At 41.2% G+C, this 283,891-nt stretch overlaps 1 protein-coding gene across 1 annotated transcript; it reads right to left on the bottom strand.

Moving 5' to 3' along the window:
• Positions 1-56,155: 56,155 nt before the first annotated feature.
• Positions 56,156-270,169, bottom strand: LOC149837615 (hyperosmolality-gated Ca2+ permeable channel 2.3-like). The gene is made up of 10 exons (XM_090006148.1): positions 269,233-270,169; positions 267,301-267,456; positions 204,529-204,592; positions 203,425-203,634; positions 196,466-196,654; positions 160,280-160,578; positions 112,964-113,240; positions 77,001-77,273; positions 76,450-76,683; positions 56,156-56,571 (listed from the first exon to the last, which is right to left on the bottom strand). Exons 1-10 carry the CDS (start codon positions 269,511-269,513, stop codon positions 56,410-56,412), a joined length of 2,145 nt encoding a protein of 714 aa, XP_089862274.1. The 5' UTR covers positions 269,514-270,169; the 3' UTR covers positions 56,156-56,409.
• Between the last annotated feature and the right edge of the window lie 13,722 nt (positions 270,170-283,891).

Here is a 283,891-nt window from a genome sequence, read left to right as displayed (position 1 = left end):
TTAATTCATCGTTGTAGGCTATAACAGGGAGAATTAGCTTGCTGTTATATCCTAGCTATGACGGTGAGACATGGATCTCGCCTATAACGGCAAGACATGAATGTTGTTGTTATAGGCTATAAACCTTCAAATTGAAAACTAAAAATTAGTTTAATTTTTTTTTTTTTACATTCAAAAGCTTGCAACTGAAACATATATTCAACAAAAATTTCAAATATACACTTCAAGCATACATCCTCAAACATTCAACACACTTCAAACTATTGACACACACTTCAAATATACATTCAACAAAAACTTCAAATACACTTCAAAAGATAAACATACACTTCAAAAATATAACCCCCTACGTCCTCTCAAAGCCTGCAACAAACACACTTCAAATACAAACCCACTATATCCTCTACAAGCCTATAATAAACACACTTAAAATACAAACCTCTTACACTCCCTACGTCCTCTCCAAGCCTGGAACAAACATATACACTTTTTATATTCACATAAAAAAAATTTAATTGTAGCAATTATAGCAAAGAGTTTAAAAATCAAAACATATATACTTCTCATGTAAGCGAAAAGTAAAAAAAAATAGATCTAGGATGAGAGGTCCTGTCTGTGCACATCAATGAAGGCCTACATATCCTTTCTTAGCTTTCTAGTTGCTTTTATCTTTTTTGCTCAATTTTCTGTTTATCTTCTTCTATTTCTCTCACTCTATTTCCTGTCTAGTTGCTTCTTGCTATCACTCTATTTCCTCTCTTAATTGTTAGAGCTTTGTTGACGTCGCTTCTAGCTAAGAAGATAACTGCAAAATTCAGCCTTGGCTAGAGTAAGATGATTTAGATGGAAGAAAAAATGCACCCATCCCCCTCACATGTATGTACTACTCTCCGAGGACCTTGGCAAAGACGTCTTGATGTGTCATCAATGGGCCTCCTTGTAAAGAAGTTGTTGAATTTTCAATCTCCACAAATTGCAGCTTTGTTTGCATATCGTTAATAATTGGTTATTAGTAACTAATTATAACATATAAACTAGAACGAATGAATGAATATGACACTACAATATGTTAATTACTTATAAAGGTGTCTTCTGTTTCACTACAAATGAATGTCGTGTGATCTGAATGAGTGTACATCTCTTTATAGAATGCACTCGTCGTCGGTTCCTGCCCATCTATTTAAGTCTGCAAATAACAAATTAAGAATATATTAGACCAAACATATTTAGTACTATACTATATAAAAAAATTAAACTTAGAGAATAAGAAACTTATCCTTGTATGATACCTCTAGAGGTATGGAGATGATCCACTGATATATTTGACCGTCTGTTATACTCTATTTGCCAAATTTTTCTCTGATGCCTGCTATTAACCAAAGGAAGATCAATTAGTAGACAAAAATCTTAAAATTTAAATATTTATTTAGTTATACATATATATCCAATATTTACCATCCAATAGTCTCTAGTGAAAAACTTGCAAATCTCTTTCCACACTTCAGAGTCGACTCCTTCGGGAGAATATTGTTTTGCTATATCATGGTTTTGAAATTTCTGATAATGTTTATGGAAACCTTCTTGCACCCTCACCACTGATGTTTAGGTATATATTTGTCTAAATCAAACTCTTTTATCACTAAATTATCAAAATATAGTTAGTCACATTCATTTTATGAATTAATTTGTTTATCAAAATATAGTTAGATAATATATTTATATAAACTACCTTATGCAACACCATCTTCTTGTCGTCTGAGTCATTCTTCCATGAGTTATGAGTGAGTACAACCCACTCCCTGACGATGGACAAAAGTCTCCTAGAGAATATGGAGGAGCCCTCTCCCAGGACTCATTGTGTCCCGGGCTTGATAGTTATTGAAGTCTTTTGTTGCTTGATTTGCTTCTGGTGGGCTACGCATTTATTCTTCTCATGTTTGTATTGGAAAGATTCTGCAGTTGCTAGTTTGTAGTACGAAAAAAATATAAAAAAGAATGCCAGTAATAATTTTTTAATTATACTGAAAAAATACTGGATTAATATTTACCAGAGGCCGACGTAGATGGCACTAGAGCTGCAGTGGCCTGTGGTGTGTGGGGGACCACCTCTTCCTCCCTTAAAGTATCACCCACTTATGACTTGTGATATGAAGTCGATCTCGTCTAGGTGTTCACCTTTGCTGACGGGTGGTGAACCAATCCACGAGGAGAAAAACGTCCACCTCCTCATCGTGAACGATATATCGACATCTATTAATTTTATGCAAACAATATTATATCAGATTATATTATACATAATTGAATCATACAAAAATATTTTCTATTATACAATAACATTAAATTTGATATATAAAATGAATAACAACAACAAGATCATGGAGTTAAGATAGCACACAATTATGAAATATAAACAAGGGTCATATGTCTATATTTTTAACTCATTTTCAAGAGAAAAAAAGGACACAAAGGAAAAAAAAAGAGCAATAACACATGCACTTACATTATACTACCTTTGTGACCCTAGATGCTTTGTCAATTCTTCAATAGGTAGATGTTCAATTGCACTTATATCAATTTCTAGGTCTAGCCATGAGTCCTTCAATCAATTAGGACTTTCTAGTAATACATGGCCTTCCTTCTCTGCTTGTTGTACACACCCAATTTTCTCAAGACGCCAAAAATACTAATATCTTTTGAAGAATCAAGTTGCAGGTTGAAGCTTATAAAGAAGATAACACGAGTAAACCTAAAGCAGTTTAGCCATCCGACCCTAGATGGCTATCTCAGTTTAGCCATCCGACCCTAGACTACTATCTTAGTCTAGCCGTCTAACACCTACTTTGTTTCCTGATGGCTACTCCAGTTTAGTCGTCCAACCAATCTAACATTTGGTTTATCCTTTCCAGAAGACGATCAAACATATTTAGTTGTCCATCTCTGGCCGAACAAACCAGTTTAGTCATCCAATCAGCTCAAGTAAATGAGACACATTTGCCTCATCTTCAACCACTTCTACACGTTTCTGAGAGATTATTCTCCTTAGATAGACTTTCTCCCAGGGAGGATTTCTCCCAATTAACCTCATATCTTAACGCCTATAAATAGGGGCCCACCCCTATGATAGGGGAAGAAGGAAGACGTCTGAAGGTTGGCACTAAGAAGAACAAACGCAAGACCGGCAACTCCCGTCTCTTTGATCTTCCTCACTTGCACAGCGGTTCTTTCAAAACAACTGCAAAAAACCCATACTTTTCGGCGAAAGTGCTGCCAAATAGACAAAAAGAACTCAAAAGCCTAAATCAGACCCCAGGTCCTAAAAAGGTGTGTTTGTTTCTCCTGTCCCACATTTTGTTTCTTCATTTTATTCATCAAGTTAATTTTATTAGTTTAGAGCTGACACTCACATATATATTTTTTTATTTGCATCATTTGTTGTGTGAGTTGCGCTACAGAATCAAAAGGCATGCTTTAGCTTCCCTTTGGCTAAGGATAGTCAAAGTTTGAACATCCTCACATCTTTTTAAAGGAGTTTTTAGTAATTTAAAAGGTAAGTTTCAAAAATTTTTATCAATAGTTTTTGGCGATCACGATGGAATGCCGCCTTTTTTAAATTTTGTAGCTAGATTTGTATTTCGGCCTCTATTTTTTTTTCTGCTCTGTTGGATGGCTAAACCATGTTTAGCCATGCACCTTGTTCTTTTCGCAGACTGGGCAATCTGAGGGCCTGTCTGCACCAGCATTTTGACTGCTCTTGATAATATTTTTATTCTGTTTGGATGGCTAAACTGGTTTAACCGTCCATCCTGCTTTAATCACAGACTGAGCAATCTGAGGGTCTTCTACATTCCTGCATTTTGACTGCTTTTGATAATATTGTTGTTCTTTTTGGATGACAAAATTGATTTATCTATCCATCCTACTTTTTTTGCAGACCAATCCGAGGGCATGTCTGCATTCCTGCATTTTTACAACTCTTGATAATATTGGTGTATTGTTTGGATGGATAAATTAGGTTTAGCCGTTCATCCTGCTTTTTTCGTAGACTTGGTTGTCTGAGGCCTTGTCTCTGTATTGTCTTCTCATCATCTACTCTGATGTCTCTGACAGGCTTGATCATCCAATCAGACTCTGTTCCTAACAGATTTGGCTGTCCAGCCAAAATCTACCTTTCTCCTATATTTTTTGTCTCTGTAAATTGACTATCCAGGTTTTGCAGATCATTTTCGTAGACTTGGCTGTCTTGGCCCTATGACCTCATTGCAGACTTGGTCATTCAGGCCCTATAAGTTTCCTATAGAGTTGGTTGTCCAAGCCCTGCAACCCATCGCTCTTTGGCTATCCGGGGCCTTTTTCTATTTTAGTCATCCAGCCCAATTTGGTCGTCTAACTCTATTTAATTGTCTGGCTCTATTTAGCTATCTAGTCTAATTTGGCCATCCAACTAGGTTTAGTCGTCCGACTCTTTGGTCATCCGAGACCCATTATCCCAAGCTTTGAATCATTTAGTTTCTTTTTATTTAGAATATAGATATTTTTGCATTAGGATCATGCATAAATATTAGGTTTAGGTTTAGGTTTTTATCACATTTTTAGAAACCATTGCAGGGAAAATTGCATGACATTCAAAAATTATAAAAACATAACCTCCAAGAATTTTAGGATATTATGTGAAAACCTTATTTTTTCAATTGTTTGATTTCTGCTTTTTCTTATTCTTTTTCTTTTAGGATTAAAGCCCTCTTTTTGTTTTGAATTTTCAACTCTCTCCTGTCCTATAATTTGGATCTTCAGATCTCCCTACCTGTACCGTTAAGTTGTAAGCTTGGGTATATTGGTGGTGGTATCATTCATAGCCGAAACATCCATACCAGTACTCTTAAGTTGTTAGCTTGAGTACATTAGGTATTAGATTCAGAAGGAAACCCCTATCCTAGAACCCGAAGAAACCTCGCAGATCTGTGAAGTGCTTTTCAAGGATACTTGCAAAATCTCATTTTACTTGTTTGGGATTCTTTGAAACACTTGTTTGGGGTATCATGAATACTTGATCTCGAACCAAGAAGACCAATCTCCTATCTATTCTAAAGGAACCACCTCAAGAAAATCTCACTTATGGGATGCCACCTCACCATTTTAGACTTATGCATGGGATATCCCATCAGATGTTGCCAAATGCCAACTACGAGGTGGATCTAGATGAAGAGACTCACAACAATGTCCCTAGAGAGCTCGAAGATGCCCAGAGAAAAAGAAATGGTCCAGTATAACTAGAGTTCATCTCTCACCATTACAACCAAGTTCCCCGTAACATTCCTCCAATGGATTACGAGACAGACGACTCCAACAAAGACGAGTCAGTTAGGAGATGAGGCCACAAAACTTTCCATGTCAAACCCTCAACCAAGGAGAGGGATGAGCTGGCACAGATACATCAAATGAGAAAGATGGAGAAAATGATAAGGGAATTGCAAGAAAGAGAAGAGTACCAACAAACCTAAGAGGAGTTGGAAGAGAGAAGGGATAGACATGCCCAGAAACAAGAGTATTGGGACAAATCTGAGGTGTTCGACCGAGAGAGGAGAGCTTACAGACACCGAATGACCCGTCAGGTATACACTAAATCCTCATAGTCAGACAAGAAAATCAAATCCCTTGAGGACATGGTCTTGAATCTTAGCATCAGAATAAAATATGTGGATATGGACCAAAGGAAGTATTCTACAAAGGACTTCTTACCTGAAGAGTATGATGATGAAGACAATGAAGTTCCTCCTAAATTTTTGAAATTTAGAGAGAAAGGTGACCCAAGAACTCACCTAACACTATTTATGGAGACCATGACCAAATACCAAAACAATGATAGGAGGCTGATCAACTGGTTTCCCAGAAGCCTCAAAGGGGAGGCATTAGTTTGTTCGCCATATTAAATCTCCAGAACATCTAAGAGTTCAAGCAAATTATCAAGATGTTCATGGAATGGTTTTGTTTTAACGTGGAGGCCCTGCCCATCATCAGCCAATTGTATGACCTCAAGCAAAAGGAGTGTGCCCACGAGTTTATAAACTGATAGAGGTTTATGACTAGCAAAATAAAGGAGTCGATCCCAGACTCACATACGCTAGTCTTAGTCATGTTTAATTTCTCCCAACCCCTAAGGAGCCTGATCAACATGGCTCAAGTGGAGACTTATGCGGAGCTTATCAAGAAGGATACAACCTTTGAGGTAGGCATTAGAAGTGTATGACGAGTTCCTGAAGAGCAACAGGGACAATAATGCCTATAAAAAATTAGACTCATCCAGAGCCCAAGTCAATATCATGCGAACCTTCGCACAATGTTAGAAACAAGGCCATCAGGGCTAGAAGCATGATCACCAAGACCAAAGGCAAGGCCACCAGGGCCAGATGAGAGGTAACCAGAGAGGTTCCCCCAACAAACAAAACAAGAAGGAAAGTGGGTATGGCAAAAACCTGAAGTGGACCAGGGACAAGAGGTTCACAAGGTTCAAACTAACCCGATCACAGGTTCTGGATTTGTTGTTGCAGGATGGTCTGATTAAATTGCCTGAAATATCAACCCCCCCGCAGATGAAGGGTAAGGACCCATCCAAGTATTGTCTATTTTACAAGGTGGTGGGCCATGACTTTGAAGAGTGTTATGTCCTCAAGCACATCATTCATGACAACATTAAGAGTGTCAAGTTATTGGTTGCTGAGCAACAATGACCTGGGCATTTTTCAAGAGTCCTTTCCAAATCATAATTCAAAAGAAGAGGCTCGGGCTTATGAACAAACAAAGAATTAGATCTAAAAAAAGGCTATAAAGCAAAGATCACTTGCCAACTCAGTGATTTGCATCCCCCGGGTCCTCACATGCAATATCAACCTTCAACAACTACCTGTAACTCCATAAATGTGTTTTCAAGGAAGGGTGAGAGTACAAGGAAGGCAGATTCTAGAGAAGAACCAAGAGATATCACAAGTCTCATCAGATAAGTGCAATTTGCCTGGACTCTCTCTTAAGAAGAGAGCCAAAAAATGACGTGAGTCAAACCACACGTCTAAGGAAGACTTATCGACCAGAAGTTCTGAAGAGAGTATTGCCCTTGATGCCTCACCAAATCGCCTCTCAATATAAATTTGGTAAGGGAGAGGTAACTTCCTCCCCAAGCTTAGTGATGAATGGGGCATCGTTCAGTTTGGCCTAAGCGTCAATTGTGGGCCCCTCTAAAAGGATTGAGAACTTCCAAAACAGGGAAAAGATAAATGACTCCCACCTCAAGAGTCACCCCTTATACAACATATACAAAAATATGAAAATGGATGGAAAATCGCCTTACACATGGGATACCAACCTTTCAAAGGATTGAAAAAAAAAACAGAGCAAAAGAGAGCCTCTCCTAACAGTGTCAAAGGCAACGACTTAAGGTCTAGGCTAAAAAGGACCTGAACAAAGAAGAGGTAAAAAGAAAAATCTCTCATGGGTCTTGAAGAATCACTTAAAAAGGAGTCAACCATCATCAGCTCAGTAGAGAGTCTGATTGTTTCAGAGAATACAGGGTTGGCACTTCCTTTGCATCAACTCAGTTTAAGCTCACAGAAGTCAAATAGCCACTCAAGCTTCTCTTTCTCTCCTTCTAAAAAAGGTTGGCATGCTTAAAAAAGGGTGATTGCAAGTCAGGGTAGAACTACAATGGTATGGAAGAAAAGAGATCTTTGGTATGGGTCATCATCCCATAGCCCCATATAAGCCTTTAAAAACTTAAATTCTGAAAAATAGTACTTTGAAAAACCAAAAAATCAAAAACCAAAAAAAAAAATGAATAGGTTATAAAAAAAAAGCTAAAAAAAAAAATCCAAAAGATTTTTCTTTCTAGGGTCCAAGCAATCTTCTTCATTGTAGGAGCATACTATTCTTGTCGAAAAGACTAAGAAAGCTTTTGTCAAGTTCTTGTTTGTTTTTAGACCACTTCTAATGATGCCTTTTTAATCATGTTGGGGCAAGTAAAAGGAGTATGAACCTATCCAGAACCATCAGATAAAGTATCACAAAGCCATTTCAAAGTTCAAACCTCTTAGATAAGAAGGCACCTCTAGTAGCCAAGCATCCAAACATCTAATCATCTAATCTCAAACTGGCTCGACCTTGTTTAATGAGACCCAAATGGTCTTGAAAGCCTAGTATACCTCTGGACACTAGCCCAATCTCGTTCGAAGAGACCTATAATGGTTTCTATGCCCTAGTTGTCCCAGATACTGACCCGCCCTTAATCGATGAGACCATAAATGGTCTTGACACCCCAGTCGTTCTTAATTTGATCTGACCTCGTTCAAAAAAACCCACAACAGTTTTGGCAGTCTAGTTCACCTTGACTCCCATAGTCATGAGAAGAAGATAGAATTCCATCATGATGCTAAGCATATCATTGCATTGATTATTAAAGGTTAGAGACCTCCCCCTAAGACGGATCCAACTTTCTTCATAACGGTCTTTCCCTCAAGTAGGTCCTTGCACCGAAGAGTATCACGTAAGGCATCCAATTCTTAGGGCAAGATAGGAAGTGAAACAATGAGGCCAAGGTACTTTTATCCAATAATTTCAGCTCATGAGTCCATAAGGATGAGTAATATGGGCACATGATTATTATCAATTTATAAATGCAAAGCCTTTGGAAGTTCACCTAGGTGACTAACTCTAAAAAAAAGAGAGTAGGGTGGTGAATACATTTGAAGTTGATCTGCTTATAGGTCAATCCCTAGATAGGTCTTTCCCTCTATCTCAATAGAGAAACATTGAAAAAACATGCATAAAAAAAGAGCAGTGTATTTAAGCTAATACTTACCCCTAGGATCATGGCGTCATGGCCGGCTCCCATCATGAAACAACCTTGAAAACAAAATTGTATGCTAGGAGAAAGCCAATACTTACCTCTGAAAGTTATGACAAGGAGGCAGACTCCGGTCATGTGTTCTTGGAGGCAGAGGTTGGATAGATAGGGGCATCCCTTTTGGATTGGGTAGTCATAAACCCCATGATTGCCAGATCACAGTTCAAGAGATGGCAAAAGTAAGGAATAAACCCCTTGCGGGATAAAAGCTGAGGCTAAAAAGAAACTTACCTATGGGCATAGTCCGTATTGGAGCATATTCTCACTCGAACTCTAGTCTTTCAGAGTTCAAGCCTTAGTGAGAACTATTAGACCCAACAGAAATGCTTTGAGACCTAATATTATGTTCCTATAACTAATCGCTTGAAACCAATACGAAATTAAAGGAGAAAATTCTTGGTAAATTCGAGTGTCGCTACCTTATATACTAACCTCAGAGGAGAAAAGTCTAAAGTGTAAGAATCTCATGTGCATGAATCAACTTGTTAAGAATGTTCTAATTTTTTGAAAAAAGAGTAAAAAAGCAATGACTTTATATGATCAATCATTCATAGTTGTCATAGGCCACCCTCTCTATTACAAATGCATGAGTCTCACTGCATAAAAGTTTGTTCCATGCATCAAAGAGTCTAACTATAGAGATGCTGAGTCTAAGAAGTACACATAAAGATCTGTTATCTCTTCGTCATTACCAGACCAAAGTATGTCTGACTTTCTTCACTGGAGCAAAAAATCTCTCCTTACTAGGGGCAACTCCATTTTATCCATGAACCCATAAGAGGTGTACGACTCCATACACTTGTCCCCATAAATTCGCAAAAGAAAATTTGTCAACAAAAGCTTCAAAAAATCAAAATGGGCCAAAAAGGCATGAAAGAGAGTCATATTTCTCTTGTGTTATCCTTGCCTGAAGCCTAAGATCTTAGCAATTCAGTCATCCAGGATTGGTCTGACCTGTCTCAAAAACCTGGCTTACCTCTTGACATTGGCACTGACCTCGCTTGGCAAGACCATAAAATGGTCATGGCAATCTAGTTGTTCTCAGACTTATCCAACCTCACTCAATGAGACCCATAACAGTCTCAAACAGTCCCACTCTTCTTTCGGATGTTGACATCAACCTCCTTCAGCGAGACCAATCACGGTCTCAAAAATCTAGTTTTTTTTTTGAACATTAGCCCTACCTCGTTCGGTAGTACTGAATTCATGCTCGACAACCTAGTGTTCCAAACCTTGAGTGTCTACTTTTTCATAAATTGAATCACATCGATTAATGACAAAGAGGGTTATTGGTAGACACCAATTTTTTCCAAGATACCCAAAATACTGAAAAAATCAAGCTGCAGGTTGGAGTTCACAAAGATGATAGCATGAGAAAACCCAGAGGATCTGTTGGATGGCTAAAGCAGTTTTGTCATCCGACTCTAGGCGGCTATCTCAGTTTAGTCATCTGATCCTAGACGGCTATCTCAATTTAGTCATCCAATACCTGCCTTGTTTTCTTATGGCTACTCCAGTTCAGTCGTCCAACCAATTCAACATTTGGTTTATCCTCTCTAGAAGACAGCCAAACCTGTTTAGCCATCCATCTTTGAATGGACATACCAGTTTAGTCATCCAATTAGTTCGAGCAAATGAGGTACATTTGCCTCATCTCCAACTACTTTTACATGATTCTAAGAAAATATTTTTCCTGGATAAACTTTCTCCTGGGGAGGATTCCTCCAAATTAACCTTATCTCTTAATGCCGATAAATAAGAGCCCACCTCTATGATGAGGGGGGGAGAAGGAAGACATCCAAAGGTTGGCACTAAAAAGAACAAACACAAGACCGCTGACACCCGTATATTCGATCTTCCTCACTTGCGCAGAAGTTCTGTCGAAACAACTACAGAAAACCCTCACTTTCAGGCGAAAATAACTCAAAAGCCTAAAACAGACTTTGAGTCCAAAAAATGTATGTTTGTTTTCCCTTTCTCTCTTTTCATTTATTTATTTTATTCATCGAGTTAATTTTATTAGTTTAGAGCAGTTACACATTTCTTTTGTTTATTTGCATCATCCGCTCTGTGAGTTGCGCTACAGAATCAAAAGATGTGCCTTCCTTTTGGCGAAGGACGGTCTAAGTTCGAATGACACCACATCTTTTTAAAAGTTTTTTAGCGATTTAAAAGGAAAGTCTCAAAATTTTTTATCAACACTTATGATGGAGACATGCTGCAAAATCTAAGGGATGAATTAGTATGTTCTCATCATGGTTCAATTACTATACTTTATAGTTGGAGACACTTCTGTACTTCAAATTTTTATTAGTAAATAACTAGATATACATTAATTGTAACTTAGCATGATGTTATTTAATTTCTTTAGTATTTTTAGAAGAAATCGTGTCATTTTCTAGCTTTTTTTGTATTTAGTTGATTAATATTATATTATTTTTTATACAATATCAAAAGTTATATATATAACATAGTTCATGTGATGGACAACAATTATCTCCAAATTAGCAAATAAAAGTACATATAATAATGTATATTTTATAGACCCTCTGATCCAACTTGGCTTTGCTTACAAATGAAAGCATTCAATTTTCAAGTTGCACAAAGGAACATAAAACAGTGGGCACACTCTACTTTTTGAGACGTATCTCCATTTCAAGAAAAACTAAGTAGCCATAAAATGCATGAAATATGTCACATAAAAATGGTAACAGGGTAAGACATAACTATTGTATTATCCAAATCCTTGACACGTTATCAACATCATTCCTTTAAAGAGCTTGTAGTTGTTATCCCAGAAACTGCTTTGGGCTCAGTTTATGGAAACAATAGACATAGTTGAAACCATTCTACAACAAGACATGCATAACAATTCCAGTTTCCTTTACCAGACTATATAGATGAAAAGAAGAATTTTATTTTACTAACTTAATGAATATAAGAAAAGTAAAACACAACCTCCATTTAATAATAACAAAATAAATTGTTTCTTTTGGATTATATGCAGTTAATGATTAAGAGAAAGCACAAAAACAAGATGTATCATCCCACCAAGATTCAAGTGTTTTTGTATTTTACTTTAGTTGATAATAAATTGAAATGCAAATCATATTTTGATGAAAACAAACAGCGGCAGAGAAGCTTCTTGACATTGGAAAATTGTTTAGAGAATCATAAAGGGATCTAATTTTTCCTTTTCCATGCTCCTGAAGGGGATGGGCAAAATCAATGGGACGTTAATTTGTTCAATGTCCCATGGTGATCTTTTTCCTTCTCTGTGATGCTTGCAAAATCTTAACAAGAAGAAAGAAGGCTCATATTTTTTCCTCTTGAAAATAAAACTCACGGGGTCTGCCATCCCTGAAATTTATGATGTTTTATGCATAATTTTCTATGTTTAAGCTCTTAAAATCCATTCCTTATTATCCTACTTTTAGATCCTTGTTTTCCTAAAATTAAAAACTGCAAAAATGTAGTCAATATAGAGAAATCACATATGTATGTGTATGTGCTACTGTACTCCAAAGGAAATCATGAAAGACCATAGCATACTAATGAAATATATATTGATCATCAATTTGCTAAATTTGGCAGTGATTGTTTCTTCCAGGAACAAGGAAAATCCCAGAGTACCTGATATTAGCAAATTTACTAAGTGTATAAGGGTTAATTGCCATTAGAATAGAGTATGTATTGTAAAATGATTAGATTCAATAATTAAGGTCGTAAGACTAAAATCCATCAGGGCATCCGCTCACTCATCGAACCAATTTCATGTATCATTTCTAGTGTGGCATTTTGAGCATCTCACATTTGCTCTAGAGAATAATCTCATTACATCTTTCCTTCGCTTGAATGTGTTTTTCTGCGTGCAATATCATTTGTACTTTTTGTGATCGATCTAAATGAATGCAAGCTGGACCGATGGGTTGTTGGAGCCTGGTTTCACTGTCAGTTGCTCTGTTGCACCGACTGCCATTGCTGAGAAGCTTGCGATGAAGAAAGCGATAAGAAACAAAGAAAGAGAAAGAAAACTTAAATTGGGTTTCCTGTGATCGGAAAAGGGTCATCGACGGTGTCACCTGGGCAGGGAGGACGATTGAAGGTGGTAGTTGGCCGTTCGTCTGCAATCCGGTGGTGGTTCGACAATATCATAGAGAGAGAAAAAGAGAGATATAAAAAGGGCTTGTCTGGCCCTTTTTAAATACGACTCTATAACCTCGACATAACTGTTGCCATTAATAGAGTAAAACCCTATGACGGTGCGATTCAGATCTCATTGTTATTGATCTATAACAACAAGATTTTGTGGGCATTAAATAGTGTTGTTAAAGTGTTTTAACGACAATATTTGATGACATAGAATCTTGTCTATATTCATGTCTTTAACGGCGATATAACTCTCGTCATTATAGAGTACAACTCTGTATTAATCTATAACAACGAGATCTAGCCACCAAATAATCTTGTTGTTATAAACATATCCTTAATAGTGACATCATATATCGCTGTTATAGATATATTTTTAACGACGAGATTTGTACAGGGGCAAGGCATTCAAGGCATGGTCCATCTCACCATTATTGATGAAACAATAACAGCGAGATTCATGGCAATAGTAGAGTAATAACGATGTGAAGTGCTTTTCAAGGATCTTCAGATCTCCCTACCTGTACTGTTAAGTTGCAAGCTTGTGTATATTGGTGGTGGTATCATTCATAGCCGGAACATCCATACCAGCACTCTTAAGTTGTTAGCTTGAGTACATTAGGTATTAGATTCGAAAGGGAACCCCTATCCTAGAACCCGAAGAAACCTCGCAGATCTGTGAAGTGCTTTTCAAGGAGACTTAGGATACCCGTCTAGTTGCAAAATCTCATTTTACTTGTTTGGGCTTCTTTGAATCACTTGTTTGGGGTATCATGAATACCTGATCTCGAACCAAGAAGACCAATCTCCTATCTATTCTAAAGGAACCACCTCAAGAAAATCTCACTTATGAGATGCCACCTCACCATTTTAGACTTATGCATGGGATATCCCATCAGATGTTGCCAAATGCCAACTACGAGGTGGATCTAGATGAAGAGACCCACAACGATGTCCCTAGAGAGCTCAAAGATGCCCAGAGAAAAAGAAATGGTTCAGTATAACTAATGTCCATCTCTCGCCATTACAACCAAGTTCCCCGTAACATTCCTCCAATGGATTATGAGACAGACGGCTCCAACATAGACGAGTCAGTTAGGAGACGAGTCCACAAAACTTTCCATGTCAAACCCTCAACAAAGGAGAGGGATGAGCTGGCACAGATACATCAAATGAGGAAGATAGAGAAAATGATAAGGGAATTGCAAGAAAGAGAAGAGTACCAACAGACCTAAGAGGAGTTGGAAGAGAGAAGGGATCTAACATGCCCGGGAACAAGAGTATTAGGAAAAATCTGAGGTGTTCGACCGAGAGAGGAGAGCTTACAGACACCGGATGACCCATCAGGTCTACACTAAATCCTCATAGTCAGACAAGAAAATCAAATCCCTTGAGGACATGGTCTTGAATCTTAGCACCAGAATAAAATATGTGGATATGGACCAAAGGAAGTATTCTACAGAGGACTTTTTACCTGAAGGGTATGATGATAAAGACAATGAAGTTCCTCCTAAATTTTTGAAATTCAGAGAGAAAGATGACCCAAAAACTCACCTAACACTATTTATGGAGACCATGACCAAATACCAGAACAATGATAGGAGGCTAATCAACTGGTTTCTCAGGAGCCTCAAAGGGGAGGCATTAGACTATTCACCATATTAAGTCTCCAGAACATCTAAGAGTTCAAGCAAATTATCAAGATGTTCATGGAATGGTTTTGTTTTAACGTGGAGGCCCTACCCATCATCAGCCAATTGTATGACCTCAAGCAAAAGGAGTGTGCCCACGAGTTTATAAACTGATGGAGGTTTATGACTAGCAAAATAAAGGAGTCGATCCCAGACTCACATACGCTAGTCTTAGTCATGTTTAATTTCTCCCAACCCCTAAGGCGCCTGATCAACATGGCTCAGGTGGAGACTTATGCGGAGCTTATCAAGAAGGCTACAACCTTTGAGGTAGGCATTAGAAGTGTATGACGAGTTCCTGAAGAGCAATAGGGACAATAATGCCTATAAAAAATTAGACTCATCCAGAGCCCAAGTCAATATTGTGTGAACCTTCGGACAGTGTTAGAAACAGGGCCATCAGGGCTAGAAGCATGATCACCAAGACCAAAGGCAAGGCCACCAGGGCCAGATGAGAGGTAACCATAGAGGTGCCCCCAACAAACAAAACAAGAAGGAAAGTGGGTATGGCAAAAACCTGAAGTGGACCAGGGACAAGAGGATCACAAGGTTCAAACTAACCCGATCACAAGTTCTGGATTTGTTGTTGTAGGATGGTCTGATTAAATTGCCTGAAATATCAAACCCTCCGCAGATGAAGGGTAAGGACCCATCCAATTATTGGCTGTTTTACAAGGTGGTGGGCTATGATATTGAAGAGTGTTATGTCGTCAAGCACATCATTCATGACAACATTAAGAGTGACAAGTTATTGGTTGCTGAGCAACAATGACCTGGGCATTTTTCAAGAGTCCTTTCCAAATCATAATTCAAAAGAAAAGGCTCAGGCTTATGAAGAGACAGAGAATTAGATCTAAAAAAAGGCTATACAGCAAAGACCACTGGCCAACTCAGTGATTTACATCCCCCGAGTCCTCACATGCAATATCAACCTTCAACAACTGCCTGTAACTCCACAAATGTGTTTTCAAGGAAGGGTGAGAGTACAAGGAAGACAAATTCTAGAGAATAACCAAGAGATATCACGAGTCCCATCAGATAAGTGCAATTTGCCTAGACTCTCTCTTAAGAAGAGAACCAAAAAATGATGTGAGTCAAACCGCACGTCTAAGGAAGACTTATCGACCAGAAGTTCTGAAGAGAGTATTGCCCTTGATGCCTCACCAAATCGCCTCTCAATATAAAGTTGGTAAGGGAGAGGTAACCTCCTCCCCAAGCTTAGTGATGAATGGGGCATCGTTCAGTTTGGCCTAAGCGCCAATTGTGGGCCCCTCTAAAAGGCTTGAGAACTTCCAAAACAGGGAAAAGATAAATGACTCCCACCTCAAGAGTCACCCCTTATACAACATATACAAAAATATGAAAATGGATGGAAAATCGCCTTACACATGGGATACCAACCTTTCAAAGGATTGAAAAAAAAAACAGAGCAAAAGAGAGCCTCTCCTAACAGTGTCAAAGGCAACGACTTAAGGTCTAGGCTACAAAGGACCTGAACAAAGAAGAGGTAAAAAGAAAAATCTCTCATGGGTCTTGAAGAATCACTTAAAAAAGGAGTCAACCATCATCAGCTCAGTAGAGAGTCTGATTGTTTCAGAGAATACAGGGTTGGCACTTCCTTTGCATCAACTCAGTTTAAGCTCACAGAAGTCAAATGGCCACTCAAGCTTCTCTTTCTCTCCTTCTAAAAAAGGTTGGCATGCTTAAAAAAGGGTGATTGCAAGTCAGGGTAGAACTACAATGGTATGGAGGAAAAGATATCTCTGGTATGGGTCATCATCCCATAGCCCTAGACAAGCCTTTAAAATTTTGATTTCTGAAAAATAGAACTTTGAAAAACCAAAAAATCAAAAACCAAAAAAAAAAAATGAATAAGTTATAAAAAAAAGCTAAAAAAAAAGAATCCAAAAGATTTTTATTTCTAGGGTCCAAGCAATCTTCTTCATTGTAGGAGCATACTATTCTTGTCGAAAAGACTAAGAAAGCTTTTGTCAAGTTCTTGTTTGTTTTTAGACCACTTCTAATGATGCCTTTTTAATCATGTGGGGGAAAGTAAAAGGAGTCTGAAACAATCTAGAACCGTCAGATAAGGTATCACAAAGCCATTTCAAAGTTCAAACCTCTTAGATAAGAAGGCATCTCTAGTAGTGAAGCATCCAAACATCTAATCATCTAATCTCAAACTAGCTCGACCTTGTTCAATGAGACCTAAATGGTCTTGAAAGCCTAGTATACCTCTGGACACTAGCTCAATCTCATTCGGAGAGACCTATAATGGTTTCTATGCCCTAGTTGTCTCAGATACTGGCCCGACCTCAATCGATGAGACTACAAATGGTCTTGACACCCCAGTCGTTCTTAAATTGATCTGACCTCATTCAAAAAGACCCACAACAGTTTTGGCAGTCTAGTTCACCTTGACTCCCATAGTCATAAGAAGAAGATAGAATTTCATCATGATGCTAAGCATATCATTGCATTGATCATTAAAAGTTAGAGACCTCCCCTTAAGACGGATCCAACTTTCTTCATAACAGTCTCTCCCTCAAGTAGGTCCTTGCACCGAAGAGTAGCATGTAAGGCATTCAATTCTTAGGGAAAGATAGGAAGTGAAACAATGAGGCCAAGGTACTTTTATCCAATAATTTCAGCTCATGAGTCCATAAGGATGAATAATATGGGCACATGTATATTATCAATTTATAAATGTAAAGCCTTTGGAAGTTCACCTAGGTGACTAACTCTCCAAAAAAAGAGTAAAGTGGTGAATACCTTCGAAGTTGATATGCTTATAGGTCGATCCCTAGATAGGCCTTTCTTTCTATCTCAATAAAGAAACATTGAAAAAACATGCATAAAAAGAGAGCAGTGTATTTAAGCTAATACTTACCCCTTGGACCATGGCGTCGTGGCAGGCTCCGATCATGAAACAACATTGAAAACAAAATTGTATGCTAGGAGAAAGCCAATACTTACCTCTGAAAGTTATGACAAGGAGGCAGACTCCGGTCAAGTGTTCTTGGAGGCAGAGGTTGAATAGATAGGGGCATCCCTTTTGGATTGGGTAGTCATAAAACCCATGATTGCCAGATCACAGTTCAAGGGATGGCAAAAATAAGGAATAAACCCCTTGCGGGATAAAAGCTGACGCTAAAAAGAAACTTACCTATGGGCATAGTCCGTATTGGAGCATATTCTCACTCGAACTCTAGTCTTTTAGAGTTCAAGCCTTAGTAAGAACTATTAGACCCAACAAAAATGCTTTGAGACCTAATATTATGTCCCTATAACTGGTCGCTTGAAACCAATACAGAATTAAAGGAGAAAATTCTTGGTAAATCCAAGTGTCGCTACCTTATATACCAAACTCAGAGGAGAAAAGTCTAAAGTGTAAGAATCTCATGTGCATGAATCAACTTGTTAAGAATGTTCTAGTTTTTTGGAAAAAGAGTAAAAAAGCAATGATTTTATATGATCAATCATTCATAGTTGTCATAGACTACCCACTCTATTACAAATGCATGAGTCTCACTGCATAAAAGTTTATTCCATGCATCAAAGAGTCTAACTATAGAGATCCTGAGTCCAAGAAGTACACAGAAAGATTTGTTATCTCTTCGTCATTACCAGACCAAAGTATGTCTGACTTTCCTCACTGGAGCAAAAAATCTCTCCTTACTAGGGCAACTCCATTTTATCCATGAACCCATAAGAGGTGTACAACTCCATATGCTTGTCCCCACAAATTCTCAAAAGGAAAATTGTCAACAAAAGCATTAAAAAATCAAAATGGGCCAAAAAGGCATGAAAGAGAGTCATATTTCTCTTGTGTTATCCTTGCCTGAAGCCCAATATTTTTACTTTTTACTATAAATAAAGTGTTTTTGGATATTGACACCGACCTCGCTCAACAAAACCATCGAATGATCTTAGCAATTCAGTCATCCACGATTGGTCTGACCTGTCTCAAAAACCTGGCTTACCTCTTGACACTGGCACTGACCTCGCTTGGCAAGACCATAAAATGGTCATGGCAATCTAGTTGTTCTCAGACTTATCCAACCTCACTCAATGAGACCCATAACAGTCTCAAACAGTCCCACTCTTCTTTCGGATGTTGACATCAACCTCCTTCAGCGAGACCAATCACGGTCTCAAAAATCTAGTTTTTTTTTTGAACATTAGCCCTACCTCGTTCGGTAGTACTGAATTCATGCTCAACAACCTAGTGTTCCAAACCTTGAGTGTCTACTTTTTCATAAATTGAATCGCATCGATTAATGACAAAGAGGGTTATTGGTAGACACCAATTTTTTCCAAGATACCCAAAATACTGAAAAAATCAAGCTGCAGGTTGGAGTTCACAAAGATGATAGCATGAGAAAACCCAGAGGATCTGTTGGATGGCTAAAGCAGTTTAGTCATCCGACCCTGGGCGGCTATCTCAGTTTAGTCATTTGACCCTAGACGATTATCTCAGTTTAGTCATCCAGTACCTGCCTTGTTTTCTTATGGCTACTCCAGTTCAGCCGTCCAGCCAATTCAACATTTGGTTTATCCTCTCTAGAGGACAACCAAACCTGTTTAGCCATCCATCTTTGGATGGACATACCAGTTTAGTCATCCAATTAGTTCGAGCAAATGAGGTACATTTGCCTCATCTCCAACCACTTTTATATGATTCTAAGAAAATATTTTTCTGGATAAACTTTCTCCTGGGGAGGATTCCTCTAAATTAACCTTATCTCTTAACGCCTATAAATAGGAGTCCGCCTCTATTATGAGGGGGGGAGAAGGAAGACGTCCGAAGGTTGGCATTGAGAAGAACGAACACAAGACCGCTGACACCCGTCTATTCGATCTTCCTCACTTGCGCAAAAGTTCTGTCGAAACAACTACAGAAAACCCTCACTTTCAGGCGAAAAGAACTCAAAAGCCTAAAACAGACTCTGATTCCAAAAAATGTATGTTTGTTTTCCCTTTCTCTCATTTTATTTATTTATTTTATTCATCGAGTTAATTTTATTAGTTTAGAGCAGTTACACATTTCTTTTGTTTATTTGCATCATCCGTTGTGTGAGTTGCGCTACAGAATCAAAAGACGTGCTCCAACTTTACCATCCTTTTGGCGAAGGATGGTCTAAGTTTGAATGACACCTCCACATCTTTTTAAAAGATTTTTAGCGATTTAAAAGGTAAGTCTCAAAATTTTTTATCAACACTTGTGATGGAGACATGCTGCAAAATCTAAGGGATGAATTTGTATGTTCTCATCATGGCTCAATTACTATACTTTATAGTTGGAGACACTTCTGTACTTCAAATTTTTATTAGTAAATAACTAGATATATATTAATTGTAACTTAGCATGATGTTATTTGATTTCTTTAGTATTTTTAGAAGAAATCGTGTCATTTTCTAGCTTTTTTGTATTTAGTTGATTAATATTAATTATATTATTTTTATACAATATCAAAAGTTATATATATAACATAGTTCATGTGATGGACAACAATTATCTCCAAATTAGCAAGTAAAAGTACATATAATAATGTATATTTTATAGACCCTCTGATCCAACTTGGCTTTGCTTACAGATGAAAGTATTCAATTTTCAAGTTCCACAAAGGAACATAAAACAGTGGGCACACTCTACTTTTTGAGATGTATCTCCATTTCAAGAAAAACTAAGTAGCCATAAAATGCATGAAATATGTCACAGAAAAATGGTAACAGGGTGAGACATAACTGTTGTATTATCCAAATCCTTGACACGTTATCAACATCATTCTTTTAAAGAGCTTGTAGTTGTTATCCTAGAAACTGCTTTGGGCTCAGTTTATGGAAACAGTAGACATAGTTGAAACCATTCTACAACAAGACATGCATAACAATTCCAAGTTTCCTTTACCAGACTATATAGATGAAATGAAGAATTTTATTTTACTAACTTAAGGAATATAAGAAAAGTAAAACACAGCCTCCATTTAATAATAACAAAATAAATTGTTTCTTTTGGATTATATGCAGTTAATGATTAAGAGAAAGCACAAAAACAAGATGTATCATCCCACCAAGATCAAGTGTTTTTGTAATTTACCTTAGATGATAATAAATTGAAATGCAAATCATATTTTGATGAAAACAAACAGCGGCAGAGAAGCTTCTTGACATTGGAAAATTGTTTAAAGAATCATAAAGGGATCTAGTTTTTCCTTTTCCATGCTCCTGAAGGGGATGAGCAAAATCAATGGGACGTTAATTTGTTCAATGTCCCACGGTGATCTTTTTCCTTCTCTGTGTGATGCTTGCAAAATCTTAACAAGAAGAAAGAAGGCTCATATTTTTTTCCTCTTGAAAATAAAACTCACGGGGTCTGCCATCCCTGAAATTTATGATGTTTTATGCATAATTTTCTATGTTTAAGCTCTTAAAATCCATTCTTTATTATCTTACTTTTAGATCCTTGTTTTCCTAAAATTAAACACTGTAAAAATGTAGTCAATATAGAGAAATCACATATGTATGTGTATGTGCTACTGTACTCCAAAGAAAATCATGAAAGACCATAGCATACTAATGAAATATATATTGATCATCAATTTGCTAAATTTGGCAGTGATTGTTTCTTCCAGGAACAAGGAAAATCCCAGAGTACCTGATATTAGCAAATTTACTAAGTGTATAGGTTAATTGCCATTAGAATAGAGTATGTATTGTAAAATGATTAGATTCAATAATTAAGGTCGTAAGACTAAAATCCATCAGGGCATCCGCTCACTCATCGAACCAATTTCATGTATCATTTCTAGTGTGGAGTTTTGAGCATCTCACATTTGCTCTAGAGAATAATCTCATTACATCTTTCCTTCGCTGAATGTGTTTTTCTGCGTGCAGTATCATTTGTACTTTTTGTGATCGATCTAAATGAATGCAAGCTCGACCGATGGGTTGTTGGAGCCTGGTTTCGCTGTCAGTTGTTATGTTGCACCGGCTGCCATTGCTGAGAAGCTTGCGATGAAGAAAGAGATAAGAAACAAAGAAAGAGGAAGGAAACTTAAATTGGGTTTCCTGTGATCGGAAAAGGGTCATCGGCGGTGTCACCTGGGCAGGGAGGACGATTGAAGGTGGTAGTTGGCAGTTCATCTGCAATCCGGTGGTGGTTCGGCAAGATCATATATATATATATATATATATATATATATATATATATATATATATATATATATATATATATATATATATATATATATATATATAGAGAGAGAGAGAGAGAGAGAGAGAGAGAGAGAGAGAGGGCTTGTCTGGCCCTTTTTAAATACGACTCTATAACTTCGACATAACTGTTGCCATTAATAGAGTAAAACCCTATGACGGTGCGATCCAGATCTCATTGTTATTGATCTATAACAGCAAGATTCTGTGGGCATTAAATAGTGTCGTTAAAGTGTTTTAACGACAATATTTGATGACAGAGAATCTCGTCTATATTCATGTCTTTAATGGCGATATAACTCTCGTCATTATAGAGTACAACCCTATATTAATCTATAACAACGAGATCTAGCCACCAAATAATCTTGTTATTATAAACATATCTTTAATAGTGACATCATATATCGCCGTTATAGATATATTTTTAACGACGAGATCTGTGCAGGGGCAAGGCATGGTCCATCTCACCATTATTGATGAAACAATAACAGCGAGATTCATGTCAATAGTAGAGTAATAACGACATGATATTTATATTACTGTTATTACCTATCAATTAACGGGGACAAAACTCTCACCGTTATGGTTTGATCAATAGGGGCGAGTTTTTTCTTGTTGTTAAAGAGTCTCCGCTGTTGACACTCATCCTTGTAGTGTACGTGCGATCTCTAGCTCATGAAATACATTATTGAAAACAGTCTCATACAGGAAAAAAAAACTTCACTTGATTTAATTTTGTGGGTCAAGTAATGTGCAATAGTAGGGTAATTTAGACGTGTACATAACGCAGGGAAAAAGGCAGAATTATAACGTCGCACCCAGTCTGGAAGCTGGATCAGGTGCAATCACATTGCACATTTTTTATATGCCGCTGTACCTGAGCACCCTCCATATTTCCATTACAGACTGTCAGCTGTGTGGCCCAACAGAAGATGGTGCGTGCTCAAGTGCAGCAGCACGTTTGAAATGTGCTATGTTATTGCACCTGATCGTTTTCCCACTGCCTGGCTACCCTGGCCTCCATGGCTCATTGGGTTTGTAACGGCCCTGCTACAGTCAACAATTGTCTTTTTTAAGCTTGATTGGGTGGATAATTTTCCCCTCTCAACCTTGCAAACAACACCCCCCCTGTCACTCTGCCTTTCAAGTACCTCTAGCCTGACATGAGGTGTATATATCCCATCAAATCATATGATTCTTGCAAGTTGCAAGTGTCAACGCTCTTGCATAAAGCATTTGTATGTGCGTGTGCGCGCCCAAGGATGTGTGTGTCCTTCAAACATACTTTATAGGCAAATTTCCCTTGTTAAGAGTGATTATACAGTTGATTGCAGTCCCAAGTGCTCTTTGGTAACTTCTTGACTAGGTGGTGTGAGGTGCCCGCTTGTGAGAACCCACCATTTCTCAAGTGTTCTGTAGGGAAGCACAACCTTTTCACAAAAAGGTTTAGTCCTATGAGAACTTATGCTATTGTCATCTTGGGTCCGAGAAATTGGTGAAATCCTTGAAGGCAAGGGGACTTGTCAACTTCACTATGATTTTAGCTTTGGATTAGTGTTTGGATTTGGCTTCAACTCCAACTTAGACCTTACCCTTGACCTTAAGTTTTTCTGCTACTAGACCTTTCATCTCCAGCATATAGACGTTTTGGTGTCTACCTCTGACCGTACCACAGGTTGACCTAGCCATTACACATTTATTCTTGAGAGTTTGGCCAGAGTATTCATATGACATGATCATGTAGCTCTCATCCACCATCTCACTCTCATCTCTTCTCAAATATTAAGCTTTCAAACTTTCTCTCTATGCCCTTCTTTGTGAGAGTTCATTATTCAAAGCATAACCCATACAACAGTGGTCAAAGGAACGTCATTTGAAAGATGACACACAAAAGGTATTCAAGAAGGAACAATCTTGGGCCCAAACCTTTTAGCTAAAGAGGAGGTGACGCGGGAGCGGGATTCTATCTGTTTTGATTATTTGAGTTTTTTTTTAATTATTTAAGTGAATATTAGATTTTTGGATATTGTTCAGAGTTAGGTTGAGTTTTGGATCTATCTCGGATTCATAATAGGATTAGAGTTTCTAGGGTTTTCTCTCTTCTTTATAAATATTCATTATAGAAAGTCAGAAAGGGGAGCTAGATGAATGAATTATGAGTTAATTTTGTTGTTATTTCTTTAATTTCATTTCATTTTTTTTGTTTTCTTAGTTTTTAGTTTTGTATCTGCGGGTTCAAGAGCAACCAACTTACCTATGGGCATAGTCTGTATTGGTATCAGTTGGTTGTTCTCCTCAATCACCTTTCACGAAGTTTGAGAGATGATCCTAGCAAGATAATGGGACAGTTTACCTTGATTCGTTTGATCGAACAATTTGAAGAAAAAACTTAATATAGATTCAAGCTCAATGTAAGAATCTATTGAAGATTTTGAAACATGTTTGGAATGCCTTGAAGCTAACCAACGAAAAAAATGAGTTTTGATCGGTTGAGTGAAGACGCATGTGAGATTAAGAACCTTGATTACATGAAAGATCTCTTCAATCAAAAGGAAGCAAAAATTGAGAGGGCATGCCAAAAGTATGATAAGAGGCTTGAAGAGGACGCCAAGATGCTATTGAATCTCAAAAGTTTGAGTAAGTTGTCGGTGCACAATGTGGGGAGGAATAATGCAAGCACAATATGTGAACAATCAGATCATGTACAACAATGAATGATCATGTTACAAAATCCGGCTAAAGATCCTTTATTGGATCCACAAGCACCACCATCATCCATTGAAGAACACCCGAGCATCATCGAGGAACAACGACTAACTTTGGTCCCTGTTAGAGTTGCAGGTGAAGTAACATGCAAGCTCGTGGTGGGAGCAGGCCAAACTAACCTCCAACATGTTGCAAGAGCAGCCACGCCGGCCAGCGGAACTATGCAAACCCATGTGGGTCCCTTTGTGATTAGAGATGCCAATCTGGCCGTTGAAGGGATGGACGTCAACCAATATTTGATTGGCCACCACCCGCTAGTCTAGCCTGGCTGGCCAGTGCCCTCTTTGCTAGTGGGAGTCGCTTTGGGCTCCTCTCCTTTTCCCCATGGTCATCCCCTCCAACCGGTCTCCACCATCCCCCTTTTCTTGGAATGACCACCGCCGCTAGTCAAGATCTAGCCAATGACCATATGCCGACCAGCGGCATGGCTGCCCGTCAGGTGACAACCCCTCCATGGTCGTACCACTACCAACTTTGATACCAATTTGATGCAGTAGACATGAAGATCGCTCCAGAACTCCACAACAACCGATACCCAAACACAGCTACAAAAACTAAGAAACTGGAAAAATAACAAAAAATTACAAAAAACATCAACTAAAATCACTCATAAATTTTCATCTAGCTTTTTCTCTCTCTCTACATTGAGTAGATATAGCAAACAATAAAGAAACCCTAGAAACCCATACCCTAATATAGATCTACGATAGATTCAATTCTAAACTATAACCCAAATATGACTCAAGAACCAATATGGATATGAGACAGATCTGATATGAAATAAGATCCAAAACAAAACCCTAAACTAAGATCCAAACTAAATAATTAAAAAAAATAATAAAAATGGATCAGAATGGACCCTATGGACCCCGTAGTCTTGCTCCATCTACTGCATCATATGAGGTAATGAACGCAAACAAAACCACAAAAATTGGAAAAAAAAAATCAACGAAAATCACTCCTAATTCATTCATCATGCTCTTTGTCTCCTCTATATAATGAATATTTATAGCGATAAAAGAGAAACCCCAAAAACCCTAATCCTACTACAGATCAGCCATAGCTATGATGTCAAATAAGATAAAAAACATGACCCTAAACTAAGATCCAAACTAGATAGTTACAAAAGACCACAAATAATTAAAATGGATCCAAGTAGACCCCATGGACCCAGCAGAATCTCGCTCCCACTCCTCCGTCATTCTGTCCGGGTTGGAGAGCACTTGCCCTTATATCTGGATCTTGCTTGTGCTTCTTCCAATTCTACTATAATGGAAGTGAAGAAAATCTAGGCATGCACTTACCAAACCAATCATAATCATCCATCATGCCTCAAAGTGAAGCAAATCAAATGGGTCTAAAGTAATAAGATATAACAAAAAAAAGTTCCAACCTGGAGCAGTCGTGAGGAAAAATTTGATCTCATACTCAAAAACATCCATTATCCTTTTATCTACAAACAAATCCAAGAATTGGGATAGGTTTGGATTATGGGATTCGGATATAAAAGGCTCTTAGGTTTGGATATTAGGTATAACTTGAGATGATTCACTAGGGACTAGATCCAAAGGCTTTTGGGCATTAGGATATTGGTTTTGTGTATTTGAGTAAGGTATGGAAAAGCTCTTTGTTGTTTGGATCTAAATGATTCATATTCAAATACAATTGGATTTATCTGCGGAGTGGCCAATGGATTCTAAAGTGGGTTTTGAGGGATCCAATAGAATGGATTTGGATTCAACATAAGATTTTAGATCCAAATCTTCTTGAATTGGATCTGGGACTTTAGAAAGGTCTTGAATAGTTTCTAGTGCATGTTTATTAGGGTTGGTTATAATGGGGTTTTACTTGTGTTTGGGTATAACTAGGAAAATGTATCTTCTCTTGCACATATTGCTTTGAGGTTGTTCGAGCATGATCGAAAGGAAAAAACCTAGTGCACATCAAATGTTGTATCTCCTCCAATGTTTGTAATGGTCCTGGACCTTAGCTCTTTCAAACCCACGTTATTCCTCTTCCCAACAATGATTCTTCATGATGGTGTAGGGATGATGAGAACTATTGCGACAAAGAATATGAATTGTGATAATGGATAGCAGCTGCAACAATTTGGTGTCATGAAGGGTCACTTGACCACATTGTGTGGCCAAAAAACTGGTTAGTTGGTGATGTTAAATATCACTGATCTAGGAATGAAGAACAATAATCCATATTCTAGTCAAAGCTTGCTCCCCAAGTTGGAATCCTTTGATTAACTTAAATTTGATGGGTTTGTTTTCTCAAATCGTCTTATCGAACGAACCAAGGTGAATTGTCCATTTTACCTTGTTGTTATCATTCATCAAACTTTGCAAAAGGCGATGATTGAGAAAAGCAACCAAAACTCTTATACCAATTTGATGTTGTGAAAAGGAAGATCACTCCTAAACCCCACAAAAATCGATACCCTAGTGTGGTTACAAAACAAGGAAAACAAAGAAAATAATACAAAATTAAAGAAAAATCAATGAAAATCACTAATAATTCATTTCCCCCCATCAATGATAGATCTAATGTCAAATAAGATCCATAACATGACTCTAAACTAAGATCCAAAGTAGATAATTACAAAATACCATAAAGAATCAAAATGGATCCAAATGGACCTCATAGACCCGAAAGTATCCCTCTCCCACTCCACTCTCCCTGGGTTGGAGATGACTTGCCCTCAAGTCTGGATCATGCTGGCTGTTCTTTCAATTCTGCACTAATGTTTTCCAAACACTATCTACTATGAGAAGTGAAAAAAAGTCAGGTATGCTCTTGCCAAACCAACCATAATCATTCATCATGTCTCAGAAGTGAAATGAATAAAAAAGGTCTGTCAGATCTAACAAAAAAAAGCTCCAACGTGAAGATGTAGTCATGAAAGCAAATTAGATATCAAGCCCCAAAACATCCATTATCCTTTTTTCTCAATCAAATCCAAGAATTTTGATAGGTTTGGGTTATATAGGGTTTGGACTCCCATGTTAGAACTAGTCCTGGACCTTAGCTCGTTTGGTCTTTTTGCAATTCTTTTCACCATGTGCTGGACCTCGAAGTTGTGTCACTACCAACAAAACCATGCGATGCTTCAGAATGTAATGGTACTTGAAGAAGAACACCACATAGGTTTAGTCATAGAATAACTCTACATCTAATTGGTCATGAAACTCTAGAAGCTCTAACTTAATCCGGTAAGTGCTAGTTCGCTTGGTCTCTCAATCCCAATATTGCTCAATTGACAAGTGCTTCGATTGCAAGTGTTCTCTTTGGATATGTGCATGATCTTTGGACTGGATCCCATGAACATATTGTGAATCGGATTTGAGTATGGTTCAAGTACAAATCAGTGTATGGGTTAGGGTTCAGGTGGTCGGGATAATGAGTTTGGTTAAGATCTAGTTGAATCATGACCAGATAGGGTACATTATGAGTCGTCTGACTCGGATTGAGATAGGGCAAAGCTTGGATCAGGTTTAGGGATAATAAGTATGGTCTAAACCCAATCCATGTTCATAAAATGGTTGGGTCTGGTTTTGACCCAGTCCAATACCAAGTTGGAGCTCTGGTCGAGCCTGATTAGGCTAAGTTTTGGTTGGTTCAATAACATTGAGGGCCAAAATAATGGGTTTGAGCCCGATTCAGATAAAAACCCCCACACCAAACCCGATCTTAGAGGATTGGAATTGGGTCAGAACTGGTCCCAAATCCATTCGAACCAAGTTTGGGACCCCAAAATTGGCCTTACCTTTCATATGGAGGATAAACCAGTTCTAAAACAATCTAGCACGCCCTAGGTGCCTCCCATCAGAGTCATCAGGTGGGATAACCCCACTCGACGTGGGTAACTGAGGCCTCCCACCCATCGCACCTGGTAGGGATTGAGGAGGGGCTCCAAACGATGGCAGTCCTCCCACCAGCCAGACGACATGCAGCTGATCGTCTGGTTGCCGCCTCTTCCCATAGTTGAAGGCCATGGTGGCCGACAGTGGGTTGAAAACCACTGTCAGCTACTCTGCCTTCTTTTTCCAGTGGTTGACGAGCACCCTGGCCTCACAGAACCAACCTTTGCTCGTCAGTGTCGCTTAGGCTAAGGCCTGGTGGTTGATGGGAGATATACCTCAAAACTACAACGAGGGTTTCGATGATCCTTGTAATGGCTTCACCAAAAGGATTTGAACTGATCGTGCTCGCTTCACCGATGGGTCGACTTCGGTTAGAAATGCTGATCCGATTAAGTTCGGCAATGAAGATCATGTTTACAGCTTTGTGAAACCCATGTTGCTCCTTCACCGAGAAAAATAATGAATCTTCATATTGATTGGCATTGATAGCTACTGTGATGTCCATAGCCAGGGTAGGAACCTACATTCTTCCTCTTCCCATCAATGATTCTTCATGGCACTACAGGGAGGACGAGATCTTTTGCAGCAAGGAAAAAGAGTTGTGATGAAGGACGAAAGCTGCAACAATTTGGTACCGTGAAGGGTCACTTGGCCACATTATGTGGCTAAGAAATTGGTCAGCTGGTGATGTTGAATATTTTCGATCTGGGAATGATCAATAATCCATAGTCTAATCAAAGCTTGCTCCCCGAGTTGCAATCCTTTGAATAACTTGAATCTGACAGGATTGTTTTCTCGAAGCGTTTGATACGAACTGAGGTGAATGGGGTGGCTCTAATACCGGATCTATAGGGTCGATTCAGATCTATTTTGGTTATTTAAGTTTTTTAAAAATATATAAGTGAATATTGGGTTTTAGGGTATTGTTTAGATCTTAGTTAAGTTTTGGATCTATCTCAAATAGTTGGTAGGATTAGGGTTTACAGGGTTTTCTTTCTTTATTATAAATATTCATTATAGAAAGTCAGAAATGGTAGCTAGATAAGTGAATTATGAGTGATTTTCATTGATTTTCTTTCAATTTGTATTATCTTTTCTATTTTTCTAGTTTTTTTAGTTTTGTAATTGTGCTAGGGTATTGATTTATATGGTTTATGAGTGATCCTTCTGTCCACCGCGTCAAATTGGTATAAGAGCTTTGGTTGCTCTTTTCAATCATCACCTTTTGTGAAGTTTAAGAAAGGATTTCAGCAAAGTATAAGAGATGGTTTGTAATAACCACGATTTTTAAAAAAAAACTTTTGTGTTATGGGTCGGGGATCCACCTTTCGGATCCAGGATCCATACGTAAATTATATCATATTTGAAATATATATATATGTAATTTAATAAATTAATAAAAAGATTTATAAGAATATGCAAGGGATCCATAGTTGGATCCATTTGGACCCAGCCCATGGATCCACTTCGCAATGGGTTGTGGGTCCAAACTTGTGGACCCTAATAATCAGGTGAACATGCACCGGGTCCCGGGTTCGGACCGGAGTCATGTCCCCTGTAGCAGGTAGGTAACGAAAAAAAATAAAAAAAATAAAAGTTAATTTAAAAGCAAGGAAAGCCTTAAACCCGGGTCGGACCAGACCCGGATCCGTAACCCGATAGGGTTTTTAAAACCCTATATCGGGCTGCAGCTTTTTAAAAAGAGGGAAAGAGCAAGAATCGTGCCTAGGACACGATTCCTGCTGTTTCTAAAGGGGAAAGGAAGGAAGGGGGGGGGGGGGGGGTCGGCTGGCGTAACCGATCCCCACCCATCTCGGCAAGAAGGGGGGGGGGGGGTCGGCGAAAAAAGGGAGGTGGAAGAGGGGGTCTCACCCTCTTCCCTTGTCTCCCTCGTTTCTCTCTCTCTCCCTCTCCCTCTCTCGTGTGGGTGTGCTTTGGGGAGGTGGAGGTCGCCGGAAAGCCGCAGCCACGGTAGGTACCCTCGTCAGAGCAGCTGCAAGGGGCGATTTCAGCCGGCTCTACCCACACGACTGCAGCCTTCGATCGCCGGAAAGACAGCCGGAGAAATCTTCAACAAGGTATTGGTTTTCCTCTTGATTTCGAGTGAGAAAGAGGGTGTAGATTTGCTTTCCATGGAATATTTTAGGGTAATCATTAGGGAGAGGCAGATTTGGGGGTTTGATGTGCCGGAGACCCCAAATCGACAAATTTAGGGATTTCAGTCCGCTGATGGGTGGAGTTTTCAGATTGTTTTCGCCAATGTTAAAAAAAAAACACTGTATACAAACTTAAACTTGTTTCATATGTATTTATTTTTCGAAAATATCTAAAAACTAAAAGTTTGTTTATGACTGCACAAGATGAATTATAAACATATTATAGGGTGAATAAAGGGCTTATTACTTGTATGATTATCTTTACATGCTTGTTATTTGAGGAAATTTGTATTCAAAATTCTTTTATCTTATTTTTAAAAGGAAATACAAACCTTTTCACTTGTAAACTAATTTAAGGCATAAAGTAATCTTTTGAGTGTTGTGCTTGGTGAAATTAAATGCCAAATAGTTACTTTAGTTATTGTACCATTTTTTTTCCTAGATTGCTCATACAAATTGTTTGTATAGACCATATCAATGTTATTAAAAACCCATAGCAAACCTTTCTTGAACTGTATTAACATGCGTTTCACATGAACCGCACCAGACAGTAACTCATACCATTATCTATACCTGTACAAAAATCTAGCAATTATGACAAAACTAATCCATTTGGTGCAGTGAAACCTTATCCTTCAGTATCATCTTTTTCAATAAGAGATTCCAATGCAGCTTTCACACACTAATCTATGCAGCCGAAAAGCCCATGAATAATTATCAAATTTCCAACTTTCCATGATAAAGGAGTTGACAGCACCTTAGACCAACTTCATGGCTAGTCAAAGCCGTTCAAGCTCTCTTGGCCGTTCAATTTCATTCTTGTTCAATTGTCTCAGATGTATAAAAAAAAAATATTCATGAACAACCATGAAAGGGATTGCTCCATGATGCTTCTAGGTGTTCAACTGCTTTCATCTCTAGAAACATATATTACCCACCAGTAGTCACCTCCAAGAGCCAACATACAGTTTTGAAGGAGCTACTGCTATGTGTGTAAAATCAATGACTAGCTCGATGAAAGTTATTCCTTGACTAGGAATTATTCCAGCCTCCATCTAGAGAACTTCATGTCATGCATAATCAGAAAATATAATGAAAGGCAAGCAATAGTGCAATGGCTACGCTTTTGCATAGATTATTTCTAGCCAAAATAATAAAGGTAAACTCATATTAGTATATCATCAACTAAAATAACATATGCCTTTCAGCGAAAATCAGGAAAAGAAAGTTCTATTCTTACAGAGTATTGAGCTGTGTCCAGCTGGAAATAAAGTCAGGTATCTTTCTAGTAAATTGGTTGTCATTAGCCCATCTGAAAGAAAAGCAGTGTCAGCAAAATTATCTTAAATAGCAGCATTGTATTTTCTCCATCGTGTAAAAAATAAATAAATAACTGAAGCAGAAAACAGAAAAAAACAACCATCATATGAAACAAAATTCATTACAATATCTTTAGTTTCTGTAGATTCCTGAATGTTGAAGGAATTGGCCCGTTCAGCCCAGCACTACCTATGTACCTGCCATTAGAATATGATGATAAGAAGAGACCCTAAAATAGCAATACAATTAAGGTGTATGTGTAACATGTATAATACTGCTTGAATGTCCACATGTACTTATGAATCATAAATGAATGCATGTGTATGAAATGATTTCATAAAAGCACATGCACATGAATAGTGAACTCATGCACATGCATAAATACATTATTGTTTCATGCACATCTTTAAAAATTTGTCATACATATGCATCGAAAAACATGTGGAAAATTATGCAGAAAGGCATGTGATTGATGATTTTTGCTTATGAATGCTTGATGGTCAATTGGATCATCAGAGGCTGGGTGAGCCTCAAGAACCAGTTGTTCTCTGTTTTAGTTATTTTGATGCATTGCAACAAATCAAATGTGATATTAATGTTTTACCACACTGTTCTATGTTGTCATGGGCGGTGGTCCCGTGAAAAACTAAGCATGCTGATGTGCAAGCTTATGTTATTAATTCTACATGTAAATTTGAAAATCTAAAAGAAATGGATTAATAACCAAATAAAAGAAAGTAAAGAATAATGTAATTCACTTTCTCCTTGATGTCCCAGCTTTAGCGTGGGAATCTTGGATATTGCGGTTTAGGGGAAACCGTGAGGATACAAAAACTCCGTGTGCGTTTTGTTGTCCCTGAACCCGATATTGAGGTTCTTCTCCTGGCCACGGTTTTAGGGAGAGTCCGCCACTTTACCGGGGAGTGGTGTGTTAGTCACAGTTGTGAGTTTGTTTGGTATACCAATAAAGTGGCTCTAGTAGATGCTGTTTTCCATGGTGTCCCCGACTTTGGATGTTGTTTTCCAAGGTTTCGATAGATGGTGCTGTTTCCTGATATCGGTCGAGGGCTAAGTTTGGAACCCGGTAATAAAATACAAATTGTGTGTGAAGTTACCTCGAGAACCCTACTTGACCTCGGGGATTGTACCCGTTTGGTGTATCCGCGGGCAATGATAAATTAAAAAAAAGAGGAACTTAAGGATTGTGTGCATTTAATAGGACATGCATATGGAAAGAGAAAAGCTTAAATGAAAGATAATAAATGGTTCATGCATTGCACATAAATCATGCATATTCTTGCTATGCATTAGTTCATGCACGTTTACCTGTTCACTTGGTTGTTATATATTGATCATTGCATGATATTGATCTCTTTGCATTTAATTGGTTTATTGATTAAATTATAATCACTGTTATTTACTTAGTGTTCCCTCATGCCTAATGTTTATTTTATTGTTGCATGAATGATTAATTGCCTTATAATTTGGTTATAATTGTATCCTTCTAAAATATTACATGAATCTTATTTATGCCCTTTTTCTTATTTGATTCATTAGGGAAACCTGTACGCAGAATTCTTCGGATTTCTGACCCTCTTCTTTTATTGGTTTTTCCAAGACGCAGGTGATCAGTGAAATGGACTCGCTTCTGAGGGGATACGAGGGCCACATTTGTTTCAGACGGCTTCACTTACGGACAGAGTGGCTCTATTGTTATTTTCTTTTAGTTCTTATTTACTGCAAGTTGTTATTTCACTTTTGACATTGAATATGACTCTTTTGATTCATTAATAAAAGAGTTCAGTTGGTTGGTTATGAATGATAAATGTAAGTTGGTTTGTGATGTGTTAGTCACAACTGTGAGTTTGTTTGGTATATCAATAAAGTGGCGCCAGTAGATGCTGTTTTCCATGGTGTCCCCGACTTTGGATGCTGTTTTCCAAGGTTCCGATGGATGGTGTTGTTTCCTGATATCGGTCGAGGGCTAAGTTTGAAACCCGGTAATAAAATACAAATTGTGTGTGAAGTTACCCCGGGAACCCTACTTGACCTCGGGGATTGTACCCGTTTGGTGTATCCGCTGGCAATGATAAATTAAAAAAAGAGGAATTTTAGGATTGTGTGCATTTAATAGGACATGCATATGGAAAGAGGAAAGCTTAAATGAAAGATAATAAATGGTTCATGCATTGCACATAAATCATACGTATTCTTGTTATGCATTAGTTCATGCACGTTTACCTGTTCACTTGGTTTTTATATATTGATCATTGCATGACATTGATCTCTTTGCATTTAATTGCTTTATTGATTAAATTATAATCACTGTTACTTACTTAGTGTTCCCTCATGCCTAATGTTTATTTTATTGTTGCATGAATGGTTAATTGCCTTATAATTTGGTTATAATTGTATCCTTCTAAAATATTACATGAATCTTATTTATGCTCTTTTTCTTATTTGATTCATTAGGAAAACCTGTACGCAGAATTCTTCGGATTTCTGACCCTGTTCTTTTATTGGTTTTTCCCAAACGCAGGTGATCAGTGAAATGGACTCGCTTATGAGGGGATACAAGGGCCACATTTGTTTCAGACGGCTTCACTTACGAACAGAGTGGCTCTACTGTTATTTTCTTTTAGTTCTTATTTACTGCAAGTTGTTATTTCACTTTTGACATTGAATATGACTCTTTTGATTCATTAATAAAAGAGTTTAGTTGGCTGGTTATGAATGATAAATGTAAGTTGGTTTGTGGTGTGTGGTTATCCAACTGAAATTGGAACTGTAGGGACCCCAGGTCTCTGGGAAGTTTTCTGCAACTCTTAGAAAAAAAAAATTCTGCATTTTTCAAAGGTATGAGTTGGGGTCGTTACAGGTTTGGTATCAAAGCCACCACAAAGACTTACACTTTTATCATCTTTTTTGTGTTAAAATTTTTTTATTTTGGTATGTGAGTCCTGTCCGGAAGCGTCTGCAAGTAGTGCCTCGTCCTCCAGAGCAGTCCTCTTCACTGGTAAGGTTATTTAATACTTTTACTTAAAGTATGTGAACTTTGTACGATTGATTGCAATTATAGTTTAATATTCTATTGGTATGAATTTAATAAGTCTTGGTGTGATTACGTGAACGATTATTGTTCGTGATCAACCCTAAGGGGGTAGGATTAGTAAGAGTCTAATTTGTAGAAAGAATGTGCGTTGTAGATGTCGCATTATACCCGCAGAGGTGCTTCGTCCTCTACTACTGCTCCCGCGAACTGGCAGGAGCAAAGGGATTTCATGATGGAAGTCATTCATACCCTGACGGAGACCATGACGGCTCAGGCGACACAAACAGCGTAGGCGTTGCAAGCGGCCCAGAACCTCCAGGCGGCACAGAATGCACAAATGGCCCAAGCGGCACAGGCAGCTGCACAGGCAGCCGCACAGGCAGCAACTCGTGACCCTCCTGTCAATATTGTTTCAAACACGGGTGGAATTTCTTTCGAAAGGTTCATGAAGTTGGACCCGCCTTCTTTTTCAGGAGAGGCAAACCTAGAGGCAGTGGAGAACTGGGTTGAGGAGTTGGAACGGGCGTTCGACGCCTTGTCTGTTCCTGAGGACAGAAAGACATCTTTTGGCACGTACCGTCTGAAGGGAGATGCCAAGAAGTGGTGGGACACCCTGCGAAGGGTGAAGTTCGCTGATTGGGACAAGATCCCCTGAGAGACGTTCAGGGAAGAGTTTCTGGACACGTATTTCCCCGCATACGCAGAGGAACAGATGCAACGGGAGTTCCTTGATTTGACTCAAGGAACCATGAGTCTGGTGGATTACACTACCAAGTTCCGGAACCTCGAGAGGTACTGTCCGAACCTCTTCAAGAATGAGAAGGCAAGGGCGTCGAAGTTCGTGCACAGACTAAAGGATGGATTACGAGCTCGTGTATTATCAGGTTGGCCTCCTACCTTGGCCGATGCGATCGAGTCAGCCACGGTTCTGACCAAGGTCTGGGAGAGGTCTAGGAATATATCACAAAAGGGAGGCACGAATGGAGGGAATGCTTCGGGCGGAAAGAGGAAGGACCCGCCGATAAACGAAAAGACTCAGGTTGGCAAGAGACAGCGAAACCAGGAGGGACGTCAGCAGGGTGTGCATCAGGGACAACCTCAGCAGAGGCAGCAACAGGGGAAAGCCCAATCAATGTGTCATAGATGTAATGAAAGTCATCCTCATGGTTTTTGTCCGATGTTCAAGGGAGTTTGCTATCGGTGCCAGCAGCCTGGCCACATCGCTCCCTACTGTCCAAACCCGCCAGCAGCTCAGGGAGGACAGCAGCAACAGCTACAACAACAACAACAGAGACCTCAACAACAAGGCCAAGGAAAGACCAACGGGAGAGTTTATGTTGTTACGACCTCTACGCATAAGGATGGGACTATTTTGATCGAAGGTATCCTCTTGGTTATCATTAGACTTAAGATACACTTGATTTCCGTACTACCCACACTCTTGTAGCCGTTCTAATTTCGAGGACGAAATTCTTTTAAGGGGGTAGGGATGTAATAACCACGATTTTTAAAGAAAAACTTTTGTGTTATGGGCCGGGGATCCACCTTTCGGATCCAGGATCCATACGTAAATTATATTATATTTGAAATATATATATATGTAATTTAATAAATTAATAAAAAGATTTATAAGAATAAGCAAGGGATCCATAATTGGATCCATTTGGACCCAGCCCCACTTCGCAATGGGTTGCGGGTCCAAACTTGTGGACCCTAATAATCAGGTGAACATGCACCGGGTCCCGGGTTCGGACCGGAGTCATGTCCCCTGTAGCAGGTAGGTAACGAAAAAAAAATAAAAGTTAATTTAAAAGCAAGGAAAGCCTTATACCCGGGTCAGACCCGACCCTGATTCGTAACCCGATAGGGTTTTTAAAACCCTATATTGGGCTGCAGCTTTTTAAAAAGAGGGAAAGAGCAAGAATCGTGCCTAGGACACGATTCCTGCTGTTTCTAAAGGGGAAAGGAAGGAAGGGGGAGGGGGGTCGGCTGGCGTAACCGATCCCCACCCATCTCGGCAAGAAGGGGGGGGGGGGGGGGGGGTCGGCGATAAAAGGGAGGTGGAAGAGGGGGTCTCACCCTCTTCCCTCGTCTCCCTCGTTTCTCTGTCTCTCTCCCTCTCTCGTGTGGGCGTGCTTTGGGGAGGTGGAGGTCGCCGAAAAGCCGCAGCCACCAGCAGCCGCCGCAGCAACGGTAGGTACCCTCGTCACAGCAGCCGCAAGGGGCGATTTCAGCCGGCCCTACCCATGCGACTGTAGCCTTCGATCACCGGAAAGACCGCCGGAGAAATCTTCAACAAGGTATTGGTTTTCCTCTTGATTTCGAGAGAGAAAGAGGGTGTAGATTTGCTTTCCATGGAATATTTTAGGGTAATCATTAGGGAGAGGCAGATTTGGGGGTTTGATGTGCCGGAGACCCCAAATCGACAATTTTAGGGATTTCAGTCCGCTGATGGGTGGAGTTTTGGGATTGTTTTCGCCAATGTTAAAAAACAAAAATCACTGTATACAAACTTAAACTTGTTTCATATGTATTTATTTTTTGAAAATATCTAAAAACTGAAAGTTTGTTCAACACTGCACAAGATGAATTATAAACATATTATAGGGTGAATAAAGGGCTTATTACTTGTATGATTATCTTTACATGCTTGTTATTTGAGGAAATTTGTATTCAAAATTCCTTTATCTTATTTTTAAAAGGAAATACAAACCTTTTCACTTGTAAACTAATTTAAGGCATAAAGTAATCTTTTGAGTGTTGTGCTTGGTGAAATTAAATGCCAAATAGTTACTTTAGTTATTGTACCATTTTTTTTCCTAGATTGCTCATACAAATTGTTTGTATAGACCATATCAATGTTATTAGAAACCCATAGCAAACCTTTCTTGAACTGTATTAACATGCGTTTCACATGAACCGCACCAGACAGTAACTCATACCATTATCTATACCTGTACAAAAATCTAGCAATTATGACAAAACTAATCCAATTGGTGCAGTGAAACCTTATCCTTCAGTATCATCTTTTTTAATAAGAGATTCCAATGCAGCTTTCACACACTAATCTATGCAGCCGAAAAGCCCATGAATAATTATCAAATTTCCGACTTTCCATGATAAAGGAGTTGACAGCACCTTAGACCAACTTCATGGCTAATCAAAGGCGTTCAAGCTCTCTTGGCCGTTCAATTTCATTCTTGTTCAATTGTCTCAGATGTACAAAAAAAAATATTCATGAATAACCATGAAAGGGATTGCTCCATGATGCTTCTAGGTGTTCAACTGCTTTCATCTCTAGAAACATATATTACCCACCAGTAGTCACCTCCAAGAGCCAACATACAGTTTCAAAGGAGCTACTGCTATGTGTGGAAAATCAATGACTAGCTCGATGAAAGTTATTCCTTGACTAGGAATTATTCCAGCCTCCATCTAGAGAACTTCATGTCATGCATAATCAGAAAATATAATGAAAGGCAAGCAGTAGTGCAATGGCTACGCTTTTGCATAGATTATGTCTAGCCAAAATAATAAAGATAAACTCATATTAGTATATCATCAACTAAAATAACATATGCCTTTCAGCGAAAATCAGGAAAAGAAAGTTCTATTCTTACAGAGTATTGAGCTGTGTCCAGCTGGAAATGAAGTCAGGTATCTTTCCAGTAAATTGGTTGTCATTAGCCCATCTGAAAGAAAAGCAGTGTCAGCAAAATTATCTTAAATAGCCGCATTGTATTTTCTCCATCGTGTAAAAAATAAATAAATAACTGAAGCAGAAAACAGAAAAAAACAACCATCATATGAAACAAAATTCATTACAATATCTTTAGTTTCTGTAGATTCCTGAATGTTGAAGGAATTGGCCCGTTCAGCCCAGCACTACCTATGTACCTGCCGTTAGAATATGATGATAAGAAGAGACCCTAAATTAGCAATACAATTAAGGTGTATGTGTAACATGTATAATACTGCTTGAATGTCCACATGTACTTATGAATCATAAATGAATGCATGTGTATGAAATGATTTCATAAAAGCACATGCACATGAATAGTGAACTCATGCACATGCATAAATACATTATTGTTTCATGCACATCTTTAAAAATTTGTCATACATATGCATCGAAAAACATGTGGAAAATTATGCAGAAAGGCATGTAATTGATGATTTTTGCTTATGAATGCTTGATGGTCAATTGGATCATCAGAGGCTGGGTGAGCCTCGAGAACCAGTTGTTCTCTGTTTTAGTTATTTTGATGCATTGCAACAAATCAAATATGATATTAATGTTTTACCGCACTGTTCTATGTTGTCATGGGCGGTGGTCCCGTGAAAAGCTTAGCATGTTGATGTGCAAGCTTATGTTATTAATTCTGCATGTAAATTTGAAAATGTAAAAGAAATGGATTAATAACCAAATAAAAGAAAGTAAAGAACAATGTAATTCACTTTCTCCTTAATGTCTCTGCTTTAGCGTGGGAATCTTGGATATTGCGGTTTAGGGGAAACCGTGAGGATACAAAAAGTCCGTATGCGTTTTGTTGCCCCTAAACCCGATATTGAGGTTCTTCTCCTTGCCACGGTTTTAGGGAGAGTCCGCCACTTTACCCGGGAGTGGTGTGTTAGTCACAGCTGTGAGTTTGTTTGGTATACCAATAAAGTGGCGCCAGTAGATGCTGTTTTCCATGGTGTCTCCGACTTTGGATGCTGTTTTCCAAGGTTCCGATAGATGGTGCTGTTTCCTGATATCGGTCGAGGGCTAAGTTTGGAACCCGGTAATAAAATACAAATTGTGTGTGAAGTTACCTCGAGAACCCTACTTGACCTCGGGGATTGTACCCGTTTGGTGTATCCGCGGGCAATGATAAATTAAAAAAAAGAGGAACTTAAGGATTGTGTGCATTTAATAGGACATGCATATAGAAAGAGGAAAGCTTAAATGAAAGATAATAAATGGTTCATGTATTGCACATAAATCATGTATATTCTTGCTATGCATTAGTTCATGCACGTTTACCTGTTCACTTGGTTGTTATATATTGATCATTGCATGATATTGATCTCTTTGCATTAAATTGCTTTATTGATTAAATTATAATCACTGTTATTTACTTAGTGTTCCCTCATGCCTAATGTTTATTTTATTGTTGCATGAATGGTTAATTGCCTTATAATTTGGTTATAATTGTATCCTTCTAAAATATTACATGAATCTTATTTATGTTCTTTTTCTTATTTGATTCATTAGGGAAACCTGTACGCAGAATTCTTTGGATTTCTGACCCTCTTCTTTTATTGATTTTTCCAAGACGCAGGTGATCAGTGAAATGGACTCGCTTCTGAGGGGATACGAGGGCCACATTTGTTTCAGACGGCTTCACTTACGGACAGAGTGGCTCTACTGTTATTTTCTTTTAGTTCTTATTTACTGCAAGTTGTTATTTCACTTTTGACATTGAATATGACTCTTTTGATTCATTAATAAAAGAGTTCAGTTGGTTGGTTATGAATGATAAATGTAAGTTGGTTTGTGGTGTCTTAGTCACAACTGTGAGTTTGTTTGGTATACCAATAAAGTGGCGCCAGTAGATGCTGTTTTCCATGGTGTCCCCGACTTTGGATGCTGTTTTCCAAGGTTCCGATGGATGGTGCTGTTTCCTGATATCGGTCGAGGGCTAAGTTTGGAACCTGGTAATAAAATACAAATTGTGTGTAAAGTTACCCCGGGAACCCTACTTGACCTCGGGGATTGTACCCGTTTGGTGTATCAGCGGACAATGATAAATTAAAAAAAAGAGGAACTTAAGGATTGTGTGCATTTAATAGGACATGCATATGGAAAGAGGAAAGCTTAAATGAAAGATAATAAATAGTTCATGCATTGCACATAAATCATGCATATTCTTGCTATACATTAGTTCATGCACGTTTACCTGTTCACTTGGTTGTTATATATTGATCATTGCATGATATTGATCGCTTTGCATTTAATTGCTTTATTGATTAAATTATAATCACTGTTATTTACTTAGTGTTCCCTCATGCCTAATGTTTATTTTATTGTTGCATGAATGGTTAATTGCCTTATAATTTGGTTATAATTGTATCATTCTAAAATATTACATGAATCTTATTTATGCTCTTTTTCTTATTTGATTCATTAGGAAAACCTGTACGCAGAATTCTTCGGATTTCTGACCCTCTTCTTTTATTGGTTGTTCCCAAACGCAGGTGATCAGTGAAATGGACTCGCTTCTAAGGGGATACGAGGGCCACACTTGTTTCAGACGGCTTCACTTACAGACAGAGTGGCTCTACTGTTATTTTCTTTTAGTTCTTATTTACTGCAAGTTGTTATTTCACTTTTGACATTGAATATGACTCTTTTTATTCATTAATAAAAGAGTTCAGTTGGTTGATTATGAATGATAAATGTAAGTTGGTTTGTGGTGTGTGGTTATCCAACTGAATTTGGAACTGTAGGGACCCCAGGTCTCTGAGAAGTTTTCCGCAACTCTTAGAAAAAAAATTCCGCATTTTTCAAATGTATGAGTTGGGGTCGTTACAGGTTTGGTATCAGAGCCACCACAAAGACTTACACTTTTATCATCTTTTTTGTGTTAATTTTTTTTTATTTTGGTATGTGAGTCCTGTCCGGAAGCGTCTGCAAGTAGTGCCTCGTCCTCCAGAGCAGTCCTCTTCACTGGTAAGGTTATTTAATACTTTTACTTAAAGTATGTGAACTTTGTACGATTGATTGCAATTATAGTTTAATATTCTATTGGTATGAATTTAATAAGTCTTGGTGTGATTACGTGAATGATTATTGTTCGTGATCAACCCTAAGGGGGTAGGATAAGTAAGAGTCTAATTTGTAGAAAGAATGTGCGTTGTAGATGTCGCATTATACCCGCAGAGGTGCTTCGTCCTCTACTGCTGCTCCCGCGAACTGGCAGAAGCAAAGGGATTTCATGATGGAAGCCATTCATACCCTGACGGAGACCATGACGGCTCAGGCGACACAAACAACGCAGGCGTTGCAAGCGGCACAGAACCTTCAGGCGGCACAGGCTGCACAAATGGCCCAAGCGGCACAGGCAGCTGCACAGGCAGCCGCGCAGGCAGCAACTCGTGACCCTCCTGTCAATTTTGTTCCAAACACGGGTGAAATTTCTTTCGAAAGGTTCCTGAAGTTGGACCCGCCTTCTTTTTCAGGAGAGGCAAACCTAGAGGCAGCGGAGAACTGGGTTGAGGAGTTGGAACGGGCGTTCGACGTCTTGTCTGTTCCTGAGGACAGAAAGACATCTTTTGGCACGTACTGTCTGAAGGGCGATGCCAAGAAGTGGTGGGACACCCTGCGAAGGGTGAAGTTCGCTGATTGGGACGAGATCCCCTGGGAGACGTTCAGGAAAGATTTTCTGGACACGTATTTCCCCGCATACGCCGAGGAACAGATGCAACGGGAATTCCTTGATTTGACTCAAGGAACCATGAGTCTGGTAGATTACACTACCAAGTTCCGGAACCTCGAGAGGTACTGTCCGAACCTCTTCAAGAATGAGAAGGCAAGGGCGTCAAAGTTCGTGCATGGACTAAAGGATGGATTACGAGCTCGCGTATTGTCAGGTCGGCCTCCTACCTTGGCCGATGCGATCGAGTTAGCCACGGTTCTGACCAAGGACTGGGAGAGGTCTAAGAATATATCACAAAAGGGAGGCACGAATGGAGGGAATGCTTCGGGCGGAAAGAGGAAGGACCCGCGATAGGCGAAAAGACTCAGGTTGGCAAGAGACAGCGAAACCAGAAGGGACGTCAGCAGGGTGCGCATCAGGGACAACCTCAGCAGAGGCAGCAACAGAGGAAAGCCCAATCAATGTGTCGTAGATGTAATGAAAGTCATCCTCATGGTTTTTGTCCGATGTTCAAGGGAGTTTGCTATCGGTGCCAGCAGCCTGGCCACATCGCTCCCTACTGTCCAAACCCGCCAGCAGCTCAGGGTGGACAGCAGCAACAACTACAACAACAACAACAACAACAGAGACCTCAACAACAAGGCCAAGGAAAGACCAACGGGAGAGTTTATGTTGTTACGACCTCTACGCATAAGGATGGGACTGTTTTGATCGAAGGTATCCTCTTGGTTATCATTAGACTTAAGATACACTTGATTTCCGTACTACCCACACTCTTGTAGCCGTTCTAATTTCGAGGACGAAATTCTTTTAAGGGGGTAGGGATGTAATAACCACGATTTTTAAAAAAAAACTTTTGTGTTATGGGTCGGGGATCCACCTTTCGGATCCAGGATCCATACGTAAATTATATTATATTTGAAATATATATATATGTAATTTAATAAATTAATAAAAAGATTTATAAGAATACGCAAGGAATCCATAATTGGATCCATTTGGACCCAGCCCATGGATCCACTTCGCAATGGGTTGCGGGTCCAAACTTGTGGACCCTAATAATCAGGTGAACATGCACCGGGTCCCAGGTTCGGACCCGAGTCATGTCCCCTGTAGCAGGTAGGTAACGAAAAAAAAAAATAAAAGTTAATTTAAAAGCAAGGAAAGCCTTAGACCCGGGTCAGACCCGACCCGGATCCGTAACCCGATAGGGTTTTTAAAACCCTATATCGGGCTGCAGCTTTTTAAAAAGAGGGAAAGAGCAAGAATCGTGCCTAGGCCACGATTCCTGCTGTTTCTAAAGGGGAAAGGAAGGAAGAGGGAGGGGGGTCGGCTGGCGTAACTGATCCCCACCCATCTCGGCAAGAAGGGGGGGGGGGGGGGTTCGGCGATAAAAGGGAGGTGGAAGAGGGGGTCTCACCCTCTTCCCTCGTCTCCCTCGTTTCTCTCTCTCTCTCCCTTTCTCGTGTGGGCGTGCTTTGGGGAGGTGGAGGTCGCCGGAAAGCCGCAGCCACTAGCAGCCGCCGCAACCACGGTAGGTACCCTCGTCACAACAGCCGCAAGGGGCGATTTCAGCCAGCCCTACCCACGCGACTGTAGCCTTCGATTGCCAGAAAGACCGCCGGAGAAATCTTCAACAAGGTATTGGTTTTCCTCTTGATTTCGAGTGAGAAAGAGGGTGTAGATTTGCTTTCCATGGAATATTTTAGGGTAATCATTAGGGAGAGGCAGATTTGGGGGTTTGATGTGCCGGAGACCCCAAATCGACAATTTTAGGGATTTTAGTCCGCTGATGGGTGGAGTTTTGGGATTGTTTTCGCCAATGTTAAAAAAAAAAATCACTGTATACAAACTTAAACTTGTTTCATATGTATTTGTTTTTTGAAAATATCTAAAAACTGAAAGTTTGTTTATGACTGCACAAGATGAATTATAAACATATTATAGGGTGAATAAAGGGCTTATTACTTGTATGATTATCTTTACATGCTTGTTATTTGAGGAAATTTGTATTCAAAATTCCTTTATCTTATTTTTAAAAGGAAATACAAACCTTTTCACTTGTAAACTAATTTAAGGCATAAAGTAATCTTTTGAGTGTTGTGCTTGGTGAAATTAAATGCCAAATAGTTACTTTAGTTATTGTACCATTTTTTTTCCTAGATTGCTCATACAAATTGTTTGTATAGACCATATCAATGTTATTAGAAACCCATAGCAAACCTTTCTTGAACTGTATTAACATGCGTTTCACATGAACCGCACCAGACAGTAACTCATACCATTATCTATACCTGTACAAAAATCTAGCAATTATGACAAAACTAATCCAATTGGTGCAGTGAAACCTTATCCTTCAGTATCATCTTTTTCAATAAGAGATTCCAATGCAGCTTTCACACACTAATCTATGCAGCCGAAAAGCCTGTGAATAATTATCAAATTTCTGACTTTACATGATAAAGGAGTTGACAGCACCTTAGACCAACTTCATGGCTAATCAAAGCCGTTCAAGCTCTCTTGGCCGTTCCATTTCATTCTTGTTCAATTGTCTCAAATGTACAAAAAAAAAATATTCATGAACAACCATGAAAGGGATTGCTCCATGATGCTTCTAGGTGTTCAACTGCTGTCATCTCTAGAAACATATATTACCCACCAGTAGTCACCTCCAAGAGCCAGCATACAGTTCCGAAAGAGCTACTGCTATGTGTGGAAAATCAATGACTAGCTCGATGAAAGTTATTCCTTTACTAGGAATTATTCTAGCCTCCATCTAGAGAACTTCATGTCATGCATAATCAGAAAATATAATGAAAGGCAAGCAATAGTGCAATGGCTACGCTTTTGCATAGATTATTTCTAGCCAAAATAATAAAGATAAACTCATATTAGTATATCATCAACTAAAATAACATATGCCTTTCAGCGAAAATCAGGAAAAGAAAGTTCTATTCTTACAGAGTATTGAGCTGTGTCCAGCTGGAAATGAAGTCAGGTATCTTTCCAGTAAATTGGTTGTCATTAGCCCATCTGAAAGAGAAGCAGTGTCAACAAGATTATCTTAAATAGTAGCATTGTATATTCTCCATCGTGTAAAAAAAGAAAAAAATAGCTGAAGCAGAAAATAGAAAAAAACAACCATCATATGAAACAAAATTCATTACAATAAATTTAGTTTCTGTAGATTCCTGAATGTTGAAGGAATTGGTCCGTTCAGCCCAACACTACCTATGTACTTGCCATTAGAATATGATGATAAGAAGAGACCCTAAATTAGCAATACAATTAAGGTGTATGTGTAACATGTATAATACTGCTTGAATGTCCACATGTACTTATGAATCATAAATGAATGCATGTGTATGAAATGATTTCATAAAAGCACATGCACATGAATAGTGAACTCATGCACATGCATAAATACATTATTGTTTCATGCACATCTTTAAAAATTTGTCATACATATGCATCGAAAAACATGTAGAAAATTATGCAGAGAGGCATGTGATTGATGATTTTTGCTTATGAATGCTTGATGGTCAATTGGATCATCAGAGGCTGGGTGAGCCTCGAGAACCAGTTGTTCTCTGTTTTAGTTATTTTGATGCATTGCAACAAATCAAATGTGATATTAATGTTTTACCACACTGTTTTATGTTGTCATGGGCGGTGGTCCCGTGAAAAGCTTAGCATGCTGATGTGCAAGCTTCTGTTATTAATTCTGCATGTAAATTTGAAAATGTAAAAGAAATGGATTAATAATCAAATAAAATAAAGTAAAGAATAGTGTAATTCACTTTCTCCTTGATGTCCCTGCTTTAGCGTGAGAATCTTGGAAATTGCGGTTTAGGGGAAACCGTGAGGATACAAAAACTCCGTGTGCGTTTTGTTGCCCCTGAACCCGATATTGAGGTTTTTCTCCTAGCCACGGTTTTAGGGAGAGTCCGCCACTTTACCCGGGAGTGGTGTGTTAGTCACAGCTGTGAGTTTGTTTGGTATACCAATAAAGTGGCGCCAATGGATGCTGTTTTCCATGATGTCCCCGACTTTGGATGCTGTTTTCCAACGTTCCGATGGATGGTGTTGTTTCCTGATATCGGTCGAGGGCTAAGTTTGAAACCCGGTAATAAAATACAAATTGTGTGTGAAGTTACCCCGGAAACCCTACTTGACCTCGAGGATTGTACCTGTTTGGTCTATCCGCGGGCAATGATAATATAAAAAAAAGAGAAACTTAAGGATTGTGTGCATTTAATAGGACTTGCATATGGAAAGAGGAAAGCTTAAATGAAAGATAATAAATGGTTCATGCATTGCACATAAATCATGCATATTCTTGCTATGCATTAGTTCATGCACGTTTACCTGTTCACTTGGTTTTTATATATTGATCATTGCATGACATTGATCTCTTTGCATTTAATTGCTTTATTGATTAAATTATAATCACTGTTACTTACTTAGTGTTCCCTCATGCCTAATGTTTATTTTATTGTTGCATGAATGGTTAATTGCCTTATAATTTGGTTATAATTGTATCCTTCTAAAATATTACATGAATCTTATTTATGCTCTTTTTTTTTATTTGATTCATTAGGGAAACCTGTACGCAGAATTCTTCGGATTTCTGACCCTCTTCTTTTATTGGTTGTTCCCAAACGCAGGTGATCAGTGAAATGGACTCGCTTCTGAGGGGATACGAGGGCCACATTTGTTTCAGACGGCTTCACTTACGGACAGAGTGGCTCTACTGTTATTTTCTTTTAGTTCTTATTTACTGCAAGTTGTTATTTCACTTTTGACATTGAATATGACTCTTTTGATTCATTAATAAAAGAGTTCAGTTGTTTGGTTATGAATGATAAATGTAAGTTGGTTTGTGGTGTGTGGTTATCCAACTGAAATTGGAACTGTAGGGACCCCAGGTCTCTGGAAAGTTTTTCGCAACTCTTAGAAAAAAAAAATCCGCATTTTTCAAAGGTATGAGTTGGGGTCGTTACATGGTTCACCTAGGTTCGTTCAATCAGACGATTCGAGGAAACAATTCCATCATATTCAGGTAATCAAGGGATTCTGACTTGGGGAGCAAGCTTTGATTAGAATATGGATTATTGCTCTCAATTCCCAAATCAACTATATTCAACATTATCAACTAACAAGTTTTTCAGCCACACAACATGGCCAAGTGACACCAATTTCTTGTAGCTTTCGTCCATCATCTTAACTCATATTCCTTGCCCTCCCTACAATGTCATGAAGAATCATTGGTGGGAAGAGGAACATCATAGGTTCCTGCCCCGACTATGGACATTGCAGTAGTTGTCGATGCCAATCAATATGAAGATCTATCTTTTTTCTCCATGAAGGAGCAACATGTTCAAGGGTTTCATAGAGTTTCAAACATGATCTCCATTGTCGAAGTCAGCATATCAGTGTTTCTAGCCAAGGTCAACCCATCGACGAAGTCAGCATGGTCAGTTCAAATCCTACTGGTAGAGTAGTTATGAGGGCCATTGAAAATGATGGTGGGGTCGGTGATGAAGTTGATCCATGATCCGAGATCCAAATGGATCTCAGCGCGCGGAAGCGGATTTGTGTCAGGCGAGTGTAAATTGCGAGAATTGAATGAGACGACTAGGTTCTGTTGGGCGCTAAGTGGGTTTTCAGTTTCTAAAGTTGGAGACAATATCCAACAGAACTGGGACAGACAAAACACACTGGACAGTTGGCTGGGTGCAAAGATTTTTGTTCAAAATTGTACGGACAAGATAGACAGTCACTGTAGTCCAGCCACTGGACTGACAATCAACTTTAGAGGGGATTTCAGACCCTCAAACGACTGAGTATGGGAAAACTTAGAACAAAAACATTGTTCATTTTCATTTTAACTTTTCAACGAGCTATTATTTGTGAATTTTAGACAAAACGACAGTGCGTTAAGTCCAAAATACGTGAAGATGTTTTCTGCTTCAGTCTAACCAAACTAACCGTTTGAAAATTTAACAGGTTGTAAACATGCGTAGATTCAAAGGCTTAGAGTTTCGAATCTCAGAATGTCAAAAACATAAAAGTTGTAGTGATTGATGTTTACTTTTCATAATATTTAAGAACTAAAAAATCAGAGCAGTATTGACTGAGATACGAAACAAATACTATACTATGTCAGGAAAAGAAATAGTAGACATTCATGCAAATCCCATTCAGAAAATCGAATTTGTCAGGAATTTTAGCCATGCTATGCTATGGATTCTCACAAAGTGAAAAATAATGAAGTTGTAGAGGCAGTTCTTAGCTTTTCAACAAGCTAAAACGTGCCCAAATCAGACCTGAATCTAGCAAGATACAGTCCAAACATCGGGGAAGGGTCAATCAATCCCGAATGCAGAAAGCGCACAACGAGTGCTCACACAAGTTTTTAGTTCTAGTTTTATTTAAGGTGTTTAAAAGTTCAACCTGCACGAAAACACACTTCTAAAATAGCCCTTCCTCCAAACCCAACTCCGGTTAGAAAGATTTAACTATAACTTAAATGTATTCAGCTACACAAAATGTCCAAAACAACTTCTCAAATACGAATTTCCTTGAAATGCAAATAAGCTACAAATAAGATGCAAGAACAAACCAATCTTCAATATTGAAATGATTGATTCAAGACATGCTACAACATTCACAACATAAAAATAAATAACACTTGGGTTTAGCCAAACCGATGGAATGAAATGGTCCAGCTCGAAATACAAGCACTTTCGGCAACTCCCACGGTCTCAAGACCAACAATGCCGGCTAGAGTTGTTAACATGCAATCTCCTTTAGTCATGAACCACAATGGGGAGACCCTTCGAATAGCAAGGCTGGATGTCTTTCACATCCAACAAGATATCACAATGGAGGAGGGTGTCCTACACAGCTCCTCCAAGATTCGAATGCTCCAAAACCAGCTCAAATATTGCTACTTCTTTCAAGTCCTTTCTTTCTCACATCACTTTTCGAGAATTTTTTTCTCTAAGAGGCAAAAGACCCCTCACTAATTTTTCTGTTGGAATTTAAGGGATACAAAGAGAACAAGTTCTCTCACTGTCCATGTGAGAGGCAGCCTCCCTTGAGGCCAATGAGAGCAGTCTCCCTTGAGGCCAATGAGAGAGGTTAATTCAAACAAGTTTCAACTCTCATTACACCTCAAGCTGACCCAATCATGCAACATACCAACTGATAGGAAAGGTGCAGTTGAGCGGCACCTCTTTCACGCCCAATGAATGTTGAATGACATGGCTGGTCAAAACTCATTCAAAAGTTAATTGAACAGGTCCATATTAGACCAGCTATGAGGGTACCAATATGGACCCGAATTTGAGGTATTGAATCTTTGAAAAGATCCAATGCCTCAAATGGATCACAAAAAAAAATCTAAATAATTTTTAGATTAAAATAAAATTGAGAAAAATAAAAAATCTATCTGATAAACTTCGTACACCCTCTAGTGACACAAAAGAGATCCTACAGGGCACTAGAACTATCCGGATCTGTAGGATCCAGCACCCTAAAAAATTAAATAAAAATAAAATAAAAATAAAATAAAAATAAAATAAAAATAAAAAGAAATATCAATTATTATTCTCAATTTTCCAAAACGGAATCAATATTGTAAAATATATCAATTGACAGAAATGGATAACTCTGAGGATCCAATTGGACCTGAGAAGTCCTGAATGGGATTGAATCATCTCAAGAACTGTATCCCGGATCGAGCCTGGAGAGTTGGATTTGCATCCAACTCATCTTCGATGCTCTGATCATTTGGATGCTCTACATCAGAAACCCTCGTTCAAGTTTTGAGGCATATCTCCCACCAACCACTAGGCCTTAGCCTTGGTGACACTGATGAGCAAAGGCTGGTTGTGCAAGGGTAGGGTGCCCCTCAACCATCGGAAGAAAAAGGTAAAGTAGTGAATGGTGGTTTTCAACCCACCGCTGTCCACCATGTTGTTCTGCCATTAGAAGAGGTGGTTGCTTACCGTTCGCCGTCTTCGAGCGACCACCCATCGATAGGTTCCCCTCGTCGAGGCCTACCAGATTCGGTAGGTGTGGGGGCTTGGTTACCCACGTTGGGTGGGGTTCTTTCACCCAATGACTCAAGTGGGAGGTTCCAACCCGGCTACCCAGATAGGCGAGTTTATTGTTCAAGAACCAGTTTGTCCCCCATATGTAAGGCGGGGATGATTTTGGGTTCCCAAACTCAATTCGAATGGATATAAGCCCAGTTTTGACCCAATTCCAACTCTTTGAGATTAGGTCTAGTTTGGATTTTTATTTGGATTAGGCTCAAATCTACTATTTTGGCCCAGATGTTATTGAACCAACCCAAACTTGGTCTAATCAAGCATAGACGGAGCTCATCTTGGTATTGGATGGGGACAAAGCCATACTTAGCCATTTTATGGACTTGAATCAAGTTCAGACCAGACCTATTATTCCTCAAACTTGATCCAGACTCTGTTTTACAATAATTGGCTTCGATGACTCACAATGTACTTGATCTAGTCATGTTTCAACAATATCTTAACCAAACCCATTATCCAAACCATGTGAACCCTAACCTAAACATTGATCTGTACTTAAACCAGACCCAAATTCAGCCTAACCTACTCATAGCCCAACCCATTTTTACACCACACAACCCATCGCCTACCCAACATAACCCCGACTCTCTTGTTGGACCTTCTTATACCCAAAGTCCCCAAGTACAATCATATTCACAATATGTTCATGGGATCCAGTTCAAAGATCGTGCACATATTCAAAGAGAACATTTGCAATGAAGCACTTGCCAATTGAGCACCATTGGGATTGAGAGATCAAGAAAGCTAACACTTACGAGATTAAGTTAGAGCTTCTAGAGTTTTGTGACTGACTGGATGTAGAGTTATTCTATGACTGGACCTATGCGGTGTTGTTCTTCTTTGAGTACCATTACATTCTAGAGCATCACTGGGTTTTGTTGGCAGTGACACAACTTCGAGGTCCAGCACATGTGCGGTGAAAAGAATTGCAGAAAGACCGAAAGAGCCAAGGTCTTTGACCATTTAAAACAATGGGAGGAGGAGACGTGGTGTTTGATGTGCACCAGGTTCGTTCCTTCTGATAATGCTCGAACAACCTCAAAGCAATATGGGCAAGAGAAGCTGCATTTTTCTAGTTCTATTACTGAAACTATTACTCAAACCCAAGTAGGTAAAACCCTATCAGGATCCAACCCAAATAAACATCCACTATAACCTATTCATGACCTTTCTAAATTCAAGGATCCAATTCAAAAAGATTTGGATCTAAAATCTTATGCTGACTTCAAATCCATTTTATTGGATCTCTTAAAACCCACTTTAGAATCTGTTGGCCACTTCGTAGATAAACCCAATTTGGATTTGCACATGAATCATTTAGATCCAAACCACAAAGAGCTTTTTCATACCTTAGTGAATACAGAAAACCAATACCCTAATGCACATAACCCTTTGGATCTAGCCCCTAGTGAATCATCTCAAGTCATACTTGGTATCCAAATCCAAAAACATCTTATATTTGAATCCCATAACTCAAACCTATCCCAACTCTTGGATTTGATTAAAGAGAAGGATAATGAGTGCTTTAGAGCATGAGTTCCAATTTGCCTTCATGGAGGAGACCTATTTGATTTGTTTCACTTCTAAGGCATGATGGATGGTTATGGTTGGTTTGAAATGAGCACACTTGGCTTTTCTGCACTTTTTAGAGTGGATTGTGCTTGGCATGATCATATGACATACTGTAAGTTTGTGACTTGAACACGTTTCTAGAGTCTTCTCCTCATAAGTATTCATTGTCGAGAGTAAGAAAGAGAAGCTAGATGAATGAATTAGGAGTGATTTTCGTTGATTTTCTTTCAATTTTGTATTATTTTCCCTGCTGTTTTAGTTTTGTAGTTGCACTAGCATGTCGATTTCTATAAGGTTCAGGAGTGATCCTCTTGTTCACTGCATCATAAGGCCAACTTCATCACCAATACCCTAGTTTGAATAGTTCTCAAAGAGGTGGACAATAATATTGTAGTTGCTTGTTGCACCTATTTCAAATTAGGGTGTTACTGTCTTTGCAAAACTTTATATGGTAGGGGCAACTTGCAAATATCGCTATCACCAAGTTGGGGGGATATCAAAATTCAAAACCCACGGGTAGTGTCTCTGACTACAAGGTCAAAGCTGGGTGTAGTCCTAGATGAGCATAAGGGACATAAAGTTTCATCAGATTTTGTTTGAAAATTCACTTAGTATGGCAACTGAGCTTGAACCATATAGGCGCAAAGGCATGCGTTGGGTGTGTTGCCTTTTAAGTAATAGTTGCCTACTTAAGATCAAGTCCTTGGTGCATGAAGTATTCGTGCAACTTCGCTTTTAAGGATATAACTGAGCTTTCGCCTACTCGTAAATGTCAGTCCACAATCTGTACTAGGTGAAAACAACTTGACACGAACCACCTTGAATGGCCTTTTGACTAAAACTAGATAAATCCTAAGCAGACTCTTGTCTGAGTCGATGCCTAAAATTAATACAGAGAAAGGTGATTGTGATGGAGATAATGATGGAGGGCTTAGGTTTATATAAGTCTAAACCCAATGGCTAAAAATAAATCTCTAACGACTAGTAATAAAGTTACAATTACTAGCGATAAATAGCCCTAAAATGCGCTCAACAACTAAGAATAAATTACTTTAGTGGGTCAAATGGCTAGTCAAAAAGAGTAAATGAGCTAGGTGCACTCAATGAACCAAAAGAGCAGTCATAAGGTCTAAAATGATCCTTAAAAGACTGAAAAGGTCCACCAAAAATGGTGGCCAATGATCAACCACGAGGTCAAAGACATGACAAATTTTGAACCATTATGAATATTAAAAGGTGCATACAAGGATATTGAATAGGTTATGATCAGGTCAAATAGTCAAAGTTGACTAATCAAAATTCCAAAAATTGTTAATAAAAAAGCTAAGTCAAAATCATCCCAAGCCAACTAAGACTAAGCTCCATATAATTTTTAGACAACTATCCAACAATTTTTTTAGGCTTGCAAAGATGAGAGATAGAAAATCGAGGGATCTAGGTATGGTTAGATGTATCAAAGATGAAACACAAAGGGTTTTAATCAAAGATGAGGAGATTAAGGAGAGATGGAAAAATTATTTTGAGAAGCTATTTAATGGAAGTCATGCTCAGGATCTTGGAGACTTCTCCATTCTTTTTTATAAGATGAATCGTGACTTCATGCGCAAGATTCAAAAGAAAGAAATTGCATACGATTTGAAGAAAATGAAATCAAGAAGGGCAGTTGGCCCAGATGGTATACCTATCGAGGCTTAAAAATGCTTGAGAGAGAAAGGTTTAGAATGACTGACAAATCCTTTTAACAAGATTTGACGGACAAATAAGATGCCTAATGAGTTGAGGAAGAGTACTTTGGTGCCTCTATATAAGAATAAGGGTGATATACAAGATTGCACAAACTATCGTGGTATAAAACTCATGAGTCATACTATGAAACTTTGTGAGAGGGTGATTGAGTATAGGTTGTCATGACATCAAAGAATCAATTTGGTTTTATAACTCAAAGATCAATTATGAAAGCTATATATCTTCTTAGACAACTTATTGAGAGATATAGAGAGAGGAACAAAGATTTGCATATGGTTTTTATTGATTTGGAGAAGGCATACGATAGAGTACCTAGGGATGTTCTCTGGTGGACAATGATGAAGAGAGGTGTTTATCTCAAGTACATTAGTATAATTAAAGATATGTACGAAGGAGTAATACCAATGTCCGCACTTGTGGAGGGGCGACAACCAATTTTCCTATAACGGTTGGGTTACATCAAGGATCTGCTTTAAGCCCTTTCCTATTTACTATAGTGATGGATGAGCTTACAAGATCAATTCAAGAAAATATGTCGTGATGTATGTTGTTTGTTGATGATATTATTTTGATTGATGAGTCTAGAGCTAGGGTTAATGCTAAGTTAGAATTATGGAGACAGACATTGAAAGCAAGAGGTTTTAAGTTGAGTAAGAGTAAGACAGAATATATGAAATGTCGGTTTAGTAAGTAACGAAGTAATGATGGGAGTGTAGTGAAACTTGGTGAGCAAGAAATACTGTTGGATGATTGTTTTAAATATTTGACATCTATCATTCAAAAGTATGGAGAAATTGATAGAGATGTAAATCATAGGATAAAGGTTGGGTGGATGAAATGAAAAAGTGCAACTGGAGTGTGCGATCGTAAAATGCCATTACGGTTGAAGGGTAAGTTTTATAGGACGACTATTAGGCCCACTCTACTATATAGTACAAAATATTGGGCTGCCAAGAGACATCATATTAAAAAAATGAGTGTAGCTGAGATGCGTATGCTTAGATGGATGTGTGAAAATACAATAAAAGATAAGATTCGAAACAAGGAGATACGTAAGAAGGTAGGCGTTGCATCCATTGAAATAAGATGAGAGAGAATCGTTTACAGTGGTTTGGACATATTCGGCGAAGGTCTAATGATGCTCCAGCTAAAAGGATGGAGAAATGAAAAAATATATTAGTTAAAAGAGGTCAAGGTAGGCCTAGGAAGACTTGGATGGAGATAATAGGAAAGGATATGAATGCTTTGAACCTCACCGAGGACATGGCATTGGATAGAAATGATTGGAAAAGAAGGATTCATGTGGAAGACCCAATATGATTTTCTGTTTTGGTTCATATCGCCGACCCCAATTGTTTTTGGAATGAAGGCGTAGTTGTTGTTGTTTTGTTGTTGTACCCAACAAATTTTTTCTTATATATATATATATATATATATATATATATATATATATATATATATATATATATATATATATATATATATATATATATATATATATATATATATATTGGCTACTAATAAAGGTATGAAACTAATTAGCTAAAAATCATAGGGGCAAGTTGTATCAACTCAATCTAACGAGGTCTTCAACATGGTTTGTTTGCTAAGGATCAAGATTTTATGAAGAAAAAATGTGATGTTTTGAGTTATGAAATTTTGACACATTGATTTTTTGACCCCTTTAAAACCTTAATTACTTGTCATAATCATATGATTCAAAACAAGTTTCCAACTAAACAAACCATGTAGATCATATCTGTAACATTTGATCTACAAAAAATTAAAACTTTTTGAAGAAAAAAGTGATTTCTACTCATGTTCCTTACCTTCATTAGCCAATATTTTACCTTATATTATGTCTTTGGTGTGAATGTGTATACGATGTCGATGAGTTGAAACTCAGGTGCAAATTGTTTTGACTTAATCTACCCTACAAATGTGTTCAGCATAGTCAACTTGTTAAAATTTGAAAAAAATGGCAGTGTAACCCCATAAAAGGATCGATTGAGGGCAGAAACTCCCAACACGAGCAAGTCATGGATATTCGCCACCAACTAGTAATTTTTTGCTGACTTCTCTTCTCTATCATTTCATCCATGACTAAAATGATAAAGTGTAAACTACGACAAGCATGAATTGTGGCATTTTTCTCCCATATACGTCCTCACAGAGCTTGGTCAAGAACACATTTTGCACACAGAAAGACCTAGGGGTTAACTTGCCCAAGAGCATTTTGTTTCTTTGGTGAGAAAATATACATATCCATGTGATAGGAAAGGAAATAACACGTGCACACACACATGCATGCATGCACGTACATTCTCACCTTTCAATGCAATTTCAAACACACCTATGTTCAGTTAGAGAGTCCACGGCATTTGCAAAACTGATAAAACAACCAAGAACCATGCACCAGAGAATAGGCAAACAATCATTATGCTTTTAGACTTCTGATCTAAGAAGTGGAGTTGTGTTTCGATCTTCGACCCTTGAAGAGTACTGCATTGGCAACAGTGCTGGATCACGATAAGCAGTGGCAAGTTTGTGAAAGAAATCATCCATCATTACGCTGTTCTGTGCTTCCCGGTCTTTCTTTATCAAGCTCTATCAAAACAAATGGATCCACATTATTCAACAGCAAAAAAAAGAGCTGTTTTGGAGAAAGTGAAGAAAGAAACCATAATAGCAAAAAAAGTTAAGAGGTTAAAAAAGAAATCAATCATTTAGAATCTGAAGAGTGCTATAGGTGGGCTCAACTGCAGTACAGGTTGACGTTCAGGACACTAGAAAACTTTTGATGCCTAACAAAATTAACCGAGCCTTATTCTAAAAGAAAAAAAGCCAAAATTAAACAGAGCCATGAAAGGCCATCAAATGGCAAGCACGTGTCATCAAACAAGCATACAATGGAAGTTCACTCACATGTCAAGTGATTGACATGGGGAGCATTAAGAACAGAAACAGTGTCAAAGAAGTCATCAAAGCAAATCAAGTCAAAGGTGGCAGTCTGGGCTAACAAGAGGATAAATCAAGGATGGGAAAGGGATAGTGGAAGGACCAAGTAGACTAACATGCAGGGGAGGAACATTTATAGGAAGACATACAAATGTCTCTGGATCTCTCATGTGCAAGTTGTTTTGATCTAATCCAACCTTATGGATGGATTTAGCAAGTTCAAAATAGTGGGAAACGGTTTTCGGATCATATTTTTTTTATGAAAAAACATGTTTTTATGACCCAGAAAAGTATCGCACATTGTAGTCCGCTGATTTTTGAAGCCTTATAAAATCCTGCCTACACGTCGTAATCAGATGATTCAAGAGCCAATTCCCACTAAGTGAAACACGCAGATCACATCTACAAGGTTAGTTTCATGAAAAACCAAAAAAATGAAAAAAAAAGAGGTGTTTGTACCTCATGTCACCATCACCATATATATATATATATATATATATATATATATATATATAGAGAGAGAGAGAGAGAGAGAGAGAGAGAGAGAGAGACTCCCCTTGGGAGTACATGGGAGATTTAGACCACCCATCAGATCAATAGGACAATCCAAGTTGGTTTCAACTGCAACGCATTCAAGGCTACAGTCTTTAGTAAATCAAACACCTTTCCAAGGTCCTTCCCCGCTTTTTCTGGTGCAACTTGAATGGCGGTTTTGCTCACAAAGTTTGATTTCATCACTTCATCTTAAAGACCTCTAACTTGACAAGCTATCAATTAATCGTACAATTCCACTGATTTCACTTTCTTATTAGTGATCTTATGCTTCTTGGCCATATTAAGATTTTGAGAAACCACCTAAGGTTCCAGAACTCCTTTGAAGTCTATACGCATCAATGTGAGCAAACATAAGGTTACATCTGAATAATTAAAGCGTAATATCAGACTCCAAAACCACAGAACGGGATTTTCACCACTTAGCTTTGACATTTCACCATTAATATAGCTAGTTTTTTAAATGGTTGTGGTCTGGAAAATACAAGGTCCAACCTGAGAATGTGAATGCTTGGTATAAATATGGACACAACATTGTTACACACACATGGGAAAATATTTGGTACTAATGAAGGTACAGAACTATTGAGTACAAATAAACTTTTTCCCATCATTGTTTCAATTTTTTTGCATATTAAACCCTACAGGTGATCTACATGGTCAGTGCAGTAGAAAACAGGTCTTGCTAAATAGGTTTTTAAAGGGCATCTCAACAGCCTACAATGTATCAAAACTTTATAACTTAAAAAATTGGGTTGTATAAAAAAATGATCCAATGTCTGATCCTTGAATCTACGTGGTCAGATTGGGTCGATACAGCATGCACACACACACACACACACACACACACTATATATATATATATATATATATATATATATATATATATATATATATATGGCACGGTGATGAATAAAACATGCTATTGGATTTCTGGTGTTTTTTTTTACTTACAGAAGTGTTCTATATGTTTGTTTTTATATGAATCACTTCTTGGAGCACTCTATTTCGATGCATGGATAGGTTTTTATAAGGTTTCAAAAATCAACAGCCTACAATTTTCATAAATTTTTTAGGCTCCAAATGCCATTTTTTTCATCTAAAATGCATGATTCAAGTGCCTATTTCTAGTAAATCAATCATGTTGAACAAATCTATAGGGTCAAAATTTCGATAAAAAACTCCAGAAATCCAATATCATGTTTCATTTAGCACGGTGCCCATTTTGTAGGTTTCCATTTTCCTTATATATGTATATAGAGAGAGAGGATGGTCCTACCCCGTTTTTGTTAGGTCCCGTTAGGAACCTCTAAAAAACATATTTTCAAGTATTTTTTGCTCAATCTGAACCGTTAGATGTGTTTATCATTGCTTATTTATTAAGAAGCAAGCTTTTTTCAAATTGATTTGATGTAAAAATGTAAATATTTTATATCATCAAATTTTAGTTCAATATCAACCATTGATTTTCTTACCTGTTTAAAATACACTGAGCATAAAAAATCTTAATCAAATACATGTTCTCTATTGAGTAAACGATGATAAACACATCTAATGGTTCAGATCAAGCAAAAAATACTTGAAACTATGTTTTTTGGAGTCTCCTAACGGGTTTCTCATCGGATGGACTTCCCATAACAAGCAGACAAATAACAGAAACACCGTACGAATCACCGTCCCATTTTTACACACTAAACAATGGCCCACAAGAAGAGCAAGTCCCTAAAAAAAAATGAGCTCATATCATATCAAAAGTTGTTTATTCCCCACCCACCCACCCACAAAAAAAAAAAAAACGAAAAACAGATTCTTGCAACAAGAAATGGCTAGAAGAACAAAAGACATTACCAGCAACAAGAAATAGCCAAATTTTTGCAATAAATTGGCCATCACCAAACAGCCATTGAAGGACCAACACAGGGGAGCCCCCCCCCCCCAAGAAAAACGGAAGAGGGGAAGAACGAAGGGGAGAGAGAGAGAGAAAGAGCATGAAACCTTGCAGCTGCCTCTGCGCTTCTCCGAGAGAAGGGGTGTGGGAAGCGAAGAGAGAGAGAGGGGAAGAGGGGGTGGGACGCGCAGCACCACCGTGTTGCTTCTGCCACGAGCTCCGTAGAGAGAGAGAGAGAGAGAGAGAGAGAGAGAGAGAGAGAGAGAGAGAGAGAGTTAAAAGTGATGAACATTGGCTGTCCGATCTCACTTAAAATCAGACGGCCAACGTTTGTTCGAAGGCCATCCGATGAGAAACTCGTTTGATGATACAGATTTCTCATTATATATATATATATATATATATATATATATATATATATATATATATATATATATATATCAAGAGAGAGAGAGAGAGAGAGTCACTAGAATATGAGAACACATCTATATGCTTGGTTTTATAAGGACCATCTCTTGCATAAAAAAGATATTTTAAGGCTTTAAAACAGAGTTACCGGAAACGTGCATGTACTAGGGGAATCGCGCTTCCCCGAGACGTGCTTCGAAAGTGCGAAACGCGGCGCTTCCGAAACGCGTGGGGAAGCGCATGAAAAATATAGGAAGTGTGTCCCCCTTTAAAGGGGTACGCATCCCCCTTTAAAGGGGGACACATTTTTTAAAATGTCAAGTTTGCCCTTTTTTAAAAAAAATTAACACGTAAAAAACAAAAAATTTAAAGAAAATCGTTTTTGAATAAGGGCAAAATGGACATTTTCAAAAAATCATAAAGATAAAAAAAAGAAACTTAGGGTTTTTGTTTTTTTCATCTCTCTCTCTCTCTCTCTCATTTTCGGCCACCGGCAACCTCCTCCTCCATTGACGTTCGACGACTGACGACCTCCTCCTCCATTGACGACTGACGACCTCCTCCACCATTCACGTCTGACTACAGGTGACCTCCTCCACTAACATTCGGCGATGTCTTTGTTTAGGTACGCTCTCTTTTCTCGATTCTCTCTCCTCTGTCATTTCTCAGCCCTCCATTGTTGCTGTTTGATTTGCTATTGAGTCTCGATCGAGCTCGATGCGTGTTTGGTTGGAAGTGAATGGAAAGAAACCGATGGGTTTGATTGGGTTTCAGCCGTGCTGCACATTGGCGATACTGTCAGTGTGCGTTAGATACATGAATTTTTAAGATGTCTTGGTGACATCGATCGATTCTTATCGGCGAAGCAGGATTTCTGCATTGATCGTTCACAGGGAGTCACTTTGCTCGCTGCGATGCTTGGTTAATAGCAAAGTCACAAATCTCGTTATTGATATTTTCTCGACGGCGAACGAAAATATTGCAATAAATTGAAGAAATTTGTTTTTTTTTTTTTGGGGGGGGGATCTATGTACATTTAAAACTTAAAAATGTATGAGAAAACACAAAAAAACATTCAAAATATAAAAATGTAGATATCATGTTAATGATATTGCAACAAAAACCATGATATGTTCAAAATGTCTCATTTTTTGTGGGGGGATTGTATTTGTTTCTGAAGATCTTGCGCTAAAATAACGTGGCTTAAAAAATCCTGAGATATTTTTTTGAGTATGGTTAATAGATATGAAGTGCATTGGGGATTTGGGGGGTTACTAGTTAATTGGGCGACCCTACACTATTGTGTGTACTCAGTTGAGCTAAGATTAGGCTTGGTTAGGTGCAATGTTTTTTCCACTCTTCATTATCTTGTTGGGTCTGCAGTGTCACTTGCAATCTTGTTTTAATCAATTAACCAGGAGAAATGTCTAACTAAGAAATAATGTAGCCTAGGGAATTTGGATCATGTTGGTTGTGTTAATGCCTTCGTTACCCCCATTCCTTTAGTCTAAAATATCCTAGTATGTGGGTGGAGGTTTGTCAACAAAATATACATGCATAAATTATAAGGAGTTTTGTCTTTTTTCCTAATGAGTTACTTTTGGATGTTGGCATGCATTTTGGTGTTAGGAAGATATGCGGAGAAGCTCTTGTACACAATTAATTGGATTAACACATTGCGTTTTCTATGAAGTGAAGGGAAAAAGTCAAGTTGATCATGCATGTGGTCTCATTGTTACGAAGCCCACGAATGCTTCCCTTTCGATTCTTATTCGCTTCCCTTTCGATTCTTATTCGCTTACCTTTCGCTTCTCATTCGAATCCTATGTCGCTTCGTTCTTCGCTTCTTAGGTCGCTTCTGAGTCGCTTCCTGGTTCGCTCCTAAGTCGTCCCTGCACAAGCACGGAGGAGGGGACACCACCCAGGTGGCCGCCGGAAGGCCGATCGAACCCTCGCCGGTCGGTGCGTCGCCGGAGAAGAGCCGAGAACGGGAGAGAGAGAGAGAGGGAGAGGAAAGAGAATAGAGCGAGGGCAAATGCCCTCGCCCGAGGCACCCTAACCCTTTTTAAAAGGGGGGTGTACCGGCTTCTCGAAAATTCAAGAAGCCGGGTCCGGGTCCAGCCCGGATCCAGGATCGCCAGCTGACCAAGACACGTGTCTGACACGTGCCTAGCGCGTGTCTGACACGTGTCGGACTCGTTTTTTTTTTTTCCAGACATTACATCCTTCCCTCCTTAAAAGAATTTTGTCCGCGAAATTTTATTGCGAAAAGACTCAAGCATACAATTCAGGGTATTTATCCCTTACATCAGCCTCTGGCTCCCAAGTACACTCATCAAAGCCATGGTGTCGCCATCGAACCTTAACAAAAGGTATCGTCCTGGATCTCGTTACTCGCTCGCAACGATCAACAATCTCCACTGGTTTTTCCTCGAAGGTTAGGTCATCTCGAACATCCACGTCGCCAAAGCAAATAATATGGGATGGATCGTGGACGTACTTCCGCAACATAGACACATGAAAAACGTTGTGAATTTGAGCATATTGCGGAGGTAACGCCACCCGATAGGCCGTCCCACCTATCCGCTTTAAAACCTCGAAAGGTCCAATATATCTGGGACTCAATTTCCCTTTCTTTCCGAAACGTAAGACACCTTTTGTCGGAGATATCTTAACAAACACCATATCTCCAGCTGCGAAGGACAGCTCTCGACGACGACGATCGGCATAACTCTTTTGCCGGCTCTGAGCAGTACGAAGACGCTCCTGAATACGTTGCACTTGCTGGGTATAGTGCTGGAGTACGATGGGTGACTCAAGCCTTCGCTCACCTACCTCTTCCCAATAAACTGGTGCTCGACACGGTCTCCCATATAAAGCTTCGTATGGGGCCATGCCGATACTTGCGTGGTAGCTATTATTGTAGGCAAATTCAACCAAGCAAACGTGAGAATCCCACTCTCCATGCCACTCGATCATACAAGCACGTAGCATATCTTCCAGGGTCTGAATAGTGCGTTCCGACTGCCCATCAGTCTGAGGGTGGAAAGCTGTGCTAAACTTTAGTTTAGTTCCCAAAGCTTGCTGGAGCTGCTCCCAAAATCTCGAAGTGAACCTTGAATCACGGTCGGATATAATAGAAATTGGCACCCCATGCAGACGAACGATCCCCCAAATATACATATCCGCAAGGCTGTCGAGCGACTGGCCGAGACGGAAAGGCAAGAAGTGCGCAGATTTAGTGAGTCGATCAACTATTACCCAAATTGCGTCGTGCTTTTTCTTCGTTCGAGATAACCCGACAACGAAGTCCATAGCGATATCCTCCCATTTCCATAGCGGGATCTCCATTAGCTGCGTGACTCCACCCGATCGCTGGTGTTCGATCTTAACCTGTTGGCAAGTCAAACATCTAGCCACGAACTCTGCTACTTCACGCTTCATGCCGCTCCACCAAAAACTCCTCTGTAGATCTTTAAACATCTTTGTGCCTCTAGGATGGATGGTATACTTCGATCCATGCGCTTCGGCCAAAATTTCATTCTTCAGGACAGGGTCACTAGGGACCAAAAGGCGATCTTTAAACCAAACACTACCGTCTTCCTTCAGACGGAACGAAGAACCGTCCTGAGCCGCACTCGACTTAAACCCTTCATAGCGTGGATCAAGCCTCTGCCCAACAATAATTCGGGCAGACAACTCCGGAAAGACTATGAGGTTTGATAAACGCAACGAGCCTGTTGAAGAAAAGAAAGGTTTCCACGAGACAAAATCCTCGATCATCCTCCACTCAGCAGCCAATGTGCTGACCAAAACTCCAGAGGATTTGCTGCTAAGGGCGTTTGCTACAACATTCGCCTTTTCTGGATGGTAGGAAAGCGAAAAATCGTAATCCTTAAGAAACTCGAGCCATCGCCGCTGACGCATATTTAGATCCTTTTGAGAAAAGAGGTATTTGAGACTCTGGTGGTCAGTGAAAGCTTCGAACTGCACACCATATAAGTAATGCTGCCAAACCTTTAATGCAAAGACTACCGCGGCTAACTCAAGATCATGCGTAGGATAATTCTTTTCGTGCGGTTTGAGCTGACGAGAAGCATATGCTATCACTCGGCTATTCTGCATAAGAACCCCGCCCAGGCCCGTGCCTGAGGCATCGGTATAAATCACGAACCCTTCCTGGCCAGAAGGCAAGGCCAGGATAGGAGCAGAGGTAAGGCAATCCTTCAAAGACTGAAAGCTTGCCTCGCAACTATCGTCCCATACAAACTTAGTCTCTTTCTTCAGCAGCTTGGTCATAGGTTGAGCAATCTTGGAGAAATCCTGGATAAACCGGCGGTAGTATCCAGCTAATCCCAGAAAGCTTCGAATGTCACGCACATTTCTTGGTTGTTGCCAGTTCAACACGGCCTCAACCTTCGCAGGATCCACAGACACCCCATCCTTCAAGATGACGTGCCCTAGAAACATCACTTCCTCGAGCCAAAATTCGCATTTGGAGAACTTAGCAAACAAGTGCTCCCTTCGCAAGGTCTCCAAGACAATGCTCCCGGTGTTGCTCCCAACTCTCTGAGTAGACCAGGATGTCGTCGATAAATACGATCACGAAGGTGTCTAAGAAAGGCCTGAACACTCGGTTCATAAGGTCCATAAAAGCTGCTGGGGCATTAGTGAGTCCAAAAGGCATAACAGTGAACTCAAAATGCCCGTACCGAGTACGAAAAGCTATTTTCGCAACATCGCCTTCCTTGATCCGAAGCTGATGATATCCGGATCTAAGATCAATCTTGGAGAAGACCCTAGCTTTCTGCAGTTGATCGAACAGATCCTTAATACGCGGTAACGGATATTTATTCTTTATCGTGACCTGGTTGAGCATTCGATAATCAATGCACAACCTCAAAGATCCGTCCTTCTTTTTCACGAACAAAACAGGAGCCCCCCAGGGTGACACACTAGGGCGAATAAACCCCTGAATCATAAGCTCCTGAAGCTGCTTTTGAGCTCTTCAAGCTCTGTAGGCGCCATACGGTACGGAGCCTTCGAGACGGGTGCGGTGCCGGGCAACAAATCAATACAAAACTCCACCTCTCGGGGAGGAGGAAGACCAGGCAACTCTCGGGGAAAAACGTCGGGGTAATCACGTACTATATCCAACTCGCCAAGGGGGATTAGTGACTCAACTGACTGAATAAGATTCACGAGAAAAGCGGAACATCCCTTCTGTAAGAAGCTCTGCGCTTTAAATGCTGAAATCATCTTGGTCTCCCGCACCGACCGTGGAATCCGAAATTCCACCTTCGAAGAGCCTGGAGGAGACAGAACAATTTTACCCTCACGGCATAAAACCTTGGCATGGTATTTGTGCAACCAATCCATGCCCAGGACAACATCAAATTCAGACATCTCGAGCAAAATGGCACAGGCTGGCATATGTCGCTCAGCCACGACCACATCTAAATCTGGCAAGTAGGTGGCGCAAACTGTATTCTTCCCGATCGGATTATAAACATCTAAAGCAGAGTCTAATCGAGATACAGGCAATTTCAATTGTGCAGCAAAACTTGCAGAAATAAACGTGTGAGTGGCACCACAATCGAAAAGAACAAAGGCCGCACGATCTGCAACTAAAATCGTACATTGCACGAGATCTCCTCTAGTCAACTGCTCGGCCGTAGCTGTATAGACTCGCGCAGGAGCTTTTTTCACGCCGCTGGTCTGTGGCTGCTTTGGCTGGGACGACGGTGGTGCCTGCAGCTGCAGGGGAGGCTGGGACGCACCAGTGGCCTGCCTGAATTCGTCTACCGCCTTCTTGCGGCAATCGCGGATGAAATGGCCCATCTTGCCACAATATAAACATCCGCCTGTCTCGCGGGGACAAGGCTGACCCGCATGAAATCTCCCACATTTACCGCAAGCTCCACTAGGAGGTCGTCGTGGCGGACGGTACTGGTTTCGCTGCCTTTTTGCCGGGAGACTTGACAGCTTCTCTCCTTCCATCTTCACAGGCAGAACTGACTACTTACCTTCTTCAATTTTGACGGGCAACAACGGTTGCTTGGCCTGACCACGTGGCTGCATCCGTCTTCGATCGCCACCTGTCGAAGGTGGCTTCCAGGTCTGAATGCTCTTGGAACGCTCCCAGTCATCATTGAGGAAGGTAGCTGTCTCGACAGCCGCTGCTAAGGTTGCAGGCATGCTAGTAAGAACTCGGTGCTTGAGTCCTTCCTTTAGGCCTCTGATAAACTTTCTTGCCCGTTCACGCTCATCTTCGAAGAGGTTGGGACAATGCCTCTCCAGCTGTTGAAACTTGGCCGCATATTCATTCAAAGTCGAGCTGCCCTGAGACAGCTCCAAAAACTCGATCTTCTTTTTCTCCCTTGCATGAGAGGGAAAATAATTGTCGAGAAATGCCTTTCTAAAAGTCTCCCAAGGCACAATGTCGATGCTTGAGAATCGAATCCTTCGTGTGGTATCCCACCAAATACGAGCCTCATCCTTTAAACGAAATGACCCAAATAAAGTCTTTTTCTCCTTAGGAACTGTGAGGACGTCAAAGACTCGTTCGATTTCACTGACCCAATATTCTACCGCATCCGGGTCTGGTCCACTGGAAAAAACAGAAGGATCCAATTTTAAGAATTTCTCGAAAGAGACCCCCTACTCAGGAGCCTGACTTCTCTGCGCAGTCCCTTGATTTCGGATCGCTTCAGCTAACACATTCAGAGAATCCATAATGAATCCCCTGCGCTCAAGTCCGTCCTCTGACAAATCCTCATCTGGTCGACGAGCCATCCTTAAAAATAAACATAAGAGATGTCAGAATACACCAAGACAATTAAGAAACAAAAGATATTTTATAGATCTTCAAGTCGCCGCATATACAAAAATCCCAGCGATGCTGGTATACAAGCCAAAAGAAAGAACTTTATCCGCATGAGAGTTCGCAGCCTCTCTTAAAAAAGTTGAACAAAAATTTACAAACACTCCCTTCTAAGGATGTTCAAACTGTCAAAGGTATTCTCTCTTATTCCCCGTACGCCTAAACCTGCGTCGAGGGACAAAAGGGAGTGGCTCATCCGAGGAAACTCCATATCATACATCGGAGTCGAAGGCGTGTAGTCCATTGAAACCGAACCACTAGTGGACGAATCTGAAATATTGATTAGAAAATCAACACCAGGAATTGGGAGAGCAGGGCCCTCAGAGATTACTGGGGGCGAAGGTTCGAGGACCGCCAAAGGTAAATCTGGCACATTAAGGTCAGGGATGACAGCTTCAACAGAATCCTGGACTACAGTTGCTCTATCCTGCTCTTCTTTAAGAAGACAAAACTCTAAGGTGTGTCCGGAATCGCCACAAAAGACGCACTCAAGTGGTACAAGGGTGGGACCACTACCATCTGAGAATTCCGGCATAGCTTGCCGACCTGCCTGGACTTGCGAGGGTAGATGTCCTCTCATCCGAACATATACCGAGGACCATGTTGCTGCCAAAGGTACCTGAAACTCTGGGGGCAGTGGGCTACCTGTCTCATCTGTGAAGATCGGTGGGGGTGGGCGATTAGCCCAACACTCTTCCCAAGACACCATACGTCCTCCTCTCTCAACATAGAGGCCCCTACCTCTAACCGAATGAGCGCGCATTCTACGGCCACCCCTGCCGTGGTGGTCACTCGAACCAGCTGACGGATCCATTACACACAAGTATTGTTCAAAGTAAGAGCAATGCATTAATTTTATCAAAGCAAGAAAATTAAGCGTCTACTTACAGTGCGGTGGGAAGCTCGATGATCAAGGCTCAACCGTTCTCGTCCTGGCACTGATACCAAAAGTTGTAACACCCCAAAAGTTCGACTCGAGAGAAAAAGGTTTGCATAGAAATACCTTCAAAAAAATCAGAGTTTGCAGCAAGGATTTTCGAAGATACCAAAGGATTTTAAAAACACGAGTCAAGTCTTCTGGGTACGTTAGCAAAAAGACTCATCGCAAATACAAGTTCATTTTCTAAGCCAAAATAGTGAGCGGAGAATAAAAAGTACATTCATAAAAGAAAGAGTTTCATTTATACAAGGCAAAAGGGTGTCCACCCCCAAAACAACAAAAAGGTACAAAAAACCAAATAGCCAGCGTGTCGACGAGAGAGGCAAAGCTTTGACCACGTAGCATCTGCACCACCGCCTATAAGAAGAGCTACCTGTCACCTACACCCATAAAGCATGGGGCTAGTCCTGAAAACTGGTAGGTACGCAAAAGGAATAAAATGAACTAATCTAAAGCATGCTTGAACAGAAGCAAGCAGAAACAGATACCATCTACACAAGTAACCAGCAAGACTAATCGATATATCATAAATTCAAGCAAACTAGTGATACAGTGATATCAATGTAACTGTAAGCAATCATAACCAGGCTTATCATGCATACCTTCCAACTATCGTAAACAACAGACAGATAGTAAGGTAAAAGCAAGCAGTACGAGAATAAATAATTGTGAGCATGCCATACTGTAATCTACATCTACTTGGTATCCCTTCTAAAGTATGAAAATCTTGGCCATTATGGTTTGGAGAAAACCGTGAAGATACTAAAACTGTGTGTGTGTTGTTGTTGTCCCTCAACACGGGAGAATTCACCACTTTACCTGGTGGTGGTGTGTAGACACAACTGTTGTTTTGGTATACCAAGAAAGTGACGCCTATGGATTTGGATGTCTCGGGTGTCCCGACATTAAATTTGGATGTTTAATGTTTCGAAGGCGGTTTCGGTCGAGGGCTAAGTTTAGAACCGAGTAATAAAATATAACTTGTGTGCTAAGTTACCCTAAGACCTAACTTAACCTCGGAAAATTTTACTCGTTTAGAGTATCCACGAACAACGGTAATAAAAAGAGGAACTTAAATTGTGTGCATTTAATAGGGACATGCATATGAAAAGAAAACTCTGATAAAAGATAATAATTTATTCATTCATGTGTATAGAAATCATGCATATTTCTGTCATGCATTAGATCATGCATATTTACTTATTCTCTTACTTGTGATATATGGATGATTGCATGATATATGCTTTCTATTGCATGAATACATGTATTTATTATAAAATTGATGTCCATATTGATAATAATTGTTTTTTTTTGTTCTGCAATTGTTCTATGTTGCTTAACGATTGTTCCCTATTGCATAAATTGTTAAATGGGTTATAAATTTGTTATAATTGCATCCCTCTAAAATATTGCATGAATCTTATTTAATTCATTAGAGCGATTCATACACAAAAGTCTTTGGATTCTAACACCCCTACTTTTATGTTTTTCGGAGCCTCAGAGGCCCAGTGAGGTGACTTGCTTTCGAGAGAGTTACGAGGAGAACACACGATTGATTGACAGATTTTTTTGGACAACGTGACTCTTCTTTCTACTTTATTTATATTTTATTTGCTTATGTCTCAGACTTTATGCACTTTAATTAAATAAAGTTTGGTTTAGTTTGAAAGATGAGTATAAGATCTCTTGTGATTGTAGATGTGTTGTAACTGTAAAGGCCTCGAGTTTCTGAGAATGTTTCCGCACTTGAAAAAAAAAATTGCTACTTTTTCATGGGTACGAGATGGGGTCATTACAGTTATAACTATAGTAATAATGGTAATATAACCTATATATATATATATATATATTTAAAGAGTTAGATTAGAAGGAGTTTCTATTTCCCAAGGAAATATAACTCTTTGTAATTCTAGAGTTAGTGGGGAGTTTCTATTTCCCTTCTTAGTGGGGAGTTCTATTTATATTATAATAAGGGGTGTGAGCCCTCTCTCTCTCTCAATCACGATTTTGAGAGAGGGAGAAAGCTGATTTTAGAAAAAAAATAGAGAAAGGGGTTGTACCAGGGTTACCGGAAGTGCCTAGCTAAAAGGGGAAGCGCGCTTCCGAAGCTTGGGGGGAAGCGTCCCCCTTTTTTGGGAAGCGCGCTTCCCTTTAATGGGGGACGCGTTTCCCTTTAATGGGGGACACACTTCCTTTTAATGGGAAGCGCGCTTCCCATCACGCTTCCCCCTCGCTTCCCCCACGCTTCCCCCTCGCTTCCCCTATTTTTTTCATTTTTTTTTTTTTGTATTTTGTATTTTTTATTTTTATTTTTTCGCTTCCCCCTCGCTTCCGAGACACTTCCCGAATCGCTCCTAAGTGGTCCCACGCTTCCTAAAATTTTGAAAGTGCCTCGCTTCCCGCTCCCGCTTCCCGTATCGCTTCCCGCTCCCGCTTCCTCAACTGGCAACCATGGGTTGTACCATAAGAGAGAGAAGGGTGCGTGAAGGGGAGTCGACTGCAGGCTGCCTCTTCCATCGGTCCTTCTTTCTCTTTTTCAACTTCTTTGTAACGCCCCAAAATTTCGATTTGTGATTTCGAAAACTTTATCGAAAAACCTTTCAAAGATTTAAAGTTTTAACTTTTAAAAATGACAGCGGAAGACATTTAGAAAGGAACACAAGTCAACAATTCTGGGTACGTTAGTTGAAAAACCATCATTTACATGCACAACAACTTAAAGGAATTTAAGAAATAAGGTAATAGATTAAAAATCTGCAGTTTATTATAAAATGAGTATTTTATTCCAAAGTTCAATAAATCTAAAGAAAACTCCAAAAAGACCCAGAGCCAAGCCGCCAGCAGAAAGAAGATGAATCGTGATCCATGTTGCACCACGCCATCGGCAGCCAATGAAGTCCTACTCCTCACCTGCCCATGAAATGGGTCAGTTTCATAACAAACCAGTAGGTGCACGAACAAATAAGTATAATGAAAATAAAACAGGATATTCATGAGATAAGCAGTTATGATATTTAAGCAATTAAAGCAGTTGTAGTCTATTCTAACAAATGTAATAAGTGCAAAGAGTGGTTAGTTGAAGCAGTGTAAGTCTCAGTCATCTACATCTATTCATAAACATATTATTTAAATTCTGATATTAACTGGCCTGTGGGTACGCACAGACGCGAAACGTAGAAACAACCGAGACCGATCCGGGGGTTTATTATGTCAGGTCTTTTCATTAACCCGGATGGCTGACTGAGTCTGCTCCTAAGGGGACGGTCAGTGACCAAGAGAGTAAATCCCCAAAGGCATTCGTGGCCCATGGATGCATCCAACTTCTGCAGAAGTGCCTGGGAGTTACCACCTAAGATAATTTATGGTAATCCCAATTCCCCTAACTCCGATGACTGAGGAAAACCGGGTCTTTTGCCCGTGGGGTAGTTGTTAACAACCTGTCCATCGGAGTCTTTGTACCATCCATCCTCTCCCTTGATGAACCGTGAATATCGGATGGGTACGACGGGGGTTTCTTAACCGCCGCCCCATCCTACATGCTCTGGTCCATTAGACCCACTCGAGCATCTTGCCTGTGAAGGCGAATGGTCACCTTTTTATGTGATCTCAACATTTTGCTAATTGCACTCATCGAGGTTGCTACAACCTCATCATCCCACCATCGTAACCCACATGGGACGTACTTGTCCAAAAGTACGACCGTACCTTCCTAGAGGTACAACTACGATGAGAGGGCAACATAATTCTTTTGGTTCCTACATGACATGTTTTGCTTTTCTGAGCAATTGGCCTGTGGAGGCCGATATTACCATATCAAAATCAGTAAAGTATAGATTTCACACTTCAATACCCTTCATGATCTTACATAAAATTCATACCGTACCTGCCTTAAGGTTTGGTTATAATAGCAATTGCAGTGGTTTTGAGTCTCTTCACAAAGTCTATCTTAAGTATGCAGTTTCAAAGGAATAAGCATGCATAATAGACAATTATGAGTTAAGTAATTGTACACGTAAACAGGCATGCCAAGTAAACTACTTGATTCTTTCTAGAATGAGTCTACCCAAAGAATTTACATTATGCAATTTCAAAAGAATCACAAAGAGTAAAACATGAATCAACAAATACTTCTTCAGATACGCAAATATGCAAAATAATTATTCTATCTTAGAAGTCTTATTTTATTTTGTTCATACACACTATTCGTGCGACTTTCCCCTACCTCGGGATGTCGTGCAGCTGCGTGCGTCTACGCGTGTAGATGATACGAGGCTCGGGCCGCGGAGCCAGAGCGAGGGGTCCGATGCGAGGTCTGCAACAGTGCTACGTTAATTATCATGCGAAAAAAACAAATAGAAGGAACAATCCTGCCTACATGAAAAGAGAGAGGCAGCAGGGGTGTGCCCCTGCTGGCCGAAATCAGAAAAACGACAAGGGGCGAGCCCTTGCCTGCAAACAGCCGCGGGGTGACAGGGCTGAGCCCTCTGTCGAAAATAATACCGAGGCGGCAGGGGGGTCAGCCCCTGCCAAAAAAAATCAAGTGGCAGGGCTGAGCCCCTGCCAGCAACAGCCAAGTGGCAGGGGCTGAGCCCCTGCCTGCAATAATGAGAGTGGCAGGGGCTGAGCCCCTGCCTGCGAAAATGAAAGTGGCAGGGGCTCAGCCCCTACCGGCAACAATGAAAGTGGCAGGGGCTGAGCCCCTGCCAGAACCGATCAAGTGGCAGGGGCTGAGCCCCTGCCAGCAACAACCAAGTGGCAGGGGCTCAGCCCCTGCCGGCAACAATGAAAGTGGCAGGGGCTGAGCCCCTGCCTGCAATAATGAAAGTGGCAGGGGCTGAGCCCCTGCCTGCGAAAATGAAAGTGGCAGGGGCTCAGCCCCTGCCAGCAACAATGAAAGTGGCAGGGCCAAGGCCCCTGCCAGGTAGAGTCAACGAATGGCAGGGGCCTCAGCCCCTGCCAGACCGAGTCACGGCAACCCCAAAGATGACGACAGGCAAACAGGTGCCGCAGGAGGTGACTGGACCCCCGCCGGCCCATCGACAGCCCCACAATAAAAAAAAAGGGGAGAAGAAAGGTGACAGGGGCCTGAGGGCTCCCTGTCGACCCTCCGAAGGGCACAGGGGACGTGGGAGAGCGCGGCAGGGGCCGTGCGCCGCCTGTCGGCCTCCCGGCGAGGTGACTGAGAGGGGGGGTGAGGAAGAGAAGAGGGAGGAGAAGAGAAGAGGGAGGAGAAAATGGAAGAACGGCGTACCTGGGGGTGGTTGCCGGCGTCGGCGGCGGGCGCAGCAGGGAAGGAGACCGGCGCGGGGGAGGAAGCTCGAGAGGGGAGGTGTGCCTCCCCTCGCCCTCCAGCAATGCTCATAAAGAGCTCGGGGGTGATGAAAGGGGAAACCTCGCTGGGTTTCCCCAATCAACCCGAAAACGAAGGGGAAGAAGAGGGGGGGGGGGTGCGGCGCTCGGGATCCTGCGTCGGGTTACTTAAAACCCTAAAATAAAAAGGGGCCCGGGTCGGGTCCGGACCCGACCCGGCCTGGGTCCAAACAGATTTTTTTTTTTAAATGGGGTTTTACATTCTTACTCTTTCTTTCTTCTGAAATAGCAAAGGTACAGGAGTCTCTCTCGATTAATCTGATTGTTAAGGGGGGTTGCATGGATAAAGTCAAATCTGAGTTAGGAGGAAAGAAATTAATAGGAATTCAGGTCTGTTCTGGAAAGTCGACCTGAATAAGGGGTTCGATAGCTTGAAAAAAAATTAATAAAACCCTTATTCTTGCTCCAGTTTAAGCATGAACAGGGTAGGGGCATGAGTGGTTAACAATCTGTTGAAAACCCTTTTAAAATCCTTCGTTGTGATTTACTTATATTAGAAATAAATGTATTGGTTGACCTTCATGTTTTGTGAATCGAGTTCATGCCAGGTTATGATGGAAACTGTGACTGTCTTGGATCAGATTTTAATAGATTTACAGTGCAACCTGCGTTTCCTTTTCTAAATTTTATTAGATTTACAGGGCAGCCTGTGTTTCCTTTTCTAAATTTTTGTCAGATTTACAGTGCAGCTTGCGTTTTCTTTTCTAAATCGAATCAGTCTTTTTGTTTTAACTGGTGTTTGATTTGAACAAATAATAATAATAAATATTGTTCACATGAGTTCAGTTATGTATCAAGCATGGGTGATTTTTTAGATTTATACTTGAATCTAATATGTTGGGTAGCCACTTGAATTCAAGATTCACATGAATCTAATGTTCATGTGAATCAGATCATTAATGTGAATCTGATATTTAACAAAGGTAAAATCTTTGTTAGCATAAACATGATTTTAAATTGTTGATTTGCTTGAGCATTAATTAAATTTGTTGTTTGTGAGTTGGAACATGCATATATTTTTCTGCATGTGGACCACACGCAAACCTGTGATTTTTTTTCTGTGTTTGTGTGGACAGGAACCACACACAAATCTGTATTTATTTTTTGTGAGTGTCACAAGAAAACCTATGTAAATCTAGATTCTCTTGTGTGTGTCGGGTGTTATTTGGATTAAGTTCCGAACTAGTTTAAGCCTTTAAGGGCTCGGGTTGGACTGAACCTCTGAACAGTTGGGAGGTTTCAGGTCAGCCCAAACCGAAAATTTGTTTGGATTGATCTCCAACAAGAAAAGTAAATTCTTGGGTTGAAACTAAGAATTGATCTTGTGGATTCAAGACAGATTCTTGTATCAGCCAGTATATATATATATATATATATGTGTGTGTGTGTGTTAGACAGGGTACATGTATATATATTTATCAGCCATATGCATTGATCAAGATGTATATATATATACATACTAAATCATATTTTGAAAGGGGTTTTGAAAATATTGAAATCCTACTTATGTTGTCCCAAAAGTCCAATTTCTTTTGGAACTATAAAAAATTTGCCGGTCTTGGATAGTCAACTGAATCTGAACCGATTGAATGTTGCAAATCGGTTTGTTTTGGATATTTAATTAAATCTGATTCTAGAAGTAAGTTTGACATGTCATAAAATCTGAAGTCTTGCATGACATAAAATCTGATTTCTGGCATATAAAAGAAATTTGTTTGGATTTCAAATTGAAATCTGAATTTTCAGTTGCCTAAAACTCTGATTCCCATTTGAAAGTGTTAAAATTGATTTGTCTTGGACAATTAGTTAGATGTTGAATTGGAATGGTTATAAAAGTTTTGTATTTTCGGTTGGCATGGTACGTTCGTGGATTCAATGACGGTTTGAGGTATCGGGTGATGACTAGCCGACTGTCAACTTTCCATGATGTCATTGAAGCAACCACCACTCTGAGTGAAGAGTGAGAAAAGTCCAAGGAGGATCAAAGCAAGAGGGCTAGCAAAGGTGGGATTCGCAAGCAACATTTCTCGGGTGGAAAAGGACAACCATCGTTTAAGAAGCAGAAGCAACAAGGAGGGAACTGCCCACAGCAGAAATCAAACCAGCAGTTTCAGAAGTGCAACTGTTTCTACAACGAACAGTCATGCCATCGCAACACTGGCGCCTGCCACTACTACAGAAAAATGGGTTATTACTCCCGGGATTGTCGCAAGAAAGCAGCGGATCTGCACAGACAGACAGCTGGAGGGAGACAGCAGCAACAATAGCAGCAGCTGCAGCAACAGACAGCTTAGAAGAAGGTGTCAAGACACGTTTATGCTACCACGGCGGAACAATTGAAAAAGGGCAACCTAGTGCAAGGTACGGTGTTAGTCAGGGTCAAGTTGCACTTGTTCTTTTGTACTGTGGTGTTAGTTGTTACATATTCTTTTATATCCATATATTTTGCTAAACAATTGTGTGTGAGCATTGAACCCTTGAAGCATATGCCAGATGTATATAATCATATTGGTCATAATTCCATTTGTGTAAGTTATGTACCAAATATGGAAATAGTGTTGGATGGACAAAGTCTACCTGCCGACCTGCTAAGGGCCAAGAAGAGTACACTCAAACAATTAAAAATAAATGATTTATTTAATAATAAATCTACACAAAATGGATAAGAAATAAGGGACAAGAAATCCCCTATTTATACGCACTATAAGGAGTAGAGGTGACCACTAATAGCCGTTGGGAGGCCCCAACAATTATAATGGTCTTTTGACCATTATACCCTTAATGAAAATAAAAAAGTACATATGTTGCCCTAAAATACATTCTATCAAAGACAAAAGACAAATAAATATGTATATATTTATATATACATACATTATATATATATAACCAATACATATTTTAACAGGGATAACCTGTGGAAGAAGAAAGACAAGGGGTTAAGATAAATAACTCGTGGAAGAAAGATGAATGAAGAAAAAGGAGAAGAGAAGAAAGAAGAAAAATGGAAACTTAGTGTTTTAAAAGGAAGATGGGTTGCTCCTCAGGTCCTCAAAGATCTATGCACCATACTAAACTTGGGATTAAGATTCAGAATCGTGAAGAAGAGAGTGAAAATGAGTGTGAGGAAAGGCTTTCTCACCAGCCGATTGTGAATAATTAGAAGACCTACAGCCTCTAGGTCATCAGATTCCATTTATAATAGGTTCTGGCCAACAGATCAGACATACCACCGGCACATTCAAAAATGACAAATTGCCATTACATACAGAAATAATGACCAGAATATAAAATAACTTCAGAACATAATTGATGACTGGCCCTACATGCATAACAAATTTACTTAGAACATAAATAATTGCTGACAATGACAAAAAGTATTGATGAGATGTCGAGATCCATTCATGAAACATAAAGAATATTCGAAACACATTGATAGAACAATCAGCAAATCAATTTTACATATAGAAGCAAGAAATTTCGAAGTACCTCAGCAGAATATGTAGTGAACATGGGTAGGAACCGTTTCCTACAGTACTCATTAAATATAAGTGTCAGCACAGGAAGTGGAATTATCAAACTGGAAGCAAGTGTAAGATCCTTCAGTGCAAATATTCCAATAGCGATTCCTTGCATCAATATCAAAGAAAATATCATAGAATTATGTACGATAGGCCAGAACTTGCCACTTGTCTCGAACTTCGGCACATACACATTTAGTAGCTGCAATTTATAAATTTCAGACATTAATATGTCCGTAAATGCATTAACAATATGATCATTGATTATTTAACTAGATTAAATTGACAAAGTAACAAAAGGAAAGCCAGAAAATGAAAACTTTCTTCCTGAAGGTGCATAACTTGAACTACTTGACAAAGCATACCATCACTTGCAAGTAATTAAACTGCACTATGTATGGAACAACATCAAATGCATTATAAAAGAAACAAATTCCATTGAATTACAAGGTATGAAATATATGCAACTAAATGTAGTTCACTTGGTAACAATTCTGAAAACCAGTCATAGAAGCTTACCTGATTACGGTAGATAATATACCCAAGACAATAGTAGCACAAAAGGAAGGGTAAAATTAATGGAGCCAAAAAGTAGGTAACTCCGAGAAGACCAAAGAAAAGGATCTTGGGAATATCGCTGTGGTAAGGGATGGATGGTGCATGGAAGTCATCATCAATAGTTTTGGAACAATGTCGTTTTATAAAATCACAAAGAAGAGGAACGATGCGGGTGAGCTCTAGAGAGAGACTGGTCCATCCAGATGTCACAACGTAGGATATAAAGAAGGATGCCTGAGTGCATATGAGCAAAAATAATTAAACAATGACATAAGGAGGAAATCTGTACAGTAACAATCAAATTAATGACCAACGATGCAAACAATTACATGAATAAAAACTCTTATTCATCATGCATATGTTACTATAAGCACAATAAGTGGAAGGTGCAGATATTATCATACAAATGACATCATATCATAAAACTAAAAATATAAAGGGTCTCTTTTGCAATGATTCAAACACAAATGGCAAGTGAACATTAATTATCAACTCAAATATAGCAATGAAGAATATCATAAAATTAGAAGGCAAGATTTCACAATACCAAGTCGGATAAATTTGCATTATGAACCTCCATTTCCAACTGCAGTTAGGAAAAGGTTCAAGCCTATGACTCGCATGTATTTCACACAGAATGGTGTCTCATGTCAACATGATAGGACACCTATATGGATATTGGTGTAATATCGCGTATTTTTACACTTAGTTAAATTTTGAGATTTCTGAAATTTGGCTAAGTGTTGTAGAAACACAGGAAAACCCTCGATATTAGGATTGTGATATTTGAGTCTGGGCTTGTCCCAGGTCTCGTCGACAAGGCCTAAACAAGCCAATTAAAAGGTGACAAAATTTTTTATTTTCAACCTTTAAATTCGAGCAAAAATTGGGTTAAATTCTGGCAAATTTCAGAGGCGAAATTCAAATTATATATCGTTAGATGTATCTCGAAATTCTGAGTTCAACAGTATTTTATTTTTTCGAATTCGAGCTACGGTTGGCCCGAAAATCTCTTTTTTTCAAAAAAGGATTGCCTCGACGGGCCGGGGCCGGATTTGGATCGGATTGGATCCAATGCATATGATCCAATATAATATGGATTTGGACTATGTCCAAGACCCATATTAATTAATAATCGATCCAGCCCAGGATCCAAATGAAAATTGGATATGAATTTGGATATTGGATCCAAATCTGGATCAAAAATCCATACCCAACAAAAATACAACTTTAAATTCAATATACAAATTTAAATTAAAGATATTTCGAGTTTAAAAAGACTCCCAAAGGGATAAGTACCTTCTATAAGCTTTTGGATATTTAATTATTAATAAATAAATAATTAATTATTAAATTAATATTAATTAATATTTAATTTCGAATTTCAGATGTAGTTAAATGGTGAGGACTCTAAAAAAGTCCATAATAGTTATGAGAATGGCATAAGAATAATGAAACTCTAATAGAGTTGAAAAAAAAGGAAAGAAGTAAAAAGGTCAACAAAGAGAGTTTTAAAAAAAAATAGAAAGATGAGTTGGAGATGGATTCCCATATGGGAAGTCCAATCTCCAACCCTCTTTAGAAAGTGCTGGAAAAGGAGGGGGGAGGGGGGGCATCACCCCCTAGATGCATATATATAAACTCAAAAAAAAAAAACTAGAAAGAGAGAAAAAGAGAATAGAAAAAGGAAAGAGAGGAGACCCTCTTCCTCTATGGAAATTCGAAGTTTTTTTGATCATTTTTCAAGCTTTGAATAAGGTACGGGTGTTCCCTTTTGATCCGAATGAGAAAAAGAGCCTAAATAAGCTTTAGGCAATGTTTTTTAAGGAAACCATGGATTTTATTTCAGTTTCTTGTGTTTTAATTCATGAAAATCGATGTAGGAATGTCTAGAATGTTAAAATGTGTCTCCTAAAAATCATTATTGTAAATATAAATATATATATTTATATACATAGAGATACATTTACATATAATATATTATATGTACATATATCTCTCTATATATAAATATATATTTATATAATTTTACCCGAAAAGGGTATTCTTGTAATTTCACTGTTTTGCACATATTCCATTTGGAATATGTTGTAAATTTTCTTTTTTATTTTCTTGTAATTCTTTTTACTTTTTGTTATTTATTAAAGTACATTGGGGGTCCCCCAATAGAGTCGTTGGGGGCTCCCAACGACTCCTTTGGGAAACCCCCCTTTGCACCTTTTGGCACTTGTATAAATAGGGGTGTTCCCCCTTGTAATTCCCAAGCTTGAGAGTCTCAAGCATTGGCTTCCATTTTATGAAATACATGCATTATTGCATTTTATTATTTATACGCTTTTTGCGTATTTTGTTCAAGTGTTGTGAGAGTGCTTTTGTGCACTTCTTTTATAAAGTTTTTATGCTTGTATGCGTATTGTCTCTTCGTAGACAATTTCACATGGTATCAGAGCTTGGTTGGTGATTGAAGATCGTGGGATTCTCCTTTTTTCGAGTGCCTCAAAAATCGTGCCTTCGGATCTTTAGAGATTGAAGTGGTGGTGTAATACTCACGATTTTTATCAGATAAATAAATTTAGATTTTTAAGTCATTAAGGTGATACACGAATATTTTATTGTTTTAATTGGTTATTCGTAATTGGATATCGAATATTTTGTTTGGATATTCAATATCAGATTCATAATATCATGTTTGGATTTTCGATATTACATTTGGATCTTAGATGTTGGATCACTAAATTTGATATTTAATAATGGATTTCGGTCAAATGGATTGGATCTCTGGTATTGGATCCTCATTATCAGGATCAAATTTGATATCGGATTCGGGATGAATGAAGAGAATCAACGAAGTGTAAATCAGATTCTTAATAAGAAGAATTTCTATATCAGACATATAGCATTTTAGAGGGATTTGAAGTAGCACTGGTGATGGTTGGATCCACATTTGGATATTGGACATCGAAGAGGTAAATAGCGTAGAATCCAATCAAAATTATGGGTGGATCCATACTAGCTTTGTCTGGATCCAAGTATCTTAATTCGGATCCATGGTGTGAAGAAAACTCTGGATTTCATAAAGGGTTGCATGCGCAAGATGGATCTTGGATCCATAGTAGTTTATGGGAGATCCATAACAACGTCATTGCACCCAGATAAAAATTTTTATTTGGGGTTACATTCAAAAAAATTAAAAATATAATACTTTAACCCCTAAGAAAGAGATTCGGATCCATGAACGGATCCGGATAAGTCAAGTAAGGATCCACAAAGGAATCACATATATATATGTATAATAGTATGTATATATATATAACTGTACAAAAAATATATATATATATATATAATATAAAATAAATTTAATGTGTGGATTCGTTGTTGGATCTATTTGGATCCGACCTTCGGATCCACTCTGCAAAACTGTTAAGGATCCATATCGTCTGAGACACACGGATCCAACACTCAGTTGGATCCCGGGTCTCGGATCCAGACCCGAACCGCACCCCACTATGTGTATTGGGGGCACTATACCTGCCCGATAAGATCTTGCTAGGGTTCTTTCAGAACCCTAGCGGGAATCGATAACGATGGAAGGGGAGGAGCGTAACCGCCGGGGGTCGCCTATCGTTAAAAGGGGATGGACACAGGTCTCAACCCTCGTCTTCTCGATCTCCCTCCCGAAGCCCTGCATAGCAGTGGAGCAGTCAAGATCGGCGGTTTTCTCTCTCTCTCTCTCTCTCTCTCTCTCTCTCTCTTTCTCTCTGTCTACCTGCGTGCAGCAACCTCGACCATCGCCGACGTCGGTCAATGCTGCCGGCGACCTTGCACGATAGCCGAACCTGCCTCTCCTCTCGTCTCCATGTTCCTCTCGATCGTGCTCGTTAGTGGAGCCATGAACGCCGGCGAAACCTCCCTCTTACAGCATCAACCACCATCACGCTGGAAAAAGGTAGGTCTTACTGCTATTTTTCCTTGTTTTGGGTATTGGGTGTGTTCGAGCAGTCGATGTGGGTTTGCCGAAATCCCAGACCTTCAATTTGGGGATTTCAGACTTCGATTAGTAGGGTTTTTACAGTTGCAGGATACCTTGTGTGAAGCTTACAGTATGCTCTCTGTCCAACTTTTCCTTCTCCCTTTTTGATTGATCTGGGATTCGGGTGTTCGTTGCTTATGTTGTTTACTTGGATGTAGGGAGGGCAAATCAGCTGAACTGGCCCATCTAGGACACAACCATACTATTCAGGTTTAGCCTGGGTATCCAAAATATAGACCCAATTAAGTTTTGCGTTGTTATTGGACGTAGCAGTTCTATTCCATTCCGAAAATAAATTGACCTTGCCGAGGGCTGTGGTAATGCAGCTACTTAATGTGTCAATTCTGAAAACTAAAAAAAAAATATATGTATGTTAGGGTTAGCTTGTGAAAAAGCTTACCAGACACTTATTGTGTCAGAAATGGCAGGGCAAAATACGAGGCACCTGGTAGGCATTTGTGAAATAGATTTTCTCATAGCTTTTATGCCTGGATACACAGAGAACCATATTGCCTCCCATGTTGACATGGGTACAGATCTGGGTGGTACCATGGAGAATTTTTTTTAAAGACAGCAACCAAATGGATACATGCACATAGGGTGCAAAGTGCAAATCAACTACTTATGTATATTAATATCATAGGATTGTCAATCACTAGTTCATACTTTTCAGGTGGCAATACAGGATTATATTTATGAGCTTTGAGATATGAACTTTATTCATAAATATTTCTTTACACTGCTCTTTTACATGTACACGTTCAGTTATGTTAACATGCTCTAGTTGAACAAAGTTTCCATGCATAACTCATACTGGTGTGTATCTCCATGTCCACGTGCCAGATGTTTTCTTCAATAACATGAAATTTTATGTTGCTGACCAACTTTTTGACAAGATCTGTGGAGATTGTTTTCCAAGTATGTTTCATGAGTTGTGTCTGCAAAGATACCCCACTTGCATTTACTGTCTATGGCATTTATTTAACGGATCTCTTGGATGTCATGAACTACTGATGGTATCTTTTACAAAAAAAAAGGGGGGTTGGGTGAGCTAATCCTACCTAGCAGAGCCTCTAGGGCTTCAGTTGCAACCAAATTTGAATGACGATTAGTCTTAATGATATTGGTGTTAACACCGCTTGTAATACGGTGGTTAAATCTCATTTAATTTCCTTTAGAATTATAGCAGTCGTTCTGTTCTGTTAACCCTGGTGGTCTTACACTGAAGTCAGGAATCTGTTTACAACTTGTAAAATGTTTTGCTATTATTTGATGTGCACTAGAAACCGTTGTATTCTATTTATTAATCTGGTTAGCAATTGACATTGTATCCAATTGGATGGTAGAAAGTAGAAGGTTGATAACAATAGTTACTTGCTCTAGAATGCATCAAAAAAAAAATTTGTGTCCAATCTTCATTTGTATCCATATTGTATTGCTGCAGAACACTCTCAGTTGGTATGCATGTTGCTGCACACATTACTGTGCACCCACATAAATATGTATACATTTACTGTTGTGACATTAGTGAAGAATGAACTCCGCCTTGGATATGTTCTGCTGCACCCACATAGAAAATTTAATGTGTGATTCCCATTGCTGTCATGACTATACATGTGCCCATACCCTACACATGGGAGCCGGACCCTTTCTCAGGAAATTGACCCCTAGTGCATCATGTCATACCTGGAAGACCAGAGAGTCGACCCTGGCATAACATGAGTCAGTCCTTGGTTGCCGTGTTCGGGCATTATACTTATAGCAAAAATCGAGTGATATTATACATCAGTGAAAAATTGTGTCTAGATCTTTACTGCCATTAAGAATTGTGATTCACTGTGAAAATGGCATATGAGCATTCTACTAGTAGTTGGAAATATATGATGCTACCTATTTGTGAAACACTATGTTTTATTTGTAACTTGATATACAAATGGTATGATGTGAAATTTGTTTATATATGAAATTATGGCTTGTAAGCTGCTGACATTCAAATCTGGAAATATCTGAGTTTGACTGTTTTCTGGAAGAGAGTTGTGAGACATATTAAAGAAATGTCAATGTTTGTTGCATGCAGTCAAGTTATGTGAATTGTTTTTCCTTGTCCACTGTGAAGTCAAAATGAATGATAGGGAGTTTGGGAATCTTGCCTAATTGGGCAATATGAATTGGGTATCTGATGCAGGTACTTTGGTTAATGAGCTTGCACTCAATGTTAATAACATTAGTGAGAAAATTCAAGGTTTATTTTTGTGAGCCTGACTGGTTTAAAGATATCAGGGCATTTGTGTCCGATTGGTTTAAAAGTACCGAAGCACTTTGGGTAATAACCATAATATTGATGAGAAACTTAAATTTAATTTCTATGGCCTGACTGGTTTAAAGGTACCGAGGCTTGTGTGCTTGACTGGTTTAAAGGCACCGGAGCACTCTGAGTGGGTTTAAGCAATCAATAGGGAGAAAAGATTTGGATAATTCATACACCTTGGTAAAATGACTAAGGTTGAGAATTCTACTGCTATGATAGTAGAAGGAAGTTGGGGAAAAACCCCATACTTCGGGAAAATAATTAAATGAAAAGATTAACTCACTCAGATTCGGGCTTACCTTGGAGAGGGTAGGTGGTACAAAACTCCGGGGACATGTTTCTTTGTTTCGAGCTAAAGTGACTCGTTGGTCCTCAGTGCTCGGAGTTGGGGGACCCGGACTACCAATATGTCCTAGGTGGTAGCTCTTTGCTCTTCTGCAGAAGTTAGGGATGCATCCTATTTTGGTTTTGGCCTTTGGGAGATTCTCTCGGTCACTGGCCGCTCCCTTGGGATTTTCAGTCACAGTTAGAATGTTCGGGTTAATAAAATAACCTTGAATAATATACCCTCGAACATTCTCTTCTGTGATGGTTGCCTTGGCCCGTGTGTACCCGCGGGATAAGAAAAGATAAACATCAACTAGAACAGTTAGGTATCACTGTGTGGAGTCATTAAAGAGACATTTGCATACTTTTTCATCATGCTTTATATTCGGTGCTTATGATGAAACAACATCCTAAACTGTGCATATATTAGTTAATTGAATTCATATTATTGATGTTATATAGATGTTATTCATGTTAGTGTAAGTTCTGCTTTAATTGCTTAATACCTTGCTTAATTGTTGTAGTTGCATAACATGTTTTTTGGTTATTTATAATTGTTGCATAACCCACTTCTCTACTTAGTTATATGTTTGTTATTGCTATTGCATCGACTTCTATATGTGCTTTTGTATTGGCTGAAAATCACCACGACACCCACATCACCTACTTGACACATGATATACCTGCAAGAAAAATTACAGTTTTTCCTACTTAGACGTGGTAGTCTAATTCCAATCAATTTACTATTTTTCAGGTGAAGAATAGGGTTTATGAGCGGCTGCGGGATGAGGCATCAGATCGAGATTTTTGGATTTATTGTTACAGTGATAGTTTGAGTTCTTCTTATAATTTTAACTCTGATGATTTTCATTGATAAATGGAATGAAATAAATGTGTTGGGTTTTCTCTCCACCGTAATGTCTCGAAATACTTAACCCTATATTATTTCTTGTTTCCGCTGGTTAAAAAAAAAAAAAAAATTTCCTCTTAAATTTGGGTTAAAATTTTGGGGCGTTACAGGTGGATCTTGCTTCTCAAATATTTTAGAAGGATCTTGTGCAAGCTAGAAGTTGAAACATTGTGTTGGTACACCCCTTTTCTCCTTCTCTTTACGCATTAATGGGTGAGAAAGAGTCTCACTTTGCTCTTGGCTTTAAGTTGAATGGGTCCAACTATCACATTTGGGCCGGGAACATGGAGGCTCACATAAAAGGAAAAGGATTGTGGGGTTATGTGCAAGGCACAATTCCGGGAACCGGAACCCAAAATAACCATAATGGACGAAAGTGAAATCAAGATTCTTGAGGGAGAAGAAAGGATCAAAGCTCTTGAAGAATACTCCAAGAAGCACGACGAATGGGAAATGAAGAACTTCAAGATTCTCTCTTGGTTCTTCGCATCCGTCGAAACAAAGATTAATGCCAACATTATCAAGTTCAAAAAAGCATCCGAAGCTTGGCATTATCTCGAGAAAATGTATACATCAAGAGATCTATCCCATAAATATTACCTTCAAAAGAAGGCTCTCTCCCTTACTCAAGGTGAAATGTCTATTAGGGAATATTTTGCCGACCTTTCCTCTATTTGGGATGAGCTTTCTATGCTTGAACCAAAATGGAGTGGAGAGACAATTGAACTCCATCACAAGCAACTTGAAGATCGGTTCTTCAATTTTTTGAATGGGTTGAGACCGGAATTTGAGCAAATAAGGTCATCACTTCTATCCGCATTTACTCCTCCCTCTCTTGAAGATGTTCTCACCAAATTGAGTGGTGAGGAGACTCGTATGAATTTATGTAAACAAGGATCAAATGTTCTTGTGGTTCCTTGTAATCATGAAGAAAACAATGAGGTCAATGCCGTATCAAGACCCGGAAATAATGTAAAGACCTATCGTCCTCCTCATTTCAAATTCCAAAATCAAGGAGGAGATGGTGGACAAAGAAGAAAGAGGGACTATAGCAAGACTATTTGTCACTTTTGTAAAGAACCGGGGCATATCAAGCCCGTATGTCCCAAATGGAAGAAGCTTCTAGCTATGGCCACCACCGGTGTACCACAAAAGGAAGAGGCATCATCAAGTGGGTCACTCTCGTTAAATCAAATAGTGGAAGCCCTTCATGTAAAACCCGCAAAAAAAAAAAAAATATCGGACCCAGGCCGGATCGGGTCCGGACCCGACCTGAGCCCATCGCCGTTAGGGTTTTAAAACCCGACAGAGGAGGTCTTCTCCTGTGCGTCGCGCCCCCTCCGTGCATTCGACCCGATAAGGGAAACCCATCGGGGTTTCCCCTTTTGTCGCCCCTCCCCGAGCTCTTTAAGAGCGTTGCGGGAGAGGAGGATCGATGCCGTGCCCCCCTTCTCGTTCCTTGCAGGCGACAACCTCGCCGGCAACCCCGACCGACGCCTCCTCCTTCCCTGCGCACGCCGCCGACCGCCAGCCACCTCGCCTCCTCTCCTTCCAGGTATGCAGCCTCCACCTTCTCCTCCTCCCCCTCCCATCTCTCTTTGTCACCTCGCCAGGACGCCGGCAGGCGGCGCATGGCCTCTGCCGCGCTCTCCCACCTCCCTCTTTGCCCATTGGAAACCCGACAGGGGGCCTACAGGGCCCCTGTCGTCCCCTTCTCTCTTGTGGGGGTTCGCCGGAGTGCCGGCAGGAGGGCCAATGGCCCCTGCGGCACCTCCTCACCCCTGTGGGTGATAGGGAAACCGACGGGAGGTCGGTTGCCCCCTGTCACCCCCGTCCCGAGCTCTCTCTGGCAGGGGTTAGCCCCCTGCCGCCTCTCAATCTCCGGTGGGCAGGGGCAATGCCCCTGCCATTTCCTGTTTTTCCGGCTGGCAGGGGCTCACCCCCTACCGCCTCTTGGCTTCTGGGAGGGCAGGGGATATTCCCCCCTGCTGCCTCTTGTTTCTCGGCACGCAGGGGGCTTGTCACCCCTGCGGCTCCGTGGTTTTGTCAGGCAGGGGTCGAGGCCCCTGCCATTTGTTGGTTCTGCAGGCAGGGGCCGAGGCCCTTGCTGTCCCTTGATTCGTCAGGCAGGGGCTGGGGCCCCTGCCACTCCCTATTTTTGTCAGGCAGGGGCCAAGGCCCCTGCCATATCATGTTCTTCAGGCAAGGGGGCCGAGGCCCCTGCCGTTCTCTGTTCTGCGGGGTAGGGGTCAATACCCCTGCCCTTCATTATTCTGTCTGGCAGGGGCCGAAACCCCTGCCATTCTGAGCTGGCATGGACCAGTGTCCCTGCCACTTGTTACCTTCGTGAGGCAGGGGCCGAGGCCCCTGTCAGCTGTTTTGTCAGGTAGGGGCCGATGCCCCTGCCATGCGTGACCTTGTTTGGCAGGGGCAGAGGCCCCTGCCCTTCGCTTCCTCGTCAGGCAGGGGCCGAAGCCCCTGCTATTTTATTGTTCTGTCGGAAGGAGCCGAGGGCCCCTGCCGCCTTGCTGTTTTCGGCAGTGGCTCGTCCCTGTCGCCTAAACCTACCCATGTCCTCATCGCACCATTAATTAGATTAGCTTAATTAAATGTTTCGCACTCTTGCAGATTTACGCAACAGGTCTCGATCGTACTCTGCGGCTCAACCCTCATTATCCTCACGCGTAGGCGTACGTAGTTGCACGACATCCCAAGGTAGGGTAAAGTCGCATAAGGGGCAATGAGATCTGATTAAGTTGAAATAATTAAAATGTCTATGCTAGTTGTACTTAGATTTATATTGCTTTTGCGTGGCTTATTATTCTTGTTTGCATGTTTACGAGTCGAGGTACGATTTTACTCTTCGAGTATTAAATTGCGTATTTGCTTATGTGTTGAAGGTGGTTTCGCACTTTTTGCAATACTTATGCCCTTAATTGCTTGCATATATACTTGCCTGTACGTTCCTATGGTTTGATGTACAATTTCATTCTTCGATTATTATTCTGCGTAGTTGTTTATGGATTTGAGGTGTGGTTTCGTACTTTTTGAAATACATAGGCACTTGTTTGCTTGTATACATTTCTGCCTGCATATTTTCTCTGAGTGAGGTACGAATTCGTGTCTCATGTATTACTTATGACCTTATGTGTTTGCCTATCTAAGTGATCAAGGTATGGTTTGGCACCTCGTGTGTTACTTATGCATTTTTTCCCCTCGATGTGCGGCATCGCAAGTCGAGAGTTGTTTGTTGACATGTTATAACTTACATATGCTCACACTCATGGTAAGTATGTACTTACATAAATGTAGTCTTGTGCCTATCCTGTTATCACTTGTTTTCAAAACACTAGAAGTTGCACTTGTGCGCTATAGTTCTTTTAAAGAGGATTTCTTTCTGCAAACCCAGGGCTCTTCAAAGTGCACAACTTTTACAAAGTTAAGTTTTAAGTCCTGTCGGATTTCGAAGTCACATATAGGCCCTCCCAGGTCCACACACTTGGGAGAAATATTTTATAACCCCGATTCGAGTTGCGACCCAATTCGAATAACCCCGATCAGGGGCATGAGCATATGAATGAGTGGGGTTCTATTGAAGGACTCATTCTTTATGTATCAATCTAGTGTCACATGTCGATACTAAGATAAATTTTGGATGTAAGATTGATAGTGTTGTGTCTTGTGTGAATGACTTAATGTGGCATTATGGCTTTTAAGGATGAATCGTGTCAAATGAGCACTCCTATATTCTTTGAATTGTTATGAAGTTGCGTGTTGGGTATTCCTTTTGAGAAGCCCATAGACCTCCCTGGTTCAGTATAGCCTACTTTTAGACATGCACAACATGTTAAGTACTTTGTTGATCGGACGAGAGATCCGAGATGACCTTGTATCACGAAATATGAAAAATGTTGAATTGAATTCAAGACTTATCTTGCCAGGATGTGTTGTATTAATCCTTTGGCAGATAATATCTGTTGGGGTTTCTTTTGTGGAACCATATCCCTTTCATCGTAGTCGTACTTATGACATGTACGACCGTACTTTTTGACAAGTACGTCTTCTTACGTTGCGATGATTGGATGAGTAGGTTGTGGCAACCTCGATGAGTGCAAATAACAAAATGTTGTGATCACCTAAATAAGTGATGTTTTCGCCTTCACCGGCAAGATACTCGAGTGGGTCGAAAGACCAGAGTATGTAGAATGAGTTTTCAGTTAACTACCCCTGATGTACTCATTCGAATCGCTGACTCCTGTCAGGAGAGAGGACATGAAGGTACAAAACTTCGATGGACAGACCATTAATGGCAGTTACGAGCAAAAGACTCGGCTTCCCCAGTCATCGGAGTTAGGGGAATGAGACTACCATAATTATCCTAGGTGGTAGCTCTCCATGTTTGGGATGCATCCATTGTTTATGCTGCTTTGGGGATTTCTCTCTTGGTCACCGACCGTCCCCTTAGGTGCGGACTCAGTCAGCTATCCGGGTTATCATAAAATACATAAGCATAATAAACCCCCGGATCAGTCTAGGCTGTTTCTAGAGTCGTGCCTTGTGCATACCCGCTTGGCCAGTTAATATCGAAACATAATTTAAATCCGATCACACAATGTGTTCAGTTATGCACGTATGAAAGTTATAGGGTACAACAGGTTCAATACTTATGGAATTGTGTGTGTGGTTAATGAAGCATTGTATTTTGCTAGTTAACTTTCTTGTGCAGTGCTTTGCTTGTAATAGTTAGCCTACTTGTGCCAGTAAAATGCTTGTAATAATTTTAACATTGTGTTCATGATAGTTGCTCTGTGAATCTGTTGAAATTAAATTGTTATATAATTGCCTGTCTACTTGACATATTAAATTATTCTGCTTAATTATGTTCAATATTGTCATGTCTGTACACCTACCAGTTTTTAGTGAAACTGACCCATTTTATGGGCAGGTTTTGGATAGGTAATATAGTCTACGATGGCACGATGGCGTGATGAGATCAAGATAGAGCTTTTTCCCTGACGTTTCGCTCCTGAGGACATGCTGGTAAATTTGGTATGAAGGGTATTCCAAAATTTCTCTTTTTATTAAACCTTGAGTTACTAAAGCTGTTTTAGTAAACTTCTTTTCGGTTTCAACAAACAAATTCTCCATCATTGAAATTGCATTTCAAAACCATTTGATTTCAATAGTTGTGCCGGATTTGACAAAGGAAAGTTTACACTGTAATGCGCTCAAGGTCCATTGACTTGTGGTTTTAAAAATATTATTTTCCGCTGAAGTATTATTTAAACTCTGATAATTGTATGATTTCAAAGCTTTCTAAACTATTCTAAAAGTTACAAGTCCTGGATTTTTGGGGCGTTACACTTCAACCTCTTCTCAAGGGAGCTACATCCGGTGCCGCCGCGTCTACTTCTTCCATTTCAGGTAAAGTCTCTTGGCTTTTGGACTCAGGTGCATCTTTTCATATGTCCCCAAATATGTTTTCACTTTCCGATTATTCAAAAAATGTTTCTCCATCCTTTGTTTCCACTGCGGATGGAACCTCTCTTGAAATTAAAGAAATAGGTAATTTTGAAACTCAAGATTTTTCCATTCCAAAAATTATATTTATACCTAAACTTAACCTAAACCTTCTCTCTGTTTCTCAACTCTCGGACCATGGATGCGATATTAAATTTTCATGTGACAAATGTTTAATACAGGATCGCCGGTCCGGGAAATTGATTGGGGAAGGCTTTAGAAAATGAGACTTATACTATATGGAATCTCTTCAAGTTCCAAAATCTTTTTGTAATGTTGCCCGGAACAAAGATATAAACATGTGGCACAAGAGACTTGGTCATCCTAATATCACCAAGTTATTTTATTTACATTTTGCAAAGGATCTATGTAAAAATTCATTTTCCTGTAATGATTGTATTCTCGGAAAAATGCAAAGTTTACCTTTTGAGTAAAGAACTATGTTCTCATCTAAAACCTTCGAAATTGTTCATTCCGATGTTTGGGGACCCACACCTGTTGTTTCAAAAAGAGGCTTTTCTTACTATGTTATTTTTGTGGATGATTTCTCCAGGTATTCATGGATCTATTTCCTTAAGTACAAACATGAAGTTTTTACATGTTTTAAAAACTTTCACTCAATGATCAAGAATCAATTCAACGGTAATATAAAGATTTTTAGAAGTGATTCTGGAGGAGAATATCTCTTCAATCAATTTAAAATATATCTTGAGGATCACGGAAATATTTCACCAAAGGTCTTGTCCTAAAACCCCTCAACAGAATGGGTTGGCCGAAAGAAAACATAGGCACATCATTGAGACCACTAGGACCCTGCTTATTTCTCAAAACATTCCTAAGAATTTTTGGGCTGAAGCAGCTCTCGCTTCTGTTTATCTGATAAATCGCTTACCATCTAGGATATTAGGAAAAATATCCCCTTTTGAGATTTTATATAAGCTTGAACCTGATTATAATAGGTTACGTGTTTTTTAGTATAAATGTTTTATACTTACGGATAAAAATGACAAGCTCTCTCCCAAAGCTATCCCCTGTGCCTTTCTTGGGTATTCCGAAACTCAAAAAGGGTTTCGTTGCTATGATCTTCGAGATGATAAGTTATATGTTTCTAGAAATGTAACGTTCTTAGAAAATGAGAATGGATTTGAAAAAAATGTTTCTTAATAAGAAAATTTTGATTATTCATTCTTTTTTTATTTATTGGCTAGTAATGATGATATATCTAGTGATGATGATGTACTATCAAATCACGATGAGGAAATTGATGGTGATGTTGAAGAACATAACCCTCTCAATGATCAAGAAAACAGGATTTCAAGTGATCTGATAACCTACTCCCGTAGAAACCAAGACACCTTTAGAAGTGTCATTGACCAATATAGTGAGCTTGTTCCTACTCTCGATCACCAAAGATCTGAGAGGAATAGGAGACCACCAACTCGTTTTGTCTCTTTTGATTCTTTTTCACCCCGGTATAGGGCTTGTCTTAATGCCATTCATTCTTATTTTGAACCAAGAAATTTTGAAGAAGCTAAAAAATGTATAAAATGGCAAGAAGCTATGCAAAATGAACTTAATGCTCTTAAAAGGCTGAAACTTGAGATTTCCAAACTCTACCCATAGGAAAGAAAACCATAGGTTGTCTATGGGTTTTTAAGGTTAAAACTAAGAGCGACGGATCCCTTGAAAGGTATAAAGCTCGCTTAGTTGCAAAAGGGTATGGGCAAGAGTATGAAATTGATTATGAAGAAACTTTTGCTCCTGTAGCCCGAATGGTTACAGTTAGATGTCTTATCACTATTGCATCTATTAAAAACTGGAATATTTTTCAAATGGATGTGAAAAATGTCTTTTTAAATGGTGATCTTAATGAAGAAGTATATATGGATGCTCCACCAGGCATGGAGATTCCTAAAGATAAAGTTCTTCGTCTTCGTAAGGCCCTCTATGGCTTGAAACAGGCCCCCAAAGCCTGGTATGACAGATTTACCAGTGTAATGCAGGAAAATGGTTTTTCCTCATGTTATACTGACACTGCTCTATTTACTAGAAAATCTAAGGCAGGGATCGTGATATTATTACTATATGTTGATGACATGTTAATTACAGGTGATGATGTTCAAGGAGTCAAGGGTATTAAGTCCGTCTTGACTTCAAAATTTGAGATGTCAGCTTGGGTTTTCTGACATATTTTCTTGGAATTGAGGTTGCCTATTCGCAACGTGGTTATTTTCTATCTCAGTCTAAACTTGCTTGCGAGATTATTGACAGGTCAGGAATTTCTGATGACAAAGTATGCGAAACTCCTGAAGTTGTGGGAGCAAAAATGAAGATTGACGACGGTGTTCCTCTAACTGATCCTACTCCTTACAGGCAGTTGGTAGGTTCTTTAATGTATCTTAGCATTACCCGACCTGATTTGTCACATGCTATACACATCGCCAGTCAGTTTCAGCATGCTCCTACAACCGTTCATATGAGTGATGTGTTTCGCATCATCAGATATTTGAAGGGAACTGTAAATAAGGGAGTATTTCTATCATCTTCTTCTGAATTGAAATTACTTGCTTATACTGACTCAGATTGGGGAGGTGACCCTAGTAACCGTCACTCCACCACTGGTTTTTGTATTTTCTTAGGAGAATCTTTGATCTCATGGCGATGTAAAAAGCAACAGAAGGTCTCTGTCATTCACTGAAGCCGAATATAGAGCCATGGCATCTACCACCATGGAAATTGTATGGATTCGACGTCTTTTGGAAGATATGGGAGTGGTTGTCAAAGAACCAACAAAGCTATGCTGTGACAATAAAAGTGCAATCTACATTGCCAAGAACCACACCTTTCACGAGCGAACAAAACATATAGAGATGGACTGTCATTATGTCAGAGAAGAATACTTGAAGAAGGTCATTGATCTACCATATGTGACATCTGAGTATCAACTTGCCGACTTCTTCACAAAAGCTCTATGTTCGCCCAGATTTCATTTCCTTCTTGACAAACTTGCGGTTATCACACCGAAAGTTTGAGGGGGGTGTTAAAATGTGTCTCCTAAAAATCATTATTGTAAATATAAATATATATTGTAATAACCGGAAGAATTAGGGCATATTTAGTCGAATTGGGTCTAGGACCCGATATCCGGACCCATAAAGGAATCAATAAATAGGTGTAAAATTCGGATTTTTATAATGAATTTAATTAGGAAAATACTCAAGTATTAGGGTCGGATCCACAGTTGGACCCGTAAGGATCCAACTGAGGATCCGTTAGCACAGAAAGACCCGGATCCATGCACATGTTGGATCGGGTGTTGCGGGTCGCAGGGTTTGGACCCGGACCCGAGTGCGAGTATTATGAAATCAAAGTAAAGAATCGTGCCTCAAGCACGATTCTTGCATTTCAAGGAGGCAAGAAGGGTGAAAGGGGGAGGTTACGCCGAACGTAACCAACCCCTCTTTTCTCGGAAGGAGGTGGAAAGGGGGGAAGGAGCTCGGCATTAAAAAGGAAGGGAAGCCCTCACATTCAGGGTTTTGTTTCTCTCACTCGACTTCCCTCCCTCTCACGACCGGTGCGCACACAGTGGCAGAAGGAGCCTTCACGGCTGTAGGGGGGGAAGCACCATCGGCCTGCACCTCCTCGCGACGGGAGCCTCCAGCCGCCGGAAATCACCGTAAAAAGGTACGGCTATTCTCGGAAATGGGTGAGGGATCGAACGTGGGTTCGATCATTGTATGAGGGTTTGAGGGTTGGGTTTGGGGATTTACATTAGCCCTAAACCTAAAACCCCAAATCGGTGAGATTGGGGTTTCGGATCTTTAATGTGAGGGTTATGGGGATAGGATTTCGGACTGTTACGGGGGTTTTTCTTTCAAGAAATAAAAAGAGGGGTTTAGGGGTAACAGTCCGGGTTGGGGAATAAGGCTGGTCCAACCCTAAACCCTAGGATTTTCATTCTTTGCCGACATAAGATCAGTGAAGGGCGAAGACAGACGGTTACGGCAGTCCAGTTCTTGCTTGGAATACCCCGGATTTGGGGATTCTTGAGCCTGGAAATCGATGAGCACAGGCTGGGTGTGTGTGAGTGCGTTAAGCTAGGGGTTTTTGCTATATCTTGTGTGCTCAAATTTATAGTAGATCACGTTATATATAACCTGTTATTTTCTTTGATATTCTGAAATTATTTGCCTTGAATACAACAGGAAAATGGTAAGTTAGAAGCTGAAAAATTAGATGAAGTTGAGGGTGTGTTTAGATCATGATTCTTACCATTAACTCGATGAAGTTAAATATGTTATTGCTGCATGTATGAGGATTTTGCTATGTCTGAATTTACACATTTGTACTCTTGAAATGTGGAGGAAGTAATGGAAGATTGTGGTTGCTGTGTCAAATCTGTTATCCCATAATAGAAAAGATTGGTTACAAGGGTTGCACAGATGTTGTAACAGGCATGACAGCAGCCGCCCCGTTGGATACCTTCAATGGGTACCGATGGCTGCCAATATTAGTATTTTTTATGCCATTACTGTCTCTCCATGGTCGGCTGCTAAGGGTGGTTTCTTTGTATAAAGACCACCAGCCGTATGGGACTAGCATGTTTGTGTTCTTTTCTGTTTTTTTTTGTTATGGTGTATATGCAGTAATATGAGCAGGGGATGTGCTGGATGCTCTCATCTAGCTAGTCCAGACAGCAGTCTAAGTAGTGTGGACTACTTAGACAGTAGGATGAAAGGCCTGGGAATGACAAGCCTAACTACTCCTCGTAGTAGGTGCTGGAATTTACACAATTGTTGATGGATGGATGAATGATAGCATTTCATTTCATGATATTTAAACGTGAGCTTGGTTAGTATACTGCTGTTTGTCTTAATCATGAATGCTTGTTGAAATATGTGGCATGTTACATGGAAGTATGTATTGTTTGAAGCCTCATGTGCATTTACGGATCAATGTGTGTTTTAAAATGTGATATCATGCATGGATTGTTGTCATGAATTTATGAACGATGGATGAATGCATAAGAGGTAGGGGGTGTCATAGAGACACTTGTACATGGATAGTAGATGCATATGGTGTGGTAATTTGTGCACTTTATTACGAAAGTGGTTTTGTTTACACATTGGCTGCATCACTTATACAACGTAAGATGGTGGCATACAACTACACTGTTCACATGGTATTCGTGGGCGGGAGTCCCATATGAGTTCTCGCAGGGGCGTATGCGAGCTTTACACTTCACTTTTGCATAGGGTGTTGCAGAATTTAGAACTGAATTAAATAAAAACATAATAAAGAACAGTGTAACTTTTGATCTGAGGTCTTCCATCTGGAGAATGGAGATCTTAGAGTTTTCAGTCCTGGGGAGGCTGTGAGGATACAAAAACTCCGTGTGCGTGAATTTTTGGTCCCGAGAACCCGATATGGAGGTTCTTTCTCCTGGCCACGGTTTTAGGGAGAACCCGCCACTTTACCCGGGAGTGGTGGTGATGGTCACAACTGTGAATTTGTTTGGTACCAAAGGAAGTGACACTTGTGGGCGTGGGGTGTCCCTTGTGTCCCCGACATTAGATGGGGAGGTCTAATGTTCCGAGGGTGACTCGGTCGAGGGCTAGGTTGGGACCCAGTAATAAAATACCAATTTGTGTGCTAATCTACCCTGGGAACCTACTTGACCTCGGGGTTTTTACCCGTTTGGTGTATCCGCGGGCGATGGAAATTTAAAAAGGAGAAACCTAAAGTTGTATGCATTAAATAAGGTCATGCATATGGAAAGAAAACTCAAACTTAAATATAAGATAATAAGGAAGCCATGCATTTTCTTCTTTGCACTAAGTCATGCATCAATTGAAATGATCTCTAGTTCATGCTATGGTAAATGTATGCAATTCATTTCTTAAAAGCATGTTGAAATGTTTTATTTTTGCTATGTGTTACTGTATTACTGTCCTTTAGCCGTGAGTATGAATAATCTGTTACACTTATCACAGGATCGGATGTTGCATGTTGGTTGTATCTGCACTCACTCAAACCAACATATGAAATCGTACTCATGATCTTTGTCTCACCTAATTTCCTTGAAATAGTAGTGCTCAGAATTTTGTTCTGACCCTTCTACTTCGTTGGTTTTACAGGAAATGGCGAGCAGTGAGAGATGAGCTGCTCACTATGGATGGACGAGGTTCACAATTTGGAGTGGATAGTTCAGTAGTGGCAGAGGGATTTTATTTTTGTTTTTTATTCCATTGTTTCTCTTCAGTTCTTGTATTCTTTAGTTGCATAAAGAATGGTAATAACAATTTACTTCGGTTCATAAATAAATGGTTGGTGTTGCTACTCATTGATGATGATTGTCAGTACTTTGTGGTGATGGGATATCCAATGGAAAGTGGAACTGTGAGGACCCCAGATCCTTGGGAAGGTTTTTGTAAAAAAAAAAAAAAAATCGCATTTTTGAAGAGGAAGGAGTTGGGGTCGTTACAGGTTTGGTATCAGAGCGACCATAAAGGACTGAAATTTTTATCATCCCTAAGTAGTAAGATATCTTTATTTTTGTAAGAAAGCCCTGCCCGGAACATCCACTGGTTGTGACCCGTCCTCCAGAGCAGTCATCCTCACTGGTAAAGTTGTTTAATGTTGTTATTTAAAAGTATATGAACTATACATGATTGATTGCATTCATAGTGTTTGATTAGTATGGAATTAAAAGTTTAATATGTTTTTACGAACGTTCTTGTTCGTAATTAAACCCGAGAGGGTAGGACCACTATGAGGCTAATCATGTTAATAATGTGGGTGTTGTAGATGTCACATTATACCCGCAGGGGTGCTTCGTCATCTACTGCTGCTCCCGCAAACTGGCAGGAGCAGAGAGACTTTATGATGGAAGCCATTCACACCCTGACCGAGACTATGACGGCTCAGGCAAATCAGACTGCTCAGGCTTTGCAGGCTGCACAGGCCATGCAGGCGGCGCAAGCTGCTCAGGCAGCGCAGGCTGCTCAGGCAGCACAGGCGGCTCAGGCGGCGGCGCGAGACCATCCGATCGACATTGGTACTCATGTGGGTGGTGTCTCGTTCGAAAGGTTCCTGAAGTTGGACCCGCCAACTTTTTCAGGAAAGTCGGACCCAGAAGCCGCCGAGAGCTGGGTCGAAGAAATGGAACGAGCGTTCGACGTCCTACTTGTTCCCGAGGACAGAAAGACTCCATTTGGCACGTACCGTCTGCAGGGAGATGCCAAGAAATGGTGGGATACCCTACGAAGGGTAAAGTTCGCCGGCCAGGACGGAATTCCCTGGGAATTGTTTAAGGATGAGTTTTTGGATGCATACTTTCCTCCTTATGCTGAGGAACAGATGCAACGAGAGTTCCTGGATCTGACTCAAGGAACCATCAGTCTGGTGGAGTACACTACCCGGTTCCGGAATCTCGAGAAGTATTGTCCGAACCTCTTTAAGAGCGAAAAGGCAAGAGTAGCCAAATATGTGCACGGACTGAAAGATGGGTTGAGGACTCGTGTTCTGACTAGCCGGCCTCCTACGTTGGCCGATGCTATCGAGTCAGCCACTGTCCTAACCAAAGATTGGGAGAAGTCACGAGCTACGTTTAAGAAAGGAGGCGGCAACGGAGAAGGTTCTTCTGGTGGAACAAGGAAGAATCCACCAACTGGGGGTAAAGTGCATGGTGGCAAGAAACAGCGGACCCATGGTGGGGGACAACAGGGACGACCCCAGCACCAGAGGCAGCAGGGGAGGGCCTCGCCCGTATGTCGTAAGTGGGGCAAGAGCCATCAACCAGGCTTCTGCCCATTGTTCAAAGGGGTTTGTTTTCAGTGCCAGCAATCGGGGCACATCGCTCCTTTCTGCCCAAACAAGCCAGCAGCCGCAGGCCAACAACAACAGAGGCCCCAACAGCAACAACAACAAGGTCCGCGCAGAACCAATGGGCGAGTATACGCTGCTACAGCAGCCCCTCAGGGCGATCAGCCTGATCTGATTGAAGGTATATTCCTAGTTGCTGATCATCTTGCACGTGTGATGTTTGATTCGGGTGCAACCCACTGTTTTATTTCTTCTGCATTTACAAAATCACTCAATTTAGTTCCTTCTAGCCTCGAAAAAGTTTTGGATGTGATATCACCAATGGGTGTGTCTTCTTCCTGCGGGAAGTATTTTCCCGCGATATGTGTTGTGATCGAGGGCCATGAATTGTCCGCTGATTTGGTTATTTTGGATATGACCTTTTATGACGTTATCCTGGGTATGGATTGGTTATCAAAACATAACGCGACTCTCCAGTGTCGGGGCAAGAAAGTGATCTTGGAGCGCCCCGAATTGTCTATGTTGTTTTTCCATCCGAAAAGACCGACCAGTGGAGTAAAGGTTGTCTCCGCCTTGAAGGTATCCAAGTATTACAAGCAAGGTTGCATGGTGTTCTTGGCCAGTGTATCCGCTCAAGATAATCAGGCGATACCTTTAGATCAACTAGATGTCTGCGAGTTTTCGGACGTTTTTCCTGAGGAATTACCGGGGCTTCCCCCGCAGCGGGAAGTCGAGTTCTCAATTGAGCTAGTGCCTGGCACGGCACCAGTCTCTCGCGCTCCGTATCGTATGGCACCCGCGGAATTGGGAGAATTAAAGAAACAATTGCAGGAACTTCTGGACAAGGGATTTATTAGACCAAGTGTGTCTCCTTGGGGAGCACCGGTCCTTTTCGTTAAGAAGAAGGATGGCTCTATGGGGCTTTGTATTGACTACCGCATGTTAAATCAAGTGACCATAAAGAATAAGTATCCCCTGCCGAGAATTGACGAATTGTTTGATCAATTGAGAAAGGCCAAAGTATTCTCAAAAATTGACCTTCGGTCGGGATATCATCAACTGAGGATTAAGACTGAGGATATTCCAAAAACAGCTTTCCGGTCCAGATATGGGCATTATGAGTTCTTGGTGATGTCTTTTGGACTCACCAATGCTCCTGCGGCGTTTATGGATCTAATGAATCGTGTTTTTAGATTATGGCTGGATTCTTTTGTCATCGTGTTCATTGACGACATCTTAATCTACTCGGAAAGCGTGGATGATCATAGGGAGCATCTGCGTATTGTACTGCAGACGCTGAGGGAACATAAGCTGTACGCTAAATTCTCAAAGTGCGAGTTTTGGATCGATAGAGTGATGTTTCTCGGTCACGTAATATCAGAAAAGGGTGTTGGGGTTGATCCAGCCAAGGTAGAAGCTGTGTTGTCTTGGGAACAACCAAAGACTGTGACTGATATAAGAAGTTTCTTGGGGCTGGCGGGGTATTACCGTCGATTTATCCAAGACTTTTCTCGAATTGCAGCACCAATGACTAGGTTGTTGCAGAAAGGGGTAAAGTTTGAATGGTCCCCTCGATGCGAGGATAGTTTTCGAGAATTAAAGAAACGGTTGACCACGGCCCCAGTGTTGTCATTGCCTTCCGGTACAGGTGGTTTGGTGGTATACAGCGATGCGTTAGGGACGGGGTTAGGATGTGTTCTTATGCAACACGGAAGGGTTATAGCATATGCTTCCCGACAGCTGAAGGTGCATGAGAAGAATTATCCCACGCATGACTTGGAGTTGGCGGCAGTGGTCTTCGCGTTGAAGATTTGGCGCCACTACCTCTATGGGGAACAGTTTGAGGTTATGTCCTATCACAAGAGCCTCAAATATATTTTCACTCAAAGGGATTTGAATTTGAGGCAGCGGAGGTGGTTGGAGTTCTTGAAGGATTATGATTTTTCCATCGCTTACCATCCGGGTAAAGCGAATGTGGTGGCGGACGCGCTCGGCAGAAAGGGATCAGTCACAACGGCAATCTTGATAGAACGTAGTTGGGATCTGGTCGAGGAGTTTGTCAGATGGCAACCTTTTGTGGATAATTCTGGACGCATCCTTTGCTCGGGGATGCAGGTACGACCGGAAATATTGGAACGGATCGAAGAACTTCAGTCGGAAGATCCAGACTTTGAGAAGTTATGTGAGAGTGCTAAGAAACCAGAAGCACAATTTCGCAGAACAGAGGATGGAACCATCATGTTTGGGAATAGATGGTGGGTCCCGAAGGCTTTGCGAGAAGAGTTGTTAGGTGAAGCTCATAGGTCTAGGTTCTCTGTTCACCCTGGCTCCACCAAGATGTTCAAGGATCTTCAGAGGATGTACTGGTGGAATGGAATGAAGGGGGATGTAGCGGAATTTGTGTCCCGATGCCTCACTTGTCAGCAGGTGAAGATCGAGCACCAGAGACCTGGTGGACTTCTACAGCCACTAGAGATTCCAGAATGGAAGTGGGATGATATTTCAATGGACTTTATCGTAGGATTTCCTAAGACTCGACATCAGCATGACGCCATTTGGGTAATCGTGGATCGTTTGACTAAGAGTGCGCATTTTCTTCCGATTAGGATCAGCCAGAGTTTGGAGAGCTTGGCCGATCTCTACGTAGAGGAGATTGTTAGGCTCCATGGTGTGCCTCGTTTTATAGTGTCAGATCGAGATCCAAGGTTCACATCTCGATTTTGGCGACAACTGCAGAAGGCTCTTGGTACTACCTTGAAGTTCAGTACAGCTTTCCATCCACAGACGGACGGGCAAGCAGAACGTACAATCCAAACTCTCGAGGATATGTTGAGAGCGTGTGCCCTGGACTGGGCAGGAGATTGGGATAAGCACGTGAAACTTGCGGAGTTTTCATACAACAATAGCTACCATGCTAGTATTGGAATGGCGCCGTATGAAGCTTTATATGGTCGACCATGTAGGTCTCCAGTGTATTGGGATGAAGTTGGGATTAGAGCGGGGGAGTCTCCCGAAATTATTCAGCATTATACGGATCAGGTGTGAAATGAAATGGGGATCTTCGAAACACGAGCTTTGATTAACAAGAGCAAGTGTCAAGAATGACACTAAAGCATAACCCTTAAAAAGGGTATAACTGGAAACAAAATAAAAATAAAAATGTATTCTTTATTGATATGAAAAACCAATTGCTTAAGAAGCATTGGAGTGAAATACAAGAGGGGCTGCACCCCTTTATATACACAGCTGAAAGAGGACTCAATAGAGCTGTTGGGCACAGTCCAACAGCTCTATTTAGAGCTGTTGGAATGTGTCAGTCCAACAGCTCTATTAAGAGCTGTTGGACTGTGTCAGTCCAACAGCTCTATTGCTAGTCAAGTCTGGACAGGACTTGACTAGCAACAGTCATTCTAGTTCAAACTGAACTAGATGACATAAAGACAAAAAATAAAAATAAAGGAAAAAAATACAGAAAAGAAAGAAATTAAAAATGTATTTATATATATAATAATATAATAATATTATATATACATATATGTACAGTTTTACATTTTAACACTCCCCCTCAAACTTACGGTACAATGAGCGAAAGTTTGTCTAAGAGAAAGTGAAATCGGGGAGCAGCGAGAGGCTTTGTAAAGAGGTCTGCTAACTGATATTCTGAAGTGACATATGGCAGATCAATTATCCCGTGTAGATATTCCTCTCTGACGTAGTGACAATCCATTTCGATGTGTTTGGTGCGCTCGTGGAATGTTCTGTTACTGGCAATGTAGATCGCACTTTTGTTGTCACAACACATTTGTGAAGCCTTTGTTGCTTCAACTCCCATGTCAGCAAGCAGTCGTCGGAGCCAAACTACTTCCATGGTCGTGGTTGCCATGGCTCTGTATTCAGCTTCGGTGGATGAGAGAGATACCTTCTGCTGCTTTTTACACCTCCACGAGATTAATGATTCCCCTAAAAAGACACAAAAGCCAGTGGTTGAGTGTCTGTTATTGGGATCACCTCCCCAATCAGCATCAGTATATGCAATTAAATCAAGAGAAGAGGAGGAAGATAAGAAAAGTCCTCGTGAAAGAGAGGACTTGATGTATCTGATAATACGCATGACTGCTCCCATATGAACAAAAGTAGGAGCATGTTGAAATTGACTTGCTGTATGAACAGCATGTGCTATATCTGGTCTGGTAATGGATAGATAGGAAAGTGCCCCGACAAGCTGTCTGTAAGGAGTAGGGTCTGCAAGAAGTTCTCCATCATCAATCTTCATTTTAACATTAACAACTTCTGGAGTGTCAACTTTCTTATCATCAGTAATACCAGACCTGAAAACAATATCAAAAGCAAATTTAGTCTGAGATAATAAATATCCTCTAGGAGAATAAGCAACTTCAATGCCTAAAAAATATCTCAACAAGCCCAAATCAGTCATTTCAAAATGAGATTTAAGAAGTGTTTTGATTGTTTCAACTCCCTGTTTATCGCTTCTGTTAAGAAGTGTTTTGATTGTTTCAACTCCCTGTTTATCGCTTCTGGTGATGATCATATCATCCACATAAAGAAGAAGCACAATGATTCCAGAATCAGAATTCTTAATAAACAAAGCAGTGTCAGTTAAACAGAATTGAAAACCAATATCAATCATAACACGACTAAACCTATCATACCAAGCTTTTGGTGCTTGTTTAAGTCCATAAAGAGCTTTTTCTAAGCGAAGGACTTTACCCTTAGGAATACTTAGACCAGAAGGGGGTTCCATATATACTTCTTCAACTAGCTTTCCATTTAAAAAAGCATTTTTGACATCCATTTGAAAAATAGACCATTTTTTGATAGAAGCTAAGGCAATTAAGGTTCGGACAGTAGTCATACGAGCCACCGGAGCAAAGGTTTCTTCATAATCAATCCCATATTCTTGGGCATAACCTTTGGCTACTAAACGGGCTTTATATCTTTCAAGAGTACCATCACTCTTGGTTTTAATTTTATAAACCCATCGACATCCTATAGTTTTCTTCCCTGGAGGAAGATCTTGAATATTCCATGTAGAAGCCTTTTCAAGTGCATCTAATTCAACTTTCATGGCTTCTATCCATTTGATATCATTTTTTGCTTGAAAATATGTGGATGGTTCTTCATATGAGTGAATTAATGCAATAACTGCCCTATATGTGGGTGAGAAAGACTCGTATGATACAAACTTTTCTGGAGGCCTCGAGATTCGGGATGATTGTCTAGTTGGAATGTTAGAATATTTCTCAAGTGCACATGCAGTATTAGACTCTTGTCGCCTGGAATATTGAATACTAGTATCTCTATGAACTTCTTCATTTTCAACATTAAGATCAATAATTCTTGGATCATCATCAAAGTTACAATCAAGGTCATATTCATCAGATGTTGATGTTAGATCTAGCAAAAAGGAGTACTCAGTGACGTCTTTTAATTTTCTAAAATAAAAAAAGCTCTCCTTTTCAAGAAAGGAAACATTTCTAGACACATATAGTTTATTATTTTTGAAGTCAAAACATCTATAACCTTTCTGGTTTTCAGCATATCCTAAAAAGGCACAGGGAATCGCACGAGAGGAAAGTTTATCATTTTTGTCAGTAAATATGAAACATTTGCACCCAAATATTCTTAATCTAGAGTAGTCTGGAGAAATGTTCATAAGTTTTTCAATGGGAGTGATATTTTGTAACGAAGAAGATGGCATCCTATTAATGAGATAGGTGGCAGTTAAGGCAGCTTCTGCCCAAAAGTCTTTAGGGACTTGATTTGCTATTAATAAAGTTCTAGTGGTTTCTATAATATGACGATGTTTTCGTTCTGCCAGTCCATTTTGTTGAGGTGTATAAGGACAAGATCTTTGATGTGTGATGCCATGCAATTTAAGATAATTTTGAAAATCTGTAGATAAAAACTCTCCCCCTGAATCTGTGCGAAAAATAGTAATATCATTTTGAAATTTGTTTTTAACCATATTATGAAAAGTTTGAAAGTATGAAAATACTTCAGACTTATGTTTGAGAAAGTACATCCACGTATGTCGGGAGAAATCATCGACAAAAATAACATAGTAAACAAATCCTCCTTTAGAAATTACTGGTGCAGGACCCCAAACATCCGAGTGTATTAATTCAAGTGGTCTTGAAGAGAAAAAGGTTCTGTTCTGAAATGGTAATCTTTTCATTTTGCCGAGAATACAATCTTTACAATCAAATGATTCAGAGTTACAAAATTTCCCTAGATTTGGAAAATGTTGGATTTTGGCTATATGTGGGTGACCAAGTCTCTTATGCCACAGTTCCAACTCTATTTTTTGAATATTATAACAAAAAGCTTTCTTCGGCATTTCCAAAAAATCCATGTAATAGAGTCCTCCTTCTCTATGGCCTTCCCCAATTAGCTTGCCTGACTGGCGATCCTGTACCCAACAACCATGAGAAGAAAAAAAAATATTACACCCATAATCAGAAATTTGAGATACAGATAAAAGATTTAAATTTAATTTGGGAACATGTCTAATTTCTGGAATAAAAAAAAATTTTGTTTTATAAATTTTTTCAAAATCTCCTATTCCTTCTATTTCAAGAGAAGTCCCATCAGCAGTAAAGACCTTTGACACACTTGTTTTATTTTTAACACATTTGGATAGACTTTGATTATTTGGGGTCATATGAAAAGATGCACCAGAGTCAAGAAGCCAAGAAATTTTACCTAAATCAGAAAAAGATGAGGCTGCTGCGCCTGTTGAAGCTTCAGATGAGGAAGAGGCACCTTTGATGAGAGGCTGAAGGATCTCCATTAGTTGGGCCAGGGAAACTGGTGCATCCTGATCTTTAGGCTCCGATCCAGCAATTGCAGCTCTTTTTTCTCTCAGCTCCTTAAGTTTGGGACATTGTGGCCTGTAGTGTCCCGGTTCATGACAGTGATGACAAATAACTTTCTTCTTATCATAGTCACCATTTTGTCGGTTAAAGTGAGGAGGCCTATATGATCGAACATGATTCCCTGGTCTAGACACGGCTAAAACGGAATCATCTTAAATTTTTAAAGAACCTTTCCGGAGACGATTTTCTTCCATTGTTAACTCTTCAATAGTTTCCACAATAGAAAGAATTTTTCCCCGGTGAAGTAGGGCCGATTTAGTGGTTTCAAATTCCGGCCTTAATCCAGTGATAAACTGGTAAAAATGTTCAACATCGAGTTGTTTCTGACGAAGCTCGATGTCTTCGGCACAATGCCACTTTGGTTCTAAAAGGGAAAGTTCTTCCCAAAGTTCGGACAACCCATTGTAATATTCACGAATAGTTTTGTCTCCTTGTGTCATCATTCGAACTTTTTCTTGGAGGTTGCACACGTGTGCAATATCTTTAAGGGAATACATATTCTTAAGGTATTCCCATGCCTTATCGGCATGATCAAATTTGGCAAGACTTGAGCATTTTTTAATGTCAACGCTATTGATAAGCCATGACATTATCTTCGCATGAGATATTCTCCATTCTTTCCATTTCTTCTCGTATGAGGCAATAGCCTTGATTTTCTCTTCTTCCGATAGAGGGACGTTTTTATCTCCCTCCTTTTTAGTAAGAGATAGCTTAGGTTCCGAATCGGAACCATCCACAATCCCCCATAAGCCTTTTCCCCATATATGGTGCTTCATGATTGAAGCCCATGTTACATAGTTCGTATCGCTTAGTTTTATAGGCATGATGGTGGCTTTATCATTGTCATCCATCGATTACAAGGAGAGAAAGAATAGGGATAGAAGAGAAACAAGAAGGAAAATGAGAAAGAAAGAAAAAAAAAACAATACAACAAGATGTGAAATCTTCTCCAATGAAGTGATAAAACACTTCTCTTCAAGTGGCGAACACTTTTGCAAACGGGCACGGAAACCGAGGCAGCTTTTCCTCAAGATTTAGTACTTCCGCGGCTCTGATACCATGAAATGAAATGGGGATCTTCGAAACACGAGCTTTGATTAACAAGAGCAAGTGTCAAGAATGACACTAAAGCATAACCCTTAAAAAGGGTATAACTGGAAACAAAATAAAAATAAAAATGTATTCTTTATTGATATGAAAAACCAATTGCTTAAGAAGCATTGGAGTGAAATACAAGAGGGGCTGCACCCCTTTATATACACAGCTGAAAGAGGACTCAATAGAGCTGTTGGGCACAGTCCAACAGCTCTATTTAGAGCTGTTGGAATGTGTCAGTCCAACAGCTCTATTTCTAGTCAAGTCTGGACAGGACTTGACTAGCAACAGTCATTCTAGTTCAAACTGAACTAGATGACATAAAGACAAAAAATAAAAATAAAGGAAAAAAATACAGAAAAGAAAGAAATTAAAAATGTATTTATATATATAATAATATAATATTATTATATATACATATATGTACAGTTTTACATTTTAACAAGGTGCGCTTAATACGGCAAAAGTTGGTCGCGGCTCAGAGTAGGCAAAAGAGCTACGCCGATCGGCGGCGTCGCGAGCTCAATTTTGAGGTTGGTGACCACGTTTTTGTTCGGATTTCACCTACGAAAAGTGTTTTTCGGTTTGGTAAGAAAGGAAAGTTGAGTCCCCGATACGTAGGACCTTTCGAAGTTCTTGGTCGGGTCGGAGAAACTGCATACCGTATAGCACTTCCTCCTCAGTTTTCGCAGACACACGATGTGTTCCATGTCTCTATGTTGAGGAAGTATGTACCAGACCCCTCGCACGTGATTCGTTATGAGGCAATCGAGGTACAACCCGACTTAACTACAGATGAAAAACCGATAGCGATTGTGGAACGTCAGGAAAAAGTGTTACGCAGTAGGACAATCCCTTTTGTAAAGGTGCTCTGGCAGCATCATGGGTTGGATGAATGCACGTGGGAACCTGAGGCGGGCATGCGCCAACATTATCCACACTTATTCGGTATGTTCTAATTTCGTGGACGAAATTCTTTTAAGGGGGGTAGGATGTAATAACCGGAAGAATTAGGGCATATTTAGTCGAATTGGGTCTAGGACCTGATATCCGGACCCATAAAGGAATCAATAAATAGGTGTAAAATTCGGATTTTTATAATGAATTTAATTAGGAAAATACTCATGTATTAGGGTCGGATCCACAGTTGGACCCGTAAGGATCCAACTGAGGATCCGTTAGCACAGAAAGACCCGGATCCATGCACATGTTGGATCGGGTGTTGCGGGTCGCAGGGTTTGGACCCGGACCCGAGTGCGAGTATTATGAAATCAAAGTAAAGAATCGTGCCTCAAGCACGATTCTTGCATTTCAAGGAGGCAAGAAGGGTGAAAGGGGGAGGTTACGCCGAACGTAACCAACCCCTCTTTTCTCGGAAGGAGGTGGAAAGGGGGGGGGGGGGAGCTCGGCATTAAAAAGGAGGGGAAGCCCTCACATTCAGGGTTTTGTTTCTCTCACTCGACTTCCCTCCCTCTCACGACCGGTGCGCACACAGTGGCGGAAGCAGCCTTCACGGCTGTAGGGGGGGAAGCACCATCGGCCTGCACCTCCTCGCGACGGGAGCCTCCAGCCGCCGGAAATCACCGTAAAAAGGTACGGCTATTCTCGAAAATGGGTGAGGGATCGAACGTGGGTTCGATCATTGTATGAGGGTTTGAGGGTTGGTTTGGGGATTTACATTAGCCCTAAACCTAAAACCCCAAATCGGTGAGATTGGGGTTTCGGATCTTTAATGTGAGGGTTATGGGGATAGGATTTCGGACTGTTACGGGGGGTTTTCTTTCAAGAAATAAAAAGAGGGGTTTAGGGGTAACGGTCCGGGTTGGGGAATAAGGCTGGTCCAACCCTAAACCCTAGGATTTTCATTCTTTGCCGACATAGGATCAGTGAAGGGCGAAGACAGCCGGTTACGGCAGTCCAGTTCTTGCTTGGAATACCCCGGATTTGGGGATTCTTGAGCCTGGAAATAGATGAGCACAGGCTGGGTGTGTGTGAGTGCGTTAAGCTAGGGGTTTTTGCTATATCTTGTGTGCTCAAATTTGTAGTAGATCACGTTATATATAACCTGTTATTTTCTTTGATATTCTGAAATTATTTGCCTTGAATACAACAGGGAAATGGTAAGTTAGAAGCTGAAAAATTAGATGAAGTTGAGGGTGTGTTTAGATCATGATTCTTACCATTAACTCGATGAAGTTAAATATGTTATTGCTGCATGTATGAGGATTTTGCTATGTCTGAATTTACACATTTGTACTCTTGAAATGTGGAGGAAGTAATGGAAGATTGTGGTTGCTGTGTCAAATCTGTTATCCTATAATAGAAAAGATTGGTTACAAGGGTTGCACAGATGTTGTAACAGGCATGACAGCAGCCGCCCCGTTGGATACCTTCAATGGGTACCGATGGCTGCCAATATTAGTATTTTTTATGCCATTACTCTCTCCATGGTCGGCTGCTAAGGGTGGTTTCTTTGTATAAAGACCACCAGCCGTATGGGACTAGCATGTTTGTGTTCTTTTCTGTTTTTTTTTGTTATGGTGTATATGCAGTAATATGAGCAGGGGATGTGCTGGATGCTCTCATCTAGCTAGTCCAGACAGCAGTCTAAGTAGTGTGGACTACTTAGACAGTAGGACGAAAGGCCTGGGAATGACAAGCCTAACTACTCCTCGTAGTAGGTGCTGGAATTTACACAATTGCTGATGGATGGATGAATGATAGCATTTCATTTCATGATATTTAAACGTGAGCTTGGTTAGTATACTGTTGTTTGTCTTAATCATGAATGCTTGTTGAAATATGTGGCATGTTACATGGAAGTATGTATTGTTTGAAGCCTCATGTGCATTTACGGATCAATGTGTGTTTTAAAATGTGATATCATGCATGGATTGTTGTCATGAATTTATGAACGATGGATGAATGCATAAGAGGTAGGGGGTGTCATAGAGACACTTGTACATGGATAGTACATGCATATGGTGTGGTAATTTGTGCACTTTATTACGAAAGTGGTTTTGTTTACACATTGGCTGCATCACTTATACAACGTAAGATGGTGGCATACAACTACACTGTTCACATGGTATTCGTGGGCGGGAGTCCCATATGAGTTCTCGCAGGGGCGTATGCGAGCTTGACACTTCACTTTTGCATAGGGTGTTGCAGAATTTAGAACTGAATTAAATAAAAACATAATAAAGAACAGTGTAACTTTTGATCTGAGGTCTTCCATCTGGAGAATGGAGATCTTAGAGTTTTCAGTCCTGGGGAGGCTGTGAGGATACAAAAACTCCGTGTGCGTGAATTTTTGGTCCCGAGAACCCGATATGGAGGTTCTTTCTCCTGGCCACGGTTTTAGGGAGAACCCGCCACTTTACCCGGGAGTGGTGGTGATGGTCACAGCTGTGAATTTGTTTGGTACCAAAGGAAGTGGCACTTGTGGGCGTGGGGTGTCCCTTGTGTCCCCGACATTAGATGGGGAGGTCTAATGTTCCGAGGGTGACTCGGTCGAGGGCTAGGTTGGGACCCAGTAATAAAATACCAATTTGTGTGCTAATCTACCCTGGGAACCTACTTGACCTCGGGGTTTTTACCCGTTTGGTGTATCCGCGGGCGATGGAAATTTAAAAAGGAGAAACCTAAAGTTGTATGCATTAAATAAGGTCATGCATATGGAAAGAAAACTCAAACTTAAATATAAGATAATAAGGAAGCCATGCATTTTCTTCTTTGCACTAAGTCATGCATCAATTGAAATGATCTCTAGTTCATGCTATGGTAAATGTATGCAATTCATTTCTTAAAAGCATGTTGAAATGTTTTATTTTTGCTATGTGTTACTGTATTACTGTCCTTTAGCCGTGAGTATGAATAATCTGTTACACTTATCACAGGATCGGATGTTGCATGTTGGTTGTATCTGCACTCACTCAAACCAACATATGAAATCGTACTCATGATCTTTGTCTCACCTAATTTCCTTGAAATAGTAGTGCTCAGAATTTTGTTCTGACCCTTCTACTTCGTTGGTTTTACAGGAAATGGCGAGCAGTGAGAGATGAGCTGTTCACTATGGATGGACGAGGTTCACAATTTGGAGTGGATAGTTCAGTAGTGGCAGAGGGATTTTATTTTTGTTTTTGATTCCATTGTTTCTCTTCAGTTCTTGTATTCTTTAGTTGCATAAAGAATGGTAATAACAATTTACTTTGGTTCATAAATAAATGGTTGGTGTTGCTACTCATTGATGATGATTGTCAGTACTTTGTGGTGATGGGATATCCAATGGAAAGTGGAACTGTGAGGACCCCAGATCCTTGGGAAGGTTTTTGTAAAAAAAAAAAAAAAAATCGCATTTTTGAAAAGGAAGGAGTTGGGGTCGTTACATATATATTTATATACATAGAGATACATTTACATATAATATATTATATGTACATATATCTCTATATATATAAATATATATATTTATATAATTTTACCCAAAAAGGGTATTCTTGTAATTTCACTGTTTTGCGCATATTCCATTTGGAATATGTTGTAAATTTTCTTTTTTATTTTCTTGTAATTCTTTTTACCTTTTCTTTTTATTTTTTGTTATTTATTAAAGTGCATTGGGGGTCCCCCAATAGAGTCGTTGGGGGCCCCCAACGGTCACAAATGTGACCGTTGGGAGCTCCCAACGACTCCTTTGGGAACCCCCCCTTTGCACCTTTTGGCACTTGTATAAATAGGGGTGTTCCCCCTTGTAATTCCCAAGCTTGAGAGTCTCAAGCATTGGCTTCCATTTTATGAAATACATGCATTATTGCATGTTTATTATTTATACGCTTTTTGAGTATTTTGTTCAAGTGTTGTGAGAGTGCTTTTGTGCACTTCTTTTATAAAGTTTTTATGCTTGTATGCGTATTGTCTCTTCGTAGACAATTTCACATAGAATACACATTTTTTATTTATACGCTCATGTCCATGTATATATATATATATATATATATATATATATATATATATATATATATAGAGAGAGAGAGAGAGAGAGAGAGAGAGAGATTTGGACAGATCTGACCATCGCAACGATGGGCAGATTTAGAACCTTTGTTCGTACTGTACGATCTGGATGGATCTATCCACCGTATTAGTGGATAGATTTAAAGAGGGTTCTTTGTGTACAAAAATAGACAGATCTGATAAAAAAATTATTAACACATGATGCTGGGTGTTTGTTAGAGTTGGGACCGGACAGATTCCTCTCCAGTCCCAGCCGACTGTTTGGCTGGGACTGAGTCACTGTATAAAAAAATAATAATAATAATAATAATGGTGAGTGTTGCTGCATCCCTTTGTCTTATGTAATGTTTTTCTATTTATTTCCTTGTTAATGTTTAGTCTATCTAATTTAGTTGCTTAATTTCATGTCATGGTATTTTGTGCATGTTACTCGTTTTCTTTCTAAAATGTGTGTTATTTTTAGCCTTGGACCAATTTCCCTTTGTTGCAGTTTGTTTGTATTGTTGAATTGCAGTGCTTTGTGTTTTAACTTTTAACTATTCTTTCATCATTTTGGTTTATTTAACTGGTCGCTCTGATGTGATCCTTTTGCAAGACCTGTAAATTGTTATAGGAAGCTACAGATTAGTAGTTGTCTAACTTATACTTGTTAAATCGGACATGATAATGCTTCTTTGTATGATGTTAGAAAACCATAATCTAAGTGTGCTGTACAAGACAATCCTCTTGTTTGCCAATGCTATCTTTTGGTTCCCTTGACCTTTGTCCAAGTGTTCACCATATAGAAGTGACCATGTAACCGTGAAAGTTGGTTCTGGTCTGTGTCAATTTGGGGATCGTTACAGAATCACTTCTCGCTCCTGCTTCCTCGACTGGCAACTCTGGGACTAAGCATATTGAGATAGATTGTTGCATTGGAACCGCTAGTCGGATAGTGGATTGCTTCACTAAGAGCTTCCCCTTAAAGACATTTCAACCATTTCTTTTTAAGCTTGAGATGCCTGTGTTCGCATCATCTCAAGCTTGAGGGGGAGTGTTAAGGAATGTAATACTCATCTTACAAGTATGTGTATGCTACCCTCTTAGTTCTGTAAACATTTTTATTATAGAGGGGTATTTTTGTAACATAGAGTCATAGACATAGGCATTATAGTCAACTGTTTTTGTTTTATGGTGAAATCCTAAGGGGACGTCCCTTATATGTTATATCTCTAATTCTTTTAAAGGTAATGAAGCCATTGTTTTTCTCCCTTCTATGCCTCTTCACTTATGCTCCTTCATGTTTTCATATGCAATATGATAAAAGTTAATAGGCATGAATCAACATGGAATTTCTGAATGAAATCCAATTCCAACCTTAGTGTTTAGAAGAACTCGTGGATCGTTATCATCAGGAATGAGTCACAGGAGCACATATCAACAGCAATCCTCAGCACTATCTGTAATTCTAGAATTCAACCCACCATATGATCAAAGCATAACAAGTTTGGTCAGTCCCTGCCCTGTGCAAGGGTGCCAAGGTGGGATTAAATCCTGACATTAGGTTCACTCCAATTATGTTGAATATAGATAGGCTCCACTTAATCAAAATTAAGTATCTAAATCTAAGTCTAGAAACAAGAAGTCTATTCATTTGGAGCAGGTTATACATAATCAACGTTAGGATGGTTTTGGAAACGGAACATAGTCTAATATATTACAAAATGTGACTATGTAATATAATTTGAGTTATGCATTTTAATTAAGCTTGTATTATGTTAAACGGAACATACAATGTATGCAAGATTTTGGGCAAATGTATAATGGGATATGTTTGGTGGAATCCTTCCATATTGGTTTCATTTTCTCAACATATTTTAACTCAGAAATGTAGCTTCCATAAGGCTTAAAGTTTCATATGTATACCATATAAAGAGGGTAACTATGCTATGAACAGCATGAAACAATGTATCCAAAGATTTACATGTGGTAGTATTAAGAATCCTGTGATGTTGGCCTCACCTGTGCTGGAACCGCAACTGCCAACCTATCCGGAATATTTTTGGGGTCGAAAAATACATTAAGTTGGCTAGCAACAGATCCAGATAGCACATTTGCAAAGAAAATATTCCATATGGTGAACCACAGTACTTTGCTGCAGGAACTTTTTTCTATCTGACTGTGGGATATATATCCTTGCATAGAGGAGAACAGCTTCATGATGGGTGGCACGATGGACAAAAACATCAAAAGTATAAGACTGGGAAGATATCCTGTAATAACCTGACTTACAACGGTTCTGCAGAAAGGTTTCAACCAATTTTTAATATACGACTCATTCATTTTTGCATGAAATTACGAACAAAAGAAACATATATAAGAAGTATGGGAGCAAAAACATAATAATCTGTTCACAGAGGAAGCATATCAGTGAATTTCCATTCCTGAGATGTGAGAAAATAACTTCACATAATTCAGAGGCCTCTTGTCTTGAGGTGCAGCATCTAAGGAATTACAATGACAAAAACACAGGCTCTAGTTTACCCATAAGTTCTAAGAAGGCCCCAGGTGCAGTTTAAACATCACAGTGGAGTTCCAGGTGGCTTTATAAGGAGAAATAATTGCTAAGGCAGCATATCTTCTTCAATGTCATGTTCACAAGATGCAGACACTTATTATTAACTTTTTTAACTGATCAGCCAAAATCCATGCATTAAAGGCAGAAGATTACGTTTAGAGTACTTAATTAGTAGAAAGGAATATAGATATGTCAAAAAAGAAATCACAATTTACTGATAACAAATGTCATTTTACTGTAATCTGCTCTCTTTGTTATTAGAACTCATTACTTATTATTTTTTTTTTTTTAACTGAGAGCTTTATTCATTAGAGGAAGGGTACAAATAGGAGACCATAGTAAATGTGTCACCAGCCAAAAGTGAGAGAAGGCTCATTCTATGTCAAATACACTAGGTACCCGGTTGATGTCAGACCCTTAAAAGCCTAGTTTCCTTGGCATTGACTAAGGACTCAAAACAAAATATAAAAAAAATAAAAATATTATTAAAATGTTAAAATTAGTATAAAACATATAAATCATCTTTTGACTGTAGCTGGATAGAAGAAGGGGATTGGGGAAGAACAAGTTGAAAACAAGAGAGAGGGAGAGAGAAGTATCTTTTTGATCATTTCCTTTTCTTCCTCTTGCCCTTTTCACACACACACACACAGATCCAAATTATAAGAAACAAATAGAAGCCACAATTGCTGAATTTGCACCGTGCAAACTTTTATAGAGGGGAGGGGAGGGGAGGGGGAAGGGAGAATGGTAGTGTTTTGCACCTCCACCTCATTTCATCTTTTTGTTTGTCAAAATGAAAACAAAAAATTGGACCAAAATGGTCCTTACTGACTAGGCAAAGTCAGCGACTTGGCCAACTAGCAGGCCTACACCTAGATCGACTAGGCACCTAGTCAACGGGCTAGGCGAGAGATTGACTACAGTGAGCTCACCATTCAAAGCTCACTCTAGGCATGTGATTGAGGCAAAAAAAGTATCCTTATCTGAATGGACCAAAGGATTGATGTTTGAAGAGAGGTCGGATTGTTCAAATTAACATTGTTTGTTCCTCTCAAGCGAAATATGCCACCACCAGGGTTGGACATCAGGCTGGGTACCCGGCCCGACTCAGGTTGGGCTCGGGCCCAAGTTTGAGGAACCTGCCTGAATAAAGTCGGGCCGGGCCCAACCCGACAACTTATCGGGTCAGGCTTGGGTGTAATACCTTGTAATTTCTGAATCTTTAAAATTTAATTAATGGCATTTTATACAATTATAGCAAATAATAATTTAATACTATTATAAATAAGAGCTAAGTGGATCGTGGATCCTAATTGGATCATGGACCTTGTGGATGAGATCCATGATCCATGGCTTATAATTAGCTTTAATTTTTAAAGCTAATTAGAATATGTATTATAATAGTAGCAAAAGAAAAGAAAAACTAAATAAAATGTGGTAGTTAGCTAAAAAAAGTTAACTTGTTATCTAAGATAAGGAAAGCCTTATCTTTTCTAAGGTTTTCTAAAGAGGGACATCACCTAGGGAAAACTCGACTTAGGTGGATCCCCTTTTATAAATAAGACGTGAACTCCCCGCTCTCAAAATTTGTGGTTTTTGAGAAAGGGAACAGGAGAGAGAGAGTATTGGTGAGAGGGAGAGAAGCAGAAAGTGAGAGGTGGCTGCCAGTTTTGGCGTTCGTAGAGGAGGAGGAGGCTATCAAGTCTTTTGGAGGAGCCTTTGTTTGGATCATTAATCAAGGTACAGGTATTCTCCCATGACTCAATAGGGGGACGAGCATGAATTGAATCAGGCATGGGTTTTTTCCTTAAAAACAAATAGGTATATAGATTCGATAGTTCGATTTTTTCTGGATTAGATGCATACTCAGGTGTAGCACATATCAATCCTCGTAATTTTTCTTTTTTGTGTTGAACATAGATTGTAGACATTGGGGTATCCTTTTCTGTTGATATGTATGCACAGATTCTTTTTTTTTATGGCTCATGTATCGGGTTGATAAAGTGTGTGCAGATTCTTGATCATTTAAGTATTGTCTGAATTAGGGATTCATGTATAGATTCAGATCATACATAAATCTCCTTTGTTCTTGTACCTGTATGGCCTGTACATGCATAGATCTCGTCTTGTTCTTGTACCTGTACCGATTTGGGTTCTCATGGGTTGAGTTTTTTATTATTATTATTGCCAGTGTACAGATTATTTATTTTTGTATTTCTGCATTTTTTGATCCTTGATAAGACATTTTTTTGGGATTTAGACTGAACCAGTGTTGTGAAAAGCGTTGAGGCGTAGCGAGGCGCTCCACCAAAAACCGAGGCGAGGCGTAAAGCATAAGCCTCAAAAATTGTTTTTGAAAACTTTAAAAAAAATTATAAAAAAATATCTAAAAATACAAATAAATAAAGAAATGCTTTATTGAAGAAATAACAACCAATAAGAAATAGAAAATCTCAAATAAGTACTAAAAAATATGAGATTAACATATAAAAGTAACTAAAAACTGATTACATAACTGAAAAATATATGAGATTAAGCAACAAAAGTTAAAATATACTAAGAAACTGATTACATAACTGGAAAATATATGAGATTAACCTACAAAAGTTAAAATATATGAGATTATTCTAAAAATTATGAGATTAACATATAAAAGTAAGTTACTTTTATATGTTACTTTAAGTAACATATAAAAACTGATTACATAACTGAAAAATATATGAGATTAACCAACAAAAGTTAAAATATACTAAGAAACTGATTGCATAACTGAAATAACTGGAAAATATATGAGATTAACCTACAAAAGTTAAAATATATGAGATTATTCTAAAAAATATGAGATTAACATATAAAAGTAAGTTACTTCTATATGTTACGTTAAGTAACATAAAAAAACTGATTCCATGAAAAATATATGAGAGATTAACCAACAAAAGTTAAAATATACTAAGAAACTGATTACATAACTGAAATAAATGGAAAATATATGAGATTAACCTACAAAAATCTTGTTGATTATGTCTTAGAAATCTTTATATATATATATATATATATTGTGCCTTGAGGCACAGAGGGCCATGCCTCAAGGCGCGTTTTTGATAACACTAGACTGAACTGAAATCGGTTTAGAGGATTCAGAATTGATTGAACTTAATGATTGGTTTTAGGCTGAGATCTGGCTGGTCATGACTGAACTCAAGGTTCTGTTCAGAAAAAAAAAAGGAGGGAAAACCCAAATGCACGATGGGTTTGGGTGGATCAAGATCAGAAAAATCGGGTTGACCGATTTTCTGATGGGGTTCCAGAGTGAACCCAAGAACCTGTCTCAATCCTGTTTGACGTCAGGATGGGTTGAGCAGAAAAAAATATATAAACATTTACCTCAGTCCATGTTTTTTGAATCTGTGTACTGCAGCCACTTTGAGATCTAATTAAATTGTTTGCTTCTCTGAGATGTGATTTTATGTTATCAGCTACTTTATTATCTAACTAATTTTGTTTATCGCACATACTTCTAGAATCTGATTACTGTTCAAACTTAGGTTGTAATATCTCGCAAATTTGAATCTATTTTTAAATTTAATAAATATGATTTTTATTTAAATAATTATATTTTTTCGAAGTCTGGAATTAATATAATATATATAATATATGTATATTGTAATATATAGTGGCTGATGTTAAACTGGATCCCAATATGGATCTTGGACCCGTTGTCAAGATCCATGATCCATTTATAATAAGATAAATTAGTTTTAAAATTTAATTATGTTAGTGATAAAAAGAGTAGCAAGATAATATATATATATATATATAAGAGTTTTAGTTTAGAACAGAGTTACCGGAAGCGCCTAGGCGTATGGGGAAGCATGCCTCCCCGATACGCGCTTCAGAAGCGCAAAATGTCGCGCTTCCGAAATGCGTGGGGAAGCGTCCCCCTTTTTTGGGAAGCGTGCTTCCCTTTTATGGGAATCGTGTTTCCCTTTTATGGGAAGCGTGCTTCCCATTTATGGGAAGCGCGCTTCCCTCTCGCTTCCCCCATTTTTTCATTTTTTTTTATTTTTTTTCGCTTCCGGTTCGCTTCCTAGGTTGCTTCCAGTTCGCTTCTGAGACGGTTCGTAATTTTCTTCTAAGTCCCACGGTTCCCGCTTTCTAAATTTTTGAAAGTGCCTCGCTTCCCGCTCCCGCTTCCTCTACTAGTAACTCTGGTTTAGAAAGATTTTTATTTCCATAAGGAAATAGAAGACTTTCTATTTCTAAAACAAAAAAAAGGACCTCTAGAGAGGAGTCCTATTCTGTTTGTAAAAATCTCTATAAAAAGAGATTTTGTGTATAATCACAACACTAAAAACACGAAGTGTGTACAAAACACAAAGGAGAACTCCCACAAATGCACAAAGGCACGGATACAAATGCACAAGGGCATAAAAAATATCAACTTCAATATATTGGGTCCAAAGAGGGGCTTTACAAAAGTATGAAGAAAAGAGAAGGGGAGCACCCCTATTTATATAATGTTGGAGAAGTGGGGGGGCTCCAACGTCTATGTTGAGCCCCCCCCCCCCCCCCATGTGACACAAAATACAAAAAAGAAAGACTAAAAAGAATAAAAGGACTAAAAAGAAAGCAAAATACAGTCATATTCATAAATAAGAATACGCGCAAAATAAGAAAAGACTAAAATACCCTTTATCGGGTTTTGAAGATATATTAATATATACTTAAATAGATACATATAATATATATAATATATATATATATATGTATATATATATATAAAAGGATCATTACATTTTAACACCCCCCCTCAAACTTAGGGTGACATAACCGAAAGTTTGCCAAGAAGAAAGTTAAATCTTGGTGAGCACAACGCTTTGGTAAAGAAGTCTGACAGCTGGTATTCTGATGTAACATATGGGAGGTCTATGGTTCTTCTCAAGTTTTCCTCACGAACATAGTGAAAGTCCATCTCAATATGCTTTGTGCGCTCATGAAATGTGTGATTTTTGGCAATATAGACTACACTTTTATTATCACAACACAGTTTTGTGGGCCCTTGAACTTGAACATTCATATCCTCCAGCAAGCTGCGAATCCAAATGATCTCTATGGTAGTAGATGTCATGGCTCTATATTCGACTTTTGTGGATGAAAGTAAGACCTTTTGTTGGTTCTTGGATCTCCAAGAAATTAAATATTCCCCTAAAAAGATGCAAAAACCAATGGTTGAGTGACGATTATTCGAGTCACCTCCCCAATCAGAGTCAGTATAAGCAATTAAATTCAATTCAAAAGAAGAAGATAGAAATACCTCCTTGTGTACCGTACCCTTTATATATCTGATGATGCAGAGAATGACACTCATATGAACTGTAGTAGGTGCATGTTGAAATTGACTAGCAACATATACAACATGAGAGATATCAGGCCTCATAATGCTGAGATACGTCAAAGCTCTAACCAGTTGCCTATAAGGGGTGTGATCTTTTAGGGGAATCCCATCATCAATCTTCATCTTTGAACCTATTATTTCAGGAGTTTCACAGACCTTATCATCTATGATACCTGATTTGTCAAGAATCTCATAAGCAAGCTTAGTTTGAGACAAAAAATAACCTCTGTGAGAGTAGGCAACCTCAATTCCCAAAAAATATGTTAGAAATCCCAAGTCTGACATTTCGAATTTGGAAGTCAAGATAGATTTAATACTCTTGATTCCTTTGGTATCATTATCTATTATTAACATATCATCAACATATAATAGTAATATAACAATTCCTGCATCAGATTTCTTAACAAGCAATGCAATGTCAGTATAGCATGAATTGAAACCATTTTCAGTCATTACATTGTTAAACCTATCATGCCAAGCTTTGGGAGCTTGTTTCAAACCATAAAGAGCTTTACGAAGACGAAGAACTTTATTTTTAGGGATTTCTATACCAGATGGAGCATCTATGTAGACTTCTTCATTAAGATCATCATTTAAGAAGGCATTTTTGACATCCATTTGGTAAATATTCCATTTTCTAATGGAAGCAATGGTTATGAGGCATCTGCCAGTAACCATACGAGCTATTGGAGCAAATGTTTCTTCATAGTTAATCATGTATTCTTGGCTATACCCTCTAACTAATAGACGAGCTTTATACCTCTCAAGAGATCCATCACTCTTGGTTTTGACTTTAAACACCCATCGACATCCTATAGTTTTCTTTCCATTGGGAAGCGTTTGAAATTCCCAAGTGTTGGCTTTCCTAAGCGCTTTTAGTTCACTTTTCATGGCTTCTCTCCATTCAATACAACGTTTAGCATCTTCAAAAAATTTGGGTTCAAAATATGAGTGAATGGCACTTAAGCAAGACCGATATTTAAGGGAGAAAGATTCAAAGGAGATGAATCTAGAGGGAGCTTTTCTAGTTCTTTCGGCTCTCCTAAGATTTGAATCATGTGTGGAGATAGATTCGCTAGGTTCACTATATCGTTCAATAGCACTTCTAAAGGTGTGTCTATCTCTATGAGTATAAGTGATAGGGTCTCTAGATATATTTTCTTCTTGAGAGGTAGCAGGGTTAGAATTATTGTTGATTTCAACTACTTCATTGTCACTGTTATATTTGATTCATCATCACTAGAGATATCATCATCTTTAGATAATAGATCAAAGAGAAAGGAATAGTCGGCATTTTCTAAATGAGGTTTATTCTTTTCAAAATCACTATCATTTTCCAAGAATGTAACATTCCTTAAGACATATAACTTATCATTCTTAACATCATAACATCGAAAGCCTTTTTTGGTTTCGGAATAGCCAAGAAAAGCACAAGGAATGGCTTTTGGGGAGAGTTTAGCATTTTTATCTATAAGGACAAAGCACTTACAACCAAACACTCTTAATCTACTATAATCGGGGGTTTTTCATATAGAACCTTAAATGAAGAAATTTTGTCTAAGTTTTTGGATGGAAGGCGATTAATAAGACAAACAGAAGCAAGAGCTACCTCGGCCCAAAAAAATTTTGGAATACTTTGAAAAATAAGAAGGGTTCTAGTGGTTTCAATGATATGCCTATGTTTCCTTTCGGCCAAACCATTTTGTTGTGGGGTCTTAGGAAACGATCTTTGATGGATAATACCATAGTCTTCCAGATATTTTTTAAATTCGTTAAGAGATATTCTCCTCCGAAATCGGTCCTAAATATCTTTAAATTATTATTAAATTGATTTTTGATCATTATATGAAAAGATTTAAAACATGAAAAAACTTCATGATTATGTTTGAGAAAATAAATCCAACAATATCGTGAAAAATCATCCACAAAAATCACATAATAGACAAAACCTCCCTTTGATATAACGGGTGTCAGTCCCCAAACATCCGAATGAACAACTTCAAAAGGCTTAGTGGTAAACATAGATCTTTGTTCAAAAGGCATACTTCTCATTTTTCCAAGAATATAATCATTACAAGAGAAGGTATTTTTACAAAGATTTTTGGTAAAGTCCAAATAGGATAACTTGGTGATATCGGGATGACCAAGTCTTTTGTGCCAAACATTTATGTCTTTATGTTGGGCCACATTACAAAAAGGGTTTTGGGGAATTTGAACAGAATCCACATAGTATAAGTCGCGCTTTCTAGAGCCTTCCTCAATCAACCTCCCGGACCGGTGATCCTGTATTAAACATTTATTAGATGAGAATTGAATGTCACACCCAAGGTCCGAGAGTTGAGAGACGAAAAGTAAGTTCAAATTCAATTTTGGTATAAACCTAATTTTTGGAATAAAGAAGTTTTGAGTTTGAAAATTTCCAATTCCCTTAATTTCAAAAGAAGTGTCGTCCGCACTTGAAACAAAAGATGGTGACGAACTTTCAACATACTCGAAAAGAGAGGAAATATTTGGAGACATATGAAATAAAGCATCGGAATCTAACAGCCAAGAAGTTTTACCTAGAGGAGACGGAGTAGACACAACGGCACCGAAAATGGCCCCCTTAAGAAGAAGTTGAAGAGCTTCCACAATTTGATTTAGAGATAGAGCTTCATTTGTAGATTCCTCTTTTTGTGGTTAAGAAGTGGTGGTCATTGCTAGTAATTTCTTCCACTTAGGACAAACCGGTTTGATATGACCCGATTCTTTGCAAAAGTGACATACAACTTTGCTATAGTCCCTTCTTCTGCCTTGACCGCCTTGATTTTGACTTTTAAAAGGATGAGATTTATATGTCCTTAAGTTGTTCTCGGGCCTAGAAACGGCATTCGCTCCATCACACTCATCTTGATTTGTAGGCATTGCAAGAACACTTGGATTTTGCTTGCTAATGCCCATACGAGTTTCCTCTCCACTTAATTTAGTAATGACGTCTTCAAAACAGGGAGAAGTGAAGGAGGATAGGAGAGAAGCTCTAAATTGCTCAAACTCAGGCCTTAGTCCATTCAAAAAGTTTAAAAAACGATCTTCTTCAAGTTGCTTATGACGAAGCTCTATGGCTTCTCCACTCCACTTACGTTCGAGCATAGCAAGCTCATCCCAAATGGATGAAAGCTCGCCAAAACATTCATTTATAGTCATCTCTCCTAGAAGAAGGGTTAGCGCCATCTTTTGGAGGTAATACTTATGAGACAAATCTCTAGAAGTGTACATCTTCTTAAGATACTCCCATGATTGATAAGCCTTTTTAAACTTTATGATATTGGCGTTGATTCTAGTCTCAACGGCTGAGAAAATCCAGGACAAAATCTTGAAGTTCTTCATATTCCATTCCTCATGTTTTTTGCTATATTCTTCAAGAGCCTTCGTTATTTCATCTCCCTCAAGAATTTTGATTTCTCCACTTTCAACCAACGTAATTTTTTGCTCTGATTCCAGAATCGAGCCTTGAACATAACCCCAAAGCCCTTTTGCTTTAATATGGGCTTCCATATTACCGGCTCATACGTGATAATTGGAGCCATTGAGCTTAAAGCCAAGAGAGAAATGGGAGTCTTTTTCACCCATTAGAGAGATAAGATGAAGAAAAAAAATGTGTACTACAGAGAGATTTTAACTCTTATCGTTTTCACGGGCCTATTTCCTTCAATGGGCCAGCGCGATGCGACGGTCCCTCCTCACCACCGCAAGCCTACTTGTCAGCTCGCTTGCCAGTCGCAGAAGCTTGTAATCAGAGTGCAAGAGAGCAAGAGAGAATTGAGGAAGAGAAATTGCAATCACAAGAAGCAATCACAACGAGGGTGAACAAAAAAAAGCTCAGCGCATTTACTTCATTCACAATTTCGCCCCCAGGCTATTACAGTTCAAGTATACGGGCTGCCCCTTCGGGGTATTGATTCACCTGAACCGGGCAGCTTACATCAGACTCAACAAAAGCAAAACAGACTCTAAGCGCAACTGTATAATGTAAGTCGCAAGGGAACATGCTCCCCCCTTCAAATCATGCGCCGTCCTCGGCACCATCTGTTTCGTGGTAAGCTCTGACTTCAGCCGGGTAGCGGCTGTTCATTCGGAATGTAGGCTCCCACGTTAGTTCTGCTGTTTCCTCCCACTGCACCAAGTATTTCTTCGTCTCTCCCAAGTAGTTGACTTTGTGGCGAAGGATCTGACTGAGGTGCTTTTCGGCTCGTTGTGCTGCCGGGGCCCTCTGCATGATGGGAGCGCGCTGTGGCATACTGTGTTCTGGGTCTCCATCATCCGAATGGAACTGCTTGAGGTTGCACACGTGAAACACCGATTGCACCTTGAAGTCTGGGGGCAACTCCAGCTTGTATGTCAGCTTGCCCACCTTCTTTGTGATGGTGAAGTGTCCTTCATACTTTCTGAGCAGTCCGCAGTGTCGCCCGCGGAAGATGCATGTACGACCAGGATATAGTTTCACCAACACTTAGAACCCCGCGGGACGACAATGCTTGTTCGCCCACTTTTTCATTCTCTTTGCCGCCTTGTGTAAGAATGCCTTCGTCAACTCATTCTGCTTGTGCCAATCGCAAACAAACTGATAGGTGAAAGATGGTCTTCCATTTTCTTGTGCGGCAAGAGTGTGTGGGGTCAGTGGTTGTTGCCCCGTAGCTATCTCAAACGGGTTGTGGCCTGAAGACTCGCTCTTCTGCAGATTGTAACAAAATTATGCCACATCAAAGAGCTTCACCCATTTTTTCTGATTGGCACTAACAAAGTACCTAAGGTACTGCTCAAGTATCCCGTTGATACGCTCTGTCTGCGGATGGAAGCTTGTTGAAAACAGCAAATCAGAGCCAAGTAGCCGAAATACTTCACGTCAGAACTTGCCTATGAAGCGAGCATCGCGATCACTCATAATGCTCTTTGGTATGCCCCAATGTTTCACCACATGCTTTACGAACAACTCTGCAGTCTTCTCTGCAAGGCAGTCCTTAGAAGCTGGGATGAAGGTGCCATACTTTGAGAAACGATCCACCACAACCAAAATAGAATTAAGGCCCTCTACCTTTGGCAGACTAACAATAAAATCCATGGAGATGTTATCTCAAGGACGTTCTGGAATTGGTAGAGGCTCAAGGAGACCGGCAGCCTTCTGGTTTGTCCCCTTATCTTGCTAGCAGATGAGGCATGTCCGTACATACCCCTCAACGTCGTCTCTCATCTGCGGCCAATAGTAGCCGCGCTCAAGGAGTGCTAAGGTCTGCTCCTGACCAGGATGGTCGGCCCATAATGTTTCATGGCACTCCTTAAGTAGTTCTCAGCGAAGGCTTCCCCACCGTGGCACGAAGATGCGTCCCCCTTTTGTTACGAGGAGTCCATCCTATAGCCAAAATCGTTGAGTCTTCCCTGCCTATGCCAGAGAAATAAGGTGTTGTGTAGTCGGATCCTGCTGCGTACGTTCGCGGATGCGGCTCAACAATGCGCCCTCCAAGTGCACTTCAAAAGGCTTCGCGCGCGTAGCTGCCAGTTCAGCCCTACAGCTCAGGGCATCCGCCACAACATTGGTCTTTCCAACCTTATACTCCAAAGCAAAGTCAAACTCAGCCAAAAACATTTGCCATCGAGCTTGTTAAGGCGTCAACTTCTAAAATAGCTTGTGGCCACATTGTCCGTCTTGACGACGAACTCAGCACCCAAGAAGTAGTGCCGCCAGGTCCTGAGGCAATACACAATGGCGGTCATCTCACGTTCATGCACTGTGTAACACCTTTCTACATCTTTCAGCTTGCGACTCTCATATGCGATCGAATGGCCATCTTGCATAATAACTCCGTCAATGGCAAAGTTTGAGGCATCCGTGTGGACTTCAAAGGGTCTCGAATGATCAGGCAGTCGCAGCACTGGCTCCCTCTGTAAAAACCAAAAATTTTCGATAATAAATTTTGTTTATATTATGAAATATGCAATTTAGGCCTCAGATCCACATTTCGGATCTAGGACCCATAAAATGGTCTTTATATCCACATTTATAATAAAACTAATAATAAAAATATAAATAATAAATATTTAAAGCAAATAAATACATATATATATATATATGTATATATATAAACCTAATACGAGGATCCACAGTTAGATCCATCCGGATCCAACTTGTGGATCCACATGAAAGGGTAAAGCGCGAACCCCACTCGGGATCGGTTATCGGGTCTCGAGTCCGGACCCGGGCCACACCCGATGTAACGAGTATATGAGAAAAAGAAAAAGGGCAACCCGATAAGGGTTGCCCGATAAGTCTGTAGCAGAAAAAAAAAGGCCTCTAAATAGTTTGTGTCAATTGAATACCTTGGTGTATGCTGAACAGTTCATAGAAATTGTATACTCTGTGATATTCTGATTACCATACCCTATTATACTAGCGTACCGTGCTATCCTCTGATTAGATATAGTTGAGCTGTATTGCAACAGTATGACCTGCTTTCACCGTACTGATTTTTATTGCACCATTATGAATTGCTTTCACAGCTCTGATTTTCTTGAAACAGTAGGAATTGACTTCACTTGATTGTGAGTATGACTCAGTTAATGTTTCTTCTTGAGCATGTATGCTTTATGGATATATGAAACTTTACATGTACTCTCACACACTCAAAGGAAATGTGCATTGGTTAATACACGTATATGATGTAGTTACCACACGTAGTGAAAATGCATATGATTGAGTAATTACATGCATATGGTTGGGTTATGTTTGCATGAGTACACATGCTTTTGGCATTTTTGCCTAGTGTTATAAATAAAACACTACTTTTGTTTTGTTATGTGATGCATCGATGGCCTAAATGGACCATCACCGGCCTAGAGAGTCGTGGGTTGGGTTTCTTTCATATATATTTTGAACTGCATCACTTAAACCACATAAGTTGGTATGACACACTACTACACTATTCTGGTTATTCTAACGGACTGGAGTCCCGTAAGGGTCCTCGCAAGGGAGGATGTGGTTTTCCACATTACTTTTGCATATGGTGTTGCAAACTTAAAGAATTGACTTAAATAAAAATATAATGAATAAGAACAGTGTAATATACGTTCTGTGATATCTCATCTGAAGTATGAGAATCTTAGAGATCCGGTCTTGGGGAGACTGTGAGGATACAAAAACTCCGTGTGCTGTAATTTTGTCCCCTGAACCCGATATTGAGGTTCTTTCTCCTGGCCACGGTTTTAGGGAGAGTCCGCCACTTTACCCGGGAGTTATGTGTTTGACACAGCTGTTGTTTATGATACCAAGAAAGTGACACTTGTGGGTGTGGGGTGTCCTTTGTGTCCCTGACATTAGATGTGGCGGTCTAATGTTCCAAAGGTGATTCGGTCGAAGACTAAGTTGGAACCCAGTAATAAAATACATCGTGTGTTAAGCTACCATAGGAACTTACTTGACCTCGGGGATTGTACTTGTTTGGTGTATCCGCGGGTAACAGTAACTAAAAAGAAGAACTTAAAGTTGTGTGCATTTAATAGGGCATGCATATGGAAAGGTGAAACTTAAATGAAAGATAACAAAAAGGAATCATGCATTGCATATAATCATGCATTTTTCTGCTATGCATTAGATCATGCATAATTGAATTGTTCTAGAATGGTGGGTGTATGTTATTTACTTCCTAAGAAGCATGCTGAAAGATCTTATTACTTAGTTCTTGTTTATGCTCATGTCTTACTATTTCTTTATGCTTAGCATATGTAACTGGTTGCATGAATGGTTATTTAGATTCTGCAAATCTTATATCTGCACTCACTCAAATCATTACATGAAATCTTATCCATGTTCTTTGTCTCACCTGGTTTCTTTAGAAGTAGTTGTGCTCAGAATTTCGATTCTGACACCCTACTTTATTGGTTTTTCACAAGATATGGTGAACAGTGAGGTTGGACTAGCTACTGGGGATGGATGAGAGTTATACTTGGGCTTGACAGCTTCAGCAGGGGACAGAGTGACTCCTTTTGTTTCAATTCGTTGTTGCTTTATTTTCAGTCGAATAAAAACTGTCTCTAAAATTTACTCTTATTCATAAATAAAGGAATTGTTCTGGTACATATGGATAATGGTTGCAAGTTCGTTTGTGGTGTTTGGGCTATCCAATGGAAATTGGAACTGTGAGGACCCCGAATCTCTGGGAAGGTTTCCGCATTGATTGAAAAAAAAAATATTCTGCATTTTCAAAGAGTATAATTTGGGGTCGTTACACCCTCACTAAGGCTTTCTTCAAGCCATCGAAGGCATCTTGGCACGCTCCTGTCTAGAGCCATACCCGATTCTTCTTTAATAAATCGGTGAGGGGCGCAACAATGAGGGAATAGCCTTCGATGAAACGCCAATAATAGTTTGTCAAACCGAAGAATGACCGCAATTCTGACACTTTGCTTGGCGGAACCCATTCCTGGATGGCCCTTATCTTCTGCCCATCCACACGCAGCACACCACGCCCCACAACGTGGCCAAGGAAGCTGATCTCCTCCTGCCCGAAGAGACACTTCTCTCGTTTGATACAGAGGTCATTTTCCTTTAATACCTAAAACATTGTTCGCATGTGCCCGACATGTTCCTCCATGTTGCTATTGTAAATCACAATATCATCCAGGTAGACTATCACGAACTTGTCTAAGTAAGGGTAGAAGATTTGGTTTATTAAAGTCGTGAACGTGGCTGGAATATTTGTCAGCCCGAATGGCATTACTAGGAATTCATAAGCACCATAGCGAGTGACGCAAGTTGTCTTCGGCTCATCACCTTAAGCAATCCTCACCTGCCAGTAACCCGATCGCAAATCTAGCTTGGAAAATATACGAACACTGCCTAACTGATCAAACAAGTCCGCTATCAGTGGCAATAGGTACTTGTTCTTCACTGTGACATTGTTCAAAGCACGGTAATCCACACATAACCGTTTGGAGCCATCATGTTTCATCTGGAAAAAGACTGGGGCACCAAATGGGGCTTTTGATGGACGAACAATGCCTGCGTCCAACATCTCGTCTAGCTGGCTGCGCAGCTCCTTCAGCACAGCTGGCCCCATACGGTATGGAACCATTGAGGGAGGCTTCGCTCCTGGGGTCAACTCAATCTTGTGGTCGACCTCACGTCTTGGCGGAAGACTCTTTGGCAATTCCGGAGGCATCACCCCCCGAAACTCCTCCAATAGTGGGGCTAAAGTCGGCGGCACTGTTACTTCTACCTTCCCTTCTTCTGCATGCACTGCCACTAAGAATGTTTGTTCCTCATGCTTGACACCCTTCTTCAGCTGTATTGCCGATAACACCGAAGACTTGTCTTTCTGCGTAAGGCACTGCACTGTGTGGGACAGGTCTGACCCCATGATCATCAACGTGTTAAATTTTGGCAGCATCATAACATTCTGGCTTCGCAGAAACTCCATACCCAAAATCACCTTGAAATCGTTCAGGGGCACCACAGAGAAGTTGGTTTTGCCGACCAAACTCCCCACTTGAGTAGCCACATCTCTTGCTTCACCAAAGATGTGCTTGGCCTCAGAGTTTACCGTCTTGATGGTCCTCTGCTTTGGCCCAGGCTTCAAGCCCAACCGTTCTGCCTCTTCCCGTGAGACAAAGTTGTGTGTGGCTCCGGAGTCTATCATTGCTGAAGTAGACTTTTCATTCATAATGACTTCCAAGTACATAAGTTCCTTACTGACCTGCATGTTCTTAGCTGCGCAACTTCTAGCCGCGTTAATCGATCGCATGGTCCCCATCCTTGGTTGCATCGCTTCAGTGTCACTGCATTCAGTATCGTTGCATTTTTCATGTGCAGCATTGGCTTGTCTGTCGTCCTTTACGAGGCGCTTTGGGCACTGCCTGGCGATATGTCTATCACCACAGAACCAGCATGTCGCAACCGCACCCTTGTTGTTGTTATGCTTTGTGAAGTTCTGTTTCTTTTCGGATTGATGGCGTGTCGACGCCTCACCTTTATCATTGCGCTGCTCATCCTTCTTGCCTCCGTGGACCGACTTCTTCCCGACTTTGGTTGATGGGGTGAAAGGCTTGCGCTGAGTGTCAACTAAGCGCTCGGCCGCCACATATGCATCTTCCAAAATACGGGAGTTGCTCCTTTCCATTTCAGACTGTGCCCATGGCTGAAGTCCCACAATGAACCAGTTGAGCATGTCGTCTTCTGGCATGTTGGGTAACTCCAGCATAAGCTTCTGTAACGTTCTGATATAGTCTTGCAACGAACCAGAGTGTTTGAGCTCATGAACCATCCGGTACGCCTGTCTCCGCGCATTTCTTGGCATGAAGTAGTTGCGCAACTCCATTTTGAAGTCATCAAAGGTGTCTATCACACATTGACCCCTCTCCATGTCACTGCGCTTCCGCCTCCACCAAGCGATAGCATCTCCATCAAGTAAGGCCGTTGTAGCCTTAATCCTCAGATCTTCAAGGGTCACATTCTGGATATCCAAGTAGTCTTCTACTTGGAATAAGAAGTTCTCAATGGCCTTGCTGTCACGAGAACCATTGAATTTCGCAGGTCTTGGCACATCAATCCTTGATGGCCTCTCACTATTTTCACCATTTAGGGTCACTGTCCGCTGCAACGTACGGTTCTTCAACTGAAGCTCCCTTCAGTCTACAAGTCGGCCACTGTAGTCGTCAACGAAGTGACCTACCCCATTATTAAGTTTACCTGCTCTTGCAAGTTCGTCACCACATCATTCAGTCCACTGAATGATTCACATGCGCGTGAAATTGCTTCCTCAAGCGAAGTCACCTCTTCCACCAGCTTGTTAATAGTTGCAGCCAACTCTTCTTGGCCCCAAGGTGAACCCATCTCATTAGCTTCAACAATTGTCTTGCCTTTGGTGTTGCGCAAGTTTTCATAAGGCGCTACGATGTCTTGCTCACAAATCGCAGTTTGTCGGTTTGTCTGTTGACACCGACTCCGGAGTCCCTTCCCCAGTACGAGAACGGGCTCGGTACCACTTGTCACAGGCATATTTCCTTCAATGGGCCAGCGCGGCGTGACGGTCCCTCCTCACCGCCGCAAGCCTACTTGTCAGCTCGCTTGCCGGTCGCGGAAGCTTGTAATCATAGTGCAAGAGAGCAAGAGAGAATTGAGGGAGAGAAATTGCAATCACAACGAGGGTGGACAAAAGAAAGCTCAACGCATTTACTTCATTCACAATTTTGCCCGCAGGCTATTACAGTTCAAGTATACGGGCTGCCCCTTCGGGGTATTGATTCACTTGAACCGGGTAGCTTACATCAGACTCAACAAAAGCAAAACAGACTGTAACAACCACAAATTTTATACTAAAACTTAAGAATTATGTGGATTTGGGCCTAGGATCCGTTATTGGATCCAAAAGAAAAATGCGCATATTAGAGTATTTTAGTAATATTATAGAAATAAATATCTAAGAATTTAGATTTTTCAAATCCACGGTTCGGACCCAAGTGGATCCAACCCCTGGGTCCACTAATGTTCATGCGACCCGGACCCAAATCAAATTGGGTCCAGCATCGCGGGTCGGACCCGGACCCGACCCACTCCCTGTAATAAACTTTTATTACAGGGAGGGATAAAGAGGGGGGGGGGGGCGATAGGAGGGCCGCCCGATAAACACAACATGAGAGGGGGGGAGAACCCCTCCCCCGATATATCGGGTGTTAGGGTTCAGCTGAACCCTAACACGCAAAGAGATGAGGAGTTGGGGGAAAACACCCTGCAGCCGCCGGGAGGGTATACCTCCCTTCCTTTTCGGGAGGCCACCCACCTACAAAGGAGGGACCCCGAACCCTCTTTCCTCTCTCTCTCGCCATCCCCTTTCTCTCTCTTCTCTCTCTAACCCTCGGATTCCCCTCCCCCGAGCTCGGGCCTGCTGTTTGAAGCCGTGTCAGGAGACGCAACCGACCTCTCCGGTGGTGGTGCTGTCCAGGCCGACCGACCCCTCTCGTGGATGTCGCAACACCCTCGTCGGATAATGGTAGGTTTTCCGTGATTGTTTTTTTTTAGGTTAATCATGTGTTGGTGGAGTGTGGGTTGTCTACAACCCAAATCGATAGGGTTTGTTTAGGATTGTTATCGTAAAGGGGGTTATTGGTTTCACATTTCTGTAAAAAGGGAATTTCAATTTCGGCTACGGTGAAAAATCCAAATAAGTGATGGGGTATTCGTGTAATAAAACGAGGGGCTTTGAATGTTGATGGAATTTTGCTGAGTTCGGTTAGGGGCTTCTCGAATCCCTAATAACCTATGAATTTTCTGGGTTGTTCAAGGGACAGCCTTCGATTCCTGCCGACTGGGGCATTGATGGGTACACTGTTGGTACCAGAACAATATGACAACTTGTGTGTGTGTCGGATATATGAAATTCTATTAATTAGTGGGTGTGATTCCATATTAAATTGATAGTGTTGAATCGTCGCTTTTGTTTTATTTGTTGGGTTTGTTTAGTTGACTGTTACCCTATCTGGATATGGACGATTGGTATGCCTGTTAACAGTTTAGGATTTGATAGGTTGATTCGGTTTGCCTACGTGACTAAAAGTATCATAGGTAGCCTGTTGCCAACGCTGCTTTCATATCACTTGACAATTACTATAAAATCGGATTACCTGTGATTTCACTGTCTGTGAGCAAATCTGGTTATCTGTTGATGACTGTTATCAGACCTGGATACATGTTAATCTCATATATCAGACTCTGCTTATCTTTTAAGATAATTCTGGTTCTGCTTATACCTTATGCTAACATATTCTATCTCTCAATCCATAAAGATTAAGGTAGGGTTTCACAGGTTACTATTAAGGATTGTTTAGCACCACCATTAAGGTTTCTAATTTGTGAATAACTTGTGGTATAAATACAATTATTATAACTGAATATAGTATACGGATTCTCACACACATAGATCCGTATTTAACTAGGCCACACACAACTTACACACTTAAATACAGGACTAACTCTAGTATGGGGATTAGGTGTTGCTTGGTCCTTCGTGCACTCTGTTATCAACTGAAGGGCTGTAGTTTCGACTTCATAAGGACCTGATATTTGAATGCAAAATACTTGAAATCTCACGAATCAGTTCTGTGCATATTTTTGAAGATCTCATGAATTGTTTTTTTTTTCTTTATTATATGAAATGTTGATGTGAGGCATGCCTAGGACCTGTGCACATTAAGTTGGTTAACTTATGTTAGGTGGATATTGCAATATGTTGTTGTTCAATAGACTGTAGCATATGAAGAGTAGCCTTAACTGAGCAGCTTATTATTTGGAAGAAAACTACTTGTAATGGATACCTATACATTGTTTGCTTTACCCCAATTTTATGCTCATGGCAAATTTGCATGCTGAATTGTGATAACCACCAGGCCCAATTACTGTAGCTGGACTGTGACCTAATCAATCCAAAACCCCTTGTACCTGTTGGAGGAAAATGTTAGGACTTAATTCTTGAACATGTTGGATTCAAAATTTATAGGCCTACATAGGCTGGGTGAGTTGTTTCAGCAGTACTCCATTAGTTGTTGTGTATATGTACCATGCTCAATCATCAAAAAAGGGACTATACCCATTATATTGGAACATAACATAAAATGGATTGGATGAACTATAACTAGTATCATTTGGGAAACCCAGCCTAATGGGCAATATGAGTTGAATACCCGGTACGGGTACTAGACTATTAGCTGGTATGCTATGGCAATAAAACTGATGAAAAACTTAATATTAAAGGTTGTGCGCCCGACTGGTTTAAAGGCACCGGGGCCTTGGTGCTTGACGGTTTAAAGACACCGAAACATTATGAATAATGATCAAAACACTGGTAAGAAACTTAAATTTAATTTTTGTGCTTGACTGGTTTAAAGGCACCGGAGCACCTTGAGTGGGTTTAAGCAATCAATATGGAAAAGGGATTTGGATGGTTTATTCACCTTGGTAAATAAACTAAGGAAGAGAATTCTACTGCCGTGGTAGTAGAAGGAAGTTGGGGAAATGCCCTGCACTTCGGGAAATAAATTTAAATAAAAAGAGTAACCCACTCAGTTTCAGGCTTACCTTGGAGAGGGTAGGTGGGACAAAACTCTGAGAACATGTGTTTAGTTTCGAGCGTAAAGCGACTCGTTGGTCCCAGTCCTCAGAGTCGGGGGACCCGGACTACCAAATGTGTCCTAGGTGGTAGTTCCATGTTCTTCTGCAGAAGTTAGGGATGCATCCTGTTTTGGTTTTGGCCTTTGGGAGTTTCTCTCGGTCACTGGCCGCTCCCTTGGGATTTCAGTCACAGTTAGAATGTTCGGGTTAATAAAACAACGTTGAATATTATACCCCCGAACGTTCTCTTCTGTGATGGTTGCCTTGACCCGTGTGTACCCGCGGGATAAGAAAAGATAAACATCAACTAGAACAGTTAGGTATCACTGTGTTGGAGTCATTAAAAAGACATTTGCATACTCTTTCATCATGCTTTATATTTGGTGCTTATGATGAAACAACTTTCTAAACTGTGCATATATTAGTTAATTGAATTCATATTATGAATGTTATATAGATGTTATTCATGTTAGTGTAAGTTCTGCTTTAATAGATTAATACCTTGCTTAATTGTTGTAGTTGCATAACGTGCTTTTTGTGATTAAGTATAACTGTTACATAACCCACCTTTTTATTTAGATATATGTTTGTTATTGTTGTTGCATCGAATTCCTTATGTGTTTATGCATAGACTGAAAATCAAACACGACACCCACATCACACACCTGACACATGATCTGCTTGCAAGAATAATTACAGTTTTCCTACTTAGACGTGGCAGTCTTATTCCTATAATTTTTATCATTTTCAGGCACAGAGTATTCCATGAGCGAAGCAGGATGAGGCGCTGACCATGACTGGATTTATTTGTTCCCTGGCGGTCCTAATTGCTTTTTGATTGAAATTTTTGTTTTAAGACTGATGATGTGATAAACTCTGTTTGGATTCTATTATTATTGAAATAAAAATAAATGGTGTGGTTTGCTTTTACCTTCCTGTATCGTTCTGAAATACTTAACCCTGGAATCATTTGTTGTTTCCGCTTAAAAAAAAAAAAAATCCTCAAAAATCTGGGTTTAAATTTCGGGGCGTTACAGTTATGGTATCAGAGCCTGGGAACAATAAATCAAAGTTCACGGTCATGCCACATCCTGAGATCACTCTGTGAGTATATTTTAGTTATTTTACTTTAGTATTCATGATAATTACATTGTTTCTCCTATATAAGTATAAATATATACCTGTAATGATTTTTGAAACACTATAATGCAAAGATAGTAAAACTGTGTGTATTGAAATGGTTATTAGATGTACCGTCGATCCCAAGCTAGTTCGAGCACGGCAAACAAATGGCAGGACCAAAGGGGTTTCGTGATGGAAACTCTCGGTAATCTGGCTCAAACCATGGACACTCAAATGCGCCACCAGGCGGAGTTAGCCGCAGCTATAAGTGAAAGGCATAATACGAGCACAATCACGTATGAGAAGTTCTTGAAGTTGAACCCGCCTACCTTTTCAGGCAAGGCCGATCCTGAATTAGCCGAGAGTTGGATTGCAGAGACAGAACAAGCTTTTCGGGTTCTGTCTGTTCCCGATGATAAGCAAACGAACTTCGGCACTTATCGCTTGACGGAAGATGCACAGAAGTGGTGGGACACCACCCGAACCATCCACTTTGCTGGAGTGGATACTATTCCATGGGAAGATTTCAAGCGAACATTTTTAGACACATATTTTCCCCAGTACGCTCGTGATCAAAAGCATCAGGAGTTTTGGAGCTTACTCAAGGAAATATGAATTTGGTGGAATACGCTACCAAATTTCGGACCTTGTAGCGTTATTGCCCAAATTTGTTCACGAATGATAAAGCCAGAGCAACTAGGTATGTCCGCGGACTCAAGGACGGATTGCGACCACGAGTGATGATAAATCTGCCATCCACCCTCGCACAAGCCATTGAAATGGCTACTATGCTGAATGAAGAATGGGAGAGATCAAGGAAGAGTCAAAAAGACACCGAGGAAATAGGGAGCGGGTCCGCCGCAGCACCACGGTGGCAAGAAGTACCAACCTCCTTACAAGAAGCAGAAGTACAATGGTGGAAATCGTCCTCCACAACAACAAGGACAAAATCGGGTGTGCCAGAAGTGCAACCGGTCCCACTACGGACAACCTTGCCCTAGAGACACCGGAGCATGTCTCTACTGTGGAAAGATGGGTCATTATGCCCGTCAGTGCCACAAGAAGATGGCGTATATGCAGAAACGTAATGCCGGAGGAGGGCAGCAACATCAACCATCTCAGCCGCAGCAAACACCACAGCAAAATGCACAGAAAAGGGTGCCTGGACGAGTATATGCCACCACTGTGGAGGAGTTGGAGAAAGAAAATCTGGTACAAGGTACGGTGTTTGTTAATGGCTGTGCTGCACTTGTTCTATTTGACTGTGGTGCTACACATTCGTTCATATCTATAGAGTTTGCAAAATTACTTGGTGCACATACTGAATCTCTGAGACATGAATTATATGTGTACAATCCGATAGGATATAATTCGATATGTGTAAACTACATCCCTGATGTCATAATTGTACTTGAAGGGCACAGCATACCTGCTGACCTCATCTTGCTCGATATGACTGAATATGATGTCACACTGGGAATGGATTGGTTATATGAACATTATGCCAATATTCTCTGTCGCCAAGGGAAAGTGGTTTTGTCCCGACCAGGATTGTCAAAGGTTGAGTTTCGGCTCTCTAGACCTGCAGTGAAGGGTCGAATTGTATCGATATTAAAGGTTCAGAAGTATATGCGACAGGGGTGCCGAGCATTCCTAGTAAATGTATTCTCCTGCGAGTCGAAGGTCACACCATTAGAAGAACTTGAAGTGGTTCGTGAATTCCCAGAAGTGTTTCCGGATGAGTTGCCTGGACTACCTCCACAGCGTGAGGTGGATTTTCATATCGAGTTGGTGCCTGGGACGGCACTGATCTCGAAAGCGCCTTATCGTATGGCTCCAGTAGAGTTGGAGGAGCTGAAGAAACAACTCCAAGAGTTGATGGAACAAGGTTTCATTAGACCAAGCGTGTCACCATGGGGAGCACCAGTTCTTTTTGTAAAGAAGAAAGATGGTTCTATGAGGTTGTGTATAGACTATCGGATGTTGAATCAAGCAACAGTAAAAAATAAGTATCCCCTACCTCGCATTGAAGACTTGTTCGACCAATTGCAAAAGGCTAAGGTGTTTTCAAAAATCGATCTTAGATCTGGGTATCACCAACTTCGGATCAAGGACGAGGATATTCCCAAGACCGCCTTTAGAACACGGTACGGTCACTACGAGTTCGTAGTTATGCCATTCGGACTGACAAATGGTCCCGCCGCATTCATGGATTTGATGAATCGGGTATTCAGAGCGTACTTGGATACTTTTGTGATTGTTTTTATTGATGATATACTTATATACTCTGAAAGCGTAGAGCAACATCGTGAACATTTAAGGATCGTATTGGGGACTCTCAAGGAACACCAGTTGTTCGCCAAATTCTCCAAGTGCGAATTCTGGCTCGAGAAGGTCATGTTCTTGGGTCATGTCATATCACGAGATGGAGTCGTTGTGGACCCGACTAAAGTGGAAGCTGTATTAAATTGGGGTCAACCGAAGAATATCAGCGATATCAGGAGTTTTCTAGGATTAGCAGGCTATTATAGAAGATTCATTCAGGACTTTTCACGGATTGCCATGCCCATGACCAAGCTTCTGAGGAAAGGAATTAAGTTCGAATGGGCAGATAAGTGCGAGGAGAGTTTCCAAATTTTAAAGAAGAAGCTTACCACCGCACCAGTGCTGGCTTTACCTTCAGGACATGGTGGTTTTGTAGTCTACTCAGATACATCAGGTACTGGGTTGGGATGTGTTTTAATGCAAAATGGTAAGGTGATAGCATATGCCTCTCGCCAATTAAAGATTCATGAACGAAACTATCCAACTCATGATCTCGAATTGGCAGTCGTAGTGTTCGCTTTGAAAATATGGTGACATTACCTGTATGGGGAACAATTCGAGGTATTTACTGATCACAAAAGTCTCAAGTACCTGTTTTCCCAGAAAGAGTTGAACATGCGACAACGACGATGGTTGGAGTTTATAAAGGATTACGATTTCACCATTTCCTATCACCCAGGAAAGGCAAATGTGGTAGCTGACTCCCTCATCCGCAAAGCCGGTTGCAGTTTGTCTAGTCTTTTGACAAAAGGGTGGAATTTGGTGGAAGAATTCATTGATTGGAAACCGTTCTCAGATGTCATGGGAAATATCAAATTATCTAATTTATCTGCCCGTCCGGAGATCCTTACAAAGATTATTGAAGGTCAGAAAGAGGATCCCCAATATGAGAAACTAAAGTCACTAGCCCAACAAGAAAATTCACACGTCTCACTCAAAGAAGATGGCAGTATATGGATGCAAAATCGACTTTGGGTCCCTAGTGACCCCAAGTTGAAAGAAGAACTATTGGGTGAAGCACATAAGTCCAAGTACACCATACACCCAGGAGGCACGAAGATGTTTAAAGATTTACAACGAGGGTATTGGTGGAATGGAATGAAGCGTGAGGTCGCAAGTTATGTCTCAAAGTGTTTGACTTGTCAGCAAGTCAAGGTGGAACATCAGAAGCCTGGTGGAATGATACAGCAAATGGAGATTCCACAGTGGAAATGGGAAGAAATCACCATGGACTTCGTGGTGGGTTTGCCGAAAACACGGAAACAACATGACGCGATATGGGTAATAGTGGATCGACTGACTAAATCGGCTCACTTTCTACCCATACGAATAAATCAATCCCTCGAGAGCTTAGCAGACTTATACATCAGAGAGGTTGTTCGACTGCATGGAGTACCAGTTTCTATTATATCAGATCGAGACCCTCGATTTACTTCTCGGTTTTGGGGTCAGTTACAACAAGCCTTGGGTACGAAACTGAAGCTGAGTACTGCTTTTCACCCTCAGACTGACGGACAATCAGAGAGGACTATCCAGACGTTAGAAGATATGCTGCGAGCATGTATGCTGGATTGGAAAGGTGAGTGGGACAAGCATGTTATTTTAGCCGAATACGCTTACAATAATAGTTACCATGCGAGTATCAGCATGGCTCCTTTCGAAGCTCTGTATGGAAGACCCTGTAGATCGCCTGTGTATTGGGACGAAATTGGAGAACGGTCGATAGAATCACCAATCGTGTTACAACATTACACCCAACAGATCAAGATGATAAGAGATAGACTGCTCACAGCCCAGAGTCGACAAAAGAGTTATGCAGATCAAAGGCGCAGGGAACTCACTTTTGATGTAGGGGATAGGGTTTTTGTGAAAGTATCACCCACCAAAAGTGTGTTTCGTTTTGGTAAGAAAGGAAAATTGAGTCCCAGATATGTCGGACCTTTTGAGATTTTGGAACGGGTTGGAGAAACAGTCTATCGTATAGCCCTACCTCATCAGTATGCTCAGATACATAACGTATTCCATGTATCTATGTTAAGAAAATATCTTCAAGATCCGTCGCATGTCATCCAATATGAGGACGTAGATATAAGGGAAGACCTAACAATGGAAAAAAAACCAGTGGAGATATTGGAACGAACTGAGCGAGTCTTGATATCAAAGACCATTCCTCTCGTTAGGGTGAGATGGCAACACCATGGCATCGATGAAAGCACGTGGGAACCGGAGGCTAATATGCGAGAAAAATACCCCAAGTTGTTCGAGTAAACACCGACAGGTAAATTTCGAGGACGAATTTTTTTTTAGGAGGAAAGGATGTAACAACCACAAATTTTATACTAAAACTTAAGAATTATGTGGATTTGGGCCTAGGATCCGTTATTGGATCCAAAAGAAAAATGCGCATATTAGAGTATTTTAGTAATATTATAGAAATAAATATCTAAGAATTTAGATTTTTCAAATCCACGGTTCAGACCCAAGTGGATCCAACCCCTGGGTCCACTAATGTTCATGCGACCCGGACCCAAATCAAATTGGGTCCAGCATCGCGGGTCGGACCCGGACCCGACCCACTCCCTGTAATAAACTTTTATTACAGGGAGGGATAAAGAGGGGGGGGGGGGGGGGGCGATAGGAGGGCCGCCCGATAAACACAACATGAGAGGGGGGGAGAACCCCTCCCCCGATATATCGGGTGTTAGGGTTCAGCTGAACCCTAACACGCAAAGAGATGAGGAGTTGGGGGAAAACACCCCGCAGCCGCCAGGAGGGTATACCTCCCTTCCTTTTCGGGAGGCCACCCACCTACAAAGGAGGGACCCCGAACCCTCTTTCCTCTCTCTCTCGCCATCCCCTTTCTCTCTCTTCTCTCTCTAACCCTCAGATTCCCCTCCCCCGAGCTCGGGCCTGCTGTTTGAAGCCGTGTCAGGAGACGCAACCGACCTCTCCGGTGGTGGTGCTGTCCAGGCCGACCGACCCTTCTCGTGGATGCCGCAACACCCTCGCCGGATAATGGTAGGTTTTCTGTGATTGTTTTTTTTTAGGTTAATCATGTGTTGGTGGAGTGTGGGTTGTCTACAACCCAAATCGATAGGGTTTGTTTAGGATTGTTATCGTAAAGGGGGTTATTGGTTTCACATTTCTGTAAAAAAAGAATTTCAATTTCGGCTACGGTGAAAAATCCAAATAAGTGATGGGGTATTCGTGTAATAAAACGAGGGGCTTTGAATGTTGATGGAATTTTGCTGAGTTCGGTTAGGGGCTTCTCGAATCCCTAATAACCTATGAATTTTCTGGGTTGTTCAAGGGACAACCTTCGATTCCTGCCGACTAGGGCATTGATGGGTACACTGTTGGTACCAGAACAATATGACAACTTGTGTGTGTGTCGGATGTATGAAATTCTATTAATTAGTGGGTGTGATTCCATATTAAATTGATAGTGTTGAATCGTCGCTTTTGTTTTGTTTGTTGGGTTTGTTTAGTTGACTGTTACCCTATCTGGATATGGACGATTGGTATGCCTGTTAACAGTTTAGGATTTGATAGGTTGATTCGGTTTGCCTACGTGACTAAAAGTATCATAGGTAGCCTGTTGCCAACGCTGCTTTCATATCACTTGACAATTACTATAAAATCGGATTACCTGTGATTTCACTGTCTGTGAGCAAATCTGGTTATCTGTTGATGACTGTTATCAGACCTGGATACATGTTAATCTCATATATCAGACTCTGCTTATCTTTTAAGATAATTCTGGTTCTGCTTATACCTTATGCTAACATATTCTATCTCTCAATCCATAAAGATAAAGGTAGGGTTTCACAGGTTACTATTAAGGATTGTTTAGCACCACCATTAAGGTTTCTAATTTGTGAATAACTTGTGGTATAAATACAATTATTATAACTGAATATAGTATACGGATTCTCACACACATAGATCCGTATTTAACTAGGCCACACACAACTTACACACTTAAATACAGGACTAACTCTAGTATGGGGATTAGGTGCTGCTTGGTCCTTCGTGCACTCTGTTATCAACTGAAGGGCTGTAGTTTCGACTTCATAAGGACCTGATATTTGAATGTAAAATACTTGAAATTTCACGAATCAATTCTGTGCATATTTTGGAAGATCTCATGAATTGTTTTTTTTTCTTTATTATATGAAATGTTGATGTGAGGCATGCCTAGGACCTGTGCACATTAAGTTGGTTAACTTATGTTAGATGGATATTGCAATATGTTGGTGCTCAATAGACTGTAGCATATGAAGAGTAGCCTTAACTGAGCAGCTTATTATTTGGAAGAAAACTACTTGTAATGGATACCTATACATTGTTTGCTTTACCCCAATTTTATGCTCATGGCAAATTTGCATGCTGAATTGTGATAACCAACAGGCCCAATTACTGTAGCTGGATTGTGACCTAATCAATCCAAAACCCCTTGTACCTGTTGGAGGAAAATGTTAGGACTTAATTCTTGAACATGTTGGATTCAAAATTTATAGGCCTAGATAGGCTGGGTGAGTTGTTTCAGCAGTACTCCATTAGTTGTTGTGTATATGTACCATGCTCAATCATCAAAAAAGGGACTATACCCATTATATTGGAACATAACATAAAATGGATTGGATGAACTATAACTAGTGTCATTTGGGAAACCCAGCCTAATGGGCAATATGGGTTGAATACCTGGTACGGGTACTAGACTATTAGCTGGTATGCTATGGCAATAAAACTGATGAAAAACTTAATATTAAAGGTTGTGCGCCCGACTGGTTTAAAGGCTCCGGGGCCTTGGTGCTTGACGGTTTAAAGACACCGAAACATTATGAATAATGATCAAAACACTGGTAAGAAACTTAAATTTAATTTTTGTGCTTGACTGGTTTAAAGGCACCGGAGCACCTTGAGTGGGTTTAAGCAATCAATATGGAAAAGGGATTTGGATGGTTTATTCACCTTGGTAAATAAACTAAGGAAGAGAATTCTACTGCCGTGGTAGTAGAAGGAAGTTGGGGAAATGCCCTGCACTTCGGGAAATAAATTTAAATAAAAAGAGTAACCCACTCAGTTTCAGGCTTACCTTGGAGAGGGTAGGTGGGACAAAACTCTGAGAACATGTGTTTAGTTTCGAGCGTAAAGCGACTCGTTGGTCCCAGTCCTCAGAGTCGGGGGACCCGGACTACCAAATGTGTCCTAGGTGGTAGTTCCATGTTCTTCTGCAGAAGTTAGGGATGCATCCTGTTTTGGTTTTGGCCTTTGGGAGTTTCTCTCGGTCACTGGCCGCTCCCTTGGGATTTCAGTCACAGTTAGAATGTTCGGGTTAATAAAACAACTTTGAATAATATACCCCCGAACGTTCTCTTTTGTGATGGTTGCCTTGGCCCGTGTGTACCCGCGGGATAAGAAAAGATAAACATCAACTAGAACAGTTAGGTATCACTGTGTTGGAGTCATTAAAAAGACATTTGCATACTCTTTCATCATGCTTTATATTTGGTGCTTATGATGAAACAACTTTCTAAACTGTGCATATATTAGTTAATTGAATTCATATTATGAATGTTATATAGATGTTATTCATGTTAGTGTAAGTTCTGCTTTAATAGATTAATACCTTGCTTAATTGTTGTAGTTGCATAACGTGCTTTTTGTGATTAAGTATAACTGTTACATAACCCACCTTTTTATTTAGATATATGTTTGTTATTGTTGTTGCATCGAATTCCTTATGTGTTTATGTATAGACTGAAAATCAAACACGACACCCACATCACACACCTGACATGATCTGCTTGCAAGAATAATTACAGTTTTCCTACTTAGACGTGGCAGTCTAATTCCTATAATTTTTATCATTTTCAGGCACAGAGTAGTCCATGAGCGAAGCAGGATGAGGCGCTGACCATGACTGGATTTATTTGTTCCATGGCGGTCCTAATTGCTTTTTGATTGAAATTTTTGTTTTAAGACTGATGATGTGATAAACTCTGTTTGGATTCTATTATTATTGAAATAAAAATAAATGGTGTGGTTTGCTTTTACCTTCCTGTATCGTTCTGAAATACTTAACCCTAGAATCATTTGTTGTTTCCGCTTAAAAAAAAAAAAATCCTCAAAAATCTGGGTTTAAATTTCGGGGCGTTATACAGACTCTAAGCGCAACTGTATAATGTAAATCGCAAGGGAACAGTCGTAGTAATCTTCTAAAATATTTGATGAAGAGAAGTCTTCACGCCAATCTCGAAAAAATTGAAGGCACGCTTTTCGAGGCACTCGATGTTGTGAAGAATCACAAGATTTTCCTTCTCAAGCAACCTTGTTCTGATACCATGTAAAAATCTCTATAAAAAGAGATTTTGTGTATAATCACAACACTAAAAACACGAAGTGTGCACAAAGGCACAAAGAAGAACTCTCACAAGTGCACAAAGGCACGAATACAAATGCACAAGGGCATAAAAAATATCAACTTCAATATATTGGGTCCCAAGAGGGGCTTTACAAAAGCATGAAGAAAAGAGGAAAGGAGCACCCCTATTTATACAATGTTGGAGGAGTGGGGGGCTCCAACATCTATGTTAAAGGCCCCCCCATGTGACACAAAATACAAAAAATAGAAATAAAAAAGAAAAACTAAAAAGAATAAAAAGAAAGCAAAATACAGTCATATTCTCAAATGAGAATATATGCAAAATAAGAAAAAGACTAAAATACCCTTTATCGAGTTTTGAAGATATATTAATATAGATAGATAGATACATATATCAGTGTTTTAAAACTCGCCGAGTCAACTCGTTGACTCGGCTCGGCTCGCCCCTCCAGCGAGTCAACCTGGCAAGGCAAACTCGGTTTGCCAAAACTCGGGCTTGACTCGGGCTTGACTCGGCTTGACTCGGCCTGACTCGGGCGAGTTTTGGGATGTTTGAAATTTGTTTTTTGAGTTTCAAATTACAGTTTCGAAATACATAAGTACATATATTTTAGCAAGGGTTACCCCCAGATTTTGTATAAAAATGAAAATAAAAATCATTTAAAGATAAAAAAGCATTTAAATCCATAGAATAAAATCGCCATGTTGTTCGAACTAATGTTCACCCTGTGTTATCAACTTATTCTAGCAAAATATTTTAAAGAAATGATTCTCACTATATATGGCGGGTCAATTGTGCCTATGGGAAGTCACATTTAGGTTTCATCATCCATTTGTTATGTGAACAAGCATTGTACATATTCAAATATTAGTAGTCTTTTTATAGTTGTGATATTAATATATTTCCTGTATAGTTTTATACACGAGAAAATTGCTTATTTATGTTGATATTGGGCATTCTGTAAACTTTCAATATGCACATATATCCCTGTTTTACATTTATGGATTTGTTAGAGAGGGAATTAAAACTTTTAAAACAAGCTAGCATATATGATTGGCCATTTTAGGAACCTTAGGTAGTAGCAGACTGAACTCATGGTGACCAAATCCTCTAATTCAAGTCATGAATTAGTCAAAGTGCTTGTATAGATAGCAAATTCAATTATTCAAGCAAACCTCTATAGCTCTTTGCAGTTGTTTTTATATTCTTACAGACATTTGGAGACTATGTTTACTCAAAAACATGGTTTCAGACAAATTATATATTGTTTTTGTTTTAAAATCAAAAGTTAACAAAACCCGGTCTGAGTCACCGAGTTGACCCGCCGAGTCACGAGTCAATAAAGAACGAGTCGAGTTCCGAGTCACGGGTTTTAAAACCTTGATATATATATATATATATATATATATATATATATATATATATATATATATATATACACAACAACAACTACACCTTCATCCCAAAACAATTGGGGTCGGCAATAAGAACCAAAAAAGAAAATCATCCTGGGTCTTCCACATGAATCCTTCTCCTCCAATCATTTATATCCAAGTCTTCCTAGGCCTACCCCGACCTCTTTTAACTAATATATTTTCCCATTTCTCTAACCTTCTAACTGGAGCATCATTAGGCCTTCGTCGAATATGTCTAAACCATCGTAAACGATTCTCTCTCATTTTATTTTCAATGGGTGCAACGCCTAGCTTCTTATGTATCTCCTCGTTCCGAATCTTATCTTTTATTATATTTCTACACATCCATCTAAGCATACGCATCTCAGCTATACTCATCTTTTGAATATGATGTCTCTTGGCAGCCCAACATTCCGTACCATATAGTAAAGTGGGCCTAATAGTCGTCCTATAAAACTTTCCCTTCAACCGCAATGGCATTCTACGATCGCAGAACACTCCAATTGCACTTTTCCATTTCATCCAGCCAACCTTTATCCTATGATTTACATCTCCATCAATTTCTCCATACTTTTGAATGATAGATCCCAAATATATATATATATATATAAGGATCATTACATTTTAACAATGTTTATATAATATAGGGTGTGTTCCCCTCTCTCCCAAGCACGACTTTGAGAGAGAGAGAGAGAGAATAGCAAGTTAGGGAAGAGGACTGCAGCATTGTTCCTCCTTCAGTGTCTCCTTCCTCTTTTTCCTCTTCTTCGCAAATCTGCAAGCAAGGTACGGGTTTCTATCTTAGTCCATTAGTTGGAAAGATCAACATAGGTTGAATCAAACCTGAGTTTAAGGCATGAAAAATAAATCAAGAACCGATCTTGATGGAAGAGTTTTGGATTCAGCAGGCTAGGGAAAATTGCAGCCTGTATCAGTTGGGTTCCACGTCCGACTCTTGAACCCATTATGATTGTGATCGAAATAAAGTTTTTCGGCTCACATATATGTTAGTTTTAGACTATCGATATTTTTATCGTTTTGGCAGACTGCTGTTAGATTTACTGTTATTGTTTATATGTGCTTAGTTCTGGACTGAATGGGTAACACTTATAGGTGATGTTAGGATTCAAAATATGTGTATATGTCTCACGGTTTAGGTTAGATTTCAGTGGGGTTATGTACAGATTTTTGCTGTCACATTTTTTCGATCTTATTTCAGCATGGTCAGATCATTGAGGATAGTGTAAAATCCGGAAATTTCCCTGCGTTCTTGGTTTTGATTAGCGTGAATCAGTTTGTTGTAATTATTTCTAGTTAGAATAGATTTATTGTGTTGCACATTCTGATCTGTATGACTCTTAGAATTGGAACTCTGTTGGGTTTTTATTAAGAGCTATTTCTGTTAAGATCACATATATTTTTTTTCTCAATCTGCGTCCATCTTCTTGAATAGAGCTCACGCTGATTGAAGCTCGGTCTGTGGGATCGGTGCTTATGTACATAAACTAATTTTATTACGCAGTGAAAATCAATACCTATGTTGTGATTGAATCTGCGTAATTGTTTTCAAAAATCGATTTTTCTTGTTTAAGGAAAAGAATCTGAATGGTTTCATAGTGATGAAGCATGAATTGTGCATCAAGATAACACAATATTCATGCATTAAAGCATCATTTTTAGGTTTAAAACCCACATTTAGATGCATTTGAACATGAATGAGCTACGATTCGAATTTCGTTCGAATCAAAGTTAATTTGAGAAAGTTATTGCATTTTTAGTGCATGGGTTCAGACTTCGAGGTGAATCGGGTCAAGATCCGATCCAAACGGCCAATTTGGGCCTTGGATCAATGCACAAACACCAAGATCCAACCCAAAACAAGACCCAAACCCATTTTGAAATTTATTTGCTAAAACCCCCCTCAAAAAAGGCGCCCAACAATTTCTTTTATTTTAATCTTTTTTTTTAAATATCAAAAAATGAGATTTTTGCTATAAAAAGAAAACCAAACCCTAGGCAATCTGTTTTTGCCTAGGGATTTGCGCCATTTTCTCTAATTCTCGATCCTCCAAGTCTCCCTCTTCAGCCACCACCACGCCCCATCTTCTCCTTCTTCCTTGGTTTTGCTTGGTGTTCATTGCATCTCCATATTATCGCCCTCTTTTCTTCTTCATTTTTCTTCTTCTTCCATCTCTTCCACTTCTTCTCATCCTTGTTGTTCGCTGATGCTCCTTTGTTGTCTTTTGCGGGTGTAGCAGAGGTGGAAGGTGCCATCCTTGGCTGGAGTGCCGCCTGCTCCTCCGAGGAAGACCGTCTCTACCTCCCCGGTCCTCTTCCGGACCCGATTTTGAATCGGCTCCCATTCCGTTAATCGGTGCACTTCAACCGTGTTGCAACAGCAACTTGCATCATTAGAGCATGGTAGCAGCACCATTGAAGACATCTGGACATGATTTCCTTGGCTTAATCCGCTCACCATCGACCCCTCCATTCGTCGAACAGCCTCACGCAAGGTGACATAAAGCTACAGTTTAAGAGCAATTCGTCCAACTGGTCGCATATTTCATCATCAAAATGACAAAAATGCCCCTACAACTGAGGGCTTGAGTCACTTTGTAGCTTTCTTTTCTTACTTGTTCAATTTAATTTTCATTGTAAGATTGCTTGTAATTGAACAAGTTCAATATCAATAAAGTGCAAATTTAGATTTAATTGAGTATACTATGTTCCCTGTGGATCGATCTGAACTCACTACGAAAGTGGAAAGTCGGTTTTTATTACTTGGTTGGCGATTTTCCAAAATACTTTGATGAAAAATATGTTTTAAAATATCGATTACAAAAGTCCGACCACATAGTTATGAATTAAATACTATGTCAGAAAATTTTTGATATACCTATTTCTCTTGGCTATTTTTTTCAGTGTTGATCGTGAATGGTTTCTCTTTCATTAGAACTCGTGTGTGGGGTTGTGCTGGTGCTGAAATAGGCATGTCAACAGGTTGATGTGTGTTAGTATATGCACGTTAGTTCTGCTCGTATATGATAGTATTAAAATTGTTCATGCATGATAGTTATTAGATCTGCTCGTACATAATGATTATTAAATCTGTTCCTACATGCTGTTTTGTTGGGTCAGAATAGGCAGGTCATGGGTTTTTCAGAAAATCGTGGCGTATAAACCTGATTTTTCTTTTTAACCAGGGGTGAGAGTATGATTATGTTAGTCTGTCATGTGTTTCGAATCTGATTTTTCAGTACAGACTATGCATTCTTTTGCGAGAGCCCATGCAGTTTAAGCATAATCGGTTAAGCCTTGGATTTTTGCTTTGCTTTGATTTAAAATTGGGTTCATGGTGTACACAAACAGGGCTTTTGATGTATGAACATAATCTGATTTTTTTTACGTTCACTAAACCTGGAATCATGTTAGATTTAAATAAATCTGAAACTTATCTAACCTAAGCTAAAACATAAATTATAAAAATCTGATTTTTTTCCTACAATCTGATTTCTATTAGAATTTTTTTTAATCTAGTTGGTTTTGGATATTTAGTTGAATCTGAACTTAATAAGTGTTGAATTTGCTACAATCTAATTTGCTTGATAAATTTGCATTCACTAGCCATGAATACACATTGGCATTATGTGAATACTAAATTGTATACATTTATGTGCGAATGTTGTTCATCAAAAATTTGCAATGTCATTTAAAATACACTAACTTGTGGAGTGGTTATGTATGACAGATGGGCCTTTGGAGGTCAGGTGCATATGTTGCTTATGAAATAGCAAGTTTTAAATGTATTGCAAAATTATTTTATATTGCTTTTAAATTAATTACACTGATGAAATTGACAAGGCAAATGCCCGAATTTGCTAATGCATGATGATTTACATAATTGTTCTTGTGCAAATAACCCTTATATGATTAAGTATGGTAAAAGAAACCAAACAGTATAATAATTTTTCTTCCTTAGTGGCCTTCTGAAGAGGTGAAAACCTCGGATGACGATCATGGAGGACTGTGAAGATACTAAATGTCGTGTGCATTGTTTTCCCGAGAACTCAATGAGTGGTTCATGTTTTCGGCCACAGTTATAGGAAACTCCCGCCATTTTGCCTGAAATTGGTGTTGTTAGACTCAGCTACAATTATTGGTATACCGAGAAAGTGGTGTCAATGGATGTTGATTTCCTTATCGTCCCGGCATTAGGTATTGATTCATAATGTTTTGATTGATGGTGTTGATTCTTGACGTCGGTTGAGGAATGTGTGGGACCTAGTAAATAAAATACAAATTATATGTTAAGATACCACTGAGAACTACCTTGAACCTCGAGAATTTGAAGTTTTATACAAGTGAGAACTTAAATATGTTGCATTTAAGTAGGTAAATGCATGCAAAAGCAATACTGATAATTAAAGTTAAAAAGTCATTCATGCATCCCTAAATGTTTAATTTAGAATGAGATGAATGATTGTTTTTATTTGAATTGCTTATATTGCAAGTTTGTTCTGAATATGTGATATTTGTAGAGTCGTCTTAAAGTTGTGTTTGATTTGATTTATGCTAATTACCTTACTCTTGGATTTCGAGAGGGTCTCGAACGAGAACTTCGATTCTTACCCCATTTTTTTTAAAACTTTTTCAGGTATTGCGACATAGTGATGAAGAGATCGGCTTGTTGAAGAGAGCAAGGGTTATGATACGGTGGCCTAGATTCTTACAGAGTTGAAAGTCTATTGTTTTAGGGAATTTTTTGAACCTGAAATAGGGTCTATTTAATTAATTTAAATTTAATTTAAATTCATGGTTTGATTTATTCTGTCTGGGATGTATGATGGGTTGTGTATATTAAATATGTAATATGCCCCGGGTCCCCGGGATATCTTTATGCAATGTTTTAAAATTATTTATTCGTTAAAAAAAATTGCCAAAAAGTTGAGGCTCAGTTTGGGGTCGTTACATAAGAGTTGAACCTTTCTTTGATGACATAGACCTAGTTTGAATTCTTAAAGCAAATTTGAGATTTAATTATCTAAATCTGAACCGCTAAGTGATGACTTAAATAAATGAAAATTTGTTCTTTTAATAATACCTATTAGTTGAGGAACAAAATTTGATTCTTCACATTTATTCGAATCAATCTTTGTATTACACATTAAATCCGAAGTCTTAGGGAACGGATTTAAATTTTGGTAAAAATGATTTGAATCTAAATTGATTACACGAATTGGGTTTTTGTTCAAGTGTGGTTTAAATCTGAACTTATAAAAGAATTTGAATCTCGTTAAGTGATATAAACTTGGGATTTGACCCGTTTGTAGTATCCGCGGGCTTTGTGCAAGATGAGAACTTAAATGAGTTGCATTAAATTTATGCATGTATTCAAAAGCAATGATTAATGATGAGATAAAAAGTCATTCATGCATCAAATATGCATTGGTTCATGCATTGAATATGCAGTAGTCTTTTTAGCATGTGCTTTTGATTACCTATATTAATTTGGTTTATGTTGCAAGCTTGTCAGAACAGTAAGTTGTGCACTAAAGTTTCCTTAAACACATGTTTGTTTTAATGTATGCATACTATTGGATTATGTGAGCTTTTCGTACAGAGAACTTTTAGTTCTCACCTGTGTTTTTAGAACCTTTTTCAGATATTGAGACTCAGGATTAGCTGAGTATAGTGATGACGAAGCTGAATTGTCGAAGGTGGTGACATTTATGATAGGCTACTAGGATTTTAACCGTATTGGGAATTTGCTTGTGCTAAACTTAAAGACATGATGTTTGAGTCTGTAATGATTAAATTTGATTTTCAATAAATCTTGATTTAAATAAATTTTTGGTTTGGAGTTGGATATGTGTAATATCGCATATTTTCACACTTAGTTAAATTTGAAGATTTTCGAAAATTTGACTAAGTCTGGGAGAAAAATCGTTTGGGGCTTGATTTTTAGACTGATGTCTTTGAGTCTGAGCTTGGACCAGGTCCCATCGACAAGGTCAACAAGCCAATTGAAGCGAGATAAAGAGTTTTATTTTCGACCTTTAAATTCAAGCAAAATTCGAGCAAAATTCGGGTTATTGTCGGGCGAGATTCAGAATTTGATATTAGTGTAATATGCCGTTGGATGCGTCTCAGAATTTTGAGCACAACAATATATTATTTTCCTTGATTCGGGCTACGGTTGGCCCGAAAATCGCATTTTTTCAAAAATTGAGCAGTTTGTCGAAATGGATCCGGAGTTAGATCGGGTTGGATCCCATGCCTATGATCCGAATTATTATGGATTTGGATCTTATTTAAGACCTACTTAAATCTGGATTTAATCCAGATCTTGATCCATTTTCGTTTTGGGTATGGGTTTGGATTTTTGGATCCGGATCCAAATCCAAGCCCCCCGATTTTCCAGCTTTAAATTCAATATAAAGCTTTAATTTGTGGTTTAATAAGGTTGAGAAACCTTTTGGGTTAATTTGGCTATTTTTGAAATCTTTTAGATAATTATTAATTAATTAATATTTAATAATTAATTAACTAATTTTTATTAATTCTAAATTTTAATTAGGGTTGAGATTCTGAGGACTTCTGAATGGAGTCTTTGTACATGCCTAAGAAGGCTAGAGTAAGTTTTAGAAAGAACTTATAAAAATTTAGAAACTTTGAAAAAGTCCAAATAAGAGAGTTTTGAGAATTTTGGAAAAGGGAAGGTGAGAATCCTCAAAAGAGGAAACTCTTTTCTCCAGCCCATCTAGAAGGGGCTGGAGAAGGGGGGAGGGCATCACCTCCCTCTTGGCTTACTTAAACAAAAAAAGAAAGAAAGAGAAAGAGAAAGGAAGAAAGAGAGAAGAAAAGAGAAGAGAGAAAAATAGAAGGAGAGGAGGAGGAGAACTGCTCCAGCCCTCCACCCACGTTTTTCAACATTCACCCCTATTTTTCTTCACTTTTTATTCAATGTACGGGTCTCCTCTCTTGAAAGCAAGTGAGAAATTGATATAGATTGGATTTCCATGCAATAATTTGATGGAATCTATGAAAAAAGTGTTTAAAACCATGTTTTTGTAAATACACATGAAGAAGGGTGCATGGATCTTCCTCCATGGTGGTATTCTTGAATCTTTCTATTTTTTCTATACAATAAAATTTTGTACATGTTAAAACAGAAATTTTATTGGTGGTAAAAGTATTTTTTTAAGGTTTCTTTTGTTAGTTTTTTTTATCTCCATGGATGTATTATTTATTCTTTTCATTGTTTCAAAAATGAAATTTATGGTTTGTTTCATATCTGCCATGATAACCCATGCACGTGAAGGACATACCTACATGAAAAGAAGAGAAAAATACTAAAGTGTTGGTAGCCTGAGAAATTTGTCAAATTGATTGTGAACATAGAAGGTGTAGTTCATGTCTATCTATCCAAAATTTATCAAGACTTAATATCTGGGTTATTATGAAAATCTGTAATAGAAATATAATCTAATGCACAGCATTGCACAATTAGACTAGTTTCTGATATTATGTGGTTGTTTACAAAAGGTTAATCTGGCATCAGCAAAGAAAAAAATATAAAAAATCAGAAATTTTCTGTTTAGCCAACAGTCTGGCCAACATGGGCCTGGGATTCAAGGTAAGGGACCTGCTGGGCCAACCAGGCTGGCAAAACCCAGGCCTGTTGGGCAGCAGGATGTTTTTTTTTTTAAATGATAAAACTTTTTGTGTGGGTTTTGGGCTGACTGCCAGGCCCTGACATAGCCTCCCACACAGGGCCGAGTTGGGGCTTGTGTATCGGCAGTCAAGCCGGGGGCTGGCTTGATAGCCCTAGGCTTTGATTGGGCCCCATCAAGACCAGTCCAGCCACTCGGCTGGACTGGAGCAGGCTGGGACCTGCTAGGGTCAGTCCAGCCGAGTAGCTGGGCTGGTATGGGGGCCTGTCCAGGTCACCCAGTCAACTCAGCTCAGCTGGGCTAGAGTCGAGCCCAGTGCTGGCATGTTTGACTTATTAAAAAAAAACTGACTTCTTGTTGCAAGCTTGTCAAAACTCTCAGGATATATTTTGACATAAGGGAAAATATTTCCTGTATGAGCAGGACCTATTTATCTGAAGAAAGGCTTGAAAATAAGTTGGGATTATTTTGATTTTCTTTTCTTGTGTTGGGTAGTAAGGTATATACTGTTAAATTGTGGGAAACATTGAGAAGTTTTGAGGTAACTTGAAAGAAAAGTTCTTAAGGACTGCATAAATATTGTTAATAGTATAACAGCCTTCAGCTCTTATGCTTTTAACATCAGGGTAAACTGAGGTTCTTATCAGAAAGAATGACTTAGATATTAGGAATGGCTAAAAAAACATGTAAATTATTTGTTACTCTTTTTCTTATTTTGTTTTCTTGCTTTTCTATTGTAACAAATACAGGCCTTGAGGCTTGATGCAAGCAAATGAAGGTGCAGAAAATTTTGACATGTTGAGTAATGTTGTCAACAATGCAAATGCAGATATCTGATTTGGAGTGCTAAACTGTTTTCTAGAACCTGGTGTTAGTTGTTGAACAGAGATTGCTTGATGGAGAATAGAACTTTTTGGTCTTGACCCAAATGTTCAAAGAACAGATCAAGCTGAGCCTGGATTGCTTCATGTGATTTGAGAGTTTACAGCAAATCCACAATGGAGTTACCAATTAACATGTTCACTTCTGTCTATCTGGCCTCTTCTGTTAAATATCAACTATGTCATCCTTTTTTTCCTTTTTCTTGTTACTTGAAATTGTGATGCAAAGTCTAAGATAACCAATGGGGACCAAGGCAAATACTTGTGAACAGAAAACTTGTAAGCAAACCGGAACATAAATAATAGTCAGATCCATAATCCCTTTTTAGGAATGTTTTGAGTTAAGAATCAAAACAACAAAGATTGCCGAACCTATATATGTGTATATATACATATATATTTATATTTGAACACCTTGTGGTGGCACAAATCTGAAAGTTTAAATTGGATATGCATTTAAATTTTCAGATCTTGGTATGTGCATGTATTTTGTTTTCAATACATGTTAAGAATGGATTTCTTCCTATGTTTTGATTTGGTGTGACATGCTTAGGCGTTTTGCTATTATAAAGTTTGTTTCAAGTGCATGTGCATACATGAAATTGATGTGTGTTTAGCATGTACAATCTTATATAAATGTTCACATGTACTTATGAATCATGAATGAATGCATGTCTGTTAAGTTATTACATGAAAGCACTTGCAGAGCGGATTTGGTTGATTCAAATTCGGACTTCAACCCATTAATAAATTGAAAAAAGTATTCCGCATCTACTTGATTTTGGCGAAGCTCAATGTCTTATGGACAATGCCACTTTGGTTCAAGGAAAGTCAATTATTCCCATAGCTCGGATAGGCTATTGTAGTATTCCCTAATACTTTTATCCCCTTGAACCATATTTGAACCTTTTCTTGAAGATTACATATGTGGCAATATCTTTAAGAGAGTACATTCTCTTAAGATAATCCCATGCATCATTTGTGTGTTCAAATTTTGCCAGACTTGAACACTTCTTTATATCAACACTAGAAATAAGCCAAGACATAATCTTGCCATGGCCCATTCTCCACTCTTTCCATTTTTCCTCATATATGGAAATGGCTTTCACTTTTTCTACCTCCGAAAGAGGTACTTCATTTCCTCCTTTGGTGAGGATTAGTTTAGGTTCCTCATCGGTTCCATCTACTAATCCCCATAGACCTTTTCCCCAAATAAGGTGTTTCATGATAGAAGCCCACATTACATAGTTTGAGTCATTGAGTTTTATGGGCTTAATGGTGACATTATCGTTGTCATACATTTTACACACTTGGGAATGAAAAAAAAAAAAAAGAGGAGAATATTCTATCACAAAGCACAAGAGCAAGTATCCTTCGAAACCTTCACTACCAACTCTTCAAAAACAATCTTCACTTTCTTGAAGAAAACTTGAATGGCACGTTTCCCAATGCAAATCCACCAATGGCTCTGATACCATGTAAAAAGCGTAATCCGCAACAAGAGTGTCTCTCAACAAGCTCTCACAAAGAAATCACAAAAACCATAAATGTAACGCCCCAAAAATCCAAGACTTGTAACTTTTTAGAATAGTTCAGAAAGCTTTGAAATCATATAATAATCAGAGTTTAAATAATACTTCAGCGGAAAATGATATTTTTAAAACCCCAAGTCAATGGACCTTGAGCGCATTACAGCGTAAACTTTCCTTTTGTCAAATCCCGCACAACCATTGAAATCAAATGGTTTAGAAACGGAGTTTCAATAATTGAGAATTCGTTTGTTGAAACCAAGAAGAAGCTTACTAAAACAGTTTTATTAACTCACGGTTTAATAAAAGAGAAATTTTGAAACACACTTTATACCAAATTTACCAACATGTCCTCAGGAGCGAAACGTCAGGGAAAGAGCTCTATCTTGACCTCATCACGTCATCGTGCCATCGCAGACTGTATTACCTATCCAAAACCTGCCCATAAAATGGGTCAGTTTCACTAAAAACTGGTAGGTGCACAGACATGACAATATTGAACATAATTAAGCAGAATAATTTAATATGTCAAGTAGACAGGCAATTAAATAGCAATTTAATTTCAACAGATTCATGGAGCAACTATCATGAGCAAAATGCTAAAACTATTACAAGCATTTCACTGGCACAAGTAGGCTAACTATTACAAGCAAAGCACTGCGTAAGAAAGTTAACTAGCAAAATACAATGCTTCATCAACCACACACACAATTCTATAAGTATTGAACCTGTTGTACCCTATAACTTTCATACGTGCATAACTGAACACATTGCGATCGGATTTAAATTATGTTTCGATATTAACTGGCCAAGCGGGTACGCACAAGGCACGACTCTAGAAACAACCTAAACTGATCCAAAGGTTTATTATGCTATGTATTTTATGATAACCCGGATAGCTGACTGAGTCCGCACCTAAGGGGACGGTCGGTGACCAAGAGAGAAATCCCCAAAGCAGCATAAACAATGGATGCATCCCAAACATGGAGAGCTACCACCTAGGATAATTATGGTAGTCTCATTCCCCTAACTCCGATGACTGGGGAAGCCGAGTCTTTTGCTCGTAACTGCCATTAATGGCCTGTCTATCGAAGTTTTGTACCTTCCTGTCCTCTCTCCTGACAGGAGTCAGCGATTCGAATGAGTACATCAGGGGTAGTTAACTGAAGACCCATTCTACATACTCTGGTCTTTCGACCAAACTCGAGTATCTTGCCGGTGAAGGCGAAAACATCACTTATTTAGGTGATCACAACATTTTGTTATTTGCACCCATCGAGGTTGCCAGAACCTACTCATCCAATCATCGCAACGTAAGAAGACGTACTTGTCAAAAAGTACGATCGTACATGTCATAAGTACGACTACGATGAAAGGGATCTGGTTCCACAAAAGAAACCCCAACAGATATTATCTGCAAAAGAATTAATACAACACATCCTGGCAAGATAAGTCTTGAATTCAATTCAACAACATTTTTCATATTTCATAATGCAAGGTCATCTCGGATCTCTCGTCCGATCAACAAAGTACTTAACATGTTGTGCATGTCTAAAAGTACGCTATACTGAACCAGGGAGGTGTGTGGGCTTCTCAAAAGAAACACCCAACACACAACTTCATAATGATCCAAAGAATAAAGGAGTACTCATTTGACACGATTCATCCTTAAAAGCCCTAATGCCACATTAAGTCATTCACGCAAGGCACAACACTATCAAACTCGCATCCAAAATTTATCTTAGTATCGTCATGTGACACTAGATTGATAAATAAAGAATGGGTCCTTCAATAGAACCCCACTCATTCATATGCTCATGCCCCTGATCGAAGTTATAAAATATTTCTCCCAAGTGTGCGGACTTGGGAGGACTCAAATGCAACTTCGAAATCCTGCGAGGATTAAAACTTAACTTTGCAAAAGTTGTGCCATTTGAAGAGCACTGGGTTCGCAGGAGGAAACCCTCTTTTAAAAGAACTATAGCGCACAAGTGCAACTTCTAGTATTTTGAAAACAAGTGATAACAGGATTGGCACAAGACTACATTTATGTAAGTACATATTTACCATGAATGTGAGCATATGCAGGTTATAACATGTCAACAATCAACTCTCGACTTGCGATGCTGCACATCGAGGGAAAAGCACATAAGTAATACACGAGGTACCAAAACCATACATTGACCACTTAGACAGGCAAACACATAAGGTCATAAGTAATACATGAGACACGAAATCGCACCTCACTCAAAGGAAATATGCAGGGAGAAATGTATACAAGCAAACAAGGGCATATGTATTGCACGAAGTACGAAACCACACCTCAAACTCATAAGCAATTATGCAAAATAATGATCGGAGAATGAAATTGTACCTCAACCCATGAGCATACAAACATGATAATACGCAATGCAGACAAGAATAATACGCCACGCAAAAGCAATATAAATCTAAGTACAACTAGCATGGACATCTTAATTACGTTCATCAATTGCCCTTTATGCGACTTTACCCTACCTCGGGATGTCGTGCAGCTGTGTGCGTCTACGAGTGTAGATGATACGAGGGTTGGGCCGTGGAGCGCGAACTGGACCCGTTGCGTAAATCTGCAGGAGTGAGAGTTATTATGACGTAGTTGTCAAAAAGAGCAGAAGGCCACTGGTAAGACCTGCCCTGCCGGTGGAATCAAAAGAGTGGCAGGGGTATCGGCCCCTGTCTGACCAAACAACGAATGACAGGGGCCTCGGCCCTTGTCTGACAGGACAGCGGATGGCAGGGGCCTCAGTCCCCGCCAGACAAAGCAGTGAATGGCAAAGGCAGAGGCCCCTGCCGGCCAAAACACGAACGACAACGGTCTGGGACCCTGTCTGCCGAAACAACAAACGGCAGGGGTCTGGGCCCCTGCCTGCCAAAACAACAAACGGCAGGGGCCTAGGCCCCTGCCTAACGAAAGAAATAAATGGCAGGGGGCGAGGCCCCTACCTCACGGAAACAGCAAATGGCAGGGACTTGGGTCCCTGCCTGACAATATTGGACGACAGAGGCCTCGACCCCTGCAAAACAATGAACGGCAGGGGCTTCAGTCCCTGCCAGACAAAACGGAAACTGGCAGGGGCCTCGGCCCCTGCCTGACGAAACGAAAAAAAAATGGCAGGGGCCCTGACCCATGCCTGACGGAAGAACGGCGAAACAAGGGGGAAGGTGCGGCAAGGGGGGTGTCAGTCCCCTGCCACCCTTCAGGTAGGCATAGAGGGGAAAAGGAGGGCACGACACAGGCGGTATGCCGTCTGTCGGCCCCTCGGCAAGCCCTCAAGGAGAGGGAAAGAAGGGAGGAGGGGTGTCGCAGGGGTGACTGGCCCCCTGCAGGCTCACCTGCAACCTCAAGAGAGAGGGGGAGGCGACAGGGGCCCCGTAGGCCACCTGTCGGGCCTCCGATGGGCACAGGCGAGGCGGGAGGGCGCGGCAGGGGTCGTGCGCCGCCTGTCGGCCTCCCGGCGAGGTGACAGAGAGGGGGGGTGAGGAGGAGAAGAGGGAGTACCTGGAAGGGGGAAAAAGAGGGAGGTGAAGAGGGAGGAGGCAACGTACCTGGGAAGAGGCCGACGACGATGGCCGGCGTCGTCGATCGGCGTTGGCGGGGGGTTGCAGCGGCGGCACTAGAGGCGTGCGCAGGGAAGAAGGAGACGCAAGGGGGAGGTGTGCCTCCCCTTGTCCTCCACTGGTGCCCTTAAAGAGCTCGGGGAAGAATGCGTGAAATCGGGAAACCCTGATTTCCATCCTTATCGGGTTGAAAAAGGGGGGGTTTGCGGCGCACAGGGGAAAGACCTCCTGTGTCGGGTTTTTTTAAAAACCCTAACGACAATGGGCCTGGGTTGGGTCCGGACCCGACCCGCCCCGGGTCCGATAAATTTTTTTTTTTTTTTTTTTTAAATCCGGGTTTTACAATAAAGGTTCACAAAGAGGTATTCAACTCAAGAACAAACACAATACCCAAAAAGGGGTATTCAAAATACTCAAAAAAGATTCATAAGTTTGGGAATAAATCCCACGCTACAAGCATAAAATACAAAGGGGAATAGTCCCCATATTTATAGAGAGGAAGAGATGAGCCTCAAGAGAGTCGTTGGTATCACGGCTCCCATGGAGCTTCACCTTTTTGACTAGTCAAAAAGGTGAAGTCTAAAAGGGTCCTAAGGTGAGTGTTTTAGTTATTTCTTGTTATGTTTCAACTAGAAATAACTAAACCAAAAAGTAACTAAAAAAGAAAAAGTTATTATATGAGATTACATGCCTATGAGATGCCTATGAGATTACATATGAGATTTTATATGATATTACATATTTTAACAGTTTCGGTTCTAAAAGAATATGTTTTTTCGATGACCAGAAACGGACATCATAAAAGTCCGGGACCACCTCGCATAGTTCGAGTCATCTAGCTTGACAAAGGACCCATACGAGAAGGGATTCGCAAAGGCTTTATATTCTCCACTCAACTCTCCTTTTTTATCACCATCTTTAGACATCTTGACTTAGTCTTAAACAACCACCAGACCTCGAGGACTCGTCGGGTCTGATATTGGCCAGGCCCCACCACGATAGTTCCACCACCAGATCTGACGTTAGATCTGATTCCAGATCAGCGTCTGACACAAAAAAACTGATTCCACGACTTCCCTGCACCAGATCCCCACTCGATCTGGTCTTCTCCACGATCCACACTCCACGAACATCACGACTGCATCATGCTGGAGGCTGCAGATCTGCTCCAACAATTACAACTTCAGCCATATTCAGACTTGGCTGCATCACCTGTCGACCTGCTGCATTCAGGCCTCGAAAGTGATCTCGACACAGATCTGAAACCTAGATCTGTCTTCCACACGATTGTTCAGTCACAGCAGACGCAGCAGCGACCCCAACGATAGCAGTGGCAGAAACGACCCCAGAAGCACCGCCCCGTGTCGCAGACACAACAGCAGCAGTTTCGTCAGCGTCACGCAACAGCAACTGTGTCGCAGAAGCAACAACAGCGACGACTGTCGCGGCAATGTCGACACCCGCAGACAGAGACGACTGCGGAGGCTGCTGCAAAGACGTCTTCGCGCAGCGACGTCCAGAGGTGGAGGCTGCAGCAGCGTTGTCGGCGGCGATGTTAGTCACCCAGGATGGGTGGCTCTAATACCATGTTGACGTCGGTTGGGTTCCTGGCAAAACAGTAAAAGAGAGAGAGAGAGAGAAAGAATAATTGTGTCTTAGCATTAGACCCTAATCCCTTCTTAAAAGAATTAGTAAATAATAGGTTACAAAAGGAATCCATCTATTTTTACCTAATTACATACTGCTACCCAAACTGAAAAGATATTTTCTTTTTTAACACTACTAATGTAAAATGAGTGGGTCAGTGATGCTTCCTTAACCGCAATGGCCTTGGGTTTTTTGCAATTCTTGGACACAGCATGGGCTACTCCAAAAAGGCCTGACCTCAGGACCTCAGATAAAGCTACAAATAAGTTGAATAATTAATGAGTTTGGCATTACTAATACAGTGGACCAAGCCAATGGTGTAATTCAATATCTAAATAATCACAACGAAAATTTTCAGGCAATACAGATATGGATGAAATATGGAGCAATATTAACGTAGGAATTTCAAGAGAACATAAACAGAAGTAGAAAAAATTACAAGACAATCTTTTCCAAAATCCCAAAAAGTGACAATCATACAGCCACTACTGAAAGAGCTGCTTCCCAATTCAAGGCACCACATATAGTAAATCCGCAATTTAGAAGTAATGAGTGAAAGATCATTCATCATATATTCCATAGAAATAAATTAGGAATTAGAAATGCACTGATCAATTGATAGTCTAAAATTCAACGAACTGAAACCAAACACTCACATGCTTAACAAGCCTTTCAGGAATGGCAACAACAATTCTAGCTGTCCAAGGTTGGCAAGTCCTTGTACAAATACAACAGGAACAAGGAAGAGAACTGTCAGAATAATATATGCTACTACAACCACCAACTTGGATATCCACCTCTGAAGGAACGTAGTAAAAAGAAATGGCCAGTAAACATCATGAGGCGCCGGAGCTTGCTTAGTTACCCATTCTGTGGGACTGGTTGATTGTTGGATATGATTTGCAATTGCTGCACCATAACGGGATCTAAAACACACAAAGGCAGCAGGAATTTCCTGTAAAACACACAAAGGCATCACATAATTATATCAAGATAAATGTAGCATCACAGGAATTATCTAGACTATGTAACTCTGAACACATAAGAGAAAACCGTGATAAAAACTAATAACTGGCCATCAGGCACAAAATAACTGACTAGAAGCTGACACATGGAGAAAGTAACATGAAATTACCAAAGAGCCAAATTCAAAAATCAATTATGAAGCTAAAAAGTAGGTACTCATTAGACACAAGCAAGCACTCTAAAATTATACTACACTAAAATGCTTACGAATAAAATCCATCCATTTTTATTACAGAAAACTAGTCTTTATACAGTCCACATTATGAAACAGATGCCTCCAGTTCAAAAAGTATCCATACCATCTGAAGATGGACCTAAAAAAAGTGCTGATCTAGTAACAAGATCATTGGTTCCCCACCAGCATTCAGAAAACCATATAGATGTTAAAATATATATTTATACATATAAGTATGTATATACTCATGTATATGTGTAAAACCCCAAATAAAAAAAATAAAAATAAAAAAAATTGGACCCGGGCCAGGTCGGGTCCAGACCCGACCCGGGCCCCTTTTTTATTAGGGTTTTAAAAAAACCTGAGTTTTCGGACGCCGCAAACCCCCCTTCTCCCCCTTCGCTTCCGGGCAGGATAGGGAAACCCATCGAGGGTTTCCCCATTCGGGTGCCCCCCTGCGCCTTTAAGAGAGAGGTTGGAGGGCGAGGGGAGTCATGCCTCTCTCTCGCAGCCCTCGCCCCCCCCCCCCCTCCGCGCCGGTCTCCTCCCTGCTGCGCACGCCGCCGACGCCGGCCACCACTCCCAGGTACGCCGTTCTCTTCTCCTCCCTCTTCTCTTCTCCTCCCTCTTCTTTTCCTCACCCCCCTCTCTGTCACCTCGCCGGGAGGCCGGCAGGCGGCGCACAGCCCCTGTCGTGCCCTCCTGCTTCTCCGGTAATCACCGGAGGGCCGACAGGTGGCCTGCAAGGCCCCTGTCGTCCCCTCTTCCCTCTGGGGGTGCGCCGGAGTGCCGGCAGGGGACCAATGGCCCCTGCGACACTCCCTCACCTCTGTGGGTGACAGGGAAATTGACGGGAGGTCGGTTTCCCTCCCTGTCACCCCCACCCCGGTCTCTCTTACGGCAGGGGCCGGTTCCCCTGCCACCTTTCGACCACCTTTAGGCAAAGGCAATGCCCCTGCCGCTTCTTGTTTTTTTTTCGGCAGGCGGGGGCTCGCCCCGCTGCCTCTTCTGTTCTGGCGCGCAGGGGTAGTGCCCCTGCCGCCTTCCTGTCTCGGTTGGCAGGGGCTCACCCCTTGCCGCCCCCTGGCTTCTGAGAGGGCAGGGAATACCCCCTGCCGCTCTTGACCCTCGGCACGCAGGGGGGCCGGACACTCCCCCCCCCCCTGCGGCTCCGCGATTTTTGTCTGGCGGGGGTCGAGGCCCCTGCCATTTGTAGGTGTTTCTGGCAGGGGCCGAGGCCCCTGCCGTCGCTTGATTCGTCAGGCAGGGGCTGGGGCCCCTGCCATTCCTCATTTTCGACAGGCAGGGGCTGGGACCCTTGCCATTTCTTCATTTTTGTCAGGCAAGGGCCAGGGCCCTTGCCATTCTGTTTGTACCAGGCAGGGGCCGAGGCCCTGCCTTTCCCTGTTCTTGAGGTAGGGGCCGAGACCCCTGCCATGCGTGACCTGTTTGGCTGGGGCAAGGGCCCTGCCCCTCGCGTTTTGTCATGTAGGGGCCGAGGCCCCTGCCATTCGCTATTATTGTCAATCAGGGGCCGAGGCTCCTACCATTCACTATTTTGTCAGGCAAGGGCCGAGGGCCCTGCCTTTTGTTGTTATGTCTGGAAGGGGCCGGTATCCCCGGTCACTTAATCCTACCCTTGCTCCCGTCGTACCATTTAATTAAATTATCATAATTGAATACTCACCCTGTTGCAGACCTCGCATCGAACCCCCCGCTCTGGCTCCGCGGCCCGAGCCTCGTATCATCTACACGCGTAGACGCACGCAGATGCACGACATCCCGAGGTTGGGGAAAGTCGCACGAATAGTGTGTATGAACAAAATAAAATAAGACTTCTGAGATAGAATAATTATTTTTGCATATTTGCGTATCTAAAGAAGTATTGTTTGATCAATGTTTTACTCTTTGTGATTCTTTTGAAATTGCATAATGTAAATTCTTTGGGTAGACTCATTCTAGAAAGAATCAAGTAGTTTACTTGGCATGCCTGTTTACGTGTACGATTACTTAACTCATAATTGTCTATTATGCATGCTTAATCCTTTGAAACTGCATACTTAAGATAGACTTTGTGAAGAGACTCAAAACCACTGCAATTGCTATTATAACCGAACCTTAAGGCAGGTACGGTATGAATTTTATGTAAGATCATGGAGGGTATTGAAGTGTGAAATCTATACTTTACTGATTTTGATATGGTAATATCGGCCTCCACAGGCCAATTGCTCAGAAAAGCAAAACATGTCATGTAGGAACCAAAAGAATCATAAACCATTATGTTGCCCTCTCATCGTAGTTGTACCTCTAGGAAGGTACGATCGTACTTTTGGACAAGTACGTCCCATGTGGGTTACGATGGTGGGATGACGAGGTTGTGGCAACCTCGATGAGTGCAATTAGCAAAATCCTGAAATCACATAAAAAGGTGACCATTCGCCTTCACAGGCAAGATGCTCGAATGGGTCTAATGGACCAGAGCATGTAGGATGGGGCGGCGGTTAAGAAACCCCCGTCGTACCCATCCGATCTTCACGGTTCATCAAGGGAGAGGATGGATGGTACAAAGACTTCGATGGACAGGTTGTTAACAACCACCCCACGGGCAAAAGACTCGGTTTTCCCCAGTCATCGGAGTTAGGGGAATTGGGATTACCATAAATTATCCTACGTGGTAACTCCCAGGCACTTCTGCAGAAGTTGGATGCATCCATGGGCCACGAATGCCTTTGAGGATTTACTCTCTTGGTCACTGACCGTCCCCTTAGGAGCGGACTCAGTCAGCCATCCGGGTTAATGAAAACACCTGACATAATAAACCCCCGGATCGGTCTCGGCTGTTTCTACGTTTCGCGTCTGTGCGTACCCACAGGCCAATTAATATCAGAATTTAAAGAATATATTCATGATTAGATATAGATGACTGAGACTTACACTGCTTCAACTAACCACTCTTTGCACTTATTACATTTGTTAGAATAGACTACAACTGCTTTAATTGCTTAAATATCATAACTGCTTATCTCATGAATGTCCTGTTTTATTTTCATTCTACCTATCTGTTCGTGCACCTACTGGTTTGTTATGAAACTGACCCATTTCATGGGCAGGTGAGGAGTAGGACTTCACTGGCGGCCGATGGCGTGGTGCAACGTGGAACAAGATTCATCTTCTTTCTGCTGGCGGCTTGGCTCTGGGACTTTTTGGAGTTTTCTTAGATTTATTGAACTTTGGAATAAAATGCTCATTTTGTAATAAACTGCAGATTTTAATCTATTGCCTTATTTCTTAAATTCCTTTAAGTTGTTGTACATGTGAATGATGGTTTTTCAGCTAACGTACCCAGAATTGTTGACTTGTGTTCCTTTCTAAATGTCTTCCGCAGTCATTTTTTTTAAAGTTAAAACTTTAAATTTTTGAAAGGTTTTTCGATAAAGTTTTCGAAATCACAAGTCGAAATTTTGGGGCATTACAACTTGGTATCAGAGCCAGGTTAGAAAGAGGTGAAATCTTGACTATGGAGCATCCCATCGCGCTGTAAGTAAGTCTTTGATATTTTATAGCATGTTTAGACTGAGTTATGTTCTTGTTTTATTCATAGTACCTTTGGATAGACGGACCCGTTTACTGGTGCTAGTGGTAGTCGCGGTAGGAGCACGCGTATTGTACGTGGTCGTTCCGTAAGGGAGAGGGGCGGACATGAGATGTTCGGGGCTGGTTATTGGGCTAACCGCCCTCCTCTGCCCATTTTTACGGATGAGCAAGGCTTCTCACTACCGATCGCCTACCAGATACCCTTGGCAGCAGCGTGGGCTGAGGTGCATGCTCGAGAAGGTGGTTTCACGCCTTCACACGTTCGGCTGCACCATCAGACACCACAGGAGTCATCGGGAGATTTTATTCCCCCTGAGTTAGCAGAGGAGTGTGGTTTCTGCGGAGAAACTGGGCACACCGTGGATGCTTGCCTCCACAAGGCCGAGCATGACGACAAGATCGCGATTTCGACTGCAGGGGAGCAACCGCCCCCTCCAGCAGACCCAGTTGGCGGTGTATCACCCACATACACACCTGCGACGGATTCTTCAGATTATAGTCTTGGCTCACCGGAATATACTCCGGCGACGCCCCTTTACGGGCAGGAGCCCTCCTACGATGAGCCACTTCCCTTCACCCCTAAGCGCAGATTCAGGCGCACAGGCAATAGAAGGGAATATCTTAGGAAGTACTCTAGTCGTCCCAAAGGGGAGGTAGCACTTACCCAGTTTTGTTGGAGTCTGTGAACTCATTTATAATTATGGAATAGAACTTTTGCTTATGTACCAGCACAACTGGATTCTAAATATTTGACTTTCGTAATAAAGATCTATGTTTTTGCCTTTGCTTCTATACTTATGTCTACTTGTACGTCTTCAATATTTTGACGTTAGTCTTGGTTGCTTTTTAAGGATGGCGGGAAACTCAAGCCATAGTATGGCCGATGAGTTGCGTGAGCAGAGGGGATTCATGATGGATACCCTCAACTCCTTAGCTGAGGTGATTCGTAACCAGGGTCGTCCCCATCAGGATCCGGGTTCACTTGTTGGGAATGCACCAACCGCCACATATGAAAAATTTCTGAAGCTGGACCCTCCTACTTTCTTGGGCAAGGTTGATCCTGACTTGGCAGAGAGTTGGGTTAAAGAGGTGGAACGGGTGTTCCAAGTGTTGTCCGTTCCTGATGATAAGAAGACAATGTTTGGGTCCTTTCGTTTGAAGGACGACGCTCGCGAATGGTGGGACACTACGCGGGAGGTGCAGTTTCCGGGTGCTGAGGTGATTCCGTGGGAGGCCTTCCGAAGGGTTTTTCTCAGAAATTATTTCCCTCCTCATGCGAGGGAAAAGAAGAAGGTGGAATTTCTGGAGCTGTGCCAAGGCAGCTTAAGTTTGAACGAATATATCGCCAAATTTCAACGGTTGGAGCGCTATTGTCCTCACCTATTCGAGGATGATCATGAGCGGTCCGGGAAGTTTATTCGCGGACTGAAGGAAGGACTCAGGCATAGTGTTCTCACCAGCATGCCCGCGACTTTTTCTGCGGCAGTAGCAGCAGCCACCCTACTGAACGAGGATTGGGAGCGTTCAAAAAGTGTGCAAGCCAAGAAGTCAACCGCGTCAGGTGGTGAGCAGAAGAAGACCTTTTCCGGCGGCCCAGGGCAACGACCACCTTTTCCAGTGAAGACTGAAGGAGGGAAGAAACAGTTTCCTCCAGCAAAGCGCCAACGACAGCAGGGCCACCCACCGCCCAGACAACCGTCGGGAGATAACTGCCCCAGGTGCAAGAGGCCTCATGTGGGACAATCTTGTCCGCGGGACACTGGCGGATGCCTGTACTGTGGCAAGATGGGTCATTTCATACGCGACTGCCGGAAGAAAGCAGCAGATGACCTCAAGCGAACCGGCAACGTATCTCTGCCTCCTCGACCACCTCATCAGCAGCAACAGCGAGCACAACCAAGCAGTGGCAGAGAGCCGGGTCGAGTTTATGCAGCCACGGTCGATCAATTGACCAAAGGGGATTTCGTTCAAGTTACCATTCTTGTTGCTGATCAAGCAGCTTTTGCACTCTTTGATTGTGGTGCTACACACTCGTTTGTGTCAGAAAAATTCGTAAAACAATTGCATATAACGGTAAAAACGCTTGATAATGCTTTAGACGTGTATAACCCCGTTGGGAAGAACACAGTTTACACCACTTACATACCTGAATTGGATGTAATGGTGGCAGAGCAGCACTTGCCTGCTTGTGCTATCCTGCTTGAGATGACAGAATTTGACGTCATCCTAGACATGGATTGGTTGCACAAGTATCATGCCAAGATCTTTTGCCGTGATGGCAAGATCGTTTTATCACCTCCAGGCTCTTCGAGAGTAGAATTCAGAATTCCCAGACCTGTTCGAGCAAGCCGGATGATCTCGGCGCTTAAGGCACAGAACTTCTTGCGGAAGGGATGCACTGCCTTTTTGGTTAGTGTTATCCAGTCAGATCCAATGCCCATTCCCATCAGTGAGCTAGTTGTTGTTCGTGATTATCCCGGCGTTTTTCCTAAAGAGCTGTCGGGACTTCTCCCGTCTCGTGAGGTAGAATTCAATATTGAATTGCTACCAGGTACGACACCAATCTCCAAAGCACCCTACAGAATGGCGTCAGCTGAGCTTGAGGAGCTGAAGAAACAGTTGCAGGAGTTGTTAGATCAGGGATTCATTTGCCCCAGCGTTTCTCCTTGGGGAGCTCCTGTGCTCTTCGTAAAGAAGAAGGACGGGACTTTGCGTTTGTGCATCGACTATCGAATGCTCAACCAGGCCACAATAAAAAACAAGTACCCTTTGCCGCGTATCGAAGACTTGTTCGATCAGTTGCAGAAGGCCAAGGTTTTCTCGAAAATCGATCTTAGGTCTGGATACCATCAGCCCAGAATTAGGAATGAGGATATTCCTAAGACGGCCTTTCGGACGAGATACGGACATTACGAGTTCACAGTCATGCCGTTCAGACTGACCAATGCCCCCGCAGCTTTTATGGACTTAATGAATAGGGTGTTCAAGTCATTTTTGGACACCTTCGTGATCGTGTTCATCGATGACATCTTGGTGTACTCAGAAAGTCGAGAGCAACATCGAGAACACCTAACGATTGTGTTGGAGACCTTGCGAAAGGAACGTTTGTATGTCAAGTTCTCTAAATGTGAATTCTGGCTCAAGGAAGTTATGTTTTTGGGACACGTTATTTCTAAGAAAGGAGTGTCTGTGGACCCTGCAAAGGTTGAGGCTGTACTTAGTTGGCAGCAACCAAAGAACGCACGTGATATCAGAAGTTTTCTTGGACTAGCGGGTTACTACAGAAGATTCATTCAGGATTTTTCTAAAATTGCGTTAACCCTGACGAAGTTGCTGAAGAAAGAGGCTAAATTCTTATGGGACGAGAAGTGCGAGGCGAGTTTTTAGTTATTGAAGGAGCGACTTACCAGTGCTCCTATTTTGACCTTACCTTCTGATAAAGGCGGATTCGTGATTTATACTGATGCCTCTGGGTCAGGCCTAGGGGTCGTGCTGATGCAGAATGGGAAAGTGATCGCATACGCCTCTCGACAACTTAAAATTCACGAGAAGAACTACCCAACTCACGATTTAGAGTTAGCTGCGGTGATGTTCGCACTGAAGATATGGCGACATTACTTGTATGGGGAGCAGTTTGAAGCATTCACCGATCATAAGAGCCTTAAGTATCTATTTTCGCAGAAAGAATTGAACATGAGACAACGGCGTTGGCTTGAATTCCTTAAGGATTACGACTTCACCCTCTCCTACCACCCAGGAAAGGCGAACGTCGTGGCTGACACTCTCAACCGCAAAGCACCGAAAGTTTCGATTAATGCTTTATTTGCTGGATGGAGGTTGGTCGAAGACCTAGCCTCATGGGAACCTTAGGCGATCACTCAAGGTTTAATCGGCTTATCTCACCTTGTTGCTTAACCTGAGCTGCTTGCGAGGATCATCAATGGGCAGAAAGCTGATGCACGCTACGAGAAGTTGAAGGCTCAAGTGATATTGGCAGAGACACCTTTTCGTCTGAAGGAGGATGGAAGTATATGGTTGAAGGAGCGCCTTTAGGTTCCTGATGACCCGATTCTTCGAGATCAAATTTTGGCGGAAGCCCACAAGTCTAGGTACACAATTCACCCTGGCGGCACGAAGATGTTCAAGGACCTACAACGCAGTTATTGGTGAAACGGTATGAAGCGAGACGTGACTGAGTATGTCTCGAAGTGTTTAACGTGTCAGCAGATCAAGATCGAGCACCAGAGACCCGGTGGGGTCATGCAGCAGATAGAAATCCCTCTTTGGAAGTGGGAAGATGTTACCATGGACTTTATAGTCGGTCTTCCGAGGAAGCGGAGGAAGCATGACGCGATTTGGGTGATCGTCGATAGACTCACCAAGTCGGCTCACTTCCTACCTATCCGTCTCAACCAATCGTTAGATAGTCTTGCTGATCTCTATGTTAGAGAGATTGTGAGATTGCACGGTGTTCCAGTCTCGATTATCTCCGATCGTGATCCTAGATTCACTTCAAGGTTTTGGGGACAACTTCAGTTGGCGTTGGGCACAAAGTTAAAGTTCAGCACTGCGTTTCACCCTCAGACTGACGGGCAGTCGGAACGTACGATTCAGACCTTGGAAGACATGCTTCGAGCCTATATGATGGACTGGAAGGGAGAGTGGGATTCCCACATCAGTTTGGCGGAATTCGCGCATAACAACAGCTATCATGCGAGCATTGGGATGGCCCCATACGAAGCTTTGTATGGGAGGCCAAGTCGATCACCTGTTTACTGGGACGAGGTTGGCGAACGAAGTTTGGAGGCACCTATAGTTTTGCAACACTATACGCAGCAGGTGCAGATGATTCGAGAAAGACTCTGTACCGCTCAGAGTCGGCAGAAAAGCTATGCTGATAGACGCCGACGAGAGCTTACCTTCGATATTGGCGAGATGGTTTTTGTTAAGGTATCTCCGACGAAGAGCGTATTTCGGTTCGGGAAGAAGGGAAAGCTAAGTCCCAGATACGTCGGACCGTTCGAAATCCTACAGCGGATTGGAGAAGCAGCTTATCGCGTGGCGTTACCTCCGCAGTATGCTCAGATCCATAATGTTTTTCACGTATCCATGTTGAGGAAGTATGTTCACGATCCATCGCATATCATTCATTATGATGATGTGGACATTAGAAGGGACTTGACATTCGAAGAAAGACCAGTGGAGATCGTCGACCGTCGTGACCAAGTGCTAAGATCAAAAAACATTTCCTTTGTAAAGGTTCGGTGGCAACATCATGGAATTGACGAATGTACTTGGGAACCTGAGAACGATATTAGGGAAAAATATCCTGACCTGTATTTTGATTATTCAAGGTAATAAATATTTCGCGGACGAAATTCTTTTAAGGGGGGTAGGATGTAAAACCCCAAATAAAAAAAAAATTTGGACCCGGTCCGGGTCGGGTCCAGACCCGACCCGGGCCCCTTTTTTATTAGGGTTTTAAAAAAACCCGAGTTTTCGGGCGCCGCAAACCCCCCTTCTCCCCCTTCGCTTCCGGGCAGGATAGGGAAACCCATCGAGGGTTTCCCCATTCGAGTGCCCCCCTGCGCCTTTAAGAGAGAGGTTGGAGGGCGAGGGGAGTCATGCCTGCCTCTCGCAGCCCTCGCCCCCCCCCTCCGCGCCGGTCTCCTCCCTGCTGCGCACGCCGCCGACGCCGGCCACCACTCCCAGGTACGCCGTTCTCTTCTCCTCCCTCTTCTCTTCTCTTCTCCTCCCTCTTCTTTTCCTCACCCCCCTCTCTGTCACCTCGCCGGGAGGCCGGCAGGCGGCGCACAGCCCCTGTCGTGCCCTCCTGCCTCTCCGGTAATCACCGGAGGGCCGACAGGTGGCCTGCAAGGCCCCTGTCGTCCCCTCAACCCTCTGGGGTGCGCCAGAGTGCCGGCAGGGGACCAATGGCCCCTACGACACTCCCTCACCTCTGTGGGTGACAGGGAAACTGACGGGAGGTCGGTTTCCCTCCCTGTCACCCCCACCCCGGTCTCTCTTTCGGCAAGGGCCAGTTCCCCTGCCACCTTTCGACCACCTTTAGGCAGGGGCAATGCCCCTGCCGCTTCTTGTTTTTTTTTTCGGCAGGCGGGGGCTCGCCCCGCTGCCTCTTGTGTTCTGGCGCGCAGGGGTAGTGCCCCTGCCGCCTTCCTGTCTCGGCTGGCAGGGGCAATGCCCCTGTCGCCCTTTATTTTGTTGGGCTGGCAGGGGCTCACCCCTTGCCGCCCCCTGGCTTCTGAGAGGGCAGGGAATACCCCCTGCCGCTCTTGACCCTCGACACGCAGGGGGGGCGGACACCCCCCCCCCTGCGGCTCCGCGATTTTTGTCTGGCAGGGGTCGAGGCCCCTGCCATTTGTAGGTGTTTCTGGCAGGGGCCGAAGCCCTGCCGTCTCTTGATTCGTCAGGCAGGGGCTGGTGCCCCTGCCATTCCTCATTTTCGACAGGCAGGGGCTGGGACCCTTTCCATTTCTTCATTTTTGTCAGGCAAGGGCCAGGGCCCTTGCCATTCTGTTTGTACCAGGCAGAGGTCGAGGCCCTGCCTTTCCCTGTTCTTGAGGTAGGGGCCGAGACCCCTGCCATGCGTGACCTGTTTGGCTGGGGCAAGGGCCCTGCCCCTCGCGTTTTGTCATGCAGGGGCCGAGGCCCCTGCCATTCGCTATTATTGTCAGTCAGGGGCCGAGGCCCCTACCATTCACTATTTCGTCAGGCAAGGGCCGAGGGCCCTGCCTTTTGTTGTTCTGTCTGGAAGGGGCCAGTATCCCCGGTCACTTAATCCTACCCTTGCTCCCGTCGTACCATTTAATTAAATTATCATAATTAAATACTCACCCTGTTGCAGACCTCGCATCGAACCCCCCGCTCTGGCTCCGCGGCCCGAGCCTCGTATCATCTACACGCGTAGACGCACGCAGATGCACGACATCCCGAGGTTGGGGAAAGTCGCACGAATAGTGTGTATGAACAAAATAAAATAAGACTTCTGAGATAGAATAATTATTTTTGCATATTTGCGTATCTAAAGAAGTATTGTTTGATCAATGTTTTACTCTTTGTGATTCTTTTGAAATTGCATAATGTAAATTCTTTGGGTAGACTCATTCTAGAAAGAATCAAGTAGTTTACTTGGCATGCCTGTTTACGTGTACGATTACTTAACTCATAATTGTCTATTATGCATGCTTAATCCTTTGAAACTGCATACTTAAGATAGACTTTGTGAAGAGACTCAAAACCACTACAATTGCTATTATAACCGAACCTTAAGGCAGGTACGGTATGAATTTTATGTAAGATCATGGAGGGTATTGAAGTGTGAAATCTATACTTTACTGATTTTGATGTGGTAATATCGGCCTCCACAGGCCAATTGCTCAGAAAAGCAAAACATGTCATGTAGGAACCAAAAGAATCATAAACCATTATGTTGCCCTCTCATCGTAGTTGTACCTCTAGGAAGGTACGATCGTACTTTTGGACAAGTACGTCCCATGTGGGTTACGATGGTGGGATGACGAGGTTGTGGCAACCTCGATGAGTGCAATTAGCAAAATGCTGAGATCACATAAAAAGGTGACCATTCGCCTTCACAGGCAAGATGCTCGAATGGGTCTAATGGACCAGAGCATGTAGGATGGGGCGGCGGTTAAGAAACCCCCGTCGTACTCATCCGATCTTCACGGTTCATCAAGGGAGAGGATGGATGGTACAAAGACTTCGATGGACAGGTTGTTAACAACCACCCCACGGGCAAAAGACTCGGTTTTCCCCAGTCATCGGAGTTAGGGAAATTGGGATTACCATAAATTATCCTAGGTGGTAACTCCCAGGCACTTCTGCAGAAGTTGGATGCATCCATGGGCCACGAATGCCTTTGGGGATTTACTCTCTTGGTCACTGACCGTCCCCTTAGGAGCGGACTCAGTCAACCATCCGGGTACAATCATAACCTCATATCAAGATCTAAAATCAATAAGGATCTGATTATCATATCTGAGTTCAATATATAATCATGCTATAATAGAAAAGTCGAATCTATAGATTCATAACTAGCTATCCCAATCAACTCAGAAGATCATCACAATTCATCATAACATTTCATTTATTCATAATAAAGATTTACAAAATCCACGCCGGATCACCTAGTCTGGGAAATATACATCCTCACAAGGACTTACCGCCCTAGACGTATGGTCTGTCTCGTCTTAGACAATGCACTTCCTCACAAAAATATACCGTCTTCGCGGGCTACCTGCTCTTGGACAATGCATTTCCTCACAGAGACTTACCGTTCTAACCGGATTACCTGATCTGGTCATGCACACCCTCACAGAGAATCCTTTGGGAACAGTTCCTCAACGGGTACCATATCCAGTGAAAACTATTGTGATACATGCATCAATACAATTGACCACTCTCAGGGTCGATAGTCATCAACACGGGCATAAGCATGTATACAATCAAAGCATCACACCATACATCACTTCATGTGGCATTAAAATTATAAAATAACACATTTAACCAATAAAGCATCATGAACCAAAGTTCACTATTGAACATAAACATTTATCGCATGCATTCATAATTTCATTTCATGTGGCATTTAAATCATATCATATATAAGCATATTATCCTACGCATCATATCATCGTCACAAAGAACATTGCACTCCGTAAATTGAACCTCGAAGCATGCGTAAACAAAATATGAGTTCTATGCATGCATATGTGAACATGCACATTTCATAATACAAAGCAACTAAACCTCAACATACATAACTCCTACGTAGTTCGAGATTTGCACACACAATAAAAGTCATATGCATTTTTTACCATATGAATTGATATATCACCTTAGATATAATTGTGTAAGGGTTGGTCAAAATCTCATTGACCATCCATCCTACCGTACATCATACGCATATATTTCTCAAGCAAACAATACATACAAGTTCAAAACAATTTATAACATTCGCATGTTTTCTTCTATACAAGAATAAATGAGTTCATCATATGACAAGGCAATATATATAACATTCATAGTATGCATCGAACACGACTTATACATGTTGGAATATCTCATATTTTAGTACTTAGTCCTTTTATAATCTTGACGAAAATTTGCGCTAAGTCTGGAAGAAAAATCATTTGAGACTCAATTTTTAGACTGAAGTCTTTGAGTCTGGACTTGACCCAGGTCTCATCGACAAGGTCTAGGTGAGCCAAAACGAAGCGTGAGAAAGAGTCTTAATTTCGACCTTTACATTTAAGAGAAATTCGAGCGAAATTCGGGTTATTTTCAGGCGAAATTCGAAATTTGGTACTCGTGTAATATATCGTTGGATGCGTCTCAAAATTCTAAGGGCGATGATATTTTACTTTTCTGAATTTGAGTCTTGGTTGGCCAGAAAATCGTGTTTTTTTGAAAATTGAGCAGTTTGTCGAAATGGATCCGAAGTTGGATTGGATTGGATCCAAGGCCTAGGATCCGAATTTTTATGGATTTGGGTTCTATTTAGGTCCTACTTAAATCTGGATTCGATCCAGGTCTTGCTCCAATTTTTGTTTTGGGTATGGGTTTGGATCTTGGATTCGGATCCGAATCCAAACCCAACGTTTTTCCAGCTTTAAATAAAATATAAAGCCTTAATTTGGGGTTTAATAAGGTTAGGGAGCCTTCTGGGTTAATTTGGTCATTTTTGGAAATTTTTATATATTTTAATTAATTAATATTTAAAAATTAATTAAATAATTAAATAATATTAATTCCGAGTTTTTGTTTTAGGGCTGAGTGGGACTCTTTAAAAGAGTCCTTATTCCAGCATAAGAGAGGTTAGGAAAGAGTTTTAAAAGGATTGAAAGTTGTTTCTTAGAAAAGTCAACTTTAAAAAGAGTTTAAAAATTTTTGGAAACAAGGAGAGAAGGGTTCCATTATTTTATGGAAACTCTCTTCTCCAGCCCTTTTAGAAAGGGCTGGAGAAGGGGGGAACATGACCCCTTCTCCCACTCATTACATAGAGAAAAAAAAAAGAGAAGGAAAAAGAAAAAAAAAAGAGGGAAAGGGAAAGAGGGAGAGAGGGGGAAAGAGAGGAGGAAGAAGAAGAGGAAGAGGGTTCCTCTTCTCCAACAACACCTTTTCCACCATTGATTTTCTCTATTTTTCGATTTTTATAAAAGGTACAGGTTCTCTCTTGGAATCAAGTGAGAAATCAAACACCGATTCGATTCTCATGCGATAATTAGTGTAAATCCATGATAAAGGGATGAATCTATATGTTCATCCTACAGTACATAGATACGGACCCATGAAATCCCTTTTTACATGGGTGTACATTTGTTGCAGCATATTTTATGTGTAGCAGCCATGGATGGCTTCATGCTCAATCTTCCCTTTTGGATTCGAGCATATCATGGCAATTGTTTAATATGGAAAATTGTTGCAATGGAACATACTGTCACATAATTTTGTATATAATTGCAACATTTCTTGTGATAGTTATATTCATATCAGCTCTTCACTTTGGTCAGCAAATGTGATAGTTTGAATTTGAGCTGGGAGAAAATTTTGAAATCCTTTCTAATAAAAATTTAACAACGTTTTGTGGGATCTTTTAGCTTTTTATAAATTGTTTATGGGAAAGTGTTTAGCTCGACAATGTTTAATGGTGGATTCTTAATTACTTGACTGTTGGGAAATCCTCTGTTTCCAATCAATGGAGTGCTTAGCACAACTTGAAACACTATGTGAAAGGCTGTAAAATTCACAGGATTCAGCTGAAAGGGCTCATGCTGAGAGCACATTAAAGTGCCTGTCAGTGAATACTGATTACATTTCACAATGTCAATACATTCTAGACAATGCAGTTGCTTCTTATGGGCTTGTTTTGGCAAGTTCAAGCTTGTTGAAGCAAGTGACAGGTCACAGTCTTTCTTTGCAGCTCATTTGTTTCAGCATCTCTGACTGAGCATGAACTTATTATGGCTTTTAGCTTGTCATATTAGCCTCAATGACAATCATTTATTTATTTTTTTGGGTATATATAACAGCATGCTAGGTTTTGTCAATTCCATTTCCTTTCATAATTGTCCTGTCCTTATTTACTTCAAGGAAACTACTTGATCAGCTATTGGGCCACCAGAGGACCTGAGTTGCAACCTTTGGTTACCGCCTATCACTACATCCCTAGAAGTTTCATTGAATTATAAAACACTTTCAAAGAATTAACAATATGTGACAACTAACAATATCTTTGACTTTTGAGATGGAGCAAACATGTATTGATGTAAAAACTGTAAGTTTTGCCATTTAAATTTTTCGGGAAACATGCAATTTGGACCTGAGATCCATATTTCGGATCTCGGACCCATAAATGGGTGTTGATGCATAGCTTAGGGCATATTTAAAAAAAAAAATATTAACGTTTGTAGTAAAGCGAAATATATATATGGCGAACTCGCGGATCCACAGTTGGATCCATTTGGATCCAACTTGTGGACCCATTTTCGTTGAGAAACAGGCGTAGACCCAACTCGGGGTCGGTTACCGGGTCCCGGGTCCGGACTCGGGTCGCCCCTGTGTATCGTGTAAAAGAAAAAGGGGGGGGTAACCCGATAAGGGTTGCCCGATTTTTCTGAAAAGGGAACGTAAGAAGGGGGAGGGTTAGGGTGCTGAGAGAAAACCCTAACCCCTATCGTGTGAGGGGAAAAAGGGAAAGGTGGGCCGCAGCCTCCGGCGAAAGGGGAACGACCTCCGCCAAATTCGGAAGGCTTCCTCCTTTAAAATGGCAGGTTGGTATCCCCTTCCCCTTTACCTCTCTATTTTTGCCCCAAATTTCTTTCACTCTCCTCGTTTTAGTGCATGTTGCTGGAGCCACACCACCGGCAACTCCCCAACTGCGGCAGACGTGCGCACCACCCTTGGCAAGCGACGGTCCTTCCTCCTCCTCGTTTCCCTTCAACCGAAGCTCGATAGTGGGGGTGGGATCGACCTCAGCCGATCTCTCTCTAGTTAAGCTGCCTCCGATCATCCGGATTTGCGAAACGAGGTACGGGTACCTCTATTTGATTCTAATGGGGCATCGGTGGAGATTGGATCTCCATGCAACAATCGATGGAATCTCATGGAGAACAGTTTCCACTGTTACTCCCTTGCACCTTCTGTGCTCTTGTTGTTTTGAAAACAAAAAAAAAAAAACTGTAAGCTTTTACCTTCATGTTTTGGGCCCAGGTATGCAGTCGGCTGGGTTGTGTACCAGACCCAGCCAACTGGGTCGGCTGGGTGGGTCTGGCTGGGTGCGAGACCCAGTTTTAGCTGAGTCTTTTGTTCGAAATCTTTTATTTGAACCTGAATGGTTAAAATGAGTTGATGTGGTTTAATGAAGTTGGCATCAGATTTATCAAGCTGATAGGCATTTTTAGTTTAACTTGAGTGGTTAGAATGAGTTGATATTGTTTAATGAAGTTTTGCATCAGAATTATTATGTTGATAGGCATCTTTTATTTGAACCTGAATGGTTAAAATGAGTTGATGTGGTTTAATGAAGTTGGCATCAGATTTATCAAGCTGATAGGCATTTTTAGTTTAACTTGAATGGTTAGAATGAGTTGATATTGTTTAATGAAGTTTTGCATCAGAATTATTATGTTGATAGGCATCTTTTATTTGAACCTGAATGGTTAAAATGAGTTGATCTGGTTTAATGAAGTTGGCATCAGATTTATCAAGTTGATAGGCATTTTTAGTTTAACTTGAATGGTTAGAATGAGTTGATATTGTTTAATGAAGTTTTGCATCAGAATTATTATGTTGATAGGCATCTTTTATTTGAACTTGAATGGTTAGAATGAGTTGATATTGTTTAATGAAGTTTTGCATCAGAATTATTATGTTGATAGGCATCTTTTATTTGAACCTGAATTGTTAGAATGAGTTGATATTGTTTAATGAAGTTTTGCATCAGATTTATTATGATGAAAGGCATCTTTTATTTGAACTTGAATGGTTAGAATGAGATGATAATTCATCCATTATTTAATTCTGATATGTCTTAGAAATTAAATAATGTATTGAATTTGTGATCGTTGCTTAGAATCTGTTAAAGCTTAACCAGCTGGACATTTAGGAAAACGTGAGACAAAAAGGGATTGTGCCTAGTTGTTATCAAAAAAAAAAAAGGGGTATGAGTAATAAAAATCAGTTCCTTGAAATCTGTAGTGCTGCTGTTTTTGACAGCATACACGGGTCCAAACTGGACCTGTGTACGTGCTGTTGGACCCAGCCGACAGGGTCGGCTGGGGCGGGGTGTGTTTCTTTCAAAAAAAAAAGAGATATATATAAAGTAATTCAATGGTGGTTTTCGAATGGGATATGTTGTCGTTTTGACAGCATACACAGGTCCATACTGGACCTGTGAATATGCTGCCAGACCCAGCCGATTGGATCGGCTGGGCTGGGTCCAGTCTTTTCACATACATATATATATAGGTCTGTCTGTATATATATATACATATATATATGTATATATATGTATATATGTAAACAGGGATACTAGCATATGGCTTCCCTTTTTGGTACGTTTCCGGACAGCATACACAGCCCCTGTTTTGGGCCTGTGTATATGTTGTCACACCCAGCCGATAGGGTCGGCTGGGCTGAGCTGCTAATTTCAAAACTTCTCTTATGCTGGGGACCATGCCATGTTAGTAACATAGGTTGTTAGCATATGAAAACAGGGCCTGGTTACGTGATTGATACAGTTAAGAATTCTAATCTTTTGATGCATGATAAATCTTGAGCATGAATTATGTACCTACAGTCTTATTTCTCTTTATGTTAGGAGTTGAGGTGGTTTACATGACTATTGGAACATGTTGATGTACTTGAGGTGTGTTGTTACATTACATATGATTGTGATTCCTGCATTAGTGTTCCGGTGATCAAAATTAATCATCGAGGGTTTGGTAAACTCGGGCTGTGGAAATGTTTTCCCTTACTCATTTCAATGCATTTCAAAGATCATGCTTTATAAATATTTCAGCTTTATTGCACTGTTCTATATGGTTTCACAGGCCGGAGTCCTGTGATGGCTCTCGCGAGGTAGATGCGAGCTTTTATCTTTCTTTTTGCATATGATGTTGCAAAACTTAAAAAAATAATTTTTAATAAAAAGTAATAATAAAGCACAGTGTAATATACCTTCTGGGATCACCCATCTGGAGAATGGGGATCTTAGAAATCCGGTCTTGGGGAGACTGTGAGGATACAAAACTTCGTGTGCTTAATTTTGGTCCCCTGAACCCGATATTAAGGTTCCTTCTCCTGACCACGGTTTTAGGGAGAGTCCGCCACTTTACCCGGGAGTGGTGTGTTTGACACAACTGTTGTTTTTGGTACCAAGGAAGTGGCAGTTGTGGGCGTGGGGTGTCCCTTGTGTCCCCGACATTAGATGTGGAGGTCTAATGTTCCGAAGGTGATTCGGTCGAGGGCTAAGTTGGGAACCCAGTAATAAAATTTAAATTGTATGCTAAGCTACCCTAGGAACCTAACTTGACCTCGGGGTTTGTACCCGTTTGGTGTATCCGCGGGCAACGGTAATTAAAAAGAGAAACTTAAAGTTTTATGCATTTAATAGGGCATGCATAAGGAAACAAAAGACTTAATGGAAGATAATAAAATGATTCATGCATTGCACAAAAGACATGCATTTTCCTGTTATGCATTAGATCATGCATACTTTAATGATTCCCTTAATCACCACATCATGGTAAGTGTTGAATGTTTATTTCTTGTTGCATGTTGCAGTTTTAGTTCATGCTACTGCTTTACCGTCTTTGCATGCTTAGCAATTATGATTGTTGCATGAATAAATTCTCAAATGCTATAAACTGTCTTGTATGTATTTCCCTTGATTGTTGCATGATATCTCATCTTGACTCGTTATCTCACTTGTTTCATTAAGAAGTAGCTGTGCTCAGGATTTCGATTCTGACACCCTACTTCATTGGTTTTTCGCAGGAACTGGTGATCAGTGAAGTCGACAGCTACTGCGAGGGCGAGGGAGTCACAATGAGTTTTGACAGTTTCCTTTGTGGACAGAGTGGCTCTTTATTTTGGTCTTTCAGTCTAGTGTTCTTGTTATTTGCTTATTGTCACCAGTGTTTACGTTACGTTCTGTTGAGTCAAAACATTTTGTTTTGAGACTAGTTATTAGTTCATGAATAAAGGTATTGTTTAGTTATGGATGTTAATTGCAAGTTCTTTTGTGGTTTGTGGCTATCCAGTTGGAATTGAGACTGTGAGGACCCCGGGTCTCTGGGAAGTTTTTCGGACTGTTTAAAAAAAAAAAATCTTTAAAAAAAAAAAAAAAAAATCCACATTTTCTAAGGGGATGAGTTGGGGTCGTTACAATTGAAGTCATAGCTGCTTTGAGTAGGGAGATAACACATTGTCAAATCATCTACTTATAGCTTCCTGTAGTTTATTTGGCATTAAATTCACCGGCTGGTCACAGCTATGAGAATTAATCATTTGTCTTTGGTTCCCTGTGTTTGCTTAATTGAAGATCAATATGTCATATCCGTAGGAGTTAATTTTACCTGTTTTTATGCATCTATCTTATGCTTTTACAGTTGGTTTATAACTAGTTGTTACTCTTGAAGTCTTGTATGTTCTTATTCCCTAATGTGCGAATGTCAAACTTGCACAACTTCAATCCATACTCCTTGTTTTAGGATAAGGTCCTGTAATACCAAGAAGTGGCTGCTTTTATGCAAGATATCTTCACTTTTAAAGCAAGCTCACACGTTAACTATGTTGCTGATTAGTCGTCTGGGCTTGGTAAACCAACTACAAGAAATATATATATATTACTTGATGTTATTTAAATCTGAAATTTTACATTTGGTATGCATGTTAAACTCCAGATCATGGTTATGTGCATGTGTGTTACTTCTAATACATGTGATGAATGAATTATATTTTTGAAAACAAAGTTTTTATAAATAAAAAAAAGACTTTGTTTTGGACAGGCAGGCGGCTTGTTTGGGATCAGCCGGGTCGGGGCTGAACCCTAGTCGACGGTGTCAGCTAGGCTTGATAAGCCAACTTAAAATATATATATATATTATATATATATATAACACTTATGTTATTTAAGTTTGGAATTAGATATTTAATATGCATGTTAAAATTCCAGAATTTCGTTATATACATGTGGGTTGATTTGAATTCATGTTGTAAATGAAAACTTTCACATGCTTTGAATTTATGTGACATACTTAAGTATTATGCTATACGAAGTTTGTTTCAAGTGCATGTGCATCCATAAATTAATGTGTATTTCGCGTGTACATAAATGCATTGATTGTTCACTTGTCCAAATTGAGATTATTCATAAATAAAAGCATGTTTATGGAATGGTTATATAAAGGTACATACACATGAATACTGAACATATGCATATGAAGGTGGTATATCATGTACATGTTAAATTGACATATATTAATGTGCATATGATGCATCGATGATCAATGGATCATCGCGGGCCTGGTGAACCCTGAGTTTGGATTGCTCATTTGCTTGTTTTTCATGCATCGCAAAAATCACATTGATATTGTTTTCTATATTGCATTGTTCTATGTTTTCCACGGGGGTGGAGTCCCGTGATGAGCCTCGCATTTGAAAATGCGAATTTGTAATATTAATTTGCATGCTGAATTGCAAATTAATGAAACAACTATTGATAATAACTTAAAGAAAAAAAACAGTGTAATGTACATTTTAAGATGTCTCGTCGGGAGTACGAGACTCTTGGAGTTTCGGTTTTTTGGGACCACGAAGATACAAAAACTCTGTGTGCTTTATTTGATTACCCCTAAACCCGATATTGAGGTTCTTTCTCTTGGTCACAGTTTTAAGAAGAATCTGTCACTTTGCTTGGAGGTGGTGTGTATACACAACTGTTGTTTTGGTATATCAAGAAAAGTAGCACTTGTGGATGTTGATGTCCCTAGTATCCCCGACATTAGATGTTGTTTTCTAATGTTCGGATGGATGGTGTTGTTTCTTGATATCGATCGAGGGTTAAGTTTGAAACCCAGTAATAAAATAAACTTGTGTGCTAAGCTACCCTGAGAACCTAACTTGACATCGAGGATTTTACTCGTTTGGTGTATCCGCGGACAACTGTAATTAAAAAGAGGAACTTAAATTGTATGCATTTAATAGGGCATGCATATGGAAAGGAAAACTTTAATGAAAGATAATAAAGTGTTCATGCATTGCACATAAATCATGCATATTCCTGATACGCATTAGAACATGCATATGTTATCTGTTTCCTTAATTTTTATATGTTGGTGGATGTATGATGTTTAATCTCTAATGTTTGTTAAATGTCGTGCTTACTTAAATTGTGACATCTGCTATTGCTTAAATAATTCTTTATGCTTAGAAATTGTTCCTTGTTGCATGAATGCTTAAATTGAATTATGTAATTGTCATCATTGCATTCTTCTAAATTATTGCATGAAATCTTATCTATATTCTTTAGCTCACTTGTTTTATTAGAAGTACATGTGTTCAGGATTTCGATTCTGACACCCTACTTATATGATTTTTCGCAGTCGCAGGTAATCAGTGAAGCGACTGGTTTCTGAGAAAGTTACGAATGTCACATTCTTACTGGACGGTTCACAGAGGGACAGTGTGACTCAGTTTTTCGTTATTTACTTTTATGGCATTTAAATAACTTTGATATGTCTCTTGCAATTATTGCTTAAACATTTTTTCTTTCAAATAAATGAATAATGGTTTGGTTTGGTTTGGTATGGGTGATAAGTATAAGTTCTATTGTGGTGCATTTGGTTATCCAATTGGGAGTGGAACTATAAAGGCCCCGGGTTTCTGGAATTGTTTCCGCACTTGTTTAAAAAAAAATCGCATTTTCAAGGAGTATGAGTTGGGGTCGTTACACATGTTCATAGTAGTTATATGTGCACCATGTATCAAATTCATACAAACACACAAAGCAACATAGTATGTGTAAACCAAAGTATGATGACACACATTGCGTACATATTATACATTCATAAGTGCACAGGCATTCAAACCCACACACAGGTGTACCTGCAACAAACACACTCCATATTTCGCTAATTACAATCATGACAAGCATGATCTCCGAACTACAATCACAAGAGTCCTAGATATCCATAACTAAGTGAATTGTGTAAGCATAACTTGTATTTGCAATTCATTTAGACATTCAGTACAACATCATGCTTACATAATTAGTGCCTAAACATGCTCTCTATAAGTTTTGTTAAGGTATCTTACCTTAATAATGTGAAGAACAATTAATCGAAACTCAAAAGACCAAGGAGTTTTAAATTCTGCAAAGACCGTTACCCAAGTAATACAACGAACCCTTCGTGTGCGATCGCAAATGCCAAAAACTCAAAAAATGTCAATTATAACAAGATTAGCCAAAAATAGCAAATTACCCTATAAATCATTACCAAGAGTCAAATAACACACAGATACACTCCAATAATTTACAAGCTTCATCAAAAAAATATATAAATATAATATATATATATATATATAAATAGTGATTTATAGTCCAAAATAGTTCTATAAATGCAAATTATACCCTGATTGACTTGAATGAACAAATGAATATGTAATAAATAAATAAATAAAATTTAAAAGGTAGAAACACATTTCTAATTTGGAGATAAAAAAATGAGTTCTTTATTTATTAATAATCCTTAAAAATTATAGGTTTTACAGGGGAGGCGACTCGAGAGGGAGAGGAGGAGGAGGCGATGTGAGTCCTCCATCCCCTCTGTGTTGCTCTTAAAGGGCTCGGGGGGGGGGGGGGGGGTTGCTATTCAAGAAACCCTCGAAGGGTTTCCCTTTTTAGTCAAAGGGGAAAGGGGAAAGCGGTGGGGGGTGGAGGAAGAGGGTTTTAAAAACCCTCGCCCCCCTGCGTCGAGTGTTATAACCCTAAAGGGGGTTATCGAGTCCGAGTTGGGTCCGAATCCGACCCAAGTCTGAAAAGATTTTTTTTTTTGAAAAAAAAAAACGTGGGTTTTACATGCACTAGCTAGCTGAAGGATGCAAGATTTGTGATGGTGTTTGGGTTTTGATAGGACGCAGGATTTTGATATAGTCGATTTTGGCATTCTTAGACTTTTTGACTTTTGATTAATTAATAAAGTTTGATTTATTACTTCAAAGTTGATTCAAGGAATGGAATGGTTTGTGATTTGGTATATTAAATTTGTGATGTGCCCTGGATCCTTGAGAAAGTTTCTGTAAATGTTTAAAAAAAAAATCCACTATTTTTGAGGGCCAGTTGGGGTTGTTACATTTCTAGAGCTCCTTCTTAGTGAGCTTTAATTGTGGTTTGGGAATTGAACCACTAATGTATCATGAAAGTTTATTTTCCTTGAGGTTATTATCCATAGCAGCTGCCCACATTATATGGTTAGTTCCATTTAACTTGAAGGAGAGATTTATTGCATTTTTGTACAAAAGAGGAAAGAGAAAGAAAAAAATATGTTTTGAATATTACACCCTTCACAAACACTTACAAACAATAAGGCCCAAGGGTGAGGAAATCTAGAGCAGTAAGGCCCAAGGGTGAGGAAACCTAAGGGCTCTTATACCATGTAATGAAAACACAAGTGCACAAGAACAATGCCACTAAGGGCTACAATGTGTGCACACACACAAAAGCCTCTAATGGGCAAAATAAAATAAGCCACAAAGGGATAATACATCACACTCACAAAAGGAGCAAGAGAGCACAATAAACATAAATTTTTTTGTATTCAAAATGCCTAAGAAAAGCATTAACAAGAGAGGGGCAGAATCCTCTTTAAATAGGCCACAAGGCAGCTCAATAGAACTGTTGGGGATCTCCCAACCGCTCTATTGGCTGTTTACAAAAAATCCCTTTCACATTAGTGAAAGGGACACCAAACAGAAAAATAAAGATAACAATGCTGCCCCTATTGAGCAGCAACTATTACATAGGGAGAAAATGACGAAAATGCCCTCGTGGGCATTACTAATTCACAATTATAGGAACATAATTGTAACAACCCGTTAAAAAAAAAAAAAATGGTTAGGATTCGGGTCGGATCCGGACCCGGACCCGACCCGGACCCAATGGAGGCACCGCCTCCCTCGTGCCTTTAAAAAGATAAGGCAGGGGGGGGGTTTCAAATACGAAACCCTCCCCCTCGCTGTCTCTTCTCCCTCACCGCCTCCCGACTCTCCCTCGCTCGTCTGCTGCCGCCATTTGCGACCTCTCTCCGCCGCCGCCGCCGACCACCAGGTACGTTCTCCCTCCTCTTCTTCTCCTTTTTTTCCGTCTCTCTCTCCCATTCCTCCCCCCCCTCGGTTCTTCGTTGCACAGGGAGGGGAGGGCTGAGCCTCCTCCCTGCTTTCGTACGGCAGGCGAGGGGCGGAGCCCCCTCCCTACTTCCGTACGGCAGGGGAGGGGTCGAGCCCCTCCTCCCTGCCCCTTTTTGTTGCGCCAGCAGGGGCCATCGGCCCCTGCCTTTCATTTGCCAGCAGGGGCCCATGGCCCCTGCCTTTCTTTTGCACCAGCAGGGGGCCATCGGCCCCTGCCTTTCATTTGCCAGCAGGGGCCTATGGCCCCTGCCTTTCTTTGGTCAGCAGGGGCATAGGCCCCTGCCTTTTGTTTGCCAGCAGGGGCCTATGGCCCCTGCCTTTCGTTTGCCAGCAGGGGCCATCGGCCTTTGCCTTTCTGTGTGCCAGCAGGGGCCATTGGCCCCTGCCTTTCTGTTTGCTAACAGGGGCCATCGGCCCCTGCCTTTTTGTTTGCCAGTAGGGGCCGATCCCCTGCCCCTTTTGTGCGCAAGCCTATACCCTTGGTCGACAGACCCGGGGAATCTTTGGAAGCTACATCGTAATGGGGACAGATTATTACAATTGTTGATCTCCAGCGAGGAATTCCTAGTGAACGTGAGTCATCTGCTCACATTGACTACATCCCTCTTTGGGCGGCAAGGCTCATTTGGCCCTGCCCCATCCTTTTTGGTTTTGAGTCATTTGGGACCGTTGGCCCCAACTCTATGTATTGGAGAAGTTGAGTCTTTGCCTTGCTTTTGCTTTGTCGGGGCTTGCATGTTAATATCGCATATTCGCAGCTACGACGGATCTCATTCGCGCTCCGCGACCCGAGCCGTCAATTGTGTACGTCCGCAGACGTCGGCAAGCTCGTAACCCTCCAAGGTAAGGGAAGATTGTACGAAAGACTTGGATAATTGAATTAAGTTCAATTAAACTAAAAACGATCAATAAAATGAATATATATATATATATACAAATATATATATATATATATATATATATATTTATACGAGTATGCACTTAACTCAAGGACGCGGTTTCACGATCCTTGCCCTTTACCTTATGTCAGTCTATACTTACCATCGTGTATCACGTCGAGATCTCGTGTTGCATTCTTGCTTATGGTTTGTATGTGCCGTCACGCATCGTGGCGAGGTTCAGTGTCGCACTTCTGCTTACCGCCTTTACCTTGTCGCCGCGCTTTGCGCCTAGGCTCTTGTTTTTGTATGTATTATTACTGCTTTGCTATTGCAGATGCCGCACAGGTTTTTGCTCTTTGCATATGCCTTAAAGGCATCCTCAGGCATTCACCTCTCTCTCTTGCGACGAGAGTTGAGATGGGAGCTAGCGTTACATCCTCGTCTAAGGAGGGGGATACCTTGCAAGGATCCTGACTCCTTAAGTATGCAGTCCTGCAGACGAGTTGGAGGTTCTGTTGAGAAACATGTATCCCGTCTATCGAGGCCGGTGTCGAGTCATGCGAGGCATGTAGATACCCCGATAGCGGATGAGGTTCTAGAAAATCGCAGGCATAATGTTGGCACAAGGTACTGCTGTTTCAAAGGATATAGTAAAGTTGATAAACTTTACATCCTTGTGAAACACTCCTGTTGAGGCTTCTTTTGAGGAGCTATACCCCCTTCATCCTAGAGTACTTGTAGTCGTGCACGACACGTCTAGTACTGCGATGATCGGATGAGACGGTCGTGCGACCACGAACAGTGCGAAATGCACAATGCTGAAATCACATAAATGGCCTCACATTCGCCTTCACAGGCAAGATGCTTGAGTGGTTTAAAGACTACAGCATAGAGTGGGTCGTTAGTTAAGCAACCCCTAACGTACCTGTTCGTTTCAAGTGGTCTGTCAAGGGAGAGGACAGGACGGTACAAACTCCAATGGACAGGTTGTTAACAACCACCCTACGGGCAATGATCCGGCCTCCCCAGTCATTGGAGTTAGGGGAAAGGGGCTACAATAGTTAGCTCAAAACTTCTGCAGAAGTTGGATGCATCCGTGGCACTGCCTCCTTCGGGGAATCCTCTCTCGGCTAAAGCCGTCCCTCTGGAGCGGACTCAACTAGCTTTTCGGGTTATTCAAATACATAGAATAACAGACGCCCGAACTAGTCTCAGTTGTTTCTACGTTTTGCCTGCGCGTACCCGCGGGCCAGTAATATCGAAACATAAAGTCTGTTCACACTGGTTGTTGAGTAGTGAGACTCACTTGCACTCGCTTGCACTACTGACTCACTTGGACTCACTTGCACTCGCTTGCACTACTGACTCACTTGGACTCACTTGCACTCGCTTGCACTACTGACTCACTTGGACTCGCTTGCACTATTGACTCGCTTGCACTACTGATTCGCTTGCACTACATACGCGTTTGCACTATTTATCTGCTTGCATTGCTTACCTGTTTAACTGCTTATCTACTTTAAACTGCGTAACCTACTGAATGAAATGTACATAATTCAGTTTCCTTGTAGTCTATCTTGTGCACCTACTAGTTTCTTTAGCGAAACTAACCCAGTCTATGGGTACAGGTGATGAATAGGCACTTCACGGGCGATGGCGCGATGGCAAGATGGTTTCAAGACTCTCTTTTTCCTGCTCTTAGCTCGCGTCCTGATGTTTTTGGGTCTTGTAATGGATTTTCCTTGGGACATCCGAATTTTGTACTTTTGGAACCCTCTTTTAATGAAAGTGCCTTTTTCAAGTAGCATGGGTTGTATGTTTTGGTTCTTCAGCTAACGTGCCCAAAGTGGTCAACTTGCCTTTCTAAAATTAACAAAAGGATGGGCTTCCGCTTATTTCTTAAACCAACTCTGAAATAAAAAGATTCTTTTAGTCTCTTGCCTGTTTTATGAAAGGTTTGAAAGTTGAAATTTTGGGGCGTTACATCTTGGTATCAGAGCTAAGGGAAGTAAGGATTCTTGACCATTGAGCATCCGCATCGCGCTGTGAGTATACCTTTCTTTTTGCTTAGTAGGTGTTTTTTTTGTATTGTTAAGCTAAGAGGCTTGACGCGTTCTGCTTATGTACCAGCATTGCTGGGTTTTCCTAAACTACTCATGTTAAACATGAATAGTACTTATGTTTCTGGCTTATTTCGAGCCTCCTGAAAATTCTAATTATTGGTATTCCTTGTTTACTCCAAGGATGGCAAGAAACTCGAATGAAGGGTCTGCTGACGATTGGTCAGATCAGCGGGGATTCGTGTTGGATTCCATAAGTTCCCTAGCAGCGGCTATGCGAGACCAGATTCGTTCTCAAAGGGAACCAGCGCTCGTTTCTGAGCCGAAGCCGCATACCGCAGTGACGTATGAGAAATTCCTGAAGCTTGACCCCCCGACCTTCGATGGCAAGCCCGACCCAGACATGGCCGATAACTGGGTGAAGGAGGTGGAACGAGTGTTCGAGGTCTTGTCAGTGCCCGATGACAAGAAGACGTTATTCGGGACCTTTAGGCTGAAGGAGAATGCCCGCAGTTGGTGGGACATGGCCCGGAGTATGCAGTTTTCGGGAATTTCGCCCATTCCTTGGGAAGCTTTTAGAAAGGCTTTCTTGGGGAACTACTTCCCGCCTCATGCGAGGGAGAAGAAGAAGGTGGAGTTCTTGGAGCTCAGCCAAGGCAATTCGAGTTTGACGGATTATATCGCCAAATTCCAGCGCTTAGAACCCTATTGTCCCAACCTGTTCGCGGATGATCGCGAGCGAGCAGGAAAGTTTGTTCGGGGGCTAAAGGAGGGGCTCATGCATCGGGTCCTAACCAGCATGCCCTCGACCTTCTCTGCGGCAGTTGCTGCTGCCACCCTCCTGAGTGAGGCCTGGGAGCGCACTAAGAGTACACAGGGCAGGAGGCCACCCGCTACGGGTGGTGAGCCGAAGACACCTTCCGGTGACCCAGGCAAACGATCGTTCCTTCCTGTGAAGAGCGAAGGAGGAAGGAGACGATATCCTCCTTCGAAGCGTCAGCGGCCTCAGGGCAACCCTCCAGCCAGGCAGCAGACGAGCAATGTGTGCCCCAGGTGCGGTCGATCCCACATCGGGCAGGCGTGCCCGCTCGATACAGGCGGATGCCTGTATTGTGGCAAGATGGGCCACTACGCGCGCGACTGTCGCAAAAAGGCGGCTGACGACGCCAGGCAGACCAGCGGAGCACCTCTGCTCCCTCGGCCACCACAGTCCCAACAGCAGTATCAGACGCCGCAACCGCAGGCGAGCGGTCAAAGGAGGGCACCGGGACGCGTCTACTCAGCCAAGGCCGAGCAGCTGACCAAGGGCGACCTAGTGCAAGGTACCCTTTTTGTCGCTAACCAAGCGGCTTTTGTGCTTTTTGATTGTGGTGCCACACACTCTTTTATTTCGGTAAATTTTGCCGAGTTTTTGCGCGTACCTGTAAAACCCTTACATAATACCCTTGAAGTGTATAACCCGATTGGAAAAAATACTGTTTGTGCGACCTACGTACCAGAGTTGGACGTAGTCCTGGCAGATTGGCATTTACCGGTTTGTGCTATCCTGCTAGTGATGACGGAATTTGACGTCATCCTAGGCATGGATTGGCTGCACAAGTATCATGCCAAGATTTTTTGCAGAGATAGCAAGATTGTTTTGTCTCCCCCGGGAATGCCCAAGGTGGAATTCAAGATCGTGAAACCTGTTCGGGCAAGCAAGTTGATTTCGTCGCTGAGGGCGCAAAGCTACCTCAGGAAGGGATGCACTGCCTTTCTGGTTAGTGTCGTCCAGTCCGAGCCGACACGAGTCTCGATGGGAGACTTGGAGGTTGTGCGAGATTTTCCAGACGTCTTCCCGGAGGAACTGCCAGGCCTTCCTCCACCTCGTGAGGTGCAGTTCAACATCGAGTTGCTGCCGGGTACTACGCCAATTTCTAAGGCTCCATATCGGATGGCACCAGCCGAGCTCGAAGAGCTCAAGAAGCAGTTGCAGGAGTTGATGGATCAGGGATTCATCCGCCCCAGCGTCTCGCCTTGGGGAGCTCCTGTCTTGTTTGTGAAGAAGAAAGACGGATCTTTGCGATTGTGCATCGACTATCGGATGCTCAACCAGGCGACAATAAAGAATAAGTACCCGTTGCCACGCATCGAGGATCTGTTCGATCAGTTGCAGAGGGCCAAGATCTTCTCAAAGATCGACCTTAGATCTGGGTATCATCAACTCAGAATTAAGGGAGATGATATCTCCAAGACGGCCTTCCGGACCAGGTATGGGCATTACGAATTTACGGTCATGCCCTTCGGACTCACTAACGCTCCTGCAGCGTTCATGGATCTCATGAATAGGGTGTTCAAACCCTTCTTGGACACCTTCGTGATCGTGTTCATTGACGACATCTTGGTGTATTCCGATAGCTGGGAGCAACATCGTGAGCACTTGAGAGTTATTCTCGAAACTTTGCGAAAGGAGCGTTTGTACGCTAAGTACTCTAAGTGCGAGTTTTGGCTCGAGGAGATCATGTTTTTGGGACATGTCATCTCCAAGGAAGGTGTGTCCGTGGATCCAGCGAAAGTCGAGGTTGTACTCAGTTGGCAGCAACCGAGGAATGTTCGTGACATTCGGAGTTTTCTTGGATTAGCTGGGTATTATCGAAGATTTATCCAGGACTTTTCTAAGATCTCTCTACCCTTGACGCAACTCCTGAAGAAAGAAGCTAGGTTCGTGTGGGACGACATGTGCGAGAACAGTTTTCTGATGTTAAAGGAACGTCTTACGACTGCTCCTATTTTGGCCTTACCTTCGGGTCAAGGCGGCTTCGTGATTTACACCGACGCTTCCGGGACAGGCTTGGGTTGCGTCTTAATGCAGAACGATAGAGTGATCGCCTATGCATCGCGCCAACTTAAAATACATGAGAAGAATTATCCGACTCATGATTTGGAGTTAGCAGCGGTGGTCTTCGCATTGAAGATATGGCGGCACTATTTGTATGGGGAGCGGTTCGAGGCTTTTACAGATCATAAGAGCCTAAAATATTTGTTCTCACAGAAGGAGCTGAATATGAGGCAGCGGCGTTGGCTGGAATTCCTCAAGGATTACGACTTTACCTTGTCCTACCACCCGGGAAAAGCGAACGTTGTGGCCGACGCTCTGAGCCGCAAGTCTCCCAGCGTTTCCGTTAATTTGTTATTTGCGGGGTGGAAGCTGATCGAGGATTTGATATCGTGGGAACCGTTTGCAGTCACTCCAGTTTCGATCAGTCTTTCCAGCATGGTAGCTCAACCTGAGCTATTATCTAGGATCTTTGTTAGTCAAAAGAGCGATGAGCAGTACGAAAAGCTGAAGGCTCTAGCGCAGCGGGCCGATACCCCCTTTCGTCTGAGTGAGGAAGGAGGTGTATGGCGTAAGGATCGTCTCTGGGTGCCAAAAGACCCTATTTTGAGAGATGAGATTCTCGCTGAAGCCCACAAGTCCAGGTACACGATTCACCCGGGCGGCACAAAGATGTTCAAAGATTTGCAGCGCAGATATTGGTGGAGTGGAATGAAGCGGGACGTAGCCGAATACGTTTCGAAGTGTTTGACTTGCCAACAGGTTAAGATCGAGCACCAGCGACCAGGCGGAGTGATGCAGCAGATGGAGATTCCACAATGGAAGTGGGAGGACATCACGATGGACTTCATCGTCGGTTTGCCAAGGACGCGGAGGAAACACGATGCGATTTGGGTGATCGTGGATCGACTCACTAAATCGGCGCATTTCCTCCCTTTTCGGCTCAGTCAGTCCCTGGACAGCTTGGCAGATCTCTATGTCAGGGAGATTGTGAGATTGCACGGTGTTCCTGTGTCAATCATCTCCGATCGTGACCCGAGGTTCACCTCCAGGTTTTGGGGACAACTGCAGTTGGCCTTGGGCACGAAACTGAAATTCAGCACCGCTTTCCACCCTCAGACCGACGGACAATCTGAACGCACGATTCAGACTTTGGAGGACATGCTGCGAGCGTGCATGTTAGACTGGAAGGGAGAATGGGACTCTCATACCGGGTTGGCAGAATTCGCGTACAATAATAGTTATCATGCGAGTATCGGTATGGCCCCGTACGAAGCTTTGTACGGGAAGCCTTGTCGATCACCTGTTTACTGGGATGAGGTTGGTGAGCGGATGTTAGATTCACCTATAGTGCTACAGCACTATACTCAGCAAGTGCAGATGATCAGGGAACGTTTGCGTACCGCGCAGAGTCGGCAGAAGTGTTACGTTGATCGTCGACGTAGAGAGCTGGAGTTCTCAACAGGAGATATGGTTTTTGTTAAGGTATCTCCTACAAAGAGCGTTTTCCGTTTTGGGAAGAAAGGAAAGCTGAGTCCCCGGTTCGTCGGACCTTTTGAGATCCTGGATCGGATCGGTGAGGCGGCTTATCGTGTTGCGCTGCCTCCTCAGTACGCTCAGATCCACGACGTCTTCCACGTATCTATGCTGAGAAGATACGTTCACGACCCATCACACATCATTCATTATGATGATGTGGATATCCAAAAGGACTTGACGTTCGAGGAAAGACCAGTGGCAATCGTTGACCGTCGAGACCAAGTGCTCAGATCGAAGACGATTTCTCTTGTAAAAGTACGTTGGCAACACCATGGAATAAATGAATGTACATGGGAGCCCGAGTCGGATATCAGGGAAAAATACCCTGACTTGTATTTTGACCAGTGTAAGGAATAAAAATTTCGCGGACGAAATTATTTTTAAGGAGGGTAGGATGTAACAACCCGTTAAAAAAAAAAAAAAAAAAATGGTTAGGATTCGGGTCGGATCCGGACCCGGACCCGACCCGGACCCAATGGAGGCACCGCCTCCCTCGTGCCTTTAAAAAGATAAGGCAGGGGGGGTTTCAAATACGAAACCCTCCCCCTCGCTGTCTCTTCTCCCTCACCGCCTCCCGACTCTCCCTCGCTCGTCTGCTGCCGCCATTTGCGACCTCTCTCCGCCGCCGCCGCCGACCACCAGGTACGTTCTCCCTCCTCTTCTTCTCCTTTTTTTCCGTCTCTCTCTCCCATTCCTCCCCCCCCTCGGTTCTTCGTTGCACAGGGAGGGGAGGGCTGAGCCTCCTCCCTGCTTTCGTACGGCAGGCGAGGGGCGGAGCCCCCTCCCTACTTCCGTACGGCAGGGGAGGGGTCGAGCCCCTCCTCCCTGCCCCTTTTTGTTGCGCCAGCAGGGGCCATCGGCCCCTGCCTTTCATTTGCCAGCAGGGGCCCATGGCCCCTGCCTTTCATTTGCCAGCAGGGGCCCATGGCCCCTGCCTTTCTTTTGCACCAGCAGGGGGCCATCGGCCCCTGCCTTTCATTTGCCAGCAGGGGCCTATGGCCCCTGCCTTTCTTTGGTCAGCAGGGGCATAGGCCCCTGCCTTTTGTTTGCCAGCAGGGGCCTATGGCCCCTGCCTTTCGTTTGCCAGCAGGGGCCATCGGCCTTTGCCTTTCTGTGTGCCAGCAGGGGCCATTGGCCCCTGCCTTTCTGTTTGCTAACAGGGGCCATCGGCCCCTGCCTTTTTGTTTGCCAGTAGGGGCCGATCCCCTGCCCCTTTTGTGCGCAAGCCTATACCCTTGGTCGACAGACCCGGGGAATCTTTGGAAGCTACATCGTAATGGGGACAGATTATTACAATTGTTGATCTCCAGCGAGGAATTCCTAGTGAACGTGAGTCATCTGCTCACATTGACTACATCCCTCTTTGGGCGGCAAGGCTCATTTGGCCCTGCCCCATCCTTTTTGGTTTTGAGTCATTTGGGACCGTTGGCCCCAACTCTATGTATTGGAGAAGTTGAGTCTTTGCCTTGCTTTTGCTTTGTCGGGGCTTGCATGTTAATATCGCATATTCGCAGCTACGACGGATCTCATTCGCGCTCCGCGACCCGAGCCGTCAATTGTGTACGTCCGCAGACGTCGGCAAGCTCGTAACCCTCCAAGGTAAGGGAAGATTGTACGAAAGACTTGGATAATTGAATTAAGTTCAATTAAACTAAAAACGATCAATAAAATGAATATATATATATATATACAAATATATATATATATATATATATATACGAGTATGCACTTAACTCAAGGACGCGGTTTCACGATCCTTGCCCTTTACCTTATGTCAGTCTATACTTACCATCGTGTATCACGTCGAGATCTCGTGTTGCATTCTTGCTTATGGTTTGTATGTGCCGTCACGCATCGTGGCGAGGTTCAGTGTCGCACTTCTGCTTACCGCCTTTACCTTGTCGCCGCGCTTTGCGCCTAGGCTCTTGTTTTTGTATGTATTATTACTGCTTTGCTATTGCAGATGCCGCACAGGTTTTTGCTCTTTGCATATGCCTTAAAGGCATCCTCAGGCATTCACCTCTCTCTCTTGCGACGAGAGTTGAGATGGGAGCTAGCGTTACATCCTCGTCTAAGGAGGGGGATACCTTGCAAGGATCCTGACTCCTTAAGTATGCAGTCCTGCAGACGAGTTGGAGGTTCTGTTGAGAAACATGTATCCCGTCTATCGAGGCCGGTGTCGAGTCATGCGAGGCATGTAGATACCCCGATAGCGGATGAGGTTCTAGAAAATCGCAGGCATAATGTTGGCACAAGGTACTGCTGTTTCAAAGGATATAGTAAAGTTGATAAACTTTACATCCTTGTGAAACACTCCTGTTGAGGCTTCTTTTGAGGAGCTATACCCCCTTCATCCTAGAGTACTTGTAGTCGTGCACGACACGTCTAGTACTGCGATGATCGGATGAGACGGTCGTGCGACCACGAACAGTGCGAAATGCACAATGCTGAAATCACATAAATGGCCTCACATTCGCCTTCACAGGCAAGATGCTTGAGTGGTTTAAAGACTACAGCATAGAGTGGGTCGTTAGTTAAGCAACCCCTAACGTACCTGTTCGTTTCAAGTGGTCTGTCAAGGGAGAGGACAGGACGGTACAAACTCCAATGGACAGGTTGTTAACAACCACCCTACGGGCAATGATCCGGCCTCCCCAGTCATTGGAGTTAGGGGAAAGGGGCTACAATAGTTAGCTCAAAACTTCTGCAGAAGTTGGATGCATCCGTGGCACTGCCTCCTTCGGGGAATCCTCTCTCGGCTAAAGCCGTCCCTCTGGAGCGGACTCAACTAGCTTTTCGGGTTATTCAAATACATAGAATAACAGACGCCCGAACTAGTCTCAGTTGTTTCTACGTTTTGCCTGCGCGTACCCGCGGGCCAGTAATATCGAAACATAAAGTCTGTTCACACTGGTTGTTGAGTAGTGAGACTCACTTGCACTCGCTTGCACTACTGACTCACTTGGACTCACTTGCACTCGCTTGCACTACTGACTCACTTGGACTCGCTTGCACTATTGACTCGCTTGCACTACTGATTCGCTTGCACTACATACGCGTTTGCACTATTTATCTGCTTGCATTGCTTACCTGTTTAACTGCTTATCTACTTTAAACTGCGTAACCTACTGAATGAAATGTACATAATTCAGTTTCCTTGTAGTCTATCTTGTGCACCTACTAGTTTCTTTAGCGAAACTAACCCAGTCTATGGGTACAGGTGATGAATAGGCACTTCACGGGCGATGGCGCGATGGCAAGATGGTTTCAAGACTCTCTTTTTCCTGCTCTTAGCTCGCGTCCTGATGTTTTTGGGTCTTGTAATGGATTTTCCTTGGGACATCCGAATTTTGTACTTTTGGAACCCTCTTTTAATGAAAATGCCTTTTTCAAGTAGCATGGGTTGTATGTTTTGGTTCTTCAGCTAACGTGCCCAAAGTGGTCAACTTGCCTTTCTAAAATTAACAAAAGGATGGGCTTCCGCTTATTTCTTAAACCAACTCTGAAATAAAAAGATTCTTTTAGTCTCTTGCCTGTTTTATGAAAGGTTTGAAAGTTGAAATTTTGGGGCGTTACAATAATATATACACATATAAATGTATATATATATATATATATTAGAAAAATATATATATATACACATTTACATGTATACATATAAACAAATATATACATATATGTATATATTTTAACACATGGCCTTTTGGTAACACATGTTAGCATGTGGGTGTAACCGATGTAGGGCATACATATAAACAAATATATACATATATGTATATATTTTAACACATGTATGGCCTTTTGGTAACACATGTTAGCATGTGGGTGTAACCGATGTAGGGCATACATAAAAAGTAGAAGTGGTCTAATGATTAAAATGTCCCTTTTGCAAGATTTAGATGGGTGTTTTTGCTCACAAAGTTTTTATTGCGACTTTTTATAAATATCAAGATTAGTTCACGAGTATACTTTTTGTTTTATTTATTTATCACAAAAAATCGAATTTATTGAAAATATCGGCAATATTTGTTCCCATGAAAATTATACAAGCTGATGAAAGAGAAGCAAGAATCAAACAAATAGTTACAAGCTCAAGAGCTAAATAATGGAAGATTTTCAAGTCAAGACATGTAGAAGGAAAACTTTCCCACAGCTACAGAACTTAGAAACTAATGTTATTAATATACTTGTACCACTTAGCACATTAGCATATATGTAAAAGAAATTAAAACTTAGCAACCAACATGAATCACTGCAGCAAGACATTTAGTCAACTTCATCAAACAAGAATGTCAATAATTTACCTCTCCTCTTGACGAAACATCTGACTGTTCAATCCTAACATTTTCTTCCAAGTCTTCTAATTTATTTTTATATTTATCAACAAGATCTGTTTGCCTCCGTCCAAAGAAACCACCACGCTCTGAATATTGCTCAGTAGGAGTTTTTGACTTGAGATGGATGATCCTTTTGTATAACTTCTCTGCATCTTTCTGGGAAGAAACAATTGTACATCATTCTTATTTCTGGATAATCATATAGAATATATATACATAGAAGTAACATAATTACAAAACATATAATTCAAAAATACCAAGCATAAGTACACAAAAGTGTTGGTTTTCCTTCAAGGAAAAGCAGTTTAACTATGATATTTGCATGTGTATGTGTCAGTGTCATGCTCACGTTGCAGTTGCCAACATGGATACTCTTCAAGTATAGATGAGCTGTAGGGCTGGTAAACAAGTCAAACGAACAGAACAGGGTGGTCAAGCTCAGTTGTTCTTGTGGCAAGCTCTGCTCATGGTGAGCATTAAACAAGCCAACTTCAAGCCTGGCTTATTTACAAAAAAAAATAGATTTTTCAAATTTGAGAATAATAGAATTTGAACTCTAAGCCTACCAAGCAAAGCTCAAACTGGCTTATTTACCAAATAAGTAACATTGAAAGCTGTAAGCAATAGGATTTGAACTATAAACTTAATGTTTGCAAGCCAAACACTTCAACCATCTATACTCTACAATATATAATATATGTAAAATACATATGTTACTAGTTAAAGAGCCTCCACGAGCCGAGCCGAACACCCACTGTTCGTGTTTGCTGAGCCTATTTTAAGTGTTTGAGTGACCTCTTTGCGAGCTGAAGACACGCTGAGCCATGAGCGACTTGTCTTGTTTCCCAGCCCTAATGAGCAGTCTTTGCATGGATTATTTTTTTAGACATAATAAACACGCAGGGGATGATGAACAAAGAATTTCAATTAGCCTACCGGTGTTCTTTATGTTGGTCTGTTGAGAAAACCATACCTCACATATTTTGGTTCTGTCCCTTCTTTTAGATCCTTGTGAGTTATGCATGGCCAGGTATCCAGATGCAAATCAAGCCAGATAGTTGCACAAGAACTTTTTTGCTGGTGCCAAAAACAATTCTAGTGAATAGATGGTGAGAAATCTGAAGATGGTGGCTTCTTAAGCATGGTGGACCATGCATCTGGAAAGAAATGAGTGTCTTCAAAGGAAAGTGAGCAAGAACTGAGCACATCCACCTTTTAATTCAAACACAAAAAAGAAATGGCCAAAAAAGATTTGACATGGACTCTATGTAGCATGTGTACGCCCATAAGAGATAAGCTCTTGTGTTGACACATGCTAACTTAATCTGGAGTATCAGGAAGGGCTGAACTATACACATGCTACCTTAATCTTTATTTACATGCACATTAAGCATACAGCCATATTTTAAAAGAATGTGTTCTCAACACATTCAGAACACCCCTCACCAAACTGAAACATTTAAAACCCCTCTTTAAAAAAAAAAACATGCCGGTGGCTGTGCTCGGCTGCCCACCAGGCTCGGCCTGTCAGGCCAGAATGAGGATATCCCTAAAAGACATAAAACACCACTTGTTTCTCATGTAAAATGGAGCCTAAATATGAGGATCTATAAAATGGGAAATTGATCAGGTTCCCCACCAAAACAAACAGCCATAACAGATCTCAACATCAAATATGTAATAATCAGTTAAATATATATATATATATTTTTAAATCAGATATCATGTCTCAACTGCAATGAAGTAAAAGGTATCAAGCTATAATTCCCAATTCAAGGAGGCTTTCAGCAATACAATGTTTGTACGGCTATTATGATGTAGATATTTCTGCTATACCTAATACAAGGTCAATATTTTTTTTTTTGCTTCTGGGTCAATAATGCATGTAATTCCTTATGCAGAATTTTTGTTTTCTGACTAAAAACCCCTTAACAATGTCTCCAGTATCATAATCTATAAGGCCTCTTGCCGGCCAGGATTACGTGCAATAATTGGCAACAGATTCAGAATACTAATTTAAATTGTTAAGGTACATGGTTCTTGTTTTCCTATCAGTGCTCCATAACTTTTTGTGTTTCTTTATATATAGATGTTAATCTCTATGTCAAAACATTCGCAATTTCTCTAGCATCACAAATCGGTAAGGCCAGGTAGAGTTTACCAGCACCTGGCGGGTGTTGGCAGACCTTACCCTGGCCTAGGGATGGCAGTGGACCGGGGGACAACGGGGCCCCGCCTCGCCCCGTATGGACCGGGGATGAAGGGCATGAAACAGGGATGGAGGTGGGGATGAAGGTCAAAATTCATCCCCGTACGGGGATGGAGGCGGGGATGGACTTACACTTTCCCCCACCCCATACCCGCCCCGCCCCGCCTCATCCCCACCCCATCCCCGTTAATAATATTACTAAAATACCTAAACCTAGCTAATAAAATTACAAAAAACCAACAATAATATATACTAACTTACTAACCCTAATACTAACCCTAAATCGTGTAGCACCACGTTCTTCGGCCCTCAGCCCTCTCTCTCTCTGTCCACCATCGGCGCCAGATTCGTGCACCAACGGCGATGAAGGTTCTCCATCACCATTGGTGACCATCATCGGCGGCCCTCTCTCCGTCCACCATCGGTGCCAAACACCTCCATCACACTCGTCTCGGAGAACAGGTTGGGACCATCCCTCTGTCTATCCACCGTAGTCATCTGTTGATCAGGATCATCCTTTTGCATAACAATTCTAATACTTAGGGTTGTCGCAGCCTCATTTTGTTCTCTTTTATTCTCCGTTTTGTTGACTTGTGTACTTGCACTCATCTTGTTCTGAGGCTTTGCAGTGGGATTATAGAGCCTTCTTTGATGGCTTTGGCTAGGAAATACAATAACGAAAAGATGATATGCATAAAGTAAGCTTTTCTTTTGTTATTGTACCATTCAAAAATGTAGACAATGTATTTGGTTACTGTATGAAGACTATGAGCAACTCTGCAAGTTTACAAAATATGATACTATTGGATGGTAACGTCTATGTTGGAGTTTTACATGATTTGTTAAAGAAGCCTGATGATGAATTTACAATGACTTTAATCTTGTCTTGGAGCCTGTTTATTAAAGAAACCTAAGAAACTGAGTTCTTATTCAATTTTTTTTTTGGTCCCATCTTCAAGGTCTAACAAATGCAGTCTTTGATTTTATTTTCCATTTAATTAAATTTCAGTTTCTTCATGTTGTAAATAAATGTTTTTTTTTCTAAAGATGCACTAAAATTGTACAAAAACTTAATGGTCCAGGATGCACTAAAATTATACAAAAAAAATCACTAAACAGTGCCGGGGACGGGACGGGGCAGGGACGGGGGACGGAGGATGGGCGCGGGGCGGGGACGGGGGCGAGGGCGGGGACGGGGGTGGGGGCAGGGCAGGAGAGGGGGTGGGGAAGGGGATAATTAGTTTGAGACAGGGCGGGGTGGAGATCCAAAGTCCCCCCCGCCACGGGGATGGAGATTAACTTTTTGAGACAGGGCGGGGGTGGAGACCTTGTCCCCCCCCGCCCCGGTCCACTGCCATCCCTACCCTGGCCAACCAACTGGCTGGACCCGGCAGGGCTAGGTTCATGCCCTGCTGCACCCAACCTGGTAGGGCTACAAGCGAGTCCAGCATGAGTAACCATGCTTGGACTGTGCTAAGATAAATATAGTTAATGTGCATGCATAGATGTGCACAAAAATAAAGTTGCATGTACATGCAAAAGTGTAATTGTTAAACTTGTACATGCATGCCTATTTCCATATAAATTAGCATGCATATCCAGAATCATACTGCAAATATAAATACATGGCCATAATCACACTCAACGTGTTTGCATATGTGCTCTTTCCTAAGTGTGCATATATTAAATGTTGTATATTCTCACAAATTTACTCTGCAAATATTACTGAGCATCATTCATACTGTTTATGCATTCATACAACTCTGCACTCACATAAGGTTTCAAGTCACGCACACATTTTCAACTTTCTCACACATACACAGCTTTGCAGATTTACGCAGCCTCACGCAACCATGCAGTCTTACCAATTCATGAATTAAAATATCAGATATATATAGTCGGATTCATGAATAAATTCCAGAAAAAATGCCTATGCAACTTATAAAATCCCACTATGTTTACGATTCCAGATTTGTGCTAAACCTCTAATTAAGTACATCTACTACCAATAAAGATTTTATTTTAGCATATACAGAATTTTTATTTTATGAAAGAGTGAAAATAATTAACACAACCATGGAGGAAAATCTACGCATCATCCTCCATGTGTCTTTGCAAAAACATAGATATAACCACTCTTTCCATGGATTTCCATCAAATTATTGCATGGAAATCCAATCTATATCAATTTCTCACTTGATTCAAGAGAAAAAACTCATACCATGAATAAAAACTTGAAGAAAAACGATGGTGGATGTTGAAAAACGTGGGTAAATGGTTTGAGATGGCCCAAACTCCTCCTCTTCTTCCTCCTTTTTTCCTCCCTCTATCTTTCCTCCTTTTTTTCCTTCTCTTTCTCTTTTCCCTCTCTTTTTAAGGGTCTTTTTATAGGCCCCATAGGAGAGGTCGCCCCTCCCTTTTTCTCCAGCCCTCTCTAAGAGAGTTTCCAAAAGATGGAACTTTCTCTCTCCCTTTGTTTCCTAATTTTTTTGAAACTCTTCCAAATGTTGAGTTTTTTCAAAATTTTGTTAAAAAATAACTCTTAGTCTCTCAAATCCTCTTGAACTCGTCCATAGGTGTTTAAGGGCTTTTTCAAGAGTCCTAAACAAACCTCAAAATAAATTTTCGGAATTGCATTAAATTAAATAATTAATTAATATTAAATTACAAATGAATTTTCAAAAGTTTCCAAAAATTACCAAATTAATGTTGGAGGCTTAACATAAATAAACCCCAATTTAAAGGTTTTTGATGAATTTAAAGTTAGAAAAAATTTTGGGTATGGATTTAGATCTGGATCTGAATCCAAGATCCATATCCAAAATCCAAATGGGTTTGAAACTAGATCAAATCCAGATTAATATGGGTCTGGGATAGGGTCGAAATCCATATTAATTTGGATCAAATCCCTCAGATTTGGTCCGATCCAAGTCCGGATCCGAACCGACAAACTGCTCATTTTTTTAAAAAATGCGATTTTCGGGTCAATCGTAGCCCAAACTTTGAAAAGTAAAATAGCGTTGCGCTCAGAATTCCGAGACGCATCCAACAACATATTACACGAATATCAAATTTTGAATTTCGCCTGAAAATAATCTGAATTTCGCTTGAATTTAAAGGTCAAAAATAAAACTTTTTTCTCACATTTCGATTGGCTCATTTAGACCTAGTTGATGAGACATGGGTCAAACCCAGACTCAAAAACATCAATCTAAAATCGAGGTTCAAACAATTTTTCGCCCACACTTCGCCAAAATTTCGAAAATCTCACATTTAACTAAGTATGAAAGTACGTGATATTACACAAAATCTACAACCAACAACGATCGGACAATTCCCCTTCTCCAATGCTTGAGCATCTCATCGATCAGACCTCATATATTTGTTCTTTATAATTTATTTAGTAAGAAATAAGATTTACACGAAGACTTTACCACATATAGATATGTTTTTCAAAACGTGAAAAATCAATGACTCACAATCCATTTAAAACTTTACAATACAAAGTATTGTGGGCCATTTTTTTTTAGCACTTTCAAAAACACATCTAATCATCGAAAACTCATAATCCAAAAATTGTCACTCACTAAATGAATGATAAAAATCCAATATGTAAAGTCCGATCGATGAAAAACTCTATCATTAGAGAAGGAACGCCATCGATATCAGTTGTAGATTTTTTACCTTCCTTTGGTTGGACGGTCCCCCTTCCCTATATATATATATATATATATATATATATATATATATATATATATATATATATATATATATATATATATATATATATATATATATATATATATATATATATATATATATATATATTGGCTACAATCTAGAGTATGGTACTCTCTAGCTGAATCTCATAAGTGTGAGCTTTATTCGGCCACATTGAACCCACGAATATATTCAGCATGGTCCATTTACTTGGAAATGCACTTGGCATTCGGTGGTTTTGACATAAAAATATGATTTTCTTAATATCAAAATTTTGAGGCATTGTAGACCATTTAATTTTGTAGCCCGCAAAAAGTCTGCTTATACAATAAGATTGAATGATCTAAAACACATTTTTGACTAACTAAACCATATAGATCGTATCAGTAGAGCTTGATTCAGAAAAAACCAAGAAAATGTGAGGGAATGTGTGGTGTCTACTAGAGGGTATGGTATCAAATTTTCTCCATACATATATATACATACATCTCTGTGTGTGTGAAGCATATAGACATTAAAAATTGCATAATTATGCTACATTATAGATGGTCAATCACCAGTGATAACTCTAAGTATGTCACAGTTATATGCTTAACTAATAAATAATGAATGCTCTAAAAAAAACTAACAAATAATTATAGCTAACAATAGACACTTTCTGCGTCGATAACAGCCTACACACTGGTTGGATCATAAGATAATAAATGGGTAGAGTTAAGATTGAAACATGGTTGATCCATACCCATGTGCACTCAATACAAGTAAAGCCTGGTAGAAATACCCACGTTACATTTAAGCAGCATCAAGCAGATGTAACTACGTCAAAAAAGATATCAATGATCTCTGGAACTGAATTTAATCATTTACTATCTATATTAAAAAAAAAATAAGTGTAGGCTGTATATCGATGAATGAGTCTTCCAGTAGAGTTTTCAACCATAATCTCATAAAAAGCTGATGAAGAAGAAAAAGATACAAATACAGAGAAAATCCTTACAATAAGAGCTTGAAGTTTGCTTGTTCTGCGAACCACTACATGTGAAAGGTAGGTTGAAGGATGGTACTCTGTAAAAAACTTTTCAACACTATCATCCAATGTACTCCCCTCAGTGACAGGGATTCCACGAACAACAATGGCGAACTCATCTGGCTGAGGTTTAGAAGAATAGAAGTATTCAAGCCTCTTACAAGCAATATAATTATATTCCTGCAGAAAACATTTCCCTCCACTAAGAGTGATTTAACACTTGCATAGTGAATGCTTATGAATAGGAACAAAAATTCTCTATTCAATGGATGAACATTATTCAGATACAGTTACATGAATGTTTGAATTGTTACAGTTACATGAATGGCTTGCAAGATTTATAATTCATCTTTCAAGATACATATTAACACATAATAGTCACTAAAGTTGTAGCATCAAGTGCAATATGAGTACTTTAGCTCTTCTGCAGTAAATGATTATGCAGGATAAATGAATGATTAAATCTACCATTCACATTAGTAAACCACATTGGCATACTGACACAATGGTTGGAGAATATGTGTGACTCATCTCTCAGAACTTACATTCATACATAAAGCAAGGCATGAACATACAGTGTCATGTCGGTCACAAAAGACAGCAAGAAGGTGTAGCTTTAGAGTTTCATGGTTACACATGCTGCAAAACCCACATGATACCACCTTCCAACCCCATCCAAGAAAAATAAAACATATGTTTTTGCAGAAAGTCAATGTGAAAAGTTCATCCTACGTTAGGTTGCCAAGGACTGACATCAAAACAGTTGCATCAGATTAATCAGATTATTGGATGACATTATCATATATCAGAGGATAGAATAACACTATTTACATAGCACACCTGTGCCTTCAGTGCTGATCATGCTTCAGATCTGCCTATACATGTAAGCATATAATGGTGGTGTGGGATGAATGGAGAACAGAAAATAATAAGACCAAAAGTACTTTCAGAAAAAACAAAGCCAAAGCTAAATCATGTTGTAAATCAAAATGTCGTTTCTCTATTAAACAAAAGAAGGGACAGATGTTGAAGAATAAGTACAATAACAACACATTCAGGAAGAAACTAACTTACAATGTAAAGAAGATAGCAAGCAGCTCCCGAGATAATATAAACAGCAGAAAAATGAACCCATAACCTGCACAAAAGTTCTTAGTTTGATTAACATACACCATTGTAATGAATGAATAGAAGGGCAGCATTCTTCAATATTGAAGAAATAAAATCAGTTAAAGGCTAAATCTTTTAATATGTTACGACAAACCCAAGAATAACTCACTTGAAGTTTTTACAATTTGGCACACCATTTGACATAATCTTAGCACATTTTAGCACCAAAAGGATTAAAGTTGTCTTAAATGTGAGGGAAAAAAGGAATAGAATATAGTGAGTGAGAAGAAAAGAACGATGGCATATAGTGCTTTTGTTGTGGTAATGAACCACTGTAACTTATGGCAGTACGCACTTGATTTACAAAGATTTAATCTCCAAAAGCAAAAACTAACCTACGGTTGTTCAATATAGAGGGGTCTTATCATGAATAAGAACACCAAGATATCTCAATAACCATCTAATCCAAATGAGTTCTGTTGTAACTTGAGATATAGCTCTATACTCTGCCTCAGTTGTAGATAGAGTCAGTCTCTGTTGTTTCTTGCTCTTCCATGAAATCAATGAACTTCCAAAAAACACACAGAAACCATATGTAGACAGTTTGTCTCTAGTAGAGCCCCCAAAGTCAGCATCACAATAGGCTCTAGGTTCACAAGGAGTAAAAGAGGAGAAGAACATCCCATAGCTCATAGTATCCAAGACATATCCGATTATCCTTAATACAACAGCTAGATGAACAAACCTTGGTGCATTCATGAACTGGCTGACATGTACCACATATGAAATATCTAGCCTAGTTATGGTTAGGTATATCAAATTACCAACCAATTGCCTGTATAGAACATAATCATTTAGTTCTCCATCTAATGTTCTTAGCTTTGTATTGGCCTCCATAGGGTAGTCCACTCTCTTAGTATTATCAGAAAGCCTCGCTTTTGACACCAATTCAATAGCACACTTATGTTGGGCAAAATAGATTCCTCGTCTTGAGTATGCCACCTCAAAAACCAAGAAATATTTTAGGTTTCCCAATTCCTTCATTTCAAATACAGTGGACAACTTCCATTTTGTGTTTCAATCTTTTGAATATCATCTCATGTAACAATCACATCATCCACATATAGAAGTATACATTTCCCTTGACTAGAAGATGACACAAACAATGCTGGATCATGATGACTTTGTTCAAATCTCAATTATCTGACTGCTGAACTTCTCAAATCATGCTCTTGGAGCTTGTTTGAGACCATAAAATGCTCTCTTTAGTTTGTACACTATTCTTTCAAGATCAGAATATCCTTGTGGAAGCTCCATGTAGACTTCTTCTTCTAAGTCTCCATTTAAGAAATCATTTTTCACGTCTAACTGCCATAGACTCCAAGACTTTAGAGCAGCAACGGCGAACAAGGTTCTAATGGATGTCATATGAGCCACAAGAGCAAGTCTCTGCAAAATCAATGACATATTGTTGACTGTATCCCTTAGCTACTGGTCCGGCCTTATACCTATCAAGTGAACCATCTGCCTCAGTCTTGATTTTATAAACTCATTTACATCCCACTACTTTTTTTTGGAGGTGGTAGTTTGACAAGCTCTCGGGTCTACATTCTTTCTAGAGCACTTAACTCTTCAGCCATTGTCTTTTGTCATGCTTCTTTGGAAAGTGACTCTGCATAAGAATTAGGCTCAACATATGAATGGATTAATGTATGATGCTTTGAAGAGAAGGTGATGCAGGAGCATCGGGATCCGCACCCCATATGCGAGGAGTGGTAGCGAGATCCGCATCCAAAATTGTGATCCAAACTGCAAAACCAAACTTACTCGGTCTGTTTTCGATCCATTTGGGCCAATTCAGGACCCAAGGGTATTTTGGTAAATTTACCCACAATATTTGTCTGAGAATTTTGTGTAATATATTTCAGAAAATTCATTTTTGTATTTGGTTCCTATTTTGTAAACTTTGGAACCCTGAAAAATGTTGTAATATTTTTATTTTATTTTATTTTATTGGTAGGAGCTAGATCTTACGGATCCGGATAGTTCTAGTACCCTGTAGGATCCATTTTGTGGTACAAGAGGGTGTAGTGAGTTCATGGGTAGTTTTTTTTTTTTGGATCTAAATCCGGATCCAATTGAGTATGGGAGCCCACTTGACAAATGATTTAATGTGATTGGTTTTGGAGAAAAGTGGTCACTTAAGTGGCCAACCATAACTAGCCACCTTCCCTCAAGCCTCTTTGGTCCATGTGAATAACCAAACTTGTGGGTGACGTTTTTTGGAGCTGCTGGACACCAAGCTGTTGCTGCGTGCATTGGAGACCTTGGAGTTACCGTGAAGCTCATATGAGAGTTGAACTCGTGGCCACACTTCCAGATATTTGTTCCTTGCGTTAAAATCCTTTTATCGTTTTGTATGCTTGAATCGTTGTCGAAATTATTTTTTGTTATGAATGTAGGAAATAAAATCTTATTGAATAGGGTTTGATATGTCTATGCTGAAATCTTATGTTGTTAGAGTTTTGTTGACTGATTTGAAGGGTCATTAATATATATATATATATATGAGCGGAAATCTGATTTTTATCCACTGCAGTTTGACGTCATCACTTGTTCTAATTGTTGCATGAAATTTCTGTCAACTGAATCTGTCCCTAGTGTGCCCTGTTGAAACTGATATATATATATATATATATATATATCTGTGTGTGTGTGTGCAAGTTCTGTTACCTGCAGCATAGTGTAACTTTGTTGTTAACAGCATGCTTGGGCATTGAATGTTAGGACTATTATTGCATTTAAAAGGTTTGCTGTATTTAAGTTTCAATCGAGAACTTTGTTATTCTAGCTGTGTCGCATTGTGGCGTTCTTACACGCATGCAAACAGCGACAGAAACCCAGTTGCTGTCACCCAGTTTCTGTCATCAGCTGGGGCATCACCCACGCCTGGATGCTGAGTTTTGGCCAGCCCTGCTGACCCTGTTCAGCGTCAGCCAGTACCTCCTCAAACCCCTGCGAAGCTTGGCTCCCAGGCTGAGTTTTACCTCTTTGAAATCGTACCTCAGCTGTGTTGTTCCTGGTACCGAATCCTGCCATTTTCTGAACTGAAATCATTAAAATTTTCTGTCAACTGAAATTGCTTATACAAATAGTATATATATATTGACTAGTGACAGGTATGGTGATACGGACTCGGCACAGGAGACGATACATGATCCAATTGGATCTCAATACGCACGAAAGCTATTAATATGCAGGCGAGTCCGAACAACACTCTGGAAAACGGAAATTCGGGGCTCGAGTACTCTGTTTCGACAGAGGTGGCCCAAAGGTGAAAGCTGTGTGACGCGCACGCCTTTCTAACAGATCTGAAATCACAGGAATCAGAGTTGTACTATCCGACCCACGGACGCGAGTCTGGACCAGGGGGACTGGTCTTTGACAGACTGATTGGTCTCGGCAGACAGTCGGTTCGAGAGGGGTTTCGAGCCCTCTGATGAAAGAGTTTCGGAAAACTCCGAATAGAATATTTAAAGGTCAAATCAAGACCTTTCCAGAATGCCGGAGTTTGAAATTTTCTGATAATCCTACTGGTCTCTACGAATTTTGAAAGTCTACATACTCTATGTTCTGGCAGATATGCAGGGTGAAACCAGGTTCGAAACATGCAGCAAATCAATGTTGAGTTTCGGGCATTCAAACAATTGAATCTTGCAAAACTCAAAACAGAAGCAAGAACTAGCAGGATGTTGGCTGATCAAAGCAGTTTTCAGATTTAAAAACAACTCACAGATTATCAGGATAATCAGAAAACACAAAAACCTATTCAGAAATACAAATAACAGGATTTCAAAACATGGGTTTTTTGTAGAGTCAGAAAGAACGATATTTTAGAGCAACTTCAACGATGATTCTGAAAAAAGGGAGTACTTGATCTCTGTATAGGCCTGTCACGAGAGAGAGAGAGAGATATTCCATAGAAAGTGCGTCAGTCAGTTGTGGCTGCGCCTCTCATTCTATTAATATGTAAATATACAATTACTAGGGTACAAAAGTACCCCTTAATAACACGTTAATTTACATTACACGTTGATTGGATCTAGATCCGATCCAATATACAAAACGGGTCGGGTCCTGCATAAATATGAAGACTCCTTTTCAGCCTCCCTCAAGTTGTGCATGGTCCTGAACCATGAACAACTTGCCTTTCAGAAACCAAAAATTGTCATTTGTCAACCCTTTAGTAAGAATGTCAGCAACTTGTTCTTCAGTCGGCACATACATGGGTTCAATCTCTTTATCTTCAACCTTTTTTCGAATAAAATGTTGATCTATTTTAATATGCTTTGCTCGACTGTGGTGGATGGGATTGAAGGACATGTTGATGGCACTTTGATTGTCACACAATAGTAGTGATCGAGCAATCGGTTCTCCCATTTCTGTCAGGAGATGTCTTATCCACGTAGCCTTAGCCGTGGCAGCAGCCATCGATCTGTATTCAGCCTCAGTGCTTGACCTAGCAACCGCCTTTTGTTTTCTACTGCTCCAGGATACTAAGTTTGGTCCAATAAAGCTGCAATAATCGGATACTAATCGCCGTTCATCTGGATCACCCGCCTAATTAGCATCAGCATAAATAACGACCTCATGGCCCCCGCCTGGATCTAATTCTCTTTTCTTCTATACCAGTCCATCACCAACTGTACCCTTCAGGTAACGAAGTATACGTTTGACCGCCTCCATGTGTGACATACGAGGTTCATGCATAAACTGGGATACCTGGTTAACCGAGTATATTATATCAGGTCTAGTAAAAGTCAGGTGTTGCAACATGCCAACTAAGCTGCGATACTTGGTGGGATCTTCATATATATCCCCTTCCTTTGAACTCAGATTCTGATGGATGACACTTGGAGTTGTCAACGGCTTACAATCTGTCATGCCCGCTCTGCTGAGAATGTCCAATGTGTATTTGTGTTGAGTAAGGGTGAGTGTATCATTTCTTTTATCAACTTCTACCCCAAGAAAATATCGCAGCTCTCCCAAATCTTTCATCTTAAATCTCTGATTTAATAACTTTTTCACCCGCTCAATGTGACTTTTACAGTTCCCTGTGATGATGATGTCATCTACATATATTAGTAGAAGGGTAGTGACACTGTGTTCATTGTGAATAAATAATGAGTGATCTAGAAGGGACCGAGAGAAGCCATGCCTTTGTATCTCCAGCGAAAAACTGTCGAACCAGGAACGAAAAGCTTGTTTCAAACCATAGAGTGCTCTCTTTAACTTGCATACATATTTTTTTGCGTCTTGTTCTGCATATGTAAAACCCCATTTAAAAAAAAATAAAAAATTGGACCCGGACTGGGTCGGGTCCGGACCCGACCCGGGCCCCTTTTTTTATTAGGGTTTTACATAACCCGAGCTCACCCGAGCTTTCGGGCGCCGCAACCCCCCCTCTTCTCCCCCTTCGTTTTCGGGTAGATTGGGGAAACCCACCGAGGTTTCCCCTTTCATCGCACCCCCCGAGCTCTTTAAGAGCATTGCAGGAGGGTGAGGGGAGGCACGCCTCCCCCCTCGAGCTTCCTCCTCCTCATGCCTGTTAGAAAGGAGCCTTCGATCTTCCACGCTTACCTGCAACAGAGAAAGAGAGAGAGAGAAGAGAGAGAGAGAGGAGGGAGAGTGATTTCAGAGAAAGGGGTTTTTGTCGATCATCGACTTACCCTTTCATTCTATTAAATACATTAAGTAAAATAAACCTAGGGTACAGAAATACCCCTTTAACGTGATAATTTACATTTACACCAATTGGGTCTGGACCCGATCCAATATATAAATGGATCGAGTCAGACATATGATGACATCTTTTCAGCCTCCCTCAAGTTGTGCATGGTGCTGAACCATGTACAACTTGCTTTTCAGACACCAAAATTTGTCCTTCGTCAACCCTTTAGTGAGAATGTCAGCAACTTGTTCTTCAGTTGGTACATACATAGGCTCAATCTCTTTATCTTCAACCTTTTTTCTAATAAAATGTTGATTTATTTCAATGTGCTTTGCTCGACTATGATGAATGAGATTGAAGGACATGTTGATGGCACTTTGATTGTCACACAGCAACAGTGACCGAGCAACCGGTTCTCCCATTTCTGTCAGGAGATGTCTTATCTATGTAGCCTCGGCCGTGGCAGTGGCCATGGATCTGTATTTAGCCTCAGTGCTCGATCTAGCAACCGCTTTTTGTTTTCTACTGCTCCAGGATACCAAGTTTGGCCCAATGAAGCTGCAATAACCGGATACTGATCGTCGTTCGTCTGGATCACCCGCCCAATCAGCATCAGCATAAGTGACGATCTCATGGCCCTCATGGCCCCCGCCTGGATCTAATTCCCTTTTCTTGTATACCAGCCCATCACCAATTGTACCCTTCAGGTAACGAAGTATACGTTTGACTGCCTCCATATGTGACATACGAGGTTCATGCATAAACTGGGATACCTGATTAACCGAATATACTATATCAGGTCTAGTAAAAGTCAGGTATTGAAACATGCCAACTAAGCTGCGATAGTTAGTGGGATCCTCATATATGTCCCCGTCTTTTGAACTCAGTTTCTGATGAATGACACTTGGAGTTGTCAATGGCTTACAATCTGTCATGCCTGCTATGCTGAGAATGTCCAACGTGTATTTGTGCTGAGTAAGGGTGAGAGTATCATTTCTTTTATCAACTTCTACCCCAAGAAAATATCGCAGCTCTCCCAAATCTTTCATCTTAAATCTCTGATTTAACAACACCTTCACCTGCTCAATGTGACTTTTACAGTTCCCTGTGATGATGATGTCATCTACATATATTAATAGGAAAGTAGTGACTCCTTGTAGATTGTGAATAAATAATAAGTGATCCAGAAGGGACCGAGAGAATCCATGCCGTTGTATCTCTAGAGAAAAACTGTCGAACCAGGAACGAGAGGCTTGTTTCAAACCATAGAGTGCTCTCTTTAACTTGCATACATATTCTTTGGCTTCTCGTTCTGCATATCTAGTGGGTTGTTCCATGTAAACTTCTTCTTTTAAATCCCCATGCAGAAAAGCATTTTTTACATCCAGCTGGCTCAATGGCCAACCATATTTAATAGCTAGACCCAACACAATGCGAATGATCCCCATTTTAACTACAGGACTAAAAGTTTCATCAAAGTCTTGGCCTTCCTCTTGTGTAAATCCCTTGGCTACAAGTCTAGCCTTGTACCTTTCAATGCTCCCGTCTGGTTTATACTTTATCTTGTACACCCATTTTGACCCAACAACATTTATGTTTAGTGGCCTGGGTACAATCTCCCATGTTCCACATTCATGTAAAGCTTCCATTTCTTCATTCATTGCTTCAACCCATCTTCTAGAGCTCGCAGCTTGATAGAACATGAGGGGCTCTTCCTCTTTACTTATGGATGTCAAGAACAACTGAAAATCCAATGAAAAATTTTTATAACTTATCCACCTGTCAAGTGGATGTCGAATCCTTGAGGATCTTCTGATATCCATTGTCTGTGAAGATGAATCCGTACTCGTACGCGGGGGGAATGAGGGCTCTTTTTCTCGCCGGGTGTACACAATACTGTAATGAAATATGCGGAAAAGTAAAGAGTGCACTAAGCACTTACAACATCCACTAACGAACAAACAACAAGGGCTAATACCCAAACCCAAAAGAGACAACACAACATAAAAATACAAATGCCTCTTGTTGAAAGAGAGAGAACTCTCAAGAGTGAAAAATACAAGAGGGGTTCACCCCTATTTATACACAAAAGAAGGAGGGGAGGAGTGGCCATATGGCCTTAAAAGAAGAGCCACCTAGGGGCTCCCATGGAGTCGTTGGGAGCCCCCAACGGTCACAAATGTGACCGTTGGAGGCCCCATCGACTCCATGGTGGGGCCCCTATTAGGTGGACAAAAAAACAAAAAATAAAAGATAAAAAATAAAAAAAGAAATATACAAAAAGAAAGAAAAGAAACAAGTACCCCTATCAGGTACTTGTGAAATGACTAAAATACCCCTATCGGGTATTTTAGATTATACAAATATATATGTATATAAATATATACATATATATGAATTACATATATTTTAACACCCTCCCTCAAGTTTTACGGGGATATAACCGAAAGCTTGTTAAGAAGAAACAAAAACCGAGGAGCCGCAAGAGCCTTAGTGAAGAAGTCCGCCAACTGGTACTCTGATATGACGTAAGGTAGTGCTATGGTTCCTCTTAGGTATTCATCACGAACGTAATGGCAGTCCATCTCAATATGCTTAGTACGCTCATGGAAGGTGTGATTGCTTACAATATAGATTGCGCTTTTGTTGTCGCAACACATCTTCGAAGGAGTAGAGATGACAATGCCCATATCACTGAGGAGGCTTCTTAACCACACAAGTTTCATGGTTGTAGTGGCCATAGCACGATATTCTGCTTCTGTTGAGGACAAGGATACTTTGTGTTGCTTCTTGCATCTCCAAGAAATCATAGAGTTACCTAAGAAAACACAAAATCCGGTAGTTGAGACTCGGTCATTGGGATTTCCTCCCCAATCTGCATCAGTATAAGCAATTAAATCAAGGGACGAGGCAGAGGAAAGAAAAACCCCCTTAGTTATGGTATTTTTGATATATCTGACGATCCTTAAGACTGCACTCATGTGCACAGTTGTAGGTGCATGTTGAAATTGACTGACAGAGTGGACGGCATGAGCAATGTCTGGCCGTGTGATGGACAAGTAGGTTAGAGACCCAACAAGTTGCCGGTAGGGAGTAGGATCCTCGAGAGGTGTTCCATCTTCCAACCTTAATTTTGCATTGATGACTTCTGGGGTTTCTTAATTTTGCATTGATGACTTCTGGGGTTTCTGTCTTCTTATCATCCGAAATACCAGATTTGGAACAGATGTCAGCAGCAAGTTTCATCTGAGAGAGAATGTACCCTCGAGGAGAGTACGCCACTTCAATTCCTAAAAAATATCTTAAGAATCCAAGGTCAGACATATCAAAATTTTCTTTTAAAACCTTTTTAATATCATTAATGCCTTTCTCATCACTTCCTGTGATGATCATATCATCAACATAAAGTAGTAAAATAACTACTGAAGACCCTGCACTTTTCACAAACAAAGCAGTGTCAGTATAACATGAACGAAAATTCAAACTTGTCATTACATTACTAAATCGGTCATGCCAAGCCTTTGGGGCTTGTTTTAAACCATATAATGCCTTTTTAAGTTTAAGAATTTTATTTTTACCAATACATACTCCTGGTGGGGGATCCATGTAAACTTCTTCATTCAATTCGCCATTTAGAAATGCATTCTTAACATCGAGTTGATAGATAGGCCATTTTTTCACTGACGCAATAGCAATAAGAGTCCTAACACTAGTCATTCTAGCAACAGGTGCGAAGGTTTCTTCATAATCTATACCATATTCCTGAGCATATCCTTTAGCCACTAACCGTGCTTTATAACGTTCTAATGAACCATCACTCTTGGTTTTAATTTTGAAAACCCATCTACATCCTATTGATTTCTTTCCGGTGGGTAACGAAGTTATTTCCCAAGTTTTTGCTTTTTCAAGGGCACTAAGCTCTAAGTTCATGGCTTCAACCCATTGGGGAATATTTTTGGCCTCATTATAGTGTGAAGGTTCATGAAATGAATGCAACGCAATTAGACATGCTCTATATCTAGGAGTTAGGGACTCATAGGAAACAAACCTATTAGGAGGGTTGGAGATCCGACTAGATCTTCTTAACGATGTTTCTTCAATGTTGGATCCTTGAGAGTATTTTTCTAAGGCACTTATTTGAGTTTGTTGACCACGCCTAACATATGTTTGGATTGGTCTATTATTCTCATCTATAGCATTATCAAGAGGAATAGCCTCTAGGTCATTCAAAGACTCATTAGAGATTTCCTCTTCATGAGGAGTCTCATCTTCTTGAGATAGAAGATCAAATAAGAAAGTATATTCACTTTCGTCAATATCTTTAGTTTTCACAAAACCATTTTCATTTTCCAAAAAATGTTACATCTTTGGATACATAGAGTTTGTTATTTTTCAAGTCAAAACATCTAAAACCCTTTTGATTTTCTCCATAACCCAAGAAAACGCATTCAATAGCTTTAGGAGATAATTTGTCCCGTTTATGAGTAAGGACAAAACATTTGCATCCAAAAACTCTTAATCTATTGAAGTCTGGTGTTCTTTCAAATAGTTTTTCGTATGGAGATGTATTTTGTAAGGATGAAGATATCATTCTATTTATTAAGTAAGTTGAGGTTAAGGCCGCTTCGGCCCAAAAATTCTTTGGAATTTCTTTGGAAATAAGGAGTGTCCTAGTGGTTTCCATGATATGTCTATGTTTTCTTTCGGCCAAGCCGTTTTGTTGGGGAGTCCTAGGACACGATCTTTGATGACAAATTCCATTTACTTCTAAATAGTTTTGAAATTCATTTGATAAATATTCTTCACCCGAGTCGGATCTAAGAGTAGAGATATTACTTGAAAATTGATTTTTAACTATCATATGAAATTTTTTGAAAAACTCAAAGACTTCGGATTTTAAATTGAGAAAGTAAATCCATACATACCTAGTGTAGTCATCTATGAAAGTGACATAATAGGAGTATCCTCCTTTAGACATGACGGGGGAAGGACCCCAAACATCCGAATGGACTAACTCAAAAGGTCTTTTGGACACAAAAGTTCGGTTTGGAAAAGGAGTAGATTTCATTTTGCCAAAAATACAATTCTTGCAAACAAAATGTTTCTCATTACAAAATTTCTTTCCAAATGGAAAGGAGTATATTTTTGAGAAACTTGGATGTCCAAGTCTTTGATGCCAAATATCAATATTTTTATCTTGGACATGGTTACAAAAAGAGTTAATGGGGAGTTTCAAGTTGCTCATGTAATAGAGATCTCCCCTTCTATGGCCTTGCCCAATCAGCTTCCCGGACCGGAGATCCTGTATAGAGCAATCCTTAGTTGAGAAGGAGATTTTACATCCATGATCGCCTATTTGAGCAACAGAGAGGAGATTTAAATTAAGTTGAGGTACAACTCTAACGTTTGGCACAAAGAAGTCTTTTGAAAAGTTTAAGGTTCCAAAACTTTTTACTTGTAGAGATGTACCATCGGCAGTTGAAACATAGGAGTTTTTATAATTATTACATAAATCGAAAAACTCATTTTCAAGGGGGGTCATATGAAAGGAAGCTCCAGAGTCAAGGATCCAAGACGACATACCTGGAGGAGAGGAAGAAGCTACGGCGGCACACGAAGTTGATGGAATCTTGAGTAGAGTTTGTAGTGCCTCCGATAGTTGAGCAAGAGAAAAAGAGTCCGAACCTTTGATTGCATCCTCTTTCTTTTGAGTAGCTTCTTCAACGGAAGCAACTTTATTTTTTGGTGCTTCATTCAACTTAGGGCAATTAGGTCTTATATGACCTGGTTCTTGACAATGATGGCAAATGGCTTTTCTATAGTTGCCATTATAGTTATTTTGCCTTCCAAAATGTGGAGGTTTGTAGGTTTTCATATGGTTGTCGGGTTTTGATACGGCCAAGACATCATTTCCTCCTTTAATCATGCCAAGACGGGTTTCTTCTTGGCATATTTCGGCAATGGCATCTTCCAAAGGAAGAGGCTTTGATCTATGTAGGAGGGAGGATCTAACTTGTTCATATTCGGGCCTAAGCCCATGTAAAAATTGGAAAAAGTGTTCTTTTTCCATTTGTTCTTTCCTTAATTTCACATCTATACTAGAAACCCATTTTGGTTCTAGCAAGGATAACTCATCCCATAGAGGGCCAAGAGTGCTAAAGTAGTCCCTAACACTCATTTCTCCTTGTTTGATAGTCCGGATTTTTTCTTGAAGAAAGAATTGACGAGCAAGGTCTTTTTGGGTAAACATACCTTTCATGAAGAACCATGCTTCATTTGCCATCCGAAATTTGGCAATGTTGGCGCAAATCTTAAGCTCCACATTGTTCATGAACCAAGCAAGAATCTTGGCATGCTTACTTTCCCAATCTTCTATTTTAGATTGGTGATCTTCAATGGCCTTCATGCGGGCATCTCCTTCAAGAGCTTTTTCTTGATCGCCTTCCATCTTAGTTAGTTGGAGTTGTGGTTCCGGAATGGTGCCCATAACGTATCCCCAAAGCTTTTTCCCTTTGAGGTTGTTTTCCATGGCGGCGGCCCACATCATGTAGTTGGAGCCATTGAGCTTGAAGGAGAGATCAATCTTTTGTTCTCCTTCCATAATAACCACACTTAAAAGGATAAAAGAAGAGAGAAACAACAAGAAACAAATATAGCTACACAACTAGCTATATTAAGAAGAAGAGCATACACAAGGCTCTGATACCATGTAATGAAATATGCGGAAAAGTAAAGAGTGCACTAAGCACTTACAACATCCACTAACGAACAAACAACAAGGGCTAATACCCAAACCCAAAAGAGACAACACAACATAAAAATACAAATGCCTCTTATTGAAAGAGAGAGAACTCTCAAGAGTGAAAAATACAAGAGGGGTTCACCCCTATTTATACACAAAAGAAGGAGGGGAGGAGTGGCCATATGGCCTTAAAAGAAAAGCCACCTAGGGGCTCCCATGGAGTCGTTGGGAGCCCCCAACGGTCACAAATGTGACCGTTGGGGGCCCCATCGACTCCATGGTAGGGCCCCTATTAGGTGGACAAAAAACCAAAAAATAAAAGATAAAAAATAAAAAAAGAAATATACAAAAAGAAAGAAAAGAAACAAGTACCCCTATCGGGTACTTATGAAATGACTAAAATACCCCTATCGGGTATTTTAGATTATACAAATATATATGTATATAAATATATACATATATATGAATTACATATATTTTAACAAATACCTTTATACCTTGCTGGCTCCAAGACATGTGGAACAGTTTCTTCCGTTTGATTTTCATTTGCTGATTCCTCATGTGTCTCCTTCTGACTGCAATTTTCTAGACAGTCTAATCTATCATTGGAAAAAAGTTCTGAATTTAACCATGGATAGTATACCTCAATGCTGGGGCTTGAGTTATCAGCATGAAGGGTTGAATTAGCATCCTGAGCATCAAAGTTCATCTCATCGAAAATTACATTCCTTGATATCTTGACACGCTTAGTTAGAGGATCATAGCACTTGTACCCTTTGTAGTCTTCTGCATATCCTATGAACCTGCATTTTAAGGCTTTATCTTGGAACTTGTGACTGAGTGAGCTGTCAATGTGAACATAGCAAACAGACCCAAACACACGTAATGCATGGTAATCAGGTTGTATGCCAAAAAGAGAGAAATTTGGTGACTTATTTTCTAAGATACTCATGGGCAATCGATTTATCACATGGACTGTGGAGTGAAAAGCCTCAGTCCATAATAATACAAGAAGATTGCTCCCGTGCATCATGCTCATTGCAGTCTCTATAATATGTCGATGCTTCCTTTCAGCAATCCCATTTTGTTGAGGTGTATGCGGGCAAGACACTCTTCTCTTTATCCCATTATGTTGAAGGAAAACAACAAAGTCATTCGAGGAGAATTCACCTCCTCCATCACACTGGAAATTGAGGATGTTGGTAGAGAAATGATTTTGAACAAAAGAATGAAATCTTTGGAACAATCCAAAAACTTCTGATTTGTGCTTCATAAAAAATATCCAAGTATAACGTGAGTAACTATCAATGAAAATAAGATAGTATTTACTGCCAGAAAGAGAAGTAATTGGGGCAGGACCCCAGACATCTGAACAAATGACCTCAAATGGCCTTGAAGCTCTTTTATTGATGGAAGCAAAAGGTAAGACATGACTCTTACATAAAAGACAACTAGAACACTTTGTATCAACGACCTTTGAACTCAGACTGGACTTAGGAATAAAATTATTCAAGACAAGTTTTTCAATAAAATGACGACCACAATGGCCAAGACGACTATGCCAAAGTCTTGGCTTATTACATTCAGAAATATTGAATATAAAACCAGAATCAACAAATTGACGTTGGTGAGGCTTCAAGGATGAATAGCCGGAATGAATGGAGGAAGGATCTTCTTGAAAGATATACATGTTGCCCCATCGTTTTCCTTCAACGAATGTCTTCCTCGTGTGAAGATCCTTGACATAAACAGAAGAGGGAGTAAATTCAACTGAAGCATTGGCATCATCAACAAGTTTTGAGACAGAAACAATGTTCTTTTGAATATTAGGTGCATGGATGACACTTGGAAGTTTAAGAGAAGACTTTGACATTGGTATAATGGCATTTCCAGTGTGTGAGATTAAGTGATGAGATCCATCTCCTGTGACTATGCTATTCTTACCAACATAAGGTGTAAGAGTCAAGAGTTTACCTGCATCACCTGTGACATGAGTAGCTGCTCCAGAGTCGACATACCAAATTCCTTTGTCATTTTGCTTCATATTCAATCCTGCCAAGGCTGCCAACAGCAACTCCTTTACTTCTCCATCCTTCCTAGCCTCTGCTTGTGGAGCTTTCCCTTTGTTTTGAGGATTAAACCAACAATTTGCTTTAATGTGTCCTTTCTTGTTGCATAGAAAACAAGTGGGAATGGGTCTTTGTCCTTGTATATTTGGTGTCGGAAGTATGCCACGACCTCCATAGGTGTTTCTCCCTTGGCCTCCTTTTCCTCGAAAAGAGCTTCCTCGTCCTCGGCCATAACTCATTCCCATAGCCAACACATTTTGTGTTGCTGAATTCCCATGAGAATCTTCAGAAGATCCTTTCAGAGTCATCTCATATTGCAATAGTTTCGCACGAAGATCTTCAAACTTTGGAAGTTCTGGTAAACATAATAAGGTAGTCGTCATAACATGATAATCTGACCCCAATCCACTCAAGGTTTGTTGTACTTTATCCTTTTCACTGACAAGACACCCAACAACAGCCAGCTGGTCCGTGATGCCTTTCATTTTGTTCAAGTATTCCATAACAGACATGGAATCTTTCTTCAGCATTTGAAATTCACGCTTAAGATACATAATTCTTGCCTCAGAAATTTGTGAATACGTCTGAACTAACTCATCCCACAGTTCCTTGGCCGTACAATCATCAGGAAGAGCAATAAGGACTTCCTGTGAGAGAGTTGAAGTGATGTAAGCCACTAACGATTGATCCCTCTTCATCCAAGCAACATATTCTGGGTTCTTGTGAAGAACAACAGATTGTTCTCCTTTATCGTCCGCCTTTTCTTGTGAGAGGAATTCTGGAGGTGGTGGAACAGATCCATCCAGATGGCCGGAGAGGTCCTGACTCTTTATAAATGGAATGATCTGTCTTTTCCAGGTTAAGAAATTGGAGTTATTCAATTTCTCAGAGACTAGCTGACCAAGAAAGCTTGAGGACAGACATGACTGTCCATAAGAGGAATCCATTCATAGCAGAGGACTCGGCTAACAGGGTTTTAGGGATATCACAGTCGAGGTCTCGACTGACAGGGCACTCGGCTGACACTTAGGTATAGATCAATAGAAATGGGAATCACGCACAGCAGTTCAGAGATACAGCAGTTCTCACGCACAGCAGTTCAGAGATACAGCAGTTCCAGAACCCACGAAAAAACAACAGTTTTAGAATCACGCACAGCAGTTCCAACATGGGAGATACATCAGTTCAGTTTTAGAATCACGCACAGCAGTTCCAGAACCCACGAAAACAGCAATTTCAGAATCACGAACTCAGAAATATTTTCACACAGCAGTAATACTTCCAGAATCCACGAAACAACAGATTCAGAATCACGAAATCAGAGATATATTTTTCAGAATCACGAACACACCGTGAATGTTCCCAGAAAGGGTCGATACAGAATCAGGAACTCACCGTGAATATCTCCAGAAAGGGTCGATTTAGATTTAGAATCATGAACTCACCGTGAAAAGATGTCAGAAAAAATCGACTGTCACCGTGAAAAGAGAGAAAATCGACTGTCACGGTGAAAACTCCACCGTGAAATCGAGCCACCGTGAAATCGAGCCACCGTGAAATCGAGAAAAAACTCCACCGTGAAATCGAACAAAAATCGACTGTCACAATCGACTGTCACCGTGAAACAGTCACTTTTACCAAAGAGAAACAGTCTTTTACCAAAGAATCGACTGTCACCGTGAAAACTCCACCGTGAAATCGAGCCACCGTGTAACAGTCGCCGTGAAATCAAGCCACCGTGAAACGAAGGCAGCTCTTCACGCACAATCGTCACGCTGCTCTGATACCATGTTAGAAAGGAGCCTTCGATCTTCCACGCTTACCTGCAACAGAGAAAGAGAGAGAGAGAAGAGAGAGAGAGGAGGGAGAGTGATTTCAGAGAAAGGGGTTTTTGTCGATCATCGACTTACCCTTTCATTCTATTAAATACATTAAGTAAAATAAACCTAGGGTACAGAAATACCCCTTTAACGTGATAATTTACATTTACACCAATTGGGTCTGGACCCGATCCAATATATAAATGGATCGGGTCAGAAATATGATGACATCTTTTCAGTGCCGACCTGCTGTCACCGCGCCCTGCCGCCGACGTCGGCCACCGCCTCCCAGGTACGCCGCCCTCTTTTCCTCCCTCTTCTCTTCCTCCCCCCCCCCCCCCCCCCCCTCTCTGTCACCTCGCCAGGAGGCCGACAGGCGGCGCACGGCCCCTGTCGTGCCCTCCTGCCTCTCCGGTACTCATCGGAGGGCCGACAGGTGGCCTGCAAGGCCCCTGTCGTCCCCTCTTCCCTCTGGGGATTCGCCGGTGTGTCGGTAGGGGACCGAGGCCCCTGCGACACCCCCCCCCCCCCCCTCATCCCTTGGGGTGATAGGGAATCCGACAGGAGGTCTACTGCCCACTGTCACCCCCGTCCCGAGCCCTCTCTCTGGCAGGGGTGGGTCCCCCTTGCCATCTCGCGATAACCGGTAGGCAGGGGCAATGCCCCTGCCGCTGCATGTTTCCCGGCAGCGGGGGCTCGCCCCGCTGCCTCTGGGGTTTTGGCGCGCAGGGGTGGTGCTCCTGCCGCCTGCCTGTCTCGGCTGGCAGGGGCAATGCCCCTGTCACCCTTTTTAGTCTTGCTGGGCTGGCAGGGGCTCGCCCCCCCTGCTGCCTCTTGACTTCAGGGAGGGCAGGGAATACCCCCCTGCCGCTCTTGACCCTCGGCACGTAGGGGGCCGGACACCCCCTGCAGCTCCATGATTTTTGCCAGGCAGGGGTCGAGGCCCCTGCCATTCGTGGGTGTGTCTGGCAAGGGTCGCGGCCCCTGCCGTCACTTAATTCGTCAGGCAGGGGTTGGGGCTGGGGCCCCTGCCATTCCCCATTTTCGACAGGCTTTCCGCATTTTCGTCAGGTAAGGGCCAAGGCCCTTACAATTCTTTTTGTGGCAGGCAGGGGCCGAGACCCCTGCCACTTTAACGTTGCTGGCAGGGGCTCAGCCCCTACCACTTGGATGTTGCCGGCAGGGGCTCAGCCCCTGCCACTTTGTCGTTGTCGGCAGGGGCTCAGCCCCTGCCGCTTCGTTGTGTTCGGCAGAGGCTGCCCCCCCCCCCCTGCCGCCTTGGTGTTTTTTTCGACAAAGGGCTCAGCCCCTGTCACCCCGCGGCTGTCTGCAGGCAAGGGCTCGCCCCTTGTCGTTTTTCTGATTTCGGCGAGCAGGGGCACACCCCTGCTGCCTCTATCTTTTCCTATAGGCAGGCTTGTTTTTCTACTTCTCCGCATAATAATTAACGTAGCACTGTTGCAGACCTCGCATTGGACCCCCGCTCTGGCTCCGCGGCCCGAGCCTCGTATCATCTACACGCGTAGACGCACGCAGCTGCACGACATCCCGAGGTAGGGGAAAGTCGCACGAAAAGTTTGTATGAATAAAATAAAATAAGACTTCTGAGATAGAATAGTAATTTTACGTACCTGCTTATCTGAGGAAGTATTGGCTGGTCAGAGTTTTACTCATTTTGATTCTTTTGAAATTGCAATGCTTAATGTAAATTCTGTGGTTAGACTCATTCTAGAAAGAATCAAGTAGTTTAATTGGCATACCTGTTTACGTGTAGGATTAATTAACTCGTGATTGTCTGTTCTGCATGCTTATTCTTTGAAACTGCATACTTAAGGTAGACTTTGTGAATAGACTCATTTCTGGAAAGAAAACCACTGCAATTACTGTTATAACCAAACCTTAAGGCAGGTATAGTATAAATTTGACAAGAGGTCATGGAGAACCTTGAATTAGGAACTCAACACTTTATATAGATGAGTTAATGTTGGCCTCCACAGGCCAAATTTCTCGAAAAAGCAATACATGTCATTTATGAACCAAAAGAATCATAAAACTTTATATGGTGCCCTCTCATCGTAGTCGTACCTCTAGGGAGGTACAATCGTACTTTTGGACAAGTACGTCCCATGTGGGTTACGATGGTTGGAGGATGAGGTTGTAGCAACCTCGATGAGTGCAATTAGCACAATGTTGAGATCACATAAATGGTGACCATTCGCCTTCACAGGCAAGATGCTCGAGTGGGTCTAATGGACCAGAGCATGTAGGATGGGGCCGCGGTTAAGAAACCCCCGTCGTACCCATCCGATCTTCACGGTTCATCAAGGGAGAGGATGGATGGTACAAAGACTTCGATGGACAGGGTGTTAACAACCACCCCACGGGCAAAAGACTCGGTTTTCCCAAGTCATCGGATTTAGGGGAATTGGGATTACCATAAATTATCCTAGGTGGTAACTCCCAGGCACTTTTGCAGAAGTTGGATGCATCCATGGGCCACGAATGCCTTTGGGGATTTACTCTCTTGGTCACTGACCGTCCCCTTAGGAGCGGACTCAGTCAGCCATCCGGGTTAATGAAAACACCTGACATAATAAACCCCCGGATCGGTCTCGGTTGTTTCTACGTTTCGCGTCTATGCGTACCCACAGGCCAGTTAATATCAGAACTTAAAGAATATATTCATGAATAGTTGTAAATGACTGAGACTTACACTGTCAGCTCTTTGCACTTATTACATTTGTTAGAATAGACTACAATTGCTTTAATTGCTTAAATATCTTAACTGCTTATCTCATGAATGTCCTGTTTTATTTTCATTCTACTGATGTGTTCGTGCACCTACTGGTTTGTTATGAAACTGACCCATTTCATGGGCAGGTGAGGAGTAGGACTTCACCGGCGGCCGATGGCGTGGTACAACATGGATCAAGATTCATTTTCTTTCTGTTGGCGGCTTGTCTCTGGGTCTTTTTGGACTTTTTCTTAGATTTATTGAACTTTGGAATAAAATGCTCATTTTGTAATAAACTGCAGATTTTTAATCAATTGCCTTATTACTTAAATTCCTTTAAGTTGTTGTACTTGTGAATGATGGTTTTTCAGCTAACGTACCCAGGATTGTTGACTTGTGTTCCTTTCTAAATGTCTTCCGCTGTCGTTTTTTTAAATATTAAAACTTTAAATCTTTGAAAAGTTTTTCGATAAGGTTTTCGAAATCACAAGTCGAAATTTTGGAGCGTTACAACTTGGTATCAGAACTAGGTCAGAAAGAGGTGAATCTTGACTATTGAGCATCCCATCGCGCTGTAAGTCTTTGATATTTCATAGCATGTTTAGGCTAAATTATATTCTTGTTTTATTCGTAGTACCGTTGGATAGATGGATCCGTTTACTGGTTCTTATGGTAGTCGTGGTAGGAGCACGCGTAGTGTATGTGGCCGTTCCGTAAGGGAGAGTGGCGGACAAGAGATGTTCGGGGCTGGTTACTGGGCTAACCGCCCTCCTCTACCCATTTTTACGGATGAGCAAGGCTTCCCACTACCGATCGCCTACCAGATACCCTTGGCAGCAGCGTGGGCTGAGGTGCATGCTCGAGAAGGTGGTTTTGCGCCTTCACACGTTAGGGTGCACCATCAGACACCACAGGAGTCATCGGGAGATTTTGTTCCCCCTGAGTTAGCAGAGGAGTGTGGTTTCTGCGGAGAAACAGAGCACACCATGGATGTTTGCCTCCACAAGGCCGAGCATGACGGCAAAATCGCAATTGCGACTGCAGGCGAGCAACCGCCACCTCCGCCAGACCCAGTGGGCGGTGTATCACCCACATACACACCTGCGACGGATTCTTCAGATTATAGTCTTGGCTCACCGGAATATACTCCGGCGACGCCCCTTTACGGGCAGGAGCCCTCCTACAAGGAGCCACTTCCCTTCACTCGTAAGCGCAGATTCAGACGCACAGGCAATAGAAGAGAATATCTTAGGAAGTACTCTAGCTATCCCTAAGGGGAGGTAGCACTTACCCAGTTTTGTTGGAGTCTGTGAACTCATTTATAATTACGGAATAGAACTTTTGCTTATGTACCAGCGCAGCTGGATTCTAAATATTTGATTTTCGTAATAAAGATCTATGTTTTTGCCTTTGCTCCTATACTTATGCCTACTTGTACGTCTTCAGCATTTTTTTTTACCTTAAATCTTGGTTGCTTTTTAAGGATGGCGGGGAACTCAAGCAACAGCATGGCCGATGAGTTGCGTGAGCAGAGGGGATTCATGATGGATACCCTCAACTCCTTGGCTGAGGCGATTCGTAACCAGGGTCGCCCCCATCAGGATCCGGGTTCCCTTGTTGGGAATGCACCAACTGCCACCTATGAAAAATTTCTGAAGTTGGACCCTCCTACTTTCTCTGACAAGGTTGATCCTGACTTGGCGGAGAGTTGGGTTAAAGAGGTGGAACGGGTGTTCCAAGTGTTGTCCGTCCCTGATGATAAGAAGATGATGTTCGGGTCCTTTCTATTGAAGGACGACGCTCGCGAGTGGTGGGACACTACGCGGGAGGTGCAGTTTCCGGGTGCTGAGGTGATTCTGTAGGAGGCCTTCCGAAGGGTTTTTCTCGGAAACTATTTCCCTGCTCATGCGAGGGAAAAGAAGAAGGTGGAATTTCTGGAGTTGTGCCAAGGCAGCTTAAGTTTGAACGAATATATCGCCAAATTTCAACGGTTGGAGCGCTATTGTCCTCACCTGTTCGAGGATGATCATGAGCGGGCCGGGAAATTCATTCGCGGACTGAAGGAAGGACTCAGGCATAGGGTTCTCACCAGCATGCCCGCGACTTTTTCTGCGGCGGTAGCAGCAGCCACCCTACTGAACGAGGATTGGGAGCGTTCAAAAAGTGTGCAAGCCAAATAGGCACCCCAGACAGGGGGTGATCAGAAGAAGACCTATGCCGGCGGCCCAGAGCAACGACCACCATTTCCAGTGAAGACTGAGGGAGGGAAGAAACAGTTCCCTCCGGCAAAACGCCAGCGACAGCAGGGCCATCCACCGCCCAGGCAGTCGTCCGGTGATAACTGCCCCAGGTGCAAGAGGGCTCACATGAGACAATCTTGTCCGCGGGACACTGGCGGATGCCTGTACTGTGGCAAGATGGGTCATTTTATACGCGACTGCCGGAAGAAAGCAGCAGATGACCTCAAGCGAACCGGCAACGTATCTCAGCCTCCTTGACCACCTCATCAGCAGCAACAGCGAGCACAACCAAGCAGTGGCAGGGAGCCAGGTCCAGTTTATGCAGCCACGGTCGATCAATTGACCAAAGGGGATCTCGTTCAAGGTACCATTCTTGTTGCTGATCAAGCACCTTTTGCACTCTTTGATTGTGGTGCTACACACTCGTTTGTTTCAGAAAAATTCATCAAACAATTGCATATAACGGTAAAAACACATGATAATGCTTTAGACGTGTATAACCCCGTTGGGAAGAACACAGTTTGCACCACTTACATACCTGAATTGGATGTAGTAGTGGCAGAGCGGCACTTGCCTGCTTGTGCTATCCTGCTGGAGATGACCGAATTTGACGTCATCCTAGGCATGGATTGGTTGCACAAGTATCATGCCAAGATCTTTTGCCGTGATGGCAAGATCATTTTATCACCTCCAGGTTCTTTGAGAGTAGAATTCAGAATTCCCAGACCTGTTCGAGCAAGCCGGATGATCTCGGCGCTTAAGGCACAGAACTTCTTGCGGAAGGGATGCACTGCCTTTTTGGTTAGTGTTATCCAGTCAGATCCAATGCCTATTCCCATCGGTGAGCTGGATGTTGTTCGCGATTATCCCAACGTTTTTCCTAAAGAGCTGTCGGGACTTCCCCCGTCTCGTGAGGTAGAATTCAATATTGAATTGCTACCAGGTACGACACCAATCTCCAAAGCACCCTACAGAATGGCGCCAGCTGAGCTTGAGGAGCTGAAGAAACAGTTGCAGGAGTTGTTGGATCAGGGATTCATTCGCCCCAGCGTTTCTCCTTGGGGAGCTCCTATGCTCTTCGTGAAGAAGAAGGACAGGACCTTGCGTCTGTGCATCGACTATCGAATGCTCAACCAGGCCACAATAAAAAACAAGTACCCATTGCCGCGTATCGAAGACTTGTTCGATCAGTTGCAGAAGGCCAAGGTTTTCTCGAAAATCGATCTTAGGTCTGGATACCATCAGCTCAGAATTAGGAATGAGGATATTCCTAAGACGGCCTTTCGGACGAGATACGGACATTACGAGTTCACAGTCATGCCGTTCGGACTGACCAATGCCCCCGCAGCTTTTATGGACTTAATGAATAGGGTGTTCAAGCCATTTTTGGACACCTTCGTGATCGTGTTCATCGATGACATCTTGGTGTACTCAGAAAGTCGAGAGCAACATCGAGAACACCTAACGATTGTGTTGGAGACCTTGCGAAAGGAACGTTTGTATGTCAAGTTCTCTAAATGTGAATTCTGGCTCAAGTTATGTTTTTGGGACACGTTATTTCTAAGAAAGGAGTGTCTGTGGACCCTGCAAAGGTTGAGGCTGTACTTAGTTGGCAGCAACCAAAGAACGCACGTGATATCAGAAGTTTTCTTGGACTAGCGGGTTACTACAGAAGATTCATTCAGGATTTTTCTAAAATTGCGTTAACCCTGACGAAGTTGCTGAAGAAAGAGGCTAAATTCTTATGGGATGAGAAGTGCGAGGCGAGTTTTTAGTTATTGAAGGAGCGACTTACCAGTGCTCCTATTTTGACCTTACCTTCTGATAAAGGCGGATTCGTGATTTATACTGATGCCTCTAGGTCAGGCCTAGGGGTCGTGCTGATGCAGAATGGGAAAGTGATCGCATACGCCTCTCGACAACTTAAAATTCACGAGAAGAACTACCCAACTCACGATTTAGAGTTAGCTGCGGTGATGTTCGCACTGAAGATATGGCGACATTACTTGTATGGGGAGCAGTTTGAAGCATTCACCGATCATAAGAGCCTTAAGTATCTATTTTCGCAGAAAGAATTGAACATGAGACAACGGCGTTGGCTTGAATTCCTTAAGGATTACGACTTCACCCTCTCCTACCACCCAGGAAAGGCGAACGTCGTGGCTGACACTCTCAACCGCAAAGCACCGGAAGTTTCGATTAATGCCTTATTTGCTGGATGGAGGTTGGTCGAAGACCTAGCCTCATGGGAACCTTTCGCGATCACTCAAGGTTTAATCAGTCTATCCCACCTTGTTGCTCAACCTGAGCTACTTGCGAGGATCATCAATGGGCAGAAAACTGATGCACGCTACGAGAAGTTGAAGGCTCAAGCGATATTGGCAGAGACACTTTTTCGTCTGAAGGAGGATGGAAGTATATGGTTGAAGGAGCGCCTTTAGGTTCCTGATGACCCGATTCTTCGAGATCAAATTTTGGCGGAAGCCCACAAGTCTAGGTACACAATTCACCCTGGCGGCACGAAGACGTTCAAGGACCTACAACGCAGTTATTGGTGGAACGGTATAAAGCGAGACGTGGCTGAGTATGTCAGCAAATCAAGATCGATCACCAGAGACCCGGTGGGGTCATGCAGCAGATAGAGATCCCTCTATGGAAGTGGGAAGATGTTACCATGGACTTAATAGTCGGTCTTCCGAGGACGCGGAGGAAGCATGACGCGATTTGAGTGATCGTCGATAGACTCACCAAGTCGGCTCACTTCCTACCTATCCGTCTCAACCAATCGTTAGATAGTCTCGCTGATCTCTATGTTAGAGAGATTATGAGATTGCACGGTGTTCCAGTCTCGATTATCTCCGATCGTGATCCTAGATTCACTTCAAGGTTTTGGGGACAACTTCAGTTGGCGTTGGGCACAAAGTTAAAGTTCAGCACTGCGTTTTACCCTCAGACTGACGGGCATTCAGAACGTACGATTCAGACCTTGGAAGACATGCTTCGAGCCTGTATGATGCACTGGAAAGGAGAGTGGGATTCCCACATCAATTTGGCGGAATTCGCGTATAACAACAGCTATCATGCGACCATCGGGATGGCCCCATACGAAGCTTTGTATTGGAGACCATGCCGATCACCTGTTTACTGGGACAAGGTTGGCGAACAAAGATTGGAGACACCTATAGTCTTGCAACACTATACTCAACAAGTGTAGAAGATTCGAGAACGACTCCGTACCGCTCAGAGTCGGCAGAAAAGCTATGCAGATAGACGCCGACGAGAGCTTACCTTCGATATTGGTGAGATGGTTTTTGTTAAGGTATCTCCGACGAAGAGCGTATTTCGGTTCGGGAAGAAGGGAAAGCTAAGTCCTAGATACGCGGACCGTTCGAAATCCTGGAGCGGATTGGAGAAGCAGCTTATCGCGTGGCGTTACCTCCGCAGTATGCTCAGATCCATAATGTTTTTCACGTATGCATGTTGAGGAAGTACGTTCACGATCCATCGCACATCATTCATTATGATGATGTGGACATTAGAGGGGACGTGACATTCGAAGAAAGACCAGTGGAGATCGTCGACCGTCGTGACCAAGTGCTAAGATCGAAGACCATTTCCTTTGTAAAGGTTCGGTGGCAACATCATGGAATTGACGAATGTACTTGGGAACCTGAGAACGATATTAGGGAAAAATATCCTGACCTGTAATTTGATTCTTCAAGGTAATAAATATTTCGCGGACGAAATTCTTTTAAGAGGGGTAGGATGTAAAACCCCATTTAAAAAAAAAATTGGACCCGGGCCGGATCGGGTCTGGACCCGACCCGGGCCCCTTTTTTTATTAGGGTTTTACATAACCCGAGCTCACCCGAGCTTTCGGGCGCCGCAACCCCCCCTCTTCTCCCCTTCGTTTTCGGGTAGATTGGGGAAACCCACCGAGGTTTCCCCTATCATCGCACCCCCCGAGCTCTTTAAGAGCATTGCAGGAGGGTGAGGGGAGGCACGCCTCCCCCCTCGAGCTTCCTCCTCCTCGTGCCGACCTGCTGTCACCGCGCCCCGCCGCCGACGCCGGCCACCGCCTCCCAGGTACGTCGCCCTCTTTTCCTCCCTCTTCTCTTCCTCCCCCCCCCCTCTCTGTCACCTCAACGGGAGGCCGGCAGGCAGCGCACGGCCCCTGCCATGCCCTCCCGCCTCTCTGGTACTCATCGGAGGGCCGACAGGTGGCCTGCAAGGCCCCTGTCGTCCCCTCTTCCCTCTGGGGATTCGCCGGTGTGTCGGCAGGGGACCGAGGTGAAAGAATGAAACCCTAATCTACGATGAGAGAAGAGAAGAGAGGGAGAGAGAAATTTCCAGCTGAAAGGAGGGTTCAGTCCATCGTGACTGCCCTCTCATTCTATTTAACATAAAGTGTAAACATTAGGGTACGAAAATACCCTTTTACAAAATAATAATTTAAAATACATGAACTGGATCTGGACCTGATCCATTATACAAATGGATCGGGTCAGACATACAATGAAGATAATAATGTCTTCTTTTCAGCCTCCCTCAAGTTGTGCATGGTGTTGGACCATGAACAACTTGTTCTTCAAAAACCAAAATCTATCCTTTGTTAACCCTTTAGTGAGGATATCAGCAACTTGTTCTTTTATTGACACATACATGGGCTCAATCTCTTTGTCTTCAACCTTTTTCCTGATAAAATGTTGATCTATTTCAATGTGCTTTGCTCGACTATGGTGAATGGGATTGAATGACATGTTGATGGCACTTTGATTGTCACATAGCAACAGTGATCGAACAATCGGTTCTCCCATTTCAGTCAGAAGATGTCTTATCCATGTACCCTCGGCCGTGGCAGTGGCCATTGATCTGTATTCGGCCTCAGTGCTCGATCTAGCAACCGCCTTTTGTTTTCTACTGCTCCAGGATACCAAGTTTGGCCCAATGAAGCTGCAATAACCAGATACTGATCGTCGTTCGTCTGGATCCCCCGCCCAATCAGCATCAGCATAAGTAATAATCTCATGGCCCCCACCTGGATCTAATTCTTCCTTGCCTTTGTATACCAGCCCATCACCCATTGTACCCTTTAGGTAGCGAAGTATACGTTTGACTGCCTCCATATGTGACACACGAGGTTCATGCATAAACTGGGATACCTGATTAACCGAATATACTATGTCAGGTCTAGTAAAAGTCAGGTATTGCAACATGCCAACTAAACTGCGATACTTAGTGGGATCTCCATATATATCCCCTTCTTGCGAACTCAATTTCTGATGAATGACACTTGGAGTTGTTAACGGCTTACAATCTGTCATGCCTGCTCTGCCGAGAATGTCCAGCGTATATTTGTGTTGAGTAAGGGTAAGTGTATCATTCTTGTTATCAACTTCTACCCCAAGAAAATATCGCAGCTCTCCCAAATCTTTCATCTTAAATCTCTGATTTAATAACTTCTTCATCTGCTCAATGTGGCTTTTACAATTCCCTGTGATGATGATATCATCTACATATATCAACAGAAGAGTAGTAACTCCTTGTTCATTGTGAATGAATAATGAGTGATCCAGAAGAGACCTAGAAAAGCCATGCCGTTGTATTTCTAGAAAAAAACTGTCGAACCAGGAACGAGAAGCTTGTTTCAAACCATAGAGTGCTCTCTTTAATTTGCATACATATTTTTTGGCGTCTCGTTCTGCATATCCAGTGGGTTGTTCCATGTAGACCTCTTCTTTTAAATCCCCGTGCAGAAAAGCATTTTTCACATCCAGCTGGCTCAATGTCCATCCATGTTTAATGGCTAGACTCAACACAATACGAATAGTCCCCATCTTGACAACAGGACTAAAAGTTTCATCAAAGTCTTGGCCTTCCTCTTGTGTGAATCCCTTGGCTACCAGTCGAGCCTTGTACCTTTCGATGCTCCCATCTGGTTTATATTTTATCTTGTACACCCATTTTGACCCAACTACATTTCTGTTCAGTGGTCTAGGCACAATCTCCCATGTGCCACATTCATGTAAGGCCTCCATTTCTTCATTCATTGCTTCTACCCATCTTCTAGAGCTCGCAGCTTGATAGAACATAAGAGGCTCATCCTCTTTACTTATGGATGTCAAGAATAACTGAAAATCCATTGAAAAATTTTTATAACTTACCCACCTGTCAAGTGGATGTCGAATCCGTGAAGATCTTCTGATATCCGTGTTCGAACAAGAAGTGAATGAGGGCTCTTTCTCTCGCCGAGTGTACACAATTCCCTTATACCTTGTTGGCTCCAAGTCATATGTGACAGTTTCCTCCGTTTGAGTCTCATTGGCTGAATCCTCATGTGGCTCATTCTGACTGCAATTTTCTGGACATTCTACTGTACCATTGGAGAAGAGTTCTGAATTTAACCATGGGTAGTATACCTCAATGCTGGAGCTTGAGTTATCAGTATCCACCATAGTTGAATTATTATCCTGATCAGCAAAGTTCATTTCATCAAAAATAACATTCCTTGATATTTTGACACGCTTACTCAGGGGATCATAACACCTGTACCCTTTGTAATCTTCGGCATATCCTATAAACCTGCATTTCAAAGCTTTATCTTGGAACTTGTGCCTGAGTAAGCTATCAATGTGCACATAACAAACAGACCCAAACACACGTAATTCATGATAATCAGGTTGTATGCCAAAAAGAGAGAAGTATGGTGACTTATTTTCTAAGATATTCATGGGCAAGCGATTTATCACATGAACTGTGGAGTGGAAGGCCTCAGTCCATAATGATGTAGGGAGATTGCTCCCGTGCATCATGCTCATTGCAGTCTCAACAATATGTCGATGCTTCCTCTCAGCAATCCCATTTTGTTGAGGTGTATGAGGGCAAGACACTCTTCTCTTTATCCCATTATGTTGAAGAAAATTAACAAAGTCACTCGAGGAGAATTCACCTCTGGAAATTAAGAATGTTGGTAGAGAAATGATTTTGAACGAAAGAGTGGAATTTCTGGAACAATCCAAAAACTTCTGATTTGTGCTTCATAAAGAATATCCAAGTATAACGTGAATAACTATCAACGAAAATAAGATAGTATTTACTGCCAGAAAAAGAAGTAATTGGAGCAGGACCCCAGACATCTGAACAAATGACCTCAAATGGCCTTGAAGCTCTTTTATTAATGGAAGCAAAAGGTAAGACATGACTCTTACATAGATGACAGCTAGAACATTTTGTATCAACGACTTCTGAACTCAGACTGGACTTAGGAATAAGATTATTCATGACAAGTTTTTCAATAAAATGGCGACCACAATGGCCAAGACGACTATGCCAAAGTCTTGGCTTATTACTTTCAGAAACATTAAATAAAAAATCAGAATCAAAGACTTGGTGAGGCTTCAAGGATGAATAGTTGGGATGAATGAAGGAAGGATCTTCTTGGAAGATGTACATGTTGCCCCATCGTTTTCCTTCAGCGAATGTCCTCCTCGTGCGAAGATCCTTGACATAAACAGAAGAGGAAGTAAATTCAACTGAAGCATTTGCATCATCAACAAGCTTTGAGACAGAAACAATGTTCTTTTGAATATTAGGAGCATGGATGACACTTGAAAGTTTAAGAGAGGACTTTGACATGTGTATAATGGCATTTCCAGTATGTGAGATGGCATGATGTGATCCATCTCCTGTGACAATGCTATTCTTTCCAACATAAGGTGTAAGAGTCAAGAGTTTACCTACATCACCTGTAACATGAGTAGCTGCTCCAGAGTCGACATACCAAGTTCCTTTGTCATTTTGTTTCATATTCAATCCTGCCAAGGCTGCCAACAACAACTCTTTTACTTCTTCATCCTTTCTAGCCTCTGCTTGTGGAGCTTTCCCTTTGTTTTGAGGATTAAACCAACAGTTCGCTTTAATGTGCCCTTTCTTGTTGCATAGGAAACAGGTGGGAATGGGTCTTTGTCCCTGAACATTGGGTGTTGGAAGTATGCCACGACCTCCATAGTTATTTCTCCCTTGTCCTCCTTTTCCTCGAAAAGAACTTCCTCTACCTCGACCATAACTCATTCCCATAGCCAGCACATCTTGTGTTCCGGAATTCCCATGAAGGCTTCAGAGGAACCTTTCAGATTCATCTCATATTGCAACAGTTTTGCACGAAGATCTTCAAACTTTGGAAGTTCTGGTAAGCATAGTAAGGTTGTCGTCATAACATGATTATCTGGCCCCAATCCACTCAAGGTTTGTTGTACTTTATCTTTTTCACTGACAAGACACCCAATAACCGCCAACTGATCTGTGATGCCTTTCATTTTATTCAGGTATTCCATAATAGACATGGAATCTTTCTTCAGCATTTGAAATTCTCGCTTAAGAAACATAATTCTTGCCTCAGAAATTTGTGAATATGTTTGAACTAACATATCCCACAGTTCCTTTGCCGAACAATCATCAGGAAGAGCAATAAGGACCTCCTGTGAAAGAGTTGAAGTGATATATGCCACTAGCGATTGATCTCTCTTCATCCAAGCAACATATTCTGGATTCCTGTGAAGAACAACAGATTGTTCGCCTTTATCGTCCACTTTTTCTTGCGAGAGAAATTCTGGAGGCGGTGGGACCGATCCATCCAGATGACCAGAAAGGTCCTGACTTTTTATAAACGGAATAATCTGTCTTTTCCAGGTCAAGAAATTACAGTTATTCAATTTTTCAGAGACTAGTTGACCAAGAAAACTTGAGGACAGGCATGATTGCCCGTGAGTAAATTCCATTTGATGAATATGCTTGAACTGATACTTAGGTATGAAGAACAAAGAACTCGGCTAACAGAAAAAGACAGATAAGATATGACAGATGGCTAACAATGATTAGCAGTGATTAGCAGGAAAAACAGCAGAAAGGAAAAGGAAATCACAGATCAAGAGATTAACAATGGTTAGCAGGGATTAAACCACAGATCAAGAGATTAAATGTAGGAAAAACAGCAGGAAAACAGCAGGGATTAAACCTGATGAACCTGATTTCACAAAGAAGCAATCACGGCTGAAAAGAAAACACAGATTGATGCTGTAACACACGGCTGAAAGAATACACAGATTTTCTTCACAAAGATTTTCTTCACACAGATTCACGCTAGGTATTTGAGGGCCACAATACCACACAGATTCACAGAGATTTACCACACAGATTCAAATCACGGCACACAGATTCACGCTGGGATTCACGGCTGATAAGTTCACTCTGCTGACGTTGGTGGATTCACGCTGGGATTTGCTCACGCAAACTCAGGCTGGGTTTTCTTCACGCAGACGCAGATTCACGCAGATGGACTTTCTTCACGCAGGCTGGGCTTTCTTTCTTCACGCAGGCTGAAATCACGATGATTCACGACCAGACATTCTTCACTGGGTATTTACGCTGGGTATTCACACCCAGATTCACGCAGATGACTGATGCAGATCCACGTTGATGCAGATTCACGCTGATCAGATCCACGCTGATGCACACGCTGTGCTTTCTTCACGCAGATTCACGTAGATCCACGCCTTGCTTTCTTCACGCAGATCCACGCCCTGCTCTGATACCATGAAAGAATGAAACCCTAATCTACGATGAGAGAAGAGAAGAGAGGGAGAGAGAAATTTCCAGCTGAAAGGAGGGTTCAGTCCATCGTGACTGCCCTCTCATTCTATTTAACATAAAGTGTAAACATTAGGGTATGATAATACCCTTTTACAAAATAATAATTTACAATACATGAACTGGATCTGGACCTGATCCATTATACAAATGGATCGGGTCAGACATACAATGAAGATAATAATGTCTTCTTTTCACAAGGCCCCTGCGACACCCCCCCCCCTCATCCCTGGGGGTGATAGGGAATCCGACAGGAGGACGGCTGCCCCCTATCACCCCCGTCTCGAGCCCTCTCTCTGGCAGGGGTGGGTCCCCCTTGCCATCTCGCGATAACCGGTAGGCAGGGGCAATGCCCCTGCCGCTGCATGTTTCCCGGCAGCGGGGGCTCGCCCCGCTGCCTCTGGGGTTTTGGCGCGCAGGGGTGGTGCTCCTGCCGCCTGCCTGTCTCGGCTAGCAGGGGCAATGCCCCTATCACCCTTTTTAGTCTTGCTGGGCTAGCAGGGGCTCGCCCCGCCTGCTGCCTCTTGACTTCAGGGAGGGCAGGGAATACTGTAACACCCCAAAATTTCAAGCTTGCAAACCTTTCAAAAAAAAAAAATAGACAAGAGACTAAAAAGGAATCTCTTCATCTCAGAGATGGTTTACGAAATCAGCGGAAGACTATACTTTTATTAATTTCAAAAAGGCAAGCTGACAACTTTGAGCGCGTTAGCTAAAAGAACCAAAACGCACAACACATGCTACTTGCAAACACTTGGAAAAGCCACTTTCATTTAAGAAGTTCTCCAAATAGTACAAAATTCGGATATTCCAAGGAAAATCCGTTACAAAACCCCAAACAACAGGACGCGAGCTAAGAGCAGGAAGAAGAACGTCTTGGAGCCATCTTGCCATCGCGCCATCGCCTGTGGTGTACCTAATCATCACCTGTACCCATATAATGGGTTAGTTTCATGAAAAACTAGTAGGTGCACATGAGAGACTACAAGGAACTGAATTATGCAATTTAATTCAGTAGATTACGTAGTTTTAAGCAAATATGCAGTTAAACAGGTAAGCAATGCATGCAGATAACTAGTGCAAACGCGTAAGTAGTGCAAGCGAATAAGTAGTGCAAGTGAATAAGTAGTGCAAGTGAATCAGTAGTGCAGCGAATCAGTAGTGCAAGCGAGTCGGTGGTGCAAGCGAGTCGGTAGTGCAGGCGAGTCTCACGGCTCAGCAACCAATGTGAACAGACTTTATGTTCCGATATTACTGGCCTGCGGGTACGCGCAGGCAAAACATAGAAACAACTGAGACTAGTTCGGGCGTCTATTATTCTATGTATTTTCAATAACCCGAATAGCTAGTTGAGTCCGTTCCAAAGGGGACGGCATTAGCCGAGAGAGGATTCCCCAGAGGCTGAAAAGCAGTGCCACGGATGCATCCAACTTCTGCAGAAGTGTTGAGCCAACTATTGTAGCCCCTTTCCCCTAACTCCAATGACTGGGGAGGCCGGATCATTGCTCGTGGGGTGGTTGTTAACAACCTGTCCATTGGAGTTTTTGTACCGATCTGTCCTCTCCCTTGACAGACAACCAGAAGCGAACGGGTGCGTTAGGGGTTGCTTAACTAACGACCCATTCTATGCTATGGTCTTTAAACCACTCGAGCATCTTGCCTGTGAAGGCGAATGTGAGGCCATTTATGTGATTATAACAGTTTGCATTTAGCGTTGTTCGAGGTCGCACGACCGTCTCATCTGATCATCGCAGTACTAGACGTGTCGTGCACGACTACAAGTACTCTAGGATAAAGGGGGTATAGCTCCTCAATAGAAGCCTCAACAGGAGTGTTTCACAAAGATGTAAAGTTTATCAACTTTACTCTATCTTTTGAAACTGCAGTACCTTGTGCCAACATGATGCATGTGATTATCTCGAATCGCATCCGCTATCGGGGTATCTACATGTCTCGCATGACTCGATACCGGCCTCGATAGACGGGATACGGGTTTCTCAACAGAACACCCGCTAAGAAGTTCGCTCGCTCCCGACTAAACTCTTGTCGCAAGAGGGAGAGTGGTAAATGCTTCTTGCATCCTCCACGAGGATGCCCTTAAGGCATCCTCCACGAGGATGCCCTTAAGGCATCCGCAAAGAGCAAGAACCTACACGTCATCTGCAATAGCAAGGCAATACCAACACAAATGCAAAAGCAAGAGCCTAGGCGCAGAGCGCGACGGCAAGGTAAAGGGCAAGGATTGCGAAACCGCATCCTTGAGTTTAGTGGATACTCGTATAAATATATATATATATATATATATATATATATATATATATATATATTCATTCAATGGTCGCTTTTAGTTCAATTGAACTTAATTCAATTATCCAAGTCTTCTGTGCAATTTTTCCCCTACCTTGGAGGGTTACGAGCTTGCTGACGTCTGCGGACGTACACGATTAACGGGTCGCGGAGCGCGAGTGGGATCCGTCGTAGCTGCAAATATGCGATATTAACAAGCAAACTCTGACAAAAGCAAAAGCAAGGCAAAGACTCGACTTTGCCGATACATAAGGTTGGGGCCAACCGTCCCAATTGACTCGAAAAGAAGATGGGGCAGGATCAAAAGACTCTAGCTGCCAAAAGAGGGATGTAGCCCATGCGAGCAGATGACTCACGCTACTAGGAATTCCTCGTTGGAGACCAACAATTGTAATGATATGTCCCCATCACGATGTAGCTTCCAAAGATTTCCCGGGCCTGTCGGCCAAGGGTATAGGCTCGCGCACAAAGGGCAGGGGGCCATCGGCCCCTGCTGGCAAAAAAAGAAAGGCAGGGGCCGATGACCCCTGCTGGCAAAAAGAAGAAAGGCAGGGGCCGATGGCCCCTGCAGGCAAAAAAGAAAGACAGGGGCCCATCGGCCCCAGCTGGCAACAAAAGAAAGGCAGGGGCTGATGGCCCCTGCTGGCAAAAGAAAGACAGGGGCCCATCGGCCCCTGCTGGCAAGAAGGCAGGGGCCGATGGCCCCTTGTTATCGTCGCGAAATTTTTCCCCCGTCTTCCCTTCCTTGCGGAAGAGAAAAAAGGAAGGAAACGCTTTCGCGCCTCAAACTTTGACCGGATTTTGGAAATTGTTTTGAAATACTCGCCTTCGTCTTTGAAAATTGCGGGAAAATCCATGGGATGGGGCTCGACCTGTCGGTACGAGGTTCGACCGTTCCTGCCACCTTTAACAGGGGTAATCGAACCAAGGACCAAAATTGTGCTTGACTTAGCGAAATTATCAAAGTTATGTTTTATACTAAATGCATAGAGAATTCAGGCATGTGCTATGAGATTTTGGAAAATGCCAGTTGGAAAACATGATGTATGCTTAGAAAAACATTTGGAGTTGGAAAGAATCTCTCAGGAAAAAGGTCAATTTCTCAGGAAACTCAGATAAAAAGGGGTTTTTGAAAACATGAGAAAGCTTATAAAGATGTGGAAAATTCAGAAATAGTTGAAAATCTTGGGAAAATGGAAGTGATTCTTGAGAAAAGATGAACCTTTTGAAAAGGGAAACACTTCTTAGGAAAACTTGGACTTTGAGAGTTTTCTTAGAAAAATGATGGAAAATTTATAGGAAAACTCATTGGAGAAGGAAATTCAAAACTTGGGGAATCGAAATCCTGGGAATTTTACCTTTTGAAATACTTGGAAATCGATTTTGGATCTTGAAGAAAGATTGGAAAACTCTTTTGAATATCTTAAGAAAATATCATTTTCCTGGGAAAACTGTGGAAAAACTTGTCTTTGGAAAACCGATTTTGAAAAATCCTTAGAATTTCTTGAGAAATCGATTTCTTGAGAATGAAGTTTTCTTGAGAAAATCAATGATTTCATGATGCAAATGACATAAGTGAATGAATGCACTTTGAAAAGATTTTCTAAGAGATTTGTTGGAAAAATATGCATTAAGTCAAGATAAATCCTTCACATATCCTGACTGTGGCCATGAATATGTTCAGAACTTAGTTGATTTGATGCACATGATTTTGAAAACTTTGGAAATATGATGTGCATTTTTAAGATAGCCTAAGAGTGTAGGCTCAATGTGACTAGTAGAAAGATGATGGATCTGGGTCTCGTCCATATTCCGACTAGGGCCGTAAATATGGATCCCACCGAGTCCATCAACTCCCTAAGAGTTGGTGCACGTGCCATTCGTGAACATCCATAGTGCTTTTGAAATAAAATGCATGAATCATAGAAGCAGGATATTGCATAAATTTTAAACTATATGATATGCATCCTAGTCTAAGCAGGAAATTAACTCTCTTATTCCAAAATTTACATTATTACATCACTAAATAAAGGAAATAAAAGAAATTTGCAGACTTCAGCTCCTTCTTTTGATTGTTCCTGCCAAACTTGAAATTGGGTTAGCTCAAATATGTGGGTTTTTCCAAGATTTTCCAATAATATTATGAAATTATTGGATTTAATTGGATATAAACCCTATTCTCGTGCTTCCTTGATGTTTGAAATGATGAAAATGCTAGAACTTCAGTAGAAAACAATTTGAAATTCGGAATTTAGGTTAAAATGACCAAAATACCCCTAATTATAAAGTTATACCTTTAAAATCAGGGTTTTTTTGAAGGAAAACTTGGTAAAATTGAGATTTTGAAGTTCAAATTGAATCAAATGATGATGAAATGCAGTATGAGGCATGATGACATGCTGCTAAGCACATTATGACTGTAAAATCAGAATTTGACATTTTGAAATTTAGCCAAAATAGCGAATTTCGCTTGTTTTTCACTTGGATCCGGGTCCTGCGGGACCCTGTTTTGGTATTATGGATAATCCGAACCTCAAATGGATTCCAAATTGCACCAAATTCGGTATGAAGCATCTAAACACTCTGATAAACAACCTAGAATGCTAAAAATCACGAAATGATATGATTTAAATGCTAAAATTCAAGGAAAGTCCTAAAATGGTGGATTTTGCCTATGGATCCGAACCAAATGCAATGTCTAATATGATAATGCAAGATTTACACCATGGAAACTTCTGATATTTTGCAGACTGCTAAAAGACCCGGAATGGAACATTTTTGGTTTTTATAGCCTCGGGATTTGAGCCATGGTGAGTTCAATAACAGAGATTTAGTTCGGACAGAGGTAAAAATCACACTAATCTGATGAAAAATGCTAAAGAAATACAAAACGGCCATGGAAATTTATGAAATTAATCAGAGTTATGCACGACATCTACATGAACAACTTTTATGTTTATGACTTCGGCATTTGATCAACGGAAACACAGATAAAAATATAACTATTGCTGCCTAAACTAACAGAACAGACAAATGTAGCAAAACAGAGGGCTAACAAGAAAAATCCGAAGCAGGGGTCAACACTGTTCTAAAAATTACAGGCTTTCATATTCAAACAGAGGACATCTCGGACACCACTTTCACTTTTTACAGTTTCGGATTTGGAGCAACACACAAAGAGAAACCATAGTCATAAGTCGATCCAAGATCTCAGAGGCCCAAATTAGGCTCTGACACGTGTACCGACATCTCGGATTTTTGTCAGACATTAAAAAAAATCAGAAAAATCTGATAAAATCATATTAAAAACTAGACATTCTCCTAAGTTCAAAATATCTTTCGGATCGAAAATCGAATCTCCCATGAGGTATATCTCGATTTTACAAGTCGGAAAATGATTTTCAAAACGTATCCCGGGTAACAAAACCCGACTTGCCATTTTGAATGTTTACCGCAGTAAACAAATTCAAATGCCTCCGAATTTTTGGCAAAATTTCAGGGACACCTAAGGGCGCATTCCGTGATTTTTCTGGGATTTTTAATAAAAAAAATGCCTGAAATGACGTGTGGACTGACTGACAAAAACAGAGACCTACTGAAAATAAGCAGAATTGAAATAAAGGCTAAATTAATCCTAATTAATTCATGAAATATACTAAATGAATGAAATAAAATGCAAATTAAACCTAGCTAACTATATGAATGTTAAAAATCATCAAGGAAGCATAATGAAACATTTTTATGTATGTCGTTTTATGAGAATAGCTCAATCCATCCCTCGGATGAGCTCTTTCTTCAAACGACCCCCGATTCGAATTATGGAATCCAATCAATGGGAAAAGAAGTGCACCTTGCTTCGTTGCGCAGCGTAGGAGCTCTTGAAAGGGGCAGCTATCACGAGCTTCCTTCGTCCTTCGCTCCAAGCTTTGGATGGTTCACAAAAATCGACCTCTGTTGGAATCGAATTCGCCACAGCACGAGCTCTACTCCACCTTCTTCAATGAGCCAAAGGGGGGCACGATTTCCACAGTTCAAAATCTGATTCTAGGAAGGCTAGGTCGGATTTCCCAAGTTCACCAGAGCTAAAAAAATGATCTCCCTTAGGCTGGGCGTGAACCCTTGTTTTTATAACTTTTCTGAAAATTTTTGAAATTCAAACAGGTTCAATCTGAGCCCTCCATGTGGCGCCATCTCAGGGGGTGCCATCTGAGGGGTTTGAAATTCGAATTTGTCTTCTGCAGGGAGCCCTCAGGTGGCGCCACCTCAAAAGGCTATTTTGATTTTTTTGAGAAAAATAAAAAAATGGAAATTTTGTGGGTGAGACACCTCAGCAGGGGGAATTTTGGAATTTTTCAAAAGTTTGCTTGATTCTCTCTGCAGGGAGCTCCCAGAAGGCGCCACCTCAGAGGGTGCTCTCTTGGAATTTGAAATTCAAACTCACCTTTTGTAGGGAGTCCTCAGGTGGCGCCACCTCATGGTGGGCTACCTTTATTAAAAATAAAATAAAAATAAAAATGGAGCCAAGTGGAGTCCTGGAATGGTGCCACCTCAAAAGGTGATCTGAGGTGTGAAGTTGGAACAGTAGGGGCATGCCATGTGGCGCCACCTCTGAGGAGTTCAAATGTTTGAAATTTTGCTTTTCTGCAGGAAAGGAGGGGCTGACATGTGGCATTTCCTCAGAGTGGCTCCTACGATGCCATGTGGCAGGAGAACATGAAGGGAGGAAGCAAAATGCGCCACCTCATGGGGGGGGTTTTTTCTACTTTTTCTGGTGCAGGGAGGTCTGGACATGTGGCGGACAAGTGTCAGCTGTCTGGAGAGGCTTTCTCAAATGGCGCCACCTCAGGGGGGAGTTTGAAATTCAAATGGAGGTTGGCCCTGGAGGAATGGAGGGTGGACATGTGGCGCCACCTCAGGGTGGCTCCTACAATGCCATGTGGCAAGAGGGAGGAAAAGGAGGGAAAGGGACATGTGGCGCCATCTCAGGCCATCTGGAAAAATCAGAGCTCAGGATTTTTGCCACCTAGTGCCTTGTTTGAATTTTGAATGGTTTGCTTTTTCTGAAGAAGGCCAGGAGTGACATGTGTCTCCTACTTTTCTGAAAGAGGTATGGAGAAGACATGTGTCTTCTACTTTTTCTGAAAGAAACAGAGAATGACACGTGGCAGAGGGGAGAGAAGGTGGGCCAAGCCATGTGGCGCCATCTCAGACAGGATGAAAAAGGTAGGAGTTCTTGATTTTCGCCACCTATGGGGATTTTTGAATATTTGAATTCTTGCTTTTCTGAAGAAAGCAGAAAATGACACATGGCACTTGCTTTTTCTGAGGAAATGAGAGCTTGTCATGTGTCCTCTGCAGGAGACATTCCAGATGGCGCCACCTCAGAGGAGACAAGCCTACCTTTTTTTGTAGGAATTTAGGAGTGACACATGTTTCCTACTTTTCTGAAAAAAAATAGGGAGAGGACATGTGTCAGGCTACTTTTCTAGAAGGAAGGAGGGGTTGACACGTGTCCCCTGCAGGAGACACACTTCAAGTGGCGCCACCTCAGAGGAGACAAACTCCACTTTTTCTAGACAGGACAACCTATGACACTTGGCATCTTCTGGTAGTCTTTGAAATGACACATGGCGCAGGATGGATACTGACACATGGCAGACATGTGGCGGCTTCTTAAGGTAGCCCCACACTGACACTTGGCAGAAGAGGGAGGGTGACATGTGGCACCGACTCTAGGTGAACCCTATGCTGACACATGGCATGTAAATGGGAGGAGAGAGAAAAGACAAGTGGCACCAATCTAGGGGACAAGGCTCCTATATTTTTGGGTTTTTCAAAATTCAAATTTTCAAAAGGAAAGCTTGTGTGACACCACCTCAGTGTGGGTCCCACATTGCTTCTTTATTGAAATAAGGATAAAACCACAACTTCTTTTTGGAATTTTCATAAAATCTGGACTAATGGGCAAAACAGGAATTTTGGAAAGAGTTGGCCCTTGTAGGGCGATTTTGTAAAAGAAAGATATTTGAAATTGTCAAAAAGGCAAAATCTGAGTTGAAATTTATTGAAAATTATCCATATTGTTTTCCTGAGAAAATATTTTGACATTCAGAGTCCTGGGGGTAAAATGGGAAGAATTGATAATTTTGAAGACCCAGGGTTTTGAAATCAATTTTGAAAAGAGTTGAAATTCTAATCTGGATTGAAAATTTTGAAATCAAGAGTTCTGGACCTCGAAATGACATGATGTGCAGTGCAGTGATTTGAAATGCTCATGCAATGATATGCAATGTCATGTCTTATGAAATGCAATCTTGAATCAAGACTTGGAGATGTCTGTCTCCTGTCAGGAGTAAGATTTTGACTATCTGAGACAAAATAGAGAAATTTTGAGAGTTGCAGATGAAATTTAGACTTTTGCAAGGTCCGGGCTCAGAAAATGACCATTTTGCCCTCCAGCGATTTCAGAGGCTGGATGTTGATGCTTGGTGGAAATGTTGGGGAGGTGAGTGAAAATTTGGGGTGTTTACAGATGCCCCTCTTTGCTACTAACCCGGCTCATGGCCGAGCTTAGTGGCAAAGAAAAACACACCAAATTTGGGCTATACATAAAAATAATGCCCCAGTTAGAAGGATCTGACTGGGTGTGAAGAAATTAGCCCGAGGAAGATGGTAGATATGAAGCGAAGAATGGAGAGAAAAGATTCACTCTATGAGAGTGAAGTTCAGGTTTATGCCCTTAACTTGGATGGGACAGAAATACCTCGCATGGAATGAAGCTCAGGTTTGACCCTTAACCTGATGGGACAGAAATACCTCGCATGGAACGAAGCTCAGGTTTTGACCCTTGACCTGATTGGGGAATGGAATATCTCATCGAAATGAGACTCAGGTTTGTACCCTTAACCTGATCGGGTGGAAGATGAAATACCTCTTTGAATGAGGCTCAGGTTTATACCCTTATCCTGATCGGGCGGAAAATGAAATACCTCTTTGAATGAGGCTCAGGTTTGTACCCTTATCCTGATCGGGCGGAAAATGAAATACCTCTTTGATTGAGGCTCAGGTTTGTACCCTTATCCTGATCGGGCGGAAAATGAAATACCTCTTTGAGTGAGGCTCAGGTTTGTACCCTTATCCTGATCGGGCGGAAAATGGAATACCTCTTTGATTGAGGCTCAGGTTTGTACCCTTATCCTGATCGGGCGGAAAATGAATGGAATCCTCGAAGGAAGAGACCATGATGGAACCTTTGGATTTTGCACAATAAATCCAATAGGGTTTTTGCAAAAGGAAGGAAAATGGGGTCCCTAAAGCTTGAAAAGGGATTGGTTTTGGGCGTCTCATTGCTGAGACTAAAATCAGCTTTTGAAATTGCCTTTTGCGGGAAATGATTGGTGGTTCGACCTCGAACCGAAATAGGACTGTCTATGGTGGGACAGTGGGGACACAGGGAAGTGTGCAAATTTGAGAGTTCATGCTCTCAAAGAAGGGAATGAATCAAGTCCTTAGGAGGGATTTAAATTGGTGTCAGGATGCATCGAAAACGGACATCAAGCTCTCACTTCATGTCAGGATAGCTAGAAAATATTGCCAAAATGTTGGAAATTTTGTTGTTGATTCAAAATATTTGAAAATGTTGCACATTGTTGCAAAGATATTCTTTCTTTTCTACCCAAAGCATTACCTGCAAACAAGGTTCACTTCGTGGAATCGAGATTGGAAATCCAAATTGCTTGTGATTGACCTTCTTCAAGGAAGCTATCAATTTCCTTGATATGAGCAGAAAAGAGAATTTGATATTATGAAAGCAATTGATGAAAGAATATTGATAATAGAATTTCACAAAGTTAAAGAGGATTCTTGATAAATTTGGCAGTTTGATATCCTGGGAGCTTCTCTCTTGATAGTCTTTCTGCACTCTTTTGGCTCTCTGGGTTTTTTTGCTACATTCTCCTTTATTTTGGAGATGTTCTGACTTTTTCTCTCTTTCTTTTTCCTCTCTTTCTCTCTTTTGGGAAGGGTACGTCACAAACTCCTTCAACTTGGAGATGTTTCGATCCTTCTTGGATGATGGGTTTGGAGATCTTTGGGCGATAGCTGAAATTAAATATCTTTTAGGGATTGTCGAGAGGTTCATCGCATCTGCCTTCATCTCGACAGTGCTTTGGACTTTCCCTGGAAGGATCCGTCACAAACTCCGTCATCTTGGAGATGTTTCGAATCTTCTTTGGCCCCGGGGGTCTACTCGCCTAATTCGCCTTCATCTTGACGACAGGTGAGAGATCCCTTTTGCGGATATTTAATTGTAGCTTAGGTGATTCTGAGAAGACAGGGTTTGGGTGAATTCTCTCTTTTCTAGCACTCAGGATATTTCCACTGCCTCGTCCTTACAAGAATAGTCTTTAAAGATGCGCCATTGACTGCGATCAATATCGATCATCTACGGCTTTTCAATAACATTGATTCTTCTTTTCTGGCCATATCGAGGATTTATCCTTCATCCTTTTGGTTGGCCAATAGAAAGGATTTGAGTTTTGAATCTCTTTTCGCAAAAGCTTCACTCTTTTGGAAGTGATGCTGAAGGTAAACTGAGATAGAGATTTGTGCAATAAATATTCTGAAATCAGCAAATAATTTGATTGACAATTTGACAAAATTTTCTTGAAATCCTTAGTGAAAGTGAGTATTTGAAATCCGGCTCAACGCATCCGTGACGAAAATTCTCCTCTCTTTTTCCCCAAAAAGAGAAACTCAGGCTTAGCCCTTACCTGAATAGGAAATGGGAAATACTCCTCTCTTCCCTGAAGAGGAGGTGTTTGCAAAACGAACTTTCGAAGAGAAATTGAGCTTTCGTCAAAGCTCCCTAATATTAGGCTTCTCTTATGGAAAGGGGGCCGATAATAGTGAGGTCTGAAAATTGGGTCATGAAAAGAACGAGTCCATCACACTCTCCCTGCAAAGAGGGTCTTTCATGATGAAAATGGCCTAGTATGAAATTGGGGGGTCACGAGAAAAACGAGTCTCCGTCGAGCCTCTCCCTTAAGAAGGGTTTCTCGTGTGAAATTGGAAATTGTTTTGCAAACGGTTCACAAAGACGCGAGTCCCTTCAAACTCTCCCTAAAAAGGGGCTAAGTGAACGAATTGGATAGCATGCGAAAAGAACAAGCTCCCTCGAACTCTCCCTAAAAAGGGTCTCTCGCAAGAGAAAATGATTGAAATTGGATATTGAGATTGATTGACCCGAAGGTCGAAATTGAAAATTGGTTGCTGAAAATTGAATGACCCGAAGGTCAAAATTGGATGACCTGATGGTCGAAATTGAGAATTGATTTGACCAAAAAGGTCGAAATTGAGAAGTGGTTGACCTAAAGGTCGAAATTTGGAAATTGATTGACCCGAAGGTCGAAAATTTGGAAATTGGTTGACCCGCAGGTCGAGAATTGGAAATTGATTGACCCGAAGGTCGAGAATTGGAAATTGGTTGACCCGAAGGTCGAAAATTGGAAATTGAAGGTCGAGAATTGGAAATTGATAGACCCGAAGGTCGAGAATTGGAAATTGATTGACCCGAAGGTCGAGAATTGAGATTGGTAATTGAAATTGAGAATTGAAAATTGGGTGACCCAGAGGTCGAAATTGGAGAATTGCCTGATTTGAGGATTTAAATTGAAATTTGGAGGGCAAAATGTCAAATTTGAGCAATTGACAGACCCTGATGATCGAAATGACTTGGATCAATAAAGGAGAATGATGAGTTCGAGTCAGAGCTCGAATAAAATATAGAGATCACGAGTCGGAACCCGAATCAACAGAGGAAAATGGAAGGCTCGAATCAGAGCTCAAATAAGATAATGAGATCACGAGTCGGAACCCAGATCAACAAAGGAAAATGAAAGACTTGAATTAGAGCTTGGATAAGATAAGGAGATCTCGAGTCGGAACCCGGATCAACAAAAGAAAATGAAGAACTCGAATCAGGGTTCGAGTAAGGTAATGAGATCACGAGTCGGAACCCGGATCAACAAAAGAGAATGACAAGCTCGAAAAGATCTCGAGTCGGAACCTGGATCAACAAAGGAAAATGATTTGTTCGAGTCAAGGCTCGAGTAAAGTAGAGAGATCACGAGTCGGAACCCGGATCAACAAAGGAAAATGAAGAGTTCGAGTCAAGGCTCGAGTAAAGTAGAGAGATCACAAGTCGGAACCCGGATCAACAAAGGAAAATGAAGAGTTCGAGTCAAGGCTCGAGTAAGGTAGAGAGATCACGAGTCGTAACCCGGATCAACAAAGGAAAATGAAGAAATCGAGTCAAGGCTCGAGTAAAGTAGAGAGATCACGAGTCGGAACCCGGATCAACAAAGGAAAATGAAGAAATCGAGTCAAGGCTCGAATAAAGTAGAGAGATCACGAGTCGGAACCCGGATCAACAAAGGAAGATGAAGAGTTCGAGTCAAGGCTCGAATAAGGTAGAGAGATCACGAGTCGGAACCCGGATCAACAAAGGAAAATGAAGAGTTCGAGTCAAGGCTCGAGTAAAGTAGAGAGATCACGAGTCGGAACCCGGATCAACAAAGGAAAATGAAGAGTTCGAGTCAAGGCTCGAGTAAGGTAGAGAGATCACGAGTCGGAACCCGGATCAACAAAGGAAAATGAAGAAATCGAGTCAAGGCTCGAGTAAAGTAGAGAGATCACGAGTCGGAACTCGGATCAACAAAGGAAAATGATTTGAATAAAAACCCGAGTCGGAACTCGGTTTTCCAAAAAGTTGAAAATGTACCAGCTTGAATACTGGATTTTGAAATAATACCAGTTCGAGTGCTGGGTTTTGGTTCAGTATTGGCGATGATCTTTGGATCATTAGGAATTGTGATGGGACTGTTTGTTGAAATCCCAATACCGACCAGATTGTTATTAATGCAATTGAATGCAAATGAATATGAGTTGATGCATATGAATGCACAAGTGCATGAAATGAGGAATTTGTTTATCCTGCCTGCATATAGAATGCTTGAAAACAAATTTTCAAAAGGATGTCCCAGTGTAATGGGGGAGAGAGAATAATAACAAAACAGAACAACCACAAGAAGAATGTCATAATTAAATGAGAAAAGTTGATGATTTTATTGATGCCTAAAAAAGGATGATGACTTGAAAAAGGAAAACCACTTGGACTATATCGTCCTGACAAAATGAGAAAGCATTGGCATTGGCATTGTCATTCTTCAGAGTGATCTGGGAGAGGCTTGGTCAGGACTGCAACTCGTCCCTCCCTTTCTTCCGGCACCAAAAGCTCTTTATCGATGTAGTCCTGTACAATATTTTTTAGAACGAAGCAACGTTCAGTATCGTGCCCCATTGCCCGATGGAACTCGCAGAAACAATCTTTCCATTTCCCCATAGTGACGGGAGGATCCACAATCCTTGGAAGTTTGATCATATCCTTTGCGAGCAGATATCCAAGAATTTCTTCGATTGGCTCACCTAAAGGAGTAAACTCGCGATCATAACTCCAACCATCACGCTTTATCTTCTTCGGATTGTTGGATTTCTGTTGAATGCTGACTTCTTTGACTTCCTTCTTGGTTAGGGCTACTGGATGTTCTTCTTCTCTGCCTTCAACAAAAAGGTTCTTATCAATACAGTCTTGTACAATATTTTTGAGGACAAAACAATGATCCGTGCCATGCCCTACTGCCCGTTGGAATTTGCAAAACTGATTCTTGAACCTTCCCATGATGGTGGGAGGACTTGTGGCCTTTGGGAGCTTCACTAATCCCTTAATCAACATGTATTCAAGGACTTCGTCGAGTGGCTTGTCTATAGGAGTGAAATCTCGATCGCCGCTCCAGTTTCCGCACTTTGGTTTTCCTTGATTTTTTTCCTTTTGCTGAGGGCTGGATTGAAAAGGTCTATTCTGGATTCTAGAATACTTTCCTTTCAAATCTTTAAACTCTTCTAACTTGCTGCTTTGACTGCCTCTGTTGTTGCTGGGTTTAGAACTGGTTGCCCTGTTGTGATCTCCAATGATGCTCATAGGGATGGTGATCGATGCCCCTTCTTTAACAGGAACTTTTCCGAAATTGGCTTCAGCTTGCTCGGATAATATCTCAATCATCATTCTTTTGAACAACCGATATATGGCGGGATCAATCTCCTCCTTGATGGTCTGAGCTCCCTCTTTGACAGACTTTATGGAATCCATTTCTCACTCACTGTCTGTAACTAATGTGCTGAAGTAGCACGCACGGTCTTTGATCTTGTCAGGATCACACAACTATGCCAATGCCCTCTGCAGAACAACATGGGATGTTTTAGCCTGATGGGAAAAAAGAATTTTGAAACCAACACTCTTGAGGGAAAAACAAATGATGGAATTGGAAGGACATGTCAAAAATTTGGATAAAATTTGGAAGATATACTGGGAGATATGGAAAAGTTTTTGAAGCAAAATTTGAAATTTCAAAAATTTGCAGGCAGGAATGGAATAAGGTTGGAAATCCGAGATCCAGTAGAACAGAGGAATAGAAAATCACCTGGAGTTTTGAAAGAAATGGGATATTTGAGAAAATCATCCAGGGTTTGAGAAAAGATCTCGTGGAAAATAAGGATGTTTTGAAAAAGGCCTAATAAGTTGGAAAATATTGGGAAATGTAAAAATTTGAGGAAATCATACACATACAATCACATCCTGCACAAACATTTATGCACATTCAGCACTCCCTAAAAGGCTGACTCTAGATGCATCAATTTGAAAACAGCTGTAGGACCTTAATCCTAACTCTAGGTTCAGATCATCTTTGTCCAATGCAGTTATGCCGATATACTCGAATCGAAATCCGAGGTACGTGGCATAGAGTTTCAACTCCGGTTCTAGGGTAAGGTTTTCCAACATCCTTGAGCGCCTACCGATATACTTCGGACTGTGGCCCGCGGTACGTGGTAGGGGGGTGTTAACCCAAATAGTTGGCCCAGTTGTGAGGCTCTATCCCGAACTAGGGTTCTGGAAGATAGCCCAGCAACGTGAAGACCGGGTAATGATAGGTAATTAAGGTTTTGAAAAATGATCACATGCAAGAAATAGAGGGCTCTAAATCCTAGAGAGATAGACTTTTGAAAATCTTTGAAGAAGCATACATTGTTTGCATTCAGATCCTAAATTGAGGAGGGTTGTATTTAGACCTAAGTCTATGTGAGCATGAAAATTTCTCCTCAATCTGGTCCTACCAAACCATGCCTAAGCTATATGCAGTCAATGTCAGCTAGGTCAGAATCTAGGCTCCTAGGCTCACATGATATTGAAAGTAAAGAGCTGACATTTAGTGAACATAATTTTGATAATTAAACTAAGTCAAGCATAATTTAGGTCAGACGAGGACAGGTCCCATCTCGGTCGCCAAACCGGTTATCGTCGCGAAATTTTTCCCCCGTCTTCCCTTCCTTGCGGAAGAGAAAAAGGAAAGGAAACGCTTTCGCGCCTCAAACTTTGACCGGATTTTGGAAATTGTTTTGAAATACTCGCCTCCGTCTTTGAAAATTGCGGGAAAATCCATGGGATGGGGCTCGACCTGTCGGTACGAGGTTCGACCGTTCCTGCCACCTTTAACAGGGGTAATCGAACCAAGGACCAAAATTGTGCTTGACTTAGCGAAATTATCAAAGTTATGTTTTATCCTAAATGCATAGAGAATTCAGGCATGTGCTATGAGATTTTGGAAAATGCCAGTTGGAAAACATGATGTATGCTTAGAAAAACATTTGGAGTTGGAAAGAATCTCTCAGGAAAAAGGTCAATTTCTCAGGAAACTCAGATAAAAAGGGGTTTTTGAAAACATGAGAAAGCTTATAAAGATGTGGAAAATTCAGAAATAGTTGAAAATCTTGGGAAAATGGAAGTGATTCTTGAGAAAAGATGAACCTTTTGAAAAGGGAAACACTTCTTAGGAAAACTTGGACTTTGAGAGTTTTCTTAGAAAAATGATGGAAAATTTATAGGAAAACTCATTGGAGAAGGAAATTCAAAACTTGGGGAATCGAAATCCTGGGAATTTTACCTTTTGAAATACTTGGAAATCGATTTTGGATCTTGAAGAAAGATTGGAAAACTCTTTTGAATATCTTAAGAAAATATCATTTTCCTGGGAAAACTGTGGAAAAACTTGTCTTTGGAAAACCGATTTTGAAAAATCCTTAGAATTTCTTGAGAAATCGATTTCTTGAGAATGAAGTTTTCTTGAGAAAATCTTGAGAAAATCAATGATTTCATGATGCAAATGACATAAGTGAATGAATGCACTTTGAAAAGATTTTCTAAGAGATTTGTTGGAAAAATATGCATTAAGTCAAGATAAATCCTTCACATATCCTGACTGTGGCCATGAATATGTTCAGAACTTAGTTGATTTGATGCACATGATTTTGAAAACTTTGGAAATATGATGTGCATTTTTAAGATAGCCTAAGAGTGTAGGCTCAATGTGACTAGTAGAAAGATGATGGATCTGGGTCTCGTCCATATTCCGACTAGGGCCGTAAATATGGATCCCACCGAGTCCATCAACTCCCTAAGAGTTGGTGCACGTGCCATTCGTGAACATCCATAGTGCTTTTGAAATAAAATGCATGAATCATAGAAGCAGGATATTGCATAAATTTTAAACTATATGATATGCATCCTAGTCTAAGCAGGAAATTAACTCTCTTATTCCAAAATTTACATTATTACATCACTAAATAAAGGAAATAAAAGAAATTTGCAGACTTCAGCTCCTTCTTTTGATTGTTCCTGCCAAACTTGAAATTGGGTTAGCTCAAATATGTGGGTTTTTCCAAGATTTTCCAATAATATTATGAAATTATTGGATTTAATTGGATATAAACCCTATTCTCGTGCTTCCTTGATGTTTGAAATGATGAAAATGCTAGAACTTCAGTAGAAAACAATTTGAAATTCGGAATTTAGGTTAAAATGACCAAAATACCCCTAATTATAAAGTTATACCTTTAAAATCAGGGTTTTTTTGAAGGAAAACTTGGTAAAATTGAGATTTTGAAGTTCAAATTGAATCAAATGATGATGAAATGCAGTATGAGGCATGATGACATGCTGCTAAGCACATTATGACTGTAAAATCAGAATTTGACATTTTGAAATTTAGCCAAAATAGCGAATTTCGCTTGTTTTTCACTTGGATCCGGGTCCTGCGGGACCCTGTTTTGGTATTATGGATAATCCGAACCTCAAATGGATTCCAAATTGCACCAAATTCGGTATGAAGCATCTAAACACTCTGATAAACAACCTAGAATGCTAAAAATCACGAAATGATATGATTTAAATGCTAAAATTCAAGGAAAGTCCTAAAATGGTGGATTTTGCCTATGGATCCGAACCAAATGCAATGTCTAATATGATAATGCAAGATTTACACCATGGAAACTTCTGATATTTTGCAGACTGCTAAAAGACCCGGAATGGAACATTTTTGGTTTTTATAGCCTCGGGATTTGAGCCATGGTGAGTTCAATAACAGAGATTTAGTTCGGACAGAGGTAAAAATCACACTAATCTGATGAAAAATGCTAAAGAAATACAAAACGGCCATGGAAATTTATGAAATTAATCAGAGTTATGCACGACATCTACATGAACAACTTTTATGTTTATGACTTCGGCATTTGATCAACGGAAACACAGATAAAAATATAACTATTGCTGCCTAAACTAACAGAACAGACAAATGTAGCAAAACAGAGGGCTAACAAGAAAAATCCGAAGCAGGGGTCAACACTGTTCTAAAAATTACAGGCTTTCATATTCAAACAGAGGACATCTCGGACACCACTTTCACTTTTTACAGTTTCGGATTTGGAGCAACACACAAAGAGAAACCATAGCCATAAGTCGATCCAAGATCTCAGAGGCCCAAATTAGGCTCTGACACGTGTACCGACATCTCGGATTTTTGTCAGACATTAAAAAAAATCAGAAAAATCTGATAAAATCATATTAAAAACTAGACATTCTCCCAAGTTTAAAATATTTTTCGGATCGAAAATCGAATCTCCCATGAGGTATATCTCGATTTTACAAGTCGAAAAATGATTTTCAAAACGTATCCCGGGTAACAAAACCCGACTTGCCATTTTGAATGTTTACCGCAGTAAACAAATTCAAATGCCTCCGAATTTTTGGCAAAATTTCAGGGACACCTAAGGGCGCATTCCGTGATTTTTCTGGGATTTTTAATAAAAAAAAATGCCTGAAATGACGTGTGGACTGACTGACAAAAACAGAGACCTACTGAAAATAAGCAGAATTGAAATAAAGGCTAAATTAATCCTAATTAATTCATGAAATATACTAAATGAATGAAATAAAATGCAAATTAAACCTAGCTAACTATATGAATGTTAAAAATCATCAATGAAGCATAATGAAACATTTTTATGTATGTCGTTTTATGAGAATAGCTCAATCCATCCCTCGGATGAGCTCTTTCTTCAAACGACCCCCGATTCGAATTATGGAATCCAATCAATGGGAAAAGAAGTGCACCTTGCTTCGTTGCGCAGCGTAGGAGCTCTTGAAAGGGGCAGCTATCACGAGCTTCCTTCGTCCTTCGCTCCAAGCTTCGGATGGTTCACAAAAATCGACCTCTGTTGGAATCGAATTCGCCACAGCACGAGCTCTACTCCACCTTCTTCAATGAGCCAAAGGGGGGCACGATTTCCACAGTTCAAAATCTGATTCTAGGAAGGCTAGGTCGGATTTCCCAAGTTCACCAGAGCTAAAAAAATGATCTCCCTTAGGCTGGGCGTGAACCCTTGTTTTTATAACTTTTCTGAAAATTTTTGAAATTCAAACAGGTTCAATCTGAGCCCTCCATGTGGCGCCATCTCAGGGGGTGCCATCTGAGGGGTTTGAAATTCGAATTTGTCTTCTGCAGGGAGCCCTCAGGTGGCGCCACCTCAAAAGGCTATTTTGATTTTTTTGAGAAAAATAAAAAAATGGAAATTTTGTGGGTGAGACACCTCAGCAGGGGGAATTTTGGAATTTTTCAAAAGTTTGCTTGATTCTCTCTGCAGGGAGCTCCCAGAAGGCGCCACCTCAGAGGGTGCTCTCTTGGAATTTGAAATTCAAACTCACCTTTTGTAGGGAGTCCTCAGGTGGCGCCACCTCATGGTGGGCTACCTTTATTAAAAATAAAATAAAAATGGAGCCAAGTGGAGTCCTGGAATGGTGCCACCTCAAAAGGTGATCTGAGGTGTGAAGTTGGAACAGTAGGGGCATGCCATGTGGCGCCACCTCTGGGGAGTTCAAATGTTTGAAATTTTGCTTTTCTGCAGGAAAGGAGGGGCTGACATGTGGCATTTCCTCAGAGTGGCTCCTACGATGCCATGTGGCAGGAGAACATGAAGGGAGGAAGCAAAATGCGCCACCTCATGGGGGGGGTTTTTTCTACTTTTTCTGGTGCAGGGAGGTCTGGACATGTGGCGGACAAGTGTCAGCTGTCTGGAGAGGCTTACTCAAATGGCGCCACCTCAGGGGGGAGTTTGAAATTCAAATGGAGGTTGGCCCTGGAGGAATGGAGGGTGGACATGTGGCACCACCTCAGGGTGGCTCCTACAATGCCATGTGGCAAGAGGGAGGAAAAGGAGGGAAAGGGACATGTGGCGCCATCTCACGCCATCTGGAAAAATCAGAGCTCAGGATTTTTGCCACCTAGTGCCTTGTTTGAATTTTGAATGGTTTGCTTTTTCTGAAGAAGGCCAGGAGTGACATGTGTCTCCTACTTTTCTGAAAGAGGTATGGAGAAGACATGTGTCTTCTACTTTTTCTGAAAGAAACAGAGAATGACACGTGGCAGAGGGGAGAGAAGGTGGGCCAAGCCATGTGGCGCCATCTCAGACAGGATGAAAAAGGTAGGAGTTCTTGATTTTCGCCACCTATGGGGATTTTTGAATATTTGAATTCTTGCTTTTCTGAAGAAAGCAGAAAATGACACATGGCACTTGCTTTTTCTGAGGAAATGAGAGCTTGTCATGTGTCCTCTGCAGGAGACATTCCAGATGGCGCCACCTCAGAGGAGACAAGCCTACCTTTTTTTGTAGGAATTTAGGAGTGACACATGTTTCCTACTTTTCTGAAAAAAAATAGGGAGAGGACATGTGTCAGGCTACTTTTCTAGAAGGAAGGAGGGGTTGACACGTGTCCCCTGCAGGAGACACACTTCAAGTGGCGCCACCTCAGAGGAGACAAACTCCACTTTTTCTAGACAGGACAACCTATGACACTTGGCATCTTCTGGTAGTCTTTGAAATGACACATGGCGCAGGATGGATACTGACACATGGCAGACATGTGGCGGCTTCTTAAGGTAGCCCCACACTGACACTTGGCAGAAGAGGGAGGGTGACATGTGGCACCGACTCTAGGTGAACCCTATGCTGACACATAGCATGTAAATGGGAGGAGAGAGAAAAGACAAGTGGCACCAATCTAGGGGACAAGGCTCCTATATTTTTGGGTTTTTCAAAATTCAAATTTTCAAAAGGAAAGCTTGTGTGACACCACCTCAGTGTGGGTCTCACATTGCTTCTTTATTGAAATAAGGATAAAACCACAACTTCTTTTTGGAATTTTCATAAAATCTGGACTAATGGGCAAAACAGGAATTTTGGAAAGAGTTGGCCCTTGTAGGGCGATTTTGTAAAAGAAAGATATTTGAAATTGTCAAAAAGGCAAAATCTGAGTTGAAATTTATTGAAAATTATCCATATTGTTTTCCTGAGAAAATATTTTGACATTCAGAGTCCTGGGGGTAAAATGGGAAGAATTGATAATTTTGAAGACCCAGGGTTTTGAAATCAATTTTGAAAAGAGTTGAAATTCTAATCTGGATTGAAAATTTTGAAATCAAGAGTTCTGGACCTCGAAATGACATGATGTGCAGTGCAGTGATTTGAAATGCTCATGCAATGATATGCAATGTCATGTCTTATGAAATGCAATCTTGAATCAAGACTTGGAGATGTCTGTCTCCTGTCAGGAGTAAGATTTTGACTATCTGAGACAAAATAGAGAAATTTTGAGAGTTGCAGATGAAATTTAGACTTTTGCAAGGTCCGGGCTCAGAAAATGACCATTTTGCCCTCCAGCGATTTCAGAGGCTGGATGTTGATGCTTGGTGGAAATGTTGGGGAGGTGAGTGAAAATTTGGGGTGTTTACACCCCTGCTGGCAAACAGAAAAGCAGGGGCCATAAGCCCCTGTTGGCTAGCAAAAAGAGAGGCAGGGGCCTATCGGCCCCTGCTGGCAACAAGGCAGGGGCCCCTGCTGGCAACAAGAAAGGCAGGGGCCATAAGCCCCTACTGGCTCGCAAAAAGGAAGGCAGGGGCCCATCGGCCCCTGCTGGCACACGGAAAGGCAGGGGAAAATGGCCCCTGCTGGCGCAACTAAAAGGGACAGGGAGGAGGGGCTCGGCCCCTCCCCTACCGTAACGGAAGCAAGGAGGGGGGCTCAGCCCTCTCCCCTACCATAACGGAGAGCAGGGAGGGGTGTCGGGCCCCTCCCCTGCAAAAAAGGGGGCACAGGGAGGGGGTTTGACCCCTCCCGTGGGCACACAGAGAAGTGAGGGAGAGAGAGAGAAGAGACGGAGAGGGAAAAGAGGGAGAAAGAGGAAGCGATGGCGTACCAGGGGGTTTTCGGAGGAAGCTCACCGAAGAGGAGCTCGCCGGAAGGAAGGGGGGTCGCCGATGTCGGTGGCGGCGGCTGTCGGGGGTCGCCGGCGTCGGTGACCGTGGACGAGCGAGAGAGGGAAACGGAGAGACAGAGAGCAAGTGGCGGTGAGGGGGGTTTCGTAACCCTCCTCCCGCCTGCCTCGCTGTCTTTTAATGACAGCGAGGGGCGGTGGCCCGGGTCGGATCCGGATCCGGATCCGGCCCAAACCAATTTTTTTTTTTATATTACATCCTACCCTCCTTAAAATAATTTCGTCCGCGAAATTTCTATAGCATAAATTGGTCAAAATACAAGTCAGGGTATTTATCCCTGATATCTGACTCAAGCTCCCATGTACATTCACTAATTCCATGGTGTTGCCAACGTACTTTTACAAGAGAAATCGTCTTCGACCTGAGCACTTGGTCTCGACGATCAACGATTGCCACTGGTCTTTCCTCGAACGTCAAGTCCTTTTGGATATCCACATCATCATAATGAATGATGTGCGATGGGTCGTGAACATATCTTCTCAGCATGGATACGTGAAAGACGTTGTGAATCTGAGCGTACTGAGGAGGCAGCGCAACGCGGTAAGCCGCTTCGCCGATCCGTTCCAGGATCTCAAAAGGTCCGACGAATCGCGGACTCAGCTTTCCCTTTTTCCCGAACCGGAAGACGCTCTTGGTAGGAGATACCTTAACAAAAACCATATCTCCTGTTGAGAACACGAGCTCTCTACGTCGACGATCGGCGTAACACTTCTGCCGACTTTACGCGGTACGCAGACGTTCCCTGATCATCTGCACTTGCTGAGTATAGTGCTGTAGCACTATAGGTGAATCTAGCCTTCGTTCACCAACCTCATCCCAGTAAACGAGTGATCGACAAGGCTTCCCGTACAAGGCTTCGTAAGGGGCCATACCGATACTGGCATGGTAACTATTATTGTACGCGAATTCTGCCAACCCAGTATGAGAGTCCCATTCTCCCCTCCAGTCTAACATGCACGCTCGCAGCATATCCTCCAAAGTCTGAATCGTGCGTTCAGATTGTCCATCAGTCTGAGGGTGGAAGGCGGTGCTGAATTTTAGCTTTGTGCCCAAGGCCAACTGCAGCTGCCCCCAAAACTGGAGGTGAACCTCGGGTCACGATCGGAGATGATTGACACAGGAATACCGTGCACTCTCACAATCTCCCTGACATAGAGGTCTGCCAAGCTGTCCAGTGACTGACTGAGCCGTATAGGGAGGAAATGCGCCGATTTAGTGAGTCGATCCACGATCACCCAAATCGCATCGTGTTTCCTCCGCGTCCTCGGCAAACCGACGATGAAGTCCATCGTGATGTCCTCCCACTTCCATTGTGGAATCTCCATTTGTTGCATCACTCTGCATGGTCGTTGGTGCTCGATCTTAACCTGTTGGCAAGTCAAGCACTTCGAAACGTACTCGGCTACGTCCCGCTTCATTCCATTCCACCAATATCTGCGCTGCAAATCTTTGAACATCTTTGTGCCGCCCGGGTGGATCGTGTACTTGGACTTGTGGGCCTCAGCGAGAATCTCATCTCTCAAAAAAGGATCTTCTGGCACCCAGAGACGATCCTTACGCCATACACCTCCTTCGTCACTCAGTCGGAAGGGGGTATCGGCCCGCTGCGCTAGAGCCTTCAGCTTTTCGTACTGCGCATCGATCTTCTGACTGACAAAGATCTTTGACAATAGCTCAGGCTGAGCTACCATGCTGGAAAGACTGATCGAAACTGGAGTGACCGCAAACGGTTCCCACGATATCAGATCCTCGATCAGCTTCCACCCCGCAAATAACAAGTTTACGGAAACGCTGGGAGACTTGCGGCTCAGAGCGTCGGCCACAACGTTCGCTTTTCCTGGGTGGTAGGACAAGGTAAAGTCGTAATCCTTGAGGAATTCCAGCCAACGTCGCTGCCTCATATTCAGCTCCTTCTGCGAGAACAAATATTTTAGGCTCTTATGATCTGTAAAAGTCTCGAATCGCTCCCCATACAAATAGTGCCGCCATATCTTCAATGCGAAGACCACCGCTGCTAACTCCAAGTCATGAGTCGGGTAATTCTTCTCATGTATTTTAAGTTGGCGCGATGCATAGGCGATCACTCTATCGTTCTGCATTAAGACGCAACCCAAACCTGTCCCGAAAGCGTCTGTGTAAATCACGAAGCCGCCTTGACCCGAAGGTAAGGCCAAAATAGGAGCAGTCGTAAGACGTTCCTTCAACATCTGAAAACTGCTCTCACACATGTCGTCCCACACGAACTTAGCTTCTTTCTTCAGGAGCTGCGTCAAGGGTAGAGAGATCTTAGAAAAGTCCTGGATAAATCTTCGGTAATACCCAGCTAATCCAAGAAAACTCCGAATGTCACGAACATTCCTCGGTTGCTGCCAACTGAGTACAGCCTCGACTTTCGCTGGATCCACGGACACACCTTCCTTGGAGATGACATGTCCCAAAAACATGATCTCCTCGAGCCAAAACTCGCACTTAGAGTACTTAGCGAACAACCGCTTCTTTCGCAAGGTTTCGAGAATAACTCTCAAGTGCTCACAATGTTGCTCCCAGCTATCTGAATACACCAAGATGTCGTCGATGAACACGATCATGAAGGTGTCCAAAAAGGGTTTGAACACCCTATTCATGAGATCTATGAACGTTGCAGGAGCGTTAGTGAGTCCAAAGGGGATGACCGTAAATTCGTAATGCCCATACCTGGTCCGGAAGGCCGTCTTGGAGATATCATCTCCCTTAATTCTGAGTTGATGGTACCCAGATCTAAGGTCGATCTTTGAGAAGATCCTGGCCCTCTGCAACTGATCGAACAGATCCTCGATGCGTGGCAACGGGTACTTATTGTTTATTGTCGCCTGGTTAAGCATCCGATAATCGATGCACAACCGAAATGATCCGTCCTTCTTTTTCACGAACAAGACGGGAGCTCCCTAGGGCGAGACACTGGGGCGAATGAATCCCTGATCCATCAACTCCTGCTGTAAAACCCAAGATTTCTTATTTGAAAATATCTCAAATTTTTCAATTTGGGCCTAGATCCACATTACGGATCCAGGACCCATAAAGGGTGAGTAATTAGTATTGATTAATTGAAATCTTGATTTAAAGGGTAATAAAAAAAATAAATGAAAATTTTTCTAATTTAGAATTTTTAATTTAATTCGAGGATCCACAGTGGATCCATTTGGATCTACTTGTGGACCCATTTTGTTTTGGGGCTGGGTTGCGGGTCCCGGGTTCGGACCCGAGCCCCACCCCAACTAATAGCTTTTTAAAATAGGAAGGGCAACCCGATAAGGGTTGCCCGATAAACCCTAGCAGGTTAGGAAAGGGGGGGAAGGGGGTGTTACGCAAGGCGTAACCGACCCCCTCCCATCTCGGCGAGGAAGGAGGGGGCCTGGGGTCGATAAAAGGGGGGTGAAGAGGGGGTTATGCCCTCTTCACTCGGGCTCTCTCTTCCCCATCTTTCCCCATCTCTCTCTCTCTCGCTCGGTGTGCGCACGCCGGAGGGCAAACCACCATCGTCAGGCAGCGTGGGCTACCGGCTGCCATTGAGGGTCGCGGCAAGCAGCATCCACCCTCCCTTCTTCACGACAGCAGCCTCCAGCCACCGGAAAACCACCGTGAAAAAGGTACGGGTACCTCTTTTTGATTTCAAATGAGGCATCGGTGGAGGTTTGATTTCATGCAGCAGTCGATGGAAATCTTGGAGAACAGTTCCACTGTTACTCCCTTGCACCTCCTGTGCTTTGATGTATAGAAAAAAAAAAAACTTTGAGTTGCAAGATAAGTATGTTGTTGATTGCTGGCAGCATACACAGGCCCACACTGGGCCTGTGTATATGCTGCTAAGCCCAGCCAACAAGGTCGGCTGGGCTGGGGCAGGTGTGTGTTCTAACAAAAACAAAAGATAACCAGTTTTTGTGGGGGGTTTTTGCTGTCACCTTTGACAGCCTACACAGATCCAAACTGGACCTGTGTGTACGCTTTTGGACCCAGCCGACAGGGTCGGCTGGGCTGGGTTTCTTCTCCTTTGCAAAAAAAAAAATAAAATAAAATACGCATGATATTTTTTTTTTTTCAGGTATGTGCGTAAATAAAATTTCTTTTATGCTGATTTTGTTGACAGCATACGCAGGCCCACACTGGGCTTGTGTATATGCTGTTAAGCCCAGCCATCAAGGTTGGCTGGGCTGGGCAGAGTTGCAACAAAAACATAAAAAAATATATATATATATAATAACAAAGATGCTTAAACTGTTGGATTAAGTTATGGACAGTAAGAGAAGGATGGGATTTAAGTTATAAGCCTTTCTGGGCTGATTTGTTTTTCTACACATCATATTAAGTCATGTTTTTTTTTAGATACCAAGTCTCAATTTGTATTTTTCTTTATACATGAATATATCACTATGATGCATGTACGTATCTGTGAATCATACAGTGTATGTTCTCTTTCAAACCGAATCAAGTCAACTCTCTTTGTGATCCATCCTAATCTTCCATTATGAATATAAATATTTTCTTAGCTTCTGATCCATCCTTGTTGACCCATTTTGCGTTTTCATATATCGATATGAAATTTTATGGAAAAACATTTAGATTTATCATGCTGTTAGGCATTCTTATTTTAATTTGAATGGTTGGACAATATTAATATTGTTAAATGAATCGACATCAGATTTATTATGCTGTTAGGCATTCCTACTTTAATTTGAATGATTGGAAAATATTGATGTTGTTTAAATGAATTGGCATCGGATTTATCATGCTGTTAGGCATTCTTATTTTAATTTGAATGGTTGGAAAATATTGATATTGTTTAAATGAATTGGCATCAGATTTATCATGTTGTTAGGCATTCTTATTTTAATTTGAATGGTTAGAATGAGATGATAATTCATCCATGGTTTAATTCTGATATGTCTTAGAAATTAAAGATGGTATTGAATTTGTGATCCCTGTATTAGTGTTCCGGTGATCAAAATGAATCATCGAGGGTTTGGTAAACCCGAGCTGTGGGAATATTTTCCCTTACTCATTTCAATGCATTTCAAAGATCATGCTTCATAAATATCTCAGCTTTATTGCACTGTTATATATGTTTCCACAGGCCGGAGTCCTGTGATGGCTCTCGCGAGGTAGATGCGAGCTTTTATTCTTTCTTTTTGCATGTGATGTTGCAAAACTTAAGAAATTAAAATTTAAATAAAAGAAATAATAAAGCACAGTGTAATATACCTTCTGGGATCACCCATCTGGAGAATGGGGATCTTAGAAATCCGGTCTTGGGGAGACTGTGAGGATACAAAACTCCGTGTGCTTAATTTTGGTCCCCTGAACCCGATATTGAGGTTCCTTCTCCTGGCCACGGTTTCAGGGAGAGTCCGTCACTTTACCCGGGAGTGGTGTGTTTGACACAGCTGTTGTTTTGGTACCAAGGAAGTGGCACTTGTGGGCGTGGGTTGTCCCTTGTGTCCCCGACATTAGATGTGGAGGTCTAATGTTCCGAAGGTGATTCGGTCGAGGGCTAAGTTAGAACCCAGTAATAAAATATAAATTGTGTGCTAAGCTACCCTGGGAACCTAACTTAAACTCGGGGTTTGTACCCGTTTGGTGTATCTGCGAGCAACGGTAATTAAAAAGAGAAACTTAAAGTTGTATGCATTTAATAGGGCATGCATAAGGAAACAAAAGACTTAAATGGAAGATAATAAAATGATTCATGCATTGCATAAAAGACATGCATTTTTCCTGTTATGCATTAGATCATGCATACTTTAATGGTTTCCTTACTCAGTACATGAGGGTAAGTGTTGAATGTTTAATTCTTGTTGCATGCTGAAATTTTAGTAGATAATGTTGCTTTACTGTCTTTGCATGCTTAGCAATTATAATTGTTGCATGAATAAATTCTCAGTTGCTATAAACTGTCTTGTATGCAATTCCATTAATTGTTACATGATATCTCATCTTCACTCGTTATCTCATTTGTTTCATTAAGAAGTAGATGTGCTCAGGATTTCGATTCTGACACCCTACTTCATTGGTTTTTCGCAGGAACAGGTGATCAGTGAAGTCGACAGCTACTGCGAGGGCGCGAGGGTCACAACGAGTTTTGACAATCTTCTTTGTGGACAGAGTGGCTCTTTATTTTGGTTTTTCAGTCTAGTGTTCTTGTTATTTGCTTATTGTCTTCAGTAGATACTTGAGTCAGACACTTTATTTTGAGATTTGTTTTTAATTCATGAATAAAGATAATGGTTAGTTATGGATGTCAATTGCAAGTTCTTTTGTGGTTTGTGGCTATCCAGTTGGAATTGGAACTGTGAGGACCCCGGGTCTCTGGGAAGTTTTTCGCATTGTTTTAGAAAAAAAAATTCCGCATTTTCAAAGTGGATGAGTTGGGGTCGTTACAGGTTTGGTATCAGAGCGACCACAAATACTTGCAATTTTATCGTCTTTTAATGTTTAATTCTCATAATTGGTATGTGAGCCCTGTCCTGAAGCGTCAACAAGTTGTGACTCGTCCTCCAGAGCATTCTTCTTCACTGGTATGTTGCTTAATACTTTTACTTACTTTATATAAGTCATGTGTGATTATGTTACTTAAAATTTAATGTTCTTTGGTGTGAATTAAAAGTCTGATGTGATTCGGGAACGAATACTGTTTATGATCAACCCTAAAGGGGTAGTGTCAATAATAGTCTAATTTGAAAAAGGTGGTGCATTGTAGATGTCGCACTATACCCGTAGAGGCGCTTCGTCTTCTACTGCTGCTCCCACGAACTGGCAGGAGGAAAGAGATTTCATGATGGAGACCATCCATACCCTAACTGAGACTATGGCGGCACAAGCTGCACAAACGGCCCAAGCGGCACAGGCTGCACAGGCAGCCGTGCAGGCAGCGACTCGTGACCCTCTGGTCAATATTGTTCCCAACGCAGGTGGCGTTTCGTTCGAGCGGTTTCTGAAGTTGGACCCACCTTCCTTTTCAGGAAAGGCAGACCCAGAGGCAGCTGCGAGCTGGGTCGAGGAGATTGAGCGGGTGTTTGACGTCTTACTTGTCCCTGAGGAGAGAAAGACGCCCTTTGGCACGTACCGCTTAAAGGGCGATGCCATGAACTGGTGGGACACCCTGCGAAGGGTGAAATTTGCTGATTGGGATGAGATTTCTTGGGAGACGTTCAGGGAGGAGTTTCTGGACGCCTACTTTCCCCCTTACGCCGAGGAGCAGATGCAACAAAGGTTCCTCGATCTGACTCAGGGGACCATGAGTCTAGTGGAATACACTACTAAGTTCCGGAGTCTTGAGAAGTATAGCCCAAACCTCTTCAAGAATGAGAAGGCAAGGGCGGCTAGATTCGTGCGTGGACTGAAGGACGGGTTGCGGACTCGTGTGCTCGGGGGTCGTCCTTCTACCCTAGCCGAGGCGATCGAGTCGGCCACCGTACTGACCGAGGACTGGGAACGATCCAAAGGTGGTTTTCAGAAGAAGGGTGGCAGCGGAGGAGGTTCTTCAGGCGGGACTAGGAAGAACCCTCCAACAGGAGGAGTGCAGAACGGAAAGAAGCAGCGGACCTGGGACGGGCGACAGCAGGGCGCGCAACAGGGCCGACCTCAGCCGCGGAGACAACAGGGGAAGGCCCAACCGACATGTCGCAGATGCGGCAAGAATCATCCATTAGGTTTTTGCCCATCGTTTAAGGGGGTATGCTACCAGTGCCAGCAGCCAGGGCACATTGCCCCCTTCTGTCCGAACAAGTCTGCGGTTCCGGGTGGACAGCCGCAACAACCACAGCAGCAGAGGCCTCAACAGCAGCAGGGTCAGCGCAAGACCAATGGACGGGTCTACGCAGCGACAGCAACCTCCCAGGATGATCAGGCTGATCTGATCGAAGGTATATTCTTAGTTGCCGAACACTTTGCACGTGTTATGTTTGATTCGGGTGCAACACACAGCTTTATTTTCTCTTCGTTTGCAAAGTTGCTTGATTTGGTTCCATCTAGCCTCGAAAGGGCTCTTGATGTGATGTCACCTATGGGTGCATCCTCTTCCTGCGGGAAGCATTTTCCGTCCGTAGGCGTGGTGATAGAAGGCCATGAGTTGTCGGCCGATTTGGTCATTTTGGATATGACATTCTATGATGTCATCTTGGGCATGGACTGGTTGTCCAAGCATAATGTGACCCTCCAGTGTCGGGGCAGGAAGGTAATCTTGGAGCACCCCAAATTGTCTGCATTGTTGTGCCATTCGACGAAACCAACCGATGGGGTGAAAATCGTGTCAGCTTTGAAGGTCTCCAAGTACCACAAGAAGGGTTGCATGGTATTCTTGGCCAGTGTTTCTGCTCAAGACAGTCAGGCGCCGTCCTTGGAGCAGTTAGACGTTGTCCGCGAATTCCCGGATGTTTTTCCCGAGGATTTGCCGGGTTTGCCTCCGCATCGAGAAATTGAGTTCTCGATCGAGCTAGTGCCTGGTACAGCACCAGTTTCACGCGCTCCGTATCGCATGGCACCTGCTGAGTTAGGGGAACTGAAAAAGCAGTTGCAGTTGCAGGAGCTTCTTTGCATTTATAGGGTCAGCATGTGCATGCATGAATAAGTTTAATGATTGCACTAGTCCTTAAGATGACCAATCTCAAAGTTAGCTCAGTTAAATAACTACATTTTTTTAATTTTTTTGGCCAGGCCACCATAGACCTACCCCTCTCTTCCCCCACCCCTCCACCCCACCAAAAAAATAAATAAATAAATAAATCAACTGAACATTGGCAGGCCTTCCATTGGTAAAACCCTTGAGGGGCCCCAACCCATTGGGGAGTATGCGCAGCTTTGACCTTGTGGCAAGGGATGTCCTCATGGATCTCAAAATGTGGTTGTCCCATGCCAAGTGACAAACTATGGCTGTCCCTAGCCAGGAAGGCGGAGACCTTGTGTGCCAACTACAAGGAATTATTTTCATATTGCTAACTGCCAGGAAATGCTTTCATCTGATTAAACTATCATTGGGAAGCATGACTTTCGTCATCCTAGTCTTCTACAGATCTTCATGGTGAGAGTATATCATAGGAAAGTGTAGTGACTTTGACCAAATTTTTATTTCACTAGATCGTGTGTCTCCATGCATGCCATGTGTTAGTTATAACCTTAGTAGTTAAAATCCCACCTAGGCCGCTCAAACTACCTAGGCTATAATTGTGTCTTGGTTGTGTTTTCAGTTTTTTCTTATTTTATGTTTTTTATATTTTTTTACTACATTATCTTGTGGATCTCGAGGCGACACAGCTAAACAAATATTTATTTAGATGGATTTGAATGTCAGAAATCTAACTGTGCTTTAATTGTTTAGCTTCATTCATGAATCATGTGTTTTTTCAGTTTCAATTGTTTAGCTTCATAAAATGTGTTGAATACATATTTTCTATTATTTTAAAAAAATTGTTGTAATATTTTTTGTGTTTGGGTCCTGACTAGGCCAACTAATCTGCATGGGCACCAACTAGGCCTTTTAGGAGAATGCCACCTAGGTTCCGACTAGTGCTTTTAACTACTTAGATTGTAATATGTTTGCACATAGACATGCATAAATCATTAATAATATGCATGTGTTAACTCAATTAGATAAAACAAATCATACATATATTAAACCAAGAAAAAACAAGGAGAAGCACATTACCATTTTGAGCCATTCTTCACATTTGAAATGCTAAACAGGTCCAAGGATTGATTTGGAATGTTTGCAAAATCTATAGCACTTAATTGCTGCCCAAAATAATTTATTGGAAGAAGAATAAATATCCCTATGACTCCAGCAATTGAAAATATTCTCAAGCTGTCACATGCATAAACATAACAAAATTAGATAAACAAATAAACATGAGAGGGAAAGACGAAGAAACACAACAACTTAATAATATGATAGAAATAATCAGAAAATGCATCCGCCAAAGCTAATAAGATTACCAGTGAGTAAATTAAAAATTGAAAGATATGTGTTGTTCCAAAGGAGGCAAAGGATCTCCAACATCAAAGCAGATGGTACATATGCACGTAATGTGTATGCATATCAGGATCCCATAAAATGAAATATCCATATCCCACTTATATATCATTAATCCCTCAACATATTTCCAATCATATACAGTGGTTGAAGAGCCAAATGCATCATCAACCAAAAAGAAGTCATCCACCTCATGCAATTATGTCAAATGAACACCATGTACTGAGCCTTCATAGGTCAGCAAATACAGACAGATAAAGCCTCTTATTTTCTACAGATTTCCATCCATTCTAATAGCTCACATTCTAAAGTAATATGCATTGTGCCAGCGATTGGTTCACATGAACCACCTCCATCCACACTCAACATATCTGATCATAAAATTTTAAGGTATTTCTAGAGGACAGAGTGGTTGAAATGCCATAGGTCTACAAAAGAGATCCATATTTCTTTGTAAACATTCCACATAATCATCTTTGTCTGAACTAAATTCTTTAGCGCAGATGAAATTACAGTGGGCACCGTTCCTTTGTTTTTATAGATCCATTGTTTTCTTGTATTTCTAACTCTTGGACTTTCTGATTGTCTACTGTATTTTCCATCTAGCCTCTTTTTTCTCTGTTTGAAGAGAGAGTAGCCTCCTGTAGGGTACTAAGGTCAATACGATCTTCAACCTTTTTCAATTACTGCAGTTGGCCACTTTTTTTTCAGTTTTTAGCTCTATAGCTTTATTATATTTCTACTTATCTTTATGGTCTATGATAATTTATATCTGGATTCTGGACAACCATAGTTTATTAGGGTCAATATAATCTTCAACCTTCAATTATAATACTAAGAGATGTTAATGAATGGATGTGCAAAATTGTAGTTGATGCTTCTAATAGACAATTGATGATTGATTGCACCAAAACAATGATTTGTCACAAAAATCTTAAACGCAATGCAAAAAGCACCTTTACAAGATCATTAATTTTAGATGCAAATGCACATTTGGAAGAGTACATATCATAAGCACATTTAGAAGATTATATATTTTAGAGCCAGCTCATAGTTCAGTAATTCCTCTGCCAGATCTTATAAATTGACAGCATTGAAAAGCATATTTGAGTCATGTCCATATGATATCACATGTAAGGACTGTAGATATGTACACCTTCAGATAAAATGTGTCTGTGTACATATTGCTACAAGATGGTTATATCATGAAATGTGTGAAAAATATGCAAGTAAATAAAATGCAAGCATACTTGTTGCAAACATAAGCATATGTATGGACATGAACATGCATCTGTTTGTTTTATATAAAACAGAGACTCAGAGGAGGGTTGTGTATGCTCACTCAAAGGAATAAAAGAGGTCAGAGGAATGAAGCTTAACAAAAGGCTCTATGCTCAATTGCTCATAAGATCAATCAAAAAAGTATGTTCTCAAATGGCCAAAGTGTATAAATTTGCCGTAGCTGATCGCAAAAGATAATGCCTGGAGAACGCTTAAATTTTCCATTTTCGCCTAGGATGTTGCACCAGCATATAATGTTATTTTCTTTCAACTTGTTGATGGCTCAAGAGTTGCGGTTTTCCGATTTGATACGATAGAAATCATTACCTGAAGATAAATATGCGCATGAAAACCACAGAATCAAGCCCTGCGATTGACAGTAGCTCCTCCTCGGACGGCTGCCATGCCCTCTTTATCCAACTAGTTGAAGGCAACAGCCACTCCAACTGGAACTGACCTCCCCGTTGGACTTTCTTCTCTGCAACGAGACGAGGAACGTAGACATGGGCGTTCCATGGCTGCTTCCTCAATATAGAATACAATGTGTAAAACAGAACACAGAGGCCAAGGTTGATGCCCACAGATGTTAATAGAGCTGTGAAGATCATTGCTTCATAAGCAAGATCGCTTTCTGCATGAACTGATTACGTTGCAAAATTCTATGCCTCAATACGATTTATTCAAATTTCTTTCAAAAAAAGGACTTATTCAAGATGCTAACAAAGAGATCTTCCACCCTCATCTATCAAGATATCTGCAGAAAAAGATAAAAGCCCGCATAATCATGGCCGTCGATGCGGGACCATGTGTCGCCACTTGAACAGTGTCATCACAAGCAACCCTTGATCTAAACTAACGCACCAATAAAAACCTTTTGGTCGTTTGAATGTTAGATGCTCAGCTCTTATTTGCCTCAACTGCCACCGAAAAGCAAAGCGGTCATTCGTTCGTACCCAGCTGAATTATTGAGCACACCAACAAGTTTTCTACGAAAGAAAACCTCTGCCAAACTGCGATATTTCTTTCACGATTTGAACGCCCTCCACAGCTGTTGGATGCGAGAAGTAGGAGCAAAACGAAGAAGCAACAGGATAGAGAGTGTGCGATTGATTGCTAATAGCATAGATTTGAGATCGGCTGGGGGGAGAGTTGAAAGTAGCAGATAATGAATGGAAACGCTGCTGCCCTACTTGATCCACGCGTTCTCTTGTGCTGAGAGAGAGAGAGAGGGAGAGGGCACGCTGGCTATGACGGTAAGTCGGTAACGAAGTACGTCGTACCCAACAGGCCTTGGGAATTTGGAGTCTGGACTACTGTAGACCGCTCGGTGACATGGTCTCTGTGCGTATCCGTTCCAGAAATTTCTGACTCGCAAAGGTGCACTCGCACACTCGAACAAAGCCAAGACGATCCGTGCTTCAGTTTTAGCTTCAGGAAGTCAACTGAGTATTTAAGTAAAGTTTACCGCTTACTTCCGCCATCCGAGTATAACCTTCTCAAGTGTTCTAATTTAGGAAAGAAGGAGTAATTTGATGGCGTATATAACCTCTACGTGGGTGGGACGAAGCAGGTTATATGCCCCCCCAAGGCTGACGTTAGCTACATCTTGTGATCGGGGTCGCAATGAACACTACTTATAAGATCATGTTTGGCTCTTATCCCATGTGTGTCAACATCAGAATCTGATGCGGTTGCAAAGACTTAAGTACCCTTTATCGTCATTCTCGTTATAAAATGGACAAAAATGTCTTCTATTTAGAAAACTTAAATGTCGGTTCATAAAAAGGATAAAACTGCCCTCCACCTAGAAAAGTGAAACGACGCATCGAGAACGCGTCAAAATTTGCTGCAAAGTTTGCGTAGGAAGGTTTATCTTAAGGATTTAAAAAGTCCAAACATTATATTTTCGCCCTACGCAGCAAAGTCTACCGGAGCATCCTTTGCTTTCTTCTGCTATCGTCGGAGCATCTTTTACTTTCTTCTGCTGCCGCCAGAGCATTCTTTGTCGTCTTATGCGCAGTGGCAGCATTGTTGTCACCGTCTATTGCGTTTACCTTCTGGGTGTTTATTACTCCACTGTCAGATTACCAAAACTCTTATCGTTTCGGTGAGTTTCGTGTAAGGTTTCGGTATGCAAACGAATCGATTTGTAAATCTGAATGCTAAATCTTACAACTGGGTGGTCGTCTTCATGCTAAATAATACCTATTATCATACAAAAATAAATCGATTTGTACCTATTCACCTTGTGGGCATCGAAAAACTGTTAGCACGATTGGTTCTTAGGAAGGTCAAACATTTCAACGATATGTACTTATGAAGGTTGTGATTTATACAACGATTTGTAAGTTTGAATCCGTAACGATTTATACATTTCAAGCAATAGCGATGTGTATTTATAAAGTTACCTCAATTTGTACTTAAGTTTGCTAAATCTTACAACGATGTTTACTTATGAAGCCAAATATTGTGACGATTTGTATTATTATATATTTGGGAAGGCGATTGTAACATATAATGATGCGGTTAAATATATTTGTTGTGCAGGTTAGCAATGTCTGCAGTTCGTCAAAGAAGAAATACCGCGACGTTCTATGGGATGAGTATTATAGAAGTTATCCACCAGTCTCATCTATCTGAGCGTTATGAAAGATACCAAAATATAATGAAGATTGAGAATGATAAAGACAGGGACAAAGCATTGGAATTGTATTATGCAAAGGATTATCCATCAGATATTGAGGATGAAGATTAAAGGAAGAATGAGGAAGAACTAAATATGAAGAAGAAGAATGACGAAGAGAAAAAAATGCAAAGGAAGAAGGAGGAGAATGAAAAGCAAAGGCAAATAAAGGAGGAGGAGAGGGAAAGTCAAAAAAAGAATGATGAGGATGAGAAAAAAAGGTAATTGAAGAATAAGGAGGAGGAGTTTGAGAGGAAAAGGCAAAAGATGATCAAGGAGTATTCAACACAGAGAAAGAGGATAAGGCAAATAAAGAAGGCAGAGGAGAGGGTGGGGCAAAAAAAGAATAAGGAGGAGGAGGAGGTAAGGGAAAGGCAATTGAAAAAGGAGGAAGAGAAGGAATGAAAGAAGCATCAGGATGAGAAAGAGAATGAAAGGCGAAGGAAGAAGAAGGATGTTGAGGAAGAAAAGGAAAAGCAAAGGAAGGATAAAGAGGATAAGGAAGAGAAGGAAAGGTAAAGGAAGGAGAAAAAGGTTGAGGAAGAGAAGGAAAGAGAAAGGAAAAAGCAGGAGGAGGAAGAGGAGGATAGGGAAAGGAAAAAGTATGAGGAAGAGAAAGAAAGACAAAGAAAGGAAGAAATTAAAAAGCAGACGACAGAGTTAATGGAGCGAGGGACGGTAGTAGTAGAAAAGCAGTGGGAGGTAGTGGAGCAACAAGAAAAGCAGAGGTTGGAGGGATGGGTTGAAACGGAGAAAAGTGTGACCAAAGCACGTAAATCCATCTTGTCTATCACAAATTAATGTGTTAGCGATTACTATGTATAGTGATTTTTGTGATAGCGATTATTGTGATAGGTATTACTATGTATAGTGATTACTGTGATAGTGTGTGTACAACGATTATTATCTATAGTGATTACTGTTTACAGCTAGGTGTATAAGTACAAATGAGACTAATTTATAATTGATATGAATAATATGTTATTTTGTGTTATAGAGAGGTCATAAGAGAAGTGGGGCACTAGGTGAAAAGCTCGAAGGGCGGTGTCAGTGGCCTGTAGTTCTGTCGTGGTATATTTAGCTGAGTGTATATCAGAATGATCAATTACAAAACATGCACTTCGGTGGCCTTCTAGACCATCATTATTTTGAAACGTGACGGAACACCATGACCCACCTGGTAAATAAGTGGAATCATCATACGAACACATTCCAGTTTGATTCTTTTGAGACCACCATGACCCTAGAAGATATGGTGCAGATCATTGGCCTTAAGTGTCATGGCAGTGTTGTCCTATTATGAGATTCAAACTATAATGCAAGGAAAAAGTGCATGTCCCTTCTAGGAATGTCGATGGACGACTAGAGTCAATGTATTTCTGGTGGAAGCAATTCCACATCGATGAAAGTTTCTTTTTTTCATAATAAATGGAAAGGCCGATCATCTACATGTGCATCTGAAAGAGATGACCAAGAGTTGTGCGACTTTCTTTTTTATTTTTTTGGTCTTACTTTATTTTCCGATTGTTCTGGTTCGAGAATAAGTTACTTGTGGTTACAATACCTAGAAGACTTAGACGAAGTCAACAAGTATGCATGGGGTGCTACTATGCTCGCACACTTGTAGAGTTAACTTTACCGTGCGAGTAAGGGTACGAAAACCGTCGGGTTTTTTTTGGCATTTGTTCAGGTATTTGTTTATTACATATTTAGTACTTGTAGACTAAGCTCGTTGAAGGTTGTAGTGTTACTAATATGTTATTTTTGTAGGGCTAGGCATGAGAGCATATTGTTGCGTTGTGTCCTCAGTGTGGCCCTGCGATTTGTGGTTTTCCAAAGATCGGTCGGTGGGCTAGAATAAATGTCAAGGAGGATAATGCTAAGTACATTTTAGATGGGCTATAACTAAATGAGGTAAATGGTCTAAAATTGTTTACAATTGGTTCAACATTTATCATTCAGTAGTATAAATTGTTGAAATGTTTATCATTCTTAAGTAATCATCACTACAGGATTTTGTCTTCATTAGTACAAATCGTTGTCGCTTTAGCATTTATCTTGTAGTGTTGTAAATATTAATAATGGTGTGCATTCTTAGTAACATTCGTCGTAATATATCTAGCACTCATTATTAAAAAGAATTACCAATCTACAGGTTGTGTGGAGACCGTATGGAGATGGGGAGGACGAGGACCAAGAGCTTGTTACCGAGGGTGCGAGACTGTCTGACCACGATATTTGGTTGTTTAGCAATTATAAATCCGAGTTGCATAATGGTAGTCGAGTTCTTCTACAATCTGGCTTGAGACAGTCTATCCCAAAGATGCCTGTGGAAGTGATAAGGAAGATGAATAGTGGTGGGGCCAGGAACGTGAATTGGCACGAACGCTAGAGGGAATAATTGGATAGCTGAAACAGAGGAGGTGTTTGTGCCATAGCGTATGATTATAAAGAACAATAATATAATCCCTTGTATTTCCAAAAATATTGAGAACCCATGCGGCGAAATCTGGAGATTAAGAAAATTGAGAACACATGCCTCCCAATTGTTCCCCTTCATGTCGCATCCCAGCATCTACAACTCGTCCATCGTCTCCTACCGGCTAAAACAACGATTTCCTCGATAACAGTACACGATGAAGAGCGAACACATTTCACAAAAGAGAACGTTGTCTCTGGCACAAGGTTGGAGTTGTTGGAGAGGGAGAATAAGGACTTACAGAAGGAGGTAAGTAATATGGGGAGAATTGCATTCACTGGTAGAGATGATGACCAATATTTATAATAAGATCGAGGGAACCAAGAGGCCACCAAGGATAGACATTCCACTAAGAAAAATAAAGAGATGATTTGTTTGTCATAGTTCATCTGAGTCGTCAAGTGCCACTGAATAAACTATAGCGATTTTTTTATGTCGATAATTATTTGTTGTAATTCTATAAGTGTTTTTTGTAATGTGACATTCTTTAATTGCTTAATTCTTTTTTAATACTTCTAATACATGTTCCACTGAACAAATCATTGTAACACGGGATCCATAGATTACAAGGAAACGAACGACACGATCTAGCCAAGATTAATTTGATGTACATAGATTTCTAACAAAATTCATAGGCTATGTATACCATTTTTTTATGCAAATTTTGTGTGACTGTTTACAAATTATGTAAATCTTTCTTGGTTGAAATAAAATTTCAATTTTACTAAACGCGCTTGTAAATCGTTGTAATGCTTACGCTACGTAAATTAAAAACGCAAAATAGATTAGCGATGTGTGCGGTGAATAAATGCTTGTAATGTTCGCCCATCATAAATGAAAATACTATAAGCGATAAGAGATGTTTGCTATTCAGAAATCGTTGTATAGCTCACCCTCCGTAAATGAAAACCACAAAAGATATTTGCGATGTATGCGATCAACAAAGGCTTGTAATGTTTGCCCTTCGTAAATAAAAATAGTCAACAACGATAAAAGATGTTTGTTGTTCAGAAATCGTTGTATAGCTCACCCTCCATGAATGAAAATCGCAAAAGAGATTTGCAATGTATGCAGACAACAAGGGCTTGTAATGTTAACCCTTCGTAAACAAAAATATTATAAACGATAAGCGATATTTTCTCTTCAGAAATCGTTGTATTGCTCACTCTCCGTGAATAAAAATCGCAAAAATAGTTTTGTGGTGTATGCAGTCAACAAAGACTTGTAATGTTTGCCCTTTATAAATGATAATAGTCTACAACGATAAGAGATGTTTGCTGCTTAGAAATCGTTGTAATGCTCAACCTCCATGAATGAAAATCGCAAAAAAGTTTTGCGATGTATGCGGTAAACAAACGCTTGTAATGTCCGCCATTCATAAACGATAATAGTCCACAATGATAATAGATGTTTGCTGCTCAGAAATCGTTGTATTGCTCACCCTCCGTGAATAAAAATCACAAAAATAAATCTGCGATGTATGCGTTCAACAAAGGCTTGTGATGTTCGCCCTTCGTAAATGATAATAGTCCACAACGATAAGAGATGTTTGCTGCTAAAAAATCGTTGTAATGCTCAACCTCCGTGAATGAAAATCGCAAAAAAAAATTGTGATGTATATTGTCAACAAAAACTTGTAATGTTTGCCCTTCGTAAACGATAATAGTCCACAGTGATAAGAGATGTTTGCTGCTCAGAAATCATTGTATTGCTCACCCTCTATGAATAAAAATTACAAAAATAAATTTATGTTGTATGCGGTCAACAAAGGCTTGTAATGTTCGCCCTTCGTAAATGATTTTAGTCCACAACGATAAGAGATGTTTGCTGCTTAGAAATCGTTGTATAGCTCACCCTCTGTGAATGAAAATTGAAAAATAGATTTGTGATGTATGCATTCAACAAGGGCTTGTAATGTTTGCCCTTCGTAACTGAAAATAGTTTACAATGATAAGAGATGTTTGTTGTTAAGAAATCGTTGTATCTCTCACCCTTCGTGAATGAAAATCTCAAAATAGATTTTGGGTTTAGGGTTTTTGGTTTAACTTTTACTATATAGCATACCAACTTATTTTTCGTGTTTAGTGAAAATTGGGAACCCATGCCTCCGTCCTGTCCCCCTTCATGTCGCATCCCAGCATTTATAACTCGTTTATCGTCTCCCTTCGTCTACAACAACGATTCCCTCCATAACAGTACACGATGAAGAGCGAACACATCTCACAAAAGAGAACGTTGTCTTGGGCACAAGGTTCGAGCTGTTCGCGATACATTACAACGACATTCATTTTGTAACGCCCCAAAATTTTGACTTGTGATTTCGAAAACCTTATCGAAAAACCTTTCAAAGATTTAAAGTTTTAACTTTTAAAAACGACAGCGGAAGATATTTAGAAAGGAGCACAAATCAACAATCCTGGGTACGTTAGCTGAAAAATCATCATTCACATGGACAACAACTTAAAGGAATTGAAGAAATAAGGCAATAGATTAAAAATCTGCAGTTTATTACAAAATGAGCATTTTGTTCCAAAGTTCAATAATCTAAAGAAAACTCAAAAAGACTCAGAGCCAAGCCGCCAGCAGAAAGAAGATAATTTTTGATCCATATTGCACCACGCCATCGGCCGCCTGTGCAGTCCTACTCCTCACCTGCCCATGAAATGGGTCAGTTTCATAACAAACCAGTAGGTGCACGAACAGATAAGTAGAATGAAAATAAAGCAGAACATTTATGAGATAAGCAGTTATGATATTTAAACAATCAATACAATTGTAATCTATTCTAACAGGTGTAATATGTACAAAGAGCTGTTAGTTGAAGCATTTCAAGCAGTGTAAGTCCCAATCATCTACAACTATTCAAGAAGATATTCTTTAAGTTCTGATATTAACTGGTCTGTGGGTACGCACAGACGTGAAACATAGAAACAGCCAAGACCGATCCGGGGGTTTATTATACCAGGTGTTTTCATTAACCCGGATGGCTGACTGAGTCCGCTCCTAAGGGGACGGTCAGTGACCCAAGAGAGTAAATCCTCAAAGGCATTCGTGGCCCATGGATGCATCCAACTTCTGCAGAAGTACCTGGGAGTTAACACCTAGAATAATTTAAGGTAATCCCAATTCCCCTAACTCCGATGACTGGGGAAACCAAGTCTTTTGCCCGTGGGGTGGTTGTTAACAATCTGTTCATCGGAGTTTTTGTACCATCCATCCTCTCTCTTGATGAACCGTGAAGGTCGAATGGGTACGACGGGGGTTTCTTAACCGCCGCCCCATCCTACATGCTCTGATCTATTAGACCCACTCGAGCATCTTGCCTGTGAAGGCAAATTGTCACCATTTATGTGATCTCAGCATTGTGCTAATTGCATGCATCGAGGTTGCTACAACCTCGTCCTCCAACCATCGTAACCCACATGGGACGTACTTGTCCAAAAGTACGGTTGTACCTCCCTAGAGATACGACTACAATGAGAGGGCAACATAATGTTTTATGATTGTTTTGGTTCATACATGACATGTATTGCTCTATGAGCAAATGGGCCTGTGGAGGCCGGTATTATCTCATTGATATCAATAAGGAGTTGCTTGATCACTTCGAGGTACTCAACGACCTCCCGTACTATTTGTATCATACTTGTCTTCAGGTCTAATTACGAAAGTAAATTTGTGGGTTTCTCGATAGATAACCCATCACAAAGTTTTATAAAAGTCTGTATTATACTTGGCATGCTCGAATACTATGAAACAAGAAGTCTCATACAAGATTCATCAAGCAATAACCAATAAGGCATCTATAGTAACTTATAATAGTGAGCAAGGCGAAAATACAATAATAAGGTCTTTCTAGCAAAGAGTCTACTCGTAGAGCTCACAATAAACATGTAATTTCAAAAGAATACGGATGTAGAAACACAACACAGACAATCACCAATTAAGAAATTCTACGAGTGAGAATGCATGCCAAATAAACTATTCTATCACAGAATCCTTATAATTTTATTTCATTCATACAAACCCTTCGTGCGACTTTCCTCTACCTCGGGATGTCGTGCAGCTGCGTGCGTCTATGAGTGTAGATAATACGAGGCTCAGGCCGCGGAGCCAGAGCGAGGTTCAATGCGAAGTCTGCAAAAGTGCTACGTTAATTATCATGCGGAGAAATAGAAAAACAGGCCTGTCAATCGGAAAAGAGAGAGACAGCTGGGGTGTGCCTCTGCTGGCCGAAATCAGAAAAGCGACAAGGGGCGAGCGCCTGCCTACTGACAATAGCTGGGCGATAGGGGCTGAGCCCTCTGTCGAAAATACCGAGGCGGCAGGGGGGGTCAGCCCTTGCCGACAACAACAAAGTGGCAGGGGCTGAGCCCCTGCCGACAACATCAAAGTGGCAGAGGTTGAGCCCTTGCCAGCAACCTCAAAGTGGCAGAGGCTGAGCCCCTGCCAGCAACATCAAAGTGGCAGGGGCTGAGCCCTTGCCAGAAACATCAAAGTGGCAAGGGTAGAGCCCCTGCCAGCAACATTAAAGTGGCAGGGGCTGAGCCTCTGCCGGCAACATAAAAGTGGCAGGGGTTGAGCCCCTGCCTTGCTGGCAGGGGCTGAGCCCCTGTCGGCAATATAAAAGTGGTAGGGGCTGAGCCCCTGCCAGCAACGTCAAAGTGGCAGGGGCTGAGCCCCTGCCGACAATATAAAAGTGGCAGGGGCTCAGCCCCTGCCGGCAACATCGAATCGACAGGGGCTGAGCCCCTGCCGACAGACACGAGACAGCAGGGGTCTAGCCCTTGTCGATGGCGATAAGGCGGCAGGGCCTCGGCCCCTTGCACGCCGAACAAGAAATGGCAGGGGTCTCGGCTTCTGCCTGGCATAATTATAAACGGCAGGGGCCTTGGCCCTTGCTCGTATAAATGGGGAATGGCAGGGGCCTCAACTCCTGCCTAACGAAATAAGGGATGGCAGGGGCCTCAACCCCTTGCCTGAAGAGCCAACGGATGGCAGGGGCCTCAGCTCCTGCCTGACCGAGTCACGACGACACCAAAACAAAGAAGGGCAAAAAGAAGGTGCCGCAGGGGTGACTGGACCCCTGTCGGCTCTTTGACAGCCCCAAAAGAAAGGGGGAAAAAGGTGACAGGGGCCTGAGGGTTCCCTGTCGACCCTCCGAAGGACACAGGAGAGGCGGGAGGGCGTGACAGGGCTGTGTGTCGCTTGTCGACCTCCCGACGAGGTGACAGAACGGAGAAAAGGGAGGAGAACGGCGTACCTGGGAGGCGGTGGCCGGCGTCGGCGGTGTGCGCAGAGAAGAAGGAGAGGAAGGTCGGCACGAGGAGGAGGAAGGTTGAGAGGGGAGGCGTGCCTCCCCTCGCCCTCCTGCGATGCTCTTAAAGAGCTAGGGGGACGATAAATGGGGAAACCCCGATGGGTTTCCCTTATCGGGTCACAGGCACGGTGGAGGGTGCGGCGCAATGGGGAAAGGGTTTTAACAAAACCCTTTCTCCTGTGTCGGGTTATTAAAACCCTAAAGAAAAGGGTCCCGGGTCGGGTCCGGACCCGACCCGACCCGGCCCGGGTCCAAAACAATAAATTATTTTTTTTATTGCGGGGTTTACATCCTACCCCTCTTAAAAGAATTTCGTCCGCGAAATATTTATTGCCTTGAAGAATCAAAATACAGGTCAGGATATTTTTCCCTGATATCGTTCTCAGGTTCCCAAGTACATTCGTCAATTCCATGATGTTGCCACCGAACCTTTACAAATGAAATGGTCTTTGATCTAAGCACTTGGTCACGACGATCTACGATCTCCACTGGTCTTTCTTCGAATGTCAAGTCCCCTCTAATGTCTACATCATCATAATGAATGATGTGCGATGGATCGTGAACGTATTTCCTCAACATGGATACGTGAAAAACATTATGGATCTGGGCGTACTGAGGAGGTAACGTCACGCGATAAGCTGCTTCTCCAATCCGCTCTAGGATTTCGAATGGTCCAACGTATCTAGGACTTAGCTTTCCCTTCTTCCCGAACCGAAATACGCTCTTCGTCGGAGATACCTTAACAAAAACTATCTCGTCAATATCGAAGGTAAGTTCTCGTCGGCGTCTATCTACATAGCTTTTCTGCCAACTCTGAGCGATACAGAGTCGTTCTCGAATCATCTGCACTTGTTGAGTATAGTGTTGTAAAACTATAGGTGCCTCCAATCTTTGTTCGCCAACCTCGTCCCAGTAAACAGGTGATCGACATGGCCTCCCATACAAAGCTTCGTATGGGGCCATCCCGATGCTCGCATGATAGCTGTTGTTATACGCGAATTCCGCCAAACTGATGTGGGAATCTCACTCTCCCTTCCAGTCCATCATACAGGCTCGAAGCATGTCTTCCAAGGTCTGAATCATACGTTCCGACTGCCCGTGAGTCTGAGGGTGAAACACAGTACTAAACTTCATCTTTGTGCCCAAAGCCAGCTGAAGTTGCCCCCAAAACCTTGAAGTGAATCTAGGATCACGATCAGAGATAATCGAGACTGGATGTAACATCCCAAAATTTTGAACCATATAATTTCCTTAAAATAGTTGAAAAATTCCTTTTCTTTACAGAGTTTATTTCTAAAATCAGCGAAAACGATTTCTTTAAAAGAAAAAGGACAGGTTTGACAACCTTGGGCACGTTAGCGAGAAAACAAAGATTTACCATGGACGATCTACAATAATACTTAGGAAACCATTTCTTTTATTTAAAGAGAGTATCAAGTTTGTACAAAATTTGGGTTTCCTCAAGGGAAAACCGTATCAAAAACCAAAATGTCCAGGAGAAGAACTACGAGCAGAAACAGTGGATCTTTAAATCATCTCGCAGTCGCGCCATCGCCTGATGCACCTAATCGTCACCTGTACCCATAAAATGGGTTAGTTTTGCAAAAAACTAGTAGGAGATTACAAAGATAGAAAGAACTAAATTAGGCATAGATAATTTATACAGCAGGTAGTAACGAGAAAACTTAAGCAGATAGACTGGAGGAATAAGCTAAGTACAACAAACTAAAAGGGGTGTGCATGCTCAATTTAGTTATTACTTGATAACCGGCCATGCGGGTACATACATAGCACGTGAGTCGAAACAGCCGAGACCATGCCGAGTGTTCATTATGTTAAGTATTTTAAGATACCTCGGTTGGTTGACTGAATCCTATTCCTATGAAGATGACCGATGGTCGAGAGAGTAAGTCCCCAAGGCCTGATAGGGATGCATCCAAACTTCTGCAGAAGTGTTAAGCTAACTTATGTAGCCTCTAACCCTCCCCTAACCTCCGATGACTGAGGAAAAACAGGTCTTTTGCCCTTTTTAAAAAGCCATAAATGGTCTGTCCATCGGAGTTGGTACCCTTCGTCCTCTCTCTTGACAAAGCCAGGTTGAATTGAGCGCGACGAGGTTTCTTAACCGTTGCCTCATTCTTCATGCTCTGGTTCATTAAACCGAAACGAGCATCTTGCCTGTGAAGGCGATCCCATTTTTATATGTGTTTTCAACAACGTGCACGAAACACTAATCGAGGTCATAAGACTCTCTCATCCAATCGTCGTAGTACTAACATGTCTCGCATGTTCAAGAAGTACACTTACGAGGAAAGGGATACAGATCCTTAATAGGAGCCTCGGGAGTGTGTTTCGCAAAGATATAATGTTTTTTAAAAAGCTATTTTAACATTTCAAATCTTTCGAAACGACACACAACTTGCCAACATATGGCATGTGATTTTTTCGAATCTGACAACTGATGACGCAGAGTCTAGGTGCTATGCAAGTCACGACACTGGTTTTGGTAAATGGGCTTCACAAATGAATCCATCACCCAACAACTTGATCTTGCCCCAGATCGAGGGTTCTCCCAAAACATATTGGGTAAAAAGAGGAAAAGGTATTCCTTCCGAATACGCTGAGTCAAAGGCAAGGCAAAAATGAAAGACAATAATGCGAAAAGGAAGTGCCTGAGCGCGAAGCGCGACGGCAAACAGGAACTGCGAAAGCAAGAGACAAGGATCGCGAAACCGCGTCCTTGAATTAAAAGACAGTAAGTAGTAAATATAAAAGCAAAAGCCTGGGCGCAAAGCGCGACGACAACAGAAACAGGAAGTGCGCAAGCAAAGGACAAGGACCGCGAAACCGCGTCCTTGAATTAAAAGACAGTAAGCAGTAAATACAAAAGTAAAAGCCTGGGCGCAAAGCGCGACAGCAAACTGAAACAGGAAATGCGAAAGCAAAGGACAAGGATCGCAAAACTGCGTCCTTGATTTAAAAGTGTACTTATATACGTATATGTATATAAATATATCATTAAGTCCTTTCGATCTTTAATTATTTAAGCTTGATTTAATTATTTAAGTCCTTGTGCAACTTCTCCTACCTTGGGGTATTGCGAGGAAGTCGTCTACGAACGTAGGTGATCGTTGGTTTAGTTTGCGGGGCGCGAACGGGCTCCGTCGCGTAACACTGCAAAAGTATGATTTTAGAAGGCATAAAAACGAGCAAAGGTAGAGAGGAGACTCGACTTCTCTTACCTCGAATGGAAGGGGGGCTTCCTACTCCCTTCCGATGGCCTGACAGAAGGCAATACGAGAGAGAGACGAGGTCGCAGGGGCCAAATGCACACCTGCAGCCCTCGGAAGACAAGGCAGGGGCCAAATGGCCCCTGTCGAGTTTTGCTCGACAAGAAATGGGACAGGGGCCAGAAGCCCCTGTCGGTCTAGAGAGGGGCAGGGGCCATTGGCCCCTGCTGGGTTTTTCCAAAAGAAGGGAGGCAGAAGCCAAAGTGGCTCCTGCTTCTCTTTTTAGGAGAAGAGTAGGGGCCATCGGCCCCTACCAAAAGAGAAGGGCAGCAGAAGAGAAGGGAGAGAGCGCAGGGGCCAAAGGCCCCCCTGCAGCTATCTAAGAGGAGGCAGAGGCCAATGGCCCCTATCGTTCGTGGAGAAAAAAAGGGGGGGGGGCATTGGCCCCTGCGGGACTAAAAAAAAGAGGGGCAGGGGCCGATGGCCCCTGCCGGAAGGTGAACAGAAGGAGGGGGAGTCGCAGGGGCTTGGCCCCTGCCTGCCGTAACAGAAGAGGAGACAACGAGAGGGAGGGGACTCACTTGGGGCTGCCGGAGAGAAGGGAGGAACGCCGGGGAGGTGGTTGCCGAGAAGGGAGCTCGCCGGAGAGGGGGACGTTGCCGGCGGGGCTCGCAGGGAAGGAAAGTGAGGGAACGAGGGAGAGACGAGAGGTAGAGTCGGGGGGAGAGAGAGCAGAGACAGAGGGGAGAAAGACGAGGGATGAGAGAGAGAGTCGGGGGGTCGGGGGAGGCTCGTAAGCCTTCCCCTCTCGCCTTTTAATAGGGAGGGGGCGCACACAGGGCCCGCCCCTTGTGTCGCCGAAGAAACCCCTTGCCGTGGGCTGCTAGCCCCTTTGAAAAAGGAGTTTTTAAGGGGCTGGGCACGGGTTGGATCCGGGTCGGGTCTGGACCCGATTCAGGTCCAATCTCTTTAATTTTTTTTTTAAACTGGATTTTACACTGGAACACTGTGCAATCTCACAATCTCTCTAACATAGAGATCAGCGAGACTATCCAACGATTGGTTGAGACAGATAGGTAGGAAGTGAGCAGACTTGGTGAGTCTATCGACAACCACCCAAATCACGTCATGCTTCCTCCGCGTCCTCGGTAGACCGACTATGAAGTCCATGGTGACATCTTCCCACTTCCATAGAGGGATCTTTATCTACTGTATGACCCCACCGGGTCTCTGGTGCTCGATCTTGATCTGCTGACACGTTAAACACTTCGAGACAT

This window comes from Nuphar pumila, chromosome 5 (assembly GCF_984573655.1).
Source record: "Nuphar pumila chromosome 5, dmNupPumi1.hap1.1, whole genome shotgun sequence".
NCBI classification, from domain to species: domain Eukaryota; kingdom Viridiplantae; phylum Streptophyta; class Magnoliopsida; order Nymphaeales; family Nymphaeaceae; genus Nuphar; species Nuphar pumila.
This window is presented reverse-complemented; position numbering and strand designations above follow the sequence as displayed.

Excerpts from the sequence above, each read along its gene's own strand:
- LOC149837615 (XM_090006148.1), bottom strand. The coding sequence starts at position 269,513 with ATGATCTTCACAGCTCTATTAACATCTGTGGGCATCAACCTTGGCCTC. Across the intron at positions 196,655-203,424 it reads GCAAACTTCAAGCTCTTATT|AAAGATGCAGAGAAGTTATA; the intron begins GTAAGGATTTTC and ends GTTTCTTCCCAG. Across the intron at positions 113,241-160,279 it reads CTGAAAGGCTTGTTAAGCAT|AACCGTTGTAAGTCAGGTTA; the intron begins GTGAGTGTTTGG and ends ACCTTTCTGCAG.